This window comes from Rutilus rutilus, assembly GCF_951802725.1.
Source record: "Rutilus rutilus genome assembly, chromosome: 21".
Taxonomy (NCBI): domain Eukaryota; kingdom Metazoa; phylum Chordata; class Actinopteri; order Cypriniformes; family Leuciscidae; genus Rutilus; species Rutilus rutilus.
This window is the reverse complement of record NC_140226.1, coordinates 24,082,436-24,292,967: the sequence shown is the minus strand read 5'-3', so window position 1 is coordinate 24,292,967 and position 210,532 is coordinate 24,082,436. Positions and strand designations below refer to the sequence as shown.

At 37.5% G+C, this 210,532-nt stretch overlaps 8 protein-coding genes across 33 annotated transcripts in view; 4 read left to right on the top strand and 4 right to left on the bottom strand.

The window, feature by feature from the left end:
- Positions 1 to 8,463: 8,463 nt before the first annotated feature.
- On the top strand, positions 8,464 to 69,429 carry eml1 (EMAP like 1). Of its 21 annotated transcripts, XM_084393381.1 has the most exons (25): positions 8,745 to 8,889; positions 10,744 to 10,814; positions 46,280 to 46,462; positions 46,778 to 46,831; positions 49,991 to 50,120; positions 53,952 to 54,086; positions 54,248 to 54,276; positions 55,423 to 55,449; positions 58,849 to 58,978; positions 59,732 to 59,881; positions 61,110 to 61,179; positions 61,386 to 61,496; positions 61,647 to 61,742; positions 61,878 to 62,012; positions 62,672 to 62,771; positions 63,121 to 63,272; positions 63,384 to 63,509; positions 64,681 to 64,812; positions 65,017 to 65,084; positions 65,390 to 65,478; positions 65,594 to 65,691; positions 66,184 to 66,271; positions 66,887 to 66,982; positions 68,231 to 68,361; positions 68,567 to 69,429. In XM_084393381.1, the coding sequence occupies exons 3-25, from the start codon at positions 46,306 to 46,308 to the stop codon at positions 68,690 to 68,692; spliced, it is 2,430 nt and encodes an 809-aa protein (XP_084249507.1). In that variant the 5' UTR covers positions 8,745 to 8,889; positions 10,744 to 10,814; positions 46,280 to 46,305; the 3' UTR covers positions 68,693 to 69,429. The 21 variants fall into 21 exon arrangements, with proteins under 21 accessions (XP_084249517.1, XP_084249515.1, XP_084249516.1 ...); XM_084393389.1 differs by lacking the exon at positions 10,744 to 10,814 and having other exon boundaries at positions 8,568 to 8,889; XM_084393393.1 differs by lacking the exon at positions 10,744 to 10,814 and having other exon boundaries at positions 8,739 to 8,889; positions 61,389 to 61,496.
- Positions 69,430 to 70,206: 777 nt separating this feature from the next.
- evla (Enah/Vasp-like a) lies at positions 70,207 to 104,820 on the top strand. 5 transcript variants are annotated; one of them, XM_084393396.1, is made up of 14 exons: positions 70,207 to 70,601; positions 90,925 to 91,093; positions 91,374 to 91,551; positions 96,786 to 96,843; positions 97,510 to 97,571; positions 98,674 to 99,453; positions 101,292 to 101,536; positions 101,663 to 101,766; positions 101,863 to 101,896; positions 102,040 to 102,082; positions 102,934 to 102,994; positions 103,532 to 103,592; positions 103,689 to 103,746; positions 103,842 to 104,820. In XM_084393396.1, the coding sequence occupies exons 1-14, from the start codon at positions 70,597 to 70,599 to the stop codon at positions 103,877 to 103,879; spliced, it is 1,896 nt and encodes a 631-aa protein (XP_084249522.1). In that variant the 5' UTR covers positions 70,207 to 70,596; the 3' UTR covers positions 103,880 to 104,820. The 5 variants fall into 5 exon arrangements, with proteins under 5 accessions (XP_084249522.1, XP_084249525.1, XP_084249521.1 ...); XM_084393395.1 differs by lacking the exon at positions 70,207 to 70,601 and adding an exon at positions 76,433 to 76,505; XM_084393399.1 differs by lacking the exon at positions 98,674 to 99,453.
- Positions 104,821 to 104,824: 4 nt separating this feature from the next.
- Positions 104,825 to 110,100, bottom strand: degs2 (delta(4)-desaturase, sphingolipid 2). Its single transcript, XM_084393400.1, has 3 exons — positions 109,931 to 110,100; positions 106,611 to 107,353; positions 104,825 to 105,748 (listed from the first exon to the last, which is right to left on the bottom strand). Exons 1-3 carry the CDS (start codon positions 110,010 to 110,012, stop codon positions 105,605 to 105,607), a joined length of 969 nt encoding a protein of 322 aa, XP_084249526.1. The 5' UTR covers positions 110,013 to 110,100; the 3' UTR covers positions 104,825 to 105,604.
- A 1,789-nt stretch (positions 110,101 to 111,889) lies between these two features.
- yy1a (YY1 transcription factor a) lies at positions 111,890 to 116,081 on the top strand. Its single transcript, XM_084393692.1, has 5 exons — positions 111,890 to 112,693; positions 113,996 to 114,158; positions 114,557 to 114,617; positions 114,826 to 114,984; positions 115,098 to 116,081. Exons 1-5 carry the CDS (start codon positions 112,183 to 112,185, stop codon positions 115,278 to 115,280), a joined length of 1,077 nt encoding a protein of 358 aa, XP_084249818.1. The 5' UTR covers positions 111,890 to 112,182; the 3' UTR covers positions 115,281 to 116,081.
- A 1,241-nt stretch (positions 116,082 to 117,322) lies between these two features.
- Positions 117,323 to 129,066, bottom strand: tpp1 (tripeptidyl peptidase I). 2 transcript variants are annotated; one of them, XM_084393687.1, is made up of 14 exons: positions 128,957 to 129,066; positions 125,527 to 125,598; positions 124,616 to 124,755; positions 124,387 to 124,537; positions 124,033 to 124,154; positions 122,819 to 122,997; positions 122,504 to 122,702; positions 121,320 to 121,508; positions 121,113 to 121,185; positions 120,901 to 121,021; positions 120,062 to 120,220; positions 118,598 to 118,723; positions 118,120 to 118,298; positions 117,323 to 117,955 (listed from the first exon to the last, which is right to left on the bottom strand). In XM_084393687.1, exons 1-13 carry the CDS (start codon positions 128,974 to 128,976, stop codon positions 118,161 to 118,163), a joined length of 1,689 nt encoding a protein of 562 aa, XP_084249813.1. In that variant the 5' UTR covers positions 128,977 to 129,066; the 3' UTR covers positions 117,323 to 117,955; positions 118,120 to 118,160. The 2 variants fall into 2 exon arrangements, with proteins under 2 accessions (XP_084249813.1, XP_084249812.1); XM_084393686.1 differs by having other exon boundaries at positions 117,323 to 118,298.
- A 2,549-nt stretch (positions 129,067 to 131,615) lies between these two features.
- Positions 131,616 to 136,656, top strand: gdf7 (growth differentiation factor 7; the record flags this gene model as incomplete). The annotated part of the gene is made up of 2 exons (XM_084393691.1): positions 131,616 to 131,913; positions 134,975 to 136,656. 2 exons carry the CDS (start codon positions 131,616 to 131,618, stop codon positions 135,934 to 135,936), a joined length of 1,260 nt encoding a protein of 419 aa, XP_084249817.1. The 3' UTR covers positions 135,937 to 136,656.
- Positions 136,657 to 144,872: 8,216 nt separating this feature from the next.
- Positions 144,873 to 185,293, bottom strand: ldah (lipid droplet associated hydrolase). Its single transcript, XM_084392798.1, has 7 exons — positions 185,147 to 185,293; positions 184,271 to 184,465; positions 173,948 to 174,082; positions 162,850 to 163,016; positions 158,399 to 158,639; positions 149,058 to 149,140; positions 144,873 to 146,323 (listed from the first exon to the last, which is right to left on the bottom strand). The coding sequence occupies exons 1-7, from the start codon at positions 185,241 to 185,243 to the stop codon at positions 146,132 to 146,134; spliced, it is 1,110 nt and encodes a 369-aa protein (XP_084248924.1). The 5' UTR covers positions 185,244 to 185,293; the 3' UTR covers positions 144,873 to 146,131.
- Positions 185,294 to 195,886: 10,593 nt separating this feature from the next.
- Positions 195,887 to 210,532, bottom strand: part of apoba (apolipoprotein Ba) — a 22,179-nt gene continuing 7,533 nt past the window's right edge. The window contains exons 15-29 of the mRNA XM_084392796.1: positions 210,351 to 210,532; positions 210,063 to 210,230; positions 209,775 to 209,980; positions 209,407 to 209,589; positions 209,182 to 209,312; positions 207,929 to 208,139; positions 207,571 to 207,743; positions 207,306 to 207,481; positions 207,069 to 207,190; positions 206,433 to 206,806; positions 198,254 to 205,837; positions 197,917 to 198,028; positions 197,796 to 197,825; positions 197,512 to 197,698; positions 195,887 to 197,430 (exon numbers count right to left, since the gene is read on the bottom strand). The exon at positions 210,351 to 210,532 is cut by the window's right edge and continues 22 nt beyond it. Of these exons, the coding sequence (XP_084248922.1) occupies positions 196,210 to 197,430; positions 197,512 to 197,698; positions 197,796 to 197,825; positions 197,917 to 198,028; positions 198,254 to 205,837; positions 206,433 to 206,806; positions 207,069 to 207,190; positions 207,306 to 207,481; positions 207,571 to 207,743; positions 207,929 to 208,139; positions 209,182 to 209,312; positions 209,407 to 209,589; positions 209,775 to 209,980; positions 210,063 to 210,230; positions 210,351 to 210,532 (11,060 nt within the window). The 3' untranslated portion in view covers positions 195,887 to 196,209. The remainder of the gene's footprint in view (positions 197,431 to 197,511; positions 197,699 to 197,795; positions 197,826 to 197,916; positions 198,029 to 198,253; positions 205,838 to 206,432; positions 206,807 to 207,068; positions 207,191 to 207,305; positions 207,482 to 207,570; positions 207,744 to 207,928; positions 208,140 to 209,181; positions 209,313 to 209,406; positions 209,590 to 209,774; positions 209,981 to 210,062; positions 210,231 to 210,350) is intronic.

Below are 210,532 nucleotides of genomic sequence, written 5' to 3'. Positions count from 1 at the left end.
GTGCGAAAGCTGTTGACTCTTCTGTCAGACGCAGTTTAATTAAAGAGTGCCTGAGAAAAACGCGTTGTCCTGATTCAGTATCTGTGGTCAGATGAGATGTCAGGCTATGTCAGTGTCATTATTGTAATGTTATTTTCGTAACTTGTACTTGATTTGAATTTAAACAGTGTATAATTCAAAATGACATTTCAAGTAAATATATTTAAATGTACTAAATTGCAACTTCATCATTACAAATGTGTAATTACAAATATATTTATGTACACGACATACAAGTTTCAATACAAATTAGATTCATTTTTAATTTACCATAAATGCTTGTCAATACATTAAAAGACAAGAAGTAATTATGAAGTTAAATATAAAGATTAAGTATGTAAAAAAAGTATACTCTTAATTTCAACTAACTGCATGTAATACACATTTAAAGTATAATAACAAATAAAAAGTTTTTTTTTTTTACATGCATTTACATGTCCAAAAACACTGCATTCAGTTTGCACTTAAGTATATTGTAAGTATTAGTTCCACAATAAGTAATCAAAAAGTATACTCAATTGTACATCTTTTCCACAAAGTAGAAGCTAAAATAGTTTTTCAGGCTGGTGATTCTAATTGCAGTGGTGTTTAGATCTGTTTCCCCAATCAGATTCAACCCAACAAACGTGAGGAGACAAGAAAGATGATCTCATCTGAAGTTCACATCGTCATGAAAGAATTCGCTGACTGTACAATTATTACATCTTTAACAGCTAACCCCTTTCTCAATCTTTTTGTTTACACCCTCGAGTTTAAGATGTATGCATTTCAAATTCAGAAGTCTACAGATATCTGCTTGTACTCACACATGAAGCGCTTGATGTGCTTTGTGTTTGAAGCTCACGCCCCCTCCTCCTCCCTGTCCTCCTCAAATGCCTTTAAGTCGTGCCACAGTTAAGGGACATCCATCATAGTGGGTCCACCAGGTCTCCTTTCCACTGTTGTGGACTCACACATAGCTTCTGTAAATCATTCTCGGTCTGGCTGGCCTGAGTGCTCGGGGCTAGAGACACCGGCAGAGAGCTGAGGCTCTGGTTGGGCCAGCTGGTAGAGAAATCAAAGCTTGGAAGCCTTTTGTTTGTGAAGGCCTTCTAACCTTGTGGCTATTTGACAGTTTCTCAGGGGACTTAAAGAACATGCTTACTTAATGTCTTTGACATCAACAGAGATTAAAGGAGTAGTTCACTTTAAAATGAAAATTAACCCATGATTTACTCACCCTCAAGCCATAGGTGTGTATGACTTTCTTCTTTCAGACGAATACAGTTGGAGTTATATTAATAAACACCCTGACGCTTCCGAGCTTTATAATGGCAGTGGATTGCAACCATCAGATTGAAGCTCAAAAAAGTGCATCCATCCATTATATAAGAACTCCACATGGCTCTGGGGGGTTAATAAAGGCCTTCTGAAGTGAAGCGATGAGTTTGTGTAAGAAAAATATTTATACTTAAAACTGTGTAAGTGTAAAGCGCAACTTATGCGAGTAATGCAACGTACTGCTGATATTTACGCTACGCCATGACACACTACGCAACTTCTGACGTCACAAGTTGCCTAACTTGCGCTTTATACGCAAGTAGACTGCGTATGGCCGTTTGGCCGGAAGTTCGAATTTTACTTTGTAGCATGTTGAATATGAATATTTTTCTTAAACAAAATCATCGCTTCACTTCAGAGGGCCTTTATTAACCCCCCGGTGCCGTGTGGAGTTCTTTAATGATGGATGGACTTCAAACTGATGGTTGCAATCCACTGCCATTATAATGCTCGGAAGCGTCAGGGTGTTTATTAATATAACTCCGATTGTATTCGTCTGAAAGAAGAAAGTCATACACACCAAGGATGGCTTGAGGGTGAGTAAATCATGGGCTAATTTTAATTTTAAAGTGAACTACACCTTTAATTGACACTTCGCAGGTAGTTTGATTGACAGGCGATCTGACCAATCATAATCCGCCATCCGCCGAATCCGCCATCTGACAAAGCAGTCAGGAGAGTTAGTAGATTCATTTTGGAGGATGAGAACTTGAAAAACGGTTCTGACGTCTTTCCTTGGTTAAAACAACATTCCTTCTTATGTTCATTCATGTTTATTCGATGCTATAAATTAATTAGAAGGAAGAGATGATCGGTTCACGAGCAGCTTTAACTGAGGCTCTACAGTGATCTGTCAGACACATTAAAGAGACACAAAACGGTATTTATTGTTTAAAATATCTTTAAAAAAATGACCAAATTTGAAATGTGATACTTTGTTTCATATCAAAAGTAACCTGGTCTGTCCTGTCTGTCAGCGCGTTGTCAGTGTGGTGTATTTTTCACTGCAACAGAGCAGCATGGCTTGTCGGACATAGCAACAGTAACTAAAGGGGGCGGGTCTTTGCGAACGGTCAACTGAAGATATTTTTTTGTTAAATCCGTATCTGAGAAAAATATACCCTACAATAATAAATTTTATTTTTTATATTTATTGATTCATATTTATTATTGGCACTTGTGTTGTTTCGGTCTCACTAGACTGATTTGCAACTAAAATTGAACTTTTGAAGTTCAATAGCATAGGCTACTAAATATATAGGCCTACAATATATATATACAAAAAGGGATTCTTTTTTTAATCAAATGTTTTAATTAAGATAAATAAAGATTTAACTGAAGCAAAGTTTAATAGCAACTATGACACAATAAAGCATAATTTGAATAAAGTTTGTTAAAGTTATTAACAGAATTTTAACTGAATCATTCAGAATATTCAGTATCAGCATGACAAAATAAAGGATCATTTTTAATACATTATTTGAATTCATATTTACCTTTATATCAAGTTACTCCAGATGTTTCATCTCTACATTATCACACTGCCACTGATTTATATCTGTTTGTCAAAATCAAGTTTATTTCCTTTGACTGTAACAGAGTCCAGAAATCCTGGGTTGTTTATTCAATAGTCTCTACTGTAATTAGCAGATTGCCCCAATATCAATAAAACTGTTAAGGAATCAGTCAGAAGACTGTTAAATTTGACACCATTAGGAGTTCATTAGTCAGCATTGTTACAATAGAGCCAATACATGTCTTTGAGGAATATTAATGAAATGCAAATCACAACCAAATGGACTAATGAGTCACGAAACTGGCTTTCTGTCATTCCTGTCAGGGAGGTTCTGGCAGCGTTTGCCCGTACGACTTAAAGGTGAGGTGGAAAGGTGAAATATCCACCTTCTTTTTAATTGCACTTAATATGTAAAGACACGTAATCTTTGGCGTTGTCAGTTCTGTCATGTGTACAAGGGCCTCTTTAAACATTACTTAGCGTGAGTCTCAGACTTTTTACGATCAATTTGTAATAATGGGCACCAATTTTGTGTGTTTCAGGAGTACATTAGGGCAGTAAAAGTAATTTTCAGTGATTACTCTGAGAAAACAAGCTGGACTGATCCAAACTCCGAGAGGCTGGAGGGGTTGCTGTTGGAGGTGGGGGTTGAGGTTGGGTAAAGTTACGTTTGGAGAGAGTGAGCAAATAAGGATTCAACCATGTGGAGGTTTCAAAGAAGTCCAGCAGAGAATGGGGACTGAGCCAAAGAGCAATGATTCAGAGTCATGCGAATGACTTTCTTATAGGTTCCAGACAATATCAACAGCCTATACAATACAGCAATACCTCATAATCTGACATCTCTAAAAATCCCGGAAGAAACCTACCAATGTGTTGATGGGGACCTAAGATTGACCTTTAGTGTTTTCAGATAGACTCCCCTAAAGCAAACACATTTTTGAAAGTCAAACACTGGCCTAGTTTACTGTAACCTATCATGAACTCTCTAAAATGCAAAATACAAGTGATGCTGATCAGAAAATCTAAAAAATATCAAAAGACCTATTAAAAGATTCCAAATCATAAAGTCAAAACTGTATTGTGTAATATACAGCAGGGGGGACTAAAGAAGGTTCCAAGACATACTTGGAAAAGTTTCGCTTTTGCTTTGTGAAACCTATAAAACAGGAAAACAATTAGTCAATTTTAACAGAGAGAAAATAAAATAATATGTGCAATGTGTGTGAGTTTTATAAATGTAGCCAATGTGTTGAGTCAGTTTTTACCCACAGAATTGCAATACTTTTAATTAACATTAATGACAATGATAACTGATGTCAAGAATAATATGAGTTGAAAGGAACACGTTTCAGCTTTGTAATAATGAAGGGTGTTGATAGGCTTGAGGTGGTAGGCCTACATAAGACAAAAACGGCTAGGGAACACTGATTATGTTACTTAAAACGTAGAGAATATCCTATTAGTTCCTTTAACTGAATACAGTTGATTCTAAGTGTAACGTGTTTTCCATTTCAAGCACAAATCTAAAACATCCAAATAAATTGAGCTCTCAAAGCTAACTTTGCTCCAACAGTGCCATCTGGCGGTGTTCTTACGAACTGTCCCAATATGGATGTGCTAACAAAATGTGTCACTCACAAGCACTTTCTTTCTTTCTTTCTTTCTTTCTTTCTTTCTTTCTTTCTTTCTTTCTTTCTTTCTTTCTTTCTTTCTTTCTTTCTTTCTTTCTTTCTTTCTTTCTTTCTTTCTTTCTTTCTTTCTTTCTTTCTTTCGCTAACAATGGTGGATATATTTAGGCCTATGTAAAAAGTAAATAAAGTGGCAGCCAACATAATAATAATAATTCAAACAATATAACCAATAAAATATCCCCTTATAACAGTGATTTACTGTTGGTTTACCTATTACAGTTTTTCTGAATTGCTAAAACAAATTTTTCGAAACCCTCACCCACTTTCTCAAAACCTACATTCAGAGAACTTCTGACTCTTCTGGCAAAATCAAACAATCAGCTCAAAACAATTTCACCTGTTGCTCAAAATAAAACAATGCTTTCAGATCATACACACATCAGTCAATTTACAGACACTACAGTTCATTCATTAGACACTACATAAAAAATGGAGAACACAATACCCAAAGTATAGTTACAGAAAAAAAGAAAGAAAGTGCAATTACGTAAAAAAGTATAAAAATCGCAACTTAGAGTAGTAAGGTTAATAAATTGTATACTGTATGCACTGCAAGTATAGTATTGTACTGAATATTATATAGTAGGCTACTGAATATCTGTATATTGTAGCGCTTGAACACTGTAACAATACAGTTGTCCAAAAGCCAAAAAGGTTACAGTTTTTCACAATTGCTACATTTCTTGAGACCTTCACCCAATTTCTCACAACATTAAACACAAATCCAAATTTTCCAACTAAACTCACAAAACCATTGACTCTTCTGGCAAAGTCAAACAATTGCTTCAAAACCATTTCACCTGTACTCAAAATCAATCAGTGCTTTCAGATCATACACACATGAGTCAATAAAATAAGCACTACAGATCATTCATTAGACATCAAAAACGGAGAAAACAGGATCCAGAACATTACAGAAAAATGTTGTATTTAGTAAACAATTTTTGCAATTACATAAAGTATGGTAATTGCAACCGAGTAAGGTGAATGTATTGTATACTGTATGCACTGCAAGTATACACAAAAAAAAAAAGTGTGTTGGATTTACATGATTTGATCGTGTACATCGGTCCCACATGAACCAGTTAAGTTAACAAACATAATTTATTCATGTAACTTCAACATCATTTTAAGTGACCCATTAAGAAGTCTCAAAGTGAATTTTAAAAGGCTCTCTGATATGATTCAAGTATTCCAATTCATATATTCATTCATCCAATAAAATTTCACTAATGTTAGTGTCACTCAAATGATATTCTAGACTATAGCCAACTATTAGCTAGCTTTAGCACATTGTTAACAGCTAAAATGCTATGATTGACATTGTTTTTCAAATGAAGCATTTAAAACATTGATGGATCAGTCCACATCCTAACCAAATGCTCCACTCTTCTCCACAATGGTAACCCACTGTAATTTAAAGTCGGCATGAAATCAAAATGGACCCTATTTACTTTGGTAGCGCATATTACTAGTCTTGTGGTGAACAATTAATCCGTGCAAGTTAAAACACAGAAAAAAAATTTTTTGGCTTCGTAATCTTTAATCAAAATCTGAAAATGCCCCTCCCCTCTGCCTTGGAGGACCTTCTCTGATGACGTAGGTTTGAGGACTTGGGTTGGGAAACGCTTAACCACTCCCCTCAAACCGTTAGTCTGTAATGAGCGAGAGATGGAGAGGAGGAGCACTAGAGTAAAACCCTGCCCTCTGTTCAATATTCCTTTTCACTGGGAAATACGTCACAGCACTGGAGAAAAGTCGTTTGCAACTTCCGGTTCACGCGGACTTTAAATGTTCTGTTAAAAGAACCCTAGACACTCATAGGACGTAACAGTTCTAATAATTCCAGTGTAATTGGAACAATGTAATTCCAATGTGAACATTAAACACACTTACACACTATCAAGTCTTCCCCTTTTCTCATTTACTCAAAAACACTTAATTTCAACATTTATTCTCTCTTAATTCAGCCATATGCAAAGCATGCTGGGAATTAACAAGCACCGCCCAGTTTCAGTTAATGCAACACAAATCATTCATTTAATCCAACACAAACGGATTAAGTAAACTTAAGTTTTACATATATTTAAGCAGACTGAACACAATCAAATTAAGTTTGGACAACATGTATAGCAATTGTGTTGCTTAAGCTCATTTTAATTAAGCAATTTAAAAAGGAGCAAAAAATTTTTTTTCAGTGTATATTGTACTGAATATTGAATAGTAGGCCTATTGAATGTCTGTATATTCAGCACTTGCATACTGTAAAAATACTGCAGTCCAACTGCAAAAGCCAAAAAGGTAAAATAAAACTCTAAATGAAAAGCATGTTACGGTGCACTCAAATACTGTAAGTTGTGCAACTGCAAAATCAAGGTCGATGAGAGATTCATTCTGCTTCAACATTATGTCTTCCTGCTGGCTCTGCCCTGAGGACTTTGTCCACCTCACAGCCACAGGCAATGTTGTCTCTTACCAGACGAAGGGAAAACCTTCTAGTCTGACACATCCAGCACTTTGACAACACTGTCCACACCTTGCTCTTTCTCATCCTCATCCTCCTCTCCCTCTCACATTGTTTACATTTACATTTACATTTAGTCATTTAGCAGACGCTTTTATCCAAAGCGACTTACAAATTAGGACTAAATTAAGCGAGTCATCATGAAGAGGCAAAAACAACAACAACGCAAGAAGTGCTCAAAATACGAAGTTCAGGCATTATTCAGAGTAGCATAAGCCCGATAAGTGAGGTTTTAAAGGGAAAGTTTTTATTATTATTTTTTTTTTTATGAAGTTAAGTGCTCACGGAAGAGATGGGTTTTCAGCTGTTTTTTGAATGTTGTCAGGGATTCTGCATTCTGGATGAGGGTGGGGAGAGTGTTCCACCAGCATGGAACTGTGAATGAGAATGTTCTGGAAAGTGATTTTGTGGCTTTCTGTTTCCGGGACACATGTTTCCATCAGCGCACCTGTGTCACCTATGCACTCTGAACTAGCTCATATTTCATACAGTTGGTTTGATCACATCGTAAGAAATAAGTGTGAACAATTTTGAATTGTTGTGTGTAAACAATGACAACTGTGTTGTAGTTGTGTTTAACTTTTGCCTGCCTGTGTTTAGCGTTTTGCGACACGTGTGTCACAGTGCGAAATGTGTTTTAGTGAGTGAGCATTCAACTGCAAAATCAAGGTCAATGAGAGATTCATTCTGCCTCAGCATTACATCTTCATGTTGGGTCCAGCCTGAGGACTTTGTCCACATCACAGGGAATGTCGTCTCTTGCCAGGCAAAGGGAAAAACCCTCTAGTGTGCCAGATCCAGCCTTGACAACACTCTCCACAGCGGGCTCTTCCTCGTCCTCATCCTCTTCCTCCTTGTCCACCACCTCTTCACATACTTTTCCACCTCTACTTTTTAGATGGTTTACATATATCATTCGCATCAACATTCAGTGCACCCGTGCCAGCTGTACACTCTGAACTGGCTTATTTTGTACACTTGGTTTGCTCACGTCATTAGAAATACATGAACAATTTTGAGCCGTTGTGCGTAAACGATGACAACTGTGTTTTATTAGTGTTTAACTTTTGCCACTTGTGTTTACTGTTTTGCCACACAAGTGCATCACAGTGCGAAATGTGTTTTAGTGAGTGAGAATGTGTTTACAGTTTTGCAAAAAGAGCGCATGGGATTTGCAAATGGTGTTTAACTGCCTGAACTTGTATAAGGTTTTACAGAAAGAGTGATTTATTCGACAAATTGGTTTAAGCTATTAAGAATTTGGTTCAGAGAATGGGGTTTAGTGTTTTAGCCATTCAGAAAAACAGTAATGATACACATGTGACATTAATACAATACAGTCATTACATAAACAATTTCCTTTTGTCTTTGATTCTTTTTTGAACAAGAAATTAAACTTCAAATTGCTGTTACTTATTTGTAGCCACTGGTAAATTTAGAGTTGGATCAGGGTTCAGCTGGCTTGAAAATAGCTAGAGTGACAGCATTTGTATCCTGGAATGGAGCCTCTCAGTGTAGCACTATAGCAGGCCCGGTTAGATTAAATGGATTGCGTCCAGAGGGAAGAGGGAGGGTGTAAACATTTATCGTCCAATAGTGGCCGGGGCCACGAGTGCTTGATATGCATTCTTTGCATCCCATGGTTCTCAGCAGGACAGTAGCAGAGAGGTCTGATGGTGTACGCAATCTCAAAGAGCTGTTTGTTTCATCGTCAGAGTTTTGTGTTGGACACCATCCATTCCGAGAGAGTTTTCCACTTTACTCCATAATGTCAGACTGTGAGGGACTTCCAATGGGTGAGTATTCAGTGTCAGGGAATTCTGGATTTATCCTGTTTTTGGCTTGGCCTCACGCTGACAACTCATCCTGCAAATATGTTCTCATATTCTGCTTGATGAGAGAGCAAAGGTTTTAGCCATATATGGCTGCTCTCAGACTGACCGTCTCTATCATAGGGCATCTTAAGAGAGAGACTATCATTTTACAAATGTACTTCAGTTCTATGAGTGTATCTGTTGCAAAGTATGTGTTATAGTCTCCACAAATAATTTATGTGTATCGTACATCACAGCTGAGCACCATTGCAGCTGTTATTTATAACAGTGGCGTGTTTTTATGTGCTTCCCGCATGGGAGTATTCATGACAGTACATTTATAACACATAAACATAATCCACGCTTGAAAGGATCATTTCCCTCACATAGAGCAGAGTCTAGGAAAGTCTGAACGTTGGCTGGTTGTCGGCACAGTAAAAACAATCAGATATAAATAGACCATCTCCCTCCTGGTGCACATACTGTTTACCAGGCATTTGACCTGCTCAAGCATTATCCCAGTAAACTAATGTAACACAGTCTGAGGTAAAACGCCTGTGTATTCGGTTCTGTTATAATAAACTCAAGCATAATAATGTTAAACTGCAAATGATTTGTAATGAAATGGTTTGCACCCTTCTGTTTTGCCACGAATGCCTCCAGGTATGAGGATTATGCCATAACAGAATGTTTAATATTTGAAGGTTTGTTATGGGAATGAAGTCAGAGCATTCACTTCCAAATCTCTGTGGGTGTTATCATTATCAGCAGTCACATGTAATAACTCAATCCCGTTATGTGTTTGCCAAGGCCAGCATTATGTGTTAGGAATCTGGCATGCATTGGTATTCGCATATATCAGAGTTTGAAAACATATGTTTAGATAAGTGTTTACCATCCTCTCTTTTAGTGTGCTGGGGTGCGAACTGTATATAGAATTTCTGTATATAAGTGATCAGTATATCAGTGATTTTTAGTCTGTGATCATTAATGGTCTCAGTAAAGCTGTTTGTGCAGCAGAGCCATGGAATACATTTGTTTTATATATGATGTTTATATGATCTTTTTCAGGAAATTAAGATGAGCTAATAATAATAATAGTTTTGTTAATGAGTCTCTTGAGAGAAGTTGTGCTGTCATGAGACAGCACATGAACAGATAACCTTCAGCTGTTTGCAGAAATAATTAGTTAGGCTGCACTTATCCTTTTCATAATTGTGAAGAATGTCTTTGTTTAATGAAGCTCAGAATTTAATGAACCTACTTTGTATAACTATTGAGCCTGTGTGTAACAGAAGGCCATTTGTTTTCCAGTGACTGAATCTTTAAATGTCCCAAATTAACTGCAGGCCTTGCACTAAATAAATAATCTGAAATAATCCGATTTAATTTACATTGTGATTGTTATTTCTCAGTCATAATTAAAAGAAATGCAGTCCAATACATTATTTAAAACTTGTCGAGAGTGTTCTGTTTGTCCCTGAGTTGGATGTAATTAAATAGATACACTTTCATTTATTTTTTATTAAAAGTATTTAAAAAAAATGTTAGATAAACCTCAAAGCTGTCTTTTTAAAAAAAGACTTCTTTATGTATTTTAGCTTCTTTACAATTAAATTTTTTATTTATTTATTTATTGTTTCATGCTTTTCCAGACAAAGACTTTCAATACTTGATTTCACAAAACAATTAGGCCTATAAAATATCCAAATATAAATTGTTAGTTTAAAATGATATCTAAACAAGTGAAAAACATTTACATGTGATACGACTGGTCCACAGCTAAACTTTTTGCCTCAATAAAATGCTTCTTCTTTTTTTTTTTTTTGCATGGAGAAACGTCACTGAAGAGCATGCTTGAGATTAAATATGACACAGTATCTGTGGAAAAACAAAGAACAGTCAAGGTAAATTTCACTTTTATTTTATTACATGTCATTTCCAGTCAAGAAACAATGTTCTTCAATTAACCTAACGCAAAAAGCGAATTTTAATTCGGATAAATAAAATGCTAGCTATGATAATAGCGTTAGCGAGGTCGGTCATTCTCCTCACGAAATAGGCTATTAATAATAATAATAATAATAATTACAGTGTCATTTCATCCACGGAATCCTATTAAACTAATAATTAGTGGAAATACTGATGGCGTTTCGAAAATGAAAGAATTCCTCTCTATATTCATTGTGGCACTGTTAGTGCAGAAACAAGCTATCGAGTCGCGACAGTGTGTTTTAAAGTGTATTTGTAGTCTACAGGGACAAAAGGGCTCATAGTTGAAGTAAAACCGATTTGTTTACTAGCAACAGTTTACTTCAAGCTTTTCTCACATATTAGTTGAACTATGAGGGGAAATTTCCTGCACGTGCTTGCTGTAATTGAACCACAAGATGTCACTGTACAGCCATTTAAAATAACGATAGTGCACACAGTACGCCCACCTCCTATAGGGATCTTCGCCGTGACGTCACGACGCGCTCTGGTTGGCAGAAGAAAAGTAATGGCCGCTTGCTGCGCAGCGCAAACACAGAAGAAAAATGGTTGTATCGTGCTGTGTGATCGGCAAGATTGGGTACTGTACTGTGTGTATCATCTGTGTACATACCCTTATATATTAAGGGCAAATTATTGTATTTTAATACATTTTTACGTGTCAACCAATGTTATATACAGGGCCTGAAGTTAACTTTTTTGACCACCAGCCACTGTGACTTTTTACCAGACAGTTTTTTTTTGGCCTCATAAAAGGTGAAAAAAGGAATTGCACAAACATTTCTTCTTTAACTTGTAAGAATACACATTTAAGTTCTGTCAATTTATTAACGAGATCCATACAAGTAATAATAACTCTTAGAATACAGATATAGACCTAGTGCAGCTCGCATGTAAACAAATCACACGCAGCTGTGTTGATGGCTGGGAAGCTGTTAGTTAAGTTACAGCGTTCAGGAACCGTTAAGCAGAACTAAATTAATATTGTTATTACTGGTAAAGTGACCGGGTAGGCTACCGGACATTTTCTCACCGGTTCCCAACACCTGTGCAACTGTCATTGTACTGTAGTTTATGTCAGCGTTGCATTATCGCATCTCATCTCACCAACAGTTTAATACTTAACTCACACATTCAAACGCAGTCAGAGAAGGGCCTCATCTTGCTCTCCGATCACATATACGTTCCGAAACACTCAAACTGCGCTGCTTTCACAGATGCTTTTTTTACTAATGTGCCGCCACATTTTTTAGCTGTAAATCCAACGAATTTGCTGACTTCGTTAGTCAAAGAACAACAAAAAATTCTCACTCAGGTGATATGGATCAGGCAGAGAACATGAACCCTGGTTATAAAAGCTTAATTATATCTCTTTTTAGCTTCTTCGGACAAAGAATTAACATTATGCTGACAAAACACAGGTAGACTGCTGCGACTTGTTGGTTCTTTCTGCCAACCAGTTCGCGGCCACGCCCATATCGTGACGTCACATTTGACTCCGGCGAACATCCCTATAAGGTCAGATAATTCATAACAAGGGAGAATTATATTGTGGCAGAATGGCATTTAGTTGTGTTTAGTATAACTGTGTGCCGAGTCATGACATAGTCAGACTAGTATATCATGGTACTCTCTATCAAGGACATAGCTCTGCTCATCTGATCTCTTGGGGTGAGTATAAGGCCTTTACCCTATATGAGAGCTGGCAGTTGTTGAGGTGTGACAAACTGTCAGAAGCCTTCATTTGCTTATATTTTGGTAGGCTAGAGAATATGCATTTTTTTATGTTTTACTGCCCCACCCTGGTTTATCTTTGTCATATGGGATGAGAAACAACAAAAATAATTTCATAAATGGAGAATCCCCAAGTAATGCGGTTTGTGCAGTTACAATTTACATTGCAAACATCTGTCATCATGGCATGATCCATGCTTGTCTTGCTGCATTAGAAGGTGATTGTGTATTGTCATGTTGAAAAGCACTGTATTTTCCATTGCAAGAGATATTTTGTATAATGACTTCACTCATCTGGTCTGGGGAGGAGCATTTCCACCCGTAATGCAATTTCAGCCTCTTAGTGTTGGTTAGAGTTATTCAAGATAGTATATTGATCGACCAGAGTAATCCTGACAATCTGAGACTGGTAACGCGAGGTCCTAGTAAAAGCAAGTGGTATGTTCACACTGTGGAGAAAAGCACGCCTACTTTTGCTCTATCCCATTAGTGCAATGTGATTTATGAGGCCTGTATTTTGAACTGGCCACTAATTGGTTTAACTAGTGATCTAGTCATGTTATTGGATTTAGGTATACTGTAACATTATACAATTAAGGTGTGTGTCTATGAGGTCTATGTAAGTCTAAAATAACTAAGGATGCATTATATATATATTGGGACTGCATGGGCTCATTTTATTTATTTTTTTACATTTACCTATTTATTGAATATATATTGGATATTTATTTGTGCAATTATCTAACACTTACTAACACTAAAAACATTGAATATATGTGATATATATATATAAATATTGACTTAATCAACCTCACTATATTGGCTTAAAACCAATGAAGGTCAGAGCAGGGACAATAGATCCTAAAGATAACAACTTCACAGGTTTCCCTTTTACGTGCAGCCATTATTAATAATGACCTGAAACCATATACTGCAATTCAAAACTCTTTTGGATCCGATATTATGAATGATATGTTGTATGAGAAAGAACATGTGCATTTAGAAAGAGCTCTGTGTTTGTTGCATAGGTCTGTAAAGCATCATATATGTTCTTCTTAATATAATAACTGTGGGATGGGGAATGGGGGGTTTCCTTATTTCTAGCAGCCAAGTCAGATATGATTAATGTTGTCCCTGCTTCACAGAATACAGAGCTGTGCAAGCAGGAGAACATTCCCTTATATAATCATCACGAAGGAAAGAACATTTGAGTCACATGTGTCGTACAACATAGATTTGCCAAAAACAGACACAATATGTTTATATTTTATTTTCAGATTTATACTACATGGCTGTCTGGAATATTTGATTCTGTTTGGCCATATGATTCAGCATAAAAACGTATCATATTTGGGGATTTCATCTAATTTAGTGCATTTTAACTGTGCTGGCTGGATGCATGAGTGAATTTATGAGCGCTGATGTAAGCTTTAATGACATCATCATCTGAATGAGAACAGTAGGGGGTGGCGCACACACGTTGTCCCTGATGTCCCTGAACCCTCTCCCTATTTGCCTGCCTGTTGGTCCATCCTCCCTGGTCCCATCCAGACTACAGGGGTGATGGAAGCAGGGCCTTGACCAGGTGGTGGCCCGGGGTTTGTAGAGAAAAATGTCTCAGGGGAGTCCGCATGGCTGGTTTCCCAGGTTCCCACCCACACCAGCTGTTTCAAGAGTCCAAACGGGCCGGTAGTGAAGAGAAAAACATTTGGGAAATGCAGATTATGATGTTGAATCTGGGTGGACTGGTCTTGAGTTTGTTTGTTATGAGTATATGGATCTGTGACAATGATTATACTGCAATGTTTCATGTGTATAATGTTCAAAAGCTGTAAAAAAAAAAAAAAAAAAAAAAATTAAGACGCCGGGAAGCTAACTTTGTTTGGCCCAACAAAGCTTCTGCTAATTCTGCTGATCTGTTTCTTTCCACTGGTCTGGTACTCTTTCATTGGACAAATTAACTGCAGTTGTGTATGATGTCATTTAAATGATGTCACTGTGGCTTGCTTGACCAACATTGTTTGACTCATAATGATGTGAATTGATTAGCTTTAGAGCAGTGGAAGTTGAACACACATTGTCTGTCTGCAATTCTGATGTCTGAATCCTCAGCTGATTCTGGATCTGAACTAACATCTTTTCACAGCCTGGGATCATGAGTGCTATTTCAGTCCCCAAAGCAGATGATCCCTGTTCAGGGGCAGATAACTGTAAGATAGAAAGAAGGAATACGAGACAGAGAGTCACATAAAGATTCATGAATCAGAGAGAGTAATTACAGAATTATGTGTTTTATAGGAAACTTTAAAATTTTAATTTTTTTAAAAGTCTCTTATGTTCACCATGCCTGCATTTAATTGATCTAAAATACAGTAAAAATAGTAATATTGTGAAATATTATTATAGTTTAAAGTAACTGTTTTCTTTTTGAATATATTTTAAAATATAATTTATTCCTGTGAAGTCAAAGCTGAATTTTAAGTGGCCATTACTTCAGTCTTCAGTGTCACATGATCCTTCATATATATACATATATAACCAAGAAACCAGGTTATAAAATCTCATTAATCAATGTTGAAAACAGTTGTGCTCCTTTATATTATAATAATATAACCGTTGATAAAAAAAATTCAGGATTATTTTTTTCTCAGCATTTATTGAATTTTTTTTACATTTTTGTAACAAGGTCTATACTGTCACTTTGATCAATTTAATGCTGAATAAAAGTGTTAATTTATATAAATTATCTTACTGACCGTATAAACGTTTGAGAAAATTCAGTACAACATACTGACATACCAGTAATACTGTATCAATCTTTTAATCTAAATACTGCTAGACATTTTTACCCACTTTTTGGCTGCAGGCCATTTTATTGCAAGTCAAGACAACTAATGGTCTGTAACGCATTATAGTGTACAATTGTTAGTTATGAAATATTAGAAGTAAGGAAGTGTTCAGACTGATGGTTGTGTGCATGCTGTGGGGCAGATGCTGTTGGTGAGAGAGTCATAATAAACATGGCTAATCTAACATGAGATTATCCAGTATGCTAAAGTAGGACAGCTCAGAGTTTAATTTCAAAGAGATGATTCAGAAAGCTTCAACTTCATTAGTCCAGGGTTTGTTTTTTCAATTGACCTGTATTAGAGATTTCAGTGTCATTGGGGATTATGTCTTCCCTTCACAAAGAGTCATTCATTCACTATAGCCTATGTGTGATTATAAATTGTTATATAATAACAAGCTTGCACATGTAAAATATTTTAATGAGCTGGTTGAGTCTGTGCTTCACATGAATGTTAATTCACTAATAGGCATTGGAGCAGAGAAAGCTGCAGCTGCTATTTTACTCTAAACCTCAGGCACTGGCATGGTCTATTACCCTGAGATTATCAGCACAACCTCCTGACATTGCTTATGACATACCATTAATGCAGTTGTACTACTGGTGGAGGAAAAAAGTCAGCTGATTACAAACATTATAGCTATTTTTTTATGAATAGTAGGCATATTATTGTGTAATATTTCACTATTATTTAACAATAGCTTGAACTAAGTGTAAAAGAAAAGGCCATGTAGTTTCAAATCTGTTACCTGGCAAAAAAAAAAAAAAAAAAAAATATATATATATAATGAAACAAAATAAATTAAAAGGAGAAAAATAAACAAATAAATAAATAAATTCTAATATAAAACTTTTTTTCTTTTTTTTTTTGCAATGTAGACTCACTATAGTTTAGACTGAGGCAATTCTTCCTTAGTTATAAAGTGTTGTGAATTATAAGCGTCTGTGGATGTGCAGGAATGTTAATGTAGCAGTCTTTGAATTAACCGTATAATTTCCTTTACAAAAAAAAAAAAGCAGTGCAGACTATAACTGATCCCAACGAGATCCTTTATGTATATCATTTTGTGTTTGTGTACAAGTGTGCATATGTGTTCATAAAGTGTAGCCAGCATAATTGGAGAACAATGGGAGGGTGTAGCTCTGTCCAGCTGCCACCCGAGGGATCCCCAGACTTACACAGAGATGATGAAGTGCTTCTCCCTTCCCCCAGCTGGTGTCTCTCTCCAGGGGGTCTAATCTCACAGCACCACCACTGTACTATATTTGCTTCTGTTTGCCCTGAGCCGCGATTAACACGCAGGCAGCCGATGCCAAGAAAAATAATCAAGAACCACTTGTGCTGTTCTATAGCAAAGTGCTAATGCCACTGGTAAAAATCAATTTGGAAAATAAAATCTTAGAATAGAGTGAAATTGAATAGAGTTTTAAAAATTTTTTTCTGTATTCCTAATGTTTTCACTGTTACTTTTAATGTAAAGTACAAGTATGTCATTACATTATTGCCCAGAATAATGATTTATATACTCAGCTGTCACTGCTGATCTGATATGGAGATCACAGGAAACAGTCAAATCATCAGATTCATCCGTGCAGGAAGCGTGGAGAAGAAGGAAAATTGAGTTTCTTTCAAAACATTGAAATTTGGTCCACCCCCCCCCCCCCCCCCCCTAAATACGTTGTTTTATTTTGTACTTGAATAAAACCGTTTCAGGTTATAAAAGAATAAACTGCTTCAATAAATAAAAATTAAAACAGTAAAACAATAAAATAAAACCATTTCCGTAGTAGCCACTAGCCAGGCATAGACACAATCATTTTTGTGCACTTTATATTTTTATGCTCTGGCTCAATAATTCATTTTTAACTAGAAATTGAACCATGCTCAACATTAACTCTATTTAAAATACATTATAAAACAAAAACTATGTATTGCTGGTGCTATGGCATTAAAATTGCAAACTTAAAATGAAAACAATTAGCTGACACGATCAAAGATCCCGTTATTAATGATTTCAGAGGAAGAGACCACATCATGTGAAAGATGCAGGAAAGAACTGGACTGTCGCTTCTGGGGCTAATCCTTGATTTGATCTTTAGCGAACAGACAGAAGTGTCTGTGTCAGCACTGTTATGGGGGCTAAGAATAAACACTATAGCTCTCTGATGCCAGATTCAAGAAGCACTGCTGGCCCCAGGACAAGAGGGAGAAAGAGACGGAGAAATGTCTCATCATCCACCTTGGATCATTTTCTTTCCGGCCTCTGATGTAAAGCCATGGCCAAATTGGACACAGAAACCCAGAAATCTAATTTAACGCAGCTCTCGTCCACTTTCCATTATTTCACGGTGGGGGGGGGGGGGGGTGGGTGGGGTCAGGAGAACAATCTTTAAAGAGGCTCTTCTAGCTTTTCTGTGCTTTTTTTTCTTCTTTTCAATTTGACTGTGTTTTGTGTGTTTGAAGATGTGTAAATACAGGCCACGTCGTCATCTTTATGCATATTCCTCCGTATGCGCCTGCCTCCTGAATAATTTAAAAAGGTTTTCCCCTGTGACGACCCACAGTCAAAACTGAGATACGTTCTTATTCTTTTCTGCCAACCCTGGTTTCTCTTTGATGGTCTTCCAGACAGCTTTGTCTGTCTGAAGGCAGATAAGCTTTGAATAGTCAATGCTTATTACACTTCAAGCTTGTTTGGATTGTGGAATAAAGGGTGGAAAGTGTGAGGTCATGCATTGTGTCTCATACGTGGAAAAGTCCCAAAAACCTTGCTCCTCTGCAGTGTTGGGGTAACTTACTGCAATTTTTAAGTAATTTGACAGCAGCTTTTCAAAACATCTTAGCAGTGTATCTACTTTTTCAGATTACTTGTGGTGTAAGCGTGACAAATCTCTACAGTACGTCACTATTTTTGTCGCGTTGCATTTACAGCTGAGTGAACTGTGAAATCAACCATAAATATCTACTAAACCCACTATTTCATTTGAAGCATTTGGAAATCTGATTCATTTGAGTGTATATCAGACTATTTAGGGCATTCATTTGAATGAACTGGCTAGAAAAAAGATTATTGTGCAACATTTTACGATTCTGTATTTTGTTGTAGTGAAATATTTAGTTAAATGTTGCCATTAATCACTATTTGCCACAAATTGTGGTTCTTTTTAACTTTTTTGGTTGTTTTTTAGTGTACCCGTTTAAGACTTCAATATATTTGTTAGTAGCTTATGTAGTTCAAAATAAAATAACAGTTTAACAGTAAATGTCTGTCAGCTTTCTGGTCATTTATGCTAATGTACACTTTTATCATTTATATATGTATATACAGCATGTGTACATGTCAGAACAGAAGTTTGAGGTACGACTTTGTCTGAAAGAAATTAATATTTTCATTCAGCAAGGATGGATTAAATTGATTAAAATGTTTTTTTTTTTACAACAAGAAATATCTTTTTCAAGTTCTGTTCTCTTTATTCATCAAGGAATCCTGAAAACAACGCATCTCGGTTTCCATAAAAATATTAAACATCACACCTGGTTTCAACATAATAATAAGAAATGATTCTTGAGCAGCAAATCAGCATATTAGAATGATTTCTGAAGGATCATGTGACACTGAAGACTGGAGTAATGATGCTAAACATCCAGCTTTGCAATCACAGGAATACATAAAATTTTGTTAAAATATATCAAAAATATAATATTTGTATATTTTATTTATACAAAAGAAGTTTTAAATTGTAATAATATTGAGCAATAATACTGTTTTAGTGTATTTTTGATCAAATTAATGCAGCCTTGCTGAGCATAAGATAATTCTTTCAAAAACATTTAAGAAATCTTACCGACCCCAACATTTTGAACTGTAGTGTAGATTTATGGATTTGAATAGTAGCATAGATTTATGATTTATGTTTTTTTTGAGTGCTATGTCATTTTCTCAGAGCAAAGCCAGTACGGCGTCTTTTCTGCTTCCGTGAAACGTGAAAGCTTACATTTAGCCTCACCCACAAACAGCACAGTCATAATCCTCTTTACTCCGGAGTACGATTTAAGTACAAATGAATTTCTGAATCTGTGTATCCAAACACACACACAAATACGCCCTTTACCAACTCTAAATATCGATTCACCCCAACTTGTGTCCACATTTTAGAAACATCTCTAATGCAGTAAAAAGAGTCCTCTCTTCTGGCTTAGTTTCTCCAGCACAGTTTCCTACTGCATCAGAGTGGAGTCTCAGTCAGCTGGAGGGGGAGGATTTATGTTTTGAGGGAGGCTCCGCCCCCTCTGCTCTGATTGGTCCGTTCCCCACTGTCAGACAGGGACTCACCAGACAAGCTCAACGGAGAGTCCTCGACATTACAGAAACACTCACGCACTCTCAACACTCGCACGCCCTCCTCTGAGAGCTCAACCCCTGTACTGGCTTATTTTTCTTCTGGAGATCTCTAACAGGAACACACCACAGAAAGGATCAGGAGAGAAAAAGTGCACAAGAAGATCCGCATTTCGTAACTTCATAAATATTTTCACTTTCTGTTTTTTTGGAGTCCCATTCAAGGAAAGCGTCTGAGTTAGCGTGACTCGAGCATTGGGTGAATGGGTTGTCATGGTGACTGACACTGGCAGGCTGACCCCAGAAGAAGACTGGATGTTGAATGGACCGAGAGCTGCAGCAGCCAGCCAGCGAAAGTAACAGGGAGTTATCGTGGAGAAAGGGAAGACGAGTGGAAGAGAATGGAGGACGGCTTCTCCAGCTACAGCAGTCTCTATGACACCTCCTCACTGCTGCAGTTCTGCAATGGTAAACCCATCACGTTTTTTTTGTCTTTAATCTGAGAACTTGTCCATCTTATGATCTATATCTCTTCAAGTTCAGGTAGACACGTTGCCTGGAGTTGGACGGTGGTGCCTCAAGTGTTGCACTTAACCTTTCTGACCTTCTTTAGTCCCTCAACTTTGGCACAAAGATTATCAAGATCCTCTTGACTGTGATGGATCATTTCGAAAAGGATTGATACCAGTTTACAGTTTTCTTACAGGCTTCTAGCTGGTATGATCCCAAAGCAAATGTTTCTTGAAGGAAATCTTTCAAAATGCCATGTTTTCAAGATTCTTAAAGTATTTTACGTACCTGAAGCTCTAGTCGCTCCTGAGGTTGAATGTGTTTGATGTTATTTTCAGAGAGACAGTTTTGTTTTGAACGAAACAGTGCAGTGAAAAATCTCTTACCTCTTATTACATCAGACCGTTCTACATAGAAATGAAACCGAAGAGAAAGAATGAGGATGTCGTTTTGATTTGTTGAGGTGTTGTCGTTTTTTGAGGGTTGTTCTTTTTGTTGTTCTGCCAACCTGATTGTGATCTGTAGTCATGTGATTGTGTATGTTTTCTGGCTGCTGCTTCGAGGCTTTTGGGTAAGGGCTGATGATGATAAAAGAAGAGAAGAAAAGAGGAGTGGGGGGGGGGTTAGTTAGGGATTTCCTTGTTCCAGGATGAATAAAAGTATGTGTCACTGTTCTGTCAAACACCATTAATCTCTTGCACAAGTCCTCATATGACATAACAGTGCTTGAGAAAGCAGTCTGAAGTCCTACCTGCTCTTAAGTACAATGTGATGATGTTGCATGAGTTTCTACATTAAACGTTTTACTGAACTGTAGTTTAACCCTTGATGGGGCAGGGTTTATGACACTACTCAAATTACTTGTTTGCAAAAGTAAGTCCAGTCTCCTTTGACAGAAGATGAATGTTCTCTCTTATAATTCTGTTTGTTCTAGGCACGCACAGTATTCGTACCATTATCAAAGAGATTTTATAATTTATCAATGGATACAGCACACATTTATGAAATTAAACATTTATGCTAATTTCCTTTGTTTACATTACGATTACCTTTACCATCACCTAACACTCTCTTCAAATTTATTTTTAAACTAATATTTTATTATGAAGAATATTTTTATGTTTAATTTAATATTTAAATGTATTATTATAGCAATTTTATAGTAATAATGTATATTTAGCAAAACCTAAAAATGGATATCCATTTGTAGTATTTGAAATGACTGATTTTAGTGTTTAGTATTTTGTTTTTCATTTATTTTAGACAAAATAGTATTGAATTTTAAAATTGGCCATTAGTCGGTTATCTGCCATAACATGAAAATAATAATCAGCTTATCAGTATCATCCAGAATTTTAATATTGGTGCATCTCTAGTGTGTACACTCCTTTTTAAAGCTCATATTTCGGTTTGAAAATCCAGTATTAGAGTGATGTTTTTTTCTGGGGTCATGTGCACTTGTGTGGATATATTGAGATCATCTGAGCTTATACCAACTTGAGTTTACACTGGAGTTATGATAAGATTGTGCGGTTGTAGTGACATCATAAAGCATTGTGTGATCCTCTCTTTCATCGTGTCGCCTGTAAGAATCTTCCATTCAGCATCTAACAGCCCTTTAATCTGCTATATGCCTCATTCATCAGTTACACTTCTAAACATTGTGTTTTACAAGTTCTTAAATGAAAAAAGACAATCGCTCTGCTTTTCTGTCTGTTTGGCTGAATGAGAGTGAGAGTTGCTGTGATGGCTGGCCTGTATTCTGGCTTGTCAGGCCAGCGTAGGACTGTGGGTAATTGAATGAGGGTGTGCTGGAGAACGCTGTGGTGAGGTCATCCGCCAGTACAGTGCTCAGCCGAAGCTCTGGATCTGGTATGAAGTCATTTGTTCTTAAACGCTTCACGAGTTTCTGATCAGCCAACCATACTAATGTAGGGATACTGGGTCAGCAAACAAATTTCCTAGGCAGATTCTATAGGCATTATTTAACCTTCATTTAAAGTGTTTACAGCCTCAGACTCATCTGCTTACTGGTTTTTTTTTTTCTTAAAGGGATAGTTCATCCAAAAATGTATATATTTTTTTAAGGACATGATGCTATTTTGCCTCCAGAATCTTTTGGGAAATAACCAAGATGAAACCAAGGTTTATCTTAAAGGGTTTGTTCACTCAAAAATAAAAAATATCCATCATTTATTCACCTTCAAGTCATTTCTTCCATGGAACACAAACATTTAAAAGATGATATAATATAAAACATTTTGAAAAATGTCCATACAATGAAAGTCAATGGGGTCCAATGCGGTTTTTGCCCCCTTTTGACTTTCATTGTATTGATAAAGATAAAGGTTTGGGATGAACGTGAATGAATTATGATATAACTCCCACTTTTGAGTTAACTATTCTTTTAAGATCGACCTTTAAATGATTGTTTTCATTCAGCCAAAACGTGACGATCATCTTGGTTATTTCCTGAAGGATTCTGGAGGGAACATAACCTCTACTCAGATTAAACATTGGCGGTGAGTTCTGGCAAAAGGAGTAACGGAAGATCTGTTGTTCTGGCATCTAAACCTCTACCAGACGTCCCAGTCTTTTTGACTGCTGTTGTCTCATTCAGCCGCTGCTGCCAAAGAAGTGTTCTTGGCACTCGGCTCTCTCTTCTTATTGGCTGCCCTTTGAGCCGCTGATGGATGCATGTGCAACAGGATTAGGATTAAAGACCTGCTCACGTTACCGACCGAACTAGACAAGAAAACTCAAAGTGAGTAAGAATGAATGTCATGAACAAAAGCTTCCACTTGCCTCTAAACTTGAGCTCTCCACAACCTTGGCAGCAAGGATGTAAAAGTTGGAAATCCTAATCCAATTCATAAGAGCCACAGTTGGAAGAAATCATTTATTCATCGTTTCCTCATTCCAAGGCTGTTACTTGACTTTGGAGGTAAATATTGATACACAGTAATAACTCTTTCAAGGCTGTCGATTTGTTCTAAGCTAGCCATCAATGTCCTTTAGTATATCATGGCTCTTGAGCTGTTATTTATTGATCAGTGGTCTCATAGAAAATTGCAGACTGAGGGATAATAAAAGTCATCTTCCTCTAAATAGGACATATTGACATGGCCGTTGCTTGTCTGTTATGTAGCAGACCCCAGATGACTTGCATTGGTTCTTTATCTGGCACACTCTCCCATTACGCTACTGATAACAATTCTGAAACCATCTGCGTGGCCTTCTGAGAAGACCGAAGCTATTAGTGCTTCTCTCTCTTTCTCTCTCTCTCTCTCTCTATCGCATGTTTTTCATTTTCTAAATACTCTTCTGTTTGAATTGTTGGTGTCAGTACGATTATATATTTTTTTTTGTATTGGGCCTTTTAGTCATGAGAACTGCAGTGTTGAAGGTGTCATATCTGAAGCACACATGTCCCGCTGAAGGCGTAGTATTGTGCTATTTTTGTACATTAAGGAGGTTTTTTTGGAATATTCCACTCGTTCATTCCCTCTCAGGGGCATCCAAAACAAAGAGTCCTTTGTGGGGGTGTCAAGCAGACAGGATTATTCAAATTTTGCTTCAAAATATGCTAATGCTTTGCAATGGCAAAATGTGGTGCATTACTTTAATATAATGTGTGTGTTGTGTCGACCAGAACAAGTCCAGCCAATAGGCTTCCTGGGATTATATACAGTACTTGCATTTTTCAGTATTTGTTGTTTGAATGTCCATTGTCCAATGGAAATTTTAGAACTGTAATTTGCACAGTTGAGAGAGCCATGCAAGCCTTTCCCAGTGTACTTTTATTCAGAACAGATTGTACAAGAAAGAAGAAGCTTGAAAATACACACACTTCAGTGTTATTTTAGTATTATTATAGTATTAGCTTTTATTTTTATATTTTCAGGTTTCAATTTAGTTTACGTTTTAGTAATTATGTTATTTTTTAAATATTTAACATTATTTTAATTCTGTTTTTTTGTAACTTTTATTTTATTTCAGTTAGTTGCCATGCCCAGGCAACATATTCAAATTTTTTGTTTAAATTGTTTTAAGTTGAAGTAAACATTTATGTTTTATTTCTGGTTTATTTCAGATTTGTAGTAGTTTTAGTTTCAGTTAACAATAACAACACTGACACACTTTCTGTTTTCCATCAGTTCATTTGTGCTGAGCAGGGGCTTGACATATGATTTTCCGCATGTAACATCCAGTGTCATTACCACACGGCATCCGCAACCCACCCTAAGAACAACACTTTAGTTTATTTAAACCACCCCCCCCACCCACTGTTCTGGGCTGTTTGTTATGTGTGCACAATGCTCTGGGTTCTGCAGGAGAAGAAAGCCCTGGCTTTCAAACACACTGAAAAGAGCATTGTGTCAGAAGCGGGAAAGCGGAGCCAGCCATGAGTTAATGCTGCCCTACTTTTCTCAGTCAGACTCTCTGCGACTCCTTCAAAATCCTCCTTCCCTTCCTCGTTTGCCACCAGAGCTCCCCGCCGTTTGTGCCATTTCTCAGGAGAGCATGAGTCAGCACAACCAGCGGTTACTGCTCTACTCCAGCGTGCCTTTTCCAGGTCGGTTTTGTGTTTTCATCTCTATGGTGACTGTGCTGGACTTAGAGGGTCTGCCACAGGATGGGTCCCATAAACAGAGGCCACCATGGCTGATTAAACATGGAGTCAGATAAGTGTTTTGTTGTTCGGAGGGTTGTGTGTGCCGTTCCTCACTGTGGGTGACAGTAAGGTCACCTGTGACTGAACGAGTGGGCTTTCTTCATTGATTAGTATGTCGAAATGTTCAAGGAGCATGTGGGTGGGGAGCATGACATGATGTGTAGCTTCACTATTACAGCAGTCATTTGGAGCTGTCTTTACGTTGTCTATAAGTGTGTGTTTTGTTGTCTGAAACATTCTACTAGCTATGTTTCCATCCAAAGTTGCGAATTTATATTGCAATATCGCATTTAACATATGCGATTTGTGTTCAAGAGAACAAAAATCGTCACTTCCTGGGAAATTTGCGCAATATGTATATAATAAAAATGAACGTTTCAACAATCATGGAAGACACTGTGGCTCTTTTGTCGTATATCATAAATCAGTTTTAAAAGGGATTTTTCACTATTGAAAACAGGATCTGCATTTTCATGGGTTTAAATAAAAGATTTTTGTTATAAGAGAAATTAAAACAGTTTTGTGCATCAAAACCACTCCTTTCCTGTCAAAAAATGTACTTGATTTTCAAAAGTCAACGAATTTTCGACAGCCGAATGTAACATTTTTGACAAGCCAAACATGTCCGTCTCTGAGTAACAAGTAATTAATTTAAGCCACGAAATAAACTTCTTTCCGTAAAATGAAAATTTTGAACGTTTCCAGCATGTTTTATAATTACCCAAAAATCACCTCTTACACACGTTATCACATCTGTCAAAAACTTCCAACTGTCGGTTGGAATATTAAAACTAAAACATCGACATAACACTCTCATGGGCATCAATCACTTCAATGAATACTTGATAGCTAAAAAAATCCACCGATCCATCTGTTTTCAAATCCATATCATTTATAACAACATACACAGACATCGATGTCTGTCAAAACAAACGTGCACAATACACGGCAGAATTAACGAGAAGAAGGAATAAATGACAATAAAGGAATAAAGCAGCATGTTGAAGCTGCTCATAATGATGATTTGGATAATGTACCAAATACATAATGCACGCTAGTATGAATTTGTTCTTCACTTGCTGAAATTGAATCTGAATGATCAGAGAACCGAGTGAAATACTTCACACTGCGTACTAAAAAGAATAAACGGCAATCAAATTGAAAAAATTCGACATTTTTTATGCACAGACTGTGCATTCTGATTCTGACAATCCTGGTTTGTAAATAATTTTCTATTCTTGACTGCTTTCTTTTCATAATTTTGGCAATCGATGGACTTCTAAATGAGTATTCTTGAGATGAGTCCCTGTAGTCATCCAATCTGACTCTCATATGCTGATGTAATATTATAAACTTGACAGGTGATTTTTATAAAGTATAGTTTGATCACTATCTTTTCAATATTTATCAAAGTTTGAAAATGTTGTTAATTTTCCAATAAAAGATGATACAATTTACGTTTAATTAACATTTAACCAGATTTTGACTCCCAGAAGTATCCCAAAATTTGCATAAAAACAGGGGGATGAAACATAACTATTGATAGCAAGGCCTGGATGAATTATGTTTGCCATGCTTGATCTTATCTTACAACTGTAAAATGATAGAAATATAAAATATAGAATATAGTATAAAACATGATAATTTGTGTCCTTAAAGTAATAATTCAACAATTAAAATATCATTAATCACTCTGCCTTATTTCATTCCAAATTTTCATTTCATTTTTACTGTATTTTTACTATAAAACTAATTAGTTTTTTTTACTATATTTCTGATCAAATGTCGTGGTATACTTCTTTCAAAAGCATCGTGACTCGTGAGCTATGAAGAGGATCGTAGAGCATATTGGTGGCACAATGCTTTTGGGAAAAAGCAGCCCAGGCCAAAATTATTTATCAGCTGATATTTGGCCATGTTCACATTAAACTGCTAAGCCTCATCTCATCTCTGGCCAGCAACTCATTTGTAGGACACCAACATTTAGCTGGTTTGATCCCAAAACAACACACAAGCTCTGTTTTCAGTAGTCTCATGCACCCATACATCAGAGCGTGTTAAGCCTGTGCACTTTCTCCCGGTGCACAGGGATAACCACTGATCAGGATCGGCTCAGTATCCCTTTTAATCCTCTCTTAGCCCAACCACTTCCTGCATCCCAACAGCGAGGCTTGGGGCTCGAGCGGCGTCGTCTCTTGAATACCCCCCTCTTTGGTTTCAAGCCAGTGGTATCAGGGGGTGGAAAACACCCTGCCTTTGCGGTTCACACAAAGTAGTTTTCTCTGCTTCCCTGGCTGCCAGGAGGAGATTAACTGGGAACAACACTGCGGGCATCTCCGCATCACTTGTCACTGACTCGGTCCTGTCTGGAGTCTCTCTTTGGGGATGGAGGCTGGTGTGATTAATGAACACACACGTAAACACATATAGCTTCTGCCACCTGTCTTACACATGCTGGCAGCTTCTGTAGGCTTATTTAGTAAGCAGTGCGTGAAGGAGAGGGAGAAAGATAGAGAAAGACATACTCTAATTTCCCATCAAGCCATTTGGCAAGCCATCTACTCGATGTCTACTCTCATGAGTGGTGCTCGCTAAGGGGCCGTACACACTGGACATGTTTTTGAGTTTTTTCAAATTGTTCGTCTGTTTAAAATCACAATGTGTATTAGGGCTGGACTTGGTTCTGTCTATCGGTTGTTGATTGGATGGATGCAGATCTGAATGCAAGCTTGCAGTCGGTTGTAAGAAAGGGGCGGAGCTTAAGCAGACTTAATGATTGGAGAAGTCTGGCACATGTCACCTGGCAGATGAAAGAAGACTGTTGCTTAAGCGGAAGATCGAATTATGAATTTTTTGACAGATTAAACATATGCTTGAAATATTCACAATAAGACCAATAACATGCATTTAGAAAAGAGATGTGAATGTAAAAAAATTTTTATGTTGACTTTAAATATGCACTAAAGTCTTTGACCGCTGTGACGATTCTCCGTTTTTTTTAGCATTTTACATCATGAGTGACACATTTTTAAGAATCTCGATGCACCTGGGGCCTGTTCTGTTTTGCTGTGCTGCATCTTACTGTTATTGAATGCAAGGACCACCCAGAATGCCCTAGCAACATGCTAAATAAGACTTAAAGGGGTGGTTGATTATGATTTCACTTTTCTAACTTTAGTTAGTGTGTAATGTTGCTGTTTGAGCGTAAACAACATCTGCAAAGTTACGACGCTCAAAGTTCAAAGCAAAGGGAGATATTTGCTTTTAAAGAAATCGTTTTTTAAGGACTACAACAAAAGACTGATAGGGACTACGCCACATTCCTCCCAGGTTAGTGACATCACAAACCCTAAAATTTACACCCCGCCCCCGGAACACAATTTATAGATGATCAAGACAGAATATGCTAATTAATGACTAGAAGATAACTACACATAGCCTAAGCTACATAAATTCATCAACTAACCATTCAGAAATGTTGTCTACATGTTGTCACTTCTTCTTGAGTTGTCACTCCGATTTGAATATAAAAGGCTAAAAGTTTTTGCAATTTTCAGTGCATGTCTGTGTGAGGTAATCGAAGCTGCTATGAACAAGCTGTTGTAGCTCCGCCCTCTGTGCCGGGAGCAGCAGCTCATTTGCATTTAAAGGGACACACATAAAAATGGAGCGTTTTTGCTCACCCTCAAAAAGTGACAATTTTAACATGCTATATGCACATTTCTGTGGGATATTTTGAGCTAAAACTTCACATACACACTTCTGGGGACATCAAAGACTTATTTTACATCTTGTGAAAAGGGCATTATACCACCCCTTTAAGTTGTGTCCCAGTCTGATATCCCCTCCCCCTCCAGCAACTGTTTTGCAACATGCTACGGTCTCTAGCAACTGCATAGCATCTAACTAAAACAACTCAGAATATTATAACCATATAGCAGCACAATAAAAACCTAACGAGGGATTTGAAAACAGAATGGAGAAGCTGTCGGCTTTAATAGGTTGATTACAGCTTGACCTGAAGGAAGATTTTGCTGATGTCAAATGGATTGAAACTCTGGCTCTCTCATGGGGACAGTTTGGCTCTGCTCATCACCTCTTCCCTACTTTCTCCTATTCTTTCCATGCCGGAGGTCACGAGTGAGGTCTCTGGGATGATCTCATGTGTCTATTTTTATCTTCTAAGTCCTATTTATTTACTAAAGGCCATCTCTTTTTCCTCATTATGTACCTGTAATCTGGGAAATAGCTTGGCAGCAGACGCTCTCGCTTCGTTTGTGACTGTGCTGGGTTATATAACAGTCCAGTCATCATCTCTGAATCACTGACACCTCGAGACAATGTACTGTTTTACTATTACCAGAGTTCCAGATGGGTCCTCAATGAACTGACCTTGGATCTATGACCTAAGGTTGCAAAAACAAAGCGGTTGGGGAAGGCAGGCGGTTGTAATCCTCTTAAAGCATACACAAACCTTTTACTCACTTTCTCTCATAGACTCTCCCTGTGTCTCTCAGCGTGAACTCTTTATGTAAGAGGCAAATCTCAAAGGCCAATTCGTTGATGAGAATTGTTTGTGAAAAGCTCTGAGAGGATTCACTTTGATACTCACTGAGACCAGATGCATTTTGTTTATACAAAGGCTGTTACAAAACCTAGTGAGGTGCCCCATAAGGCAAAACATATATATTTATGTATATATATATATATATATATATATATATATATATATAATTTCTAAAGACACAAATAGCCACAATATACAGTATTTGTACATAAATATTTTCAATTCAACAAGTTTAATTTACTTATATTTATCTCATGTTTTTTTCTCTATAATTCTTTTGTCCAAAAAAATAAATAAATAAATAGGCTACATTTAGCATTTATTCAAAGGGTATTTTAAGATTGGAAATGTTTAATTTTTTTGCCCCTTGACATATTTAAAAATATAAAAAAAAATGTTTTGTAATATATTTTGGCTTTTAAAGTTTAAATGAAATATATGTTCAACTTGAAATACAATTTTTCAAAAAATAAATTTTCAACGCATATTTAGAATAAGGAAAAGTATTTTGCCAAATGGGGTTATTGCCTACATAAGCAGCTTTAACTTTGCTGTTTACATGTTGCTAAGATAACTGCACAATATTCTTAATAAGCATAAAAATACATGCTTTACTTAATTTGATTAAGTACAGTGTGCTAATTAATTTTTAATACAATCAATACTTTTCAGTATTGAATGAAATATGTTGATAATCCACATTAACATGCCTTGTCTGCTATCTTGTACTTATTTCTCAATGAGCTTGTCGCAATGCATTCTGGGATTAGAATTTGGTTAAAATATGGTATATGCATAAAAATATGGGCAGCATAAATAAGCTCACTAGGCTTTGGAACAGAGCACATATGTCTTTGTAGTGATGTATGCAGTGGCCTAAAAATGGTGGTGACTTGTAAATAGCCTCATTTTGAATGCTAAAAATATTTTTTTTCTTTTTCCTGGAGTGCGCGTTAAGGTGTGGTCGAGCAAAAAAGGTCCATTGTCTATTGTCAATAGTGTAGCGATGTATGAAGCACCGCTGACACAGAAGTCAGACAAACCAATCAGCTTTCTGTTGGTCAGCTTGAACCTGATGCAAAATCAGTGAGGGGAAATCTTTCACCCTAATGTGAAATTCCAGATTGGATGGATTCCTATTAAAAAGATGGGATTTTGCCTGTGAAAATTTGCAGAGCAATGGTTAATGTGACTGCACCATGAAATATATATACTGTAACATGCATTGTTTTGGAGGTCATAAACATGATAATGGGATAGTCTAGATTTGCCTTTGTTTTATGGTTAGACAAGCCTCCAATGTGAAGAAACATGATCACATTCACTTTTTTTAGCGTAATGATAATCCTTACAAATCTTTGCTCCCTGCTGTGTCTCATTTATGGGCAGAGACAGGGTTTGAGTGAGTCAGCTAGTAGGTTCAGACTCAGAGAGAGACCAGAGATATGCATTATTAATCAGCCAAAGCGCTTTGAGGGAGACATTAAAGGGAGTCCGCTTTGCTTTGATAATCCACAAACACTTTCTACCCTGCCTTTTATGTGTAATTTCTATATTATTCACAGATTCAAAGCAGCTTTATTGGCATTATTATTTTTGAATGTCAGATTGTGACAGTTAGCTATAGTTTTTAAATGTAAATTCTCACTTTGTAATTCTAGTAGTTTTAGGTTCTATATTTATTTTATTTTTTAATTTTTTTTTTAAATGTTCACAGTTTTGTTATCTTACATTAAATAAAATATGTTTAGAAATGTATTTAGAAGATAATAATTTATAAATTAATTATTTAATACAGCTTTTTCATTCTTTCGGGTTTTATTTCTTGAAGAGCGATAAGTTTCAGGCTAACTTTAAAGGTTTAACGTACACTTTTTTGTATTGTAGCAAAACTGAAACTAAACATAATATATATATATTTTTTTACTTAATTTTAGTTCGTTCTGGAGCAGTGACAATCTATTTGAGTTAAATTTCAGTTTTTCCAATTTCTAAACTGTTTACATTTAGTTTTCTGGTAACAAATATGAATACACATCAGGTTTAAGTAATTAAAGTGCAGCTTTTAGAGTTTGTGTCCACTGGTTGTTAGTTTATAGCAAGTATATAACTTTCTGTTATATACTTCCTGGACTTTCTCCTAGCAGTGTGGATTCAATTTACATTTCAATTCTTTGCAGTGGTTTTAAAAGACTGAAGGAATGTCTGTGCCTAGTCAGGGTAGTAGGTCAGGAATTGAACTTCAGTTTCCATCTCATTTTGTGTGCAGTAAGAGCACAATCAATCTTTTGGCAATGTCTATTTGTATAAGATCAGTTCTGTCTCTCTTTCTTAGGAGGATAGAAAATAAAAGGTACAGGTATTGCATTTGACTTCAATTGCACCAAACTGTCTGAAGTGAAATAGGATTGAGCCTTTCCTAGTGACGGCTCTGACTGTAAAATCCAATAGACTACCTACACAATCTCTGACTACACAATCTTATGCTGATGTTAACACATTTAAGCCCAAATAAAGTTTCTGAAGACTATGCCACTCTTTTTCCATCTCTAATATTTTCCGAATGAAACAAATCATTCATACTCATTTTCTGAGCTGGATCATCTGATTAATTAAAATGCCCCTACAATGCCATTTTAAAGGTTACTAATTTAGTTTTAGAGGTCTCCTACAATAGATTTACATGCATCTGTAGCACTTGTTTGGATTATACAGTAATTAATTAGTAATTAAGTAGTTTTTTTCTGCTGCTTTATTATTATTATTATAATAATACAGATAATATTTGAATTCTATCAGAAGAACTAGGGATCGCTATGGAGACGGCGGGTTAGCATACGAAGTAACAGACAGACACAAGATTAATTTAGAAATATAATTGTTTAAATTTAATTTGGACGAAAAGTAGAAAGTCAATAAAATAAAATAAATGACAGAAACACAATAAACAATAAAACTGACTGCAAATTTCCACCTCGAGTGCACTCTTGTCGGTGTTTTCACATATATACCCACATAGTCAGTTCAACATTCAGGAAAAATAAAATAAATGAAACAGACAGAATATCACAAAAGAGTATAATCTCTCTCTCAAAGGGATTTCAAGTGTCTCTCATGAAAAGTTAAAGGTCTCTCAATTCTGGGTGATAGTTGACCATACACCCTCAAGAGGAAAAGAAAAGAAACAGTTCTTTAAATCGAGTTTGTCGTTCAATGCGGTTTCAGTGGAAACTCAAGGAAAGGATATCGGGCCTCCTCTCCACCACGCGATGTCTTCTTTTCTACAACTGGGTTGGCTCGCCATCAAACTCGCAGTCTACAGGATGTTACAGGAGGTCGTGCAGATCTTCACGAATCAAGAAGGAAGAAAAAAAAAGAAAAAACAAAGAAAAAACAAAGGAGAGAAAAAAACCTGGCCTGATCACAGACCAGAACATTCATTAAGTACATTTCAAAATAAGTTCCACATCTAAGATCCAGAATAACATCTAATACACAATTAAAATTTCTTCACGAACTAATATAATCACATTCGTTTACCTCTAAATCACTAGTTCTCTTTCATACAGACACGTAGCCAACAATGGTGACGCTGAACTCTGAAATGAACAAATAATAACCATGCGGTTCACTATGACCGCTCAAACTTAAGTAATTACATACTAGTACATACAAATATCTTTTTCTTCACAGAACTGCTTAACTAAGTTACCTTTATGATCGATTTTTTTCTTTTGCTCTCACTCGGGCGCACCTCGTGTGTGATCGTAAAATGGCGTCGATGAACTGCAATGTGCAATGGCCATGCGCTCTCACTCAGGCGCACCTCGTGCGTGATCGTTAAATGGCGTCAGTGAACTGCAATGTACAATGACCATGCGGTTCACTTTAGACATTTGTTACCACTCGGATCAAAATACAATTTTTAAAGAAAATAATCAGTCCACAGCAACTAATTTAATGTTTAGTAGCAGTAATTCTATCCTATTATGAAGGATTAGTCTTTTATTTTCATTAATTATGTGATACTGACTCACCAATAATGATTTATTCCTCTATTCAGTCGGCTTCTTGTTCAGAATGCATCAAATTAACTATATCTCAACTTCTCAATACTTTTTTCGAAGATTTTTAACCTCAGATACATAAAATGGATCGCAACGATGGGATTGCGTCTGCTCTTCTCAATCAAGCTCGTCTCTTCTGTCATCGCGCATGCTCGTCGACACTCATGACGTTAATGACAAGAGAGCTCTCATTGGTTGATCGCTGAGAATTTATTTTAGAATATATTCACATATTTTTCTTAATATTCTTAATCTTAATAATCTCTTATCGACTTTTATTAAGGGAAAATCATATAACTAAATTGTGTAAATTAAATATTAACTTTATTTAACCTGTGTTACATTCTCCCCTCCTAAATTCATGCAAGTCCCTTTGCATGTTCTGCTCGGCTGACTGGTGACCACACCGTGTAAACCATTAGGCAGCAAGGGAAGGACATTCAGAGTTTCATCTCCACCAAGAGATTTAACAAAAGCTGAATTCAGACCTTGGAACAAAGATTGGACCACATATATTAATGGGTTTCCTGGCTGAAAATAAGTAAGTCGCTCTGGTTCTCCTCTCGGTCTAACGGAACGCCTCGGTAAGGTGTCTATCTCATCTTCTGATTGTTGTTCGGCTTTTTCACAAACACCTGAACTTTCAACAACACTGGTTACTTCAACTTCATCAACAGAACTGCCCATTACGGCTTCGACTTGGCCCTGACCAGGTAAATTACTCTGTCCAAGGGTGCCGGAAACATTAAGAGGTAAGTGCTCATCGAGTGTGTCGACAGGTAAGTATTCACCCGGTTTATCAACTGGTAAGGCTTCAACAAGTAAATTATTACTTTGGTCGCCCTGCAAGGTGTCGCCGATAGGGAAAGATTGTTCGGCCGAGTTATCAGTAGAATCAGCGTTCACTGTCTCTCTTTCCGTACAGATATCATGAACTGTAGAGAAATGTACTGTCTCTATACTTGGAGTATGGCTGTACTCGCAATACGAATTTCCTTCTTCGGAATCAGAGAGACAAGTGTCATCAATTAACGGAACCTTAGGATTCTGTCGTGTTCGAGGTCTTGAGATGGATTCGTTTAGAGTGGGTGGTTCAACTTCGGAAGACAGTAAAAACCCACACGGGAGCAACATATCTCTGTGAAGAGTACGCAGAGGACCGTCCTTTCTCTCTGGACGAACAGTATAAACTGGCAATTCAGCTGCCTGACTCACCACAACATACACCTCAGACTCCCACTTGTCTGCTAACTTATGCTTCCCGCGTAGCCTAACGTTCTTCACCAACACTCGATCACCAATCTCCAAAGAGCAATAAGTTACAGATTTGTCAAACCTAGCTTTGTTTCTTTCTGCACTTTTTGACATACCACGTGACGCAAGCGAATAACTTTCTTTCAGATTGTTTTTTAGATGACTGACATACTCCGAATGAGACTGTCGTGGACCATCTTGATACGGCAACCCAAAAGCAAGGTCAACGGGTAACCTGGGTTGACGTCCAAACATCAATTCGTAGGGAGTGAACCCAGTGACCTCATGTTTCGTGCAGTTGTACGCATGAGCTAAAGGTTTTACGAAATCTCTCCAACGAACCTTGTCTTTTTCTTCTAAGGTACCCAACATACTGAGCAGGGTCCTATTAAAACGTTCGACAGGATTTCCCCTGGGATGATAAGGGGTTGTTCGGGTTTTCTTAATACCTGCCACCTCACAAAGCTCTTTGATGGTGCGCGATTCAAAATCTCGGCCCTGATCGCTATGAAGACGCTCGGGGAACCCATAGTGCACAACAAAATTTTCCCAAAGACATTTCGCTACCGTTCTTGCCTTTTGGTTGGGTGTGGGGACTGCCACAGCATATTTGGTAAAGAAGTCAGTGATTACCAAGATGTCTCTCGTGTTACTTTTGTCTGGCTCTAATGAGAGAAAATCCATACAGACCAACTCTAAAGGTCTTGTGGCTTGGATATTAACCAACGGTGCAGCTTTTTGAGGCAATGATTTCCTCCTCACACAACGACCGCATGTCCTGATCTTTTGTTCTACCTCCGCAGCCATCTTCGGCCAGTAGAACCGAGACCTTACCAAGTCTAGAGTTCTCTCCACCCCCATATGACCCATACTGTCATGCAAACTGGTCAATACAGAGGGCCTCAGTTTCTCAGGTAGCACGAGTTGATAAGTAACTAATTCCTCTACCTGCCGTTTCCGGTAAAGCACCCCACTTTTTAACTCAAGACGGTTCCACTCTCTTAGAAAAAAAGGAAGATCTGGGAGTTCCCTCCTGACTGTTGGTGGAGGCTTTTCTCCCGACTCTAGGCAAGATACTACTTCCCGAATGACTGGATCTGCCCTTTGCTCATCACCGAGGTTCCCTGACAGGTAAGATACAACAGGTAACCCCTCAAAATCACCTTCTTGTTCGTAACTATCAGGTACAGCATCAGGATAAAGTGCAAGAGATTCAACAAACGCAGCACCACACCCAACGTCCGTTGGCTGTCTGACCAGATGTTTCTCACATATAGCCTGAACTACTTCACTTGCGGTGTCACAAGAATCTGCAGCTTCCGTGAGATGATTCTGCATAAACTGTTGAATTCGTTCGTACTCTTTTTGAGATAAAGGATTTTCGGGCAACTGTTCCTGTGGTCGCCTTGATAGACCATCAGCATCAGCATTTAGCTTGCCTGCTCTGTACTGTAACTTAAAAGAAAAAGTGGAAAGGGCAGCAAGCCACCGGTAGCTAGTCGCATCTAGTCTCGCCGTGGTTAGAACATACGTTAGAGGGTTGCTGTCGGTAATGACGGTGAATTGGCTACCATACAGATAATCTCTAAACTTTTCAGTTACTGCCCATTTAAGGGCAAGAAACTCAAGCTTGTGCGCCGGGTAATTGGACTCACTGCGGGACAACCCTCTACTTGCATATGCAATGACTCGCATCCTCCCTTCCTGTTCCTGATACAAGGCTGCTCCTAAACCCTTGGTGCTGGCATCTGTATGTAGGAAATAGGTAAGTTTAGGGTTTGCAAAGCCCAACACAGGCGCAGTAGTTAGTTTGTCGATAACAGACCGAAACGCTTCCTCACAAAGCGGCGTCCAACGGTTTCCGAACGACTCTTTAGGGTTATGGTATGGACCCTTACTCTCACTCCGTTTACCACCTTTCCTAGTCGGCGGATACCCTACAGTCAAGTCGGTGAGTGGTTTCACAACCCTAGAATAATCTTTAATAAATCGGCGGTAATACCCCGAAAAGCCCAAAAACGACCTTAACTCTTTAAGGTTTGTGGGACTCGGCCAGGTTTTTAAGGTTTGTACTTTCTCTGGATCGGTCTCTACTCCACGCTCTGACACTATGTGCCCTAAATAACGTACAGACGTCTGAAAAAACTTGCACTTTTCAGGGGCGAGTTTTAACCCATACTCTCTGAGCCGAGAAAGAACTTTTAACAGCCGTCTTTCATGCTCTTCCAAAGTTTCAGAAAATATGATCAGATCGTCCAGGAAGACAAGTACTTCCCTGAGATTGATATCCTCCATACACTTCTCCATCAATCTCTGAAAAGTACTTGGGGCGTTAGTGACCCCCTGAGGCATGCGATTAAACTCCCAAAACCCCAGGGGGCAGACAAAGGCGGTTTTAGGTTTGTCTGCCTCTTCCACCTCTATCTGGTAATACCCAGATTTCAAGTCGAGAACGGAAAACCATTTTGATCCAGTTAAAGCGGAAAACGTCTCCTCGAGATTGGGTAATGCATATGCGTCTTTAACTGTTTGAAGATTTAACTTCCTATAGTCTATGCACAACCGTACATCTCCATTTTTCTTCCGCACCACTACAATAGGCGAAGAAAAAGACGACTCAGACTCTCGGATAACGTTACTCGCAAGAAGATCGCGCAGATGTTTGCGGACAGCTTCCAGATCTTGTGGATGAATAGGTCGCGCCCTATGTTTAAAGGGAGTTTCATCGTGCAGATGTATACGATGTTTCACCTTTTGTGTATGCCCAAAATCTAAATCGTGTTGGCTGAAAACGTCAGGCATTTCTCTGAGTTTTGCTGAAATGCGTTCCCGCCATTCTTGTGGCAATGGGGACTCACCGAAATTCAAGGCGAAATTAGAATCCTGAGTAGGCAAGTGCTTACTAACAGGGGAAACACTCGGCTGGGGGAGCACGGACTCAACTGCATGCAGCTCTGCTATTATGCATCTTGGGGGAATGGCTATATCGTGCTCGGTTTCGTTTTTTAGTACCACAGGTAACCAGACAGATTGACTAGAAGGAGTAAGTAAGCAGCGCTTCACAAACACACCACCAGGTAAAGAGGATTCAGACGGGTGTTCTACCACTACACACTTATCTATCCCACCGGGTACCGCAAGAGAGCCTTTCACCACGACAGTTTGACCAGCGGACATGACCTCCGGTATGTTGCCTCTTAATCTCACCTGACTCAGAACGCCACTCGTGTTCTGCTTTCGCCTCGTTTCAAGAGTTTTCAAAACCACTCTATACCCAAATAGAGATGGCTGGTGCTTCGGGGATACTGCCACTAACTGCTGCTCATAGAGGATGTCGAGAGTGTTTGTACCTATTAAGATCAAAGGCTGAGTGTGAGACTTTACATCTGGAACGACTAGAGCTACCGTGGCCACTTCAATAGTCGCACCCAAAAACTCCTCAGGGAAAGTGATGTCTACCTTTACGTAGCCTTCGTACGGAACGGAAAACCCATTGGCGCCTTCTACTTCCAAAATATCGTCAAGAGGGTTAATCGGGTGCTCTGAGAGGTGTCGTTCATAAAAAGACTTAGGCACAGTTGTGACCTGCGATCCAGTGTCGAGTAGACAATGACATTTCTTACCAGCTATGCTGACTTCGGCAACACATCTAGCACCAACTAAGCCCTTAGGTAGGTTTGCACTCTGCTTCCTAGGAGCTTGGCATTTCTTGAAGACACGATTTACAATGGGACCACTCGATTTAAGCTCAGTTCCTGTATGTCCCGCGACAGGAACTGCCTCTAGTTTAAATCTACGCTAGTGGAGGGATTCTGTGACTCCCACTGTAACTGTTTCTCCCTTAACAGCCTACGTTTAGTAGCGACAAGCTCGGGGTTTGGCTCAGAACTACAGGACGATGCAATGTGGCCATCCTCACCACATGTGAAACAGTACCACGGTCTAGGTCTATCAGTTGGCTTCTTATTGACCGGAACTACACTCGCAGCAGCCCCTGACTTCCTTTGGTCAGGTGGTGCAGGCCTTTTGACTACCTCTCGCGACGGAGTTCTCTTTGGATGTTTTGGTCGGACTGCAAGATTAGCTAACTGACTCTGCAACTTGACAATCTGCTTCTTTAACTCACGCGTTTCAGTTTCAAGAGGACTCACTCTAGGAGCTTCATCTTGTTCTAACTCAGCAGAAATCCACGCTTTCTGAGAGTGCATAAACGCTCTCTGCTTAGAAGACCCAAGGTGTTGCTTCATTCGAGTTGCTTTCGCAGTATGTCTATCCTCCTCTGTACGAAGCATAAGGAGAAGCTGTGCAAAGGAAGGAGGATTGTTTCGCTTTTGCTCTAGTCGTAGTTCGGCGATCAAGTCATTATCCCAGCAGCCCCTGCAAAACTGCTTTAGGAGATGCCTATCTGCCTCTGCTGGGACAATACCATCTCTTTTGACGGTTGCACTTAAAGCTGACTGTAACCTGTACAGATAAGTAGATGGCCTTTCACCTGCATCCTGCAACGTGTTCATGAATTTCGCTAACAATTCGTCCCCGTCCTCCACAGCCCCGAAAGCGGAGTCCAACAGCTGGAGGTAAGCAGAAGGAGGAGATTCGGGATTCAGATGCTTTATAACATCCGCCGCAGGCGGCAAAAGACTGTCTAGTATTCGCCTAGACGCATGCAAATCGGACAAAGAGGGATCTTTCAAAATGAATTCGACACTAGAACGCCAAATGTCGTAATCTACCTCGTTTCCAGGCCTAGGGCATTTTCCTGAAAACACTCTGAGCCTGGGCTGTATCTGCCCTTGAGCAACCACTTCACTGCTCCGCACAACATGCTCAACTACTAGCCTTTGGACCTCAGGCGGGTTGAGAAATTTGGACGACGTGCGAAGGGTCGGTTCAATCAAATTAATAGGAGTAGGTTGGGACGGTACATCATCTATCTGACTTGGTGGATTACGAATTGGGTCGAAATTCCCATCCGGAGATGCCCAATATGGTTTCTCACAGGTATTGTCACCAGTACTACCAGAAACAGCAGGCTCTGGTGGGAGGTCAGCACTCATTTGCGACAGCATTTCACTCAGTATAGACTCAAAGTTGTTTCCGCTCAGTTCTGCTATTTCTTTTAATCTGTCCAGGTAGGATTTTGTTATGCTACTACCAAGTTGCTGTGTAAACACACTGGCTAACGCTCTCACATCATACTTAACACCTGGTTCGCTTGACAGCTGGTGAGTAAACGGCAATTTTGGTCCGAGTGATTGCAACGCTTGATTACTGTTGTACTCAACGATTACGTTTTGGTAGAACTCGGATTCTTTGTCATCGATGCGCACGGTTTTGGCAAATGACCCGTATCGTTTCAGAGCATCAAACAATTCGTCATCGCTCTCAGTGTCTGTTAAACCACTGACTATTACGGAGTTTGGGATAATAATCCCTTCAGCTTCAATAATCTCCATTATCGTCGCTTGCTTAAAAGCAAAAGAGAAAAAAGGAAAATCAAATGTGTAGCTGTTAGTTCTCTGCAACAGCGCCGTCTCCTGGCTGGCTCGCCAAAGTTTATGTAGCACTTGTTTGGATTATACAGTAATTAATTAGTAATTAAGTAGTTTTTTTCTGCTGCTTTATTATTATTATTATAATACAGATAATATTTGAATTCTATCAGAAGAACTAGGGATCGCTATGGAGACGGCGGGTTAGCATACGAAGTAACAGACAGACACAAGATTAATTTAGAAATATAATTGTTTAAATTTAATTTGGACGAAAAGTAGAAAGTCAATAAAATAAAATAAATGACAGAAACACAATAAACAATAAAACTGACTGCAAATTTCCACCTCGAGTGCACTCTTGTCGGTGTTTTCACATATATACCCACATAGTCAGTTCAACATTCAGGAAAAATAAAATAAATGAAACAGACAGAATATCACAAAAGAGTATAATCTCTCTCTCAAAGGGATTTCAAGTGTCTCTCATGAAAAGTTAAAGGTCTCTCAATTCTGGGTGATAGTTGACCATACACCCTCAAGAGGAAAAGAAAAGAAACAGTTCTTTAAATCGAGTTTGTCGTTCAATGCGGTTTCAGTGGAAACTCAAGGAAAGGATATCGGGCCTCCTCTCCACCACGCGATGTCTTCTTTTCTACAACTGGGTTGGCTCGCCATCAAACTCGCAGTCTACAGGATGTTACAGGAGGTCGTGCAGATCTTCACGAATCAAGAAGGAAGAAAAAAAAAAGAAAAAACAAAGAAAAAACAAAGGAGAGAAAAAAACCTGGCCTGATCACAGACCAGAACATTCATTAAGTACATTTCAAAATAAGTTCCACATCTAAGATCCAGAATAACATCTAATACACAATTAAAATTTCTTCACGAACTAATATAATCACATTCGTTTACCTCTAAATCACTAGTTCTCTTTCATACAGACACGTAGCCAACAATGGTGACGCTGAACTCTGAAATGAACAAATAATAACCATGCGGTTCACTATGACCGCTCAAACTTAAGTAATTACATACTAGTACATACAAATATCTTTTTCTTCACAGAACTGCTTAACTAAGTTACCTTTATGATCGATTTTTTTCTTTTGCTCTCACTCGGGCGCACCTCGTGTGTGATCGTAAAATGGCGTCGATGAACTGCAATGTGCAATGGCCATGCGCTCTCACTCAGGCGCACCTCGTGCGTGATCGTTAAATGGCGTCAGTGAACTGCAATGTACAATGACCATGCGGTTCACTTTAGACATTTGTTACCACTCGGATCAAAATACAATTTTTAAAGAAAATAATCAGTCCACAGCAACTAATTTAATGTTTAGTAGCAGTAATTCTATCCTATTATGAAGGATTAGTCTTTTATTTTCATTAATTATGTGATACTGACTCACCAATAATGATTTATTCCTCTATTCAGTCGGCTTCTTGTTCAGAATGCATCAAATTAACTATATCTCAACTTCTCAATACTTTTTTCGAAGATTTTTAACCTCAGATACATAAAATGGATCGCAACGATGGGATTGCGTCTGCTCTTCTCAATCAAGCTCGTCTCTTCTGTCATCGCGCATGCTCGTCGACACTCATGACGTTAATGACAAGAGAGCTCTCATTGGTTGATCGCTGAGAATTTATTTTAGAATATATTCACATATTTTTCTTAATATTCTTAATCTTAATAATCTCTTATCGACTTTTATTAAGGGAAAATCATATAACTAAATTGTGTAAATTAAATATTAACTTTATTTAACCTGTGTTACACATCCAAGGTCAAAAGCCACTTGAATTTTCTCATAATATACACTGCACATCACCTCATTTCTCAAAGAATCTGAAAACGCTTTGTTCAAAGATTCAGTCTCTCTAAATCCCTCTTTTCCCCTGTTTACAGCACGTCGGAAACGAAACACCTATTACCATGTCTGAGTATTTTGAATGCACGATTGTTTTTCACCTTTGCTTTTGAATTCGCGATACTCTGTGTAGAGGCCTATCATTTGCGGGCATCAGTGAGCCGCTATCTATATGCGGGGTATTGAAATCACTTTCAGGGTTGCAATTGCGCGTACTCTGTGTATAGGAAGCGGCAGTGGGGCTACTACATTTTACAAGATAGGACATTTGTCAGTTGATAGTGATATGATCCTAGTAGATTCTCAGCACTGAAAACAGTCGACAACACGTACCAAACTCTTCCAGGCAACTTCAGTACTTGAGGGCGGGTCAAAGTAGACGTCGGTCTCGGGCAGCCAATGAAGACCATAGGCTGGCATTATGCAAATTTGTTACATTGACGAAGGTTTGTAACAGGAAGTGAGACTGGAATTACTGACGACTCATTTTTCTTTTAGGAGACAATAACTTTATTTGTTGTGCGCTTTGATCTTTAAAACTTTGCAGACCTTTTACAGTCACAAACAGCTAAATGACTCACTGCAAGAAAGGTAATATTTAAAAAAGGGGCACTTTAAAAGATCTGACTGAAAAGAATCCTACTGGAATTTGCGGTTTTCCTCAGCTAGGGCATATGTCAACATTTTCAGTGCATAAACTCTTCTTTTTTAACTTTTTAGTTTTTTGGTGTGTTCTTCTATAATCACCAGATAATAGTTCAAGATGAGCTGTTCAGTGTTGGGAATTTAACTAACAGAAGTTTGGAGGAGATCTAGCTAGGATAGTGATGCGGTATCTAATGAACACAGTCATTTCCAGTGGAACATGAAGCTAGAGATGGGCCGTTGTCCAATCTAATCACAATGAAACAAAACAAGATTGAATTCAGAGGAAGTGGGAGAAAGACCGAGATACAGAGACAATGGCAAGGGAAGTGCATCCTCAATCTTAGCAGTTAATTTGATTTCTGAAACACATTAGGAGATACGGATGCCTGCCAATCCTGCTGTTTTTACAGAAAGAACAGCAACAAGAATTGCAATTTGTGTCCGTTCATGCTGCACTGATATATTCACGCTAATGCTTTTTAATGTGGTCGACGCGCATGCTCACCTGCAGTCATGCGTAGCTGAGAAGTTCACTGGAGAGCATTAGCGTTTACAAGCAATATAATTAAATACGTGTTTAAGTGTGTGTTTACATGCTCTATCACTGACCGTACAGGTGCGATTTTGTAGAGTGCAGGATTATTTTGTGCAATTGTCAAATGAACGGGAAGCTCTTTTAGGCTTTGAGCAGATGTGACAGTCATTTATTGTGCTGGTTACTAGCATTATGCCACCAGTGGCTTCAGAACAATTGCAAACTGGGTTTGTGCTTGGAGAATAACTCCCCATGGAGCTTTTGAAAAGACGAAGCCATGGGAAGGCTTCAATCAGTGATTAATTTCATCCATCAAAGAGGCAATTTCTATGCAAACAGCATGATTTGCGGCCCTAATTATTAGTAGTCATTTTTTATTAGATTCTGTCTTGCGGTTGATGCATGTGTGTGTGTTTGTGTGTGTGTGTAGAATAGGGATTCACATTGTATGTTCCTTTGTTCATAATGCACTCATAAAAAGCTTTAGTGCAGTGATTAACAAAGCTCTCAGTGATCCAGCAACAGAAACCTTTTGAATGTTGGGAAATTGAGATAGTTTTCCCAATACACAGGGGTAAGGTGTGCAGGTTTGTGCAGGTAAGTATAAATCTAAGGGTTATCTGAATAGCCTGACTGGGTGAAATAGTGTTGCATAAAGAGGCTTATCTTCAGGAGGCGATTAATCACCGCTGAACATTAATGACTATGATCATTTTTGCAGAGCGAGCAACTGAATTTTAAGTGAAATGGCTGGAGGCCATTAAATGCACCGAGCTGATGTGTGTGTATGTGTGTTAGTGTATAATTATACAGCTCAGCTGGGGTAAGGAAACTTTGAGTGATTTAATGTTTGCCGTGGAAGGTACTTATCTAAATTTCAGTTTCAAAACTATCCATTTTTTTATTTTGCCTGAAGCTTCCCATCTGCCAATTACTCAGGCTAATATGACTCATAGTTTGCATTTTTATAATTCAGGTCACACTCGCTATGAATTCTTCCTTTAAACACTATTACTAAGTGTTAATTCAAAACCTAGACTTTTTAGTGTAAATTGTTATTAATCAAATGCTGGAAACACTTTACAACAAGGTTCAATTTGTTAACATTATTTAATGCATACGGTATTAAGGAAACAAGAAACAATTGTTAAGCATTTATTAATCTAGAGTATTGTTAATTTAATAATACACTAGTTACCCACATATTTCATGGTACCAATCTGACGTAAAACGACATTAAAAATAATGTGCAAAGAGTAAGATTCCAACCGATGTAAAGATGTAGATTTAAAAAAATAAAGCACCCTGAATGGCTTCCTTTTAAATATATCAAAAACAGCACAGTTCCGTTTTATTACTTTTTTTTATTGGTTTAATTACCAGCTGCTTCCTCTCTGTGTATAATTAATGAAGATGTTATTCTCAGGGAAGGGTTGAAAGCACTAGTTTTCATTAATGTTTCATACCACTGATTTTACAAAGCTGTCTAATCACTTAGCAAACAGCTATCTGCTATTTTATGCGTGTGTGTGTGTGTGTGTGTGTGTGTGTGTGAAAGAGAGAGAGACAGAGAGAGAGAGAGTGAGAGAGCCTTGGCACCCATGGGCCCTTACTCATACGCCCTGGGCCAGGGCCCCAGAACAGTTGTTGTTTCGCTGCTCTAAGCACGGTGCGATTGGACTGGGTTCCCATTGCATCTAGCATTGTATCGAAATGGAACTTACTCGGTTACTAACGTAACCTCGGCTCCCTGAGATAACGGTAACGAGTACTGCGTAACCAGCCGTGCTTTCATGCTGCACGTGTTGGCGTTTGTCGTTTCAGTCGAATTAACCTGATTCCCTATGACAGAATGCACGCTTATATAGAAGGATAGCCCCGCCCATAAAAGGGGTTACGTTAGAAACCGAGTACGTTTTCAGGGTCAGCAGCCGTTAGAGAAGGGTGCTTCAAAAACATCAGTCAGCATGTTTATATGTGATGAAGATGTTAAGCCTTCACTGACTCCAGCACTCTGCTGGATGAGGCTTTTGGCTTAAAATTTGATGGTCACTAATGGTAGAAATAAACTGGAATAGACTTGATTATTAATAATTTGGGATATGTGATGTCTGCTTTGGTTGACATTTGTAGCTTTTCTTTAACATTCAGGTTTCAATTAACCTAATGCCATTCGTGAACCTTTTTATGTTGCACAGAACATTTATTGTACTATTAATATAGTAACACTTTACAATTAGGTCTCATTTGTTTACATTAGTTAATCTATTAAAGAACGAACTCACAATGACTTAAACATTTGTTACAGTATTTATTACTCTTTGTTAATGCTATTTGATAAAAATACTGTTGTTTATTGTTTGTTCATGTTAGTTCACAGTGCATTAACTAATATTAACAAATACAACTTTGATTTGAATAATGTAGTGCATGTTGAAATTAGCATTGACTAAGATTAATAAATGCTGTAGAAGTATTGTTCATTCTTAGTTCATGTTACCTAAAGTAGTTAACTAATGAAACCTTATTGTAAAGTGTTACCATTAATACTATGTACTGGTGTTTCAAAGCAAAGGTTTTCAAACTGGGCTCTGGGGACCCACATTATATTTTATTAACCATTATTCATTTATTAATTCATTTGTTTATTATTCATTATGATCCTGTGGCGCCTCAAAGCAACAGGCCTTCATTTTTAAAGTCACCATGAAATCAAAATTGACCAATCTTATTCAATCATAAGTGATATCAGTGCTCATCATTTTTAAAAAAAAATTATAGCATTGCTTTTCCAGATGTTAGAGTTTTTTTTGTGTGTGTGTGTGTGTTATAGATGACAGTGCCTCGGCAGCGAGCAGTATGGAGGTGACGGACCGGATCGCCTCTCTGGAACAGCGGGTTCAGATGCAGGAGGATGAGATTCAGCTGCTCAAGTCGGCGTTGGCTGACGTGGTGAGGAGACTGAACACCTCAGAGGAGCAGCAGGCCATGCTCAGCAGGAAAGGACCAACCAAAGGTACCACATAAGACTGGACCCTTTGTCACCTCATCTGGTGGAAAGTCCTAGAGTTGCCACACTGTGCTGTTTGTTTATTTCGGCTTTGCATTTTATCTCACCTGATTTGCTAGAAAGTGTTCAGTGTTTGCTATAAGCCTCAGTGGAAAACAGTTCTCTATAGAACCACCTGTGTGCCATTTCTTGTTTTCATCTCCATCCCATCCATGCTCCGGCTGCAGTTTTCTCTCATGTTGCTCTTCGTTTATCTTCTCTGCTTTCCTATCCTCCTGTTCCCTGCCTTCAACTGTTCTCTCATACTGTGAACGTGTTTAGAAGCAGCAGTGAGGAGAGACTCTCCCTCCTCTGACAGGAGTGTTGGGAAGCCAGGTAGGGAGTGGAGCTTGTGTTTCAGTTACGACACTGGAACTGTTCTTCACCATGCTTCAAAATGCATGAACACTGAGGACTGAGTTTTATATTCGTTTTTTTTTTCACTTAAAGGCAGGGTAGGTAGAAATGGTCTAAAAATTTTATTTTTCAAATTTGTTTAAACTTTATGTACATATCAATACATAATTAAAATGTAAGTACTCTGAAAAAGAAAGTATCAAAATCGAGGGTCTGTAGACCTCTCACGACTGTTTTAAAGACATCTCATTATTTCCATTCACTCCACCGCCTCATTTCTGTGCTTCTTCCAAAGCCACGCCCCCAAAACACATGAACGCGCGACTCCGACCGCTGAGCTAGAGGACGCATTATTTACCTGAGACAAGCGGAGGGGAAGGGGCATTTTTTTGCCTGGTTTGCCTTCACTAACTGCATATGCTGGTACTGTAAATTTAGATTGCTCTTTCTCTGCCATTGTTTTGGTATTCCTAGGTTCAGTGCCTTCTTCTTCTTCTTCGATAGATTTTATTGGCAGCTTGCAAACATAGTGCATTACCGCCATCTACTGGACGGAGGTGTGATCAGGTTCCGTGCCTCTCGCACTCCTCAAATCAAACGGTCGCGCGCAAGTGGGCAGGTGCTGTGTGGCAAAAGGGTGGTTGCCATGGTTGCGAGAGAGTGACAGTCGCCTAAGCCAATCCTTTGATTCGTCCCGAATCGAAATAATGAGCTGTGTTTAATACAGATTAAACGGTCTAGAGTCACTTGATTTTTATACTCTTTTTTTCAGAGTTCTTACATTTTAATTATGTATTGATATATATAGAAAGTTTTAACAAATTTGGATCTTTAATTTTTAATAAATCCTACCTACCCTGCCTTTAAGGATGCACTGATATAGCCATTTTGGCTGATATTGATAGTCCATAATCTTTTATTTTAAATCTTAATCACATTCATTTTGGTATTTGTTTGTTATTAAGGCATGTTGAGTATTTATTAATATGCAAAGCAGATAAGGTAATTTTCAATCTGATGTTTATTTACGTAATATTATACAATGCAGGTATTTAAGTGACTCAAATAATGACAAAGTTTTCATATTTCAGTGGACTAGCCCTTTAAGTGAGTGAATTATGATTTCACATAATTGAAATCATGGATAAAATCATCATAATATACAGTAGAAAAATAAATGGTAAAAATACTTTTAAAACTTCCAATATTTCTTTCAATGTCAACCTTATCAGATAATTAAAAAACACAAATATTGGCGGGTACTTTTATGATCATTGATATATTGTGCATCCCTAATGTCACATGTATTTCACAGCATGTGTGACAAAGTCTTGGCTCACATACGTATGTCCTAGTGTTCTTGTGAGTTAAGTGAGATTAACACTATAAGATGCTTGATAGTGTGCTTAACAAACACTCCAGTCCTGATTACATTTAATGCTCGATTGACAATCTACCACATCCATATTTTAATATCTCTCAAAATAAAATGATCCTAGAATGATCCTAGACAATTTTGGTCTTATAGCTCTTATAGCTCTTATAGAGTATAGATTTGTTGGTGATTGTTTAACAAAGCTTTCCTACATCCACATAATCCTTTGAACTGTAGGATAAACTGGATACTTAGAGTCACATGTCTTTACCGCCTCAAAGGTTTGAAACACACTTCTGCTTTGGTGTCAGACACTAATTAGCCAGACTGTGTTTGTGCTACCAAATGTCAACCTGGAGTCCAAGACTCCTCCATTAATCCGTTAAAGAAACGCTTAGTTTAGTTGTACTTTGCCTAGCTCATGTTCAGTTTATCTGTTCCTCTGCTTGTTTGAAGTGTGTGCAAGATGAGTCATGCTTTGCTTCTGCAAAATCCTTCATGCACCATGCAGGCTGATGTCTTTGAAACAAAAAATTCTCCTCTATTTCTCACTTGCACTTTTGCCTCATTCTTTCTTTTCTTTTTTCAACTATCTCTGTGTCGCTGCCTACACATTCATCACACATTCAAGCAGCTCTGCTGTGATGAATATTTAATAATGCAAACTCATAGGACCAAGTAAATAAAGGCTCTCTAAAGTCTATGCCGTCAGAAGTTAGACTGCAGGTGTGGATGCACTATTAAGTAAGTAAGACTTTTGTGAACCACAACTGGATTTTAATGGGGTCTATCTATTCATGGCTCAACCTCTTGCAGGACAGTACGAGGAAGCAAGAAAAAACCTACTCTGGAATTCTGGTTCTATTCTGGTGCTTCCTAAATTGATTGAATTTAACATCTGGAAATGTTTACTGTGAGGTCCATTAATTATTTCATTTCATCAAGTTTGGAGTCAGTAAGATTTTTATTTTTTTTTATTCAGGTTATGCATTAAATTGATCAAAAGTGTCAGTAAACACAATAATAATGTTAAAAAATCTGTCTATTTTAAATAAATGGTGTTCTTTTGAACTTTCTATTCATCAAAAAATCAGTTTCTTCAATCACGACTTTTTTCAACATTGATAATAAGAAAAGTTTCTTTAGTACTAAATCATCATACTCAAAAACACATTTAAAAAAAATCTTACTGACCCCAAACATTCGATTGGTAGTGTATCTATAAAATAACTTAATTCATTTTAAAGCTCAATTAAAATCTATATGCTAATATACTCAAAATTCACTTTTTTCACTCAAAATTCATTTTAAATACGTTGTATATCTCTTTTGGGACAACAGAGCAAGAATATTGATGACTCATCCTGCACTACACAGATTTTTGTCCAATCAGATGCTCTCTAGAATGAGAATGTCCCTTCCCTAATACCACATTCAAGTAACTAGAAAGTATCAAATGATTGTTCATGACTATGACGTGATTAAGCCTATTGGTCATTTAAAACAAAAGGGACAAGTCCCTCTATATGTCCCGCCCAAACTTCCTGTTTCAATAGGAAATATTTCTCACACAGGACACTGGGAAAAAACACTTGTCCTTGTTAAGCAATTTCATGGGGCCTTTGAGAATGTAAAGTTAGCTATTAAAAGCTTGACTTAAACTGGTGCTAGTTTACAAAAAGAACAGAAACAACAGACAATGAACATTTGACTGCAGTGCTACAGTACGTGTAATTCTGTCCATGTGTCTTTTCATCTTTTAGCTAGACCAATGATTGCAGCCCTGCCCCTGAGACCCACGGTCAATAATGGTACTGGCCTGTCGAAGAAGGGTGGCACACTGCCATCACCCTCCAGCTCCAAGAAGGACAACAACTCACCAGCAACCAAAAGGTAAGAGACTAAAGGCTGGAATACATTTTGTCCAGATTTTTGTCCAAATTTGCAGTGTAGATGAAAGTCAGAGGCAGTCTGCAGATTGGAGCGCACCACAAGTGCCGCTGGTTCCCTCTTCATTGTTGTTCAGGCGATTTATTTCATGCACCTTGTGAGTGGGTGAGGTTAAGCCAGATTTACTTTGACCTGTGCAGATCAGAGTTTACTGATTCCACAGAAAATTGCTTATGATGGGCACACTCTTTTTTTTATGCTTATGACTTTTTGTTTGATATTTTGAGCCGATTTTAGAACATTGTTTTCAATTGCCACAAGTCTCCTAGAAGCGAGGCGCATGTTTCTGCGTGAGTTTGTTGTGTTCGGAACGACTTGAAAATGTGTGTGTGTGACCCTCAGTTGTTTAGTGTATGATGCCTAGCTTTTCTCTGTAACTATTTTATAAAGTCAGCAAGTGTATGATGCCTACTGTTTTGAAATCAGTTAATATTTTAGGGATAAAAGATATATCGGCCAGCATATCGGTATTGGCTGATATATGTCCTTTTTTTGTTATCGTTATCATTACCAATATTGGGCTGATAAATTTTAAAGCCGATAAATAATTAATTATTTCCTTCAGCTGAGACTCTTCAGGTGTGCTCTGTTCACCACAATGGTTTTGAATTGCTTGAAATATAATTATTTCAAATATGCAAGTCTGTCATATAGGCTACATAAAATTATAATGAGAACATCACAACTGTGTGCTTGGGACTATATATCAGTATATAATAATATAATATATCGGTTATCGGCTTTCAAATATAAAGAATTATCGGTTATCGGTATCGGCCAAAATGTTCATATTGGTGCATCCCTCCATATTTTAAATGTGGTGTTTGTCAGACCCCTCTGTATGTCTGTCTGTATGTATCAGATCAATTAATCTAGTCAATTCATCATTGGTCAGACAATAAATAAATGTGTTATCTTTGCCTGGTTAAACCATAAATGACTGAAGGCTTAATCTCCTTTATTAATTTAAAAATAAAGATAAAATTGTTAAAATCATTCGCAGTCTTTTCACTCTATAGTGGAGATGAAATTGTCTGCATTGTTTTGCTGTACAGTGCTGGATCAGCTTTCAGTATTATAATAGACATTTATCCAGTGCATGCAAATACAAAGATAACTGTGCATGGTTTTGTCTTATAAAGGTCAGCTCACGTCTTTATCAGAAACGCAAAACCTGAAAGAAAACCTGTTCTCAAGTGAGTCGTCTGTGATGTAGGAAGCAATGCAGTGCAACTATGTTCCAGATGACAAAGAACAAGTTCAAATTAGCAGATAGAGAAACTTTGTGTTTTTTTTTTAAAGATTCTTTGATGAATAGAAAGTTAAAAAGAAGAGCATTTATTTGAAATAGAAATCCTTTGTAACACTATAAATGTCTTTACTGTCACTTTTGATTATTTTAATGCTTCCTTGCTGCTAAATAAAAGTATCAATTTATTTTAAAAAGAAATCTGGCCCCAAAATTTTTGAATGGTAATATATTTCACAATGTGAAATAACAAATAACATTGTTTTAATTAAGTGTAATGTTTTTAGAATGACATCAGGAATGTGTATTTCTAAAATCCATAAGCCAATTCGTATTTCATGATATTCACTAGGTTAAAAATACTTCTGCAATTATGTTTTCTTGTCACTATAAAAATCTAAATTACAATAAGGGTTGATATTCATGAAACAGTCACTCTCGTGAACTTTCCAGCTGTGCAGCACCAGTGTTTCTTTGTTTAAGTACACATCATGCAGACTAATTAACGAATAAACAGACGTTTGTTATTATGAGATACAACCCAGCTGATGACCCCTGCTTGTCTTTGTTTGTTAGTGTCAACTGTCTGTCACATGTATTTGTCATCCTGTGCGACCTTTCTCTCCCCTGTCCCCTCCCCTTCTTCCTATCTGTTGCATGTTCTAGTCTGTCCCATCTGCCCAGGTTTCTTCTAAGGCCACCCTGCAGGTGAGAGTTTGTTTGCCAAAAGGATCCGCAATCTTCTCAAAAGTGCTGTGGACTTCTGATATTTTTATCATAAAAAGGCTTTAAGGGTCTGTTTTTAAACCATTATTCATGAACATCTTAAAAACCCTAGTCTATGAAGGTGCTTTGGGGATCCCACATGAAGTACCACTGCACTGGGAGATAAGCTTTGCTTTGATACTTGTGAAACTGGGCACTCTTTGGCTTGGACATGTGTTGTTTTTCTTTTTTTTCTTAGCTTCTCTTCAGGCACTTTTTCAATGCAGCCTGTAAAGCTTCTATTCCCATCATGCCTTGAAGCGAGAGCCCTGTGCAGTCTCTACACTAACTCTATACCCACTTGCTTGTATGCCTGAAGTGCCATTATTGACAAAAAGCCTCACAAAGCATGAAGATCCTGCAGCTTATTTAACATGGAATAACACCATCCGCCAATGGCTGGGCCAAATGAACTTTAGCCCTGCAGTCTGGATTAGACTTGAGCCTGGCAACCAGTGGACTGCTGATGGGGTCTTTTCTTTTGTTGACAAGTTTTAAAGGGAACCCAGGCTCAGTTCACTCCTTTCTAATGCACAAAGACAGCAAATCAGGGAATGAACATGTCACAGAAAAAAAAAAACTTTCATTTGTTTGTTTGTCTTATATGTGTTTGCTCTGCCTCTATGTGGATGACCAGGCCTAGGTTATAATTATAATCTCTGATATAATTGGCTGGGATGTTGCCAGTGTTATCTCTACATTGCCATTTCCTTTTTGTCTGTGTAAATGTTTCCGTTTGAGGTATAGGCTATTGTAGGGAAATTAGGATTCATGAAAGAGATTTAGAGACAGATATTGCAAGCTAACACAAATACATAAACGTTTTCTTACTCAATTCTGTTGTACAGTATTATATATATTCTGGAGGGAATTGGTTTGGGGATTTGTTTTTAATGACCCCTACAAGTTCGATTAAACCATCAAAATATGAGAAAAATATTTGATATTTGTAAATATTTTAAATACGAGGGAAGAACAAAACACTTAACTTGGTTAGGGTATTTATCTGACAAAATTATTTGGCAAAAAAGGGGGAAATTACTACAGCTACAGGTTTTATTTTACTATGCAAAAAATGCATAGAAAAACAAAATGCTCACAGGAGTAAGCATACATTGACTAGAACATAATCAGTTATTAATATTTTGTTGGTTCTCTCGTGTTTTTGCATGTGTTCTTAATTTCTTGACAGCCTGACCAAAAATTATGTGCGCACAATTTGGCATGTTTTCATGTTTCATAACCTGTCAGAAGTGTCTTACATGATTGTGTTCCCAAACACTTTGTCTGCACGCTTTGAGATGCAAGTGGCTTCAAGTGGCCACAGTTCCCCGATTGCAGCAACTTCCATTTTTATTACATTCACAACTTTGGAAACATATAGAGTAATAATCAAATCAGCATATTAGAATGATTTCTTAAAGATAATATGCCATCACAGCAATAACTGGTATTTTAATTTATAAAAATATTTCTAAATTTTTCATCAAATAACTGTTGGCCCAAACTTTTGAACGGAAGAGTATATATATATATATATCAATAATTCTAAAATAAATACTAAAATTGAAACAATTCAAGCAGTATCTTCAAATCTAACATTTTGTGTCGTATTAAAAAAGCAAATGCCATATTTTCCCATTCACTAGAATGTTTCAGTTGAGGAATATTTTAGTATTATCAAGTGTTGGTATTTTGTTGTGCCTTTTCTTAGGTAAGCGCCAAAATGATGTTAATTTCTCTCCTTCTATCATTCATAGCACTGTGAAGAGAACAAGTTCATCTGAGCACGTCGGCCCCAACAACAGGAAAGACAGCGGGGTGGACTCCAAAAACAATCGAACACGCACTGGTTCCACTGGGAGCAACTCCAGTGGCAAGAAAACCACAGAAAAGTATGGAAATTTATATATATTTGGTCTTTGTGCCCATGTGATTTAAAAAATAATTTTTACCTAAAATGGGTAACTGAATAAGATGACTCATACAATCAAACATTGCACACACACATAGAGAAGCACATTTGGGTGACTTGTTTCCTTTCTCACCCTTGCAGCAAACAGAGGGAGCCTGTTTTCTGCGCAGGTAAGAGTCAGGTGCCCTGTTCCCATGTGATAGAGTATGAACCAGGACTGGATCAGTCACAAACAAAGCAATGGTTATGCTGTCATTTCTCTTTTTGACTGGACTTTCCAAAAAGTACAAACTTTGCTAACTCTTGTCAAGCACTCTAAATGAATGGCTGACCAACCAGAAGTTCTTTTGTTTTGCAGCAATTCAGCTCATTTAGTAGGTGGGAAATTCAAGGGAATTCCCCCCCCCCCCCAGAGCTTTCTCCCTTTGTGCTCTCCAGTCATGGCTCATGAAGCTCACTGTCTATATTGTGCTGTACAGTCTTTTTTCAGTTCATTTCGCAGTTCAATTACCTGCTCTTCTTTTATCAGTAACATCATCTCTTACCAAAAACATTTCCACTGTTTCTCATTTTTGTGTTTGTATACTTATATTTTATGCTTTTATATTTATTACATTTTATTTTTGTCAAATTTATATTTTTTATGCATTTGGTCACAAAATTAGAACTATAATATAATATAATAAAAAATTTATTCTGTTAATGTCAAATTTTTACTGTAATATAAGCATAGAAACTGCACTGAGAGAGAGTACAGGGTCTTTTTCAAATAAAAGAAGCTTGAAATTTTCAAGATCTGATAGGCGTTTATAGTCATTGTGTTTATCTATTATACATCACTTTTGGTCCGAAGCTGTTCAGTCTTAATTTTTTTAAAGAATACAAAGGAATTCAGCAGCAGTTCTTGGGAATGTCAGAGCAAATTTGATTTGGTGTCAGTGTAAAGCAGAGCGTCCAGTGTGCGCAGCCTTATGAGGCAGAATAAAATTAACTGTTCTTGCTGAAGGCGGAATTTGCACGTTCGTTATTGTATATTTGACCCAGTTGCTGTATTTAACTGTGCCAAAAACTGTGATTAATTGAAGTCATCAAGACAGCAATTCCAGATGTTAAATATACAGTACACCAAATTAATCAAACACCAGTGGAGATTTGTTAAATAGAGCGCTTGACAAATGAAACGACTTTCCCGGAGGAGCTTGTAGAGTAATTATCCAGACATGGAAACCTGGGATCTTATGAACAGGGATCTGCCTTTCCATGAGCCATCTTCTGCCATCTTACATGTTTGTCTTTGTCTTTGTACGTTCACAAAGGGATGCGACGTGTGACACACTGCAAAGGTAGGCACTGTTTGTCAACTGCCCCTTGTGTGAGCAGCTCTGTGGATACAGCTTGATTCTCGAAGCCAGAGGGAAGTTATTTAAATCACTTCAGCAATTAAAGAAGGCAGAATTACAACTCTGCTTACACATGCAATGACAGCTGGTAGAGTTGAGAATCATTATTTATGAAGTGCCAGATACTGTAAAATGATTTAAATAAAGACCCCTATGAACAACCAGTGTTTACAGGAAATGACATCATAGGGGCCCCTGCAGACTCATGACTGTGTGTCAAGGTCAATAAATCGCTTAAAATATCAGATAATTTGAGCTTTTTATGACAAGGCAAGGTTAGTGCAGGAGGTCAAATGTTGTGCATTTAAAAAAATTATGATATTTATGAATTAAAAATGTATGTTATAATACTTTTACATTGAAAAATATATTTAAAAACTATTTTAAAAAATAGTTTAATGTGTACACTCAATTAAGATGTGTACACTCACATGTATGTAAGGTGTAAGGAAAATATTTATTTTAGAGTTATGTTTTTGTTTTTTTTAAACCATATGAATCCAACATAAATATAAAGAGTATATTTTTAAGAACTTGACGTGTTTTAAACTAGATTTTTAAATGATTTTTGCCACAAAGCTGTGATTTTAAGGGGTCTTAACGAGGTTTCTGACATGTTTACATTTTGGCTGTAAGAATCATATAATGTCCCTTTATACAGTTTAAACTGGTATTCTAGAAAGTATGGTAATCTGGCTGACTTTGACAGCTCTGGCTTCATATTACGACAGAATCGGCTCCCACAGAGCTGTCTTGCGTAAAGGTCTGGGTTGATTAGACAAATGCGTGTGTGATAGAAGCTCCCACCTTCCTCCAGACATGCCACCCTTCCCAATAAACGAATGCGCACTCTGTAACACCCTTCTGAGTGATGCCAACCTGTGGTTGATTGCAGTGGAGCTAAAACACAAGCTGGTAACTCTTTGAGTGATGCTGCTCTGACAGCTCCTGGGTGTTTTGCTCACTGCTCATGGCACTTGTTTTTCCACATGCACCATGGGAACACAACAGTTTCCTGCAGTCACACAGCAGCTCACTGGATGGTTTTAGTCCAATAGTTTAATGCCACTTTTTGCTCCACGCACACATATTTGTTCTTTCAGTCCCGTAAAGGACATTTATCATCCTGCGTCAACTAGCTCTTCTAATTTTTTTTCCCCTCTGAAACTGAAGTTTGGTGTTTATCATGAATCTAAAATTAAAAATGTCAGACACATGCATATCTATGTGCAGTGTGTCACTAGGTGGAAATTATTTTCCCCGAACTATAGTCTTCGATATTGATGCAAAATTTGGTGAACGACTCACTGTGTTTTATAGTCACAAAAAAACTCGTAAGGCAAGTAAATTAAAGTAATGTATCTTCAGAATAAGTTTTTTCAGTTTGTTTCCAGTATTCCTGGTTTTCCTCTAGGATAATAGATAATATGCGCCTTCCCTACCCACTGTAATCAGCACTGTAAAAATCATTTTCGCAATCTGCATTTTTGGCTTTCCAGAAAAAAGTTAATATATTCAAAAACCAGACCAAAATTTGTAAGAAAAATCAATTAATAAAACAAATGTATATATTTTTTTTTTGCAAAGTACATTTTTTTAGTTTATAAAAGTTTATTTTTCTTATCTCATTGACTTTTTTAAGCATACATATCTCTAAATCTTGCTCAATGTTTGCTTAAAACATTTTTTTTTTTTTTTTGCCAGAATAGTAGGCTAAGATTAGAATTAAGAATATAAACTTCTTAATTCAAAATATATTGTTTGAAAATGATCATTTGCTGAATTGATCTTGCTTTAATGATGTTTATGGAAAACAAGACAAATTGCGAAAACGATTGTTTTGCAGTGTGGTTTCTTAGTATTGTGGAAGCCTTGTCGTCTTGTTAGTATGGTGGAATCTAAATCTGTTGGACCATGTCTGATCATGATTATACTTCATCCCACCTCTCCACCCTCTCCTGCACCTGCCCTGTCCAATTTGACCACTTCACCTAGTAACCGTGCAGATCTACCTGCACCGACCGTCAAAAAGGACCGGATCCGCCGAACCCCCCAAATCCACGTCAACCGTGCCCTCGCAGTCTCCGAACACCCCGTCAGAGGCCAAGATTGTGTCTGACAGAGCGGCCCGGCTCGGGAGCCGAAAGATCCCTCCGTTTACCCTTCCTCTGAGGAAGTGTACTTCTCAGTCAGTCCACTCGCCCTCAGATATGCCCTCTTACAGGAGTCCAATCAAATCTCCCAGCCAGTATTTTCAAATCTGTTACTAAGCAAAACAGCTGTAAAATTAGCCTTAGTCAGGTGTTAAGGATCTTTATGTGTCTTTTGTTCTGTTTCGTTCTTTTTGTTTTGATTGTCACACTTTGATTTGGTTTAGTTTCATGTTGTTTCTGTCCATGTATGTTAAGCTGCATGTTCACACTTTTGTCTTTTTGCTTTTGAATAGATTTCTTTTGTTCGAGTGTGCATTTTATTAACTGTCCATTTCCTTTTCCATCATGTTTGCATGCATGCATGCATATCTGTGACTTTATTTTGTGTCTATTACTAATTTACCAAACCATGAAATTTCTGTATTCACATGCTTCTGCATTTGATTTCGCAATGTTTGTCTTTACATTTAAATGGACTGTATCTCAAATACTGTACGTAATAAATCATTACCTTTTAAATCTCACTGACCTATTTAATTATTTTCAGAACATAATATATATTATTCTAAACACTATGTTGCAATTCCTTCTAATTCTCCTTTTGGGATAAAATCCTTTTATTTTGTCTTGGATTAACATTTAATCTCCTCTTAAAATACACTACCATTCAAAGTTTGGGGTCAGTAAGATTTTTTCATGTTTTTGAAAGAAGTCTCTAATGCTCACCAAGGCTGCATTTATTCGACCAAAAATACAGCAAGAACAGTAATAGCATATTTTAAGATGTCATTTATTCCTGTGTTTTCAGCATCATTACTCCAGTCTTCAGTGTCACATGATCCTTTAGAAATCATTCTAATCAATCTAATTGGCTGCTCAAGAAACATTTCTTATTATCAATGCTGAAAACAGTTGTGTTACTTAATATTTCTGTGTAAACCATTATACATCTTTTCAGAATTCTTTGATGACTAGAAAGTTCAAAAGCACAGCATTAATTTGATGCTAAAAGCTTTAAAAAAAAAAAAAAAAAAAAATTTTAATGGCCCCAAACTTTTGAAAGGTAGTATATGTCTTCATTATTCTATCTCAGTCAAAATCTGGTGACATTAACATCAACAGATGTCACAGCGATCCTTCGGTGACCCATGCATTTTCTTGCTCTAAAAATCTGTGTTGCTTTTTCTAGATGAAGGGTATGTCAAAATGTATTTGAAGGGACGACCCATCACGATGTACATGCCCAAAGACCTGGTGGACACATACTGCCTGGAAACAAAGGCTGACTTGCCTCCTAAAAAACTGAAACTAGACTGGGTGTATCCTTTTATTGCTGCATGTGAAATAGAAATGGAGCTGCATTTAGATTGATTCTTGTATTGAACGCTCATTGCTGTAAGATTGAATTACCCGTTGATTTATTATTGCACAGAGAATGAGCTTGTAAAAATGTCACAGGTTAAATGATGGATGTGGTTTCTAGGTCAAAGTCATGTAAAAATGACTGCGCATAATGTAAAGCTTCTTGAACGTGGACCTCAAAAGAAAGTATTATTCACTGTGATGTACTAATTCCATATTCTCATTCCAAGTTGCTGAATTTTGAAGCTTGAAGAATGTCTTATCATATACCCTGTTTCTCTCTGGCTCAGCTGAGCACTGCAGCCTGTTGGAGTAGGATATTTTCTGCTCTTCTTACCCATAATGCATTTGGTATATTCCCTGAAAAGGACTTTGTTAGACAGAACTGAGGCTTTTCACAGAAAAAGTCCTTCATTGCTGAGGTTTGTTCATTGTTAAGAGTAGTTTTTGCTCTGAAAATTGCCAAGAAACGTAAGTTACCGTTACCGAGTGAAATGGCTTCTCAAACAAGAAAAAATGTAGGGCGGGACTTGATTTTTGACTTAAGGAATTGATTGGATGGTTGTGGTTTGCTATTGCTGTGATGGGAAGTTAACAGAAAAAAAAAAAAAGAAGATGTACACAGATAAATCATTTATAATAAATACTTAAATATTCCCCCCCCCCCAAAAAAAAATATTGATTTCATGGTGACTTTAACTATGACCCAGTTACGGTTACCGGGGCCGCGACTGTCGATCCAACCTGTACTTGCTCCCGACGGGGGAAACGGTTTACTTCATTGCATCTGTTGTCGTGCTGTATAATGTGGATGAGCAACTACAAAGACACTACACTGGACATACTGATGATATCAAGTGGTAAGACTTACATTTCTATCAGTATGATGTCATTGTCCATGTGGTCATCATAGCATACACTGATGTCACACTCTGTAAGATCATTAGACTTGTACATTACACTTGTACATCTTTTCATCACCTCAGATATTTTAATAAACTGCCATGTTGAAAGAACATTATTAGCCTATTCAAATATTCTGCAGCCTATTTTTTAAAACCTATCCTGAATAAAGTATTTCTGAGCAATGTTGTTTAATTTTCTGCTTTGATGTGCAGAACATTTATCATTAGTTGTGTCACTGAAGGTTATTATTCATTCCACTGTCATCCCAGAGTCTGTATTTTGCCTCTGTGTTATACCATATTAGTTCTGTTTGGGGCATGAGAGTATGGGATATGGGCCATTTTAAAAGCTCAGAATTATAGTTAATACTTTATATAAACCCCTGGTTTCACAAACTAGGCTGAAGCCTAGTCCTAGACTACAGTGCATGTTTGAGCTGTTTTAACTGAACGCAACGTGCACTGACATATCTTTAAATATGTCAGTACCATTGTTTTGTCTCAAGATTCACACCGGTAATGTTTTTTTTTTAAGGCACATTTATAAAAGCTACTTAAATGCCCTAATTAAACTAAGCCCTAATCCTGGCTTAATCTAAGCCCTGTCTGTTAACCCGGGCCAAAATGTAATTAAATTAGTCCAACTATATTTAACATTGAAGTGTCAGGTTCATACTGAGGACTTTCCCTATTTGTACATCCTATTTTCCACTTAACTTTCTCTTAATAAAACTATTCAACCTCCCTGAGAGGTCAGTAAGATTTAAACAAAAAAAGAATAATTAAGGTTACACTTTATTTTAAGGTGACGTAGTTACATTGTACTTACTCAAATACTAACACAGCTACGACACAACTGATCACACTACTGTCTTTGTTCTAAACATGGAAAACCTCATACTTTTTCATCTGTAGAGGAATTTACAGAATGTCTGATCTAAGTCAAAGGCCTTGAGCAAGAAAAGCATCAACAGAAACCAAAGACCTGTGATTAAAATGTAGATGATCTGTTTCCTGTGTTTATGATCGGTCCTGTGACTCATAATGTTCAAAGTCATTGTGTTGTGATGGCATTGACTCAAGAGACATGAATGTGGGATGTCCTCTCACTGCTGTGTCATCGCCTCACTCCTCAACAGTCCCAGCTGTCCACATCTTTAACCTCTTTTCTCTTCCCCTACAGCCTCGCTGTCCATCCCGATAAAATCACCATAGCAACAGGACAAGTGGCTGGCACATCCTCAGATGGAAAAGTAAGATTGGTTATTCAGCTCAGATATTTTAAAACGGTGTCATGCGTAACCATTAATAGCTTGATCTAGCATTATATCCTAATTATCAGATGCGCCTCAGGAGTCTGTCATAACAAAACGTGCATGATCACAATCTCAAATCCACATGCTTTAAATAGAAGTTGAATTGGTCTAATATGCTCAGTGAGTCTGTCTGTGTCTGGCAGCAGTTGGCTCCTCACGTGCGAGTGTGGGACTCTGTGAGTTTGAACACGTTGCACATCCTTGGAACCGGTTTCTTTGACCGAGCTCTGGTCTGCCTCTCCTTCTCCAAGTCGGTAAGAGACAGTCAACTCTATATTATGTTACCAAATAAACGTTGTCATGTGCCACAGCAAAATACAGCCTACATTTCTGTATTTTCTTTTATTTAAATGTACCTGTCATAAGAGCTTTAGAGTGCTAAACATGTCTTTTAAAACATTCAGAACGGTGGAAGCTGGTTGTGTGTTGTGGATGACTCCAATGACCACATTCTGTCTGTGTGGGACTGGCAGAGGGAAGAAAGACTAGCTGAAGTCAAGGTGAGTGCTTCATAATTGATAGCAGTGTCTACTTTTGTGTTAGTGTACCTTGTATGTCAACAAGGGCCATTCACAAGTAAACTGATTGTTTTTATTATGCACATCTTTACAACGTCTCTTTCTCTGCCCTCACAGTGCTCAAATGAGTCAATCTTTGCTGCTGATTTCCACCCGACAGATGCTAATATAATTGTCACGTGTGGAAAGTCGCATCTTTACTTCTGGTCATTAGAAAAAGGGTCTCTTGTGAAAAAACAGGGTCTTTTTGAGGTAATCTCCTATAAGACTTTGTGGTCAGATTCATTTTCCATTTTATTCAAATTTCATTTTTTGCTGAATGATAGCATGATGCACGTTTAGATATGGTAAAACGTGCATCATGCACACTAGCAGTCAAATGCTTTGACACATCAAAACTATAAAATACTGTATATGAATTATATTATGTAGTGATGAAAAAAGTTCCAATTAAACCTTTTTTAGCTTCATCTGGTGCATAATGGGATTAACTATAAAAAATGAACAACATTTTTACTTCAGTTAAACTTTAGTTTACTTTAGTTTTGTGAAAACCGTTCTTTTTTTCAGGTTTCTTTGATGTATATTCCAAGAATAATTTATTTGAAATAGAAATATTTTGATTCATTAGTAATGTGCTTACTTTTACTTTAATGTGTCTTTGGCCTTGGAGAATAAAAGTGTTCAATTCTTTCAAAAATGTTATATTTGTCTCCAAAACTAATTTCCAGCATTCAAGTTAAAGGCTTTTAAGATCATGAGAAACATAAATTCAGTCAAATGTGTCCAGACATTTCACTGTGTAGTTGTAGAATATATAAAACACATGTATTATCATATATTTTTTGTGTGTGTGATACATCTATTGCATTTCTGCTTTAAAAATAAAGTAATATTTATGTTTCTTGCAGAAACAAGAGAAGCCCAAGTTTGTATTGTGTGTGACTTTTTCAGAAAACGGCGACGCCATCACTGGAGACTCGAGTGGAAATATACTTGTGTGGGGCAAAGGTAAAAGAATAAAAGGTTTATTATTATTATTATTAGTGAGTTATTTAGTGATTTATGTGAATGTTTTGTATAAGCCTACCTCCATTGAACTTTGTAAAATATCTATTCTATGAAATTCAATTATGAATGTTGTTTGTACAGTATAAAGGCTGTGTGTTATCTAAGGGTGAGTCTGCTGCTACCAGCAAAACATTCTTTATTTAGTGATAATAAAAGAGAGAGGTGCTCCATTTTTACACAAATCAATAAGACTTTTTTCATATAGGCTGTGAACACCTTTGATTGTTTTACTGATGCTGGTTTACAGTACAGGTTTATATAATGCTTGTTTTTTGGTCATGGCTCACAGGTTCTAATCGTATTAGCTTGGCCATTCAGGGAGCACATGAGGCAAGCGTCTTTGCACTTTGCATGTTGAGAAATGGGACGCTGGTCTCAGGTGGGAAGGACCGTAAGCTCATCTCATGGGATGAAAATTATCAAAATATTCAAACAGTGGAGGTAAGGCATACTTGGATATCATTTTGATGCAGTATGCATTTATATGCTTGAATAGTAGTACCAGATTCAAGCAGGTATCCATAGTTTACCATATGTATATGTAACTTTCAGGTGCCCGAGTTATATGGCCCTATTCGAACTGTGGCTGAAGGACGGGGAGAAACGGTTCTTATTGGCACCACCAAAAACTATGTCCTACAAGGCAGTCTGGATGGAGAGTTTATCCCCATCACCCAGGTAAGTTTACCAGTATATGTACAATAACCGAAGAGTAAATGAATAGTTATGGATATAGAATAAAACTGAGAAAAGAACCATGGTTTTCCATAATATACATAACATATAGACTTATATTTAATTTAATAAATTGTACCATAGTTATTAATCAATTTCTAAGTTCTATCTAATTATTAAATACTAAAATAGTGTCTATACTGGTCAATATTGGATATATATATTGAAGACTGGGCATTTATAATCCTCAAACCTTTGCTGTCATCAAATACTTAACAGTAATAGAATTTTATCAAAATAGTTTATATTTTAAAATATATAACTATAATAATTTAAATATTTAATATGACATATTCAATAATATATTTAAATTATTACATATATAATATTTAAATTATTAAAATATTTAAATTATTGAATGTTAAATCGTTAAGAAATCTCAAAATTAATATACATTTTTCATACTGTGCATTATCATGTTGTGATGCCTAAATTCACTTTTGATTTTTGTTTTTGATGCATTATTTTTAAATGAATTTTTTTTTTTTTTTTTTTTATGAAATTATTTAGACAAAATAATTTATCTGTATTGGTCAATATTTTATATATTTTGGATCCTGATTTCCAATATATTTCTCCCTACTTTTTACATTTAGATGAGACCTTTAAATATTTAAAAAATAAAATATATTGAAATTATTAAATTACAAAATGTATTATTTTATAATTTAATAACACTATTAAATGTAATCTTTAGCAAATCTCAAAATGAATATCCATTTTCATGCTGTATATTATAATATCTGTAATATGCCTACATTCACTTGTAGCATTTAAAACGATTTACTTTTGTTTTTGATGTTTTATTGTAAAACGATTTAGACATATTACTTCTGTATTCAGTCTGTATTCTGGCCTTAATATAAAATAATAATAGCATGAAATAATTATTGGCTTATCAGTAACAGAGAGAATATTAAAATCGGTGCATCACTACTAGTAGTAATGTTAGTTAATGAGTTTGACTGCGGATTTATTCCCTGGTATGTTGAAAGAAAATGAATCTTTAAGTGTAAAGGAGTAACTCGGTTTGTGGATCTAATACAGAATATGATTGATGTTTGAAACTTTCTTTGAAATTCAAACCAAATTTTTGCATCTGTTTGATTTTAAGGGCCACACAGATGAGCTATGGGGCCTGACCGTACATCCGCTGAAGCATCAGTTCCTCACCTGTGGCTATGACAAGCATGTCTGCCTGTGGGATTCAGGCTCCCATCAGCCCATCTGGTCCAAAACATTGGAGGTGAGTAACCTGCCTCTGTAGGCTTCACTTGCATTACTGTAGTGTCACCTCACAGCTTGCACATCGGTTTCTTGTTATTGAAAACCTTGTCACTACTACAACTATAATGAAAAGAGCTCTGGTGTTCCTTAGGCTGAGATGTAACCGCGTTTGTGTTGACAGGATGTTTGATTGAGCATGTATGTGTGTTTCCCTCATGGACAGGACGCCGCTCAATCGGCCGGCTTCCACCCTTCTGGGGCAACGGTTGCTATAGGAACACAGATGGGCAGGTGAGGCGAGCCATTTCTTTTCATCGATGGGGTCCCTGACACATCATTACAGTTCAGGAAAGTGGTCTAATAAAGTGTTACATGAAAGACCCAAACACTTATTATTATGCTAATGCCACACAGGAACACAATACCATCCCAGCGGCATTCTTCAGCCGTCTTTGATTTCCTTTTTTTTTTTTTTTTTTTTTTAATAAAGGCTTTGGATGAAGACCTCATCTAAGAGTCTAACCTTTTATTATGCTTCAGGTTCTTTAGACCTGTGTGTTTAATAATGTCCTTTCACTCATTATCAATCTGCGCAGGTGGCTTGTTCTCGATACTGAATCGAAGGATCTCGTCACGGTGCACACGGATGGGAACGAACAGCTGTCGGTTATGCGCTTTTCTCCAGGTTAGAGTTAATTTTCCTAGCAGCTTTTCCACTGCTGGCTGGGAAAACTTTAGGAAGTTAGCCAGAAACTAGTGCTCATTAAAGTCTCTGCAATTGATTCGGTTATTCCTTCCAGATGGTAATTTCCTTGCAGTCGGGTCACATGACAACTACATCTACATTTATGCTGTGGCAGAAAATGGCAAGAAATACAGTAGAGTTGGAAAGTGCTCAGTAAGTATGTTTATGCAAAATATGACTTGTTTTGTATAAATAATGAGTGTAATAGATTATTATAGACCATAGATTACAGTGTTATGTTACCGTAGTATTATTTCTATACTATTATAGTATTTATTATTTTGAATTAGCTTTTAGTTTTATATTTTCAGTTACATTTTCATTTGGTTGTTTTTGCCCTTTTTTTATATTTCTATAAAGCTATTATTTATTTTTATTTAAGTTTTAGTTTAAGTAATTTTAGTACTTCAACTAAAACTCATTTTATTTCATTAAATTTCTAATTTCCGTTGTTTTTTTCCAAAATGTTTTTCTAATATTTATATTTTATTTCAGCTTTATTTTTATAATGAAAAGGATATTTTAATAGTTTTAACAAAAACACTGCCACATTATTATTATTATTTGTTAACATGCACACAAACACACATCTGTCTCCTCAAATTAAGGTTGTTTTTAACGTTGTGAGTCTGTTATTGCTCACAGGGTCATTCGAGTTTCATCACCCATCTGGATTGGTCTGTGGATTCTCAGTACTTGGTATCCAACTCAGGAGACTATGAGATCCTTTACTGTAAGTATCTTTACTGAGGACTGATACTTTATTTCTACTTCAGAGTTTTTTTTTGCATCTTTTCTTGATGTTAGTGATCATGTTCAGGACGAATATTAGCCATTCTGCGTAGTTGCATGAGTGGCATTGTATATTTTCCTTCATTACTTGACTGCAACCATAATTAGTTAGTTAAATGAATTCAGTCAATACATTTGAATAAAGTATGGCTGAAGTTCCAAACACTGTTACATGGAAATACTCAGTAATAAACTTATTTAAATCAGTGATTCTCAACCTTTTTGACTCAAGACTTTTTATTTCGAATGACACTGATAAAGCCTGACAACATCTCATCTGACAGCAGATACTGAATCAGGACAACTTGTTTTTCTCATCTGACAGAAGTGTCTTTCTTTCACACACCTCTTACAAAATAAAGAATAACGCTTAGAATGATGTATTTTGTTGTTGTTGTTTCTTTGACTGCTCTCTCCGCGACCCACTCAAAACGGTCTTGGCGACCCACCAATTGAGAAACACTGTTTTAAGTCATCTTGAGGGCCCCTAGTGGACCTCGGCCTGCTGGTTGTTAAATCCATCCATTCATATTATAAATTCATTGTTGTCTTTTAGGGATTCCCTCTGTGTGCAAGCAAGTTGTGAGTGTGGAGACCACTCGGGATATTGAATGGGCCACTTTCACCTGTACTCTGGGATTCCATGTTTTTGGTAAGGTTTATGTTTTGTGTCATGCATGGCAGTGTGAAATAATAAAAAAAGAATATTACATTTCTTTAAAGGGGTCATATAATGCCATTTTTGTACAAGCTAATATGATTCTTTAGGGTCTAAATTAAAAGTTTGTAATGTACTTTAATTAAAAATTCTCATTAGTATTGTAAGAAAACACTCATTTTACCTGGTCAAAAACAGCTCTGTTTTCAGCACGCCGTTTAAGTGCATGTGTCTTTAAATGATAATGCGCTTTGCTCACCCCGCCCCTCTGTTCTGTGCATACACCGTTTGAAATAATAACACAATAACCATAACGCGTTGTTCATTATAAACGTGGGATTATGAATTATATTGAGAACGTCGTACATAGAAAACATGCCGTAATGTACCCTGAGTGTAAACAGCCGTATTCATCGTGAAGCGTGCAGCAAGCGATTTGCAAAGATTAATATAAATATTAATATAAAGGTTAATAAAACGTTACACTCACTTCAGTTCTTCTGGAGGTGCAGCAGGAACACGAATAGTTGATACCGATCCTTTTTTCAGGAGCAGCTTCTTAGTAAAACCAGCTTTATACTGACCCCCGTTTATAAAGCAGTCTGGTGAGAAATGATTCGCGCAAACATGAAAGCATTGACGTTGATCGTGGGGAATATTCCCTTCGAAAACAAAACTCAGCCACTGCGTCTTCAGCGGTTCGGATTTAGGAACATCAACATGACTGCTGTGTTCCTTATTACACCCAAGAACAGAACACCACAATCGATTAGACGCCATTCTGCTCATAGACAGTGCTCCAGCGTATCAACAATGACCGCGCGGACTATGATGACAGACAGCTCGCTCACGAGCGAGGGCGGGTCTGTGTTGAAACGCTGCTGTCAATCAACAATCGTGGGAGGGGCGTCACAAGATCGAATGGCTTGATTTGAGACAGGGGAAAACATATAAGGAGATTAAAAAAAAAAACACTGGATGGATTTTTATCATTTTATGATGGTTGTGTACAGGCACTGCCAACACACATTTCAGTACAATCAACTTGTAAAAGTGCATGTACCATTATATGACCCCTTTAAAATAGTTTAATTTGTAGTGATAGTAAATAAATATAGCTGAACATTTCACAGTCTTCCTCATATGCCCATAACTACACAAAAGAGTTATTTTTGTTGTGTTTTCTTCATAAATGTTAGCATACAGCCAAAGAAAATGACATGTATATTCTGTTTGTGTTAGGTCTGTGGCCGGATGGCTCAGATGGGACTGACATCAATGCTGTGTGCAGTTCATATGCAAAGAGACTGCTCGTCACCGGAGACGACTTTGGCAAAGTTCACCTTTTCTCATTCCCCTGCTCTCAGTCCCGGGTAAGAAACAGCACTAAATCTCGGGTCGGGTAGCTGGGGAATCCGGGGGTGGGGGGTTGGGGGGTCTCCCTCGGGATGAAATCGTGTTTGTCCCCCTCGGGGGAAATCGCAGGGCTCCCTAGAATCGGCCCTGGATAGATATTATTCATTTTAGCACTAAGTAATGTTAAAATATGGTCTTATTTCTCTCTATCTACCTCTGCAGGCTCCTAGTCACATCTACGGTGGACACAGCAGCCACGTCACCAACGTTAACTTCTTGTTTGACGACAGCCACCTAGTCTCTACAGGAGGGAAGGACATGAGCGTAATGCAGTGGCGTGTGGTGTAAAACTCCCAGTGTCACACTGAACTTTCTTTTTTCTGGGATCAAGTGGCTTGGGAAAGCAAAAGTGGGTCCATCGACTACAGACTGAAGTGGAGTCTCAAATTTATTTGCCTTTAATTGTTATCTCAGGACACCAATATTTGAAGTGACTCTCTGTTTTGACTGTCTCACGCACTCCCTAGGCTACGAAAGAGATGTCTTTGAATAACAAACTAAAGAATCTGCCCTAAAGGTCAAAGTTAAATGTGATGCCAAAGCACATGGAGGAATATATTGGGAATGAATGAATAGTCCAGTCCAGTATATATAAGACCAATATATGTGATCAAAGCACTAACACTGTAACATGGTAAGTTACTTCAGAGGTATCATTTAGAGTCTTAAAAATACCATCAGTTATACTCTATCAGACTGACTGTGTTTTGATAAATTGCACGTTAAGCATCATTTTGTACAAAAAAAAAAAATCTGCCTCCGTAATCATACTTTTTTAACCTTTGCTGCCACTGTCTGGTGTGTTGAGGTACTGCAACCGCTTTCCCACGGTTGATTTCATTTCATTCTATCTTCAGCTGTGTGTTCAAATATTTATGGTGTTCCATGAATTTAAAATGTAATTGAAGTTTAAAGAAACTTAATCAGCCATCAAAATCTTCTCAAGGAGGAAAAAAAGCATGAGTTTGGGAAACATAGTGACTGTACTGCAGAGTCAAAATGATTAAAGCCTTCAATGACTTTCACTTGTTAAATCACTCCCACAGCCATTATCTCTGATTTAGTTTAATCCTCTGTCTGACATCAAATCTGTTATGCATCAACTAGCTTAACTGAACGTCATAACGTAGTGCACATTTACATTAGCGTTAAGCTCCATTTTCATAACCTCCGCTTGAGAAAACAAGAACAGTTACAGTCAAATGATTGTAGTAGTATTAATAAAACTAAGCATGCACAAGCTTGTTTGTAACTGTCTAACCTATTTTTCCATATTAATTGTCAGATATATGAAATTAGAGGGAAAGAATGTTAGTTCTTCTCTGAAATATGAGAAAGCTGTGTTTTTGACCAAATTGGCTTGTTGGATCAAGGTTGGAGTGAAGGAGAATGGAAGATGTTGCTGAATTTTAAATGTAGGCCTACAACCACATGACAATATCCTGGTATATGAATGTTTAGTTATATGAGAAACATTAGGAAAAATAATCTGTTGTTTCACCTTGAAAAAAATCATCCACCCAAGTATAACAAGAGGATCAAATAAAAACACATGGTGGTGTTAAAATCTTTGCACTGTAAACAGTGAAGCCCTGACCTGTAGCACACGCATTCATAAACATAATTTGTTTATGCCTGTTTATACAACAGAACCAAATGGGCATGAATAACAGGAAGAGAAGGAATAACAGTAACCCAATGAGGCAGGGCTCAGAGGAAGTTGCAGTGCGGCATATTGGCCACCAGCGGTCGCTGTTCTGCGTGTTTGTTTTTACACTATCCCGATAAGCTCCTTTCTCATTGTCATAACACGGAGGAGGAAAATGGCAACTCCAGTGCGCGTTTGCAGTCCGCAATTCAGATCGATGTTGTAGGCGCGACCATGAGCTAAACATGGGATATGTTTTATTCAGCTGTGGTGACATAGAGCGATATGCTGTAGATCTTTCGAGACATCTGCATTGTTTCTGATCCGAGGACCGGCTGTGCATCGCTGGATGAGCATTGAACATTCAAGCTGACCATTGTTTTATGGAATAGTACACGTGTTGTATAAATACTCACTAAAATACATATTTATGCGCTGATATCTTTACATCGAGCGCCTCGCCTCTGTGGCTTTTAAGTTTTTTCCCCTTCAGCTTTTTTAATAATTTATTACATCCATATATTCGTGGGGATATCATCAGAAAATGAGGTAAGCTGCCCAAATGTGTTGACACAGCATGCATATATTAATTTATACATTGAAATGCATTGGTGTATACAAATAAATGTATTGCTTTAGATATTTATGTATTATAGCAGTTGACACTGTTAATCACATCTAGCCTATTGGGTGTGTTTCAAATCTTGTGAGTTCCCTACCTAGACAGGAATTTGGTTGGCCTGTATAGTAGTGGGGGTTTGATTCATCCCAGTGACTTGAATCTATTGAATCCGTTCACTAAAAAGATTTTTTCACGCATTCATTCAGTGACTCTTTCTGGAAGTTTTACCAGTAGGTGGCGACAAGCAAATGCCCTTTTGCGTGTTATGTGAATCATGGAATCATTCACTCAACTGTCCTCTGAACGCTGAATTGTTCGTGATCGAAATAAATCGTATTAGCCTTAATTTTATGCGTGGCTACAGATCTGATTGGTTGTCAATATTTCATTATTAATTTTGTCACATTCTCACCAAGAACTATAACTATAAATATGTCTACTGTAGCATTATTTTATTGTCGGTTCAGACCTAGACGTTCAAGTTGGTATTTTCTCCTTTTAAAATACTAAGTAATAAGTAATAAGAGTAGCGTAGTATGCGGTTCCGAATGGACCAAGCGATTCCTTCTGAATGCATTTGAAAATATGAATCAGTTCAAGGAGCGACTCGTAACTTCAAAAGATTCATTCGAATCATTGATTCATTCACAAATCAAACACCACTAGCGATCATTAGAACACGCCCAGATGTCGAGCCACAGAAATGCTTTCTGAGTAGTCAGCTCATAGGATTTGGCACACAGCCACTGAAAGCTCGAGCTGAGGCCGTTTATGAGTGAGCAGATCCTACCTGTTTTCTGTTCTGCTGACATCAGCGGATAGTGACAGTGTTTGGGGTGTGTAACGCTTAAGCGAACCGAGATGCAGAGTATTGATGCCGATTATGGCAAGCCGTTTTAACATTTAATCCTTTTAAAACCTACTTGTATGTATTTTCATGCTACTAGTACTTATGTTTAGATACTAGTATCTATTCCATTAAGTACTAGTACTTATTCATTAGCTACTAGTGCTTATTATTTTAGGTACTAGTGCCTATTCTAGTGCTTATTCTTTAGGTACTAGTGCCTATTCTAGTGCTTATTCTTTAGGTACTAGTGCCTTTAAAGACACTGCACGCCTGTACTGCTCCATTAGCTTTATGAATGAAAGATATAAAATAGACTGTGTGTGGTCACATTTACTGGCAGTTCAGTTAAAATCATCATCATGTCCATCGGCATATGGCAAGCCGTTTTAACATAGAAAATCTTTTTTTTAGTTAGGCTACTAGTAACATTTTAGATCAAAGATATCCTTACCTTATACTAATACTATTTAAAAAATCAGTTTGCAAATAATATGTTGAATATTAATGAACCAACAACATATCAAAGAGAGATGACACAGGAAACGGACTGAATTGCAGAAGGCTGTTTTTATAATAACAATATAATAATAGCCTACCTTTTTAAAGGTATTAGAGAAAAAATATATAATGAATAGGCATATGTAATATAGTGCATATATTACTCTTATTTTGACATGACTCTCATTCACAGACGCAGATTCATATTCCGAATTTTTGATTGTAAGGAATTATGAATGCTCACCAAAAATCCCAATCTCTAAGTATTGTGGTTGTTTGGCTGGTGGGTGTGAACGGGTCTACTTAACTGTTGTTTGAATTTTATTATTGGCAAGTTTTATTAAGTCTTTATTATAGCCTACTGTACATTCAAAACAATAAATGTCATATTAAACATATATCTTTCCTTGTGTTCATGCTGACAAATCAGCTAAAAACTAGCTAAATATTTAGCTAGATAAACCAACAAACCCAGTTACTTACGAAAAATCAATCTTCTATAGCCTTAGTTTAGCCTGCATTACCATATGAACTCTGATTGGATGGTTGAGAGTATACTCATGTTTATGTAATGAGCTGTTAAAAGAAGATATCTCTTAGTATCTATTAGGTTGAAAATATCTTCAAATTAATAGATACTATTGCTATTCTGTTTTGATATCATCTAGTAATTTATGACTAGTAATTATTCCAATATTGACTAGTATCTTTTTAAATATTACTAATAAGTATTCATTAGATGCTAGTACTTATTTATTGTATTAAGGATTAAATGTTAAAATGGCTTGCCATATGCCGATGGACATGATGGTTTTAATTGAACTGCCAGTAAATGTGACCACACACAGTCTATTTTATCTTTCATTCATAAAGCCAGTGGAGCAGTACAGGCGTGCAGTGGATATTCACTGTTCAGAGTAAATCTGGAAATGACGATTCTTGTATTCATGCTTAGTTGTGTTTTGGAAACAAATGCATCTGTAATCAAATCACAAATAACAGTGAGCACAATATTTATCACTTCGCAATTGTAATTCTAAAAATGAAGAAAAGACTTTTAGTTTTTAATTTAGTAATTATAGGGGGAAACGGTTTACTCTAATCAGAAATTTCACATGATTTTTTAAATAAAAATGTGTTTTCTACAGTTGATTTTAGTCCCTTATTAAAGGGATACTCCACTTTTTTTGGAAATAGACTCATTTTACAACTCCCCCAGAGTTAAACAGTTGAGTTTTACCGTTTTCGAATCCATTCAGCGAACTCCGGGTCTGGTGGTACCACTTTTAGCATAGCTTAGCATAGATCAATGAATCGGACAAGACCATTAGCATCTCTCTCAAAAAAATGACCAAAGAAGAGTTTCGATATTTTTCCTATTTAAAACTTGACTCTTCTGTAGTTACATTGTGTACTAAGACCGACGGAAAATGAAAAGTTGCGATTTTCTAGGCTGATATGGCTAGGAACTATACTCTCATTCCTGCGTAATAATCAAGAAACTTTGCTGCCGTACCATGAGTCCAGCAGGCGTAATGATATGACGCAGCGCCTGATAATGGCCATATCAGCCTAGAAAATCACAATTTTACATTTTCCATCGTCTTAGTACACGATGTAACTACAGAAGAGTCAAGTTTTAAATAGGAAAAATATAGAAACTCTTTGGTAATTTTTTTGAGAGAGATGCTAATGGTCTTGTCCGATTCAATGATCTATGCTAAGCTATGCTAAAAGAGGTACCGCCAGACCCGGAGATCGGCTGAATGGATTCGAAAATGGTAAAACTCAACTGTTTAACTCTGGGGGAGTTGTAAAATGAGCCTATTTCCAAAAAAAGTGGAGTATCCCTTTAAGCTATTGTGATATCACTACCTTGTAAATTTAGGCTAGTAAACATTTTGAGCTACATGTAAATGCATATAGAGTATCAGGTTACACTTTATTTTACAGTGTACTTACTCTAGAAAGTACTAATAATATAAGGTAAGAAGCTACATAGGGTTTAGGAGTAGGTTCAGGGTTAGTACTTAGTTATAACCCATTTATAGTAATTGCTATAATAAGAACATATGTACATGCGGAACAGGAATGTAAAATAAAGTGTGACTGAGTATCAACATCAACATGATGTAGCCTACATAAGTTTGTCATTATCTTCATATAAGTGCATTTATTTCAGCCTCTTTTTAGTCTTCTGCATAATGTCCGCTCTCCCTTTCCTTTATTCTCTCTCCGTCTGGACTAGAAGGAAGTCTTAAATTGTGCTGGACCGAGTTGCGTTCTTGCCAACAGGAAACTGAGGAACTGGTTCAGTGGAATGATTTATTCAACCCTTGACTCTCTGAGCAAAAGTCTTTACTTCACAATATAGGCTATTTTTAGCACTAGTGCTCCATCATGGGGAAGTGAGGGCATTCACTTCACAGGCTTGATTCAATTCAGGAATGCAAGAAAGTGCTGAGCGTGTTTGTAAGGGAACGCTGTAAGAGCACACGCCTAGAGAAATACAGCGCATACACAGACCCTAGTAATTTGTGCATGTAACAATATTTTTTCCAAAAATCCTGTGGTGTGGGGGAGGGGGTCTTAGACCCGACCCTGATTTGTCGGCAGGAAGTAATGAGTGTATGAAATGAGCTCTAGCTATGAGATCTGTTGATAAGGTGAATTGTACAGACACATGGATTGTTCGTTTTTGTGGACGACTTCAATAGTATGTAGAAGATCCTGTTTTCGGTTAAACATTGGAATGATACAAATGCCAATGATCTCTTCAGGTTGAAACTCTTCTTTCAGACTTATTACTTATAGGTGATTGTTTACGAGGATTTTTGGTCTTATCATTATTTTTGACTTTTAAGCGAATGTGTTTCCTGGTAGTGTTTCCTTTTGCGTAATTTATCTGAGACCCTAAAGATGTATCAAATCCAGCTGTCATGATTCATTCTGTCATTTTCTAAGAACCGGGACTCATCTTCCAGCACAAACAGTTTTTACTACGGTGTGGCACTATATTTTATCGAGCCACAGTGTACATGCAGATATTAAAAGTTTTATTATCAGCTTTTGAAATATTGGTTATCTGCAAAAAGAATTTTTTTTTTCTTTTTTTTTTTTCTTGTCCATGGTACCCAATGGAGTACAAGCATGGCCTCTAGAGGGGAAGTAAAATCAGTCACTCACTCCTTGTGGAGGTTTTGTTATGATGCAACCATTCTTGTCAGATTCACAAACCAATTAATATAATGCACATGAAAAAAAAAATGAAAAAAAAAAAAGATATTGTGGTCATGATTTAAGAATTTGTTCCCAGTTCTCTCAGCTTATTACTTAGTTCTCTCTTTTTAATTGAATCATTGCCACAATTTGATTAACACTAGGGAACAAATTATTACAATGTGGCCATGATTTGCCTAAAACAAGGGAAAGGATTAATCAAATGTTGCCACTGTTTAACGAAAATGAGGGAACTAATTAATAAAACATGACCACAAATTAATATGTCACAGAAACTAATTCTTCATTCATAACCATGATACGTATTGTTTTCTGCATGTCATGTGCACGGTCTCATGAGACAGTTCTTGTAATGTATTGGTCAAATAGACTTATTAGTTTAAACGATTCTAATGAATCATTCACTGAATCTGTCAAAGCAGTTCTGACTCAATTTGACTCATTAATGAACCGTAAGTCACCATAACTTTTATTCATGTCATGATTCAATCAAAATTAACCAAGAACTGCTACCGTGTTATATGTACTATTTATATATGCACTTAGTTTGTACCACATTAAGAAATGAACTGCACTGACTGGGTGTTCATATATCTTAACATATAAATAACATATAAGCATATGTCTTAACACATTCAGAAAGACTTCTTTACTTGTCAAGATAAATATATTTTCTTACAATGAATACCAGCAGCCTTCTTGTTTCTGCAAGTTGCATGAATGTGTGTGTGTGTGTGTGTGTGTGTGTGTTTGTGTGTTTGTGTGTCTCTAAGGATCATGTCACATGTGGCATTTTCTCGGCTGTATTTCTGTTGTGGAAAGAGGCTTCTTTAAGGCTGTGTTCCAATCCTTTGAGTGGATAAGAATGGATGTGAGCAGGACAAGGTGACTGGTCCATATCTGTCACATGTCTCTTCTCTCTCTCTCTCTCTCTCTCTCTCTCTCTCTCTCTCTCTCTCTCTCTCTCTCTCTCGTTCACTCGTTTCTTCCTCCTACCCTCCCTCACCACCTTTTTCTTTCACACACTCCCTGGTTTTGCCTTATTGAATCTTAGAAATGAGTGCACTTCGTGATTTACCTAGCTGAGAGGATGAGGGATGAAATAGGCACAGACTTTTCTCTCTCTGATCCCCCCTCCTTTTCCCTGTTTTCTTTTTGTTTCATCCAGCTGTAAGGAATTTTCTTTCCCCTTGGTTTCTTCAGAGCTCCATCTTCCCAATATGTATTCTTTTGATGACTACGGGTAAGAATCTTTCCTCTGTGGTTTTTGTTATTACCCTGTTTTTTTGAGTTTTGAGGATTACCGGATGTTTCGCTTAAAAAATATGTTGACTTCATAATGGTTTCAAATGGTTCAAGTGCCTTTTAGTTTGTTAACTTAGTGATTTTTTTTTTCCCATCAGCTGTTCCCTCTGTGGAGCGAGCTGACTAATCTACAAAAACAAGCTTGGGTTCAATAGCTACAGTGCAGGAGTCCCAAACCCACTCCGTGTTTTACTGTTGAGTCATTTAGCATTTTGGAAAACCATGGGTTTAAATAAGAAACCAGGACACTGGATTGGAATTTTCAGTCTGTAGTTTTTATAGTATTGTGAGTTTTGTCCTGCAACGTTTTAGTACTAGACAGTACTCTTTTTTGTAGTAGTAAATATGTATGTTGTTGATGTGCATGTGGAAAAAAAGTTCTTTGAAATGATTTATTTTATTTTATTTTGGCTTAATGGAGATGTAAAACTGGAAAAGAACTGAGTTAAGCAGTTGGTTTACAGGAAATGAAAATGTGATGTCCCACAACTGGGAAGATCTCCAGACAGAGAAGCCGTGTGCTATGTAGGGACAACAGTGTGGTTGAGCCCGAATTTGGGATCTCTTGCATTTGATCCAAAGCAGAGCCAAACTTGTCAAACAACTCTTTCATTAAAGCTCTTTATTTTGTTACAGAGACAGCAGGTTAGAACGTACTGGCAGAGGCAAGACAATCTTTTAGTTAAACTCACGGTATTACAGGATGTACACATGGTAACCTATTAATAACCAGTGAAGGCAAAACAATCCTTGAAGATTTGTTGAAACTAGACTGACTACACAGCTCCTTCCTCCTTCCTTCTGTCTGCCGCTGACTGTTTTCTTTCTATATTTGTCTCCTAAAAAACAGTGTAACCTAATACAAGCCTATTTTCACTTCTGATTGCTAGCGCACTAGTCATTTAAATGATTTGCCTTTAAGGATAAGGATTAGTTAGAGTGTCCGGCACCTGGTATACTATGACCAGAAGGTGGGGGAAGGGTGCGGGCCATTTGTCCACTTTTCTCATCACCAAGGAAACTGCTTCCTAACTCAATATCAAGGTCTCATGTCTAGGTTTATTCTAGTCAATTGCATGCGTTTCTCTAATGCATAAGATGTTTCACTGCTCATAGAAGTTTTGACAGTTAAATCTGTTTTTACTCCCCTTAAAGGGCCTATTTAAACTCGTCGATTTTACTGATCAGATAGCAATCTGATTTGCTGAAACGGTTTCATTTACACTTGGCCACATGTGTCTCCACAAAATAAATATAATGCAAATTCAACAGAGTTCATGTTCATGTTCAGGAGAGAGAGCTGTGTCGGCATTAGTGAGAGTATTTAGTGCTCACCACTATGAAAATAACATTGAATTTCATTTTTGTCAGTCTGCTTGCTGAAGAAAGAAGTTCAACTGTTTATCTCTGGTGGGCCATATCTGTGGTGATGCCATATTGTGTTGCATTGTCATATCTGGCTAACAGGAGCCGGTGTAACACACTCTCACACGTTTATTTTATTTTTTTTATACATTTTGCATGTAGTAAAATTTGCATACATGGCTTCAACAACCAGATCATTTACAATTGGCCAGTTTCGTCTGGAACGCGCCTCAAGCCACCTCCTGAGGTGGTTTGCGTGATTTGATTTAAATCCGTGTCGAAAGCATTTCGGAGGGCATTTACACATGGCCTTTTCACGATTGGATAGCTATCTGATCAGAGAAAATGCTGAAGTGACCAGGTGTATAGAATATTTAAATATATGTATATATTCTGTACAGTAGGAATGGCTGGTGGGTATCTGGTTGTAAAAGGATCTGGGTATGTAACAATACAGATTTGAATCCTGTAAGCAGGACTTAACCCCAGGTTAAAGGGCTAGTTCACCTCAAATGTTTTTCCAAGCCTATGACATAATGGAAGATTTGTTGCAAAGAAGAAAGAAAGTCATATAGACCCCTTATAAAATGGATTGTTCCAGTCCTGGCTTCTGATTGGTCAGTAATACAGTATTCCTGTCTTGCTAAAATCCAGAATATATTGTAGCTGATATGACACAAAACATCTGTTTGTTCACCATATAACTGCAAAACACCTATTTTTTTGCAGTGCTCTCTTATATCTCTTTACTAATACATGGTTGTATTAAAATACTAAAAGCCTAAAGAAATACCACCAGTACATTTAATCATATCATAACTATGAAAAAATGCATAAAATAAAGACTTAAAGCATAATTTATAATTGAGTGTAAAATAAGGTGTGTATATCTGTTTTATGTTCCTTAGATTTTAGATCGTTCACAGATACGAATCCATCAGAGTTCTGTTGCTTTGTCTTTCCATTATGGCCCATTTCCAATTTTTCTTCTGGGTTAATACAATATAGCACTTTACCTCATACATCTCATATTTCCATATCTCAAATAGCCTCAACATACTGGAATTAATGCTGGCCGGGCTTAGATAGTCAGACTTTTAGCTCAATGTAAAATGGGAGAATGTTTGTCATCATTTAAAGTGGACAACTCGTTTCCATTGCTGAACCCTCTCATTTTGTGACTTTCAAAGAACTGACAATGAAATGTGATGAAATGCTGACCTAAGCATGTTGGTTAGCGTATCCTCTGGTTTCACTTTAAATGTGTCAGTGATAGTCTGGCTGACTGTCCTCTTTGTGACCCGTCACAGAGCTTTCTAGTAAGTAATAAATGTACTGGAAAGCTGTCCTGCTTGAGCAGAAAATTCACAAAAACAGTATCTCCACTTTAGCTCAAATTCGAACGTATAAACCTGCATCTTATTCACTAAGCAGTTGCTATCTGTTCTGATATAGCACTCTACCAGGCAAATTTAAATTTGGTCTGTGCAAAACTACATATTTTCAAAATCAAATCGGTCATACAGTTTTTTAATAGTGATGCACCAATTATAAAGTAAAGTTAAAGTAAAGAAAATAAAGTTGATTTAATTATCAATTAATTTATTGAATTTATTATCAACAAACTGTTGTATTCTAAACATTTAAACAGCACATAAGGCAGTTTTTAATGGAACTTTTTAAGGACATAATTCTGTTTCTACTCCAATTCGTTATTGAAATATAAACATTTAAAAGGTGGCTGTAATAACTTGTTTTCATGAGAGATTTATTCAAAATTACATAAAATAATGAAGACAACAGATTAAGTTGTCTTACAGACCAGGGCGGGACGGGAGGGACAGACCAAGGCGGGATGGGAGGGACAGACCAAGGCGGGACGGGAGGGACAGACCAAGGCGGGATGGGAGGGACAGACCAAGGCGGGACGGGAGGGACAGACCAAGGCGGGATGGGAGGGACAGACCAAGGCGGGACGGGAGGGACAGACCAAGGCGGGACGGGAGGGACATAGAGTTCGGGAGGCCAGGGCGGAGCAGGCTGTGCAGACGGCCAGGGCGGAAATGTCAGTCCATCTGGCGGCCAGGGCGGAGACTTTCCCTCAGGCGGCCAGGGCGGAGACGACAGTCCATCTGGCGGCCAGGGCGGAGACTTTCCCTCAGGCGGCCAGGGCGGAGACGACCCTTCAGGAGGCCAGGGAGGAGACGACCCTTCAGGAGGCCAGGGAGGAGACGACCCTTCAGGAGGCCAGGGAGGAGACGACCCTTCAGGAGGCCAGGGCGGAGACGACCCTTCAGGAGGCCAGGGAGGAGACGACCCTTCAGGAGGCCAGGGAGGAGACGACCCTTCAGGAGGCCAGGGAGGAGACGACCCTTCAGGAGGCCAGGGAGGAGACGACCCTTCAGGAGGCCAGGGAGGAGACGACCCTTCAGGAGGCCAGGGAGGAGACGACCCTTCAGGAGGCCAGGGAGGAGACGACCCTTCAGGAGGCCAGGGAGGAGACGACCCTTCAGGCAGCCATGGCACAGAAACAGGCTCAGGTGGCCATGGCTCAGGAACAGGAGCGGACACCGGCTCAGGAAGAGAAATCGGCTCAGGAACAGAAACAGGACCAGACCCCGGCTCAGGAACAGGAACAGGTACCGGCTCAGGAACAGACACCGGCTCAGGAACAGGAACAGGCACCGGCTCAGGAACAGGAACAGACACCGGCTCAGGAACAGGAACCGGCTCAGGAACAGACACAGGCTCGGCGGCGGCCATCTTGTCCGGAGACACTGGATCGGCAGACGTGACATGAACAGTCTCTGGATCGGCAGACGTGACGTGACGTGAACAGTCTCTGGATCGGCAGACGTGACGTGAACAGTCTCTGGATCGGCAGACGTGCCAGGTCGCTGGGGTGGCGCCGGCAGGGCGAGCAGCTTGAGCGGGGCCGACAGGGCGAGCAGCTCGGACGAGGCTGGCAGGGCGAGCAGCTCGGGCGGGGCCGGCAGAGCAGGGCGCCTGGGCGGCGCGGACAGAGAGCAAGGCGCCTGAGCGGCGCTGCAGGGATGGCAGTCACCTCCGGGATGGTCTCTGGGTTAGGAGCCACCGAACAAGTCGTTGAGGAGGCCTTTCTTTTCCTCCTCCGTCTGCGGACTACCGGACTCGAGACCACTGGACTCGGGACCACCGGCACTGGAACCACCGGCCTCGGGACCACCGGAACTGGGACCACCGGGACTGGGACCACCGGGACAGTCACGGAGGGAGCCTTTCTCCTCCCCCTCCTGCGTCTTGGGGCCACCAGACTCGGGGACCACCTCCCTGGCAATTCTCTCCCGATGGCAAATGAGACCCTCCACCATCGCCTCAAAACTGACCCAATCGAATGCTCTTCGGATCAGCCAGTCCATCGGCTCGTCAAGCGCATGATTAAATAAATCCTTACGAGCCTCCTCGCTAAGGTTCAGCCCCTCAGCTGCGCTACTGAACCTCCAGCTGAACTCTCTCACCTCCGTCCCCTGCTGACGGAGGGAGACTAGCTCCTTAAATTGGAGCATCCGCTCCCATTGCGAACAGGAGACTGGTTGCGCACCTCTTCTCCGCTGAGTCCTCATGTGGTCGGTACGTTATGTCACGGCTGGTACAATGCAAAAAAGGTGCGAGGACTCAAGTGCAGGAGAATGATATTTATTTACAAAAGAAAACATAAACACAAAACAAAACCCACAAGGGGGAAAACATAACTAATAAATACAAAACAAAAAACGTACTGGAGGATCACAGGGAACGGGAAACATTAGACAACGTACCGACCCAGACTGCAAACAAGAGGGGACTTATAAAGGGAAACTAATCAGGAGGGAACAGGTGGATGAACTCAAACAATAATCAGATAACAAGGGGGAGGGATCAGACAATGACACGAGCACATGGCCCAAAACAACAAAACACCCATGTGCAGCACAAGACAGGACAGTATGTAATATAAGTAAAAAATATTATGAATAGGTAAAAGAGTGCATATATTTGGCAAAATGCTTCTCTCTAGAGGTATTTTTGTAGCTTTTGACTAAATATTTATAGACATTGAATGGCTTTCCTAAGGTAAATGTAACATTGCGTGACACTGTCTACAAGCTGTTTTATTGATGTCTTTCTTAAGTTGAAACACTAATTGAGCAATTACAGGAGACATGATACATTTAAGTCAGTCGTACTGTGTCTTTCAAAATTCCTTCTGATGTTCATTCATGTTTATAGTAGTAAAGAGGAAGAGATGATTGGTACACATGATTTGAAGCGACTATAGCGATTTGTCATGCCACATTAAAGAGCGCCAAAACAACATTTATTGTTTAAATTTTGTCATATAATTGGCAGAATCATAATTGTTTTATATCTTAAGTAGCAAAGCACACAGTTTATTGTGATTACTGGATGTTGTGAAGTTTTGTTCACGCATCAACTAAAAACAGCATAATATACTAAAATATATTGGTTTATCAAAATGAAGATTGATTAAAAACAAAAAATCAATATTGTCAACCAAGCCCTAGCTTTGTGGCAGCTAACATGTTGACTTTTTGTAGCTTACCCACATTGTGTGCACAAAATAGACACTGATACAGTGTCAAGATGTGTCACTGGAGAAGCATTTCGTGCTTTTCGAGATTGACAGGCTTAGTGATTATAAAAAAAGGCTCCGCTCCCGCTTTCTGTTTATTACCCATTCACGATCTGAATACAAGTTTAGTTTTTCATGCTGCTAAGTGCCCTGCAAAGTTTCTGGATTGACAACTGTATTTAAATGCGTGACTGAATTGGAAACTGTGATGGTTGACAGTGATAACAAACGGTCGAGACAAAACGGGATATTATTTGAAATACTAAATTCAACAGTTCCGAAATGACTGGTATTGGTACCGACTACTGAAATTTTGGTATTGTGACAACCCTACTACAATTAGTGAATCAAACGTACTGTGTAATGTACTTGCAGCAGTAGCACTGTCTCGTTTTCAATTCCTCTGTCACAGCTGGATGGGGGGTTGGGCGTCATGAGGTAATCCCCCTCTGGGTTTGACAAAACAACACACATCCACTGTCAGGCCGTCCTCTTACAGGGGAAAATCTGATCCTGTGACACCCTGTCTAGATATGGGACCCTACTGTTGACCACTAACTCACTGTTGTTGACCCTGTTTCTCTTTCTTGCTTTAACTTTCTCTTCACTTTGTCACATCAACTGAGATCATACAACCTTACGGATTGTCATTTGCCTGTTTTTTGAGGATATAATGGGATTATGACGTTTGAAAATGCTTATTTAATCTTGGAACGGCTCCCTAGATGATTCAAAGCTTGTTTGGTTTGAAGTACGCATCTGTTGTGCTGTACTACATCAGGTCTATTTTACGGATGCGTTTTTGATCAATTAAAGCAGGTTTGGTTAAGGGTTCACATCATCTGCTGGGCAGTAAAGATCTTTTGTGTGTGTGTATTTGAGAGATGGATGCTCATTCAGTCCAGTTCTGCCTACCACAGAGCCACAGTGACTCTGGTCTTCATATGAGTGGCTGCAAAATAAGGTCAGTGTGATTTCCTGTTCACATCAGCATCCTAATGTGAGCTTTTAAAACATTTCAAAATGTTTGCTGAACATGTCTGAAGATGTATCTTTTGGCACATTTGGATAATGATTGCTTTTGTTTAGATCCTAGCATGAATATGTTTAGATCCTGGAGTGCCTTAGATCAAGTGGCAAGCCAGTACAGTATGTCAATATTGTACACAACTTTGTTCACAAATAAGTCCTTAAGATCAAACATTAAAATGAATATAATATAGGCTGATATAATATAATAATATACAAGTGGCCTAATAATTTGATAAATAATCATTGTGGTCATCACACATCCTGTATATCCATGTTCCAAGTGAACACATATTTAATGTAATTAAATAATATTTTACATATTATACACATTTTTTTTTTATCACGTGCAGTTTTGTTTATGTTTTTCAAGGATGTATGCATGCAACCTGTCTAATTTTACTAGCTTAATTTAAATAACAAATAAATTCACAAACTACTGTAGTGTTTGATTGGAGTTGTAACCTTTGATGTCATATATATATATATATATATACACACACACACACACACACACACAATATATATCCGTTGTTTATTTATTTATGATATTATTAAGAAAATTGCAACCCAATTTTGGGTCGCTAGCCACCAGTTGAGAACCAGTGTGAACTGTTCTGCGATTGCAGAAGTGATGTTCACTGATGAATTATTATGAAGGGTTGGTTTATGTGAAAACTCTCTGTGAAGATGTTCTGTGAGGGCCTATGTTTAATTTATGCCATATTAAAGAAAGATTTGCTTTAGGGGAGATGTTCACTTTCGGTCCAGTGACTCTTTTGAAAGGATGTGGTGAGTGTTTCTGTAGTACCTCCTGCAGTAAAACACAAGACATGCACCAGCTCTCAGTCCAGCCTTATCCAGCTTTATTGAGAAATCAAGATATCAGTTCTTCTCAGTCAAAAACCTCATATGACATTTAAGTTTTAATTTTCCCTTCAAAAGCCATATGTGAAATTAGCCAGATTTGAATGTAATCTTAGCTTTTTTGAAACGTAAGCTTTTTTGAAAGCGTACAGCTTAGAGAATGACAGATAATGCCACAGTCAACGTTCAGGATACATCTAGCATTATAAACCTAGCAGCCCTGCCTGAAACATTTAGCTGAGCACTTAAGCACATTAATTCAGAAGCAAAAAAAAAGACCATTAGGCCATCAGCACTGTTTTCTATCATTGTAGCTTCATTGGAGCCTGTGTGTGTGTGTGTATGGATCTTTATACAGTCTATGGTATGGATGTGGATTTTGGAGGGGGAGGGTACATTTGACATTGAAGTTCAGTGATGTGCTTTAGGAGCTGACACATATTTGTATTTGTGGTGTGTGGACAAATGGCCAATGCTGCCATTATTTAGCAAATTCCACTGAATAAATTTCATTCACAGTTTTTTTTGTTGTTGTTGCTGCATCTAATAGTATCATTATGGCCCAGCAGTTTTATAGAAGGCTTATTATAATGTTTTTATTTATTCACGGTTTTATAAAAATGTTTAACATTGTGAAAAACAGATATATATTTACAAAACATATCATATTGGCATAAGCATAAATTGTGGCAATTGTTGGTTGGCTTTAGTAAGAGTAGAATGGCTATTCAGATTTTGCTCTCCTCATCTTGTATTTATTTTTCCACTAAGCTTGGTACAATGCATTCTAGGATTGCTTTCACTGCAGAGGATACGTGTGTTCTCATGATTGTTAATAGTTTGTGACTTTTGATTTCTTTACTGAGGTGCACTTACAGATCAAAAGATCTTTTTTCAGATCTACAGAATTTTTTTTTTTTTTACAGTAAAGACATTTATACTATGGTCTGTCTGAATACTCAGTTCTGATTGGCTGGAAGGTGTGCAATAAAACCGTTTAGTTCCAAGTCAGTTTAATCACTGTTCTGTATTAATGCGATCTTTTCATTGAAGCGCGCGCACACACACATACGTCGCTCGCACGCACAGAAACTTGTTATCAACGCAACTTTTAGTAATAAAATAGCTTCGCTACTGAATCGCTACATTATATTTTTCAGCAACGAAGGGGTTACATCGCTGTTTAAACATTGCTGTTTAGTATTTTGAAGTGATTAAACTTGCAGGTTTGTTGTTAATAGAGAGTGAGACTCTGAACAGACGCAGGTGTGCATCTCTCTCTCTCTCTCTCTCTCTCTCTCTCTCTCTCGATAATTAATTCCAATAAATGCGATAACTCATTCTTTCAAAATGTAACCTTATGCACTACTTTATCTCTGTGTGCAGAATGCTAGATCTAATGAGCTGTAACGTTAAGTTAGCTGATGAAAATAACAGTCAGTTTTTACCCTTCCGGGTAAATAACATGCCGTCAATTGTGTTAAAAATTCCTGATTTTATGAACATCTCCATTTTTGATACTGTCATTGAATGCGGTTGCGAGTCCTGAAAACGTGCAGGCTCAGATAAAGCGGCGCTGCCATACTAGGCTAGCCATTAGCATCTGCTTTGTTTTGTGTGAAACACGTCAGGGTATTAGAGATTTAACATTAACAGTGCGTAATCGATTACATCGACGCGTCATTCCAGCCCTAGTCTGATTATGTTGGGGCCTATTATGTTCCTAGTTTTCCTTTGTGCTCTGTGACATTTACTTGCTCGATGTTTAGATTAGCCTACTATGTTGCAGGAGACATTAAATCCAGATCTTACTAGAAATCAGCCTTTAATCCAGCTTCTTAGGCCTCAGATTGTAAGTGGGAAGTGTCCCTCATAGGCAGAGATTTAGCTTGGTTCCCACCCTTCCCAAAATGATTACTGGGTTACAAGCTAAAAAATGCCTCCTCGTTTCCTGCAAACTCTCATTTGTTTTCAGCTCCATCCTCCCACACTCTAATAACAGGGGACTTCCATATTTTACTTGCTTTAGCATCATTTACAGGGCTCACTTTGTGTAGCATTTTTGCTATAAGCTAAAAATAACCCCAATTTAAATTTTAAGTCTGTACTCAGTGTTTCTCAGCGTTTCTTTCCGTAAAAAATGTCTCACAGTAAATACTTGTGTGTGCATTATTTCAATGCAAAAAAAAGTTTTCTTCATTGACCAGGTGCTATGTGAGCTCAAATAGCGCTGACATTTGAGTGTTTAAATAATTCAATGTTATTCGTGCTTATTTCTATGTAAATTAGGCTTATTATAGATTGGGCCTTACAAAACTCGCTATGTGCTTGGTGCAATTAATGCTATGATGTTACCACCTGCAGAAAACAGGCGATAAAAGCAATTAATTTATAAGAGATGTTTATGCACATCTGTTAATCATGGCAGCAGCTCTTCATCAAATGATCATCAAATGATAGTGAAGAGTGTTACAACCAGGCATATATCCAGATGCACAGCGTAGACAAGCACACTATCGCCTTAGAGCCAATTCAGGCACATTCTGTTATTTTCCTCTGAAATCTGGGCAAACGACAACTGAAGATCTTGTGACCAGACATAAGCAGAGTTGGACCTTGTGTTTGGCCTTGAGCTGAGACTAAATGTTTTTTTACATGAGATTAAAAGGAGCCTAGCCCTGTCAAGCTCTCTCTCTCTCTCTCTCTCTCTCTCTCTCTCTCTCTCTCTCTCACTCTCTCTCTCAGTCATTGAGACAGAGTTTGGGTGAGTGGAGACCAGGTTCACTCAGGGTGTTATGATGGCAGAAGCCAAGTGGGAAATGCCAGGCTTTTCACAGCTTTTATTAATTATGGCAGCTTATCAACTGGGAGTCTAAGGCTGAGAACAGATTTTCCCGCCCCTCTTATAACGTCTTGAAAGGACTCGAAGGATCTTGGCTTGAAATGTGCAAAAATAAATTATTTCAAAATGTACTAGTTGGTGAGTTGCCTGAATGAGTAGTCAACTTATGGCTGGTTCTAGAGAGATAGTTCACCCAAAAATCCATAACATATATTTACTAGAACTAGAACTAAGTAGCATTTTAAATGAATGAATAAATAAATAAAATGAATGTATAAAATATTTACAATGTATTTATCTGGAAAAATCTGGAAAAGTTAGTTGACCTCTTACAATCCAAGTATACTGTTCATATATATATATATATATATATATATATATATATAAAATGTTTGTGTGTGTGCACACAGACATTCAAATATAATTTTATATAACTAAAAGTGCTCAGATTAAACTTTCACAGGTGTGCAGAACAGTCTGGAGCTCAAGAAACAATTTTATAATAAAAAGCAAAAAGTACTCATTATGCACCAAAGTGCTGTGTATTGGACAAACAGTGGAGTCTGGCCTCTTCCTGACCATGTCATCGCTTAGAAACACTCATCTCTCCCAAACGTGAGCCATCAGAAAACATTCTTACAGTATATTGCGCCTGTGACATGATACTGTATACATTCATCAAGAATTCCCATGTCTTGTAGTTTCCTTACGAGATCAGGTTCATGTGTCTTTCTCCATCACACACTAACAGTTGCACACATTTACTCCCACTCATCCACATAAGAGAGCATTCAGCTAATGGGGTCATAGCTGGAAGGCCCTGAAGGTCCCTGCCCCATAGTGGTGCTTTATGGAGTAAAAGCATTAGCTCTGTGGGGTATTCAGACTCTCAGCGTGACCTTGTTTCAGACACATGCCTGTCGGGCACTGTAGCAGATTTACTCGAAGTGCATAATGATTGTTTAGTGCGTTTTTATCAGTGATCAAATATCTGTTTTCATTTCGGCAAAGTTTTGTTGTGTCTAATGATGTATGACACTGTAAGAGTTAACCAAACCAGCCCCAAACATTTGATTGTATCACATTACTTATAAAATCACAACACACTGGTCTAGCTGACCAATCAGAGCGCATTGCACTTTTTGCAAGGAGGGGCTTCATAGAGACAGGAACTAAACAAACAGAACGTTACTGACAGACTGGGAAACGAGGGGCCGCAAAAATGTAAAATATGTGAAAAATAAAGTAAAAAAATATATATATTCAAGCATGAAATCTTATTCTACTAGATCCCAAAAACTAAATCAAAACTTGTTTGTGTTCGTGTTCAGATGTTGATTTGTTTACAAGACATAAAATATTTCATCTTTTTAAGTATTTATTGTAAAAAAAAAAAAAAAAATTAAATTAATTATTCGATTTTCATCCATTCACCAATCTCCTGAATTAATAAATAATGAATAAGTAAATTGTGCCTAAATTACTAAAAGACCGTTGTCAGAGTTCTTTAAGAACGTTCTGTAGTTTCAGATTTTGAACATCAAAACTCTGTTCAGTTACTGACTTTGCAGTTCTGGGACAGACTATAAAGCTTTCTAAGTTTTAAATGTCCCGGACTCAGATATTTATAGCTTGCTATTACAAGACATGTTGGTCTCTGAGCCTTTAGAAGTGCAGGTTTTGTTAGAAAGTCTTTGCATTCTAATTCTATTTGATCATTATTCTTGTTCCATCTTGGGACAACATTGGCAAGTTTTTCCATGTTTTTATACACAAGTAGTCATAGAGAGAAAGGCCTTGCAGTGATGTGTTATTAGAACAAGTAAACCGAGATAGCCCGGTGTCTAAATATATTGGATGTTTATGAAAGCAAAGAGCCGTCAGGATGTAATTTATGACGACCAAGCATCATCGGTGGAGGAGAGACTGTACTTTATTTCAGACTTGCTCTAGGGGGGAGAAATGAAACCAAGAGGACGGGGAAGAATCTGCCGTGCTGCCCTCTAACCCCAGATGGATGCTAGAAATAGGCTCTGTCGTAAGGCAAACATGAAAGAGCAGAGAATGAAGAACCGAGAGAAACGAATGACGGAAAATGTTGTTGTGAAAGCATGAAACGTGCAAATGTGCTGGTTTTAAAGAGTAAAATTCAATCTTTAAAGAGTAACATTATATGAGGGTGGCTGATGCATTATTCATTTTTTCAACGTCATGTTTTATGGAAAACATTTATATGAATAAATTCACATAAAATTGAGGAACATTTATGTGTCTAAAAGTTTACAAGCTAAAGCTGCATGAAATAGATATAGATGGAGTATATATATATATATATATATATATATATATCCCAAAAGTATTTCATGTCCTCTATGACTTTTTGAAATTTGAAATTTTGCAAATCAAACATACAGATATAAAGCCGTATTTAATTGAGCTGAGTTTGTACAAACTCATCCACTTCTCATAAATGCTTGTTTCTTTATGATGGGGTTTCTCTCGCTCTTCGGTAGTCCAGCCCCCACTAAACAACTCTTCATATTCATTATTCAGAGTTCATAGTGTGAATTCCTTTGCTATTTTGGCACGATGTCACAACACCGGTGAGTCTGATTCATCTTACATTCATCCTCAGATCAATTGTTTCAAATGGCTGTATCTTATTCATCAGTTCCTTTGATCATGTGCTGCTGCTCTTCCAGTTCTACATCTGTGTTTAAGGAGCGTGTGGCTGGATTTGGGTGTTTCTGTGGGAGATGGGTGTGGTGGTACACTATGTTTTAGGGTATATAGGAGTCAGGGTGGAAATCTGCCTAGCTTCATTTGGCACAACAACAGATTTACTTTGTGTGTGAACCTTTCAAAGCTGGCATTAGGATATTGGCTGTTTACCTCTTAAATCACATTTTAATGCTTTTTTTCTGCATGACCATATTCTACATCCCTTAATCCTACCCAATACCTAAATGTAACTAGATTAACGTGATTAGGAGTTTATTGAGGCAAAAGTCGTAGTTAACAGTTAGTTAATAGTGAGAATTGGACCCTAAAGTGTGAACGTTAATATAAATGGGATAATTCATAATTATTTTTGTGTGTTAGCTAGCCAGATACAGTAATGCTGATCATACAGTACACACTTTTTACTCTCTCTTTATGTTAATTGTTCACCTTGACAACAGAAGATTTCTATTTAAAGAAGCAGAAAACCTCATGTCTTTAATTAAAACATGGTCTCATATCATAGTCAACACGGTTACATTCCTGCCTCGCTCGTTAGCTGCCTATTGCACTATATAATTAGTACAGATAACAAACCCGCCCCTTGCTCAGTGTCTTCAAACAAATTCAGAGGGGCAATTATTGTACCATAATACCACAGTAAGGGCGAAGGGCATTTTTGAAGGGTTTCACAGGTTTTTATATCGACTATTTGAGTCTCTTTTATTTGCACAGCTAAATACTATGCACAAATACACACACAAATAGTTGCATAATTGAGTTGCAACATTATATTTGTTGCTAAGAGACACTTTCAGTCTGACATCTGTATTTCATTGTCTCGTATCGTAATTCATCATTGTGTTTTTTGTTGTTGAGCAGAGTGAATCTTTAACCAGTGTCCTTGTTTCTTCCTCACAGTGAGCAGAGTATATGTCAAGCACGAGCCTCTGTGATGATTTATGATGACACCAGCAAAAAATGGGTGCCAGTCAAACCGGGCCAGCAAGGCTTCAGCCGCATCAACATCTACCACAACACCGTCAACAACAGCTTCCGCGTGGTGGGAGTCAAACTGCAGGACCAGCAGGTGAGAAGCCAACATGGCACAACAACTCAAAGAGAAGAGATTGTGTGATATGATCTTACTGTACACAGTGTGTGCTTAAGTTTCACAGTTGCTTAGTTCTGTTTGTGGCATTTTACATCTTAACATCTAAAATTTGTTTCTGTAGTTTCCTAAACCACCATTTATGTGAATGTATGATTGACCCGAGTAAGGTTTTCCCTTGTAGAGCATTTGAAATAGTTTGATTATAGAGAACATTTCACAGATGCAGACACATAACTAAATGTCGCCACTCTTCCAGGTCGTAATAAACTACTCCATTGTGAAAGGTCTGAAATATAACCAGGCCACGCCAACTTTTCACCAATGGCGTGATGCGCGGCAAGTTTACGGGTTGAACTTTGCCAGCAAAGAGGAGGCCACCACCTTCTCCACTGCCATGCTCTTTGCGCTCAATGTCCTGAGCTCTCAGGATGCAGGTAATTTACATGACCTTGTTTTTTTGTTTTTCTCTGTGCCACTCTCTACTGCATTACTCATGTGTGGTGTTTGGTTAGGTGTTACTTGGATTATTTCTTTTTTTTTTTTTTTTTGAGTATTACATTTAAAGGCATTCAAAGTAAGTCTTTGGGAATACTTATTTGCAATGAGTTGACATCCTATACGAACCTATTTGACTTCCACTTGATTTCATGAGTAAAACATTGCCAGGATATTTTGTTTTAAAGAAATTAATACTTTTATTCAGCAAGGATGCATTAAATTGATTCAAATGCATTGAATTTTTTTCTTTCAATTTTATGTTACAAAGATTTTTATTTCAAATAAATGCTGTTCTTTTACACTTTCTATTCATCAAAGAATCTTGGAAAAAATGCATCATCGTTTCCACAAAACTGTTTTCAATGTTGATTATAAGAAATGTTTCTTGAGCAACAAATCAGCATATATAATGATTTCTGAAAGATCATGTGACCCTGAAGACAGGAAGGATTACATTTTAAAATATATAATATATAAAATATAACTATATTTTTTAAATATAGTTTGCAGTGTTTATCTCTTAAATATCTATGAACATGAGATGAGCGTAATGCAGGTGTTACTACATTACAGTCATGTCCTGGTGCTGATCGCTGTGTTACAATCATTTAATTGTAATTCGTTGCATAGAAAATGGCAGCTAGTAGTCAGAAATATACTGTAAATTCACACTGAAAATATTGTTGTTTGGGTCTTATACGTGTTACCCTTAACTAGTGTAGTATAATTCTTATTTAAGAACAGCACATGGGCCTCTCTGGTTTCAGGCTGCTGCTACTTATAAGATGTGTGTGTGGGGGGGGGGGGGTCACAGCCCTGGTTAAAATATCCATGGAGCCAAACAGTCTCAGACCAAGGGTGCTGCATGTTTCTTGCTTTTTGGGGTGGGCAGATTGGAAAGGTTGTTAGAAGTGCTGCTCGCACCTCAGCATGCAGAGAAGAGAGAAGCTGGTGTTCACCTGCCTGAACTCACCTGTCCTGAGTCCTGACTGTTATTACCAGTTCCCACCTGGTAGTGGAGCTCAAACTGCACCATTATAGATATATGTACATAGATTAAAGGCACCTAAGAGGGCTTGTGGAGCCATGCTTGGACCGGAGTTTTCCCCGGGGCCAATCCGACGGATCAGCTCCAGAGTGATAAAACTCAGCAGTAAGTATTGTTAAGGGTTCAGTCACATACATTAATGTGATGTGGTTTCTTTGATGAAGGACGGGGTTGTGGAAGCCGCGCAGTGTTTTTTGGCACGGTGCCTGTCAGAAGATTGTGATGAGGCGTGAAGATTGTTTTTGAGATCTAGTGTGTTTGTCGTGACTATTTTTGAACAGTTGTCTTTAGTGTTGGCCGTTTGGGGATTGAAAACCAATTTAGATTTTTAGTGAAACATAACATAATTAATTCTGCTGGTAGTTTTATTTTAAAATATTTAAATAGGATTCCCCATTGATTGACTCATATATATCATATATCACATTAAAGCCAAATGGGCTTTTTTATAATAGTACAAAATAATAAGATTGTTATTACAATTGTTGTTGTTGATACTTAAGTTATATTAATTATTTGCTAAAAAATTATTAAAAATTTAAACAGCTGACAGAAATTGTTTCATTGACTATAATTGTCAAGTTTAAAACATTTAAAAGTTACCTTAAGGAGTTATTTATACCTGATATAACACATTTTAAAATACTCTACAGATTTATATTATGCAAGTGGTGTGTTATAAAAAAAAAGAAAAAGGGGTAAGGTTTATTAAACAAATGACCAGCGATTCCCCTCATCCAATCAGATTGCATCTGTGTTTCCGCTTGTTATCTCAGTGGACATCATCATTTCAGCTCAATGATCACCAGGGTATTTGGTACAAAGGGGCTCTGCTGCACGCAACCACCAAATGATATGGTATGTGAGTCATAAAGTACTGTACATATTGACCTTTACTTCAAAAGTTTGTCCAAAGATTTCATCACAAATTTATCATAAGATCTTTTTAGTGTTTTCCCTCCAAAGCTTTTTAAGTATTTGACCATATATCACAATAAAATCCAGAGCTCCACATTCGACTCTCGAGAGGCACTTAAAACTAAGAACCCATTAACTTTATTCAGCATCAGTTGCACCAGCCATTTTAATACACTCAAACTGCAGCCATTTATCAGCATGTTGCTATTGCAAGGGATTCAATCAAGTTTATGAAATAAATCACACAGTGTATTACGCTGCCACGACCTGCAGCAGAGATGGATGCGTGATCAGGAGTAATATCTTTGCTTTATACGCTGTCTGGTTACACGGTGCGCAACTTAATTGATATCGAGCATTATGGTTGAATCTAGAACACAGCATTATATTTTGTTAGAGAAGTATCCATGAAAAGATATTTCATCTACTTCTTGGGCCAAACTCCTAGCGGAAAGATACTTGCATTTTTTTCTCCGCTGTGAGACAATGCGGCATTACCCAAAATGGTCAACGGGATTTGGATTAATGATTTATGGTCTGCAAATTTACATTTCAGAATTCTGTGTGTACATGAGTTCTGTTTTTCCTGGCTGTCTCTAGCCTATCATAAAAATACCAAGTTCTCATAGTAACGATGCAGTCTTATTCAGTCAGTGAAATTATATTGTATATCTGTTTTATTATGAGTAGGCTTGTTCCTCTGATTTTTATGCTGTTGGTCCATATTTATGGAGATCCTATATTGACTAATTTGTTATATGATCAAGTTGACTAACTTGAGATTTATGTGATGTTTGTTTTCAATATTTCAAGAGTTTCAGTAGTCATATAGTGTCTGTTATGATGTTCATCAGTGATTTAGGGACAGATGAAATGGGACCATCTGCTGCAGGCAGGACCTCAGGTGGATCGCGTGTTTGCGACACTGTGTGAAATTCTGCTTTCACGTGACATTTGAATATATTCCCATTCCTGTTGCTTCAGGAACTTGACATTCAGTTCTGCTGCTGCAGTTTCTTGTTTTGGCCAATGACAAGCTGTTTTCCCTCTTGGAATCAGCATGAGCACATACTTTAATATAGCTATTCCTTTTTCTAAATAAGCATAGTTTTATTACACTGAGAATTATGACAGGGATATTTTTGTACTCTCATTAAAATATGGATCTTGGTTTATTATTTTTGGAAGTGTTTTAGGATATGGCGCTGCATAATGGCATTACGTTAGTGAGACTTTAGCTCCCATAATCACCTTAAAGACACGGATCATTTAATCATTAAATGTGGAAGCAGAATCCCACCTGTCATCTGCAGCTTGTTTAGACCCAGACTGATCCTGCTGACAACTGCTAATGTCAAGGTCTTCGAAACTGTCTCATTTATCATGCTTATTTACTCAATCTGTGATAACTGTTCATAGAAACGCCATATGTTACTCCCTTACTTGTTAATCAAGCAGAACTGTATTTAGTGTTTATTATATGTTTTTCATGCTCTTTGGATGAGTTGCTGTTTATGATCATCTGCAGTACTGCCTGAGATTTCCTATTTAAATGCTGTGGTTCTTTCATTATGTGTAATACAGAAAGCATATACCACCACTGTGATTAGTGTTTTCTGTGTTACTTCAAGACATCCGGTGGTGCTTTTTATTGTTTGTTCAGTCCCAGTCAGCAGATGGTCTACTTTTGTATTAACAGTGAAATGTGGTTGAAATATTGTCAGTTGTTTCAATGTTGAAGTAATGCGGATATGGCAATGAGACAATGCTTGATGCTAAATGGTTATAAAAAGGTTAACAAAATATTTAGAAATCAATTTAAAAATGTGAAGATCTGTACTAAAAGTAAGGCGTTCAAACAATGTTGCGATATTGACGTTGATTCCGTTCGCAAAAATAAAGCAAAATTCAAAAGTGATTTTATCTTAATCCATGATACTGATTCTTGGGAGAATAAACGTTGAAATGCTGACTGGGGTATTTGTGCAGTTAAAAATTTTAATTTAAGGGATTATATGATATCATTTATAGTCTATTAATATTTGCTGACAAGTATTTGAGAAGGTAATGTTAATACACAACATTATTGTGGCAGATGAAGTCACTGAATAGACAAAATTACAAAAAGTGGCTTTAAGGCCGGTTCAAGCCAAGAATAATAACTATAAAGTAGTGCTGTCAAATCAGTTAATCTCGATTAATCACATGCAACATAAAATTTTAAAAGCTTGTGTGTGATGTCAATGTTTTTATCATTTATCATCTGGAAAAAATCGTTGTGATTCCAACAATATCGTTCCTCCGTGTTGGTTTTGTTGTAGCTGTGCTGTGAGCTCCTCTGTATTGATATGATTATTAATATCGTCCTTGGCATGAACAGGCCTTTAGAAGATTTTAATACATTTGAATAAATATAGGCCTATTGTTTGAGTTGTTTCTCTCTATACAAACGCACATGAATGTATTTGTCCACTGCACATTTTTTCAGCGTTTATATTTTTATTTTTTAAGTTTTGAGAACCCTGGATACTCTAGCTGTGTGAGCAGGTCATTGTTTTGCCACCTTAAATTTCACAGTACATAGAGGTAAACTCAATTATGTTTGATGGTGCCTAGCAACCAAAGATTATCAACCACATTAGATATTTACACGCTCAGGGCCTTTCTCTCCCTTGAGCTTCCATGCCCCATACTGAGATCCTGAATGTCATATGACGTAAATAGTCATCATCTCAGTAACCTGAGAGCCATGTTTACCATTATTAGCAGAGCTCAACAAGTTCAACAGAACAATTATGATGGCTTCAGAATGACTGCTAAGTCTACCAGTGATGAGGTGTTGGGTATGAGGAGCAATTGTGACATGAAATTATTGTTTAGTTGTTCGGGCATAATATGGTTTGGTCTCACGATGGATTTATTGGACTGTAGTAGTTTGATTAGTTAGCACTTAGATGTCTTAGTTTAGGGAGGAGAAAACACTATACCTATGTCTTTTTATGTTGTTGTCAAAGGCCATGTTTCCAATCGAACTCATTCAGTTGTCAATTAGTAGTAGCTAGTCAAATTAGGCAGATGAACATGAACCGGTTTTTGTGAAAACCATAAACCAGAATATATTAACGCAATCAGACACATTTTACAGTTCCTGAGAGAGTTAAATAAAATAACCATATGAGGTACAATTATTTTCTTTTTCTTCAGGTCCAGCAGCTCATCGTCAGAATGGACCGGTGAATGATGATGCCGAGGCTCAGAGGAGGTGCGGACCGTAACTAATGATGACATTTACTCTTTCTGAGACATCTGTCACATGTTAATCAAGCTTTTAATAACTGGGCACTGTCCTGAATTACACAATATCCTCCTTTAAAGTAATGTGTAATGTTTTTCTGGTTTCCTTGAAACGTGTAAACACTCATCAAAATATGCCTGTTTGTTTGGGCATCTCGACCATCCTGCCTGACACAGTGACAGTGGGTTAACCAATAGCATGAGTTTGGGGCGGGGCTGTCTGTTTGCTCGACCAATTGCAGATGAGGAAGGTTTGGGAAACCAATACAAAAATTACATTTTATTGAGTGCCGCTAGAGACAATGAAATTACACACTTCACCTTTAACATTTTCGGTCAGAGTTTGTTCAGTGTATTACTGTTTCAGAAATTACTCATCAATACATTGGTTTTGCATTTAGTATTCTTCACATATTGCTGTCATGAAGATTGAGAACACTTCTGAACGGTTGTCATGACATGAAGTTTAGATTGGGCCCTCTAGTGGTCAGATGCAAAGCTGAAATCTCACTGAGCTCAACAGGACTAAGTGTGAATACACATAGTGAGCATGTCTTAGTGTCAGTAAGCAGTTTATTCAGTGGATTGAGAGTGTTTAGATTTCACTTTTAAGTGAGTTAACATTTGTTTCTAGGCAAATAATGGACCAGCATCAGATGCAGATGGAAAGGGAACGACGAACATCAGGTTCTGCAGGTAGGCTAAAAATGCCACATCTCTGTGGAATATGATACGCGACTACATGTTGTGCAATTAAAACACACCTTCACACACACACACACACACACACACACACACACACACACACTAATACAACCACCACAGATTAACCCTGTAGGCTTTAGTGTCTGCTTGCACAAGTGTTAACACTGAGGAAAATCAAATTCCCTGGCCGGAGAACAGATCCCTGTTCCAAACAGCACACACTGCCCATCCTCTATCATACACACATGCTCTCTTTCTGTTTCAGCACCTGCTTAAGCCTTAATCAGTTCAGCCAAAACAGTCATCTTTCATAATGCCATTAACTGCATTCTGTTTTGGTGAATCTCATGAAACATGTCAAGAAAATTAAGCCTGTTGTTGGACAATTAAGATTTGTGCATTATTTCATGATAATTAATCCCTGTTGTCAGTACTGTGATACAGATATCATTGTCATTTATGTAATTCAAAATAATAACTATAATATACTTGACAATTGACATTTGTAAATGTTTTAATTCATCATGGTAGTGGTTGTTGAATTTAGTATTTGATTTATATTTACATTAATAAGTTATTTAGTATTATTTATTTATTTATTAAAATTGTCAAATAATGTGTCTTTAAAAATGCTCAGTTAAAAAAAATAGGTTTGAGTACTTTAACTTTTATTAATTTGAATACTTTTTGTGTCACAGTAATATTAATTTAATGAAAATCACCTTTGAGAACTAATATTGTTTTCTCAAAAGTAAAAATCTCAAAAGTAAAACAGATTTAGCATTATTGCATTGAGAATTTGGGAGGTGGTGTTTAATTGTCATGAAAACAGAGTTACAATGAAACAGAATCTTGGTCATAAAATATGCTTAATTTTGTTATTTCATTTTTATTTTTCTGAAATCTGACCGAGATGTTTTTGTGAGATTCACCTGTAGCATATAACGTGCTATAAAAGTTGTATATTTTGCTCACATTTCATCTTTTTCAGTTCCTTTATACACTTTGATGCTTGATTTTTGTCACTCTCATATTTTCTCTCTTTTCGTTTGTCATTTGTGTTGAACCGTTTGTCTCTTTCTCCGTTTCTTAGTCTCCACCCTTCAGTTTAAAGTGTCAGCATCTGCCTCTCAGCCCGAAACCGCTCTGCATGACCTCAGACTGTATCGGGCTAACACTCTCCCCCCTTCCTATGCTCACCTTAACCCCATGCCATCTTCCTCCCACGCCTCCTCTTCCTCCCAGGAACGGGAGAGCGGCTACCGCACGGTGGACTCCCCTCAAAAAAAGGCCCAGCAGCTTTCCCAGCTATCCACCTCTCTGGCTTCTGCTTTCTCCCCCGTACAGCCAGGTGTCACCCCTCCACCTCGCAACATCAAGCAAATCCCTCTTTCTCCTCCAACGGCCCACCTGGACCCCAAACACGCCACTTGGTCCTCCACCCACATGTACGCCCCCTTACCCATTGCATCGCCTTCCGTTGTAATGGCAGGACCAGTAAACCAACCTGCCCTGCCTTTCGCCCTCCCCCTGCCACCCCTAAACAACGGCCCAACCTGTGGCCCCAAGGCTCCCGCTAACTCTTCCCACTTTGTGCCCGTAACACACCACCAGCAGTCATCCAATGGCAAGGCAGAGGAGTGCTACCCATACCAAACCCCTCCTACGCAGGTCACCTCCGGAGCACCACTGAACCCACACTATCCCATGCAAGAATTGTCCTGCCCCCTGCCCCCTCTCATTGGCCAGCCCACCCAAGGCCCCGCCCTCTACCCACAGCAGCTATACCAGGCCACAGCCCCATTCGACACTACACCCACCTCTCACAAGACGTCTCCTTCGCCTGTTTATCAGAACGCCACAGCGTCCAGCAGTAAGTATTTCAGACACCCATCAGCTGCCCCCTCCGTAATTATTTGCCCACCACCAAAAGACTTCACACACCTGTCCAGTGGAATTGGGCTGATGACATGCTGATCTCAAAAGTTGTCCAATGAGAACAGTACAGTCTTTGTACTGAAACCATATGCAAATACCGGCCCGTCAGCATTGTCAATGAGGCTGTTGACTCTTGTATATGTGTTATACGACAAAAATCACAGCAGATCATTTGAACAAACGGCAGCTACCTCACTTTCTTTGTCCTGAATAGAGGAAGGAGGATTTACGATTTTAAAGTAAACATTCATATGCATCACGGTGATGTTCATCTGTGTTTGCTCAAAGGTGATTTGTTTGTATTGTTTAAGCCATGCGTCACACTTCAAACTAACATTATGTTCCTTTTTTTTCCCCTTTTATTCTGAGAGATTCTGCTCTTTGCAGATCATGAATGTAAAATGTGTCCATTGTTTTATGTTAAAATGCTTGGTTAACAATAAGGATATGGCCTGCTGACCCAGGGCCAGTGTTATAGAGAGTATTGGGCCACTTGACAGACCAGTCATGTATTCTTTCTTTTGCTCCACTGTTCATTGTTGTACATCCACTTTGCAAATTTAAATGCTTAGTTTTCTCTGATGTATTATTATTCAAATTCTGCTGATTTGTCACCAAGATATATTATCTAGCTGGCTGAATGAGGTTTTGTCGAATTTGCAAAAATGCTTTGGAGGAAATTATTTGAAAACTACAAACCAATCAGAATTGTATTGTATGCCATTGTTTTTCAGCAGTGTGTTTAAGAATTTGCTTATGAATGTTTTTTTATATAGTAATATTCACTAACATGCTAAAGTTGGGGGTCGGTAAGTTTAAAAAGACGTGCGTACTCTTGTGTGTACTGAGGCTGCTTTTATTTTATCAAAAACAGTTACAAAAAGTAATGTTGTGAAATATTAAAAATTTTATATATTTTAAAATGTAATTTATTCCTCGGATACAAAGCTACATTTTCAGCAGCCATTACTCCAGTCTTCAGTGTCACATGATCATTCAGAAATTATTCTAATATGCTGATTTGATGCTAAAGAAACATTTCTTACTATTATCAATGTTGAAAACAGTTGTGCTGGTTAGTATTTCTGTGGAAACTGAAATTTCCTTATGACAAATCCAGGATTCTTTGATGAATAGAAAGTTTATTTCAGAATCAGAATGAGCATTATTCTGAATGATTTGAAATAGAAATCTTTTGCAACATTAAATAATGTCTTTACTGTCACTTTTAATTAATTTAAAGCATCATTGCTGAATAAAGGTCTGAATAGTGTTAGGGTTAGGGAAACCATTAATTTCTTTCACAAAAAAAAACAAAAAAAAACAGTAGTGTATGCTTAAGACACACATCATTTAGTGAGAAATGTTTTTAGCTAAAAATAAAAATGTGTCATTGTTTTGGAAGTACTGGCCTGAGTAATACATTGAAAGTACCTGCCCGACTAAAAATAATTCTTACTGCTGAGTCCATATGTTGGTATATTTCCCCGAAACCTGTAAACATTGTGGTGCTATCAAAATATTTGCAGTGTTCGTCAGAGCGTCTGCCGACACAGTGACTAAACTAATGGTGTGAGTTTGGGGCGGGACTATCTGTTTTTCTGACCAATAACATGAGGGGAACCAGAAACCTGTTTGCAAATGCTAGTGATGCAATGTAAACACTTCACCTTTAAGTCAACACAAATGTTCACCATTGCTGTCTATTTTATTGCAATGAATATGCAATTAAGCACTAGAATACAACAGTGATTCTTTCCTTTCTTCCAACAGGTCCTCCTGTCCCACCGGGTCATCCCCCCATGGTCTTATCCACTCCTCCCATTCAACCCCCTACCTCAGCATCCATGGCGGGTCCACTGGCCCCTCCGCCCCCTCCTGGGCCTCCCCCACCCGGGCCGCCCCCACCCGTCACAGGACCCCCTCCTAGCCCACCTCCACTGCCGGCTGGTGGAGGTCCTGCTCCGGCAGGCCTGGCTGCAGCTATAGCTGGTGCCAAGCTGCGTAAAGTTCAGCGGGTGCGTGGCACATAACTTTCCCAAACTCTCCCAGACCTCAACATGTTTCACATATTTCTTTTTTTATGCAATGAGTGTGATAAGGGTATCTTGGTGCCCGATTATTCCATGTTTTATCTTCTGTAGCCGGAGGACAACAGTTGCAAGAACGATGCCAATCGCTCCAGTGGGGGCAGTGGAGGAGGTGGAGAGGGTCTCATGCAGGAGATGAATGCTCTTTTAGCACGGAGGTCAGACCACATCCATTTCCTGTCTCCATTTCATAACTAATGATCCATGACTTGTGGTTATGCAAACTTTGATTGTTAAATATGGTCATTCTATAGGAGGAAGGCCTCCGAGAAACCAGAAGAAAGTCTGGTACACTATGATTTTTGTACACTATTCATTTAAACACACACTGATTGTATCATTCTTAATGTTTGATTATATTATATTATTATTATTATTATTATTCTGTGATTATTCTTACATCACATCAATATGATATCTCTTTCTTGCAGGAGGAGTCTAATGGATCGCCTTCCTCCCGTGGACAAAATTCAGGTGTGTTTCTTTTATAAATAAAAAAAAATACTATAATTTAGTAATAGCGTTCAAAAGTTTGTGGTCAGTAAGATTTTTGTTATGTTTTTAAAAGATATCTTATGTCACCAATGCTCCTTTTTTAAATCAAAGATACAATAAAAACAGTAATATTTTGAAATATTACAATTTAAAATAACATTTCTAATTTAACTCCTTAACTTCAGCATTTTTGAAAAAAGTTGCCAGCCACCGCCAGTATTTTATTTTATTTTTTCAAAAATTTGACCGCCAGTATTTTTGAGCAAAAATGTCATGGCCCCCAGAATGTTTTGTTGTATGAATATATCTGACCGTGCACTATGTCAAAAGAAAGAACAGACCCTCTGCTTTTAAAAATGTTTTTATTCTAGCTTCATGCATTAATATATTAAGAGTTAATATATTTCATAGTGTAATTTATTCCTGTGATGGCAAAGCTGAGTTTTCCAGTCTTCAGTTTCACATGACTCTTCAGAAATCATGGTAATATGCTGATGTGGTCCTCAAGATTTTTTTTTTTTTTTTTTTACAGTATAGAAAGTTTAAAATCCCTGTATTTATTTGAAATGGAAATCGGTGTAACAGTGTAAACAGTGTAAAAGTCTATACCGTCACTTTTGATCAATTTAATTGAGTTTTTGCTGAATAAAAGTATTAATTTCTTTCAAAATCTTACTTGCCCACATTTACTTGTAAAGAGAAAATTGTAAAGACGATTTTTTTAACATTTAAATGTATTAATTTAATGAAAAATGTTTTATGGTAAATTATGAGGCGTATTGAGGTTTGGTGAGCAGAAGAATCATCCATTATTTAAATGTTGTTCTTAGATCCTGTGAAGAAGCCATGGGAACGGGCAAACTCTGCAGACAAGTCTTCAGCTGTGACAAGGTACAGTATGTTTTAACAGGTTCATGGTGCAGTAAACATAAAGATTTTCACCATGTTTAGTGAGTTCTTTGTCTCCTGACTAGTAATGTTGCTTGTTATTTTACAACATTCAGTTCCTTTTAAAATGTACATTTATGGAGGCATTCAACAACGGATTGCACCAGAGCAGGGAGATTAATGATTTTGTCAAGCTTAGGGTTTGCATACGCAAGTAAATGCCTCGGTTGTCAATACAAATGGTCATGTTAAGGAAGTAAAGCACAGGGCAACATGAGCTTGCAATGACCTAAATGCAAATGCAGGTTATGCTCGCTTTCTGACAACTGCAAAATGTAGGTTTTATGTTTTGTAAGCTTGCATTGAGTGTTTGTGTAAGCACACAGAAAATGTCCTCTTTGAACTCTAAAAATTAACCCTTTATAAAAACTGAGATTACATCAGAAAACCTTTTTTTTTTTTTTTTACGCAAACATGACTTGCAGGTAAATTTTTGATCATTCAAAATTTATTTAAATATTTATGATGAATATTTTACAGGGCAAAACCGATCGGAAGCACCAGTGATGCCGAGTCATTTGACTTTGACAGAATGAAACAGGTTAGTTCAGACTATCATTCAAAATGTATGATTATGGTGCAAAAAATGAGGACGGACTGGTCTGCTAACTATTATAAAATCTGTTGTTTTCAAAAGGAGATCTTGGAGGAGGTTGTGCGGGAATTACAGAAAGTAAAAGAAGAAATCATTGATGGTAGGGGGTTATTAAGTGCATGATCATTTAAAACAAATGTGTTCATATCTTTTCAGTTTTTCTGAATATTTACATTTTTCCTCTCTTTCTTTTAGCCATTAGAAGGGAACTGCTGAGAATTGGCTCCACATAGTCTTATGAAATGTCAATGACGACGACTGATAACGACTGAAGGTTCGGGGAAGTACAGGAACGCGCACTTGAAAACGTTCTCGCAGCATGTCTGCAATGGTACGGAAAATTCATTTGTAGAAATGTTGTGCAGAAACAAGGAATTACTGAGAAGGACAAGGGAAAGCTGAGGAACAGAAGGAATTGGAGTGAGTGAGTGTGTGTATGGATGAGCGAATGAACGAGCAGATGGAAATACAGACCTTCACACTGAATTTTCTATTTCCTCCAGTATGAACGTTGAGACAGTCCACTCTGCAGCTTGCTGCTCTCGCTCTTTCAAGTCTTAAAGTCAACACGTTGGAAGATATTTTTTGTTTTCTAAGTTTATATTGTTTCATCAGTCATTGTTATTATTGTTAAGAATTGTATTATATTAAATGAGAGAGATACAAAGTTGCACGACAGTTATTGTCAACTTTTTATATTTTATATTACTGCTCTTAATCATTGGGTTTAATAAGTACAAACGGTGCACATTAGTGCTAGTAAACTGTCAGAAAACTACTATAGTTAAAACAGTCTGAGACATTTTGGTTGTCGTTGTTTTTTTGGCCAATGCTGGGGCCTCACTTATAAAACGTGTGTACGCACAGATTTGATCTTAGAGTGTGCAACATTTTATAAACGAGGCCCCAGAAGTTCACTAGAATTTTGTTTTAAATTAATTTGGAGATATGAGGTTAAATATCGACACTCTTTCAATGAGCTCAAGAGATGGACATGGAAAAATATACATGTGTATATATATATATAAACAACAACAATGTGAGATGAATTATTGAAAGAATTGGGTGAATTGTTTGATCGTACAATGTATCCTGGTTTAATTAGGTTGATCCTGATTTTAAAAGTTGATGTTGATATTTCACAAAAATTACAATTAAATTATTCACATGGTGAGAGTGAGAGATTGATGGAATTAAAAGAACTTTAAAAGCTTTTCCCCCTTTTAAAAAGTCTTGTCCTGTGCTTCTGTTACAAAAAACGTCTTGCATTTTCATTGAACATTCAACAACCACCTTGCAAAATCTGTCAAATTCATATGTAAGAGAAATTTATTGAACAGTGTGCTGAACAAATAACATATTTATCACAGTGGCGTTCAGAGTTAAACTGTCACAGTGCAAACGACAGAACTTATGAAACTATATTATGTAAAGACAAGTTACACAACACAATGATATATGGCTTCACTGATGAAAAGTCTGCTTAAACATTTCATCTCAGCACTTCTTTCCTCAGGTACATCTTAACTGGCATCTCAGTAGTTGGATAGAGTTGAGTGACCATTGGCAATGATGCACAAACAACTGCATTCATGTTGTACATGTATACCATAAGAACAATATTAGATCTAAAACAAAGTTTCCCATCTTTGCTAGGAATGAACGCATGGAAATATTCTGAGAAGGTCAACTGGGCTTTGATACTCCTAATAATTTAACATGGTCACAGGTGCAGGGAATGTGAAGTTTTACTTTGGATATTGTTCAGCTGGATCTACATATATGATGAAATGCTGTGACAGATTGAAGAAGTTTTGCCGGTTCTTAAATGTAAAGGTTCGTTCCTTTTCAACTAATAGCCTGGCAAGTATCAATTATCTTTCATTTGCAGATTTGTGTAGAACTTTTTATAAATACATTGTAGTACGTTTGGTTAGATCAGTAGTCTAATACCAAATTTATTCCTTTTTGCCAAGTTTGTATTGTCTCTTGATTCTGGCGTAGGGGCCGATGGTGTCATCGAACACAAAGTCCCAGAGCACTCGCATCCAGGAAGTGTGTTGAGGGAGAGAGTCATAGTACTCTGCTGCAATCCTCTTGACCTGTAAAATGAGAAAAATCCATAAATAAATCATAAATATTACTTATGAAATTTCTGTTTATGTTTTGAATGACAAGCGTAATGTGAACCAAGAAATATGAATGAAGAACAATGCAGCTAGAGTGTAAAGCGTAGGTGGAGCGCTGGTTTTCTGTATGTAGTTCTATCATACTTAACGGTTTAAACATTAACAGACACAATGTACTGCACAGGCAATCGGTTTACAGACATGCCTTTGGGTTCTCTTTCCCTGAAAGTGTGATGTGTGTAAGCTGTGAGCGCAATTAAATTGTCTTATGGACACTGATGAAGCTTGAAAAAGAGTTCAGCAAATATTTGTCTGTCTTTCTAGATAGTCTCACGACACCAAATGCCACATTCTTCCTCTTAATCAGTAACTGATAAAATCAATACAAAGCATTACATCACCATGACATTTACACTAGAGCACTACCCTGAAAAGTAAACTTACTTAGAATAAAAAATCTGGTTCTCCTTCTGGTAATGGCAGCTTATTGTCATAGTGGACCACATCTATGAACTTCTGGATAAAGAATCTCTTGTATGAGTGAGAAAAACCAAGGCAGAAACTGTAAACTGCCATGTTTTCCGTTTCATTGTATAAGTCAGTATTGGATATTGAATTGTTAATGCTCATTTCCTCTCTTTTTATATATAGATCACCTTTGCCATCACCTAACCTTCATCTTTAAAACACTAAATTAATATTCATTGAGCATTCATGAATGATTGAGTTAATATTCATTTTCTTAGTGTACATAATAATGTTGTGATGCCTTAATTCACTTGTAGTGTGTAAAAGCGACTTTTATTTAAACAATGGAATACAGCCAAACTCGTACCTCAGGTAATTTGCTGCCAGGAATGCTGGGGAAGTCATGGTGCTCCATATGGTATCCCACATTGAAGGTTATTAAGTTGAGAGGGCCGTAATAAGAGTAGGTTTCATGACCTTTCGTAAACATGTAGTGCTCAGCGATGAAATGTCCAGAGATGGGATGCAGGCCCATGCACAGTATAGAGCCAGAAATTAGATAGACTATAGGCTTGAGCCCCCAAAAATAGTAGATGATAATGTCTACCACAAACTGCACGACCGCATTCAGCATCTCCAACCTGGTCACGGGCTTGGGGTTCACGATCAACGGACGGAGCGCGTAGAACAAAGGCTGGAGAAAGAGCCAGAGCACCTTCCTGGCTGGGGTGCAGAAGAACCAGCCCTCAAGGTCGGTCGGAATATCCACGTCCAAGCCATCTCCTCCGAGATATCGGTGGTGGTCGATGTGGTACTTCTTGAAGGATGCCGAGTAAGGCAAGCCAATGGGGAGATTGGCGAACATGGCAAACCAGCGGTTCCAGCGAGCCTTTTTAGTGCCGAAGGCCACGTTGTGTGAAATGTCATGGATGGCTAGGGTCAGAGAGTGGTTGATGCAGCCACCGAACGCATACGCCCAAAACAACACCCACTTCCAGGAGAGCTCGTGGACCATGTAACATGCCAGCAGCTGGGTGAGCACCATCCCTGACACGACCCACTTCAGCTGGGGGTCATGACCCATCAAAGACTTGATTTCAGGATACTTTGCTGTAGAGAGAGTACAATGTCAAGAATATGAAATAATTTGTTTGAATAGAAGAAAAAAAACTATTTTTGATCATTATTTTTTATTTATATACATACATATACATATATATATATATAGATATAGATATATAAACTGTTGCTTGAGCTCATGAAATTTGTTTCTTGTTACAGGGATTATTATCTTTATTGAAGTCTTATTCATGTTCAAGGATGTGTTGTAGGCTACTTCCATTAAAGAAAGATTGTACTTGAAATTAAGCCTTCACAACGTCATTAAATGCTTGCATCGCACTTGAAGCAGGTTATTTTTAACTAAGATGTTATTGAAATAACATCTTAACTCAATTTTAACAAACATCTTAAAAATAAAATTAAAAAGTACATATTATTTATACTTAGCTTTGCAAAAATGATGACGACTTTATTACATCTGCTAGTGGAACATGTTAAAGCACTATGTTGCGTAGTCAACCAATAACTAATTCTTCCCACATGGGAGACGCTCCCCTAACAGTGTGCTTTTTTAATTAGTGGATTTGTTTGCCCTGCTAATGTTCTGTTTATCATCCACTGCTGCAGGGTCTCTTTAAAACAGTTCCACAAATATCCATGTCAAAGTGACCACTTTCACATGTGACCTGCTTGCACTTTTTTTTTTTCATGCAATTTGCATAATATCTGATAGCAAACGGTCCATATTGCTAGGCTTTCTACTGGTTTATGCTTGTGAATGGTAACATATTAATCATATTTTGTTTTTTTCATCTAGGCTAATACTGCCACAATCAGTGAAAACGGGCCCCTCAGTCATCATCAAAAATGGTTTCGGTTCCATATGATAAATTATCTGTGTATTTGTTTTGCTTTTACATTTTACATATGTCAAACAAATGGTGCTCACAAAATAAGCAGCTGTGGCTGGACACATGCGGTTTCATGGATGCACTTTTCCCTACCCTTGTACTCTTAACAAGATCACACCTGTCATGGCTTATTGTCACATAAACACACAAACAGGTTCAGCTTGTCATATTTAAATTAAGCCTATGTAATACAACCGGCTTCCAGTGTTTCCGAACATCGGACAAGTTCATCCGTGTAATGAGTAGCCAAATGCCATAAAGTGTGTAAATAAAAGTACCACAAACTTAACTGCCAGATGCTTAAAAAAAAAATCAAAGGTGATGTTTGGGCGTAAAAATGACTATATGGTCTTTTTAGCAAAACAAGAATAATTTAAAAAGTGATTTGGATTGCACTGACACCAATCATTTTTAACACCAAGTTTTTCTGTTACTTAAATATATTGTATAAAATAATTTATATTTACTGTATACAATATTATAAATAATTATATATATTTTATATGCATTTCCTGTTACTTAAAATATATCATATTTATATAAGTATTTATACACTTAGCCTATATATAATATTTATATATTTATATAAGTGTAGTATCAGAATCACCATCCCTTCTGTAATAGTCTAAAGATGATAGAATAATACACTATTAATATTTAAAGAGCTTAAGGTGTAAACTACCCGCACGACTTCACAATATCATGTCAATATCAATACATGTTTTTTGGGAGATATTGATGGAGAATTGCAGTAAAGGGGAAGTTCTTACAGTTCAATAGGTCTGTCAAAAGAACATCAACTTTTTAATTTCTGTGATAAAAAAAAAAAATTCACTCTGGCCTTCTATCTTGTCACTTTTGTGGTGAAATCTCCAAGCTGTTCATAAATGTGTTTTAGATGGTAACTGAGCTTGTGACACATCTTCATTGTTATGGTCATAAGACTATGTTGTCATCAAGCAAGACCGATTGATATTGTGCCAATAATGCCTTGAATCAGTTACCTCAAATTACCATCTCCTGAAGCCATTGTCTGGTAGATGTGATCCAGAAAAAACACATATATGTTTCACCTGTCTACACCTGTGTGTGTAGCCTAACCACATTAAACTAAAGATGTGACAAAGTGCGCTTGATCTCATTTACAGAATGAGACGAGTTAATATCTTGCATACATAACATACGACGACAGAGTAGAAAAGAAAAGAAAAGAAAAGAAAAGAAAAGAAAAGAAAAGAAAAGAAAAGAAAAAAAAGGAAAATATTCAGTTTTCATCCCTCTTGACACAGGCTATAAGCACGCGCACACCCACGCTCGCTCACTCTTCCGGGGAGGTTATTATCAGTATAGGCTAACGCTATATTGGGTATTATATTGAATATACTTTTTTGAATTTTAAATTAGAAGATAAGCATCAGAATTAAAATATCATCTTAATTGACCTAATTCCTCTACAATCAGTGATTTGAGTTATGCCATGGCACTCATGATGAAAGTGCTTCATGGTACACATTTGAACTATATAGCCGGTATCTTTGCCAACACAAGATATACAACAGGATAAAAAAAAATTAACACGCTCCCAAATGGTTACGTAGATATTTAAACTCAATTCAAGACAATCGGCTATCAATAATCATGACTTCTCCAGCATGTTTTTGCGAATTCAGCTGACGAAGGCTACAGTTATTCCGGTCATTTGATTAACACTTACCTAAAATTTCTTTTCTTCTCCATGTGTGCGGTTGCTCATTATAAACCCATTCAAAGTCCCAGCGTCCAACTGCTTTCCCCATTTTCACACTTGTGTGCCGCTGGTGTAATGAGCTCAGGTGATTCCTCGCTTACTAGACTTGTTTCGCACACGCCCTCTTAGATAAGAGGAGTAGAAGGTGTGACTGAGTTTATGCCATAAGCCAACGGTAACTAACTTCAACCGAAACCTTAACGAAGTAACGAGATAAAGTTGGCCAGAGAGCAGCCTAGCCTCGTCCCAATAAGAAAATTACATTTGGCCACAGATGCAAAACCGTTGTCTGTGAAAATGTTTGCCAATGTGATTTAAAATGTACGCCTACACGGGACAATATACGTAAAGTACAGTGAAGGTTTTTTTTCTTCTTTTCTTTATTATATACTTAAGCAGATGTCAGTGTCACAGTCCTGTATTTCTGGTCTAGACAGGTTTACGTCACCTTACCGCGAGGGGGCGTTTTTTAATGTTATTATTCCTTCAAATAGCATAAGGAGCATTTAACAACCTCCTGACCTAGGAATCGACTCTTGTCCACTGTAGTAAATGTTATATTTTAGTGAATTTCTCTGACACCCTACATGTCTCAGTCTGGATCTCCTGTAAAGGGCACATTCGGGGTTTTTCAGAGATTCCAAATGTTTAGAGGTTTCAACTTTCAACATGACAACTCTCTCTCCTTGGTCTTTAAAAATGATTGACATTAATTTAGTGATCAAATTTAGCAATCTTATGGAAATATGATAATATTTTGTGATTATCATTTTAATCTGACAAATTTCCAAATTGTTTGCCAATTATTAGGCTACTCCCATTATGACACCTCTTTTTTTTTAATTAGATATGCTGCCCCAACACATTAATAAGCTAATTAGATACAATGTAGGCTATTGCATGGGACTACCAATTTATCAGAATCAGAATGAGCTTCATTCGCCAAGTGTGAGCAAACACATAAGGAATGCTGTGGTTTTTCAGGAGCTCTGGGTACATACATATGAACATACATGACCTATGACACGAATTGAAAGAACATTTAAATACGACTAAGAAAGACATTCATTATAATTATAAATAAAATAATAATATTATATTATAATGGCCATTTTACCCATATATTGCATAAAGTAAAATGGAATATCAATTAATTCCATTTATATTTTTCATAATCTAGTTGAGATAATCTTTATACAAAGTTTGGTAAAAAAAAAAAAAAAAAATCCTGGAACCTACAAATTGATTGGTTATTGAAAAAGAAAAAACAATGTTTTTGCCAATTCATGTAATTTGTAACTGAGTCTTAAATTCACAAAACTTTCTTGGTTCTCAGGAGGATAACGGACAAATTTAGATAAATGGCAGGCATGTAATGTGATATTTGAGTCATGTAATGTATTATGAGGCCTAATAAGAGAAATGAAAAAGAAAAGAAAAAATAAGGAAAAAAAACGAAATAGCCTACATATGGGCACTTGCATTATGAATAACATTTTACGAAGTATAACTGATTACATAATGTCAGCAAATATAGAAATAAAACATAAAATAAAAAGGTCCCAGAGTATAAAACAAAAGTAGAAAAAATACCATTTCACTATTAATACCTAATAATTAATACCTAATAAATACATGCTCTCATCAAATTTTTTTGCTTTTACATTACACAACATTATATTGTTTAAAGTCATCATGTATAAAAAGAAAATAGTTTGTATTAACCCAGACCATTTCGTTGTGTGTATAAAAGGAATAGGACTATATGGAACTTAGTATATTATAGTATATCACTTCACTTCCATCTTATGGCATTACACTTCCACCTAGTTGTAAATCTATAGTTTTCCTTTATGAAAAATCCTCTTTATGTAAATCCAAAATATATTTGCTTATTCAATGAAAATGTCCGATGATTCCGATGATAAAGTTATTTTATTTTTGATATGCAGTTTATCAACTTTTCTCTAAACGATGCGTCAATGAAGATTTAAAAATTTGCTCGTGGATCATTTACAAATGTTTAGTGTTAGTGGTGAGAATGAGGTCAAACGAAGAAGATCTCGCGAGATCTCGCTTGTCTGATCCTCAGGCAGAGTCCGTGAACGGAGTCAGTCAATGTGGGACGGAGTTTTGCCTGTTTGTTAGTGGAGAAGGAGGGGGAGAGCGGGTCGTTGACTTGACACAGGGCTTGCTTGAAATCAGTTCGGAGAGCAAGAATGGCGTCGGGTGAGACACTGTACATTGAAACCGACGGCTCGGAGATGCCGGCCGAGATCGTCGAGCTGCACGAAATCGAAGTTGAGACCATCGAGACTACAGTGGTCGGTGGAGACGACGACGACGACGACGAGCACCAGCCGATGATCGCTCTGCAGCCTCTAGACGATCCGAACCACGTCAACCATCAGGAGGTGATTTTGGTCCAAACTCGCGAGGAGGTCGTGGGCTGCGATGATTCAGACCTCCACGCAGACGACAGCTTCGAGGACCAGATCCTCATTCCCGTCCCTGTTCCGGTGGCAGAGGAGGAATATATCGAGCAGACTTTAGTGACCGTGTCTGGCAAGAACCCGTCGGGTAGGATGAAGAAAGGGGGAGGCAGTGGGAAAAGAATGGTCAAAAAGAGCTTCCTCAACTCCGCCGAGGCGAGCGGACGCAAATGGGAGCAGAAGCAAGTGCAGATCAAAACACTGGAGGGGGAGTTTTCCGTCACTATGTGGGCATCGGGTAAGTTTTGACATCACATCAAGTGCTTTGTTCTCGCGCAGGCCTCGTGTGGGCCCTCTTCCTGTCGAGCCCGTTATAAAGCTGCCATATAGTTCATTGCCAGAATCGATTTTCAGACCGAAAAAGCTACTTTTAAGGATGGCCCCGGTCTAAATGTTTTTGTTTTGATGGGAAGCCATGTTTTAAGTGTGGATGGGCGCCGCCATATTCCTCCAGACCATTATGGCGGCCCCGAAACATGGCGGTTGTGTGAGCGGGGAAAGATGGCGGCGGGAGCGGAGAGAGGCGCTGTGAGTCCGCCGCGCTGCTGCAGGCCGCAATGGCGCAGCTCATTTTGAAGAAGGGGAGGGACCTAGTCACACGATCTGCTGTTTGTCTGCAAAATATCTGTCTCACGGCGCTTCATTCTCTCAATAAACAAATGTTACCGCGTATTTAAATCTTGTAACTGACGAATTCAGATACATTTAGCAGTTTCTTGTGCCGTGGAGCGATAATTCTGTTTAGTAAGACGTGATTAACATTTGTACACATTAAACGTTAACAGACAGATGCATTTTTGCGCATTGATTTTAAAAGCGATTTAATGTTTAAAATGCTGCGTATTTATTATCAGTAGTACATATTCAAATATTTATGGTGGAAAGCAAATTGCGTAACGTTAGTTGGGAGAATAGCTGTTGCGATTTTGATATCTTGGCTGCCGATAGCGGTGGTTAACGACAGTTTAAATTCAGAAAAGATGTCATTTGATCTCTTTAAACTTGAAAGAGTTAAATAAAATGTATTTTTTAAAATAATGAAGAAACTACTCCAAGTTTTTAGTACTTGAATATTTAAATAAAGAAAATGAGCATGGAGTGCAGGTTTTAGTCTTCTTGTTTATACGTTCTCGAGTGTGCTGTGAACCACCACAGACTGCGCATGCGCTTCACGCGTCTACTCTGTTCATTCGGAACATTTGCATAACGCAATACATCACTAGAGAAAAAGACCTAAACCGTGCACTTCATTGCATTTCTATACTCTCTTAAAAGGACCATATTTGGATGCGGAATACACGTGACTGAAATTTAAAGTGCCCATAATCGCGTCACCATATTAAATTGCTTCTGCATCGATTCTCGGAGACAATGAAGAGATAATTTGTTTTACCCTGAAGATGAATCACTTATGACTTGGGTGTTGACTGTCTTCAGTGCATTTAGTTTTTGTTTGCTATAACGCTTTGCTCATTATGAATACAGGGTGTGTGATTTGATTAAGTACTTAGCTAAACGTTTAATCTTGTGTTTTGCACAGATGATAAGAAAGATGTCGATCACGAGACCGTGGTGGAGGAACAGATCATTGGGGAGAACTCTCCTCCTGATTACTCAGAGTATATGACAGGCAAAAAACTGCCACCTGGTGGCATACCTGGAATTGACCTGTCAGACCCCAAACAGCTGGCAGAGTTTGCAAGGTGTGTATTCAGCCAAAAGAATGAAACTTTATATGAAGTTCCAAACATAGGTCCAGGAGGAGCCTAATCATTCAGTCCTGTCAGTCATCATTATGAGCATTACAATAAGTAGCAGTCTTTTATGGCATAACGTTTTACAGTAGGCCCTAAGCATGAGATAATTTATTTTGGCAGATTTTAAAACGGATTGATCCAGAAAATAAATCGGTATGTTATTGATTTTTATGTAGTATTTTGAAGGGAAAAAAACAAATATTCTACATCACAAGTTTAACTTCCAAAGCCAAACCTATACTTGTTTTAGATAAAAAACAGCTGCCTTTAGTTTTTGTTTTGACTTGTGTATTAAACAGCACACACACAAATGTGTCTTATCCTTAATATTTTTCACTATACAGAATGAAGCCCAGGAAAATAAAAGAAGACGACTCTCCAAGAACGATAGCATGCCCCCACAAAGTGAGTGCCTGTTTTTAGCATTTATGAGCATTATGTTACATTTCGGTAACTGAAGTGCTGATTTAGGATTTTGTGCTTCAATGTCAAGATGTTTCTTGTTTATGATCGCTGTTTAATATATATATTGATGATTTTATTTTTTTACTTTATCATTTAGATTTTTTTTTTTTAGGAGTTTAGTTGTTTATCATCATTGTCTTTATCATAGGGTTGCACAAAAATGTTTCGGGACAACTCCGCTATGAGAAAGCACTTGCACACCCATGGGCCACGGGTTCATGTCTGCGCTGAATGTGGGAAGGCGTTTGTGGAAAGTTCCAAGCTAAAACGACATCAGTTGGTTCATACTGGTGAAAAACCTTTCCAGGTAAGATTATTAAAAAAAAAATTGGATAATGCTGTTCAGAATGGTGTAGAACTGAATGAAATCTGTTAATTCTAACTAATAAATATCCTAATGCTTTATCTTTCCCTCCACAGTGTACTTTTGAGGGATGTGGAAAGCGCTTTTCTTTGGACTTTAACTTGCGCACACACGTGCGGATTCACACTGGAGACAGACCGTATGTTTGCCCGTTTGATGGCTGTAACAAGAAATTTGCTCAGTCCACCAACCTGAAGTCTCACATTTTGACACACGCAAAAGCTAAGAACAATCAGTGAGATCGCTCGCTGAGGAAAGTTCCCTTAAGACATTGTCTGACAACAGCTTCCTGCTCCAAAACCCACTTTGTATGTCGTTTCTAGAACCATTCTTTTCTAAGAGAATCTCAGCGCACATTTTGATGGGAAATGAAATGTGAATGAGGACCTGATACCAAACTATCCCGTCAACCTTCTCATGGTATAGACCCGAATTAAATAACTTCCCGGTTATGAGAGTTTCTTCTTTTGAAGATGTGATTGTTTTTGTGGACCCTCATTCACATACAAGATGCTCATTATCCTGAGCCCAAAGAAGCAAATTGTCCATCAGTGTGTCCGTTTCTACCAGTTTGCAAAGACAAGGACTGCTTTTTAGATGTCTTCAAAGTGTGCATATTGTACACTTTTTAGAGCGTAGAGCTGTCATAATATGTGTGTGTGTGTGTGCGCGTGTGTGTGTGTGTTGTCCCTGAGACTTAAAACCTGTGAATGCTTTTCTTTAAGGAGAATGAGTTGGCATTCAGCTTCTTTTTTTTTTTCAATGTAAATACAGCTTTTCTTTGTGAGAGGTATCCTGTGCAGGTATCTCATTTTGTATACCTGACATGTATAAATGTTTTGAAATCATGTAGATAATAGAGATGTTGATTAGATTGTGTTTAACCAATTAAAACAGTTTTATTCAGCTTCAGGAAGTACTGCTACATACACATGCCTTCTTTTGTAACACGATAACAATCTACTCAGTATGTGAAAAGACACTTTTCCATTGAATTCTCTAATTTATTTGATGATATGGAATAAAGCTAAACTCCCCTGTGTAGTTGTCAAGAGCCTGAAGTTCATCATCATGCTGTTGTATGCTAAATGCTCTCAACTGATTGTTAAAGCTGCACAATCCTTGCTTTTTACAATTGTTTTAATTTGATTTCACAAATGACTGCCTGAATGTGATTGGGTCTGCTTCATGGTAATTGTCAAAAAGTATGATTGCCTCTAGTAGACAACAGTAAAAAGCAGCAGTGAACATAATATTCGACAATGTATCTATGTTGTATATACATGTTTTATATTTGTTTTATTATATATATATAGTTTTAATCCTAACATATAACTAACCGTAAATATATTTAGTTATTCAAATTATATTGTTTAAAAAAAAAAAAATCACAACACTAACATTGCATACTTTGAGCTAATGTTGTTAAAGCATCCCAATTTAGAATATGCACAATATTCAGTTATAACTTTAAAATTACACATTTATGCTTAAATATTTATATGTAGCAGTGTGCTATTGGTGATGAAGACGACTTATTTTTGCCCTAATAACCTCAAGTATCAATACTTGCAGTGCATCACAAACTTGCAGAAACCTAAAAATGATTTTATTGAACTAAATTAATCTGACCAGATTTGATCTCACATACACCCTATAGACTTAAAGGGATAGTTCACCCAAAAATGAAAATTCTGTCCTCATTTACTCACCCTCATGTCGTTCCAAACCCGTAAGACTTGGTTCTTGTGGAAGCTCAAACTTTCTGAGTAACACACAAGAATGAACCTCATTGGTTCTCGCCTTCTGTTTACCACAACTGATGTGTACATTGATGAATGTTTATATGTGAATAAAAGCCTAAATTAAATCTGTTCATCATATAAAGCCATCGTGTCTTCATAAAATTTGGACTAAACCACTCAATTCAAAAATATATTAATTTGTGTTACAAAGATGAATGGAAGTCTTACAGATTTGGAATGACACGAGGGTGGGGTGAGTAAATGACAGAATGTTCATTTTTGGGTGAACTAACCCTTTAAACTTGTTTTTTCATGCCTTTTAAGAGTGTCAAAAACAATCTCAGAACTTTTAACAGAATATACTTTTCTTTTTTTCATGTATATTTCGTGAGCTCATAAATTGACTTGATGTTAACAGAAATCTCAACACAAAATACCAACTCCAATGCAGTTCAAGCAATTGCAATCTTAAATTGAGCGTTTAAACAGCATCTAAATCTACTTAAATCAAACACTTGAAGCACACAAAGGTAGCATTCATTTCAAAATAAAACCTTTAATTTGTATTTTTTTTCAGCAAAGAAACATCATTGTCTTAAAAATATTCATGTACTTTTCAGGGAATCCTAGAGGCAATGCTTCTTTCAAAAAAACAAGTTTGACCGGTTGCTCCAACAACATTCAGTGCACAAGACGTGTGGTAGAAAAACACTCTCAATCTCTCCAACAACCTAATAGTTCCAGAACAACAAATCTATTCACAATTTAATTCCCTGAGGACCTCATTTACAATAACTGAAATCAACCCATTAAAAAAAAAAAGACAAAAACAGGCCATTGGTTTATGCAGCTCTCAAGTATGTTCCATATTTAGGCTGGTTTCATTACATGCTACATTTAAACCTTGAAACATCCTAGTGTTTATGATAAAAAGGATCTGTTTTAAATGCATTTAAAACGATATGGCATTCATAGAGAGGAAATGTACATTTATGGAATATTGCACTTGAAATCCAATCGGTATAAAAATGGAATTCAATCAATAGATTTTGTTTTATTAAAAACAAAGGCTTGTTAAATATTTGGTTGTGTCCTATATCTGGAATCCACAGATCCTTAACTCATCTGAGACAAATCTTCTCCATCTGAAAGAACTGAAGTGATATGACCTGTTGGACAGGGAGGGGTTAATCAACCAGGCATAAAAGATTCAGTTTACATTGAAACGACTTTGTTTTGTGAGAATGATTCTTTTAGATGATTGACAGCTATGAAATCTTGATGTGATTATGATATTTGTCATGTAGATGCTTCAGCAAAAATAATGAAAAACCTAATATCGGTGTGTTTCTCGGAATAAAAAACAGCAGCAGCTCAATCCATGAGAGCTGCAAGAAGAACAGGATAATTGGGTGTTCCCCATCCCGTTACTGGATCCCATGAAGGAGAGGCACAGAAACCTTTCCCTTCAACTTTATCATCCAGACAACTCAGATGACATCCCTCTGTCACCTAAGAGCAGGAGAGAAGACGTCATTAAATCAACAATTTGCTGACGGGATATGGTTACTAGAGCAGGGGAACTAAATGTTTTAACTGTCACAGTGCCTTTAATAATCATTTCAATTATGAATGTGGGACAGAGCTATACTTTAAAACATCACTTCATTGTCACTAAATATGGGCATTGTTGGCATAATGTGTTCTGAGTTCAGTTCTGAGACTCCCACTACAAGAAAGAACTGAGCTGAATACACAGACTAAGAGAGTGACTATTGTGTCAGCGAAGAAAACAAGTTTATAAAACTTACATCAAAAAGACCTTTGCCTTTCAGTTTGTAAAGGCGAGGGTTGATGAATCCTAAGGAAGGAAGGCCCTTTAGGAAGCGCTGGTCATTTATTAGGGAGAGAATTCCACCCACTACTGGAGTTGATGCCTTGGAAAAACATCCAGATTACTTCTACTACTGTAGAGTGAAATTAAGTTACTTCATATTGCACATTGTTCTTGCATTTTCTGCTGCACACTACTGTTCAAAGGTTTGGGGTCAGTAACTTTTTTTTAACGTTATGCTCACCCAGGCTGCATTTAAACAAAAATACAGTAAAACAGTAAAAAAAGATTAAGGTTATTGATAAATTGTAATAATATTTTACAATATTAATTGAAATGCAATTACTTTATGTAATGGCAGAATTTTCAGAAGACATTACTACAGTCTTAAGTGTCACATCCTAACATTGAAAATGTGTGCTGTTTAAAGGGATACTCCACTTTTTTTGGAAATAGGCTCATTTTACAACTCCCCCAGAGTTAAACAGTTGAGTTTTACCGTTTTCGAATCCATTCAGCCGAACTCCGGGTCTGGCGGTACCACTTTTAGCATAGCTTAGCATAGATCATTGAATCAGACAAGACCATTAGCATCTCTCTCAAAAAAATGACCAAATAGTTTTGCAGCGCAGCGCCTGAAAATAGGTCTAATAGGTTAGACAAACTTAGTCCCGGTCACGTTGGAAGTTACCGAGCTGGGGACTATTTTCAGGCGCTGCGTCATATCATTACGCCTGCTGGACTCATGGTACGGCAGCAAAGTTTCTTGATTATTACGCAGGAATGAGAGTATAGTTCCTAGCCATATCAGCCTAGAAAATCGCAACTTTTCATTTTCCGTCGGTCTTAGTACACGATGTAACTACAGAAGAGTCAAGTTTTAAATAGGAAAAATATCGAAACTCTTTGGTCATTTTTTTGAGAGAGATGCTAATGGTCTATGCTAAGCTATGCTAAAAGTGGTACCGCCAGACCCGGAGATCGGCTGAATGGATTCAAAAACGGTAAAACTCAATTGTTTAACACTGGGGGAGTTGTAAAATGAGCCTATTTCCAAAAAAGGGGAGTATCCCTTTAATATTTTTATGGAAACATGATAAAAATAAATTGGATTCTTTGATGAATAGAAAGTTCACCATAACTATTTATTTGAAATAGAAAACATCTGTAAATTTATAAATGTCTTTACTGTCACATTCAATCAATATTTATGATAAAAATATCCTTGCTGAATAAAAGTATACATTTCTTCTTTTTTTTTTAAATCTAGCTGACCCCAAACCTTTGAAAAGGTAGAGTATAGTCCATTGTTTTTTAATCAAAATAAAATCTTAGTATGCTACACTGCAGTTTTACTGTTCAATGTATTTAAATTATAAATATGAGCAAACCTGTAATAACATAAGTGCACTTGTAAACGTAAAATGTATTATTTACTAACCGAAGTTCCAGAAACCCATGGTACAGGCACACGGTTGGTGACAACCCAGTAGTTGTCAGACAGTGCTGCTAAGTCTGGGTAGGCTCTTCCAGTGTTGTTGAAATATGTCTGAGGAGGTAGAGGCTGAACACTCTTCAAATAAGTTCCAACAGCACCAACCTACAGAGAACAAAACACAAAACTCTGTTTGTCAGGAAAATTCAGCACTACCTAGAATACAGAATCCCACAGGGCTTTTGCGAAAAAAGAAGCTAACCATCCCGAGCTAACTAAAGTGTACCAGCTCCATAGTGGATCCAGCCTTGATGATGATTTCAGTCAATACCGAAATTTACAAAGACTTCAGATGACAAGACCTTCAACAAAAAAAACTATCAAATACTATCCTTATATTGTAATCATTATGAGCACAAGTTGTAATTGCTGCCCAACACTGTCTCTGCTTAACTGAATGAATGATGTTTACTCTGTTTACCACATAACATATCTTATAGCTGTATATTACTGCCAGATGGGCATTACTTTGACACACTCATCTCTAACTGATAACAGAATACTTCCTAAATTGTAACATTGAAACAAGCATTTACTGTAAAGCTGCTCTGAAACAATATTGTGTCAAGTGATAAACTATTCAAAAGATGATAACTGCACAGCAGTTGGTGACTTAAACATACAACATAGGGTCATGAGAAAACGACTGTGACTCCATGTGACAATGATCTCATACAAATGTTTAAAACAGGAAATAGCCCCTATTTCAGGCACTTAAAAAAATAGACCACATACAGCATATTCTGAGCTTTTTTCATTGAGCAACAAGATTTATGGATCTTTACCTGATAATCTGGCATTGCAAACACGTTACTGAAGCCACCTCCACTGATATAATCTGTAATCTCATAGCTGAGTTTGAAGGGGTTCTTGAAAGAAGTCCCACCCACAGTGGTCACATAGGGACTAGATAGGGAAGAGATTCATTTCACACATCAACTACTTTCAATATAAAAGATATCGGTACTATTCAGTTTATCTAGAGAGCTATGTCTACCTGGATGCAGGGAAACTCGGCCTGAAAGTATTTCTTTCCTTGGTCAAGTGTCTACAGCCCGCTCCACTGTCACCTGAATGAAAACACAGATCTAATTTATGAGTGTGGCTTTCTTTGATATCTTATACAAATGAGAAAAAAATACAGAACTAGCAGATCATGCAACCAACAGCTGATCATATTTCAACTTGACTTTAGTTATCTTACCGGAAGCAAAGAGCATAGATATCCCTCTGAGGCCAGTCTTCATGAACTCATTGTTGATGCGGTTCATATAGGCATCAGAAAGACTGTCCTCATCATCTCCATAGCTGATGGTGTGGACCCAAGGCACCGCAGACATGTTGCTGAGCAGCAGCATCCACTGAAGGAACGGCTCCTGAGTCTCATGACGACCTGTAACAGATCAGATCAGTTGAGGAGCTACCCAGCAGATATGATCCTTAAAGTCACCATGAAGTCAAAATTGATAATTCTTGTCAATTTATTATAAATGATTTATCCATGTCCATATTTTGTTTTCAATTTACGTGCCCTCATTATCTTTAATCATAACAACTTCCCCTCCCTCTTGCAGTGACATCTTTTCTCTGATGATGTGTTTACTGGCACAAAGGCGGGACATCCTGTCACTCACATGAGATCACAGCAAAAGCAAACCACAACCATTCAATAATCCAATTAATTCCCGATGGACGAAATCAGGTCTCACCCAACATTTTTTCTTGTTTGAGAAGCCGTTTCATTGGATATACATCACAACAGGGAAGAAAAGCCTATCGCAACTTCCGTTTAATGCTGACGAAACCGCAAACTAAACTAAGGCAAATTATGGTCATGAATCTGAATGATTCTAGCTAAAGTTACACTATGTAATTTTTGGCGCTCTAGCAGTTAATAAACAATACAATACTGCATCTTGAGGAGGGACATTGTAGCCGGAGCTACTTCTCTCACACAGGTACTGGGCACAGCAGTTGCCATCTCAAAAGGTCTAAAATAGTCCAAAAATAAACACTTATTATAGGTGTACTGTAATGATTCGACAAAAACACGGTTTGGAACATGGATTCATGCTCATTATATAATTATTGAACAAAAAAAAGTTACATAGCGTACCTTTAACTTAAACTGAAACCATTAAAAAACAGTTTTGTTACTTGAAATAAAATAAACGTTGATGAAAAAAAAAAAAAAAAAAAAATTCAGCTAGTTGTCAAAGCAATATTTCTCATGTACTAAATAGTAACTAAAACAGAAAAATTATAAAAATGACAAAAGTTCTACAACTTTAACTACAATTAAAATTAAAACAGAAAACATAAAAAATAATTGAATAAATTAGTAAGAACTATAATAGGATCTAAATGGTACTGAAATAAGTCACATACCTGGATTTGTGAAGACCCATGTAGAAATGTTTGCTCCACTGCTCATGATGTACTCCACATCCAGACTGGCCTCAATGCCGGCTTTCCCACCGCCCTGAGTGCCCACGACCCGCTCTACAGCTGACATGTGCGGGAATCCTCCCGCAAAAAGACTCATAAACTCAGCCAAGTCAGCGGGGTGGTAGTACTGCTCCAAGAACTAACAAGTTTACAGTCTCAAGTTAGTGGAGATATTTGGCACAACCAAGAAGAACATACCAGAATACTATTCACATGTTGAAATGAACATTTTCAGTGAAATCTCCACACATGTACCTGTGCCACTGCCTGACTGTTGTTAGCGGCAGTGCCCACATCTTTTGCAGTAAGGTTGTAACGACTCCTAATTACTGAGGGGGTGACACCCAAGTGATAGCCTAATGCTGACTGTCTTGCTCCTTCCCAGCCTTTACTGATCTCCTTTCCTTTTGGTGGAAAACGGTGAACACCACCCACTAAAAAGACATCAAAAATAGGCTTTTTGAGAGTGATTACTTCAAAGATCTTTCATTAGAAACATTGATACCAGATGCATGTTTATTAGGATAAAATAATGCATGCATGTCACTAAAAAATACTGAAAAACAGAATGCAGTATTGTTGAATGCAGAATATTATTGTCCTTAACCCCATAAAGCCGGACATATGAAATAATACTGGAAAAAAAAAAAAAAAAAAAAAAATCTATGAAATTGCTGAACAAATTAGCATAAACAAAATCTAAATTTAAAAAAAAAGTTTGCAAAGTGTTTTATGTTTTGTAGCATAATTCACAAATCAGGCTTTTATGGTCCATATAGTTATAGAGAATATGTTGCTCACACTTGATGAGGAAAAAACACACCCAGACTTTTTTTTTGCCCAAACTGACCAAAAATTATGTAATTTGGTGCAGTAGCTGATATTTATATAACCAAAACGTAAATTGCAATTCTGATTATAACAGAACAGCATACTAATTACAAAAATGTGCATATACATATCAGTTGTCACTCTATATCTCCTAATAATGACTTAGTAAGATGATATTTTAAATGCTTAATTTTATGATAAAAGCTCTGTAGTTTTTACTGTGGGGGGCAAAACATATAATGCAATGCAGTACAACAATCACTAAGAGATGTACAAATAAACCTTCCTAAAAAAAGCCTGTTGTATCATATTTGATACATACATTTTGACATGATTTTTCTAAACAATTATGTATAGATAATAAAGTAAACCTAAGTTGCTTTAGTACTGTAAATGTTAATGTTGAAATATGAATAACAATAAAAAATCATTACTGATTTTGCATCAGAAAGATGTGTACTACCACAACCTAAAGGTTGACATCTTTACAATTACACTAAAAGGCCTTTTAAAAACAATCAGAGGGCAGAAGGCATGCAGATAGATTTTTGTTTTAATAATGTTCATAATTTAGAGGCTTTAGAAATTCATGTATCAAATATGATTGAAGATGGAGATGAATGGTGTCAGCTGCTCACCAAAGTCTAGATGCTGATGCACATCTTCATGAACTGAGTATAGAGATGTTGACCTCAACAGAGTGTGTGAATCTCTTCTGTAGCGGTGAAATTTAGAGCCGGGGAGTAATGCTTCAGCCACCCTGACAAGGATAGATAGAAGATGAGAGATCAAAAGTTTACACATGGAAGAACTGGGCCGTGCTTTATATAAAAGCAGAACAACAAACTAGAATAATTTTTTTTCAATTTCTAAAGGAAAAACAAATAGAAGCACAACTTTTACAAAAAAATGAAAAAAGAGGCTATTTTTTGTGGACTTTTATTCTAAAAAAATTCTATGGATATGGTAAAGTTCACACAAATTGTCCTTACTGTACAGTCATGACACACTGAAGAAAGTCCCGTGTTACAACTGTGTGACAGTTTTTGACCCCATGACTCTGGAGCCAATTCTGCACTACTTTCTCGGTCAGCTGAGATGGCTGTACAAGAGCAGCTACTTCTTCCAAACTCAGATACTTCCCTAAAATATAAATGAGAAAATGAGAACTGATTTCTTTATTTCATCAATTTTGATTATATAAAATGAGAGGCCCAATACCATATTGTTGTGAATCTGGGTCCGACACTAGTTTCAGTAACTCTTCCATCTGGTTAACATTCTGCTGCTTTAGTGCAAACGTAAGTTCCACTTCCTCCAAAGGTCCAACCCGTTCAACTAGAATCCAGTCCTCAGGCACACTAAAACATTGGGAATAACATTAGCTATGTTTCCATCCAAACTTGTGAATTTAACGTATGTGAAAATTGGAATATCGCATAAAATATTTGCAAATAAAGCACCATTTTAATCCCGTGCGTTCAAGAAAGAGAACAAAATCGTCACTTCCTGGGAAATTGGCGCAAAAATATCTGTAATAAAAATGGAAGTTGCGGCTTTTTTCCCCACATCCTAAATGACTGTCTTCGAACGTGTCGAACTAAACGCAATAAACTCTATTATGTTATCTTGCGTTCGGATGCTGGTTTCTGGGAACACAATCATGTGAGATGCTTCTGCAAGGGAATTAAACCAAATCATTATGATGACAGACTTTGGCTCAGGCATTTCATAATGACCAAACCAACATTTGAGATGAAATTGGATAACTGGACTAACCAGCAGACCAATCACATCCACTGTCGAGGCAAAGACAGTTTTTTTTGCACATTGAGGTATTTAAACTGTAAGTGTGTTTCCATCGTAATTTATTCACATCTTCAAATCAGAGAAAACCTTTTATCCGACTCAATTGAGCGCATGCGATTTAAAGCGCATTTTTTGAATTTGTGCATCTTTGCGTCTCCATCTACCTTTTTGAATGATATCCCCAAATGCACATAAAAATAAGTGGATGCAACATAGCTATTGTTAAAGGCCTGTTTAGTGTAAAGCGATATGTGGAAATTGCATTTATACTGGTCACTTAAAGTCACAAAAAGTGACCAAAATAATTCATAGTTTGGACTTACGAAACATCTTGATCAGCCTCAAGCAGCTCCCCACTGACCAGCCAAATTAAGCTCAAGACAAAAACGGGAACCCTGTAAAAAAATAGAACACTGTCACTTTAAGAACCCAGTCTGATGCACAAGGGCGTAATTTCCTATGGGGACAGGGGGGACATGTCCCCCCCACTTTTCAAAATCCCGTTTGTGTCCCCCCCACTTTCAAATTCGTTTGTTATTATTTTTATTTTTTTTCGTACACCGTCATCGCCAAGGAGGAACAGGACACAGAGAGCCTGTGCCGATGCGCGCTGCCGCGTCCAGGAACGTCGCGTCCACACTCTAAAAATAGCTAACTGAAAGTTCTAATGTGCAGGTAGCTCTCCTGACACGCCGACACGCACACGATGCACAGACAGCGCGCCAGAATCCAGTTCTCTTTCGCGCTTGAACGAACAATAACACACACATTTATGCCAAAATGCCCGTTTTGTCGAGTATCCTCACAAGAACAGTCTTAAATGAGTTAAATAAAAGTCAAGAGTAGAAAATTAAATGCGTGAGATCCTCTCAGCGGCTGGTCTTAAAGTGACAGCAGCCACTAATTCTCTCTGTCAGTAAAGTTAACCAAAGAACAAAGGGAACAGAGAAAATTACTCACTGATCTTGACTAAAGAACATTTGTAGCTTTAATAAGGATTAATCTATGTAATTACAATTTATGCAGTGCGGCCTATTTGATAACCTTATTCAATTTCTGTATATTTCATACATGTTAGACAGGAAAGGCACAGGTAAATATGACATTTATTATAGGTTTAAGTGAGGATTGTTTAAAGTTCACTTAAATTAAAATTTGTTATATTTTTGAAGCCTAATAAATGTTTAAAATTTTGGGGGGGGTCATTTTCATCGAGACATCAGTAGCCTATATTAATATCAGTGATACTGGCCTTCATTCATAAAAAGATGCTATTAAACAATTATTTAAAATATACTGTCTTAATGTTGTTTCTACATTACAGAGGAAATTGAGTTGACTTTATTTCAATTTTATTTACACACAAAACATTAATAGTGAACATTTTTTACTTTATAAAATGATTCTCTCAAGTCTTGGCAATCTATGAAACAAAAAAAAAGTAAAAAAAAAAACAAACATCTTTTTGTTATACATAGTTTAGTAGCCTACTATTCTTTTCGGCAGAATTTATCATTATAATCAACTTAATTATTTTCAAAATTATTATTATTTTTAATTATTTTGTATCACCATAGTCCCTAAATGTATGTAAATGCGGGAAATGGGATTCAAATCGAAAAATTTTCCCCCCATTTTGTGTCCCCCCCACTTTTCAAACCAAAGTTACACCCTTGCTGATGCACATTCAGTTATTTTATGAGAGGCGGTATTAACATTAAGTGACATGGCATCTGACGCACAGAAGCCAATGGCACATGTCACTATACGTATTGGCACATCCGGTGGCACATCCGGTCTTCATTGGCATGTGCCAGTGGATAGTGGCATGTGTCACTGACATTATTGGCATGTGCCAGTGGTGGATAGTGGCATGTGTCAGTGACATCGCGACACACTGACACTGACATGACACCGTGTTCCGACACCTCTAGTAGTGACTGACAGATTAATCGAACACCTATAGCCTACTGACGTAATTGTGGCACAAAATCCTAAATAAATAGCCTAATTTTGTGATATTTAAAATATCAATTAAACGAATTAAAGTGCATTAATATTTTTTCAAACGTGTTATTTGTCACGTCTGTATTTGATTCGTATGTGCCATTGAATGTTGTGTAATACCAGCGCTACTTTATGTTGTTTATCTCGCAAAGTCACAAACTGCCCATTCTAGAAAAGAGACAAAATAAATCTGTCATGGGTCACTACGAATAACGTATTAACAGTCGCGTCCGTTACTGTAAACCTTTATTTTTGCGTGATGCTGCACAGACGCACGCCAGTAGGTGTCAGTATAAGTGAGTGTAACACTGGCCAGCACAAGATTCTCATCTGTGGCTTTAATATTTCAAAAATAATTGTATCGATTTATGCATGTTGTAGGCTACACATTAACTTAGCGATGTTATAAATCATATTTTTTGACAGCATAAAGCAAATTGTTATGCAAGTGGCATATGACGCAATCCATTGGCACATCTCACGTTTTAGTGACACATGCCACTAACTATCCACTGGCACATGCCAGTTGGCCTGTGTCACTAAAACTGACATGTCTCTTTATGTTGTGGCACCTCCAGTAGTGACACCTCCAATAGTGACACCTGCAGCTGTCTGCCGGAGTATAATGTAGATTATGTAACATATGCACATAGTTAATTTGTACAACAAAAAATTATTTTATTTATTGAATAATTCCATAAAATTATTTTTGAAATATTAAAGGTGCTGAGGAAGGTCCTGTGCGACCGAACGTTTGTTGAATTTTTTAAATGTACTGAGCACTTTTTTGCACTTGTATAAATAAAGAATATTGCTAGTAGCTCGGTATACTCCTTTTCAGATACAGAGCCTAACAAACAAATGAGATGAGAATCTTGCGCTGGCCAGTGTTACACTCACTTATACTGACACCTACTGGCGTGCGTCTGAGCAGCATCACGCAAAAATAAAGGTTTACAGTAACGGACGCAACTGTTAATACGTTATTCGTATGACCCATGATAGATTTGTTTCGTGTCTTTCCTAGAATGGGCAGTTTGTGACTTTGCGAGATAATCAACATAAAGTAGCACTGGTATTACACAACATTCAGTGGCACATACCAATCAAATACAGACGTGACACAAATAACACGTTTGAAAAAATATTAATGCACTTTAATTCGTTTAATTGATATTTTAAATATCACAAAATTAGGCTATTTATTTAGGATTTTGTGCCACAATTACGTCAGTAGGCTATAGGTGTTCGATTAATCTGTCAGTCACTACTGGAGGTGTCGGAACACAGTGACATGGTGTCATGTCAGTGTCAGTGTGTCGCGATACCACTGACACATGCCACTATCCACCACTGGCACATGCCACTATCCACTGGCACATGCCAATGAAGACCGGATGTGCCAATACCCATAGTGACATGTGCCATTGGCTTCTGTGCGTCAGATGCCATGTCACTTAATGTTAAAACTGCTACTGTATTTTATGGTAAACGCACAAGAGCAAGAGGTTAATTTTACTGACTTTTCTCTTTTTAACTTTAATAGTCAACTTAAACAATTAACATTAGACAGCAAACTAACAGTACACAAGGGAACACGTTTACTTTACTGTGTGTCCTCCTGACCATGCATCTGACCTCGTGAGGTTAACCATAGTCTGTGAGACTTACAAACAGTCTTTGCAAATAATATCAATAAACTATGACTACGGTAAGATAACGTTTGATAAACAACAAAGGACTCACCGCATTGTTTTCGCGTTCATGCACCTTGATTTCTGATTCTGAAAAACACCACAACACCAAATGTCTGTGACCGAATGGACTAATCATGTGATAGTCACGTGACCATCAGCTGATCTTTTATTTTGATTGAGGAAGTTAATGTGCTGTAAGTGTCTGCAAATGAAAACTTGTAAGGAATGCAGAGGAAGTCTTAGTTTTCGTAACGATCTTATACTACAGGTAACAGTGTATATAGGTTATTTTTATTCGCACATTTTTAAAGGCATTTTTATAAAGTTATACTTAGACGTCATCTGTACAAAAATTACCACGGTAAACCAGCCAAATTATTTTCGGCCAAATTATCATAGTTGCCACGTATTATTTGCCTTATTTTATTGTCAGTTCAGACCCTGACGTTCGAGTTGGTCACTTGTCCTTTAAAAAACAAAAAACGGAATATTTGTAATTTATGAGTAACACTCATAAAATAAATATATTTATGAGTAAAATATATTTTATGAGTAATACCCATTACTTTGTTTGTAATATATATATCCTTATATCCTATATATATATATATATATATATATATATATATATATATATATATATATTGCCCATTAATAGATGTTAATTTCTGACACTGCAACACACATAATTGAGATATAAAATACTTTATTGTGAGTTGATGGAAGTTTATTTAGTTTTGAGGGGATAATGATCCTCTCTACTAAGTGTGTGTCATGGGAAAAAGGCAATAATCTTTAATAAAAAAAATTATATCAACATTAAAATATATAGTCTAATCATGAGGACATTTAGTTACATGTTTTGAGCTTTACAATTGCACTGTTTACTCATTGTAGCATGTCCATTCCTTCTTATATAAATACACATTTACACAGAAAAAAATGGTCAGCTAGTTAAACGAAATACTGTAAATGACAAAAGATCTGTAATGGTGTCTAGTCCCTGTGAACTATTTCAGAGCATTAATCAAAAGTCAAGAAAATGTTTGAGTGGAAAAATACTGTATTGTACGTACTATGGACATATTTCCATTGTTTTGAGGGGTAAGAATAAGGTTTTTTGTCACTAAGATACTTTCCAGTCCAGCTGTTTCTGATAGCATTACTTACTAATGGAATGGCATCTGTTTATCTGATGGATCTTACTGAGCACTCATTGTGAGTTAGATTTCAAAGAGTGCAGAATGAAGACAACACAGCTCATACCATGATCTTAATAAATGTTCATTTGGCTGCTAGAATGTGTTTAGTTTGCTGTCTCTACTGAACATTAGTTATTAGTATGGCATGGATGAGGTCAGAAAGGAAGCAGGATAATTGTACTTCCTGGCAAAAGAAAAATCCAGTTTAATCTGATATATTATAGCATAGTGTTGGTTAATCCAGACAGCAAATCAACACACAATCAGTTGCATGTTGACATGGATGATCTACAGTATTTTAGGCCCATAAAGCAGTGTTAAGTTATATAAATGAAGTGTTTGGGAAGTGCCATTGGACGTATGCTTTACCTCAACATTGTGATCCAAGGTTGAATCTCCATGGTATGTCACATTTTAGGCTGGACATTTTGAAATACAATTTTCGGTTTAAGAACTTGAGCATATGTTAGCTGTGATGAAATAATAATGGATGTTTATGTTCCCTCTTTGATTCCAGTAAGTGTCAAGTGAAAAGAAGCATATGCTTGACTGATTATGCATATGATAGTCTTTATTTTTGGATGTTGACAAGGTGTAAATTAGTAGAAAAATGGATAGCATTAAGAAAGAAACAGATCTAAATCCCAATGCATTCACTATTGGGTTGCACGGCAGAGGGAATATCACATATCATAGTGAATGTCTTTAGTAGCTTTATAGTCATCTTTTCGTAGGTTGTATTTTTGTCCAAAAATATTATTTGATATTTTTTGGTGTTTACACAGAAGTTCACTTTCAAAAAGAAAACTACACTGAGAATTATTACCTGGAGTAAGATGTGAAGCAACTAGCCTCAATCTCCCTTAATCTATAAAATGTGTAGCCTAACTGAGTTTCTGCATAGTGAAAACGAATGTTACTGTTAGCATTTTAAAGTAGGCTACTTTAAAAGCGATTTAAACTTAGCATGAACGTATAGCATGGGTCTTTTCAACTGTAGATGGCAGTGCGCGCGCATTAAACGGGGGACGATTGCGCAAAGGGTGTAGCATGAAAATCAACAATTTCTAATTAAAATGGAAATTGACCTCCAATACGTCTATTTATGTTATTATTCTTATTTAGAAGAAGATTATTTGTCAATGTCATAAAAAACAATAGACCTATAATTATAGGCTAGGCTACTAAGAAAATTCCCATCACAGCAGAGTAAGTGGACAGGACACCTTTCATTGTTTATTATTAGTTAAGCTCATTCGGTTTAGCATAATTTATTGATATTACATTGGCATTCTAACTGGCAATAATATTAGTCCCCTGAGAATATTGTTGGGGATTTGAAAACACAAAATATCTTTCCAACGGGGGGCGCTCTTTGAGTACTAAGCAACAGGCATTCAATGTTACTCACATTCAAGATATTAACACTTTCTAAAGAGCAAAGGGGAGTTTCCAAAGTCATCAAGTCCATCCAACTTTGCCATTTTCGGCCAGAGACCACTGAAAATGACTCCCAAGAAGACTGCCGCTCCCTTCCTATGGTTTTCCTTTTGCTTTGGGATTATTATTGAGGCAGTGGTGCTGGGATCGGTGCAGTACCCCTCTGATAACGGGCTTCACTCACATCTGGATGCGCGCGGTCCTGCAGAAGACAGCACGAGCTCCACATCTGTTCATGTTCCGTCTTACATGATCTCTCTGTACAGGACTCTATCGGAACTGGACCGACGGGGAGGCAACGGCAGCCAGACACGCTCCAGGAGATATGCCAACACAGTGACCAGCTTCATGGACCTGGGACAAGGTGAGTGAGATTGACAGATAGATAGATGGGTTGTAAGATGATCTCATCCCGGCCATCGGTGCGGATTTCATACCTTCAGATTGAGCCTGATATGTTTATTTTGATATATTATACTTGGCACATAAAATCATTAATTGTAATAAATTGTAAAAGGTACATGCTGCCGTAATAAATCACTTTACATCATGCCGTAGCTTATAAATGACAGCTGACACTGTAAGATGATTGATCTCGGTGTGACTTTGACTGAGAGTTTATAGGCTATAAGATAGGCCTATTTCAAGCATGATATTGCATAGCCTTGAAATTCTCTGATGCTTTAGAATATATTATTATCAGTCAAATAATTTGTTGCCGATTAACAATAATAATAATTAGGGTATTAATTATAGGTCCAATTACGAACCACAAATTGCACTAAAAATATCATATTTAGTTTATGCATTATACATTAATTAGGGAAATGCGCAAATCTGCGTGTATTAGGCTACAGTTACGCGAATAGACTGTTTTTCTTTTCCCAATTAAACTCGAAAAGAACAATAATTTAGTAAAGACTGCTGGTGATTCTATATTGCTGTGCGACTGCGTGATTCCATGTTTTTGAAGCTCAAGTTTAATTTTTTGTTTAGGATCATCTAGGCCTACTTCCCGATAATATTTTCGAAATAGGCCTACATACAATTCCAAAAAATAAATATGAAGTCAAATGTCTCAGATTTCCACCATCTGTGACAAATAAGCTTCAGCAGCACCTTGAGTTAAAGTAGGCTATCTAAGCACGCGTTCTCCCCTCCAGGTGTTGCTGATAAAGATAGAGAAACATTTTAATTTAAAACTTATGTTAAAATAAGATTGTCACGTAAAAATACAGAATTTGCTAAGTGTCAACTATCCGCACGGCCAAATACATGGAGATTTGCGTGAAAAAGATTTTTTATTTTTATTTTTTTAAGTAGGCTATAACGTTAAAAAGGTTCTGTTCTTGAATGTTCGATGGATTGAAGTGACATTCATACATTATTACATATGAGGCCACAGCCTTTGAATAATAAAAAAGCGCCCAATGTCACATTTGTTTTAGGGTAGGCTATTGAGGGTAATAATTAGCATTGAATTCCAAGCATCATATTTCCACCTTATATTTTCCCACATTTTGTGAAAAATGGAGAGTCAAGAAATTTGATTCGATCTCTCTGAGTTCTTACAAAGAAAATAAAACGATGGATGTCACTTTGTTGAAAAATAAATAAATAGTGGGGGACCGTGGTGGGGATGACGTCACGAAATGGCGAATGCATAGATCATAAATATTAATTAGGAAGAAATGCCTAAAAGTAATTTAAACCACAATTGAAATATTACTTTTGCCAACATAATACTAAGTTACACAGTGATATGAAGCAGCAGTTATTCTTACTGACCAATTTAAGTGCTAAAATGAACTTGTAACGTATTTAAATTATACCTTCACATATACATCTGATGCTTTTGGGACCAGAATTGTGTTGGTGTGTAGATACATGCATAGACCGGCTCTAATCATCAGCAGTGAATTGTTGGTTCAATGGTATGTATAGGTGGCTTGTTATGAATATGTGGAGTTTCTGTTTCAAATCTGGCCTGGGAGTGTAGCATGCTTCTTTGTGAAGATTTCCCCACCTGTTCCCATCATAAATTATGCCAATAAATGATAAAAAAAAAAAGAAAGAAGATTCTATGCCAATAAATGATAAAAAAAAAAGAAAGAAGATTCTAAACAAAATAATTTATCCAATGTATGCAAAAAAAAAAAAAAATTAAAAAAAAATTAAAGGTATAACCAAAATATGACTGTGCATTGTCTGAAGCCATAAAAACTAAGAAATTCAGACAATATTTGTAGACCCCAAGGTACTTGACTGGAACTTGAGTCCCTGACTGCCTCAGCTCATTTTCTAGGTTATGTCATTGTTTAGTCTGGCAAGCGGATATTAGCTTAGAGGAGGATGCTTTACTCTACACCCCTCCCCTCTGTTCACCTTTCTTTCTGTTTTTTATAGCATTCCTTTGTCTCAGAGAGGAGATGTATAGTGCTTTTCTTTCAAAACACCTCTTTTGCATGCTCCTTGCACTCAAGTACATTATTTGTGGCCAGTCCCCAAAAGTCTGCTAGCTTTAAACAGTTTGCGATTACCATTCTGAAGGTCTCTCTCATAGTGTAGCATCAATATATGTTCCGATCTGGCCTTTGTGCACCTCATATTGGAAGAATCCTCTTCATGTTTAACCCATGAAACTGCGGTCTCTGTATCAGGTTGCATGGTACTCTGGGTTCCATGTTTGAACTGTATGTCAAGATGTCAACATCGAAGCTTGTTTTACTCTAAACGCAAAGTCTGGTCTCTCTTAGCAAAGGTTGGTTCTGCATCATCTCAGTCACGGATGAGACTGAGTATTGGATGTGTTCTTTTAGCCAATTTCCTTCTCCAGACAAAGAAAAAGAGAGGACAACATCTTGCAGACAGAGATTTTGTTCCCTGCAGCGAAGTTAGCTGTGCAAATAATGAAAGACCAGTTCCAGTTCATGGTGGCCACAGAAAACTGAGGTCCACCCCAGCTTGAAATGTTACCTAACATTTAATTACACCCTTAAGCCACCCACCTTTCAAATTTACTACATCCTCCTGAGGACATATAGGGGAAGGAGGAGGGCTTCTCTGAGAGCTGAGCATTTCCAATATCCTGCCAAACCTTCTTCTCACTCAATCAGTGTAATTAGCAGATGCTGCCAAAGGCCTTCACAGTCTGACAGGTCAGCCAAATGCTCTCCACCTGGTCTCCGTGAGCATGCTGCACCTCGTGTTTGGAGAAGTCATTCAGGCCCTTGAATGTTATTCTCATTGAGTAGATGGAATGACAATTTGTGTATGCCATTTTCACAAAAGCCATATGTAAGATTGTTCATAGTAAGGTGAGAAAACGCATCAGTGTTTGCCTCTTGTAAGCTTGCTGCATTCATTCTTAAAATTCAAAAACTTCATATTTCAATGCTAACCCATTTTTTCTCTTACACCTTCAGACGAGCTTTCCCTGAAGTTCCATCAGCAGTACACATTCGACCTGTCTGGTCTCTCACGAATGGACGAACTGATGGAGGTGGAGCTGCGGGTTCTGAGGCGGCCACCACCTGACGTCTTAAGTTTAATCTCTCGTGGTGGGAACCTGTACCGACTTCTCCTTCACACCTGCTCCCTCCCGGGATCCTCTCACCAATCTCTTCCCCTCACCTCCAGGACCATTGATCTTCTAGATACCGCTTCAGCCACATGGGATGTGTTTGACGTTGGTGCAAGCGTGAAGACCCACCTCAAGTTGCACAGGACCGTGGAAGGCAGCAGGCCATTGTGTTTCAGCATATCAGCCGTTTCTGATTCAAATAACGAGGCCGTGCATCCCAGCATGCTGGGTCTGAGCCACGAGGATCAGCAGACCCATGAAAGAGCCTTACTGGTAGCCTTTTCTCGAGCTCGGAAGAAGGAGAACCTCTTTAGGGAGATCCGCGAGAAGATAAAGGCCATGAAAAGTCGTAAATTTCCCGCACGGGAGCATGATATTAAAAGTCATCCAAGACATCGGCGGAGGAGACGGACAGCATTAGCAGGCCGTCCTGGTGTAGGACCTGTTGCAGGAGGCGGCGGTGGAGGAAAGGGAGGTGGCAGACGGAGGACACGTTGCAGCCGGAAGCCGCTTCACGTGAACTTCAAGGAACTGGGTTGGGACGACTGGATTATTGCACCACTAGATTACGAAGCTTATCACTGCGAGGGTTTGTGCGACTTCCCGTTGCGCTCACACCTGGAACCGACCAACCATGCCATCATCCAGACTCTCATGAACTCCATGGACCCAGAGTCCACCCCTCCAAGCTGTTGCGTTCCTTCTAAACTCAGTCCCATCAGCATCCTGTACATTGACTCTGGAAATAACGTAGTTTATAAACAGTATGAGGACATGGTGGTGGAGAGTTGTGGGTGCAGGTAGCAATGTGAGCGAGGGGTGAGCTACCCCTGGACCCTATACGAAAGCTGCCGCTGCCTCATACGCAGAGGCCAAGCACTGCATTGTGGGCAAGACGAAGCAGTCAGAGCTGGTGAGAGGGACAGTGTGTAAATGTGTGACAAAGAGCATGTGTGTATGTTCAGACGGCGATAAGACATTGAGTTGTGTTTATGAAGCGAGCAGAGGACATGTGTGCCGAACAGCTCCAAATTCCCTTACAACACCAAATAAACAACTCCTCAACAGAAAATGAGTGAAAACCTAGGCTTTCCAGAAATTATTTTACATCCTGTTAATGTAAACTCAATGATAGAGTGATGAAGTATCCTTGCAGCAGCGGTAGAAATGTTGGCCCCGTTAAGACTCGGAGTCTGAGAATCTGTCAGCGGTAGCACGCAACTATAACGTGTATAACAGTAAAGGTGCTTTGCATGACAGTCAGCTTATATTCAAGATGAAATAGCTCTGCAGAATTCGAAAGTTCCTCTGAAAATGTTTCTCCGAGGAGTCTAGTGGCCTTAATCAAATATGGCATTGACTGAGTGAAAGTTAACACTTTTGACTCCATTCTAAATCTAAGGGGTCAAAGTGTAGCTGGTTAGCATGGCCTCATTAGCTCCTCCTGGTAGATGTCACATCTACACCATGTGGCTGCAAAAACACCTTTCTCAATTGACGGCCATTCAAAAAAGCTGTGTGTTCTAATGGAATAAAAATAAATAAAAGCAACAGATCTTTCATTATATTAAAGTAGGTGTTTTACCAGGCTTTTTAAAGTGTAAAACTTGCAAACTGTCTTTTGTAACAGTGCAGGATAGTCAAAAGTAAAGGATTTGGGACTGTGCATGTGTGATCCCATCAGCCACTAAGCATTGTCATGACTCATGACATAATTTTCCTGCAGCTTTAGAATGATTAGTCACATGACATTTATGGCTCAAGTGATTGGCTCGAAAATTACAGATTTAAAATTGGATACTTATTGCATCCTTGTCATACTAACTTGACAGCTTTCTCCTAGTACCCTAGACCTCCATAATCATATATACACAGTATGGTTTTATGGTTTTGCAACTTTAGATGCTTCTAGAACCAAAAGACACATGTAATAATTGAGCTTGACAGTTTTGAATTGTATATCAAGATAACCCACCTAGGTGGAAATCTCAACATTGGCCCACATAAAAAAAGAATAACACATAACAGTGTTTAGCACATCATTTTACATTCTTAAAATAACATACTAAATGCTAAAAACTAAAATTAAGCTCTTTAATGAGAATGAGAAACTAGGCGTTTTTTAAAAAATGTTGATGAGACCACATTTGGCTTCGGTCGGATGATAAAGCTGCAGTATAGTACGTGATGTATGCAATATGTGCAAGATAAATGACTTCATTGCATGGAGCGACCTCAGACCTTATTTTGTGAAAGGCGCTGTGGAGCCAAAATCAAAATGATTGTTTTGTTTTATCCTGACACTAGATTTGGCTGTTTGAGTGTCTACTTTCAGTGTTCACTTACATTTACTCAGAACGTTTGTTTACTTGCACTGGTAATTAGATTAGATTACTTTTATCCTTTAATGTCATGCCTTATTACGGATTATCAAACAAATCTGCAGTATTTTCTCGAATGTTTGATTTAAATCATTTATGTATGAATGATAGCCACAAGGTAAAAAAGAAATGAAAAAACAAAGTGCCTTGTACCATAAGTATAACAAAAAGGGACTTAATATATGCCCAATTTAAAATCTTTAAAGGGATATGTTCACCTAAAAATAAAAATTCTATCATCATTTACTCAATCTAATGTTGTCCCAAATCTGCAAGACTTTCTTTTCTCAGTGGTACATAAAGAGTGTTGGTAACCTAACAGTTTTGGTTACCATTGACTTCCATTGTTTGGCCAAAAACAGAATATATAATTTTATGTTCCACGGAAGAAAGAAAGTTTGGGTGAACTATCTCTGTAAACTCGTTTTAGTTCAGTTTATAGGAACGTTTTTAGAACCTATTCAAAATCGAAATCAAAATAAAGCTTCTAGCATTTGTTAATCTCAGTGTCAGGTCAGAAATATTTGCCTGCTTACTGTTTATATAACATCAACTGTTTCCTCTATGAAGAAATACAAAGCAGATTTTTAATTCATAACAGCAACTGTTTTTCTTTTTTGACATTTCTCCATGGTAATTCCCCTCAATCAATGTTGGTCTCACTGTATGGGAATGATAATCACCTAAATTGTCCATGGTGGCATTATGAAAGTTACATTCCTAAATCAACAGACCACAGAAGAATTAGCCAGAGCATCTGCGCAGCTCAGAACAATATAATGGCACGAAATCTGTGCGATTCTCAAGAAAACATCCTGTGTGGTTTTACGATACATTATTGTCATGACTGTTGGTGTACAAGCTTGTTGTTTTGATTGTTTTTAAGTACTTTGGTGGAAATAAGTTCTTAACTTTTAAGTCACCATTTCTTTTTAAACTAATTATGTCGGAGGCAGTTCTTCAAAAATGCTCATGCCTCACAATATTTCCTCAGTTCCCGTTCAAATCACGCTGGTCTGTTTTTGTTCTGCAGACTGTTTGAACTCAGGACTGTTTGAAAAGATAAAGCAAAATCTATTTCAAACCTATACAAACAAATTAATTACATTTGGCCAGTCAAGGATAATTCAAGCAATATCCCTCTTTAGGGGTCTCTATCTCCTCTCATTGTAAACATTCCCAACCGTATGTGCTTGCTCCTTAATCTAATTCCTCTCAAGGCAGTTTCTCCAAACAATTTGATTCTTTTTATAAGCAGTCTTTCTTTCACTATTGGCACGATCGTGATCTCACACCTAGCTGGAAAAGATTAACATTACGGGGCGCCATCTTTGGTTCAAGGAGATAAAGAGGCATGAAGAGTGCCGTTGCCTCTTCTGTTGTTCGGAGGTCTGGAGGTTATCAGCTTAAGCGCTGCATGGGTTACTTCAGCTGTGTCTCGCTACTTTACTAAAGTGAAAAGCCTTAGGAGACATTTAGTAGAGAAGGAGTTTCAATTCAGCACGCCAAGTGCTCTCAGAGAAATGAATGCAAAGCCTGCAGGATTGTCATGGTTCAGTAGAGAGGTTTGGCACCCCTCGGATATACATGCTGATCAGTGCTAAGCAATGTTAACTTACCTTCACCGATATCTGGTTTACTTTACTGTAAAGCAGGGGAAATATATGTTGGGGGGGGCGGACAATAAGCCGTGACTGATTTTTTATTTTTCACTAGAACAAAGGCTTAAAATATAAGTGTAAATTTTCTTAATTTAATGCATTTAGAGTTATGTATTGGCTGCGAAAATGATCATTTTTAAGTAAAAATCTTAAAAAGGGAGAATGTCTTTTTTTATTGACTTTTTATTGTAAATGCAGAGTATGTATGTATACTGTTAGATAAGAAATTGTACATAATTCAATTGTAATTTATCTGCTATATATTGATTTCTTGTTTTTTTGGGGGATATAATGTTTATTAGTATATGTATAAAAATATATATATAAACAAATTTAAATTTAAAAAGCAAAAAGTAAACACACTTAGCATCTTTTCATACTTCTTTATTGCATTGTCATTTTTGTACAGATGATTTTATAAAAAAAAAAACACTCCCGCACTCCCGCAGCAAATCTTCTTTCCCAGACATCCACATGAAAGTGAACCTTCGGTGACTGTCTGACTCACCCACGGTTCCGGAATCATTATTGGGTTTGTATTTTGTCTCATTTTTTTGCCAGCAAGTATTCAGGAAGTTTCCAGGTGATTCTAAATTCCACACAACACGGGGTGAAGAGGGGGATAACGGTATTGTCCGGCGCTGGTAGGGGAGCCGTGTGGCATTGTGTGCTAAACTCCAGGAAACGCTAATGTGTGGAGGGTCTCTGTGGAGGTTGTTTCTTTTTTTCTTTAGAAATGAATGACTTTGTGCCCTGCCATTGAGCACTTGTCCAGAGGTTATGATGCAAGAGCAACGAGGAGATGGATCATCGCTCACTTTTATTACGATACCTCCAATATTTAAAAAGGAGTAACAGAGATAACTTATTCAAAGACGTTTATGCCGTCTGTTAATCTGTTTTTGATGGATAGCAAAACTAATCTGAATCAAGGTCACTAATATTTCCTTTGTTGAGTCTACAGATACTGCAATAATACACTATATCAAACAATTATTAGAGACAGAGAATAGGTGGCCCCTCACCAAGTCCATTTTTTAGGGATGCTTTTAAATGAACACTGACCCCCAAATATTTGAACAACTGCCTGGAGTCCATGACAAGAGGGGATACAGTTTTTCTTTATGAGAGGAAAGATCTTTTTAAACACGCTTGTTTCTTTTTTATTGAATCATGTCGCAGAATCACAAGTGAGACCAAAAAAAGCATTGCAGTGTCCAGACTTTGACATCTGTCCAGAAGTCTTTTCCTGAGAGCCACTTTGGCCCATATAAAATCTCATTCAGGTCAAAAAGTTGATAGACAGCTTGAGATGGAGGAAATGATGAGGCTGACATCCAAATGTTTTTTTGGGACAAATATAGTCAGATTCTGTAGTAACACTGGCCTGAATCTTTCATTTAGACACTTGGAAGTGGGTATTAATGCTATTTTTAAAGATGAATGGATAGCATTTTATTAAAAATGATTGAAAAACTATATAAAATATAGTACATTTAATAATACACTAAATATTTTGACTGCATTCCTCGCTTGCTACATATTTTCTAAAATGTTTTTGTCATTTATTTATAGAAATATGTATATTAAAATTAAAACACATAATACAATTAATATATTTAAACTATATATTGTCATTTATCCATTACTATATATTTTCTAACATGGTGTATAATTATTATTTTTTGTTTTTAAGTTTTCCATCATTAAGGAAATCTCATTTCCATGACCAGCATGTTATAAACTTACATAAACAGGCTAAATTTTGTAGTATGATTGCATGCATTTATCTAGGGGTTTTCTAATAGGATACATTCTGGTTTGCACTTAAACTAGAACTGCACAATAAAATCCATGTCTTTTCTCAAAATATTGGGCATTTACCATTTCATAAAGCTTTTCCAACATGGGGAATCAGCTTGCCAAACATGTCACACCTGTTTCATGTGTCCCTTCTGAATACTATGTGCATTATACAGCATTACACCGAACGTATATGAAACTGGCGCCCACACAATACTAAAGACTCATAAAGTAGTAATTGTTCTGCTTTCATGCACATGGTTATCAGCACTTTTAATATAGCTGAATGCAAAGGCACTTCATTGCATCAAACTCAGGGTTGTCTGGCCTGTCTTTAAGTGTGTTTTTCATTTTCAAACATTTCTGCTCATTTTACTTTTCCTTTCATTTCTATTTAAAGTGCATGATTCCACTATTACACTCTGATGTTAATGTAAATACTGTATTTAAACTGATCTTATTCCCCTAAACCGAATCAATAGCAATGATGGGCCACCGTTGGGGACAATTCTGGCTCTCTGTAAGTTACACAACCTGAAAAACATTTTCAATACTCCCGTGAGAGCAGGCTTGTGGGATGGGATGCACTGTTTGCTTTTCCTACACTCAAAAGTTTGTGTCATTGAAGGAGAATGTAGGACCTGAATTATATATATGAATAGGAAATAGCTGTGCTGCTATTATGTTTTGGAAGACAAATCTCAACACAGCACCAAATACAGTAGGCTTACATTTAGTAGAAAAGATCTATTTCAATTTTAACCCCAGATCAGAGCATATCAGATGATGTTAAGTTGGTACAAAAACTGGGAGAGAGGGGAACAAAGAACAACTATTGCGATGTCAAAACAAAACATAACAAAGACCAGGGGGAAAGAAAATGATCTATTGCAGATGATATTTGGCAGGAAAATACCAGAGTATCTTTGGAACGATTCTTCATCACCACAAGAGAACCCAAACCACTCTGGAGACGTAAAACAGTAAAGCTTGTTTGCTTTGCCACAATTCAATCCACCCGGGCAGGATTACTCCATTTCCTTCTAACTAGCCCTGCCTCCTGGTTTAAATCAAGGATAAGCAAATTAAGGGGCTTTGTCATTCTTTTTGAGAAGGCTGGAAAGGAAGATTAAAGAGACCTGGGCTTACACGGAGAGTCCCGACTCTCAGAGAGAACGGGAAACAGATCAGATGGAAATATTTACTCTCCCGTTTGCTGAGCCGCTCTGCAACAAGATGCGCCGATCTCTGCCCGAGTACTGAAGACGACAGATTTCAAATCAACTGAACAAGTTGGTGTGAATAGGCCACGTGTCAGTTCTTGTTGAGGACCTGTGTGGTGTTGTGCCAAAGCCTTTTCTAAAGAAATATGTGTCATCATAGTGGCCCTCGGGGGAATTTCCTTGCCACTTTTTCCCATTTAATGAAAGCTCCAAAATGCCCAAAGGAGCCATTGTACCGCTACTTTTTCACAGTGTCAAGTTAAAGTCACAATGAAATCAAAATGGTTCATTCTTATTTTTTCTGGAATATTGCAGTATTTATTATAAATGCCCAATTCATGTGCCCTCGTAATCTTTAATCAAAGTAACTTCCTGTCCCTCTTGCAGCGATATCTCTTCTCTTGTGACTGGTGTGAGGTTGGGACAACCTGTCACTCAAAATTATTTACAGCAAACCACAACCATACAAAAATGCATTCTGTTTGAACGGCCCTAAAAGTATCACAAAAGTCGTCCAAATGACTTATGCAATATATTCCAAATGTTTTGAAGCAGAGTAAAATTTGGTTATTGGCTCATAACCATCCTCTGGTGGGCTGCTAACCAGTTTAACAAGATCTGATTTGCAAATAAATCATTCAGAATCACCTGATTTGATAGATCTGACACAAAATTATTATTTTCTCAGGAATTGGACATCACTTCTCTCAGTTCTTTCAGTGAATAATGATAAAAAAATTTGGTCTGTTCCATCACAAGGCTTTAGAAGACGTGGAATACAGCACTTGAGTCATATGGACCAATTTATGATACTTTTATGGTGCTTTTTTATTTTATTTTGGAGCTTGACAGTCCCAGTTCTCATTCATCTTTATTGTATGTTAAAGGGATAGTTCGGAATAAAATCAACCTAGGGTCCTTTGCACCATGACCTCGAGCCAAACACCCCCCCCAGAAGCCTTTTTTCCCTTGGTCGAACATTGTTAAAGTTAGAGCTTATCTAGAGATATCAGCCGAATGGCTTAATACAGGCGCTAATGGATCCAAGGATGTATCTCGTAGATTACCCCACTAATAATGCCCGGAATGGTACCAAACTTCTACAGTAGTACAAATAGGTTCTGTACTCATAAAACGAGGCATTGGAAAGTTTGTAAGTACATCAGGAGTTTATTTAAATAACACTTGCCTGATGGCTTATGCTACTGCTAACCTGGACGTCGAGGTCACTTACGTGATTTGGGAAAAGCCCGTAAAAGTCCTTTGCAAAACTCACAAGTGTAAGGGAATAGCTAGTGAATTTATTTAATTTTTTCCGAAGTGTTGACAACTTAGTGTTAACTAATAATTGTTGCAAACTGGTACTACCAACAAAATATTAGTGGATTCCTGGAACTGGGCGTCGTTACACTAAATCCTTATGCATCGCTTTCTGCCAGGACTTTTATGGGCTTTTCCCAAATCACGGAAGTGACCTCGACGTCCAGGTTAGCGGTAGCATGAGCCATCAGGCAAGTGTTATTTAAATAAACTCCTGACGTACTTAAAAACTTTTCAATGCTTCGTTTTATGAGTACAGAACCTATTTGTACTACTGTAGAAGTTCGGTACCATTCCGGGCATTATTAGTGGGGTAATTTACGAGACACAACCTTGGATCCATTAGCGCCTGCACTAAGCCATTCGGCTGATATCTCTAAATAAGCTCTAACTTTAATAATGTTTGACCAAGGGAAAAAAGGCTTCTGGGGGGGTGTTTGGCTCGAGGTCATGGTGCAAAGGACCCTAGGTTGATTTTACTCCGAACCAGCCCTTTAAAATGTGGACAGGATATTCTTCAGAAATTAAGAAAATAAGTCATACAGGTTTGAAACGACATCACATTGAATATGAGCATCAGAGTAAAATATAAACGTTTTGATGTTTCATTACATTGACTGAGGTGGTTAGAGGACTGAATAACATTACGGGTCCCTGGGCATTTGAGGTAAACTGTCAAAATATTTCACTTGGTAATTCCCAGGAAACCATGCAAGTGGAGAACAAACCTACAGCCGGGTTTTCTTATAAGAGGTCCCGCTTTGGCTCCCCATTCACCATAAAGCAAACTCTTGGGATATGTCCGGAGCCAAGTTGGGGCCTAAAGAATCTAAACTGGTCTCAAGCTAAGAGAATAGCAGCTTTACAGGTAAAACACTATTCCAGAATCCTGCTGATGCAGTCTAGAGAATAAAAATGATCCAGGGTTAATGTTGAGGTCCATTTATGTGGAGAGCGCTCAAATATGCATAATTTTTCTGCCTTTAACCAGGGTCAGCCCAAGTTTCATTAAAATTCATAATATTGTGGTCCATGCTAGGACAGGCATTTCCTGCCATATTAATACAATTTCTCTTCAGAAAGAAATCAAATCACATGTAACATGTCCTAAGTGTAAAACGTTTCATTGAAAAACCAAAAAGAAAAGGTTCAAGAGATCATACACAAGTGATACACGATGGTAAAGCAATATTCAGCAAAAGCTTTCCTCCTCAAATACTGAATATTCAAAACATTGTAATTTGTAATTTAACTATACTAAATGATTATAGCAAATACATAGAAATTCAACATTTCTCTCCCAATGACAGAAATCAACTGCAAAAAATTCTAAAATTGGACAATGTCTCTTTACAAGCTTTTATTGATTCAATTGCAAAATGTTTTATTAACAATATATCATATTTGTTAACAATTTTAATTAAACTATACTTCTGTATAGTTTACATTACGTTTTTTTTTTACTGATGTTATTGTATTTTTTTTTCCACATTTTATTATAAAATAACTTTATGTCATTTTTTATGTTGAAAAAATTATTTTCCATCAAGAGGACAACATCGTCATGCCAGGCTGTTGTTGTATACAAGAATCTTGTTCTTAAAGGTGCATTGTGTAATATTTAGGAGGATCTATTGACAGAAATGCAATATTATTTACATAACTAAGTTTTCAATGGTGTATAAAGACCTTACTTAATGAACCGTTATGTTTTTATTACCTTAGAATGAGCCATTTATATCTACATACACCGTGGGTCCCCTTACATAGAAATAGCCATTTTGCGCCAACATGTTTCTACAGTAGCTCTAAACGGACAAACGCGTTTCATCACTATTGTTGTTCTTCATGCAAAGAAGCTAGCTAAAGTCAGCGAATAAAACATTGACACAATGATTAACAATAACAATATTCGCAATAACATATCGTTTTACTGAATAATTAAGTAAACCTAATTTCTTAATTTATCTTTGTAAAGAAACCTTATTGCTTAACTGGCTACTCTCTGCCGTCTCAGACGACGACATCTTTTCCTGTCGGCCACCGTAACTTCTGTTGGTTGCAATTCGCAACCTCACCTCTAGATGCCGCTAAAAATTACACAGTGCACCTTTAAGTGACTTGTCTGGTTGTCAAGTTTGGAAAATTACAGATTTCCACAAAAATAAATTATTTATGCAATACACTGAAAAGTTGAAGGACAAGATACATTTACTTACACATATTTGAGAATTAAATTATCATATATTTCACAATCTATTAACATGTTCATGAATATTTTGAGGAAAAATGAAATCTCACCAATACATCAGTCATGGAGCTCCATCGTGACTGTGAAGGGACACGTGATATGCTTGATACGTCACCATGGAATTCACACTGCACCGACACGCCGACCAACGGCAACAGACACCGAATGAACATCTTAATTTGGCATTTGTCGGGTCATGGAATGTTTGACAAGTGACACACTGTAATCTGGTGATCTGTTGGTTCAGTGTGAATTAGCCTTACATTCTAAAATAATGGTCTTTTTTTTTTTTAACTCACACAGGGGGCTCAGTTAGAATATCTGTCTGATAGACAAGTTGAATAAATGTTATTCTGGCAGTCAGAGCGTCCTCAAATCATCTAAGATCCACTCAGCCGTCATGTTAGCCATTTCATCCCCTGAATCCAGGACAAATGCATGCCGGATGCCCCTCTCACACAGGCGAATGTCCCCTTCAGGGAAGTCCTTTCTGATATCATGGTAATACTGCACAGGGCACCAGTGGTCCATAGCTCCATAGTAAAAAATAAGCTGAAAAAGACAAAAAAGACAAACCTAAAATGATTTAGGTTGGTTCCCACACTGTATGTGGGATTCACCACTATGACCATGCATCATAATAAGAGCAGAGCTTCAACAATTCAGTTTTTCTGACATTCATTTGAGAGAAAGCTAGTACCTGTGTGTCACAAAACCCCATAAGTCATTCTAAAAGGCACAATCTATGATGTAAGAATAACAAAAGTAGCAGCCCTCCCATTTGATTTGCATAGGAACTTAGACCACCACTGGAGTTTATAGTATGTGCTCCTTCATATTCCTCAGCTCACCTCAGCTCACCTCATAATTTCAGAAACCGCTATCAATGACTGACACATGCCATCATTTAAAGCTCTAAAACGTTTTGCTTTGTGAAAAGAATTCAACTAGGGCTGTCAAATAATTAAAAGATATAATCAAATGAATTACATTATACACTAAGTAACTGCATAAATGAATATTTAAAAATAGGATAAAATTATAAAATATAATGCAATAACGCTATAATACAATAAAATCGTGAAAAATAAAATAAAATAGGTTTGGGTCAGGGGGCATGAGTAAATAGGTAATTATTTAATATAATTAATTGTACTAATTATTAATAATTAGTAAACTGACAGCCCTAGTCAAAAACAAGGTATGATCAGTCAAATATCATTTGGCAGATGAAACATCAAAGTAGACTGTTCATCATGTGCCATAAATCTATAAAGCAGAATGGAGAAAGTCTTTAACGAAGGCGGAGCAAACTGAGGGATTCCAAATGGGAAAACAATTAAGATTGCATTTCAAGAAAACAAAATATAAGAAAGATTGACATTAAATCCGCTACGTCCACCATGTCCCGTCAGACACCGGTGTGGACACTTGAAGGGTATTTCCTTCAGTTAGGCTTCCGTAACCTGGGCTGAATGATGCCAATAACATCAACGTGAAAGGAAAAACCACCCGTGCAGATTTCGAAAGGCTATTTATTGGTGAGACCTCGAGAGCCGTACACAATAGAAAGATCAAATTCTCTTGTCAACTGCTTTGCATGATTTCTCTGACAAACTGCATAATGTATAGCCTTTGCCGACTGTACCAGTTAATCATGATGGGTTCTACATCTGTCGGCCTGATCGATTTCACCACAGCCCATAAATCTAATAGAGGAGTCAGATGCATGTGGTTTAAGGCTGAGAGGGGTTTAAACATATGACCTCCTGTCTTCACCTTCAGCTTTTTCGGAAGAAAATTATTCTAGCATCGCTATTGGCAAGCGAGACGGACTGCGAAGCCGATACCAAAGAATGCCACGTACTCTGACACCCATACGGACAAACAGACAATGGTAGTCAGAGACATGGACGGAAAAGTAGAGCTTCCTTCCTCCGTGGAATTATGGGTGGGATGCTAAAAGATCAGACCGGGAAAACATTCGATCGGTTTCCAGACTCGAGGGAATTTCGGACGCTTTGACCAGGAATTACTTCGAGTCGAGGTGCTACGGGTAACATAAGAAGCAGGCCTCGAGAATGTGACTCTTAAGAGCGGTGACGATATCACCTTTTTAACTGATGACAGATATAGACCATCAGGAGCATGTGTACGCAGTCTCTGCTTTGCATCACACCACAGTACTGAAAGGAACACATGGTTCTTCCGCCCATGCTTCCATTGAGAAAACGGAAGGGTGGGTTGGAGGAACGTGCTTTGAGATCTGATATCTTTTGATCGGTTATCATCTCTCTGAGGGTTAGTCTGCATGGGTTTCATCTGCGTCTAACATGTTTAGAGGTTTGTTCAACGCCCTTAATATGTAGGAAATTAAGGAAAGCTGTGTCATCTGATTGTTTCAGTAAAAACAAATAACAACGGGGAACAATGCTGTTGGCTACAAATGACTTATTACAGTCATCTACAAGTGATCCATCAACATTTTGGCCACAGGCAATATTGGCGATATATCAGTTGATTTTCCATATTTAATTGTGCATGCTTTTTACATTTAGATTACCTTAGCCATCATGTTATATTTTAGGTCAATCTTTAAAAACATTATTAATTTAATAACACTGTTAAATGCAATCTTTGGCCAATCTCAAAATAAACATGCATTTTCATACTGTACATTATTACGTGATGCCTAGCAATTGAAATGATTGTTGTATTATTATTTCGAGACAAAATAGTACATTTATTGGCTATTTATCACTTTATCAATTTTTTTGAGAAATGTAATATCCCAACATAATTGTACTATTTATTTATATTAAATATAATGCATAGTTTAATGAATTTCTAGAAGAGACTGGATGTGTATATTGACTGAATAATAAAACATGCATTATAGAGAGAGTGATAGACTAACACAACATCTCGTAAGATACATTGTAGGATACAGATGTTCTTGAATTAGCAACAAATCAGTTCGAGACTGTTGGGAATAGAGTTTGTTTAAAGTAACTTGATCAATTCTGACATGTGCATAATTACACCATTTTTGATTACACCATTTTGTCTATACTGTCATTTTATTCAAACAGCACTTTAAATATTGTTCATTCCATCCTTCCTTCCTTCTTATGTGAAATAAATCACTAAAAAGTTATCTTATTAAGATTAATAGAATTGATTCCCAAACAAAGGCTAATTTAAAATGAGTGTTTGCGGCTTTTGGCCATGTCTTGAACATGTCCCGCTTTTATTTGGTACATCACTCTAATCTACTGTTTATTACCTTGCTGAGGTGTCGACGAATAGTTGCGTTGTCTCTTTCTACAACCAGTCTCATTTCTTGGCTTCCCATGTACATACCATTGGCTGTAGAGACAAAGAGACAACAACAGAGACAGGCATGTGGATTAGCATATTACAAAATTGTAATAAATGAGGTAGTGCAAACAGAACTTTGTAAACATTTGCATTACACATCGGCCACTGCAAGGTTTACTAAACATGCAGAGTATCAAAATTAAATACACATCCAAAAACGGCACAACCTCAAAGGCCAGTGCGTGTACAAACACGGAAACAGCAACCAGTTCATGAGGATTACATCTGTTCCCGTTCATATTTACTGGATGTACACTCCTACTAACAGTTTAATGATGCACAATGATGTCATTGATTTAGGGTTCAAACTCTGAAGTGACGTATGTCGTTTGTGAATATTTCATATGATGTGTTCCCAGGTCTCTACGTGCAGGCTTTGCAGAGTGGATATTTAAAAGAAATGCCATTGATTTTATACTTCATTCTTTTTTTTCTTTTTTTTTGTGAGTGTGTGTGTCTGTTTTGTTTTGTTTTGTTTGTTTGTTTTTTGGTGGAAAGAGGGTTTATTAAAACACTATAAATATGCTTAATAAATAAACATAAACTAAGAAGCTGGTGAGTATATATATATATATGTGTATATGTATATGTATATATGTATATCTATATGTATATGTATATGTATATGTGTATGTATATGTATATATGTATATCTATATATATATATATCTATATATATATATACATACATATATTTGTGTGTGTGTGTTAAAATGTAAAATATTATTGAAAGAAGTCACTTATCACTACAGTATAAACAGAAAAGTATTACAATTTAAAGTAATTGTGTTCTATTTTAATAAAAAAATAATTTATTCCTGTGATGGCATTACTCCAGTCTTCAAGGTCACATGATCCTTTAGAAATCATTCTAATATGCTGATTTGCTGCTCAAGAAATTTGCTGCTCTTTACTATATATACTATATATAAACAGATTTAGATTACAAAAATATCTGCCTCAGAAACAATGACGAGTTTTGAATGAATTAATCTGAATAAAACTTGAAAAAAACAAAAAACAAATTAAAACTTCAATGTTGGGTTTCTATGTTTTATAGGGACATTCCATATATTCCATACATTATATTCCAAGTATATATTCCAATATACATGCCTGTACATTCCATTGCCTGTATATTCTATCCCCTAACCTAAACCTACCTATTAAAAAAAAAACTTTATGCATTTTTACATTTTCAAACAACATCACTTAGTATGATTTATAAGCTGTTTTCCTCATGGAGACCAAAAAAAACGTCCAGTCCACATTCTGTCCCCATGATGTAGGGTTTACCAGGAGCGCACACACACACACACACACACACACACACAATCTTGAGATTCATAAGCAAATACAAGCTGCTTGACCTTGATGCCCTTGGCAACAATTCAAAGAGACTGATCCTGATCTTGCGCGGGCCAAACATTTGGCCAAGAGATGTGTTAATATCCTTTCTCATCAGGACATTCTGTTGATGATTGTTCACCCTCAGACTATGGAGGAAGTGTGTACATGTGTGTGTGTGTGTGTGTGTGTGGGTGCATGAAGAAAGCATCTGTGTGTGTGTGTGTGTGTGTGTGTGTGTGTGTGTGTGTGTGTGTGTGTGTGTGTGTGTGTGTGTGTGTGTGTGTGTGTGTGTGTGTGTGTGTGTGTGTGTGTGTGTGTGTGTGTGTGTGTAAGGAAAAACTCCTCAAATGACTTGCTTCCACTGAGTGAAAAGGAAGTGTGGGTATGATCACACATCCGCACGGCTCTAATGCTATCATATTAATCATGGCCGTGTACTATATCATCCAGCACTGTTAACACATTTCACAAGACTGAGAGCCACATACTAAAAAGGCAAGTAATCAATTTTATCCCTTTCTCAAAGCAGAAAAGCACAGGGGAAAAAATGTTTAAAATAATTTAAAGTTATGCCATGTTTCATTAGTAAATTCATTCTTAATGTTTCCTCTTTCAGACTGGAGAGTTTAATTCAGCACTATATTTTTACAGAGGAAATGATTTTTGGAAATGGGTAAAAACTGAATGAAAGCCTTCTGTGCAAACGAAGGGTTTTTCCACATTTCATTAGTGGTGGTTGTGAAAAGAATTATTACAGTCCTTGGTATGAATATTTCCCTACTAAATAGTATGCAAAAAAGCAGTACATCAAATTAGTACCATGATCGAATCCAAAGTATTCATAAAACAGTGCAAATACCCAGATGATACTGCTTCTATTGAGATTCTAAAGTGTGTATCTGATGTTGTAGGTCACATGACAGTGGCAACATGGCGGATGTATGTCCAGAGTGTATTCATACTACACACATGCATATCAATAGAATATCATGGATAATTGGAGGCGAGTTATTTTTATTTGGGCCAGTAAACAACCCCCAGAACCATAGCAACAGCCTAGCAACATGCTAAAAAAAACATGTGCTTTTTGGTGCTAAACATCTTAGTAAGACCATGACAACCAATCATTAAAGAGTTCAAATCTAGCTTCAGGTCTGATCTGTAACTTCCTTCAATGCATGCCTTCACACAAAAAAGAAAACAGAGTGTGCCAGTCATATTTCAAAGAACTGAGCAAGAGGGACTCATGGTAGAATGTCTCCTTTATTCCCAGCATCAGAGAGGTTTCAGAGTCACTTAAGTGTTTGGGTTGGCTGCTTTTTGCTTCCAAATAAATGTTAAAGTTATATGTAAGCTTTCCTTTGCATTTTGATGTGTACTAAAGGGAGACATGAGTCATTTGAGATGAGGTGCAAACAAATATTTGCCATAGAACACAATGAACACATAGAAGACTTACTAAGGCATCTAATTTTATTACACTAAACACATCACAAACAACATCTCCACCCACTGAGGTAAACTGGATCAGAGGGTGTTTAAACTAGAGGGTTTTACAGAAGAGTAAAGTTCACTGCATTTCCACTACCTTTACCCTATGATTCAAATACAAGAATCTTTGAACGTAAGTAAATAATAAGGAAGGCCTGTTGCCTGTTGTCGATAAAATCATGATATGTGAGATAACTGCAATCATTGTGCCCTTTAAATCTCAATTACATATTATCATTATATCCAAATAAGAAAATTTTAAGTTGACATATTTCTGGTACTTAAAGAGCTTGATTAATTCTAAATCCTTGATACAGGTTGTTACTTTGTGAATGCAGAGCAATCCACTTTACTGATTTAAATTCACGAAATTACATGAAGTAATCAAATGCAATGAAAAGAGTAGATGGGACCATTTCTTTAGATAGGGAATGAAAAACATTAAAAACAATGTTTTTTTTTACGAGAAATGAAGGCTAAATTGCTGAAAATACATAAAAAGTTAGAACAGAATCATTATTCTGTGATGACGGACGGACAAACAGACAGACAGACCTCTTATTAATATTCAGGTGGGTGGGTTAAAAAAAAAAAAATCAAGAGTGTGAAATGAGAGTGGACTTTATTAAGAAATTTTTACATTTAGAATATTACATTTATGTTTTACAACCCTATGAAATATCAGTTTAGAAAACATTTTATGTCTACTAGTTTAACGTAAATAAATGACTTTCCCTTAAGTTGTGTGTGAACACACTGTAAGTGACAGTCAAAGTAGAGAATGTTAACCTTATTTGTGTGACAATTACTTTCATAATCATCACAGTCCATTGATACACTTCGCATATTAAAGTGTTGTATAAATTGAAAAGGTGGGATGACAGATAGGAGGAAAAACCCATGAGGAGAAGGTAGGGGGAAAAAGAGAGGTTGAGATCTTTTGAGGGAGATGGGTGTGCCAGTCTTGGGGCAGCGATCTGCGAGACATCCCCTGTTCTATCTCACGGTATCGGGATGGGGGGTTTGGCAGGGCACAGCATTCCAGTCAATTTTACACATCCTCACACATGCACCTAGTTAACAACTGTCTGGAGAGGTAGAACCGAGGGATCTGGGCGCAAAAACGCGGACACAGACCCACAAAGACGCAAACAGACAAACACGTGCAGATATTTCAGTGTCCTGGGTACCTCCATGTGGCAAGGCACAAAATCAAGACGGGCAGTTGACACACGACGCGTCTATGGACTTTCTTCATTAACATCAAGATTTCAATGAATATCAGGTCATCATACTTTCATAAATTATGAATTTTTCATTTAAAAAAAAGTTGCTGTATAGTAAATGTATATGTTGAAATTGCCAACTCCCCTAAAGTATTTCATATCAAAAACTTATATGCACAGTGCAAGCTCAAGCTGTGATAAATTCATAACTGAGCCAAATGTTCAATAATAAATCAAACTAATGCCTAATCTTCAAAGATTCATAAAAAACAAGTCAATTGCAAAAGACTGTAGTGATTCAAGGGGCAGCGTGAGCCTCACAAACAAACAAAAGCTTTTAAATGTTCCATCCTGTTCAGTTCAAGATGCCGATGGGGAACAAAACGTTTTCTTCTTCCACTGTGCCTAATGTGCCTCTATACTCTTTGCATTTGCTTCCCAATTATTTTACACCACACATTCCTATTGGGTTCTTAAACCATCTATTTACGTCTTTTTTTCCAGTCACTTTGCATTAGTAACACAAACAAGACAAGTTCATGACGGCAGAACCGTCTGAAGTCCACGGACACAGAAAGAACAGCGTATAGTCTAGTTTCTCCACCGTTTGCACAGACCACAAAGTCGCAATGTGCTTCTCTTTATTATATTTCCCTTTAAAAGAGCTAAGCGAATGTGACAATTATATTCTCCCTTCCAATTCAATAACACATGTCGTAATAGAAATCCACATAAACTGAAATACAATACAGATTTCTTTTTTCATTACGTTAAAAAGAACACAAGGTGGGTGGTCATGATCCATTGCATCTCAAGTAGTTCGGAGAGCAGACATTTTGGGGAGTTACTCTAATAAACAAACCTTGCGTTATAATGTCATCACATTTTCATTCATACCCCTAATGAACAGGATATTCCTATTCAACACTTTGTTCTTTTTTCATGACAGATCACACCTGATGCCGTGGTTATGAAATGAACGATAGCTACTTCAGTTATGACTATGTAAACAACTTTTAAAGAGATTACAATTTCAGCATGACCCTATTATTAGAGAGGGTCAACTGTTCTGCAACATATCAAAAACCACAATGAGAAAATGACTGTTGTTACATACTGGATGAGAATAATAATAATAAAAAAAACACATTTTTGAGGGATTTTTACTGCCCTCTGGGCCAACACAAGAGTTGCAGATGTGGTTCTTGGATCTCAAGTAAAATAATAATATAAAAATAATATAAATGACTAGCCCATGGACACAATGTCATAAAATGACAAACCTTCAATATCAGGCAGCACAACGCTCTATGAAGTGTGGAAAATCAGGAATCTGTGTATTCAGCTTTTACATGATCAAGTCTCGACACTCGATTGTATTATACAATGATTTTCAAATGGAGTAAATGATGTATGTGAAAATCCTCATCCTTCAAACATTCAACAGATAATGAAATCAAACATCAAGTTCTCATCAGTTCTGTGGTCATTATAGACAGTAAGATAACAAGAGATGACATTTAAATCTTTATAAAAAAACAAAACAAATTGCAGGATAGTCAAAACCAAATATATTGCAGTTTAACTCTTAAGGGGTTAGTTTACCCCCAAAAATGTAATTATCCTATAATTTACTCACCCTCAAGCTATCCTAGGTGTATATGACTTTCTTCTTTCAGCCAAACACAATCAAAGTTATTTAAAAAAATATCCTGGCTCTTCCAAGCTTTATACTGGGAGTGAATAGTAACTGAGATTTTGAAGCACAAAAAGCGCATCCATCCATCATAAATGTACAGCTCCATGGGGTTCATAAAGGCCTTCTGAAGCGAAGCTTCAAAATATATATCAAAAATCCTTCAAAAATATCCCTATTTATAGCTTCCGGTAACATTCGTCCACACGTTTTGTTTTACTCTATCCCCTGCACTTCGGCCGGAACGCGACTCGTGTACGGAAGCCAGTGATTCAAGTTCATAAAGGTGTAAATATGGATATTTTTCATATAAAACCACATAGCTTCACTTCACATGGCCTTTATCAACCCCCTGAAGCTGTATGGATTACTTTTATGATGGATGGATGTGCTTTTTTGAGCTTTAAAATCTCAGGCGCTTCTCATTCCCATTATAAAGCTTGGAAGAGACATGATATTTTTTTAATATAACTCCAATTGTGTTTGGCTGAAAGAAGAAAGTCATATACACCTAGGATGGCTTGAGGATGAGTAAATTCTGAGATAATGTTCATTTTTGGCTGAACTAATACTTTCACACTGAAAACAGATGCAACAAGCTTCTTTGTACTTGTATATACATTTATAAAGTGTAAGTGTAGCCTAAGTTATAATAAGTGTAATTAAAATAACCAATCTGAACTTGTTCCAAGAGGTTTCATTATGTTTTGTGGAACAGCTTATTTGAAGCTATTAAATATGATCCAGTTTGTTTTTGCATAACTGTTACAATGAGTATAAGATGCACTTTTTAGTCGCCACATTGAGCACTGCATCTTTTTTATTGTGTCCTGCTCCATCTAATGGTGATGTGCAGGCAAATACTAGCATAACGTCTGTGAATTTATTCATCCTCGTTCCAAACCGGTATGATTTTCTTTATTCTACAGAACACAAAATATATTTTGAAGAATGTTGGTAACAAAACTGTTTTGGTGACCACTTTTTGCAAAGACAAAAAAAAAACACTGAGATATTTCGTAAAATATCTTATTTTATGTTCCACAGAAGAAAAAGTCATACAGGTTTGGATTAACTTGAGAATGAGTAGGCTAAATGATGACAAAAATGTTAATTTAAACACTTGCTGGAAAAAACAAGAAGGAAGTTACAGTAATGTACTGCTAGATGTTCCCATTGTTTTAAAAATCTATGATGAACAGAAAATGCAGGAAGAAACAACAATTGATCAACAGCCAAGCAATTTTGTGTTTTGTTCAGTAATAAGTCTAGCAATGTAAAGGTGTTCCACATATAAGCAGAAACAGGTGGCCGGAGGAGGAAGTGAATATGACTCAAAAGTAAGGTGGCAGATAAGAGTTTAGCCTCTAGGTTCCAAAATCAGGTCGACGTTAACTTTGTTCCGCTCTAACAGGAAAGGGAGCTACTTGCCGCTACGCTCTGTTTTCCCGCTTTCCCAGGTGAGTCAAATTATGATCGGAACAGCTAAAGGAACTAAAGACGGAGGAGTTCAAACTGCATCTCCAGAGATGGTGGGTCAAATCTCCCGCTTCTCATAAATGAGGCCAACAGAAGCCTGGATAGAAGAGTGCAAAAGTGTTCAATCATAAAACCGTGTCATGAGAACTGGCATAAGTAGTTAGGTGAGTGAAAACAGAAGCTGTGTGAAGTGGAGTGTTGCAGACTACTGAAAGGATAAAGCATATTAGAGGCCGTTACATAGCCACTTTCCCTGTGGATCTGCGAGCAGGCACGCCTCATTGACGTTTACGCTCCTAGATGCAGAACCTTGATGTCTGCATGACAGACACTGTGTGCATGCTCCACATGCAGTTAACATCAAAATATCAACATTCTCAGTTTCAAGGAAAGGGATTTCTGAGCAAATAAATCCTTAAATATGCCCAGGAAGTTCCAGCTAATAGCAACATGCTTTCTTAATTAAGTCTGTCAACTCGCCATTAATTACGGATGTAATACAAGACAGAGAGTCAGAGCAGCTTTTCGTATGCAGTCACGGGCCAGCACTCAATGGTACAAAACGCACGCATGCACATGTGTACATACAGGACCACCTGGCCTTTTCGATGAATAACAAGAGATTAAACTTCCTTGCAGCAGTATTCCAACATTTGTTGGTTTTTAATAAGGAAAGGGGAGGAAATTTTCACTTGAACATTTTGCAAAAGCAAAATCCATTCCAATTGACACTACATGAGAAGTGCTAATGATTAAAAGCATGCTTACAAGCACTGTCAGAAGCAAACCTCCAAATCCCTGCGCAACACAGGGAGAAGGAAACTAAAGGTAGAGCTGACAGCATAAAAAACAGACAAAAAGGAGAAAAGAAGGGCGAGCGAGTGAGAAAACTGGTTCTTCAGAGCGACTAGAGAGTGGAGCTCACACTAATGCCTCTGGGCTCGACTGAGGCCTCTTTGGCAGAGACTCTCCGGCCATCACAACATCCATCACTCTCCTCCCAGGACAGACAGGGAAAACACTCAGCCTTTCACCTAGAGAGAGACTGCGTTAGCGGTCCGTTCGCTCTCTTGCTCGCTGGAGAGGCCTCTTAATTACTCCTACTCACAACACTTCATCTGCACCATTAGTTCATGTACAGAAAGCCCTGGAGATCAAATATGAGTTATGATAAATAAAACTTTATTCAAAACATTGTGAGATACTGCTCTCTTGGCTGCCACTCAAATATTATTTGCGTTTTCCCTCTCTGCGGCCTCGACTTTATCTCAACTAAATCGGCCGAGTCATCTTTGAAGTGGTGATATACTTCTTATCGTCTGATAAAAAGAGAGAGCAACGCATCTGAACAGTCAAGGTTTGGAGGGATGCCAACATGTGAACTTCTGAAAGGTTTCAGCACCTCATTGAAACAAGGATTAGATCTTTGGAGCAGACTCCTAACTGAGAGAGATGGAAATGGAGACCTGAGGGGACATCACTGAGGTGAACAGAAAGGTTGCGTGAGACAACCTAAAGTGTAATATGTTACACTTCAGCAGTGTCTAATAGTGCTCAGAATATTGCAGATGCTACAAAAGATTATCAAACGCTGAGATGCATCCCAACAAGAAAAAAAACATGACCAGTAGATATTTCTGGGCCAAATAACTTTCTGAGGGAGGGGGAAATTTTGCAAAATGGATTAAAATGATGGAATAACTGATAAATTATGGTAAAATGAGTTAAACCGAGCTATGAGTCCTACACTGAACTAATTTCTTTAATTAACAAACAATGAAGGTTTACATATATATTCACATAGACACATAGAAACACACATAATTCATATACAATTATAAATATATATAAATGTATATTGGCTGCCTATCAATTGGCTATTGAAAAAAACATTGTTCGATCAATATATCAAACCACCCAATACACATTATAGTGCATTCTATAGCTTGTTCTATTCAAACAATACAGTAAAAAGTTTACAGTTGGGAACACAAGGAAACTCACCAGCACAGTCTACATTGATCAGGCTGACGGTGGATGGGATGATGGAGGTGTCCAGTGTGTATAAATTCCTCAGGGCCAGATGCACCATGCTGATCTTCAGCCTCTCTGGAAGGAGGGAGAGCAGGAAGATGGGCAAATAGAAGGCGTACCGCAGTCGACAGAGCACAGGGGTCATGACCTTTCCTTGAGGGCTACAGGCCATGCGCTCAATCGTGGGGAAGAGCATCACTGCCTTTACAACCTAAGGATGAGAAGTACATATGGAGATTTTTTAAATGAACCAGGGTCAGAAAAACTATTTCAATTCCTGCACTTTCTCTTGGCCCATTTACATTTGGTCATGTTAAGTAACTGACACTTACACAGAAAACCAAGAACAGCCAAACAATATGTTACATACTGAGATGTAACGCATAATATTTACGACAGCATTGCAAGCACTTATAATCATAACAAATGACATGTCTTAATTTCAATGCTTAAGAGTTATCAAGCTAAGAAAAATGACGTGTCTGTGCTCTCGCTATATTATGAAATTGATAGGAGAGACAAGGGAAGGAGGGAACAGAGAGGAGAGAGAGAGACTTCCAGAAACAGGAAACACCTGCCTCTGTTTGGCCATTGAGTAGAAGGCAGCTAGACTCATTCAGTGAGTAAGACAGAGTGGATGTGCTTCATCTGTCTCTACAATCCTTTGCAGTTGCAGCCAAGTATTTTTCAATGAAACTAAACAGTGCAATATCTTCAATTCTCTTGTGTAAAATATGTGATAGCCAGCACAATTCTTTGTCAGCAGTGCCAAATGCAATCTATTCAGCTTCAAACCACTAAACTTCAAACTCAGCTAGTTCTGCAATCCTGAAAGAGTGCTGGTTTCATCACGCCCCAGCAACAGGCGAACGGGCAAAGTTCTGCAGCCGCTGAATTTATCATCTGAAATGGGCCTTAAGGAACTGAAAAATATACATTGCTGTCAGTGGGAAAGATATCAAAATCCGAATGGATGAGCGATTCACATCCCAGAGTTCCTCTGTCATAACAATTACAATTGAGCCAATTTCAGAATGGAGGTCAAATTAGTTGCTCTGTTTATGTGTGCGAAGAAAAAATCTATACAGTTTACTCAACTATAAACTACATTTTCTGGAGTGAATGTGAATGATGCTTGTAAAACTTACGGTGTTCTGGGTGGTTGCTAAGACTCTACTATCTAGTTAGTAAGATGTTCTGGGCAGTTGTTAGCAGGTTGCTATACAATTGCTAAGATGTTTTGTTGCAGTGCAGTTTGTAGGGTGTTTTGTTAGAATGTTAGAATCCTTTGTTTGTCAGGATTCTACAATGCAGCTACTAAGGTGCTCTAAGTACGAGTAATAGTATTAGTGATAGTGGCCACTAATAAATCTATACACAGCTATCTAATACAAATACGGATACAGGAAGCATACAAACCTCTCACATAATACTTTTCATCGGCCTTTCACTGCTCATCCTGATGCCCATCATTTGTCAGACAAATAGAGAGAGAGAGAGAGAAAGAGAGAGGCAGTGAAAGAGAAAGAGAAAGGGAAAGGTGAAGAAGAGGGAGTTGTGTGCGGAGCAGGTGATCTTTGATGTGCAAGTAGTGCTTTTGACAAGAAGCAGTTCCTCTTCCTGGAGGTCACAGGAATGTAACAAAGAACACAGAAAAATCTGACAGAGTCTCTGGGAGTGGCTCTTTAATCAGAGAGACAGACGGCCAGTCGTACACACACGCACTTCTACTTCTAGAGGGTTTCTTCTCTGGTACTGCTGAGGTCAGGAAGGGGGAAGGAGCGATCTGCATCTGGAGAAGGGGCGAAGAGAGTTTAAACGTCACAATCTGACTTCCACGGATCTGTGATGTGAGGGTGCAATCTGATAGTGGAGGAATGTTAATGATGCACAGATCTACTGGAGCTTCAGACAGCATGATGGATCATACGGCAGTCCAGACCACATCTCTTTCAACTCAACCACTAACAGTGAGTATCTCAATGGTAATCGTGATGCAACGACGTTAGCACCACTCCGTCCCTTCGATTGATGCCTTGCAGAGGAAAGGGGCGATGTATTGAACTCTGTTGGAAGTGTGTGAAAAGGTCCACCTGAAGTCAAAAGCACCTTGTCACCGCTACCCTTAGGAAAAGACTGGTCATTTCCTCATGGATCCTGATGGGAAGCAGGAGGGAAATCCCATGATGTCACTTTCATTTTGATGAATGAATGCACCAAGCCAGGCCATCATGCCCCTCACGTTCTACCAGGCTGAGAGAAACCACTGCCCTTTGCGTGCCAGACCGAACAACCAAAAAATCTTGAGTTTTCACAACCGTGTGACTCCAGTGGGCTGGACAGTCCATGGTCACGTCTGGGAGCATTAAAATCTGGAGATGTTGTGAGGGTAATATGAGACAGGTCTGTGTGCTGTAATGTTTACGCTTGTGTTTGGCTCAAGCTGTGACTGTAACGATGTTTTATTTGAGTAAAGTATGAAATCACACCAATACTTCAGGACTGTCGGTCTGACCTCTGCTCCCCAAACAGAGGCCCACCCAGAACGCTGTGACACACTTGCCTACAAGTTAAGCCACACATCCAAGTCCTCATGTCTGGGAAGAGAAAGACACATTTTTGTGTCAGGGGAACTTGAGTGTTCCTTTAATCTATTTTTTAACTGCAATCAGAGTAATTAACCAACATGTATATGACACTAATAAAATGCAAAGCAACACTTCAGCCAACAGCTGTTAAATCAAACTTTACATCTATGCAAACAACATAGGAAATGACATCACCTTTGCAGGGCACAAGGCAAGATGCTGCAGCAGGAGTCGTCATAAAGCACTTTCCTCACCTAAAGGTCCCTAGCGCTCTACCTCAGGCTGAGGTGTTGGCTGGAAAAAGGACTGTAGATTTCCAATTCCTGCAGCAGCCTCACAGCAACAAATCAATTGCTCTCTTTAGACCATCTATTCTACAACTGGCACATATACGGTGTCACTTTGTTACAACAAGTAAGTACTTCAAAGGCAACAGGGAAGACTTTTGAACTGGACTCATGACAGAGACAAACAATTTAGCACCTCCATGTGCAGTGAATCAAACACTTCCTCAAGTTTTAGGAAGGTTTTCCAACCTACCTCATGCTGCTCCTGGTTTGAAGCTGAAATCTGCAAAGCTTCTCCTCCAGAAGAGCACTAAAGAAGCCCCTATCATCATTTACACAGACTGTTCTCTTCTACTCCAAAATAAATATCTAGAGCCCATAGTAACAGTTTCTGATTATCACACATCATATGTTACCAGGCATAATCACCAGGTTGGCTTCCTGGCAGCCTGCAATCTGGAACTAGAGAAAATCTTTTCTCCTTTCGTGCATGTTTTCTCTGAGCCACGCCATAATTTAAAAAGAACAGATTCGAATTTTGAAAGAAGCAAAAGGTCTAATGGTTGGCAATGTTTTAATTACCTGGAATGAAGCATATTTTTAATAAATTATGAAAGAGGACCTTCGAATCGATGAGTGTGATTAGGAGGTTGTGTCATCATTAAAGAGAAAAAAGACCAGCTTTAGGTCTAGACTAAAAGTGGTTTGGATGTGGAATGTCTCCAAAACTATCAGAACATATTTTTATCGCACTGCAAAAAAAGTGGTGCATAACTGCACTGGCCCCATTAATGTAGCTAAAATCCATTTCCCTTTGCCAGGAGGAAAACACACCACTAGTGAGGGCAAACACTAAAAAAGATGTTAAGAGAGAAGAAGGAAAAGATTTCTGGGTAGAGAAAATGCTTGAAAATAAAAAATGATAAGGAGCACATCTTAGAGCAGGAAAACCCCAGAGGAAGAAAGAAAATCAAGGTTCTTTTCCATGTTATTTAATCTCCTGACCTTTTACACAGCAAGAAAAGGGAACAGAAGTGTTTTATTATGCTGCTGATTGGCATTGTCTCGCTGAGCTGACAATGCCAAGTTTCAAATCGCTGAGGTGGTTCTGTAGACAGCAGTACAATGCTGTTTAATGTGGAGAATCGAATAGAATCAGTAGATAGACTCTAGACAGGGCACAGAAACAGGAAAGAGGTTGTGGGTCAGCGGTCATTGGGGAACTTTTTTTTCAATTCACAATGAGCAAATATATAGGTTTTCAAGGATGTTAATAAATGTGAATAGGGGCCTGTGATTTTATTCAATCATGTAAATTGGTGACTTTGAATGTGCTGAAATTCCTCTAAATACGTAAATTCCTCTAAATACGTTTTACCTTCAGTTTAAACTCCAAATCAGATAAATGCATTTATTGTGTTGCAACATTTAATTATTATAAGATTATTTATAGAAAATAACAGACCATATCCAGCAACTGGTAAGGTGTGTGCTACATTAACTGCATTTTAGTTCAGTGAATGCCTTCTCATCCAGGTGCTTATACCTTGAGATCTGGGTCTCTCTTGATCATCTCCAAGATGATGTAGCAACCGATGGAGTGGCCAATCAGCAGCAGGTTGGTCCCCCGAGGCACATGCTTTCGAAGGAAGGCCAGCTTGTGTTCAATCTGCCCATCTAGCCCAAAAACATCCTTCTCTGTCACAGACGCATCTTCGAAGGAAAAATAGGGGAAAAAAAGAATAAAGCTCTCACACCAAACCCAATGTACATTGTACATCATCACATGGTGGCCAGGACCGTTGCCAATACTTTCATCATGACCTAGAACTAGTAAATACAGCAAATAACATAATTAGACAAAGCTGCTTAGTTTGATCGATTGTGGAGCTCCGATCACAGCTGAACGTGAATTGTAAAGGATCCAGAAGGCACTTTAAATTGTTAAGAGCTCCATATAAGAAGTTTTCTTTCATCATCTTGATCTTGTTCTTCATTATTTCTTTGGAAAGGAGTAAAATTACGCTCTATTGAATAATCGCAGTAACTGGAGATCCTGATAATGCTTGGCAGGCTTTGATATTAATATCTTCCTACAGGTGCTGAATTCACCAGTATGAACCTGAGAAAGGGCAAGAATTAGAAAGACAATGGACTGTACAGAAACAAAAGAATGACAGAAGAAGAGAGAAGAAGCTGGACTGAGGTGGGGTGAGGCTGAGGCATTTATCACTGTGATGAGTTATGAGAGCAGAACTGTTAATGATGAGACAGGGGGAGAGAGGAGTACCAGAGGGGAGAGAGAAATAACTCAAATTAGCTTCAAGACATAAATAGACAAAGTGCTCCTTCATGAGACATCTCACAATATATGGTTTCTGGAGCACACTGCATCTTCTCCTCTTTCTAAAATAATAAAGATATCTCAACTGACGTAGTTGCACATGGCTAATTACTTAGACCTGTTTTATGATGAGAAGTGCTGGAATAACAAATCCTAATGGTCTCGTAGATTACCTCAGATTGGACTCTTGTTGAAAGACAAATTAACATATTTTTATAAATTGCTGTACAGGCAACATATTATAAAATGACACCCCCAAATATATATATTATATATAATATATATATATATATATAACTACTATATATATATATTTTTTAATAAAATCTGTTTGATTTTAGAAATTAATTATCTTTTTTTGCAAGAATATCCAATATTTGTTTTAACATTGCTTTAATGTAGTGTTCAGTAGAGTAAAATAGATCCGCTACCTCCACTGACCTTCACATCTTTTTAGAAGATAAAAATGGAGTTTTAAAAAAATGAAAGGGGGTGGGGGTGCCGGAGAAGCAGGAGGGGGACCACTAAGACCAAAAGGAGTTCATATGACCTTAAGGTACAGAAACATGCAGCAGAGATAAAAAGGAAGCCGAAGGGAGGAGGAACCAATGAAACCCATTCAAAAAGTTCAAAACGTTAAATCATTTTCATTGCATAAAATACCAGTGGATGTACAAGAATGATAAGATAAGACAGGGTGAAAAAAAGACATACACATTAAGAGGGGCCTGAGACAAAATGCAAGATTCAAAACTGTGTGCCATATGTGCATTACAGCTTAAAGCTGGGTTTTGGGTTTGATGGAAAATTGCTATAGGCAAAAATCACTGCCAAACATCATCATAAAGGTCAAATGGCATGTGATGAAAAAGAGAGATAATATGAGTTGTTTGTGGATTCTGTGGCTATAAACAAGATGTATAACATAATGTATAAACATAAATATGGATATGTTTTTGACAAGTTCACAGAACCAAAAAAATCAGTTCATGTATTATGAGTTATGAGTTAATTATTATTTCCCAAACGACTGTTTGAATCTGCTCTATCTAGTAATCTTTCTGACAGATGCTCTTTAGCCTAAAATGTTGATGTTATACACTACCATTCAAAGGTTTGAGGTCAAGAGAAGATAAGATAAAAAGATAAGATTTTATTCAGCAAGGGCATATCAATCAATCAAGTCACAGTAAAGACAGTTATAATGTTACGAAATATTTCTATTTCTATTTCTTCCTTTCAACTTTCAACTTTTCATCAATGAATCTTGGAAAAAGATGATTCACAGTTTCCACAAAGCCATTAAGCAGCATACTGGTTTCAAATGTTTCTTGAGCAGCAAATCAGCATTAGAATGATTTCTGAAGGATCATGTGACACTGAAGACAATGCTGAAAATTCAGCTTTGATCACAGGAATAAATTACATATTAATAGTAAACAGTTCTTAAATTGTAATAATACTTCACATTATTACTGTTTTACTGTATTTTTGATGTAAATGCAGCCTTGATGAACATGAAACACTTCTTTATTATAAGTATTTATTGGTTATTATGAAAGTTTTAGGATGCTGAGTAGGACCTTAAATGGTGACAAACTCTACAGCATACACATCATTTTAGGAAAAACTTTTTAACCAATAATATTTTTTTTAAAGTACTGACAGGCTCTCAATCCAGGGCTATTTTCATTCATGAATACAAGCGAGAGATCAGACACTGAGCAGTGAAGTCAGTGACCTGTGCATGCACACACATTTAGCTCTCCCCAACCACTCCTTACCCCTCATTTCCCATTTTCCAAATCTGATCTTGATTTTTTCCCGAAGGTTCCCACTGAAGTTTGCCTACAAAGGGGCCCTACATGTTTATCTACCAGCACAGAGGGGCACTATGAGCTCAGAGCCCAAACACCAATGAGACCAGTTCACACAATGAGCGGCCTCTCAGGATTACCTCATGAACATTAAAGACTATCCTACATATACAAAACCAACATCCAGCTACAATGACCTACCTAAATTCATCTACATTAAAGCAATCTTGAACTGCTGGAAAGATGGTTACAAAAAAGAATTCTTCCTATATTACATTATATATTCATTATTAATAAACCCTATTTTCCATTTCATATAATAGCCTATTAACAACGCTTTTTAGTTGTTTTTATTAGCTGCCTGCGTTGTGTTAAGAAATAAATCACATGACAAATACAGTATCACTCAAAACACAATTTAAAGTTAACATGAAATAACATTACCAAGTGAAAGGGTGGAGGACTACTTTTTTGATTGGGATGTAGATGCTATAGATTCATTTCACCCTCAAAACCATCTCAACATATCCCAATGTTAATGCTTCTTTTTAAATCAACTGATATGTTATTACTATCATAATTATATGAACATTTATATTACCATGTAACATTTTGATATTACTTTAGATAATGCGCGCTGTTTGAATTGAGCATAATAAGACAAATAACGTGCATTGAGAAACTAAATGGGGTCAATTTGGACTTAAAGTGCCCCTATTATGCTATTTTAAAGTTTCCTAATGTTCTCCTACAACAGGTTTACATGCATCAAAGGTAAAAAAAACTGTTTCATTTTCTCATAATATACATTTGCACATAATCATTTTCAATGATTCTCAAACGACTCGTCAGATGAATCAATCTCTCTAAATCCCTCCTTTCCGTGAACTACTCTGCTCTGATTGGCCAGACAGCTCAGTCTGTTGTGATTGGTTTACCGCGTACAGCGCGCGTGTCGAAAACCAAAACGGCCATTGGCATAACAACGTCAGCTGTCCTGAGGCTTCCTACACCGTAGACTAAACACAGTAACGAACAATGATGTAGATTTTACCATATCAATCCGAGCGCGAGTGCGATGATGAAACGCTGGAATAACTAATTCCCGAACCTCCATCGCAAGGACGACGCGAGCAGGACGTTTCTCAGTGATGCACTACTCAGTTTGAGGTACATGGCACATTATGAGATGTTGCAACTGTAATTCCTCACCATCAGCATTAACAAGTGCATGTCCATCAACAAACCGATTATTTTACTACAGAGTATTTTTCTAATTTGTTGCGGTGAACATGTGGAAACTGTATCAATAACAGTGCATAGCCTACATTAGCCGAGCTCTAATGTGAATGACTGATGTAACATAAACGTTGGTAAAACAAATCTTGCTCCATGCTTAATCTTTCCTCAAAGTAGTGAGAACGACAGACAATCTGCATTAGACACAGTTTTAGGTAATAGTGGCCCACAACTGATTAGCAGAAGTATTTCAGTAAGACAGTAATAATGTGATTTAACCAGTTAGCAGGAGACCTACACAATATACAACTCAAAACTAAGTATTTTGAACACCATCTTTCAAGAGCAAGCGATATGCGAATCCTGCATTGACCTCCGAGATTTGAGAAGCAGTCGTCAGTAAAATAAAGGGAACACAGCAAAAGTTTAGGATTATACAGCTGTGGTATCGTGGTAAAGATGAATTTTAACCACTAATTCTTCACATGCTCGTCCCTGGGCAGTGAAAAAAAACTGCCTTTCCCTATACATTGTAGAGCACAGCGTCTTCTCGACATGATGCTGTCCAGTATCCACAGGAATCAGCTGCAGTGTTTGAGGGGGTTACATTTTTCCCTGGTGTCTGCGCGAGCAATAAGTGGACGGGCAATATGCTAATGTTTCGTCTTGGCGTCACAACGAAACGGCTTATGACTCGTTTGAAAACTTCATTTCATTGACATTGAGTCGACTCTTACTTTTGAAAGGCAATAACTATATATACGGTGTACTTTCAGATTTAAAACATTGCAGGATGTTTTCATTCACTTAGAGCTATGTTACACACGACATGAAAGGTAATTTTCAAAAATCCATAATAGGGGCACTTTAAGACTTTAGTTTTAGCCTAAGGTAAGCAATCCAAAGGATATCCTTCTGGATATGGAACAGGAACAAAATTAAAACAACCTGTAATGGATCCAAAAAAGCATTTATGCAACATATGGCAAACACAAATTCCTATAAAAAAATATTAAAAAAAATAAAGATCTGTTGGCAGGAGTAAGCGATGTATAGGGAGCAGGCTGTTAAATGATTATATCCCCCTCTCAAAAATGTGCAATAAATGTGTGGTGCATATTTCACCCTGGGATCAGGTTACTGAATATTAATGTCAAAAGGAACCACAACAGAGTTGTCTTACTGATTAAAAATGGGTTGATATAGAGGGCTTGTCCTTTTGCTGTTGTAAGCATGATTAGAGGATCTTAAAAAAGAAAACTGTAAGTATTTGAAACACAGGAGAATTGTTGTTAGCATGTATGCTTAAGAACGCAAGATCTACATCAGTCTTTAAAGATGCCAAAGACAACCAAAATGCAGCTAATGAAAAAGGCCATGTTTAACATAGAAAATGTAAAACAACTAATGGTTACAACTAACCCGTACAAAGAGGTATTAGATAACTTTTGTTTAAAAAGGGCCAAAATGCTTCCCACCAATGCCTATGCCTCCAATCAGCAAGACAAACATGAAACCTAACCTGACTACAAATGGTCACAAAGGGTCACATCAACCAAACCGCTTAGAACAATCTATTTCCCTTTTACTATACCCCAGGCAATCTTACAAGAACGAGGGAAATTCCTATTTTATGCCTACTTTAATAGCCTGAGCATAAATAGAGGGTAATTTAGTCATATCGGAGAAGGGAAAGTAGATTTTGAGTAGTAGCTCTCTTAATACGCTCTGACAAAATGAATGAGATGTGTAGGTCTTGAGGACGGCTTGACCCAGGGCAGGATTATTGACATTGGCAGAGTCCAAAATATCCCCTGTGTTTGCATTAACAGATATTTTTACTGTAATCAAAAGGCATCAATCACGAATCGCCAACCACAGGAACAGTTCCTCCACAGAGATTTGGCATGTTTACCCCACTACCGTTTCCCCCTGCTTTTGTTTATGTTTCCAAGACACAGGGATGTAATATTACTTAATATATGCCATAAAATAAGTCCAGCCCTATATTGCCAAAGGGACTGAAGTTTTTGGCGGTGAGAGTTTAAGATCTCATCAATGAACTCTAAGTTTCTCTATGGCTGTGCTGGACTGGACGAAATGAGGTTTCTGTGGGTTCGAATGGCTGTGCCTGCTGCTGACCGCTGGCTGACCAAGTGCTCTTTGAACAGCAGTAAATCAATGGGCAGCATTCACAAGGAAAGCCACCAGTGACTACTGGAGAAGGAAGCTGGATTTGAAAACCTGAAGTTGTTTGAAGGGTCATCTAAAGAAGAAACCGCAAACCAGATCTGACACCCAAGTCAGTGACGCCACAGTGTTATGGAAAACAGAAGACCCCCAAATCTACAATCAGCTAGTTTAAAAAAAAATGTAACATGGTAATACTGAATCATATAAATATAAAATGGTAAAATGTTTATCAAATGGTATCAATCAATTTCAAATGGTTTAAATGGCATATTTTGAAGTAATTTAAAAAAGTACATTTATTTTTAATTCAGACAATGTTAAGTATTATTTACATACTACTATAGTTTTTATTAATCTTTTGAAATATCTTTTATTTTTATAGTGAGCTTTTTTCTTTTTTTTTAATATTAGTTTTTATTTATTTCCAGTTAGTCATTTTAGTACTTCAGCTTATTTTTAGTTAGTTGCCAAAACAACATTTCTAAATTTTTTATTTAAGTTTTTCATTTTATATTTAAAAAAAAAAAATCTGCTTTATTTTAATTGACTAAATTGTTTTAATAGTAAACAATAATAACCCTGATTCAAACTGCATATTAAAGGCAGGGTAGGCAGGATTTTTCTAAAAAACTTTTTCCCAAATTTGTTTAAACTGTCTTTATATACCAGTACATAATTAAAATGTAAGTACTCTGAAAAAGAGAGTATAAAAATCGAGTGTCTGTAGTCCTCTCAGGACTGCAATAAACACAGCTACTTATTTCCATTCGGAACGAATGAAATGATTGGCTGGGCGGCTACAGGAGCTGCCCACATGCGCGCACCCGTTTGACTCGAGGAGGGGAAGAGGCACGAAGAGAGGCACGGAAGCTAGGAAGAATCACAATTATGGCAGAGAAAGAGCAGTCAAAATTCCCAGTACCTGCATAATACAGTCAGCGAAGGCAAAAAAAGGAACTAGTAAGGTAGAAAGGTAGGCTACTTGTCACCGGAGTGTAACGTTAGTCCTCATCAGAGCCAACAGTGCTTTCATCGTGGAAGCTCTTATATGCAAAACACCGTATATGTTATGAATCTTACACGAAATTCACCTTCATCACAGTGTAACTGATGGTAATGGGAAAACGCAAAATGTATCAATGCAACCTGTTTTTGGCTTTGCCTTATGTTACTAGCTCGTTACCGAATCAAACTCAATATATTTTAAACTTTACCAGTATCGATATGCTAGCTTGAGAGTGAGTACTAACAGCCATGTTAGTTGTTTATATTCATAATGATAAAGTTAGGTATTTTATTACATGTGATTCTGACATGATGTCACTACATGCACTGCGCTCCTCTCCGCTCGGCGCTGGCAAACGCGTCCTCCATACCAGCCAGCCATAGACAGTAAAATAAAGCCTCCAGCTGAGCGGTCGGCATCGCATGTGTTTTGGGGGCGTGGCTTTGGAGGGAGCCCAGAAGGGAGGGGGTGGGAGTGAATGGAATAAGTAGCTGTGTTTATTGCAGCCCTGAGAGGACTACAGACACTCGATTTTTATACTCTCTTTTTCAGAGTACTTACATTTTAATTATGTATTGGTATATAAAGACAGTTTAAACAAATTTTGGAAAAAGTTTTTTAGAAAAATCCTGCCTACCCTGCCCTTAAATAATTCAGAAAAATTCTTTGCCAGTAGTGTCCATAAACAATAGCAAAAATAATGACTGTTTTCAAACAGGTATCTTGAACATGTGACAAAACAGATAGTCCCGCCCTCAACCAATGCAACTGGTTGAGCCAACATTCCTGTTTCAGCCTGCAAAACTGCAATGACAGCATCTTAGTATTTACTGAAGGAAACACAGGAATATCCAAACAATAAATCACTAAAACAGTTTAATCTAACATAAAAAAAATAAAATAAAAACGTTCTGCAAGTGCTTGCATGATAAAAAACAAACGCTTACTAGAATCTCTTTGGCAGTTTTTAGTTGATTACAGTCTGATATACTACATCCTCAGCAATGAGGAGCAACATAAGCATCTATTTCTTCAGACAGGGGCATCTGCGAACCAAATGGCAGAACATGATGAGGGATGGATCATTGAGATGAACAAGACAATGTGCCGTGGAAAGAAAAGCCCAGTATATTTGATACCACCGCTCTTAAGACAGCCATTGATGGTAATCAAGAATGTCACTCAAAGAGCGAGAGTGGGGAAATGAAATTGAACTTTTAATTGTGTCCCTGCTTTCATCTGTGCTGCCTTGGCAAACGCCTGCCGCTTGTCATCTCTTGGCATATTTGAATCCGTTGCTGAGTTTGGACTTTTAATCATCCAGCTCGTGATTGCACGACATGATATGAACAGCAATGGATGTCATCGTCTTTTGTGTGAGCCAGAGATCAGCTGTCTGTCACTGAATACTTTAAGACTATGATTCCGGTAAAAGTATTCCATGTGTTCACAATAGAAAAGCAATTGTTTGATACTTCAGATTGTAAAAAATATTAATATATCCCACAGTTTCACAGACAAGGCTTAAGCCTAGTCCCAGACTAAAATGCATGTTCAAGCTGTTTTAACTGAAAGCAACTTGACATATCTTAAAACATTGTTTTTTCTCAAGATGCACACCACTAATGTATTTTTCTAAGGCATGTTTATAAAAGCTAAATATCCTAATTGAACTAAGGCCTAATACTGGCTTAATCTAAACCCGGTCTGTAAAACCAGGCCTTTCCTGGATTAGCTAAGAGATCGTTTCAGTTTGCTGAAAATTTCAGATGAGCTTCAAGAAGTTTTGTTCTGGCAAATCTACCGATTTGATTATGGTCATTTCTGTTCATCGGGTGACAAACAGACCACAATAAGACATACCAAGAAGTGCAAGGTCCCTGCAGCTGGTTTGTCTGGACAGCTAAAGTGACCAGTGTTCATCTAGACTTTCCTATCCATCAAGCAAGCCAGTAGAAGTGCTGTTTTTGGATATCCCAGCCATCTGCATGTGGTTTATCTTATTACAGGTAAGGGCTTGGTAATGTCTTTCCCACGTAGCAGGCTCAATAAAAATGTCCATGCTGCTTTATGGATGAACATGCCGGACTGTCATATACTGGTTCAGGCAGAGGAGGGAGACACAACTTGGCTTGTTCGTCAGTCCCGAATGCATTCCACCTTACTGTGGGCTCTGTGAAAAGACTCCAGGAGGAGCATCCCGCACTCTGACAGACACTACAAACCAGCATATCAGTCAGAACCGTCTTTAAGAGTAGTCAGTCAATAGCCGCTTTCCGACCAAGTAGTTACAGGAACTTAGTTATAGGAACTGTCCACTTCTAAACAGTTCTAAGAACTACTCTCCCCCAAACTCGGTTTTGCTGTTTGCGTTCGCACTGGCCAAGTGGCCATAGGAACTGGTAGGAGGGGTAAGGGCGTGACGCAACCACGGCGACTTTTATTTTGACGGCGCGACGGACCTTTATTTTGGCGGTGCTGTGAACGCCAGAGCAAACAATGCTCGCATTCTCCGTGTTTATTAGTTAGCGATCTGTCTAACAGTACTGTTTAATATGTTATTAGATAGAACTGTTATAGAAAGTAGACAGTATATGAAAAAAAGGTTATTAGCCTTGTGGTTGATGTCCAGTGTTGCTAGCTGGGCAGATAAACATATGTTTGGCTTGGTCCTCTCAAAGTTGCGTTGGATTTTCTCTTCAGCATAAAGGTTTAGAGACCCATCTATCACTGTTTCCATGTTTGTATAGTTAGTTTCTGGAGTAAATATATAGGCTATAATCTGTATAATCAGTGTGTTTACATTATAGCTGTTTTAAAAATGGCGGGTGCTGGTGTTCCGCGTGCGTTCGGTCAATCAGCGTACACTAACGTCACGGGTAGTTCCTATAGTGCTGGTTTAGACCCTACTCTGAAGTAGGACCTAAATTAGTTCCTCCAAATGGAGTTCCTAGAACTAAAATCGTTCCTAGTTCCTGCGGTGCGAACACGCCGACATCCGGGTACTTTAGCCAATAGTTCTAGGAACTGTGAAAAGGTTCCTCCGGTCGGAAAGCGGCTAGTGACTTCACAGGCAGTGTTTGTGCATGAGGGTACAGTAACTCCAAAGTAACCTGGTTTCAAAAAGGTTTCCAATGTACCATAACATTCTGTTAAATGATTTAAAACAAATTAAATTGAGCTTTATCGATATCTAAGGCTCGGTAAATATAAACCAATAAAAATCAAATTGATGAATACAAAGACCTGAAGCATCAATGACATTTTTTAACATACCACTTATGCTATTGATAATAACCATGCAAAAAAACAAAAAACAAATGCAAAATTGGAAAATAAAATAATTTCTTATATTAATACGATTCATTGTAATTAATATGATTTAGTATACAGAAATAGTCTATTGATTAAAATAATCCATTTATTATTATTAATAATAATACATTAAATGGTAAATAAAGCCAAAACCATCTAAAAAGTGTCTTCAAAGGATGCAGGGTAAGTAAGAATAATAAATAATTATTCCTCTGAATAACTGATGTCACTTAATTATCTGCTGCCATCTACTGACTCATAACAGTGGTGATGATATTATGGTGAGTCAGAGGAGAGCAAACAGACAGTGGTTTCTGCAGATGATCTATGATGTCAATATTTGACATTTATGTAAACGCAAAAAGTACATACAGGCTTAAATGTTAGCTCAAGAAAAGAAAAACAACATTTTGACCATCGGCACACAGATATTTGTAATATAGTCCACATTTGAAAAGGCTTGCACTCATCTGAGTCAACCATTAAAAAGACAAACTACTTTGAAGTCCATGAACAACCCACAGAATTGGAACAGACGTTATGTCAACCAGTTGCATGACTTTTGCCTCAATGTAGGACATGCACGATCACTTTTATACCTTGGACTGCATACTTGATTTTATGCTCCTGTCAGTAATGCTATAGCTGATATAACCGAATCTAGATCATTAGAAAGTGGTGTCTACATACTTTTGGCCATGTAGTGTATGAAAAGAGGGCGATGTCCCACCTTCAATCATATCAAAGGTTTCTGGAGGCATACAGTGTCCAGCATGGCTCACAGCCCAAACTGGATATCTCTGGAGGAACGTCTGATACAATGTCCACATGTATGTCTTGTAGAAGCCCACCACACCTGGGTTACCTGTGAAAAGGTCAAAATGTAATTAGTCCAAATATTTGTATTTCTCACTTCTCACTATTTCTCACACACAATTTAAGGATGGTTAGACAATGTATTCATTATTGTATTCTAATATAAATATAAATATAAATTCATTTTAATAATTTGTTGCCCCCTTGTCCTAAAAATGAGAAAATGTCCATCAGTCTAAACAACTGAATCAGGTTTTCGAACATTATTTTCCTAAATCCTGGTTTAGACAAGAGCAGGGTTCTGTTCCAGGTTTGCTGACGTAGCCGTGCTGGTCTTCACAGATGAGGTTAACTGCGAGTGAGGGGAGATAAGGAGATAAATGGCATCTCTGATACCCAGCTGCCTCCACTGCAGAACAATGGGCACTCTGTGTGGTCACGGGGGAATTCGCTCTCTCGCTCAAAAGAGTATCGACGGGCCACAGCCTCACAGGCTGATTCATTTACCATAATGTTGTGCACGAGGTGAGATTCAAAAACACATCAAACTAATGTTTGGAAAATAATAATGCTTGTATTTTCACACCAATGGCTAAGTAATCACCCATTACTGGAGATACACACATTTTGGGACTATTGCGAGTTATGTAAATGAACAAAACTTTTCAAATTCATATTAACATGCAAAACACAATATACTCTAATACTTACCAATAAGTATCGTAAAGCCCTAAATGTTCCCATATACTATATGAATAATTCATATCATGCATACCGGTACTATATGAATAATACATACACTATATACATAATACATATGAAATAATACTATGTACTTATTATAGTAATTATAATAACTGGGTAATAACTAGGTACTAACCCTGAACTTACCCCTAAACCTAACCTTAACCCATGTAGTTACCTTGTATTGCCCACTACTTTCTAAGGTAAGTACACTGCAAGTACTCGTAAGTGCACGTACTTTAAAATAAAGTGCAACCATATCATTGTGTTTTAGTTTGGTTTTTCTTGTGTTTTATTTTGGTTTTCCTTGTGCCAAATTGCCTGAGTTCTATAGTTCCTTGTTTGTTTCCATGGTTGTTAATTAGGCTAGTTCTTCACCTGTTCTGTTTTCTGTTGATTGCTCCCCTGTGTATTTAAGCCTTCAGTTCAGGCTGTTCCATGTTCGGTATTGTTTATGTGAATGTGTTATTGCTATGTCTATCTCCTAGTGTTTTCTCTTTGTTTAATACATATTTTCATCTCTGTTTGTGTGTCTAACATGTTACAATATATAAATTGCATTTGTTTTATGCATGTAAAATATGCATGCATTTTATGTTTTTTTTTTAATCATATTTGATAAATCTAGCTCATATTATTTTAAGGCAAATAGAGCTCATAATCGAGGAGTAAAAACCACCTCAATTTTATTCAGAGACCCAAACGGAACAAAAATATGCAATATGGTGCAGATGTTGTTATGCGCTTATTTTGTTATTTATATGAATTAATATGTATATTACTTTTAGTTTTATGATCAAATTAGTATTAATTGTGTGTTAACTGTGTGTAAAAACATATAACGCAATGTAATACAAATACAATGATGACTGAAAGATGTACAAATAAACATTCCTCAAAAGCCTGTTGTATCATAAACCTAAGTGCAGTAAATGGTCATCTTGAAATAAGAATAACAACATTATAAAAGTGAATTGTTTTATAAAGTATATGTTTACTTTATAAAAATCATTAAATATTTCATAGCAAAAAGACGTGTACCACGACCTAAAGAAGGATTGTAACTTGTTTGAACTATCAATCAGTATGAACTATCAATCAAAGGCCAGAAGGCATGTAGTAGATGCAATGTGCAGCAGATTTTTCAGCAAAGTTTTGATCATGTTGATAATTTAGAGGCTTTAGAAATTCATGTATCAAATATGATATAGTAGGCTTTCTATGGTTAAAGCAGGGCTGGTGAAGCAAAGCTCTCCACCGTCCCAGTCCTCACAGCAGGGGCAGTGTACGCTGAGATACGCTGCACAGATATGAGCGGTAAGGGCCAACAGCAGCCCTTCCGAGCTCTTTTCAAACTGATTAAATCCATTTGTATGTTTTTATTCATGCTGAGCGTTCCCAAATCTCTTTCAGATGGGACTTGACATGCTCAAAGTCCGAACTGCTTCAAGCCAATGTTATTAGAAATGGCAGGTTTTTCCCAACCAGTCACCACAATAAAGTCACAGGCTCTCTTGCTCTATAAAGGCAGATGGAATCAAAGAATGCACTGTCACACATGGGCCCACGGATAGATTTCATCTATAAGGGCAGGGGAGGTGGAAGAGGAGACAAGTACTCCACAGCTTTAAACACTGCTCTACCCTTGATCTAGCTGATAATTACACTGATTTCCATTTTTTCTGTCCATGCTGAAGGTGAAAATGCTGCATAAAACTAAAAACAACCCACAGCCAATCAGAAGATATTTGATGTTGAATTTTCAACAACTCAATGCTGGACCAATGAGATTTCACTGTGTGCAGGATTCCTCAGCTCAGAGTGACAGACAGAGAAACCAAGCATGTCTTGTCTCTTGACATGACGCAGCTGTAAAGAACAGAAACAGAAATAATTTATCCGGCTTCATGTCGATCCAAACCCGGATGACTTTCTTTCTTCCATACAATGAAAGTGGATGGGGGCCAGGAGCTGTAAAGCTCCACAAACAATGAAAAAAATACCATAAAACATCATTAAAGCAGTCTGTAAAACTTTTGTGCCATATTTCTTTTGAAGCAGCTGATACAGTTTTGTGAGGAACAGACTGACATTTAAATGTAAGCATTTAAATGGTTGTCATTTTCATTAGGGATGCACCAATATTAAAATTCAGGCTGATGATACTGATACTTTCATGTTCAAATTCTATACTATTTCGATCTAAATAAATTAAAAATAAATAAAGTCAAACATTTTAAATGTTACAAGTACATTTTGGCATCACAACATTAGAATGTACAGCATGAAAAATGGAGATTCATTTTGAGATTTGCTAAAGATTACATTTAACAGTGTTAAAAATAACTTGAAAGAATGAGAACAAGGGAAATGAGATGCACTATTAAAAATCTGGTATCTACTAATTACAATAAACAAATAAAAACTCTTTGCTGATAATACTGATATATGATGCATCCCTACAAAAAAATGGCAATAAGTAACAGACCGACATTTTGGTTATTCACTGAAAATCTTGCTTTACAGCCAAGGTCACCATTCACTTCCATTATATGGAAAAGAGCAGCATAAGAAATCCAGTATACAAACACCAATTTTGTTCCAAATGCAGAAGAAAGTTATGGTGAGTAAATTATGACAGAATATTCATTTTTTGGTGATCTCAAACTAATCTTTTAAAGGTGGTATAATGCCCTTTTCACAAGATGTAAAAAAAAGTCTCTGATGTCCCCAGAGTGTGTATGTGAAGTTTTAGCTCAAAATACCCCACAGATATTTTTATATAGGATGTTAAAATTGTCCATTTTTGAGGGCGAGCAAAAAACGCACCGTTTTGTGTCTGTTCCTTTAAATGCAAATGAGCTGCTGCGCCCGGCACAGAGGGCGGCGCTTCAACAGCTTGCACTCACACAGACATGCACTGAAAATTTCAAAAACTTTTAGCCTTTTATGTTCAAACCGGATTCAGATAATGATGGAGAGACTCAAGAAGAAGTGACAACATGTAGAATGCAACAGGACGTTTCTGAATGGTTAGTTGATGAATTTATGTAGCTTATGTGTAGTTATCTTCTAGTCATTGATTAGCATATTCTGTCTTGATCATCTATAAATCGTGTTGAGGGGGTGGGGTTTATTTAAATTTTACGGTTGGTGATGTCACTAACCCAGGAGGAATGTCGTGTAGTCCCTACCAGCCGTTTGTTGTAGTCCTTAAAAAGCGATTTCTTTAAAAGCAAATATCTCCCTTTGCTTTGAACTTTGAGCATTGTAACTTTGCAGATATTGTTTATGCTCAAACAGCAACATTACACACTAACTAAAGTTAAAAAAGTGAAATCATAATCAACCACCCCTTTAACATTTTTTGCATCACACCAGGGGCCGGTTGCATAAACTGCTAAGACTAGTCTTACAAGTTAAGACTGTTCATAACTGTTTTAAGTCAGTTACATAAGGATTGGTCAAATTTGATACTAAAAAGTAAGACTGATTGCCCCTTGACTAATCGCTAGTCGGTCATACTTAGTGCTTGAAGTGGGAAAAAAAGTGCATCGGCTAATGGCTGGCATATGCAAATCATTATCACATTTGAAATTTCTACAATGACTAAGACACTGACGCTTTGACTCTGAGTGGCAAAGTGAGAAGTGGCGGCACGCTAGAGAAAGTGAAGGTACAGTACGCTAAAGATTAAAATATAGAAGTGCCGGTCCACTTCGAGCACTGGTCATACTACTTAAGATACAGTCTTAATTTAATGGCTATGTTTATGCAACTGACCCCAGGTTAGGACATGGTGTTAGTTGAATACGTTAAAATGTGACACTGAACATACCTAATGATCTCTTATTTATGTGTATATTACACAGAGGAAGTAGAAGGTCTCCTCCCCTTTGAAACTGTGTCTGTTCCATCCCGGTGTTAAAACTGTTCCATCCCTGTGTTAAAGCTATCCCAGCTTCTCTATTTGGACATCACAGAGCTAATAGTGAGGCCAAACTAAAAGCTCTGCCTCTGTGTGGGGAGAAAGAATTCAAAGGAGGCATTCCTACCAGAAAAAGACGACAGAAGCATGAGCTATCCTCTCCTCTCCCACACGTTATCATTTCCCCCTCTCCCCGAGTTCATAAATTCAGGGCTGCTCACCAGGACATTAAACAGATACCCTGCCTGCTGTCTCTGACCCCAAGGCTGCCTGGACTACCACACCACTGACGTAGCCTTGCAGGTGCAGGACACGTTCTCTTTGTCTCTTCCTCTGACACACACACACCATCCTGCTTGCTTACCAACCATACCGATTCACAATTACACAAGAGGGAAGTCACTAAATCAATGCATAAACACCAGCAGTGATGTAGGACCCTATGGATATCAAAAAATAAAATTAATCGAGTTAAATTTGTCACTCTGATAATACACTCACAAATTAGTTTAGTCTGTGAACCAGTGTTGTTTTAGTATCATTGAGATACTATTATAGATTTTAATAATATTTTGAATTAGTTTTGACGAAGTTTAACATTAGTTTTAGTAATGTTGTTGTCTGTTTTTTATCTTATTTATTAGTTTTTATTTTAATTTTTTATTAATTGTTATTTCAGTTTAAGTTTTTTACATCAAGCTAACGATTTTGTAATATTTTATTTCAGTTAAAGTTTATTTTAAAGTATTTTTTTTTATGTTTTAGTTTAAACTAATCCTGAATTAAACTGAGCTTTAGTTTATCCTTTCATAGAAAATGTCTATCAATAGATTCCACCATTTAGTAGCATTAAAGTGCAAACAAAACAGGAATCGAGTCAAACAGGTTAAAGTGACCTGCCGTAAGGAAGGCATTAGCAAGTGCTGGAATTCGTTCATGCAGACAGTGTGTGAAGTTGTCTTTAACTTATTAGGTCCAACATGCCATAAAGCTGATCCAGTCTGCAGAGGGAGAGGAACAAGTGAAAATGCTTATTGACTCTGGCAAACATGCAGACACAAGGGTGACTATAGCCAGATCTCCTAACAGATTGCCCTCTGAGGGTTGTTTCAATCTATTCAAGAGGAATTGTAATCCAGGATAAAAGGCAGTAGGGGAGTTGTCAACCTCAGGAGGGGGAAAAGCTTAGATGGATGAAGAACAATTTATGAATCAATAGAGAATACCGCAACAGGTATTTTTAATATAACAGTCAGTTTAAACTCAATTGGTAAATGCACCTTACTGTATAGTTGTCGTTACAAACAATATTCAAACAAACAAGGAAAACAGTACCAAAATAAAACCTCACTGGAGCTTATGGAAACTGTAGTGAAAAAAAAAAAACCTAATCATTATTAGCGCACTAATAAAGATAACTTACCAGCACTTGTGCAAAGACTGTAAGGCTATTTAGTGCAACAGCTGATGCTACAAACAAACCATCTTGCATGTGAAAAGTGAGAGAAACTTCTGTTATAAATGGAAAATGAACACTATACGGTTCAAAAGTTTGGGAGTCTTTTAATTAATTAAATTAATACTTTTATTCACCAAGGGTGCATTAAATTGATCAAAAGTGACATTAAAGACTATTAAAGACAAAAAAAAAATGTATCATGGTCTCCACAAAAATATTAAGCAGCACAATTTTCTTGAGCAGCAAATCAGAATATCAGAATGATTTCTGAAGGACCATGTGACACTGAAACTGGAGTAATGGCTGCTGAAAATGTAGCTTTGATAAAATGACATTTAAAAAATACCTTAAAGTAATTTGAAAGTGATTGCAGTACCACTTTTGGCCACAATCTTACATTCGGTTCCTTTAAAATAGAAAACTTATTTTAAATTGAAATAATATTTTTGATCAAATAAATGCAGTCTTGGTGAGCATGAGACTGGATTTATTTGATTTAGTAATCAAAAATAATATATTTAAATAATATTCACACACCTGTCTAATACTGGTCATTTAATTTTGATAAACCAGCCAAAAAGCACATAAAAACGAAACAAACTGTTAATCGTTTTACATGTCAGTCCTACAATCTCATGTCTAAATGGGCTGTTCATGCCCACAAGAAGTTGCAATGTAGTCTTTTGCCGTAGAGTTAAAGGACTCGCGAGACCAGAGGGGAGGTAAAAGGTCAGTGCTAGACCGGCAATCAAATACAACCTCCGGGTAACATTCCTAAAAGCATTATGCCTGAAATCCAAGAAATGCATGAAAACGCAAAAATAATAACCTCCCTTGGCAAGCCCATCGTAACTCCTGATCCACCTGCTCAGCAAATGCTAGCAAGAGAATCATAATTGCAGAACGTCCATATCATTTTTATATAGTTGCAAGGTGGTCAGCAAAATTGGCTGGAGTGGGGTTGTTCCTTTCATGAACCATGAAAACTGACATAAATATTCGTTTCCATATCCAAAAAGAGAGGGAAACCCCTTGGAAACATTTGGTGATTAAAAACAACAACATGTTATTAGGAAAATAAGTTAAGAGTAAAGTCCACACTGATTAAAGTGAACACAACGTGCCTCAACCTCAAGTGGAAAAAAGCATACTGTCTAAATATGGCAAAGGAAAGAGGAATCTTTGTAAGATTATTATGAATTATCAAACAATGTGATCCTGTGGGCTATTGGATGCAGCTGGTGAGACAAGCAGAGTGCTTTGCACAGCAGGTTCCTATAAATCAAAACCATCTGGATAGCTATCCCTGACCCCCTGAACATCTCTGTGCTTTAAATAGGACTCATCATAAGTAACTTTTCTTCTTTTAAAATGATAAAGGGCTTAACAATTTTTTTATACAATATAATATACTGTATAAAAATCATTCCTTGTATTTATACATCATTACTCATCTTTGTTAAGGTTAGACAAGATCACCATCAAGTCCATTGCACTTGAGTTGAAAACATGACAATTTTCTGTAGATGGTGGAACATTTAGATAAAAACACTTTGATATAGAATAAATATAAATAAAATGTAGATCACATTTGTAGAACCTTTAGAAAGTGGTCTAAAAGCTCTCTTAAAGAAAGATTTAAAGTAGACAGTAAACAACACAAACAATTGTTGAACTTACACTGACCAAGGTTAATTGACTATTTTCAGTGATATATTCTTCCATTGTAAAGCTTTCTAAATAGGAAACATCATGAGACACTTCATGCTCGGCAGGGGATATACAAAATCAGCAATAACACAGCAAACCTGCTGCCATCCAGTGGTTTAGTCAGTTAACACGGTTAGTGTATATGTGAACTGAGGTGATTTGCCATTTGTCACACACCAATGTCAATGTGCCTGTCTCTAACTGGACTCGATTGGAACTTGATCTTCTAATGAGATATCTGCCTCAAAATATGAATAAGACATTAAGCAACTGGCATTTTTAACAATACGACTTTAAACAGAGAACTATTAAAGACTAAAAATGATTCATAAATCAAGATCTTTCAAAACATTCACTTAGGGAAGTCTGATAAGTAGATTGCTTTGTTATACCACGCAATAAAAAGGTTACATTTTGTGTCATTTACACTAAGCTAGTGTAATAAGAATATATAGTGTTCAAATCTTAAATCTACCTTTGTCAAATAAAATATGGTTTGTATTTATATCCTTTAGTTTGCTCAGTCAGTGTGCTTGTCTCAGTAATACAACACAGTCCGAGTCCATTAAAACAGTAGCACCTGTGCCGGCCCTGGCAGATATAAGAGCCAAGGGAGCCTCTGGCCAGACTGCAGATTATTGCTGTTATCTCTGGAGAAAAGGGCACAGGTTCTACAATAACAGTGCCGGCGTATGGGCTCCCCGTTTCCCATAAAGAGTCTATTGAGCACAATGCTCAGTGACATTCAGAGCCTGGTGAAAAGCGGCCCTCTTTAAGGTCATCAGCTTGACCGTGCTCTCTCTCTCCAGGACATCTGCAGTTGGGGGGTCTCTCTTTTTTTTAATAGTTTACGTCAGGAATTAAAAAAGTGATATATGTACGGCACGCTACCATTTAAAAGTTCAGCATCAGTAAGGTTTCTTTGTTTGCTTTGGAGGAAGGACATTAATACTTGTATGCAGCAAGGATGCATTCAATTGTAAGAGTCCAAGATTCAGTCTTCAAACTATCTTCGAACTTGTGTTCAACAGAAAAAAGAAAGTCATACTGGTTCGGAACGACATGAGGGAGAGTAAATGATGACAGAATTGACATTGCTGGTGAATGATCTCTATAATTCTCTAAATTCAAAGAGCTTCAATCAAAGTATATGTAAATCTAGCCAATGAAAGGTGAAATTAAGCAACTACCAAAAAAGTACAAATAAGAAAGTTGCATCTAAAGTGCCAGGTCTAACATAGTCTTTCTGACTAGGTGTAATAATCTGAAAAGTATTTTTAATGCTTAACATCTGCTCCTGAGCTACACGGCTTTTCCATTAAGTCAATGCAGTAGAAGCTGCTGTCAGGGGAAGAGTGGTGGCCCATACAGCCATTTTCCACTGGGGTTTTCCTCTTGACCCAGGGCCAAGTGTAAAAAAGGTAGATTCCCGACTGTGCTGAACTTTTCTTCATATCCCTTGTATCTGTTGGGCTGTGTTATGTCCTATGCTTCAGATACTGTAGCTGTGACACACTCACCCACCTGCGTACCAATCACTGCTACACAAGTTACATTAGTTATGTTTATAAATGCCTTGGCAACCAAAACTGAACACAGCTCGGTCTAAGAAATGCATTTTGCCTCAAGACAGATTTATTTGGTGCTTGGTCTTAATTATGGAAATGAAGTCATAGGCTTTGAGGCTGAGCAAAAACTAAAGCCTTAAAGTTCATTCAAACATTTCCTGACATTCAAAATGTAACCATCAAAAACAATATATATAGCAACTGCAAAAGAAACCATAAACATGAGAAGCGAGCGTGTTCAGTGCATAAAGTGAACGTGTCTCTTCAGAAAATTTGGACTAAACCACTATGGATTAGTTGTACTATCTTTTTCTGAAATTTTTGTAGCGTCAAAGTGGTAGTCCCGGATCAGGCTGGGTTAAAATAAAATTGCTGTCGGGTCAGACTCAGGTCTAGTTTTATCGGGTCTGTCTCTGGTCAACTTTTTATTTATTTTTAAATTAATTTATGGACATCAGGTTCAGGTAAGAAGTGATTCAGGCCAATTCGAGTCAGGTACAGATTTTAGGACCCGAGAAAACCTCTACTCTCAAATGTAATTGTATCATGTATAATATAATATAATATAATATAATACACAATTTTGAAGGTGCAATATGTGTGATTTCATAATTAAGTGAAAATGTTAGCATTTTGAATATAACAAATTCTATATTTTAAAATACTGATTTGCATATTAAATATATATTGAAACATAACTTTAAATGTAATGTAATATAATATCATATATAAATAACAATATAATATATATTAATAGATTTTTCTATTTTATCTATATCTATTATTTAGGCCTTTGTTTTTGCCAAGTGGAACCTTGACCCATCCTACCTGGAATGACAAGGATGAGCATTTTAGGAGGGTTTGGCCCTTTGCTGACAGCATGCAGGTCTGTTGGTCCATACTTGAGCAGCTCAGTGATTACACCTCTACAGTAGACATACTCCACAGAGGGATCCTCTCCGGGCCCCTCGGATCCGGGACTGCACATCACATCAACCGGATCAGCTCCACACAGTTCTGGGCCTAAGTAAAGAAACCAATGACTAATTATATAGGCTATATATATCTTACTCAGATCATCCAACTACAACTTGCAGATTGAATGTACAGTAAAAAAAACAACAAAAAAAACAGCTGATTAATGTTGAATCAGCCTTTGGTGATTCTGATCACAAGCAGTGGAACACTGTCCCAGACATTCTACAATCAGTTGACTCAACTAACGTTTTTAACACGTAACGTGGCCTTTAATAAATGCTGTCTTGCTGGAGTATACTTCAGCACAAGTGCTGGTGCAAAAGTCACTGACAGCAGATATGCAGCAGTTCTGCTCTCTGACATCAAATGACTGAATGACAGCTTGCAACACACTGAACATTGGAGTTTAGAGTCTGTTATCTAGTTTAGTCCTCTGATCAGACCATTCAGTTCAGGCTCAATATGTATAGAGAAATATATACTAATAGGATAGAATAAAATAGAACACGGGTAATTTACATTCAGACATCACTTACAGCTTTCGATTATGTTAACACAAAGCTTGTCAATGTAGAATTTCTTAAATTAACGTTAACTATACAATAATTGTCTAGTATGCTCATTAATAAACCTGCACATTATAATGCTCATTCATTAAATGTACCTACGACTTTACACGCAATTACAAAGCTTGTCCTATATGGATGACTACATTGCATTTCTTACCAAAAGATGATATTCTTTTTAGTGTTTGTGAGCGGAGAAAGTTTGTAATTAGAGATGCGATGACATTTACCGGTAATCTTCTCAAAGCAAAGACCATTAAACCAAAGGAGCGAATCGCTCTTACTGTTTCTTCTTCTGGATGTTTTGAAGTCCGCGAACCAATGGGAGCTTATCGCCACCTAATGTACTGTATGTACGGATCAATCTACACTACACTTATTTACTAGCTGGTGAGAAGAGGGTTAACTTAAATATTTAACCTTCAAAGCAAAGATAGAGGGGTTGAGAATTTTTCTTTCTTTTTCTTTTTTTAAATTAATTGTATTTTATTATGGCCACAGTGGTTCTTTTTACACCAAATACTTCATTCATTCATTCATACATGAGAGACTGACAGTCCATGAATTTTCTTGGCCATGATTTTTTTTCCGAGGTTTTTTTTCTCCTGGCTTGGGGACTCGTACGCATTCACACCTACGGACAATTTAGCATCTCTAATTCACCTAGATACTGAATGTTTTTGGATTATGGGTGAAACTGAAGCACCCAGAGGAAACCCACACAGACACAGGGAGAAAATGCAAACTCTACACAGAAAGGCCTCTGCCTTAGCCTGGACTTGAACCAGGGATGAGTTAAAGACCTATCAGCCTGTGCCATCTAGAGTTTCATGACAGAACTAGGTATTTAAATATATGGGTAAAACAAGCACTATGTATAGTGTGATAGAGTTTTCACTGAGCAGTTACATGTTTTGAACCATAACGTCTTAACCATAACCATTTCACCCAATTATTAAATAAAATGTAACCCCATTTAACATAAATTTTGCCTATGTGTGATAATGCATTGATAGTTGTTGATAAAACTAATTTATCAGGTCCACATAACACATTCCAATAGTTTGCATCATCGGCATATATGCTGGAAAGTCCCCTTTGCCTCCATTAGTCATCTCTCTCTCTCTCACACACACAGAGAGAGAGAAAGAGAGAGCACAAAATAGTTTTCCTTGAATTTTTGGGCTGGGGGGCTAAAGAAAACAAAAGATAAGGCACAGAAAAAGATGATGGCATATGCCAGTTTGATAGGAGACAGGATGTATTCAGGGCTGGACAACTGGGAATGTTACAACTAGGAAAGGCCCGCTACATACTGCATTTAAATTGTCCTGGGCCCTGTGAATTCAAGCGATGGTGACAATATTCCACTGTCAAGACATGTCAAAAACTCACTTTGACCTCTCAGAACTATCATCTCAGTAGACGTTCTAGATCACCCCCGGGTGAGGACTCAAACCTGCGGGTCATAATGGCCACACACAGCAGTGCTCAACAAACACATAGCCTACCTTTGGATATTAAATTGAATCTTTATTTTGTCACATGCTGTGAGCTTTCATAAAGACGAATGCATAGTAATAAACGAACTGCCCTCTGTTGTATAGCTTACGTATAAACTGTCTCAACGGCAACTGTTTTAAATATCAGTTTTAACCGTCATGAGTTTCACAGTGATATCTGGATATAATCCACTCTCGTACAGAAATATGTTGAATCTGATTTTCTGCCGCGGTTGTAACGGCCAGTAAAATGTCAACACTAAATCCAAGTAAAGCACAAAAGGCTCCAATACTGGCTCAGGCAGTAATCTCAGTATTCTTTCAACACACTATCACAAAATCACGAGTCAATCACTGAAAGAAAATGAACTGATTAGAACTGGTAAAAAATAATGTAGTAAGAGCCAAACTGGGAAAAAAGTTCCCCACACATTTTATTCGATCAAGATTAGTTTCAGGAAAGAGCATGCAATCTGACATTATAGGCTACCATTGCATGGTACCTGTGTTTTCTCATGTTGGACAGACACTGTGACATGGGCTTAGATGCAGATTTCTTATACAGAATCAGGTGTCCTGTGAGTTTTCGCCTGAAAGTAAGTAAATCCATATGCAATCAACAGTCAGATCCATGTTTGATGTATCAGCTCCAATACCACAAGCAAGTAATACATTGTCGCCTAGCAACATAATTTAAAAAGTATTCAGAGAATATCTGGAAAGCGTAAGTCTAATAAACTGTTACTTTGTCAAAAAGATAGATTTTGTGATGACTAAAGTCGGTTTTAGAATGTCTAAAATAATGTTTAGTAATAATAAATGTTTGCAGAGAAAATATAGTATAATAGTAATGAAAAGAAGACAAAGTGTTGCCAGTTTAGCTTTTTTTTCACTTGCTCGATGTGACCATAGGCCAGTGAAAAATCTGCAAATAATGTGAATATAAATAACGAATTTTTAAATACTTGTTCAAAGTTATTTAATTTACTAACAAGTTAGCCAAAGCCAAACACACTTTAATGAAATCCATTAATTATTATTCTATTGTTTTCATTTTAATGGATATGAGAAGAATTTTTGGAAATGCTATAATATTATTTTATTGTCTATGCTTTAAGCCCATAAAGCAGCGTTTCTTAATTGCAATTTACAAAACTTGGTTAGCACCATTAGCACCTAGGGTTTACAAATGTAAATAAGTTTGAAATTAGTTAGAGTGTGTTTTAAACAGGAAGAAATAAGCGTTACTAAATCTGGTTAAGATTGTCAGATCACCCCATTCTTAAATGTATGCGCCTTGTTCTAAAGAGCATTGCTCATATACATATGCCTGCAGTGAATATGCCAAGAATTCCATGCTTGTGACCTGACATTCTCACATCTCAATCTAATCAATAAAAAATTACATTTTACTGGAAACACATGTAACGTCTAACCACACACACACACACACACACACACACACACACATACACACACATTTTCACAGAGCTGTTTGAGGACAATAGGGAATATTTAGTGCACCTGTGAAAACACTGTATCAATATATTGGTAGAGAGATCTGTTGTTTAAATATGAAAAAAGAGAGATTATAATGTTAAGTATTTCCTGAATATATCTTGATGCATGACAATGTGAATTTCATTCATTCATTATGAAATATATCTACATAGCTGTTTCTCTTATTTTCCCTCTCATTTTAACAAAAATATTTAATCAAAAGCTTCACAAGCCTTTTTTTTTTTTTTTTTTACTGGAGTTCAGATGTGATTGCAAGAAATCCGATGTGGTTTTGATAATTAATTCTTAAACAGTAAGAAGCAAAAACCTTGCTTTTAACATTAGAGAGACACACAGAGAGATGTCAGAAATGAATTAAGAGCATCCTATTGCAAATGTGATGTTTATTTAAAGACAAGCTTTGAATGTGAAATAGTTGACCCTTAGTTTTTAGGTAAAAGGTAAAAGCTAAAACAGAAACTAACTAACTATGAAGCATGGAATCAAAGGCCTTTCATATTTAATTTGAGGGTTAATTTACTGATTTCAGGATAGAAGTGTGAATGTAATGACAGATATAAAAATGAAGTAAACAATAACAAATTAAAACAGATGTACATTATTCAATTGAAGTGTTTTATTGACATTGTCTCAACAGTCCGAGGATATTAAAACAACTAATTAGTCATTAATGAATGCAATGGTTGCAATACAATCCGAGGGATGATTTGACAACCTCAGTTTCATTATGCATTTTGTATATACAGTGAGGAAAATAAGTATTTGAACACCCTGCTATTTTGCAAGTTCTCCCACTTAGAAATCATGGAGGGGTCTGAAATTGTCATCGTAGGTGCATGTCCACTGTGAGAGACATAATCCAAAAAAAAATAAAAAAATCCAGAAATCACAATGTATGATTTTTTAACTATTTATTTGTATGATACAGCTGCAAATAAGTATTTGAACACCTGAGAAAATCAATGTTATTATTTGGTACAGTAGCCTTTGTTTGCAATTACAGAGGTCAAACGTTTCCTGTAGTTTTTCACCAGGTTTGCACACACTGCAGGAGGGATGTTGGCCCACTCCTCCACACAGATCTTCTCTAGATCAGTCAGGTTTCTGGGCTGTCGCTGAGAAACACGGAGTTTGAGCTCCCTCCAAAGATTCTCTATTGGGTTTAGGTCTGGAGACTGGCTAGGCCACGCCAGAACCTTGATATGCTTCTTACAGAGCCACTCCTTGGTTATCCTGGCTGTGTGCTTTGGGTCATTGTCATGTTGGAAGACCCAGTCTCGACCCATCTTCAATGCTCTAACTGAGGGAAGGAGGTTGTTCCCCAAAATCTCGCAATACATGGCCCCGGTCATCCTCTCCTTAATACAGTGCAGTCGCCCTGTCCCATGTGCAGAAAAACACCCCCAAAGCATGATGCTACCACCCCCATGCTTCACAGTAGGGATGGTGTTCTTGGGATGGTATTCATCATTCTTCTTCCTCCAAACACGTTTAGTGGAATTATGACCAAAAAGTTCTATTTTGGTCTCATCTGACCACATGACTTTCTCCCATGACTCCTCTGGATCATCCAAATGGTCATTGGCAAACTTAAGACGGGCCTTGACATGTGCTGGTTTAAGCAGGGGAACCTTCCGTGCCATGCATGATTTCAAACCATGACGTCTTAGTGTATTACCAACAGTAACCTTGGAAACGGTGGTCCCAGCTCTTTTCAGGTCATTGACCAGCTCCTCCCATGTAGTTCTAGGCTGATTTCTCACCTTTCTTAGGATCATTGAGACCCCACGAGGTGAGATCTTGCATGTAGCCCCAGTCCGAGGGAAATTGACAGTCATGTTTAGCTTCTTCCATTTTCTAATGATTGCTCCAACAGTGGACCTTTTTTCACCAAGCTGCTTGGCAATTTCCCCGTAGCCCTTTCCAGCCTTGTGGAGGTGTACAATTTTGTCTCTAGTGTCTTTGGACAGCTCTTTGGTCTTGGCCATGTTAGTAGTTGGATTCTTACTGATTGTATGGGGTGGACAGGTGTCTTTATGCAGCTAACAACCTCAAACAGGTGCATCTAATTTAGGATAATAAATGGAGTGGAGGTGGACATTTTAAAGGCAGACTAACAGGTCTTTGAGGGTCAGAATTCTAGCTGATAGACAGGTGTTCAAATACTTATTTGCAGCTGTATCATACAAATAAATAGTTAAAAAATCATATATTGTGATTTCTGGATTTTTTATGTCTCTCACAGTGGACATGCACCTACGATGACAATTTCAGACCCCTCCATGATTTCCAAGTGGGAGAACTTGCAAAATAGCAGGGTGTTCAAATACTTATTTTCCTCACTGTATATATATACAGTGAAATATGATTGGAAACAAGAAAATACAAATAACTTACCAAAGCATTCATTAGAGATTTATGTCTCAAACATTTTTACTACTGTTAGGAAGAAACAATTCCCTCATTATTATTTTTTATAAATTAAACCGAAAAAAGTTTAAAAAGGACACTAATATAAGCCATATCAGTAGCCTAATAAAAGCAGCTTTCATTCACATGGAGTACTTCATGGGGGCCACCATGTTGGGATCCCATGACTGACCAAGTACTAACCAATTTATCTCAGTAACCACCCTGTTATCGAGCAATTTTCTCGTGAAATCAATTCATCATGGATCACCGCAATTAGACCATCGGTGATCGAAACCACTTGCTTTTGCGATGCAGCATCCACACCACTAGTAATCAGTGTAGGTAAAAGATGATTATCATCCAGTGTGACAAACAAATTACTGAACTGAATTGAAATTCAATTCTATTTGCACGTTATCAGTTGCTAACCACTGAGGGGCATTGCTTTGTTTCAAAGCAGCTTTTACATGTTTGACACAAAAGCACCAGGAAATGTTTCAAAATTCCAAGTGCCACACAGGAATGATTCACTCTGCTGTCTGGCATATCTGTAATATGTTGCTCAGTCAGTGGCCAGCTGTTGTTTTATGCTCCAGCTTGGTTGTAAATCATCACAAGATTTAGAGAGACACTTTGAAATCTGCTGCAGTGATTTACATGTATGACAGACCCAACAGGTTGAGGTACATTATCTGAGCTCTCAAATGGGGGATACTGCTGTCCATTAGAGGCACTACACAACCCACACACACATAATATGTAGCCAAAAGGGTTAGAAACAGATGCATCCAAAATCTTCAAGTGCCCTGTGCGGTTAAAGTCCATATTAGTGTCATGCTCCCTGTGGGGCCTTTAGTGCTTGAGTATGTGTGTGTGTATCAGCGAGAAGGATGTGATTTACACATGCAGGGGTCAGAAGGAAGAGAAAATGCCTGGTGTTCGGTAGCACCTGGCCCATCATATCTGATCACATCAGTTTCTTATTTCTCCCTTTGCTACTGAGACATTTATGAAACAAGTTCGTCATCACTACAAACTCTAAATCCTGTCTGAATACATCTGAGGATAAAATATTCCACATCTAATCTGTACCTCTATTCGGTGAATATTATTGTTAAGGAACTAGTGCACCCCAATGCATTTATATTTGCTAATTATAATTATTCCTTTATAATTTAGCGAGGCATCACTTTGCATGTTAATAATTCAAATGTAGGGATTCTCAAAAGTATTGCAACCGAATATTTTAACCTTTCAATCATAAACAACATTAAATCACAATATTATTTGCTATCTGGTTCACTGCCCATATACAGTGCCACACTCTCTGTACTGGTGTGTGTCCATGATGGGCTGCAATTATGCCATTTCCTGCCTTCATGTTACTTGTGACAAATTCACCCACCAGATTTCATTACTGTTGACATTTCAAATAGAAACCGTTGGCAATGCTCTTTGTCTGGCATGGCTTGTCCAGCATCAGGTCTCTGTTATGCGAGGTGTTGGGGAAAACTGGTTTAGGGTCACCCTCTGCTGCCATTAATTAAACACACAGCTGCAAGATGACTGACAGACTGACAGCACTGCCAGCATGCACCTTCCAACCTTTGTATATATATCTGAATATGTGTTACGTAACTAAATAGAGATGCCCATTACAATATTCTCTGTGCACAGCCAAAACATTGAGGACACATGGCTGTTTTCTTTATATCTCGGGGGTTGACTTTTCAAAGTTTGTTACTGTATGTATTGTAGATTTTAACCTTGTCCCAGACCCAGACTTTTCAGTCTAGAAAAGTTTAAAAAACAAATCAAAACAAATGGATAAATAATCATACATCCATTTCAATATTCATTGTAAAAATGACGTATACACATTTTAAAACATTATGCCAGTTGTTTCATCACTTCAACCACAACAGAACAGCTTTGCCACTAATAATAATAAAAAAAAGTAAAATTACTAATCACATCAATGTCAGTGAACAGCATAATGTTTGGCAAATATCAAGTTTTTTTATTTGTGTAATTTCCATTCAAGCTAAAAAAAAAAAGATAAATGATGCAAATACTAACTAACTAACTAACTAACTAACTAAACTATTTCTAGAAAACACTAGCACATATGTGCTTTCAAATATGAATTTGAGAGTATTTATATTATGTGGTATAAATTTTCATCAGTTGACTGAGCACCATATAGAGGAAATGTAAAACAGGCAACCTATTTTAGCTTCCAAATGTCTTGGAAATGTCAGCAGATGGTCAGGAGCCACATGAAATCATTCTAACCTGTGGAAGGCAATACATCATTTCAGGTCTGCATGCCCTCATAACTGTGATGAAGAAAATGTTTACAAATTGATAAAAGACAATGTAGACATTCACACAAATCGACACAAAACACAGACAAATATGCAGTATTGTGATATTTCAACATACAGTATCTGACATTAAAAACCAATAAAGAGGGCAAATTGTCTCCTCCATTAAAAATGATAAATGTCAAAAATGAATTAGTGGGAAGATCTATGGAATTTTCTCTGCACAGGGTGAGAGCATGTGATAGATGAGTAACAGTACAGATGAGGAATTTGAAAACTGCTGCTCTTTCCTCAAAAGACTCAAATCCTTTTGAATTTATGAACAGACAAAACAGAATATTGTTAAAGAGGTTTTTAAACTCTCTGGTGGACTCATAATACATAAATACAAAATTCTGTCCCTGGACTCTATATTTCTAACTGGTGTCTACAGAATAAAAAATAAAAAAACACGGTGTTACATTAAGTTGAACTCTTAAAGGGATAGTTCAACTAAAAAATGACAATTCTGTCATCATTTACTCACTCTCAAGTTGTTCCAAAGATATTCTGAAGATTAGTAACCAAACAGTTGATGGACCCCATTGATTTACATAGTATGGGGAAAAAAAGTACTATGGAAGTCAATGGGGTCCATCAACTGTTTGGTTGAAGAAATTCATACAGGTTTGGATTTGGAACAACTTGACAGAATTTTCATTTTTGGGTGAAATGTCCATTTAAGCCACATGATTGTCTGAAACAAGAAAGACTGGTTTGGATCTTTAAAAAAATGTAATTCAAGTTTGTAATCAATCGCATGAAAAGTTCACTGGGGAGTGGAGAAAATGAATGACCTTTTGATTAATATGACGCTGGTGTGAGGAGCTGATGAAATGCCAGTGCCTAGCAGAGAGACAGTCAGCATTTGATCTGTAAGAAGGTCAAGTGAAAAGCAAAACAGCTAAGGAGCATGAAATCATCCGTCCATGTGATTTTTATCAGTTTCCAGCCTTCTTCCAGCTGTAGCAGGTCTGGATGGTGGAGCGGCGTAGAGCAGCGTGTGTTTTATTGCCTTTTACGCACCCTGTAAATCATTGACATTTTGTTTTCACTTGTCAACCTTCTCCTCTGTAGAAATTAGATTACTTAGTGCTGGCACTGAACCAGCTCAGGGATATTTGACAATCAGGGATGTTGTTATGAAATATGTCTTGTTAACATCTGTGCTCGAGTTACCGAAGCCGCCAGACAAACACAATGCTTTGTTTAGGCTTATTACTTTGCTACTTATCAGTATTTTTTATATGTTATACTGATTACAAAGTGATTTATTTTTTTATTTATTTTTTTGCATTGTTGCAATAAAATTAACGTATCTTTATCAGTGTAAGTTAAAAAAAAATTCCTGAATCATCAGTTAAGATAGCAGGTGGCTATTGATTTTGTTTTAGACCAATGTCCTTTACAATGTTGTGCTCTTTCATATACATTCTTGTTTAAAATGTGATTTACCTAAGGGTCAAATTCAGGCATGCTTTAAAAAGAATGAATCTTCACTGAACTTTTAACCAACCCCATGTATGAACACTGTCTTTTAAGAAAAAGCAATATGTTATGTCTGGGTGATCACACACTAAGAAAATGCTGGGGGTCACAACTGGGAGGCTGATTCTCCATATCCTGAAGTTCATTTTCACATGCTGGGGGTTCACAATGATGGACAACCATGAATAAGACTACCAACAAACTACCTTTCATCCACAGCATCAGCCACTATTTCAGTGTATTTGTTTAAATAGCCTACCTTTTCCACTTTTTAGGCAGAAATATTATATATGAACCTTGGGATTGGGAATCCCCAGCAGTAAGGGGGAAAAAATGGACAGTGACCAATTTGCTCGCTGCTTCCTTTTGGACATCCTTCGGAAAACACTGTGCTACGCTGTGCTACTCAGCTACTTGTGAAACATCAACTAAGTTGTTTTGCCAAGTATCCATGGATAAATAATAACTGGCATACTCTTCGGAGTGTTACGTTAAACCTCTGACAAGTGAATGAACGAAAGCCAAGAGAAATGGAAAACGTCTTTCCTAAGAAAGCACTTCATCATGACTATGGTAGCAGACTACTGCCTTATTCCCTTTATTCCAGGAGCAGATGCACTAACGTTGATGCACTTTTGGCAAGACAAAATTAGAATTGTCACATCCTGAAGAACTGGATATGGAAATGCTTTTTATGCTTTTATTACACGTGTACCTAATTGGCATACTTCTTAAAATAGTTTTCACAATATTAATGATAAGTCAGAGAAAGTACATCTGCATCAGCTATCAATTGCAAATATATTATCCATCTGTTATATGAGATGGAAAAATTGATATTTGAATGTTTCTGAAACAGAAACGCAACATCTACTGTAGTCCCATACAGTGCAGTGTACTACACTGCAAAGTTGTTGTCAAAATATTAACAGGAAGTTCCTAAAGAACACAGGTGTTGATGCATGATGAGTGATGAGGCATTTTTTGGGTTTAAACATCAACATACACTCAGGATATGCTTAGTTTGGAGTGATTCTGACAGCCAAATTGTAAGAAAAAACTGATGTTCTGAATGTTGCAGGTACCAAAAATAAAGGTGGGAGAAGAGCCAGATGAGGCCTACATCCTTTACACCCCCACTCCAGTGCTGATGACCTCTAACCTTGTCTGAAAAGACTGGTGTGGGAAAAGCAGCACGCACTTGAACACAGCACAGGCCCAGATTCCAAACAGGTGGCAGTCTCTCTGCTTAGCAACAATTGTTTTGGGGCTCTTTTGATGAGGTTATATGAAATAACAACAGGAGGGAACTGTTCCCCACCAGGTAACCAGGGGCAGTATATGGTGGGAATGTAACCTACTATATTAGACTGGTGTGGCCATGCACTGAGTGGAGTGAAACAGCACGGCTGGTTAACCATGTATGATCTTACGAGACGGAAGAAGTGAAATCCACAGCCGTGCAGTCGTTTGTTGTCATGAAGACATCGCCCTCTTTTGGCCAAAATCTGTAAACACTATCACAAGTTCAAAGCAGTATGTTGGAGAACTGTAAAGACTTTTTTAAAGGATTTGTAGAAAAGAACTCCAAAGTAATCTGATTATGTAAAAACTTCCTGTAATAATCTTTGCACATTGCATATGATTTTACTTCAATTTATGTAATGTCATGCAGCTTTTTTTATTTATACATTTCCTTAAATACATTTTTCCAAAATCATTTCAGCTTAATGATAACTGTTCTTAAAACAGTTCACCAAGACAGACATTCCTTACATTTGTATATTCTTTATACTTTAATTAACTACAATTAAACTAAAGTTTAAAATGTAGAATTTCCAACTTCATACAGTGTTTAGAGGAACACAATAACGGACAGAAGAAAATGGTAGGGAAAAAAAGTATTTCTATTGCAAACTTTTTAGATAAAAGGTTTATGCCATGCTGGGCCATTCACTAAAAGATTTCCAATAGAAAGGAAGAGGAATATCCACATCCGTTTTTTTGTTTGAAACCCGTACGTATGGCTCTGTATATGATGGCAATGACTTCATAAACGTAAGATAGCTCTTAAACAGGCTACTGATATGTGATTCTACTACCATGAGAAGATCCTTCAGATTTGAGTTGAGATTCTCCATGGATATTTCATTGTACAGCTCCTGGACTTTACTTTTGGCAGAGTCTCTGAGCTCAGACCAACCTTTTTTAGCCTCCCGCATCCATTCACGAATCTTCTGTGTAACTTGTAAGTTCCCTGCCTCTTTGTAAATCCCATTGATGTGTGAGGAAATGTCTTCCAGTTTTTCAGTCCTGAGAGAGTTTAGGAACACTTCTGCCCTCTGGATGTAAACCCTGACAAAGTTTAACATGTCCTGGAACACCTTCTCCAATTTGAAGTTATCCCATCTCTCTATTGCCTGCATAATCTGATCCTTCGCTGATTTCATGGCAGACCTTAGATCTTTCAAAATGTTCTTCCCACTAATAACCTTAGTGGTACCAGGAAGAGTAAATTCTACTTTGTTGATATTACCTGAAACGGAGTCAGCAATGGTTTCCATGAGACTAAAAAAACTTGTAGTAGCTCTCTCAGTTGCCTTTGAAATGGACTGCCTGGTCCTATTGTACAACTCTTGCCCGGTAAGCTTCTCCTCCAGACCTGGCAGGTGGAATTTTGTGTCCTTCAAGAACTTCATGGCAGCGTCCAAGAGAACCCGCATATTTGACTCATACTTCTGAAGGTATTCATTGGCGCTGCTGAAGAACCTTCTGCTCAACTCTTGAAGATCCATCTGGGGAAAGTTCTCCAAAGTTATCCTCCACATATTTTTACCCTGTTGTCTGAGCTGCTCAACTGAGGTCTGTAGAGCATTAATCATACGCGGGATCTCCTGGTAAGCTCTGTCGATACCGTTGGAGAGTGCGTTCTTCAGTTTTAGGGCAGCACGGTTCAGGTCCATGCCAAGGTGATCAATGTGGTACTGGTTGATAAACTTGTGAAGAGCTGCTATGATAGACGGAAGTCTGTCTTTAAGGCCATTAATCATGTCTGAGAGTCCACTGATATGATAGCCAACCTGAACGCTCAACTTTTCAGAGTTCTTCAAAGTCACCTTGCAACTCATCAGGTCTGTGTCCTTGTCAGGAGTTGACTGGATAAACAATGCAGACATTTTGTTACAATATTTAAATAAGTTGTTGAAATTGTTGACTAAAGATTATCACTCTCTTACCAAATATCTGCTGAACAGTTTCGCATAAAACTGAGATGGTGACCTCCTAGTGAACTGGAACCCAATGAAGCCAGCTGCTGGTGAGGATATCGAGGACGTGATTCCATTGTTGTGCGATGCATAACGAAAGCTCATGTCAGCAAAGGTCTGGCTTGAAATGTCAATGGCCAGTGTATGACGTGAAGGACTGTGGTGTAAAAACACATTCACAGTAACATTAGTATTGCAATTTTGCAATGCATAATGCACAACAAAGCCTATAAAACAGAAATTCAAGCGATTACCTGGGAACTGAAGACTCTTCGCGTTTCATTCTAGAGAAACAACAAAAATCATTAGGAAATTATGACAGGAGAATTTATGAATGTGTAGGTTTGAGAAATTGATGTGCTGTTCAGTTCTTACCTTAGATTCTGACTAAGGTCATGCTTCCAGTTTATATTCACATCACGATGGGTGAAGGTACTTTTTCCATCTAGACCCAGAGCTCCATTCTCAAAAATGATGGTGCCAATCACTAAAAATTAAATGTGAAATAGAATATTATATTAATTAATTAATTAATAATATTAATTGAGAAATATTGCAAAATTCTTGACAAATCAATCATATATACACACAAAATATACGTGCATATTTATTGGTTTGTTTAGAAGTATATAATGTAATATTATGTTTGTTAAAGTTATTATAAAGTGCTAATAAATATTCATATGAACTTGCAAAAGTCTTTTAAACTTACCATCCAAGTTATACTCCAGGAAAACCATGGTGGATGTGCAAGTGGACTTCATTGTGCAAACAATTCCTGACTCTGTGTTTTCTATATTTCCAGTCCATGTATTGTTGAAAACTGGGGCAGACATTTTGACAGTAGCTGACAGGGCACCAAAGGTTGGAATAAACACGCCAGCTGGGAGATGGAGTGATATCTCTGGGACTTCGATTTTTTGTTCAGGGATGATAATAGTTGGCAATTCAAAATGATATAGTGTTTTTGTGATGTCATCCAGACGTATTGGGTACTCGCCAATATCGAATGCTTTGGGAAGGTTAAATGGTGAGATGGTGATTTCATACTCTGGCAAACTGACAAACAGATGGGCCATTTTGTCTTTCAGATACTTAGTTTTAGCATTTATGCTAGGGATTTCCACTTTTGGTAAACCAGGCAAAATTATATCAAAGTTAGGTGTACTGATCTCATTGGGGATTTCTAGATTTGTCAAATCAATAACAAAGGACGGCACATGGAGAGTAGTGAAAGGTACGTTAAACTCTGGAACAGCTATAACTGGGGGTATTGAGATATAATCAGGCAGGTCAGGCTTTTCGAATCGCATATCAACCTGTCTAATCATTTGTGGAATTTCTTTAAACCAATTCGGAATGCTCACTGTTGTTTGCGGGATATTAAACGTCACACCATTTTCAAACAATTTTGTTGGTAGCGCAAACAGTGTTCCCTCCATGCTCTTGGTGTATATCACAACAGTCGAAACATTGAGGAACTGCAATTGGTCAGTACCGGTGACCTCACCAAATTTAAATATGTCCCATAGACTCTTATGGTAGACTGGCAATTTGATTGACTTCAGGAATGCAACATTCCCCTCAATGGATTCAGACATTTCCATGCGGATTTCAGATTGATCGTTTGATAGTGTCAGATCAGAGGAATGGATCAGCGTTGCTAGTTGTTCCTTGCCACTCCAAAGTAATTTTTGCTTGTCTGAAGTGATGGAAAGATCTGCATTCTGCACTATGCCAGCATGACCGAGGTTACTCGGCTGTGATAAGTCAATATCAAGATTGGCTGACAAAGTTGTCAATGGAACAAACTCAAGCGTCAACCTCACATTTTGCTTTCCGTTTGTTGAAAGCGAAGCAATACTAGCTGCATTAGTGCTTGTATAAGTCATAGTAGCATAAATACGCCGCAGAGTGGCCTCAAGAGCGAGGTTGTTAGTGACGTCCATATTCCAGGAACCAGCCTTTTGGTGGTAGACCTTAGAGGTTACATCAGTTTTCAGTGTGGAACGAAGACCATTGGCATTCACATAAATAGTTGCTTCATTGTCCAAAGATCCAGCAAGATTTGCACATTCCATGATGGTTGCATCTGTTGTTCCTTTCCATGTGCTCTCCAAAGAGAAATAGGATGACAGTGCCTCGAGAGCAAAATTGTGATCAATGCTTCCAGTGCCTTGTGTTTCGATTATGGGTAAATTATAAGTGTAGCTAACTTTGACATTAGAGGCTATATTTGGTTTAGACTTAGTATTACCACGAACCACTTGATTTAGGTCCATCGTAAAAACTGGAAGCTTAATTTTAGCTATGTTTGTTAAGGAAGCCTCCATATTCCTCTTTGTGAGGCTCACAGTGCTTTCATGACTACATTCAGCACTCATATGTACCAAGGACAGGCTTGTGGCCATCTTCAGACCTCTCCTTTTATTGATGGTGGTACTACCGTCAAGTTTAGCTTTTAGGACGTCGAACACGGATATTGACGAGACATCAAACTTGATGACAATGTCAGACTGATTATACAGGCCACCATTGGCATTCAGAGTTATTATAGGAGATTTGATTGAGAACTCATAGGTCATATTTCCAAATGCAGGTATCATGATGTTATTCTGAATTTCAGGTATTGTAAATGTGGGTAGGGTCAAGTCTTGAAGCGTCTCAGGCACATGCAAGACTGGTAGCTCCAAAGATGGAAGCACAAGGGTGTATGATGGCACTGAAAACCCCATCAAAGGAACTTTAAAGCTTGGTGTGCTAACCTCTTTGGGTATGAAATAACTAAACGCAGGTAATTCGGCTCGGAAGGCTGAAACCTCAATGTTTAGTATGGGTATGGTATATCCAGGAACAGTGAAATATCTTGGCGGCTGGTTTGATGTGTCAATTTTGTACTTTTCATTCTGAATTCTGGCTTTGTTGTAGGAATTGGTGAGGGCATCAAAAATGTGGTCTCGTCCAAGTTCAAATTGCAGACTCAAGATCTTGGCATGCTCATTGAAAGCTTCGTAGATTGGTTTAAGGTTTAGATCAAATGTGTGCTTGTCTGGGTTTTTCTGATACAAGAGCCTGAAATCAATGTCAAATGATTGCTGAGGAGTGGTCAGAAGATCTTTCAGACCATAATCTTCCCAAAGAGAAAATTCTTTGATTTTGGGTGTTTTCATATCCAGGTATGGGATCATAATTTCTGGGATACTGAGTGGAACAGTCAAGAAGTCAAGATTGGCTTCACCATCAGCAAAAGCATAGATTCCAGCTTCATTTTCACTGTTATCCAAAGTAAAGTTGTGTTTGTATTTGTACTGATTGAAGCGAGCCAGACCTACCCAAAAAGCATGTTGCTTATTGGAGTTCAAGGTAAATCCAAAGTCATCTTGGAGATCGATTTTTCCAGTCAGCTTAAGGGGCAAGATAATTTTAGAGTTACCTTTATTCCTGCAATCAAGTGTGACCTCAAATGGTTGAGCCAAGAACTCGCATGCATTGGATATACTTCCACTCACTTTTCCTATAAGCTCAGCGTTATGTGAAATTCCTATTTCCATTCGGACATCCTCCATTTGAGCCTTTCCTTTAAGCGTCAAAACACTGCCCTTAATGAAAGGAGCCTCAGTCTCAGCCCTGGCATCAATAGTAATGTGACTCAGGATGACAGATTCTGCTTTAACTGACTGCTTCATCTTAAGGTTTCTGCTGTTTGTTTCTCCATCAAAATTGAGTTTTGCTGTGCCAGCGTTGACAGTGAACTCAAAATTGCTCTTGTGTGTAATTTCATCAGAATAGTCATCAATGGACTTGATGGTCCTTGATGGACTTAATGGAGACCACTTTCCACTTCCCACTGTTCCAATGGTCACGGATATAATCCCTGATTCAAAGCGAGCCTCTGCTGTTTCGGTTATTATAGCCTGACTGGAAACATCTATGTTGGGTATGTTCAGATTATGCGTGTAAGTTGTGTCCATATTTGCAGATATTCCATTTTTTAAAGTAATGCCTACATTGTTAATTAAATCAGCTGTGTATATATGCGTGCTGACTTTAGCAGCTGTCTTGGCTGTTGCTTCTGCTGAAGGACCACTTAAGAGAACAGAAGCCTCATGATCAATTCCAAGGGCCATGTGACTAACTTTCACAGTCTCACTAATAACCATTTTTCTCATTTTTGGAGCTTCAATTTGAAACATTGCATCCAGAGTATAGTCAAGGTATTCAAGGCTTGACTTTCCCATTGAGGTCAGAGTAGCTTTAAACTGTGGGGATTTGGGTGTTCTTGTTGTGTTCTCGAGAGCTGCTGATGTCATCAATGTATAATGTGGAGAATCTACTTTGAATTCTCCATAAAGTTTGCCGAAAGCTGGTAGACATGGTTCAAATGGAATTTCAGGGATTTTGACTTCGGGGATTGTCAACATGGTGATCTCAAAACTATCCAGTTTTAGTTTAGGAACAGTGATCTCTGGAAATTTGATCTCTGACAGAGTGATCTCTGAGAAAGTAAAATCAGGCAAGTCAGAAAGATAAAGAGCTCGTAAGTTTCCGAAGATGGCTTCAGGGTCCACATCTGGCATTTCTATCTGGCGAACTTTGTCAATGAAGTCAATAATGCTCTGCTTGATTTTCTCAAAGTCAAATGTGATGGAAGGAAGACTGAACAGGTCCAGGATAGTGAATCCTGGTATTGCTATCATTGCTGGAATTGTAATATCATGTATCCTTGCCATTTTAATCTTAAAGGCAGGAACCTCCAGAGTTGTGAATGGAAGAATAAAGGTGTGTACGTCAATTTCTGCCGTCTTTAGAGCATTGAGAACTCCCTCCACAGCTTGAGTGATTTGATTGAGGAGCTCCTTATCTTCAACTATCTTCTTAATTTCATCAATGAGTTTTATGAAATGTGATGAGATGTATTCGATCATGTTGACGTAAGCACCACTTGCCCTTTCCAAGTAAACCAAGATTTCATCTCTGATGTCCATGTCACTGACTCTCTGCCTAACATCTTCGAGAATGTCTTGGATCTTCAGTTTTATATCTTTATATGCAGTAGTGTGAATTACATCTATAATATTCCTGCAAACTTCAGCTATCCTTGTATTTTTCATTTTCTCCAAATAATCAATAACCGTCACCTGCATCTCTTTTATAAACTCTCTGGATGCCTCTATTTTTAGTGGGATTTCATAAACTTCATTTATCTGCTTGTTAATATAATTGACTATGTTCTTTACTTTTTCATTTACTTCATCAACAAATGTGTTGTAATCAAACATTCTTAATGTCTTTATGATCGATAGAATGTGCTCATTTAAATTATCTAAAATCTGTTTGAAATCCATCAGCTTTAACAGAGAAGTAATTCTATCCAAGATCTCCAAAACCTTATCCGAGATGTACTCAAACTGGATAGATTTTAAAGTATCCACTACAGCCTGCACTAGCTCTTGGATTCTATACTGTTTGACTAATATAATGGCCTGCTCCACAAAAACTTCAATTTTCTTGTCAGTTTCATACCTTAAAATAAGCTCTTGTGCATTTAAGTAAACTCTATTGATTTTCTCAGGAATTTCGTACTCCTCTATCCAGTTGACAATGACATCCTTTGCAGAATCCAACACTCTCTCAATGTCTTCATATGGGATTTGATCAGATAGTTCTTCCACATATTCAGTTAAATCAAATGAGATTATATAGTCTCTCAGACCTTCAAGTAATATCTTAATGTCAAATGTCTCAACAATCTTCCTCATTTCGCTCAGCTTTTCCTGAAGTTTGGTTTTAATTTCATATTTTGCATCCAGTTGTTTTAACCAAGCAGCACTGCTGTCCTGCAGCTTTTGTAAATCAATCTGTCTTATTATATCGTCAATACCATCAATGCCTCTGATGATTGTTTTGGTTATTTCATATTTCTCATCAAAAGCTTTAAGTTCATCTTCAATCTGCGTCAAAAAGTCAGAGACAGAATTGGCCCACGATCCACTCTCAATGCTATCTTTGATTTGAGTCATCAGATCCCGAATTCTGGTCGCTAAATCAATAATTTTCTTTTTAGAAGCCTCCTTAAATTCCTCAGCATATGCATCAAGGTCATCTATTGATACAGTGTAGTCATGTATGTAGGAAATCAGCTGGTTCTTGACATTGTTGACTTTGTTCTCTAGGTCCATGTCCACTATAATGTCATTTACTTTTTGAGGGAGTTCATCCAACTTGTTTCTAAACCGACCTATCAAACCATTGATATCTAAACTGTTGAGGTAGTTTTGTAGGGATTCGAATTTATGAAGAATTGCATTTTTCATCCTTTCAAAGGCAGCAGGGAAGCTCTCGATAAATGGAAAATAAATAATGTGACAGTCACTGTTCTTATCATACTTGACAAACCCAGAAGCACTAAACTTTTGATTGTCTAATGGAATATCACTTGATATTGTTTCAGTGTTCAAAAGATTTGTTTGAAGCACTCCGGAGAACTGGACCCCCATCTCATTTTCTTGGTTGTAAATATTGACATCTTGGTTATATGCATGATTATTTAGCTTTGACTTAAACTTCCAGTCCACAGACTGTTCATTTGGTATCAGAACGCTGTCAATCTTGTTTTCAATGTGCGTTTCAGCTGACTCTCCGTTTGGGAACATGTGTACAACAGAAGCTCTGCATTGATGGGACTTAGCCATGGCCAATGGTTCAGCTTTCAAGAGGAACTTACTGTAGAGCTGACCACTGTGCTTGCCATAAAACTTCACAGTGCCATCACTGTTCAAAATGGCATCAATTGTAAGGCTAAACGGCATGGCCATTGTGCGAATGTTATTTTCAAGACGTAAAGATTCACAATTTATTTGTGTCTTGCTGTTCATTACAGAAGACAGTCCAGCAAAATCCAAGTCGAAGTTGTTACTTATCTGGGAATCAAAGACTTTTGCTGTTGTATCGCATTTGATGGTGCCTGCCAGCTCTGCATAAGTAAATTCACAGCTGTGCTTAAAGTTATCCTCTTCCCCATACTTCCCACTGAGGCTTCCAGCAGTATCCATCTTAAATGGCTCCATTTTAAGGTGGCCGTCACCACTGAGTCCAAAATCAAAAATCTCAAGTTCATTATTGGCACTTATCGATGTGATAAATGGCCTCATATTAATCTTAATGTCATGGTTGTAGGACGCTCCATCACAGATGAAATTGTCCATTTTGGAGCGGTAAGCCAAGGTCCATAACGTTACAGTCAGGGTATGTGTGCACTCCGATCTCATTTTCTGTAAGGTACCCATCATAGTATTAGACAGACTCAGTCCTTGCTTATTAATACCAAAGTTCATGGTGTTTCTTGCAGTTCCATCAAAGGCGTTTCCTTTAAAAACACTGGTTATATACACTTCTTTGGGTGATATCTTACCCTCCGCACTGAGCTCAACTGTGTTATCCTGTGTTGATCCTTTTGATACAAGAGACATGGAGGCTCCATCGCCATCAATACCACCATTGAAGTTATTTTCAAAAGTCAAAGAAATTCCCTCAATGGTTGTCATGCAACTGGTGGTCAAGCCATTTTCTCCAAAAGTAAGTGTGCCTTTGTGTGACCCACGTCCATCTTCAAAATTCAGCAAACCTTCTATGTTAATTTCAAGGCCATTACTGTTTAGGGATCCAGTTAGGAGGGAATATGCATGATGTGTTGCTTCATCTGCCTGGTATTCAACTTTCAGTCTGGCTTCTTCACTCGTGACATCAAGTTCAGCTTTACAGCGGAGCGCTTTTCCAAGTGCAGTCATGCTACCATCTGACTTCACAGACAGCTGGCCTTTCTTGTGCTTTATTTCTGCCACGTGCTTCAGAACATCATTTTGTGCATTTGTTTTGGACAAAAGTGACAGCTCTCCATTGACGTAGGATCCTTTGATCACATTCTCACCTTGGATGATTGAGGAGTCAAACTTCAATGTGGACTCTCCTTTTCCTTCTCTTTTGAGCATATTGTAGATATAAGATTGGCTAAGGGTGGAGTTGGCATAGAGAGAGCCTACCTTGATAAATCCATCAAAGTTTCCATCTCCAATGACTTCATCACTCGTGGAAGCTGACTGAGCCGAATAATACACAGAGGTGTCCAGACCAAGTGGACTAGATGCTTCAATCCTGTAGTTGGTCCTACCACTGATTTTATCAGCCATACTCATAGTTTCAAAGGCACTCAGGCTGGCGTCAAGTAAACAATGACTGATAGATCCATTTACAAAGTACTTCAGAGTATCATCGATTTTACCAGTGATCATGCCCATACCTATGTGAAGAGAAAAAAAAAATCGATATTTAATAAATAATGAAAAAAATAATGAACTAATAATTTAATAAAATGTGATAAGTATAATAATAACAAAGTTCTAATGTCCCGAAGAATGTAATAGAAGTAAAATAAATTCAAATAAACTGAAGATGTCATTATGACAGTCATCTTTGGGCCAGATTTACTAAACACGCAAATTAAAGAACAAAGACGCTGCTCATGGAAGTCATGCTTATCATTTCCATAATAACCATTGCAATCTACCAAGAGTAGCGCAAATTAGAGTCTGGTTTAAGAGTGCTTTTTTTGGGTGGTAAATAATGGCGCAAATACCAGAAAGTTGAATAGCGCAAACCTTAGTAAATCACTTTGCATAATTCAATAATCTCCTCCCATAAATTTTGCATCTGAAAGGGAAAGTCCAACAAATGCATATGCAATAATAACTGTCTACGCCTTTTCAGTGCTAATTTTTCACTGCATGTCTTTAGCAAATCCTTACAGTAGTTTTTGAATGACAAAAGAGGGTTTGCGCTGATGCAAGCTGTTAGTAAATCTGGCCCTTTGTGATGAGTTATGATGACTTAAATACCTTCAATTTTGTATGACAGGGGTGTCACAGGGCAGCTGGCCATCACTTTGTACTTAGCAATGTAACTGGGAACGTCAACAGTGTTGTTTCCCCCTAAGATGGAACCCTCCCAGTCATAAAAGTTGCTGTTCATCTTGACAGACACCTCTGCTACACCTAACATGGGCAAGGAGAAGTCCAAAGCACGGGGAATTGTGAATGATGGAATCTTATAGTTTTTCTCAGGAATATCCAGGCCAATGAGAGGAATTTGAATCTGTGGGAGTGTTAGGGTGGGAGGGATGTTCAGTTCAGCAGATGACTTTCCTCCCAGGAGAAGAGGAAGTGAAATGGAGATTCTGCCTTTGTTGAACTGGTATCTCATCAGTGAATCACTGAACATAACAAAAACATGAAGAGAAAAAAAAGTTTAAGCTCAATATCAATGTATATAATATACATACATATAAACACTACCAGTCTAAAATTTGGACACACATCACTATATTTTCATTATATTATATAAAATGTTAATGTAATACATTACATTAGTGGTCTATACACCCTTGGGACTTCCTCATGTGACAACTAGACCGGCCTCCCCTATATCAGCAGATATTTATTTTTATGTAAAAAGTAACAAATAGTGTCACTCACGATTTAAGATATATTTTTTCCGGCAAAGATGGCAAAATGAGCTCTGGGGTGCTTCGCTTGCTCCTCTGTATGTCCACGAATGAACTGCCTGCCGACAATTTATCCAGCCAAATATTCACTGCCTTGGGACAGAAGGACCAATTATGAAATGTTCATCTTCAGCAAAGCCATTAAAATATTCAAATGGTAAAATACATGCAATTTAGACAAATCTCAAGTTTGATTTGATGCACTTACCTCTAACCCTTTTGAAACAATGTGACGAAGTTTCATGTCAGTCTTGGTGACTTTCTGGTCAAGGATATCATCAATACCTGTCTGCAGCTTGCTACGGTACTCCTCCATATTTGGAAAAAGTTTCTCAACTTCAGAGTTTATATCTGACTTCATTTCAAGTTCAACCTTATTATTATCTGCAAAGTCACCAAGAAAATCATTAAAAAACTCAATGACAAATTCATTCCAGGAACGTTTGCTTCATTAGCAATGTGTGCTTTATTACCATATCGGAGTATGGCTTTCTGCACAGATGTTGTCTCCGGCATGTTTAAGGCTGTTTCAAGCTGCAGGATGAGCCCATTATTGTTCTTTAAGGTGGCAGTGGCAGAGGTGTCCATCTGTAGTGCTGGCACTGCCAACTGAAGCTCAATCAGACCATCCCTCATAGACTCCAGCCTTCTCAGAAACACATACATATCCAGATTAGCATCAAATTACACTTCCCATATCATTTCTGTATATGTCATGTTAAAATAAAAGTCTCCATAATGCTGATGGGATTGCAGTGTTCCAATATTTCTTCTGACTACTGAGTGTTTACTAAATAATATATTTTTTAAAACTAATTGTTTATACTGTACCTGGCATGCCCAACAAGTGAAAGCTGTGGGATGTCTTTGTTAGTTACATCAATTGTAATACCACGCATCTTTTTTCCTTTAGCGCTGCTATCTGTAACTGCCAACTTGATGCCAGCTTCAAGGTCGTAATCAGGGATCTGAAGGTCAGTGGTGAGGATGTTCTTATTGCGATTGTATTTCACAACTGCTGTGGCTTCGGTTGGTTCAGCACCTTAAAATAAGAAGAACTTATTTTTTATTTCTTATATACTTGACAGCTTACACTCATTGAAATGCAAGCAATCTTGACCAAATAAATACATTTTTTAATTTTCATAAACTGTTTTTATTAGTGGTTTTTAAAAGGCACATGATTTACTGAGCTGAGATACTTTCAATTAAATAGCAAAAAGGTTATATTTACATCACAGCCATAAGCCATGATTTGTTACTTGATAACTTGCGGATGAATTTGACTGGACAAAATCTGTGTAGTGCAAGATGAGTCATCCTCATCTTTGCTCCATTCCATTTTCCCAAAAGGTAGAGGTGCTACATTTTTAATGCATGTACACTAAACATACCGTTCAAAGGTTTTTGAAAGAGGTCTGCATTTATTTGATCAAAAATACATTAAAAACAGTAATATTGTAATATAATATAAAATATACTATAATTGTTTTTAATTATCAATAGTAATAGTAGCTGTGGTAGTAAAATATTATAAAATATTTTTAAATACAATTTAAAATCTTTTTTTTATATATATATATATTTTATAATGTAATTTATTCCTGTGATGGCAAAGCTGAATCAGACATTATTCCAGTCTTCAGTGTCAAATGATCCTTCAGAAATAATTTTATTATGCTGATTTGGTGTTCAACAATTTTTTTCTTATTATCAGTAGGGAAACTAGTTGTGCTGGAAGTTTTGTGGAAACTGTTTTTTTTATGAATTTATTTCAAATAAAAATCTTTCGTAACATTATAAATGTCTCTCTAATGTCACTTTGGATCAACTTAATGCGTTCTTGCTGAATATAAGTATTAATTTCTTTCAAGAAAAATCGTACTAACCCAAATCTTTTGAACAGTAGTGTATCTGTTAAAAATATCTTTTGACAACATTTAACACAAGCATATCCTGTAGATAGAAAACATATTAAACATATTAAAGCTGCAAAAAATTAAAAGCACTGATAAATGTTCAATGCCACTGTTAGAAATAAAATAAGAAAGAAGTGATGTCATTCAAATAGTTTGAAAACTTACTCTCAGCCTTGAGAACAATTTTCACAGAGTCGACTTTATGGCGCCCCTCTTTTCCCTCCCTCAGCAATGCATAGGCAATCGTTGCAGTGTACTCAGGCACTTCTCCTGTAGGATGAAGTTCCAGAGCAAGCCTGGAAAGAAGGTTTTTCCTGTTATTGTTTTTAAGTGCATAAACCATGGAAGTAAATAAGTTGTTTGCATACTGTACAACCACTTGTTTCTCACCTTGTCTCTCCTGTGAGAGGATAGTACGGGGCATTATTGGTTAAACTTGCATTTGAATAGCGCAAAATAGTGCAGTAATTCATCCCAGGAAAGATGGGATTACACTCTGTTGAGTCAGTCCTGTCCTCTACCATGGAGGGGACAATCTTAGTCTGAGTGGAGGTCACTGAAAGCAACTTGTTACTGTTGTGGAAGAGAAAGAAGAAACATATTTTTCTTTATGTTTCATTTGAATCTTTAATATCATTCAGTAGTACAGAAAAAAGTGACCCTTGAGTATAAGTATGTAAAAGTAAAAATTCATAGTAAAAAAAAAGCATCTGATAAGAAACAATAAATGAAGGATACTGAGAGGTTACATGGCCTACCTGATGCCGAAGAGCTGGATGTTTCCCTGTGGTGCAGGGATGGAGAGCTTGATCTGACTGTCACTTACAGTGACCTTGGCATTAACAGCGCTTTCATGGTACATGTTTGTGTGTGTCTCAATCCCAGCTACCACAAATTCTGGGATATAAACACCCATTTGGGTAACAAACTCCATTCCCACAGATGGCATGAATGAAAGCTGTTGCTGTGAATAAAAACAGAAAAAACATAAATAATTTACTACTTAATTGTGACATGACAAAATGTACACTAGTGAGAAGGATTACCATCATGCGGTCAATGGTCATGCCTCCTTTGGCTCCAGGGGCCAGAACGCCAGATAGGGAAAACTTCAGTGGAAAACCAGCACATGTAGGTAGTGTAAAGGCCTTGTCCAGGAACATATAGTGGACAAAAACCTCATTCTCTAAGCTAGATATCAGCTTTCCCATTAACTGCAATAGCAAGAGAATATCACACTTAAATTTACAGTTAAATTTTGTTGATGAAGACTGAGATTTTTATGGTAATGCATTTAGAATACCATACTTTCAAAGTCTATGAATAACACTTACATTCACAGACATCGACTTAAATGTTTCTGTGTATAGTTTAATGTACTGAATGATGAGATTGAGCTCATTGGTCTTCAAGTATCCCAGTTCTGTTCCCATAAGCCGTAGGTAGGCCAGGCCTTTAGGAGCATCTTCGATCTGTTCAAGGCGTTTCTTGAACTCTGAGAAGTATTCTTCCATAT

What these genes read in the sequence shown, in the direction of transcription:
- eml1 (XM_084393389.1), top strand. Translation starts at nt 8,715, where the DNA reads ATGCATTCTTTGCATCCCATGGTTCTCAGCAGGACAGTAGCAGAGAGG. An exon ending in AAAATATTCAAACAGTGGAG is followed by an intron (nt 63,273 to 63,383) that starts GTAAGGCATACT and finishes TGTAACTTTCAG; the next exon opens with GTGCCCGAGTTATATGGCCC. An exon ending in GGTTATGCGCTTTTCTCCAG is followed by an intron (nt 65,479 to 65,593) that starts GTTAGAGTTAAT and finishes TATTCCTTCCAG; the next exon opens with ATGGTAATTTCCTTGCAGTC.
- evla (XM_084393395.1), top strand. Translation starts at nt 76,483, where the DNA reads ATGTATTCTTTTGATGACTACGG. An exon ending in ACTTTGACAGAATGAAACAG is followed by an intron (nt 103,593 to 103,688) that starts GTTAGTTCAGAC and finishes TGTTTTCAAAAG; the next exon opens with GAGATCTTGGAGGAGGTTGT. An exon ending in AAAAGAAGAAATCATTGATG is followed by an intron (nt 103,747 to 103,841) that starts GTAGGGGGTTAT and finishes TCTTTCTTTTAG; the next exon opens with CCATTAGAAGGGAACTGCTG.
- degs2 (XM_084393400.1), bottom strand. Translation starts at nt 110,012, where the DNA reads ATGGGGAAAGCAGTTGGACGCTGGGACTTTGAATGGGTTTATAATGAG. An exon ending in GAGAAGAAAAGAAATTTTAG is followed by an intron (nt 107,354 to 109,930) that starts GTAAGTGTTAAT and finishes CTCTCTCTACAG; the next exon opens with CAAAGTATCCTGAAATCAAG. An exon ending in CTGGCAGCAAATTACCTGAG is followed by an intron (nt 105,749 to 106,610) that starts GTACGAGTTTGG and finishes CTCATTTTACAG; the next exon opens with GTCAAGAGGATTGCAGCAGA.
- yy1a (XM_084393692.1), top strand. Translation starts at nt 112,183, where the DNA reads ATGGCGTCGGGTGAGACACTGTACATTGAAACCGACGGCTCGGAGATG. An exon ending in CAGCTGGCAGAGTTTGCAAG is followed by an intron (nt 114,159 to 114,556) that starts GTGTGTATTCAG and finishes TTCACTATACAG; the next exon opens with AATGAAGCCCAGGAAAATAA. An exon ending in CTGGTGAAAAACCTTTCCAG is followed by an intron (nt 114,985 to 115,097) that starts GTAAGATTATTA and finishes TTCCCTCCACAG; the next exon opens with TGTACTTTTGAGGGATGTGG.
- tpp1 (XM_084393686.1), bottom strand. Translation starts at nt 128,976, where the DNA reads ATGAACGCGAAAACAATGCG. An exon ending in CAGTGTGTCATGACTGTACA is followed by an intron (nt 124,155 to 124,386) that starts GTAAGGACAATT and finishes TATCCTTGTCAG; the next exon opens with GGTGGCTGAAGCATTACTCC. An exon ending in CATGGGTTTCTGGAACTTCG is followed by an intron (nt 118,724 to 120,061) that starts GTTAGTAAATAA and finishes TGTTTTTCCAAG; the next exon opens with GCATCAACTCCAGTAGTGGG.
- ldah (XM_084392798.1), bottom strand. Translation starts at nt 185,243, where the DNA reads ATGGTCTTTGCTTTGAGAAGATTACCGGTAAATGTCATCGCATCTCTA. An exon ending in GCTCATCCTTGTCATTCCAG is followed by an intron (nt 174,083 to 184,270) that starts GTAGGATGGGTC and finishes ACCTTTTCACAG; the next exon opens with GTAACCCAGGTGTGGTGGGC. An exon ending in TTCGTCGACACCTCAGCAAG is followed by an intron (nt 146,324 to 149,057) that starts GTAATAAACAGT and finishes TGTCTTTTTCAG; the next exon opens with CTTATTTTTTACTATGGAGC.